This window comes from Lithobates pipiens, unplaced genomic scaffold (genome assembly GCF_037356315.1).
Source record: "Lithobates pipiens isolate NorthernLeopardFrog02 unplaced genomic scaffold, aLitPip1_a1.2 Scaffold_82, whole genome shotgun sequence".
NCBI lineage: Eukaryota > Metazoa > Chordata > Amphibia > Anura > Ranidae > Lithobates > Lithobates pipiens.
In genome coordinates, this window is record NW_027507906.1 from 206,152 (window position 1) to 494,509 (window position 288,358).

The 288,358-nt window shown below is 43.6% G+C and overlaps 4 protein-coding genes and 1 pseudogene across 6 annotated transcripts; 3 read left to right on the forward strand and 2 right to left on the reverse strand.

Moving 5' to 3' along the window:
• Window positions 1-1,652: 1,652 nt before the first annotated feature.
• LOC143973430 (uncharacterized) lies at window positions 1,653-105,996 on the reverse strand. Its single transcript, XM_077474411.1, has 15 exons — window positions 105,584-105,996; window positions 100,347-100,367; window positions 96,114-96,362; window positions 93,546-93,791; window positions 88,789-89,031; window positions 83,969-84,223; window positions 73,491-73,772; window positions 66,677-66,835; window positions 47,830-47,855; window positions 39,588-39,678; window positions 13,873-14,148; window positions 7,776-8,039; window positions 6,568-6,849; window positions 6,200-6,463; window positions 1,653-4,386 (listed from the first exon to the last, which is right to left on the reverse strand). The coding sequence occupies exons 1-15, from the start codon at window positions 105,624-105,626 to the stop codon at window positions 4,271-4,273; spliced, it is 2,817 nt and encodes a 938-aa protein (XP_077330537.1). The 5' UTR covers window positions 105,627-105,996; the 3' UTR covers window positions 1,653-4,270.
• A 13,289-nt stretch (window positions 105,997-119,285) lies between these two features.
• On the forward strand, window positions 119,286-135,052 carry LOC143973431 (low affinity immunoglobulin gamma Fc region receptor III-A-like). Its single transcript, XM_077474412.1, has 5 exons — window positions 119,286-119,443; window positions 124,132-124,152; window positions 129,013-129,261; window positions 131,722-131,967; window positions 134,961-135,052. Exons 1-5 carry the CDS (start codon window positions 119,401-119,403, stop codon window positions 135,050-135,052), a joined length of 651 nt encoding a protein of 216 aa, XP_077330538.1. The 5' UTR covers window positions 119,286-119,400.
• An 11,582-nt stretch (window positions 135,053-146,634) lies between these two features.
• LOC143973440 (Fc receptor-like protein 5) lies at window positions 146,635-160,821 on the forward strand. Its single transcript, XM_077474422.1, has 3 exons — window positions 146,635-146,869; window positions 150,791-151,045; window positions 159,610-160,821. The coding sequence occupies exons 1-3, from the start codon at window positions 146,698-146,700 to the stop codon at window positions 159,813-159,815; spliced, it is 633 nt and encodes a 210-aa protein (XP_077330548.1). The 5' UTR covers window positions 146,635-146,697; the 3' UTR covers window positions 159,816-160,821.
• A 6,111-nt stretch (window positions 160,822-166,932) lies between these two features.
• LOC143973438 (uncharacterized) lies at window positions 166,933-281,334 on the reverse strand. 3 transcript variants are annotated; one of them, XM_077474421.1, is made up of 13 exons: window positions 281,181-281,334; window positions 276,590-276,658; window positions 275,188-275,205; window positions 262,597-262,845; window positions 256,334-256,585; window positions 255,210-255,452; window positions 249,339-249,596; window positions 233,215-233,496; window positions 230,411-230,563; window positions 227,715-227,780; window positions 226,656-226,721; window positions 223,497-223,522; window positions 166,933-169,720 (listed from the first exon to the last, which is right to left on the reverse strand). In XM_077474421.1, exons 2-13 carry the CDS (start codon window positions 276,639-276,641, stop codon window positions 169,679-169,681), a joined length of 1,707 nt encoding a protein of 568 aa, XP_077330547.1. In that variant the 5' UTR covers window positions 276,642-276,658; window positions 281,181-281,334; the 3' UTR covers window positions 166,933-169,678. The 3 variants fall into 3 exon arrangements, with proteins under 3 accessions (XP_077330547.1, XP_077330546.1, XP_077330545.1); XM_077474420.1 differs by having other exon boundaries at window positions 166,933-169,717; window positions 276,590-276,663; XM_077474419.1 differs by having other exon boundaries at window positions 276,590-276,663.
• LOC143973452 (U2 spliceosomal RNA) lies at window positions 228,785-228,894 on the forward strand (annotated as a pseudogene).
• Window positions 281,335-288,358: the final 7,024 nt, after the last annotated feature.

The following is a 288,358-nucleotide window of genomic DNA, read 5'->3' on the forward strand; positions in this document are numbered from 1 at the left end:
ACAGAAGAGAGGGAGAGTTGCAGCCAGGGGGAAGGGAGGATGGAGTCAGGTGCACAGAGGAGCGAAGGAGTTGCAGCCAGGTGGAGGGGAGAACAAAACCAGGTGCACGGAGGAGAGGGGGAGTTGCAGCCAGGTGAAGGGGAGAACAGAGCCAGGTGCACAGAAGTAAGGGGGAGTTGCAGCCAGGTGAATGGGAGGACAGAGCCAGATGCCGAGGAGAGGGGGAGTTGCAGCCAGATGAAGGGGAGAACAAAACCAGGTGCGCGGAGGAGAGGGGGAGTGGCAGCCAGGTGAAGGGGAGAACAGAGCCAGGTGCACAGAAGTAAGGGGGAGTTGCAGCCAGGTGAATGGGAGGACAGAGCCAGATGCCGAGGAGAGGGGGAGTTGCAGCCAGATGAAGGGGAGAACAAAACCAGGTGCGCGGAGGAGAGGGGGAGTGGCAGCCAGGTGAAGGGGAGAACAGAGCCAGGTGCACAGAGGTAAGGGGGAGTTGCAGCCAAGTGAAGGGGAGGACAGAGCCAGGTCCACAGAGGAGAGGAGGAGTTGCAGCCAGATGGAGGGGATTACAGAGCAAGGTGCACAGAGGATAGGGGGAGTTTCAGCCAAGGGGAGGGGAGGATGGAATGAGGTGTACAGAGGAGATGAGAGGAGAGGAGAGGAGGAGTTGCAGCCAGGTGGAGGGGAGGATGAAGTGAGGTGCACAGAGGAGAGGAGGAGTTGCAGCCAGGTGGAGGGGAGGATGGAGTGAGGTGCACAGAGGAGAGGAGAGGAGAGGAGGAGTTGCAGCCAGGTGGAAGGGAGGATGGAGTAAAATTTCTCTCACAGGGGCCACTATACTTCCTACCACAATACAACATATACTGTATATGCAGCGGGTAAAATAAATAAAGATCAGAGTTCATAGAAGAGGCCGATGGAACCTCCAAGATCTGAAGAGCAATTCATGCCACTAGATTCTCTATACAGGAGACGTCTTAAAGCTGTCATTACCAACAAAGGATTTTGTACCAAGTATTAAATACATTTCAGTTAGCGTGTTCAATACTTTTTCCCTTTGACATTCCACTTTATTACACATAACTTCATTTCTGAGCTTCTTTGTTTTGGTTTCTTTGTATGTATGGATTGCAGGGGTCGATACCGACATGTGGTAAAAATTGCATATCAATAGCACCTTTAGAAATGTGTTTTCCTAGAAAAATGGTGACTAGTCAATATGTATTTTACACGCTGCATATACAGTATATGTTGTATTTATTAGCAGATTATTGAATCATACTTTCATGGAGGATGTCTTTATCATGTCTTACAGGAAACAGGACAATACAAGTACATAGAAAGAGGATAGACAAACATCCTGTCATATCATAGAAAACATTATAATACTATAGCGCCATCTGCTGCATAGATAGGTATAATACATACAGTGTATATTGCTCAGTTTATATAAGCAACTTTACATTACATGTTGTTGTTCTAAGGAACTATAGTGGCCCCTGTGAGATGCAGAAATTGTACTTTCTCAGACATTTGTGTTTGTTTCACACATTGCATAATATGGCCATGACCCATCAATTCCACTAGCTTTGCAGTTCATACACCATTAACAATAAAAATGTACACAAAAAACAAAACAAAGACAAAAAGAGGTGTAAACATGAAAACATTTTATTCATATAATACACAAGACAAAGGTAGAACTAATTGTAATTTTAAAAAATACTTTATTTTCATAGCGTATTACAAGTAAAAGTAATTTTATTGGGGGGCAGTAAAAACAAAAACATACAGTTGAGCCGTATTTTTACAGCCCCCCCCCCAACATTCCCTGTCACTAAAAGATATCCCACATGCACATCCACTACTTAATTGCCCTGTAGTCTGTTTTTTCATAAAATCCTTCTTGTTTAAACTTTTCCTTTTCCCCTCATTTTCTTTTAAATTGTACCCCTTTCCATTGAACAGCTATCCTTGAGCTCCAGTCAGTGGACTTTGCCTTGGCTGAGATGATGTAATCAGTCTGAAGCAGGAAGGTGTCTCCTTTTCCCAGCTTTTATGCTCTCCTGATGAAGCCATTATGGTGAAACAAGCCAGAGACTCTCAGGTTGCTTTCTCCGCGTGGCTAGTTTGTCCCAGTCCACAATGTTGGGTTTGGGTCTAACACTTTGTGAAATTTTTCTCTGCACCTCAATTTTTTTTTTTTTTTTAAATATGACCACTTTGAGCAGGGCCATCTTAAGAGCATCATAGACCCCTGGGCAAAGTAATGCACTGGGGCCCCTACAAGCCTGTCCCAATTTTTGCACCTACTCTCAAGAATTAAAGTATAATTCCTCACTGTGCCTAACATTGCAGCCTCGCTGTGCCCAACGACACAGCCTCACTGTGCCCAACGTCGCAGCCTCACTGTGCCAACATCGCATCCTCACTAAGCCAACATTGCATCCTCCCTAAGCCAACATTGCATCCTCACTGTGCCAACATTGCAGCCAAACCATGCCCAACATTACAGCCTCACTGACATTGCAGCTTCACCGTGCCCAACACTGCAGCCTCACTGTGCCCAACATTGCAGCCTCACCATGCAGCCTCACTGTCATTGCAACCTCACTGTGCCCAACATTGCAGCCTCACTGTGCCAACATTACAGCCTCACTGTGCTAACATTGAAGCCTCACTGTCACTGCAGCCTCACCATGCTCAACATTGCAGCCTCACTGTGCCCAAAATTGCAGCCTCACTGTGCCCAAAATTGCAGCCTCACCCTGCCCAACATTCCAGCCTCACCATGCCCAAAATTGTAGTTTCATCATGCCCAACATTGCAGCCTCACCGTGCCAACATTGCAGCCTCACTGCGCCATCATTGCAGCCTCACTGTGCCCCCATTGCAGCCTCACTTTGCCCCCATTACAGCCTCACCGTGCCCCCATTGCAGCCTCACCATGCCCCCATTGCAGACTCACCAGGGCGGGTCAATAGAGGGGGTGGCCGGATCATGAATGGAGGAAGAGGAGAGCCGGGGGATCACAGAGCGGATAGCTGCTGTTACAGCTTACATTGAAATTGCCTCCACTCTGCTTGCCGTCACACACAGCCCCACCTCTTCCTGACCCCGTGCCTGTGATAGACAGAATGCATCCCAGCATTGGACCCGCGTTACGTCTATCACAGGCGCGGGGTCAGGAGGAGGTGGGGCTGTGTGTGACGGAGAGCAGAATGGAGGCAATTCCAGTAGCTTCGCTCTAGATCCGACCGGACTGATGGGGCCCCATGTGCACCTGGGCCCCTGGGCTGTGCCCAGGTGTGCCCGCTCGGTAAGCTGTCCCTGACTCTGAGAAGACATTGCCTCCTTTTCTATCCCTGGGACATCTATACAAGAATTGGAAAGGCAGTTGTCCCCGACACATGAAAACACAGACAGAAATAAAAGCATTGTCAGATGTTCTAACCTTTCCCAACTCTACTAAAAGTTGGATTTTTTTTGTCAGTGTCCCATTGGAGAGATCAACCATTCTCACCAGGAGCACAAATGTATGTCACAACCTCAAAGAGTCTCAAGGCCCTTTCTTGCTCTATCCAAAATGAAATTAAAAAATTTGACTAAAGATGGGCTTTCATTTTTTGGGACTGAATTATTCCCTTTGCCAAAATATAATGTTTGCCTCTTGTGCTGGTCAATGATGCTTTTTAAAGAGGAAGTAAAAATGCAACCTTTAAGCCTTCAAGGCAAAGGCATAATGAGCTAGTATGCATAGCATACTAGCTCATTATGAATAACTTACCTGAGAACGAAGCCCCCGAAGTGGTCCTCCGTCTTCATGTTCGCCGCTGCCATGTATCCCGGAGTGACTTCCGGGTCTCGCTGGTCCGGCGCTGTGATTCACCAGAGCCGCGATGATGTCACTCCCGCGCATGCGCATGGGAGCTGACACGAGCGGCATATCGCCGCGATCTGCGGCCTGCCCAGTGCGCCTGCACGACGCTGTCTATGGCGCATGCGCCGTAGACAGCGGTGGCTGTCTTTTTGTAAATATCTCCTAAACCATATAGGTTTAGGAGATATTTCTTGGACCTACAGGTAAGCCTTAATCTAGCCTCCACCATGCCATTTTATGTGGGCAAGGTCTACACTCTTCACTTTAAACATAAGGTCAAAGCCATCAATTAAAAAACAATCTTGATAAAATACTTCATTCGAATGGTATTGTATAAGTTCCAATTACCCAACATTCTCACAATCTATCATGCCTCCTTTCTGTAAAATAGGTTTAGCTCGTTTTGACATAATCGAACAGGATTACGGCAAGTGCAATTATTATGAGCCCAGATAGTACCAGTCGAATAATATTTTGCAGGTTATAGCCATCTTGTTTTTCTATTCTTCCTAGAAAAATTAAAGAAAAACATCAAAGAGTTTTTAATAAATATTATCTTATTATCTTAAGCAAATGTAGTAATCATTACATCATATCGACAGATGACATCATACATTTATTTATATAGCATAGCAAAATAACTCACTGGGCAGAGATCATGTCATGACATCTGGTTTGTTTTCTCTGAAACTTTCCATATGTTTTCTTTTTTTTTTCTTTACAAGTATGGTCAGAAACAGTAAACCCATTACCAAAACGGTATCTAAAGGCCACACAATGGCTCTTCATGTCTTATACCACTAATTGTTCTGTTCAAATCTTGGTGTCACGGGTATATAAAAGATCTAAAAGTAGATATGGGCCTTCTGTAGTATGATATCTAAAAGCATCCGGTCCTTCCTAACCAGCAGACCATGAAAGATACCTCACATGTGTGGTTTGAACATCGTTTTCATATGCGCTAGTCACGCATGCGTTCACTTCTGCACGCAAGCTCATCGGGGCAGGGCGCATTTAAATTTTTTATTTTCTTATTTATTTTACCTTTTTTTTATGGAAAAATCCCTTGTAATACAAAAAAAAGCATGAAAGGACCTCTTAAATATGAGATCTGGGGTAAAAAAAAAAAACCTCAGATCTCATATTTAGACTAAAATGCAATAAAAATAAAATAAAATTGTCATTTAAAAAAATGAAGAAAAAAAAGCCTTTTAAGAGCTATGGGCGGAAGTGACGTTTTGACGTCGCTTCCGCCCTACAATGATATGGAGACGGGTGGCGGCCATCTTCCCCTCACTTGTCTCAATGTCAGGCCACAAGAAGGAAGGACCTGATCGGTGGAGGGCACCAGAGCGACCACTTTTATCTTAAACCAGACCGCTCACTGAAGAAGAGGATACCGGGGTTATGGCAGCTAGTTGCCGCCATGACTTCAAACAGCCGACGTATAACGACGGTGGGCGGTCCGGAAGTGGTTAAGGATGGATTTTACCTATGGAGGACCAATTAACGATTCATAAAAAAGCAAAAGGTGAGGAAAGATATCCTCAAAAGAGGTCCATACCCCAAAGAAAAGTCTGTTCCCACCTCTTTCCTTTAAGGTATGGACACCTTTTGGGGATATCTTTCCTCAACTTTTGCTTTATTATGAATCAATATTGAGTTGGCCCACCGTTTGCAGCTATAACAGCTTCAACTCTTCTGGGAAGGCCGTCCACAAGGTTTAGGAGTGTGTTTATGGGAAAGTCTGACCATTCTTACAGAAGCTCATTTGTGAGCTCAGGCAATGATTTTGGACTGTCTCCAATCTAATTCATCCTAAAGGTGTTCCATCAGGTTGAAGTGCAGTCCAGTCAAGTTCTTCCACCTCAAACTTGCTTATCCATGTCTTTATTGACCTTGCTTAGTGCACTGGTCCAAATAATTTGGTGGAGGGGGGGATTATGGTGTGGGGTTGTTTTTCAGGGGTTGGGCTTGGCCCCATCCTTCCAGTGAAGGGGACTCTTAAGGCGTCAGCATACTGACACACTTTGGACATTTTCATGCTCCCAACTTTGTGGGAACAGTTTGGGGATGACCCCCAGTGCACAAATCAAGGTCCATAAAGACATGGATGAGCAAGTTGAAGAGTTGAAGCTATTATAGCTGCAAAGGGTGGGCCAAGTCATTATTGAACCCTACGGACTAAGACCGGGATGCCATTAAAGTTCATGTATGTGTAAAGGCAGGTGTCCCAATACTTTTGACAATATAGTGTAGCTGTAGTGCTTGCTGAATAGCATTTAAAACTATCGTTTGGTATGGATCTTATCTTATACTTACTTTGTGTTGACACATCACTCCTCTTCTTTACATTGTTGTTTGGATCTTTCACTTCACAAAAATAATTCCCAGAATCCTCTAACTGGACTCCATAGTGAAAAGATTTGCTGAAGTTTTGAACAATTTGGTCATTTCTGTAGAATGCAAACTGAAGTTCTGTTGTCTCTCTTAGTGGACTAAGACTTGTATGACATGTCAGGATCATGTTGTCATCTTCTGTGATCGGATAGGAAGTGATGTTTATCTTTGGCTTGGAAAAAAGACCTAAAAAAGACAAATCATCATATAAAACAACACCAAAGCCATACGATATAATCCATATAAAGAATTATAAAGTGATTACTAGGCTGAGTGTTTTGGTAACTTACTCTGAATAAGGAGATCTATTTCTTTACTGGTCTTTGTTATACTATCATCAGAAGTTTTCACTTCACAGGAATAATTCCCAGAATCCTCCAGCTGAGCAGACTGGACTCCATATTGGTTGGATAAACTGAAATTCTGTATGTTCTGTCCATCTCTGTAGAAAGCAAACTTCAGTTCTACCATCTGTTTAAGAGGACTGGGGCTCGTCTCACATGTTAGGGTCACGTGATCACCTTCTACCATTGGATATGGTGGCATTTTTATTTCAGGAGAATAGAACACCTCTAAAAGACAACACACCCCAAAATAATTATTGAACAACACAACTGTAAAAAAAATATTCTGAGGTTGATTTACTAAAGGCAAATAGACTATTCACTTTTCAAAAGACGTGGCATTTTGTAAGGGAATTATCCTCAGAGCTTGGTGAATGAGGCAAAGCTCTGCTGAGTTCCATCATCCAATCCTGTATCTAGCTTGTGTTGCAGTCCGTGCTGGACTAACTGAATAGGTCACTGGTCCTGAGTGGGTATTCGTGTGGGCAGAAGGAATAAATGTCTTCCTGTGGATAGTGCCCAGTGATGGACGGTTGGGTTGGACCCTCTGGGGGATTGGGCTGCTGCCTTTTCTGTGTGACCTTAAGGTTGTTTCAGCATGTAGACTTAGATAAAAAGAAAGGAGCACCCGATGTCCAGAGAAATGAGAAGTATGGTTTATGGATTTTTAATAAAAATTTGCAACATGTACATCAAACCGACGCGTTTCAGGGGAAAGACTCCTCCTTCTTCAGAGCTGTTGCTGCATACTATTTGGGGGAAAGATTCCAGAAGTGGATGCATTGGATCAAAGTTTCTGAATGGCGGGATGCCAGCTTTCTTTGTTTGCTGCTTACTGTATACATGTACAGTTCATGTTGATAATTTATATTAAAGATTTGTGAAACATATTTTAGAAGTCACATTTCTCTGGACCCAGGCCTCTCCTTTCTTTTTATCAAAATCATCCAATCCTGTGGACGCAAAAATGCTGTTTTTGTATTTTCCTTGCACATGATTTGTTATTCTTACAAAGTTATATTTTGTAACATTCCCTTAGGAAAAATTTCCGTTGCAATTTCTCTTTCAAACAGGTTATTTGTCTTTCGAAAATCAACCCCTTTGTGTAATTTTTATCCCATCTATGGAAATTCCTGATTTCAGAAAAGCTTTACCTTTGACATAAATCAATGTTTCATCAAACTGTGTTTGATCAGAAGTAAAGCCCAATTTCTTTTCACAGCGATATTTGCCGGACATATCCACAGTCACTCTACTAACATAGAAATTAGAATTTTGGTCTGATGTCTGTATGATCTTTCCATTCTTGGAGAATGTTATATTTTGATTCTCATGCTTATATCCAGGAACACTGTGACATCGAAGATGTAATGATTCTTCTTCAAAAACAGAGTTAGGAGCTTGCAAGATGACCCCTTCTGTAAAAAATATACGGTACATTAGATAACTTACATTCAAAAGTAAATAGCTTTGGAACTTAAATAGGATATCAAGAAAACTTGGACCTCTCCATGACACGCCATCCATCCCAAAATCCTAATAATAGCAACAGCAATTATAACAATAACAACCCTTATCTTCTTTTTTTTTTGCCTGCATTGCTCAGAGAACGTATGTTGCTATGATTTAATTAATTTAATGATTTAATTACATTTTATGATTTATGATATAAGTTGCAGCAGTACCAGATTGCATCAACAGGTAGAGCTGCAGATGAAATCTAAAGTTATGCCTCGTACACACGATCAAACAATCCGGTGGAAAAGCCGGACAATCCCACCGTGTGTGTGCTCCGGCGGACTTTTTTTACCCAAAAGTCAGACGGACTAAGAAAGTATTTTTGCACTCCAATCTGTCCGCTGAAACTCGCATTTCGGCGGACAATCCTGCCGCGTGTGTGCCAGTCCGCCGCACTTTTGAAATGAACGGACTTTTCCCGCCCGGAGAAAAGTCCGCTCATTTTGAGTGCATCTCCAGGTAGCCGTGGCCAGCAACGCCTCCTTCACTGGCCCCGGCTACCTGGAGTCCGTTAATTTCAAAAGTCACCTAGTATGGACTTAATGGGGAACCCCATAGCTGAAAAAACGGCGTGGGGGTCCCCCCAGGTCCATATCAGACCCTTATCCATGTTGAGGGCACGCGGCCTGATACGGCTCAGGAGGGGGGGTGCTCGCTCATCCCCACCCCCTTTCCTGGCCGGCCGGAATTGCGTGCTCTCAACATGGAGGGGTGCCTTGGGGAAGGGGGGGCCGTGCCCCAAAGCACCTTGTTCCCATGTTGATGAGGACAAGGGCCTCTTCCCGACAACCCTGGCCGTTGGTTGTCGGGGTCTGCGGGCGGGGGGCTTATCGGAATCCGGGAGCCCCCTTTAATAAGGGAGCCCCCGGATCCCGGCCCCCCACCCTATGTGAATGAGTATGGGGTACAATGTACCCCTACCCATTCACCTGTGAAAAAAAGTAAAAAAAAAACACAACAAGGTTTAAAATAGTTTATTGCACAGCGGCCAAGGTTGTCGGGAAGAGGCCCTTGTTCTCATCAACATGGGGACAAGGTGCTTTGGGGTGGGGGGGGCCGCGCAGCCCCCCCTTCCCCAAGGCACCCCCATGTTGAGGGCACGCGGCCTGGTACGGCTCAGGAGGGGGGGCGCTCGCTTGTCCCCACCCCTATTCCTGGCTGGCCGGGTAGCGTGCTCGGATAAGGGTCTGATATGGACCTGGGGGGGACCCCACGCCGATTTTTCGGCGTAGGGGTTCCCCTTTAAGTCCATACCATGTGACGGGGCCAGCGACGCCTCCTTCGCTGGCCCCGGCTACCTGGAGACACGCTCAAAATTAGCAGACTTTCCTCCGCGTGTGTAGGGGAGTCCATTCATTTCAAAAGTACGGCGGATAGTCCAGCGGACTTAGTACACCGGATAGTCTGCTCCCTATGTACGTGGCATAAGAGCTCCTGGTATTGGTAATACACAGGAGTTGGGAACTGCTGGGACCACCTCTATTACACTATATTAAAGCGGACCTAAAATCTCAATACTTACTTCTGCTTCAATGGTCCAAGGTCCTTTGCCAGAACTGGAATCTTCTCCTTGACTTCTTCCGGGTCCTGGCCTTTGGCCATCTTGATTGGCCGTCACAGGATGAGATAACTGTCAGCGGACAGGTAGGTTTTATTGCAGAGGAAACATTACAATAAAGAACCTGCCTGCTCAGTTTTATGTTTACTATGGGCTGTGATTTCATGTGGCTTCACAGTCATCTACAGGGAAAAAGCTGCGCTGAAATAATGAGACCTATGTCTATTAAACCAGAATAGTGATCATATAAACATAGGTGGACAATCTAAATAAATTGATAAAAAAAATCTTAATAAATCAATATAAGTGTTTATAAATAAAACAAAAAGTGCATTGTGCCAAATAAAGTCCACAGTGGTAGTTGTTTCTATAGAAAATTTCCAAGCGCGAAAAAACACCAGTGAATTTTTTTTTTTCCAAAATAGATTTTTATTGTTATATTTTAATAATTACAGGTTGAAGATTATGTACAATCTGTTATCCAAAGTAAAGGGAAAAGCATTAACATAATATAGAGTCGCTACTTAATTGAATGGAGGGAAGAGGCACTTCCACCCGGACACCCCGGTAGGGTGCTAGACTGTGTCCGTGGGAAGGCATTCACCACCCTCCTGCAGATTAACCCTCAAAGCTACATCAGCATTGAGAATTATATAGCAAGGATTTACAAGGAGTGAACATTAACAGTTTTTGGGGTGTAGTAGAAATTGAGAGGGATTACATCAGAATCTCCCCCCTTGTACACACGGTCGGACATTCCGATGGAAAATGTCCGATCGGACCGTGTTGTCGGATAATCCAACCGTGTGTGGGCTCCATCGGACTGTTTCCGTCGGAATATCCAACGGATAAAGTTTTAGAGCTGGGCTATAAAACTTGCCGACAACATGATCTGATCGGACTTTGTCCGATTGTGTGTAGAGAATTCTGATCGGACAAAGTGCCATGCATGCTCAGATCAAATTCCTATACCGAAGCTATTGGCTACTAGCCTGAACGTAGTCCCTTCGCAACTAAATAATGTCATCACGTTACGTATGATAGGATTTTCCGACAACTTTGTCCGACCGTGTGTATGCAACACAAGTTTTGGACAAAATCCGACTGATTTTGTTGTCGGAATGTCCGACCGTGTGTACAAGGGCTTAGGGGTAGAACGTCTTAATCAGTTCATTAGAGTTAACCCAGTCAGTCCATTGTTGCCACTTTTGGTGTATACATGTTTTACTGTTATGTCAAAGTGCCAGGGTCGTTTTGTGTATAAAGTGTTCGTGTGTAGTGCTGATCACATTGTGAAGAGAGGGGGGATCTGGATTTTTCCACTTCCTAGCTATACTGAGGCGACCTGACAAGAGTATGTGAGTTATGACAGTTCTCGTCGGATTGGGGATTCAGTCTAGGTTCAGAGATAGCAATGCCAGTGATGGTTGTTCTTCCATTGTTATTTTTGTCACGTCAGATATTAATTGGAACACTGAGTTCCAAAAAAGAGAAAGTTTGGGGCAATTCCAGAATAATAGGCAGTAGATCGCCTGAATGTCCACATAACCTCCAACGGGAGTTGTCTAATGTTGTGTTAAATTTGGACAGTCTGTCAGGTACCAATGATATGTCAGTTTGTACACAAGTTCCCAGAGAGTGGAGCAACAGGTGGCTTTGTAGGTGGATTGGTCAGCTTTGTCCCATTGGGCTAAAGTGAAGTTTTATTTTAAGTCTTTTTCCCATCTGGTAATTGCAGTGGAGGTGGAGAATGTGGTTTTGGAGTGGAGCAAATTATAAAACATTGTTATGCCTTTCTGGTGGGTAGTAGGGGATTTGAAGTAAATCCAGGCTTTTTGAGGGAGTTTACATGTGCATGTTTTGAGTGATTTGAGGCAATGTTGGGTGCGTATGTACAGGAATATGTCAGAGTTTGGAGTTGATATTCTTTTTGTAGTGCAGGGAACGTTTTGGGTTTATCATTGTCAAAGAGATCGGATATGTAGGAAATACCTTTATCTCTCCAGCGGCCATAAGAAGTCGAGAACATCAGTAGTTGCAGAGCATCTATAGGAATTTGTACCGTTGCTTGTGTGGGGCGGGTCGAGGTGATTTGCAAAAATCGGGACCAAGCTTTAAACGTAGCTACAATTGTTGGTGATAGGCGGGGGGAGTTTCGCTCCTAGTGTGGTAGCAAAAAGCCAAGTAGACAGTTTATTGCCTTGAGTTAGGGATGATTAAATTTTTTCCCATATTGTGTAAGGGGGTGAAGGTAGAAACCACTCTCTTGATTGTGTGAGGATGGATGCCATGTAGTAGTCTTGGAAATTGACAAGTTCTAGTCCTCCTGCCGATCGATTTAATTAATTGATTATGGGCACATCTTGGTTTTTTACCTTTCCAAATAAACTTTGATAGGATTGATTGGAGTGAGTTGAGGTATCTAAGAGGTAGGGGGATAGGAATTGTGCGGAAAAAATATAATATTTCGGGGTGATGTAACATTTTGAACGCCGCCAAGCATCCTAACCATGAGAACTCAAAGGACGCCAGCCTGGAGAGATCTGTTTGTAACTTAGATCGGAAAGTAATTGGTGGAGAACAATGTTTTAGATAAGATATGCTGTGGTCCACCCATGTGTATGGGAATCATAGTTTAAGTCGATTACAAGTGGGAACATCTAGTCCCAAGTTATAGTATGTATGATTTAGTCTCACTGACTTTGTAATAAGAGATATCGCTGAACCAGGCGAGCGTCCTTTGGACCTCAGGAAGGGAACGGTCAGGGTTGGTGATCATGAGGATCACGTCGTCTGCAAACAAGCTGATTTTATGTTCTAAGTCTACAAGAGGTATACCGGCGGTATGGTTATTGGATCTTTTGCTTTCTGCTAAAGGTTCCATGACAAGGTTGAATATAATGGGTGATAGAGGACAGCCTTGCCTTGTGCCATTGGAGATCTGGAATCGTGAGGAAAGAGTATCTGCTGAGAATACTCGAGCAGAGGGGTTGGAGTACAAGGCCATTATTGCATCATCATGTATACTACCAGTGATTCCGAATTTGTTTAGTACTGCTTATATATAACCCCAGTAGACTCTCCAAAGCTTATCCAGGATTTTAAGCCTGCAAGGACTTCGCTTATCCAGGATTTTAAGCCTGCAAGGACTTCGCTTATCCAGGATTTTAAGCCTGCAAGGACTTCATTGTTGTTCCATCCTCTTGCATTTTAATACGTTTGTGGAGCCAAAGCTTATCCAGGATTTTAAGCCTGCAAGGACTTCATTGTTGTTCCATCCTTTTGCATTCCAAGGCCCAGGCTGGGTTAAAACTACCTGCTTGCTTGGCTTACATTCTAGTAAGCATGAATTTCTTAAGGTGGTGGTGCACTTCGTTGTGAAATTCACTGGTGTATTTTCTCGTTTAGAAGTTTTCTATAGAAACAACTACCATTGTGGACTTTATTTGGCACAACGCACTTTTTGTTTTATTTATAAACACCTGTATTGATTTGTTAAGGTTTTTTATCAATTTATTTAGATTGTCCACCTATGTTTATATGATCACTATTCTGGTTTAATACACATAGGTCTCATTATTTAAGCGCAGCTTTTTCCCTGTATACGTTTTTTGTGTATATCCCACAATAAGCTGCTGCTCAATATTTGATATATAATTTTTCCAAAGCGCATTATTTTCCCCCTTTTTCACGGTCATCTGCCCACTGCTTATGCTCTAGATGCTCTGTGCTTTGTGAATGGTCCAGCAGCCTTCTGGGACCCGTGATGTGTCCCAGAAGGTTGCGGACATTGAAGATGTGGGAGTCTATACCACCCTGTGGCACTAATGATCCTAATGAACTGTGAATATTGCTTATTACCTTTTCGTGATTGCTGTGATACTCACTTTTTGTTTAACAAAGTACCATGTTCAACTTTCTAACTGTTACGCTATGTACCCACATTGCCGATGTACCACGTGCAATGTTAATTGTACACCATTTTATGCTGAAACAATAAACATTTTGAAAGAAAACCAGGTCCCCCCCCCCAGTGAGTGACAATAATAGAAGAGGAAGAGGAGGGGAGGAGGGCATAAAGTGGAACTTCCCCTTTAGGGTGAAGTTGCTCTTTAAGCTCAAAGTATTATTGTAAACGTTTTGTCTGATGCAGTTATTCAGACTGCTGAACTCACCATTCTTGACAATTAGACTAACCGGGTCACTACGTTCACTGTCATCGATCTGGCATTGGTATCTTCCACTGTCTAGAAGGGAGGCAGAACCAATGTAAATGCTCTGATGTCTTGCAATTTGTTGAACACCGTTTTTGTACCACTTGTATTTTCCATTTCTTGTCTCTGCTGATCCCATGTTACACCTGATAGTGATTTGTTCATGCTGGAATATCTTATTCCAGTTTGGCGTACAGGTCACAAAAGGTTTGTTTATTGCTCCCGATGCACAGGTATCTGGTAAAATGTAATAACAGACGTGTTACTATGTCTTCAATAAATATGTGTACACCTGAACATTACACTTGTATGAGCTTGTTGGCCACCCCATTCCATAATGATGGACATTATTATGAAGAGGTCCACCTTTGTGGCTACAGCAGCCTCCACTCTTCTGGGAAAGCTTTTAGCTAAGAAAATTGTGTGTGTGTCTGTGGGAATTTTGCCCAGTCAGCCAAGAGAACATATGTAAGGTTGGGTTACTGACATTGGATGAGAAGGCCTGGCTCATAATTCATCCCAGAGGTGTTCAGTAGGGTTGAGTAGGTACCTGAAAACTGCCCTGGGGTTTCATTAATCATTTTCTGATTTTCCCCAGACATGGACTTGTTCACAGATTTAGAGATTTGTTGGCCAGACCGATGGAGAGGCCTTCTCTTTGTGTATTTTGGTGAATCTGTTCAGAGGTCCATCAAAATGAAAATCTGCAGTATTATACCAATGGATGTTTCATTCAATAAAAGAAGTTCATTGTGTTGGATAGATTAGGATAGCTATTGCACCAGGTGGACTTTGCAGCTGCATCCTTTTCATTTCAGTAAACTTAAATTGGCTCTTATGTTGAGCAGCTGGCTTTCTTTGTCCTTTTTGAGGATTTATGTGTTAAAAGAGCATAAATCCTGCATGCACATCGCGCGCGCACGCACTTATACCAATCACTGTTTCATTTACACACATCTGCTAGTCACTTGCCGACATAGGCGTTGCTCCCTACACACGGATATCATCACGACGCTTTACCTTCATACTTCAGGGTATAGTGGGCTACCCACCACTCCCTCACCACTTATAGTCCCCATCACCTTACCAACCCAAAATAGTTTTTAAGCACCCTTAATATTTTTTATGGAGATTTATCTTTTTTTTCTTTTTCAGGGGTTGATGTGTGCACGCTCGTTCTGTGTGTGGGATTAGCCACCTCAGTTCCCGTGTCAGGCTCATGTAGCAGTTCCCATTCCATCACACCGCATATCCCTTCCCAATTGCATGTCATGTAAGTGACTGGGATGGGTTACCCTTCTCTCCTGTCCCAACATTTTTTTACTATGTTGCTTCTATGCCATATACCTGACTTGCTATTACGTTCTTTTTAGACATACAATAGGCACCCCCTCCTGAGAAGTGCTTTAAAATCACGAAACGCGTCGAGCTATATGGGATGCCAACACACATATCATCATACGCCACCAATGTCAGACAGGACACAAACACACTGATTGGCATTTTAACTGCCCAACTAGGATGAGTCAATGGATTGGACTGTTTCAATGTTCATGCATGTATGCATATGCCAATTACTTATGACATGTGTGTATGTATGTATATATATATATATATATATATTTATTGGATACACAGCTGCATAGGGAGAGCTGCATGAGGGTATTTAACCACTTGCTTACTGGGCACTTAAACCCCCCTCAGTCCCAGACCAATTTTCAGCTTTCAGCGCTGATGCACTTTGAATGACAATTGCGCGGGCATACAACACTGTACCCAAATGAAATTTTTATCATTTTTTTCCCACAAATAGAGCTTTCTTTTGGTGGTATTTAGTTACAGCTCGGAGTTTTATTTTTTGCTAAACAAACAAAAAAAGATGCAAAAAAAAAAAAAAAAAAAATCATGTTTTAATAGTTTGTTATAAAATTTTGCAAACGGGTCATTTTTCTCCTTCATTGAAGTGCGCTGATTAGGCGGCACTGATGGCTGCATTGGTGGGCACTGATGGGCTGCATTGGTGGGCACTGATGGGCTGCATTGGTGGGCACTGATGGGCTGCACTGGTGGGCACTGATAGGCATAGTTAAGGCGGCACTAATAGGCACAGATAAGGCGGCACCAATGGGCACAGATAAGGCGGCACTGATGGGCAAAGATGGGCACAGATAAGATGGCATGGGTGGGTGGCACGGATAAGTGGCACGGATGGGTGGCACGGATGGGCACTGATAGGTACCACTGATAGATGGGACTGATGGGCACTGATAGGTGGCACTGATAGGTGGCTCTGATAGGTGGCACTGCTGGGCACTGATGGGCGGCACTGCTGGGCACTGATGGGCGGCACTGGGTCGCAGCACCTTTGAGGCAGATTGTGGGCACTGTGGGTGGCACTGTTGGTGGCACTGCTGGATGGCACTGTGGGTGGCATTGTGGGTGGCACTGTAGGTGACACTGTGGGCACTATGGGCACTGATGGGGGGCACTTACTTTTATTCAGGATGGCACGGCGGTGGGCAGGTGGGCACTGGCAGGGGGCAGGTGGTCAGCTGTATTGCTAGCCGTGATCGGGACTGATGTCCCGATCACGGCCGCCGGTGATCGGCTTTTTTTTTCTCTCCTCGCGCTGTCAGCGCGAGGAGGAATAATAGCCGATTACCGGCTCCGTTCTATCACATGATCAGCTGTCATTGGCTGACAGCTGATCACGTGATAAGGGGTCGGGATCGACCCCTTGCATGGATCGGTGATCAGGCGAGTCTCACGGACTCGCCGATCACAGAGCGCGCCGCGCGCGCCCCTCAGGGGGCGCGCAGGCCGCTCGTATCCGGGACGACGTCAATAGACGTAGTCCCGGAAATGTAGGTCCGCGCTAATGCCGTCATTTGGCAATAGCGCGGATCTGTAGTGGTTAAATTACTGATTGGTACAAGAGGCTACTGGCAGCTACTGTGATTTCTGATCTGGAATTCCCATTAGCTATTGATGAAGCAATAGTCAATTGTATAATTTACTTTGTTTTACGAAAAAATAAAAATAAAATAAATAAATATATATATATATATATATATATATATATATATATATATATATATATATATATATATATATATATTATACATTCTTTATTATATTTTTTATTATTTTTTTATATTTTATATTTTATATTTATATTTTCAAAAAAAAAATATATATATATATATATATATATATATATATATATATATAGATAGATAGATAGATAGATAGATAGATAGATAGATAGATAGATAGATAGATAGATAGATAGATAGATAGATAGATAGATAGATAGATAGATAAATATATATATATGAAATTATGAAATAATATATTTATACTTCATGTAATGTGAATGTTTACAATTTGATTAAATCTACTCTGTATTTGATTGATTAAATTTACTTTTGAATATTGATCACCTGCCTCATTTAAAGTCCCAAACCATTCGTTTTAATGTATGCGTTAAAAGAGGTTCATTATTAGAGTTTACATACTTTATAAATTTTTTTAAAGATGTGTTTATTCAGCATTTCAGTGCAAATTACACATAAACAGACATAAAAATGAAAAAGAGAACCAAAACATACAAGAGTGAAATAAACAAGATGCCACGCAAACAGGGGAGTAAAGCAGGTGATTCAACATAATCATAATGCAACAGCCTAGGTGACCAAAACAATAATGTTGCAGTATATCAAGAATTATATGAAATAGCATGTTAAGCTTTATCCAGTATTGAAAAGGAATAGTTCTATTTAAATATTTTTTTCAGAATTATATCTTTTCAGAACATTACCTATTTCGATCCATATGCCGGATCTTAAATTGCTTCAATGAAAAATATCAAACTTTATCTGGGTAAATAAAGACCCCAAAAGAATGCACACACTTTACATGCACCAAGATTACAAGGGGTTTAAGGCTACCAGATTTGGTAAAATACTTTCATGCGAAACAGTTGGCTCAACTAATCCGTTTTCATCTATAGACTGCACCGCCCTCGTGGATGAAAATTGAATCATCTCTTTACCCATCGAAACCAATTAGCCATTTAATGTGGTTACGAAATAAAAATAGGCCACCTATAATGTGTCCTACACTTTCCTTTGTTTTCAGTTTATGGGGCAGACGAAGTAAAGCTCATACGTTTATTTCTGTCAGGGCTGGCTTAGCCCTTCCTCCTCTGGGCTGGCCACTCAGCTGTCGGCTAATTGCCAGCTCTCTTCTCTTTCCACAGTTACCAGCTGTTCCCGATAATGCTCTGACCTGCCTATTTAAAGCCTTCCTGCTCACTTTTTCATTTGCCTTTGCGTTGGTCACATCACAAGGAACCATCTCCTGCTGTTTGTTTCAAGACTGACTTGCTGACATCCCACCTGGCTTCTTATCCTGCTTGTGGTTGCTCTCCTTGGATCCCTGACTTCTGGCCTGGCTGATTACCCGATCTGGTTAATTAACTTTGGACTGGCTGACTACCCGATCTGGCTACTGGCTATACTTGACTACACTTTTTCTATTTACCTTTTCATTTTTATTAATAAACAAGTGTGATTTGATTGTACTTCTGTCTCAGTCTGTTTCATGGTTTCTGACAATTTCTCCACATGTTCCTTTGGCTCCCTTAACCGGTATTCCTACATTTGCCCCCAGGACTCAAACCCCTGTTTTTTTTTCTTGGTGGACGAATAAAGGTTTATTACAAATTGCTGATTTTTATGACCATCGGAGTATTTAACAATACAAACACTTCGAGAGAAATTTCAGCTTCCTGATTCTGAGATGCAATATTATTCCCAGATCTTGCATTTTATACAGACTTTACAATATATATATATATATATATATAAAATAAAAATCAGAGGCACTTAAATGATCACAGAATCAGGAACACTGAGGGTAACCAGGATAACTATGCAGTGTAAAGTTCTTTTAACCATCTTGACCAAACCTATTTATATTTAGCAGGGCAACCCCTGTTGGCGGAAGTGTCTTTATATCGTTTGAGAATATTGGTGATCAATTGCTTCCAAAAGGGGATGGATGGGGGGCTTGACCTTCCTGGCATAAAATACCTGGAGACAGACTAGGGTTCCCGCTGCTACTCTTGGAATTCGATTTTCTACTAGCCCAAGTAGGCAGATTTCAATGGTTACAGGAAGAGGAGTCGGTATCAAGGAATTGATGGTATTGAGCACCTCCTCCCAGTACCCAACGATTATGGGACATTTCCTGAAAATGTGGAAAAAATCTCCCAGGGCTTGCCCACATCTCCAGCACTCCCGAGAGTGGAACTGGTTCATTTTATGGAGTCTAGAAGGATTGTAGTATGCTCTATGTACTATCTTGAGCCTTTCACAGAGAGAAATGAGGGCACGGAATGGAAAGTCCCATGCCCCTTGGGTCAGGCAGCATATACAGATGGGGAAGAGATGGGTTCAGCATTGAGTGACATGGACATGTCTGAGGTAGTTTTCACATGTTAAATGCTCCCTCCAAGCTTTAATGGAAGTGGACATGGAAGGAGTCAACTGGTAAGCGGCTCTGGGTCCTCTAAACAGGAGAAAAGGGTTCACATACTTTAAAGTAAAATTTGAGCTATGACTCTGATAAATGACCTGTGATGTTAGGGTTCTTACATTTTTGTAAAGATGAAGAATGGGCACTAACTAAATGAAGCTCTGGTTTTAAAATCTTCAGGAGTGGGTCTTGGGGGAAAAAAAGGTTAGGACAGACTGATGCAGATATGGAAGAGTTTTGGTTAGATAAGTGGCAGACTGAGACAAGTCAAAAGTAATTGCACAGGCTGGTAACCCGTCTGTACTTAAAATGAACCTTGGCTGTTCTTATTACGGACACTTGAGGCCACAATGTACACAGTGGTGTTTCTGCTAGTGGTTCGTCATTGGCACAAAGAAAAAAAAAAGATTGAAAATTAAATTTAGCCTTTAAACATTTTCACTAAAGTGTGAAATGCGGTCAATTTCTCATATTAAAAACCTAGATATTGTGAAACAATTAAGGCACAATGCCTTGTTTTGTACATAATTACAGTAACCACTATGTTAAAACCGCTTACTGTCCAGACCATTTTTCTGTTTTCAGCACTGTCATACTTTGACTAATAATTACTTGGTCGGGCAACACTGTACCCAAATAAATTTTACATCTTTTTTGGAGACCGATAGATCTTTCTTTTGGTGGCATTTAACCACCACTGAGTTTTTTTTATTTTTTACTATATAAAGGAAAAAAAGACCAATATGTTTTTTAAAAAAAAAGGTTTCCCTTAGTTTCTACACAACTTTGCAAATAAATAGTCTTTCGTCATAAATTTAGACCAAAATGTATTCTGCTACCACCAAGGTTGGGGTGTCGTTAACTTAACATACACGCCTGCATCGATTCGCATGAACGGGGTGATATTTGCAATATGGTGTGGAATTCACACAGAACTAGCTGTGGTTACGCAAAAATCATTTTGCTTTGAATATTGATGTCTTATAAATGTTGAAAATGGATGAAAGTTGCAATTAACAGATCGCTTCTGTTATGTGCTCAGCGGATTGAATTTTCGGTAATTTTTTGCCTTGGTAACCAAAGGTCAGCCAGTGTCCACAATTTCTTCTAAACATTACATGTGACTTTCTCTGCAAATCTTTAGCCATTGTGATATCTTTTATGGTAATAATTAAAAATTCTATCTGATATAAAAAATGATTTTTTTTATTTTTTTTAACGTACAATAATTATAGGATTTATTTTGTCAAATTGATGCATGAGTAAGGAAAATGTATGTATTAACTACACTATTATATAATGCAAATATATATAAAAAAAAATCCAAAATTCTGAACTGTCTGCAATAGTGGGGAGAGAGAAAATGAAATAATAAATTAAAAAATTAATTAAAAAAGGGGGGGGAATTAAGTTTTAAGATGCCTTCCCTCTGAGTCAAAAATGAATTAGGAATAATTGAATGTAGACTCTGTAAGGAAAATAATTATAATAATTATAGTATTTATTTTGTCAAATTGATACACGAGTAAGGAAAATGTATATGTTAACTACACTATTATATAATGCAAATATATATAAAAAAAAAAACTCCAATAGTGTTTTAAAATTGTGTAGTTTAGGTATGATTTTTTTCTAGTAGAATGTTTTTATTGATATATAAAAAAAGGGGAAACCAGATAACAAATTCCCACGCAGGGGATATGGACATGAAGCAAAAGATAGAAGTTCATGTGAATATACAAAATAAAACATGTTCTAAGGATATAAATTATACAGTGGTGTGAAAAAGTGTTTGCCCCCTTCCTCATTTCCTGTTCCTTTGCATGTTTGTCACACTTAAGTGTTTCGGAACATCAAACCAATTTAAACACTAGTCAAGGACAACATAAGTAAACACAAAATGCAATTTGTAAATGAAGGTGTTTATTATTAAAGGTGAAAAAAAATCCAAACCATCATGGCCCTGTGTGAAAAAGTGATTGCCCCCTAAACCTAATAACTGGTTGGGCCACCCTTAGCAGCAACAACTGCAACCAAGCGTTTGCGATAACGTGCAATGAGGCTTTTACAGCGTCCTGGAGGAAGTTTTGGCCCACTCATCTTTGCAGAATTGTCCTAATTCAGTTACATTAGAGGGTTTTCGAGCATGAACGGCCTTTTTAAGGTCATACCACAACATCTCAATAGGATTCAGGTCAGGACTTTGGCTAGGCCACTCCAAAGTCTTCATTTTGTTTTTCTTCAGCCATTCGGTGGTGGGCTTGCTGGTGTGTTTAGGATCATTGTCCTGCTGCAGAGCCCAAGTTCGTTTCAGCTTGAGTACACGAACAGATGGTCGGACATTCTCCTTCAGGATCTCTTGGTAGACAGCAGAATTCATAGTTCCTTTTATCACGGCAAGTCTTCCAGGTCCTGAAGCAGCAAAACAGCCCCAGACCATCACACTACCACCACCATATTTTACTATTGGTATAATGTTCTTTTTATGAAATGCAGTGTTCCTTCTACGCCAGATATACTTGGACACACACCTTCCAAAGAGTTCCACTTTTGTCTCATCGGTCCACAGAATGTTGTCCCAAAAGTCTTGGGGATCATCAAGATGTGTTGTGGAGAAATTGATACGAGCTTTGATGTTCTTTTTGCTCAGCAGTGGTTTTCTCCTTGGAACTCTGCCATGCAGGCCATTTTTGCCCAGTCTTTTCCTGATGGTGGAGGCATGAACGCTGACCTTAACTGAGGCAAGTGAGGCCTGCAGTTCCTTGGACGTTGTTGTGGGGTCTTTTGTGACCTCTTGGATGAGTCGTCGCTGCGCTCTTGGGGTAATTTTGGGCGGCCGGCCACTCCTGGGAAGGTTCACCACTGTTCCATGTCTTCGCCATTTGTGGATAATGGCTCTCACTGTGGTTCGCTGGATTCCCAAAGCTTTGGAAATGGCTTTATAACCCTTTCCAGACTGATAGATCTCAATTACTTTCTTTCTCAATTGTTCCTGAATTTCTTTGGGTCTCGGCATGATGTGTAGCTTTTAAGGATCTTCTGGTGGACCTTACTGTGTCAAGCAGCTCCTATTTAAGTGATGCCTTGATTGTGAACAGGTGTGGCAATAATCAGGCCTGGGTGTGGCTAGAGAAATTGAACTCAGGTGTGGACAACCACAGTTATAGTAAGTTTTAACAAGGGGGGCAATCACTTTTTCACACAGGGCCATGATGGTTTGGATTTTTTTTCACCTTTAATAATAAACACCTTCATTTACAAATTGCATTTTGTGTTTACTTGTGTTGTCCTTGACTATTGTTTAAATTGGTTTGATGTTCCGAAACACTTAAGTGTGACAAACATGCAAAGGAACAGGAAATGAGGAAGGGGGCAAACACTTTTTCACACCACTGTAGACTGACACTGACCCTTAAGTCGAGGCCGGGGGTTCAGTGCGTTATGCCCGAGTCTATAGACCCAGGGGCCAAGGTAGACAAGGGAGAGCCGAGCTGTCCGCAATAGTGGGGAGAGAGAAAATTAAATGAAAAATAAATTTAAAAAAAGGGGGAAAAAAATGTAGTTTTAAGAGGCCTTCCCTCTGAGTCAAAAATTAATTAGGAATAATTGAATGTAGACTTTGTAAGGCAAATAATTATAATAATTATAGGATTTATTTTGTCAAATTGATACACGAGTAAGGAAAAGGTATATGTTAACTACACTATTATATAACGCAAATATATAAAATAAATTCCAAATGTTTTTTTAAAATAGTGTAGTTTAGGTATTATTTTTTTCTAGTACAATGTTTTTATTGATATATAAAAAAAGGGGAAACCAGATAACAAATTCCCATGCAGGGGGATATGGACATGAGGCAAAAGATAGAAGTTCACACGAAAGTACATAATAAAACATGTTCTAAGAATATAAATTATAGACTGACATGACCCTTAATTCGAGGCCGGGGGGTCAGTGCGTTATGCCCGGGTCTATAGACCCCCTGAGTTAAAAATTAATTAGGAATAATTGAATGTAGACTTTGTAAGGCAAATAATTATAATATTTATAGGATTTATTTTGTCAAATTGAAACACGAGTAAGGAAAATGTGTTAACTACACTATTATTTAACGTAAATATATATAAAAAAATTCCAATAGTGTTTTAAAATAGTGTAGTTTAGGTATGATTTTTTTTCTAGTACAATGTTTTTATTGTTATATATAAAAAAAGGGGAAACCAGATAACAAATTCCCACGCAGGGGATATGGACATGAAGAAAAAGATAGACGTTCACACGAAAGTACAGAATAAAACATGTTCTAAGGATATAAATTCTAGACTGACACTGACCCTTAAGTCGAGGCCGGGGGGTCAGTGCGTTATGCCCGAGTATATAGACCCTGGGGCCAAGGTAGACAAGGGGGAGCCGAGCTGTCCGCAATAGTGGGAAGAAAGAAAAAAAAATACTAAAGACAAAAAAAAGAGAAAAAAGTGAAAAAAGAAAAGGGGGGGGGGGGGATTCTGTTTTAATCGAGTCAAATATGAATTAGGAATAATTGAATGTAGACTTTGTAAGGAAAATAATTACAATAATTATAGGATTTATGTTGTCAAATTGATACACGAGTAAGGAAAATGTATGTGTTAACTACACTATTATATAATGCAAATATATAACAAATTCCAATAGTGTTTTAAAATAGTGTAGTTTAGGTATGATTTTTTTTTCTAGTACAATGTTTTAAAAAAAAAAAGGAACAACCAAATAAAAAATTCCTACGCAGGGGATACGGACATGAAGCAAAAGATAGAAGTTCAATGGAAAATACAAAATAAATCATATTCTAAGGATATAAATTATAGACTGACACTGACCCTTAAGTCTAGGCCGGGGGTTAGTGCGTTATGCCCGAGTCTATAGACCCAGGGGCCAAGGTAGACAAGGGGGAGCCGAGCTGTCCTCAATAGTGGGGAGAGAGAAAATTTAATAATAAAAAAAAATAAGGGGTGAAAAAATTACGTTTTAAGAGGCCTTCCCTCTGAGTCAAAAATGAATTAGGAATAATTGAATGTAGACTTTGTAAGGCAAATAATTATAATAATTATAGGATTTATTTTGTCAAATTGGGGAGAGAGAAAAAAATAATAAAGAAAAAAAAATGGGGGATAAATTCAGTTTTAAAAGAGTCAAAAATGAATTAGGAATAATTGAATGTAGACTTTGTAAGGCAAAAAAAAAAAAAAATGCAAGTCAAAAACAATACAAATACAATAAGCACAATAAAAAAATAAAAAATGAATTGATTGAAAACATAAGTTATGAATGAATGAGATGTAAAGAATGATCTAATCTTTATGTGTTCCAACAGTAGAGACAGTAGAGAAAGTTGGTATCTACAATCAAGAGATATAAAAGATATAGAAAATGGCAATACTTACAGACTAAGAAGAGCACTACCAGAGTTGACATGGTTCCTTCAGCCAGCGAAACTGAATATCTGCTTTAGCTGGGGTCAAATTTTTTTTTCTGCTCTCTGCTTCTCATCCGCTCACCCAGACCACAACATGCAAACAGGACAGACTCAAGCCATTACGAAGAAATTCAACAACTCAGGCACGGTGCCAACATTTTACTTCCCCTACCACAATCATACAGATACATCTAGGGCCAGTTTTTATGAAAGCAGACGTTCATTCTACTAATATGTGTTTGGCTTACATAAAAGGAAATTGGAGAACCCACAGCAAAATAGCATTAACCCAACTAAATTTGTTTATGGTGGTAAAGCAACCCAAGACCTCAGCACTGCAGGGTCATTGTGTTATGGTTAGGGCCACCTGCAATGGGTTTATCAACGTGGTGACCGCTTTTTCAGGAGAAGGCGAAGTAACGAAGGGGCCTGCAGGAAGAACCACAGCATGCAGCGAGGACTGGAGATCCAACACTGGCAGAAATATCAACTCTACAAGATCTACAGGATCCTTGGTGGCATCAGTGGTCAAGTATGGTCATGACCATAAATGGTCAACATGACACCAGGTGAGAACTGCCATGTCAATGAATAGTGGTAGTGCTTTCACCACTAAATGACAGACTTCTAGCCACATTAGCCGGGGATTTGTATGGGCGAAGTGCACAAATATAGCTGATTTGTTTACCCATTCACCAAATTGCATAGAGGTTGGGTTTAGGCTGAATGTTCAACCCAAACTCATTCTTTCCATGTTAAATAATGTCCAGTAGTAGAAGCATGTGGAACAGTGGTGGCTGGTGCTCAATATTTTGGGGGGGCTGCAAAAAAAAAAAAAAACCTGCCTCCCTCGCTCTTACCACCACAAACAATAACCCCCCCCCCCGTGCGCTTGTGGGAGTCTGATGGGAAGGCAGGGGTTTAGAGGCATTACCGTGAGGAGGAAGATGACAAGGGGGGCTGCTGCTCCTCACTCAAGGAGGATTCGGGAAGAGATGGGGCTTCTCCACCCGGTAGAAAAGTAAATGGGCTCTGAGACCCGATTGGTCGGGAGTCGTAAGACCCCCTGGCCAATCGGGTCTCAGGACATGCTTCCTGATTGGCCGGGAGGAGAATCAGGAAGACAATAGCAAATAATAAATTTGCTATTGTCACACAACTGGATAGGGCAGTGCTCAATGTACATAGATCACCTAGATTGTTTTTTTTTCCCTCTCTTTGTTCTCTATTGTTCTCCTTTTTTCTCTCAACAAAAGTGAAGTTACTCTTTAAAGTGTTACTAAACCCACATCAGTAAAATCAGTGTGTATATGCAGTAAAGCATGCTGGTTATACCCACTGTGGAACCTAAGAGGTTAATCCTCTGCATTGTGTAAAAAGGCTGTTTGATCATGTCTCCTCTGATTCTCCCCTTCTTCCAATGTCTCCAAATCCATCCTCTGATAAAGCACAGCCTTTTAAGTCACTCTGCACATGCTCAGTTTGGTGTGCATTGCTAGAAAGCTTCTTTTTTTTTTTCTTAGGTGGGTGCATGGGATCAGCACAGGGCCAATTAGCACTGTCCAAACAGAAGGTCATGGTCCTGCAGCCTCATAGGACAGTCAGAGGAGAATGAAAACTCCTTCTACAAGCTTTAACCAGACACTGATAGAAATCAGAAGACTGCTATATACTGCTGACAAGAAAAAGTATTTAGCAGTTCATATTTACTAAAACAATTGCATTTCCATGTTCTGTGTACTGTGGGAGACATAGATATAGTGAATGCAGGGTCCTGGGTTTAGTAACACTTTAAGCAACCCATCATATTTCAGTACCGTTACAATTCTAAGATCTTCATTTCTGGTACCACTTGATACATGCACAATACTACACCATAGAGCCTCTCCTTTATTTCTCTCCTTCTTTTTTCCTTCCATATTTTGGAGTTTCTCCTTTTTTTGGTCTTTTAGAGCTTCAGGCTATTAGAAGTTTTTATGAAGTAGTGAGAGGGCAAAAACGTTTGAAGAGCCCACTGGCTCAGGTTAGGCTGGTCACAACAGACAAGGCTACTCAGTGGGTACTCTAGCAGGTTACTAAATAAAACATGCCTACATGGATGGAGCACCAGACCAAAAAGATAACAGTCCAATTTAACTTACTGGTATTATGCTAAAAGAGAGCCAATGCGTTTCGGGAGTCAAAGGGATTCCCTCTTCATCAGGGTTTCAGTTAAAAATGAGAACCTTGAATGGACTTGTAGTTAGGCTTTTCTCAAGATATGAACTTCTTATTGAGGGCTCATGCAGATGCTGGCTAGTAGCTCTTCTAATCCAGGCGGGGCCGGGAGAAGGCAGGGGTGGGAGGGGCCAGCTTTCTATATGAATGCACAAAAGAAGAGCGTATTGAGCTCACATCGGGCTCATTACTGCCACCGTTGGCCACTTTCTGTATGAGCACTCGCATCACATTTTAGCCTTTTGATATTCACATATCTATATGTTCTTATGATGTTTTTATTCATGTTTGTACAATAAAAAAAACTCACCTCAGTGACAACCTCACACCCGAAAAAGTCCTACCTGTTCTATGGGAGGGAGTCTCTCCTCCCATTCATTCCCATTTTCTACTAGTGTATATTGCAGAATGCGGATATGATATTTGTCTCTGGAACTGGTTAACGATCATGGTGATTACTAGGGAGCCACTTATGATATTCTGTGAACATTCGGTGTTGAAGACAGCAGAGACACAACAGGATATGGTCAAATGCTAAGGACATGACACAAGAGATGGTCAGAGAACATGCTATAGGAGTTTTTGGAGATTAGGGGGACATGCTTCAGGAGCCATAGACTGAAGAAAAAGAGTAATGGCTGCAGGGCCCCAAATGCCACACCAAAAGTGCCAAAGGGCCACATGCATTTGGCACCAGGACCTAGAGCAGTGATTCTCAACTAGGGTTCCTCCAGAAGTTGCTAGGGGTTCCTTCAGCATTGGGCAATTTCTGCCTCTCAGATAAGTTCCCACCGACACCATTGATCTTCCCAATGACTACAAGCGTAAGGACCATTCTTCCCACTGACCATCACACTAATGTATCATGATGCTGGGACTGTGACATCATAATAAGCGGGGACATCATCCGGTGATGTCCCTATATAAGTCGCCGCATGCCGCGTCCCTGTCATTGTGACCGGAGAGAGCGATGAGGTAACATCTCCAGAAGAGAAGAACAGAAGGCCAGAAGACAGCGGTGACAGAAGACCGGGCCACCGCTTGTAAAAGAGCTAGAAGAAGGAGCTGTGGCCCGGCAAGAAGAACCGAAGAGGGGGGACAAGACCCCCAAAGAGGGGGACAAGACCCCCGAAGTCGGAAGAGGAGGGCGGCGGCGGCGAAGAAGAAAGCCGGGCTCCTCCACTAGTGAAAGAGCTAGTATAAGAGCAGAAGATAGCGGAGGAGTCCGGTGAGAAGACCCCCGAAGACGGAAGAAGACCCCCGGAGCTGTGCAATAAACTATTTTAACCCTTGTGTGTTGTGTTTTTCTTTTTACTTTTTTTCACAGGTGAATGGGTACATTGTACCCCATACTCATTCACATAGGGTGGGGGGCCCCCTTATTAAATAAGCCCCCCGACGGTATTGTACAGACTACTTAGACAGCATTTCTGCAATTCATTGCATTTTAAAATTGACAAAACAAATGCAACTGTTTAGGTCTAATATACACAATAAAAATTTTTTTCCCTACACTATCTATCAAATGGAAGGAATAAATTGCATACTGCATACGTAATATTTCTACCATTTCTGTTATGCCGCGTACACACAACTGGACTTTTCGATGGACTTGGTCCGGCGGACTGGAATCCGTCGGACAATTCGATCATGTTTGGGCTCCAGTAGACTTTTTCTTCCCAAAAGTCCGGTGGACCTAGAAATAAAACTTGCTTCAAATCTTTCCGACGGACTTGAGTCCGGTTAAAAAATCCGGTCGTCTGTGTGCTAGTCCGACGGACTAAAACCGCCGCTAGGGCAGCTATTGGCTACTGGCTATGAACTTCCTTATTCTACGTCATCACGTTCGAATCCGCCGGACTTTTGGAGTGATCATGTGTGGCAAAGTCCGTTCGTTTGAAATTCCGGCGGACCTCAGCTGCAAAGTCAGTCGGATTGTCCGCCAGACCAAGTCCGTCGTTTGTACGAGGCATTAGACCCTCTTGGCTAAATCATATATATTGTTGAAGGATGAAAAAAAAAGTTAATATTTTGGCAATTGAAATAGAAGAATAGATAGCATTTCTACAATATTTTGGAGGTCTTATTACGTAAATCACATCCACATTTCCCTGCCCAATAATGTGGCCCGACCAAAACTTTGGCCTTCAGTTGCAGAAACTACTCACCTCCTACAGGCCATGCATGAAGAACCTCTTCATCTCTCTGTAGGCCTACCAGACCTTATGACCTTATTTTTTTTTAGTACCCATGGGAATGAGGGGATTTGAGATGTGGTTCTTTGGGGCACTTCACAATTTGGCGATTAGGTGCAGTAAATTGCCAGCAGAAAAGAAAAAAAACTCACTCCCAAAAAGCAGCTAAAGAACAGCGAAATTTGTCAATGGCACACACAAAGGTAGTCCTAAGAAGGATTGTTAGGTCTATTCACTAAAACTGGTGCAAAATCTAGTGCAGTTGCGTATTGTAGCCAATAACCTCTATTGGTTTCTATGCAGAGTTGTACCAGATTTTGCACTCTCCGGTGTCAGTAAATCAACCCCATAGGGTGGTAGACAATAATATGCAACCCACCACAATGCAATTAGCAGTAATGGAACTCCACGCAGCACAGTAAATCTACATGGGGCTACACGCCACTCTTTGCTGCCCACCACAATGCAATTCACCATGATATAGCAGTGCCCCAATACACCACTTTAAATAGCACTGTATAGCAGTGTATAGCACTATAGTTGCCCCAGGACAACGTCAATCTGTGACGAAACTAGTAGGGCGGATGACGTACTGACATCATCGCGGAGTCCTGGAATTGCGGGCATTTTAAGCCACCTGTACCGGCCGGTATTTTTCTGTGTATATATAACGAAGACGCTCTTCCAATTTTAAACAAATTTACCACAAATAAATGTTGTTGGATCTTACACTATGTGGAGCATATTTTTTCTAGTGGGACATCCGTGAGTATATGAAAACGAGAGAGAGTGTCTGCAGGATCCTGGTGTACTGAGCAGTCCAAAGGCCCTGGCGGGGTAAAACAGCCACAGGCGCTTTTTGACCTCTTGTAGGTCAGTTCTATCTGGTAAGCAGACATTGTTCTTTGGGTGATGGTCACATGCAGTGTTGGTGTTATATGGGACTTGGAATAACTGGAATACCATATGAACTGTGAATTAAGGATCTTATTATGTAAGGTTTCTATCTTTGCACCATCCTTAGCCCTGTACCTACCTCTCTTCAACTCACGAGACTCTGCTTAATTTTATGCTCATCCTCTGTTGTGAAAATTTACTGTTAAATGAGGACTTTTTTATTATTATTTTATTGATATGCGTATGAATAGTATGCTTCACTAAATGTTTAAGCGCGGCTCAGTTTTTATACCTAGTGTATAGTACTATACAGCAGTCACTATCTCTCCCTGAAATCTCTTTGTTAGCTGTCCCTATCTACTCCAACCCAAACCTACAGCAGTGGCATCCCTAGGGGGTGGTTTTTGGGGCTATAGCCCTGAATTTGGGGCCCATAGTCCTGAGTCTCTGCAGGGGTCCCCAAGGGGAGGCACTTTGGGACCCTGATTTGAAGGGGAGGCTCTGTGGGGACCCTGATTTTAAGGGGAAGGCTCTCTGGGGACCCTGATTTAAGGGGGAGGCTCTCTGGGGAACCTGATTTAAGGGGGAGGCTCTCTGGGGACCCTGATTTTAAGGGGCAGACTCTCTGGGCATCCTGATTTAAGAGGGAGGTTCTCTGGGGAACCCAATGTAAGGGAGGCTCTTTGGGGACCCTGATTTTAAGGGGCAGACTCTCTGGGCACCCTGATTTAAGAGGGAGGTTCTCTGGGGAACCCAATGTAAGGGGGGCTCTCTGGGAACCCTGACGCAAGGGGGAGGCTCTCTGGGAACCCTGACGCAAGGGGGAGGCTCTCTGGGGACCCTGATGTAAGGTGGAGGCTCTCTGGGGACCCTGAAGTAAGGTGGAGGCTCTCTGGGGATCCTGATGTAAGGGGGGACTCTCTGGGGATATATACACACACACTGTATATTACTGTATATACACATGTATGCCCACCCAAGCGTATGACTTTTACTATGCTGCTATGGGCTCTAGCCCCAAATCTTTTGTAGACCTAGCAATGCCCCTGACCTACAGTGACAAAAGGCTGATGGGAAAGCCGACTTCCTCCAAAACTTCTACTGATTGGCTGAATGAGATGTGTATATTCATAATTCAGTCACACTGCAGCTCATCACACGAATGCAAAAAAGGCAACAGTGCCACCTATTGGCAGAAGGGAAGAAACACATTTAAACCAGGCTCAGGAGAAAACCCAAATGATCGCAAACACTACAAATTAGCCGGGTTAGTTACTACCTAGCACACTAGTAGCCCCTGATAAAGGCAAGGGTGCTACATATGCAAACTCCCCATTATTGACTATACTATGCCCCCCGACCACAGTTAAAAGTAAATAAAACACATTGTTGGCAATTGGTTGTTGACTCAGTGAGGAACGACCTCATTTGCCGTTTTCTTGAACATGTAAAGTTCAAGTCGAATGCTATTTTGACCCAAACTTGAATCTCAACCCTAGTCTGCAGATCACATCCTTCTGCAAGCAAAACATTAAGGCAAATCAATAGGATTCGTTCACTACGGTACACCACTATTAATTTATATACATTAACAATCATGAAATTAGAAGTATATCATTAGTACAAATCCATGGTTTAAATGTTTCTGTTTTTTTTTTTATTACCTCTGTGGGAAACCAAATATATTCACATAATTGTAAAAAAAAAAAAAAAAACAGAACATGGACACATTTTACACGCTAGTGAAAATGTTCGAAGACGAAAGTTTTTTTGTAGTATTAACCACAAGCTCAAGTACCATTCTGTGCATTGCAGTGAACAGACCACAAGTGTCCCCATTTGAAGCAGTTGAGGTTCATTTTCCGAGAAGTGCAGATGAGTTACCAGGATTACCAGCCGAAAACTGCATTGCTTTATACAACTAGCGAAGACCTCATGCACAATGGGCATTTAGCTCGGGTGTATGAGGCGCCAGCCTTTAGCTGTGGGCAGAGGACACAAGTACGCTGTTAACCCCCACTGAAACTCTATTGGAGGCTGACAACTGCTATGACTGGACAGGGCTGGGTGGTGCACCTAGGGGAATTTACATTTAGGGCAGTAGGCACTCAGGGACAAATGCTTTTAAATGCATGTAGTCTACCTACCGAGCATTCGTGCTTGGGTGCCTACTGCTCTAAATGTAAGTACCACTTGGTGCACTATCCAGTCCTAGAAGCTAGAAAAAACAAACAAGAAAAACATGCATATATTGAAGGAGTGCCAGACAAAAAGATAAAAGAGTCAAATGTCATTTATTGGTATTATGCTAAAAGAAAGCCAACACATTTCGGGGGTCAAAGGAACACACTTCATCAGGGCTTCAGTTAAAAATGAGAACCTTGAATGGACTGGGACAAGGTCATTCTGCGCCCAAGGTGAAGATGCCAAACTGCGTCCCCCCCATACACACACAGGTCCCCCACACCTGTACACATACCGGACCCCCAACACCTGTACACATACCGGACCCCCCACACCTGTACACATACATGTCCCCCCCACACTGTACACATACAGGTCCACCCACACCTGTACACATACAGGACCCCCCACACCTGTACACATACAGGACCCCCCCACACCTGTACACATACATAACCCCCGCACCTGTACACATACAGGTCCCCCCGCACCTGTACACACACAGGTCCCCCCACACCTGTACACATACATAACCCCCGCACCTGTACACATACAGGTCCCCCCGCACCTGTACACATACAGGTCCCCCCCGCACCTGTACACATACAGGTCCTCCCCACACCTGTACACATACAGGCCCCCCACACCTGTACACATACAGCCCCCCCAAACCTGTACACATACAGGTCCTCCCCCACACCTCTACACATACAGCCCCCCCAAACCTGTACACATACAGGTCCCACCACACCTGTACACATACAGGACCCCCCACACCTGTACACATACAGGACCCCCCCCACACCTGTACACAATCTGCCCCTCCTACCCATTCAGCCCCCCTCACATCTGTATATGTGAGACCCCACACATCTGTACACACACACACACACACACACACACACCGCTCCTGCCCCCCTTGTACACATATAGGTACCCCCACACCTGTACACATACAGGTCCCCCCACACCTGTACAAATACAGGTCCCCCCACACCTGTACACATACAGGCCCCCCCACGCCTGTACACATACAGGCCCCCCCATACCTGTACACATACAGGTCCTCCCCACACCTGCACACATACAGGTCCCCCCACACCTGCACACATACAGGTCCCCCCACACTTGTACACATACAGGTCCCCCCCACACCTGTACACATACAGGTCCCCCCACGCTTGTACACATACAGGTCCCCCCCACACCTGTACACATACAGGTCCCCTCACACCTGTACACATACAGGTCCCCCCCACACCTGTACACATACAGGTCCCCCCCACACCTGTACACATACAGGTCCCCTCACACCTGTACACATACAGGTCCCCCCCACACTTGTACACATACAGGTCCTCCTCCACACCTGTACACAATCTGCCCCCCCTACACACTCAGCCCCCCTCACATCTGTATATGTGAGCCCCCACACATCTGTACACACACACCCAGCTCTTGACCCCATTGTACACATACAGGTCCCCCCACACCTGTACACACAATGTCACATAATGTACAATGTGTGTGTTTCTGTAATATAATTGTACCAAATACCTTCATTATAGAGCCGCTCTGCGCTTCTGTGACCCGCCGAAGCTCACTACCCCGCAATTAGATTACAGATACACACACATTGTACATTATATTATATATTTTTTTTAATTATAACGCACATACAGATCCAACTACTTTTAGCTGATCTCCTTGCATTGCAACTCTGCATTAGTCAGTGGTAAATGTGGTATACACTATATACAATCACCTGACACTAGTTAGTTTCCACAATCCATGACTTAACTTCACAGTTCACACAAATACGTTTTTAAATTCAAACTGTAGCACTGACGTAAGTCTTTTTTTTTTTCCACAGTAGCGTGACAACCCCTCCACCTCCGGGCTAACTAATCACTCTCACCTTATGGCATGGACCCCTGTGCAAACAGGTGGTCAGGTGAGTAAAAACGGGGGGGCATTGGGGGCTGGCATTGTCGGATGTTTTTCATCTTAATGCATAGAATGTATTAAGGTGAAAAAATGTTTACCTTTACAACCGCTTTAAACCCTACACTGCCACCTCCTGGTTAACCTCTTCACTGCCAGTGTAATTTACACAGGAATCAGTGCATTTGTATAGCACCGATTGCTGTATAAATGACAATGGTCCCAAAAATGTGTCAAAAATTTCCGATGCGCCCGCCATAATGTCGCACAATAAAAATCGCTGATCCCCGCCATTACTATTAAAAAATATATATATTAATAAAAATGCCATAAAACTATCCCCTATTTTGTAAACGCTATAACTTTTGCGCAAACCAATCAATAATCGCTTATTGCAATTTTTTTTACCAAAAGTATGTAGAAGAATACGTATCGGCCTAAACTGAGGAGAAAAAACTTTTTTTATACATTTTCGGGGGATATTTATTATAGTAAAAAATAATGCGTTTTTTTCAAAATTGTCGCTCTATTTTTTTATATAGCGCAAAAAATAAAAACCTCAAAGGTGATCAAATACCACCAAAAGAAAGCTCTATTTCTGAGAAAAAGAGGACGTCAATTTTGTTTGGGTGCCGCGCAATTGTCAGTTAAAGTGTCACAGTGCCGAACCGCTAAAGGCCAACTGCAATGACCCCCCCCCCAATAAGAGATCCTGACCTTGGAGGTGGTAAGGTCCTTTTTTCATACACATTTCATAGTGCAAAACATAAACATACAGTATAGTGTTTTTTTATATATTAAAGGATAAGGTCACCTTTAGGAGCATGATACATATTGAGGGTATAACATGTTCCTATGTACCCACCTCCTGCCGCCAACACTTCCCACTCTGTGACAGCTGACTATTCTCCCCACACTCGCTGTCACAATTTTTAAAACATCACGGCCATGTGGGGGTTCCACCCACACGGGGGCGGGGGGGTCATTCATTCAGTTTTCTGTGAATAAATAGACTACAAGTGATATCAGTCATTGCAGCTGATGGCTTGTAGTTCTGTGAGGGTGCTGATGAGCGCTCATGTAGTCCACTGATCTTTCTGCTCTCAGGTGATATGATATGGTGCCTGTCCACATCAGAAAGAAAGAGAAAAACACACAAGCATGGTGTGACAAGTTCATAAAACCTTTATAAGACCCCTTCCACACTGGGGCGCTTTGCAGGCGCTACAGCGCTAAAAATAGCGCCCTGAAAGAGCCGCTGCTGTCTCTCCAATGTGAAGGCCCCGAGGGCTTCCACACTGGAGCGGTACGCTGGCTGGACGCTCAAAAAAGTCCTGCTAGCAGCATCTTTGGAGTGGTGAAGGAGCGGTGTATACACCGCTCCTGCCCATTCAAATCAATGGGGCAGCGCGGCTACACCGCCGGTACAGTTCCTTGCAGTGTTTTTAACCCTTTCTCGGGCGCTAGCGGGCGGCGGTTTTGACCGAATAGCGCCGCTAAAACTACGATAAAGTGGCGCTAAACATAGCGCCGCTTTACCGCCGGCTCCCGCTCACCCCAGTGTGAAAGTAGCCTTAACCACTTGAGATCCACGCTATAACCAAATGACGGATACAGCACGGACCTGCTTTGCCGTCTATTGCGTAGTCCCGTGCCCGGGCAGTCTGCACGCCCCCTGCAGGGCGTGCGCAGTGTGCTCTGTGATCAGCGAGTCTATGAGACTCACTGGATCACAGATCGGAGTAAGGCGTCAATCCCAACCCCTTACCACGTGATCAGGTGTCAGCCAATAACAGCTGATTATGTGATGTCAACAGAGCCAGTAATCGGCTATTTTTCCTCCTCGCGCTGACAGCATGAGGAGAAAAAAAAAGCAGATCACTGGGGGCTGTGAAAGTGACATCAGTCCCGATCACGGCGAGCTGCAGCCAAAATGTATCAGTGCCCACCTGTGCCCCCTGCCAGTGCCACCTAGCAATAGGCAACAGTGCCACCTACCAGTGCCCACCAGCGCCACCCATCAGTGCTCACAGTGCCACCCATCAGTGTCCACAGTGCCACCTATCCGTGCCCACAATCAGTGCCTCAACAACAGTGCCAGACATCAGTGCCACCTATCAGTGCCCATCAGTGCCATCTATCCATGGTACCTATCAGTGCCACCCATCTGCGCCACCCATCTGTGCCACCCATCAGGGCGCCTTATCTGTGCCCATCAGTGCCACCTTATCTGTGCCTATCAGTGCCCACCAGTGCAGCCTATCAGTGCCCACCAGTGCAGCCTTTCAGTGCCCACAAGTGCCACCTGTCAGTGCCCACCAGTGCAGCCTATCAGTTCCCACCATTGCAACCTATCAGTGCCCACCAGTGCAACCTATCAGTGCCCACCAGTGCAGCCTATCAGTGCCCACCAGTGCAGCCTATCAGTTCCCACCAGTGCAGCCTATCAGTGCATATCAATGAAGTAGAAAAATTACCTGTTTGCAAAATTTTATAACAAATTATTAAACGTGATTATTTTTTTCAAAATGTATTGCCTGCTTAAGAAAGGAGGCAGGGCCACATACACTAACGATAAAACCACTTGATCTTACTGGATCTAACAAATAGCTTCCAAAATAGCTAACTGTTTGGTCAATTTTGTTGATAAGGGGGGCTGATGATGGGTTAGCCCCCCCAGCAAATAACTATTACTATTTCTTCTTCTGCGTGAGATCTAACGTAAACAACGGTTGATCTAACCTCATCTAACAAAGATCTAACAAACTGCACAAGATTTTTTTCAAAAAATTTGATATGGGGGGGGGGGGGGGGGGGGGTGGGTGGTATAACCCGGCAGAGGTAAAGGGGAGGACTATGCAAATTTGATGGTGAAATTGTACCTGGATGGTCTGTTTTGGTAGGGGCCACATTGAGGCGCTCTTAGGTCTTATGCCCTGTGCACACGGTTGGACTTTTTGATGGAAAATGTGCGATTGGATCTTGTTGTCGGAAAATCCGATTGTGTGTGGGCTCCATCTGACCTTTTCCATCGGAATTTCCGACACACAAAGTTTGAGAGCCGGATCTAAAGTTTTCCGACAACAAAATCCGTTCAACGTGTATGTTATAATCAAAAATAAAATAATATTCTGTCTTGTATAATTTATATAAGTTTTTATTGTTATCAAATGATCACCACGAACATGGAAACAATGTACACAAGTTTGTTCTGTCAGTTAGTGGCCAATTCGCTTTTGACTGACGAATAATTGTTCAGTCTGCAAAGGGCCAAAATTCTGTGCGTGTATGGCCAGCATAAGGCTGGCCATACATGTTTAATTTTCTTGTACAATTTTCCATTAGATTTAGTACCTTAAACTATGTAGTTCAAGAGACTGCCTAATTGGATACAATTGCATGTTGTTTAGTTTTGACCTCATACTATATGTTTTTTGGTAAAGCTAAAGGAAAATTGTACAAGAAAATTGAACCTGTATGACCAACCTAAGTGTACCAGTCATGTACAGTACTTTGTATTCTCAATCTTTTTGTTAGGGGTCTGCTGTACTTTACTATTCTAGTTTTGGTGCATTCCATATGAAATTAGGCTAAATAATGGGATGATGCTTAACCACTTGCTTACTGGGCACTTAAACCCCCCTCAGTCCCAGACCAATTTTCAGCTTTCAGCGCTGATGCACTTTGAATGACAATTGCGCGGTCATACAACACTGTACCCAAATGAAATTTTTATCATTTTTTTCCCACAAATAGAGCTTTCTTTTGGTGGTATTTAGTTGCAGCTCGGAGTTTTATTTTTTGCTAAACAAACAAAAAAAGATGCAAAAAAAAAAAAAAAAAAAATCATGTTTTAATAGTTTGTTATAAAATTTTGCAAACGGGTCATTTTTCTCCTTCATTGAAGTGCGCTGATTAGGCGGCACTGATAGGCTGCATTGGTGGGCACTGATGGGCTGCATTGGTGGGCACTGATGGGCTGCATTGGTGGGCACTGATAGGCTGCACTGGTGGGCACTGATAGGCATAGTTAAGGCGGCACTAATAGGCACAGATAAGGCGGCACCGATGGGCACAGATAAGGCGGCACTGATGGGCAAAGATGGGCACAGATAAGATGGCACGGATGGGTGGCACGGATAAGTGGCACGGATGGGTGGCACGGATGGGCACTGATAGGTACCACAGATAGATGGGACTGATGGGCACTGATAGGTGGCACTGATAGGTGGCTCTGATAGGTGGCACTGCTGGGCACTGATGGGCGGCACTGCTGGGCACTGATGGGCGGCACTGCTGGGCACTGATGGGCGGCACTGGGGTGCAGCACCTTTGAGGCAGATTTTGGGTGGCACTGTGGGTGGCACTGCTGGGTGGCACTGTGGGCACTGCTGGGTGGCACTGTGGACACTGCTGGGTGGCACTGTGGGCACTATGGGCACTGCTGGGTGGCACTGACAGGGGGGCACTTACTTTATTTCAGGATGGCACTGCGGGTGGCAGGTGGGCACTGGCAGGGGGCAGGTGTCCGTTTAAATTGCTGGCCGTGATCGGGACTGATGTCCCGAACACGGCCGCCGGCGATCGGCTTTTTTTTTTTCTCCTCGCGCTGTCAGCGCGAGGAGGAATACTAGCCGATTACCGGCTCCGTTTTATCACATGATCAGCTGTCATTGGCTGACAGCTGATCACGTGATAAGGGGTCGGGATCGACCCCTTACACGGATCGGTGATCAGGCGAGTCTCACGGACTCGCCGATCACAGAGCGCGCCGCGCGCGCCCCTCAGGGGGCGCGCAGGCCGCTCGTAACCGGGACTACGTCAATAGACGTAGTCCCGAAAATGTGGGTCCGCGCTATTGCCGTCATTTTGCAATAGCGCGGTACCCAAGTGGTTAACATAGAAATGGCAATTATATTAATTATACTATAATATTCACACTATAGATTTCACACAGATGGTGTGCAGAACACCCTCAGAAATGTAATTTCCTGCTTGTGTGATTTGTTTACTGATATTCCCAGAAGTCTGCACTAAGATACAAGTCAGATTTGAGGCATCCCCTGCAACAAAAATATAATTTTTGGTGAGATACTCCCAAATGGTTAATTACTTACAGGAGTCCTGTTACAGGGCTCATTAGGTCCAAGTAGATCTTCTACTATGCTGTAAGGTTTCACCATCTCCACCAGTCAGTCCATCATCTGAGGGCTAATGACTGACCCAACGCTAAAACTTACTTGGTAGTGCCTTTAAGTAGTGGTCTATGATGACCTGTTCCACAATCTGAGGTCCATTTAACTTTTCTGTATATCTGTGAGCTTCCACGCTCTATGCAAAATTGGGAAAGGTAAAACAAAAGCAGCAGCAATCACTATATGAGTGGACTCTCAATCTATGGACCAAATTAAAAAAGGGGGGGTGTGTGCGCTCGCTTTTAAACCAAAAAATCAGAAGAAATAACGAACAATCTTATAAATAGTGACCAGGTATAAATGAATGTGAAATATGTGGACCAACAAAGGTAATAAATAAGTGGACATAAAATATGTGGACCAGCACGGGCAATTAAAAATAAAAGGTGACGTTAGTGCAAACTATAGGTAGAAATTACTGCATACATGAGAAATACATAAAACATGTGCATAAAGTATTCAAAACAAATCAGTGAATCGCAGCAGTAAACAGTGGAATGCAATATGGTACAAAGCATATATGTGAAACACAGTGATATTAGTGCGTCAAACTAAAGTGTCCCAAATAAGATGCAGACATGCAACAAAAAAATCGCAGCAAAAAAAATAGATCAATAAATTTAAAGTGCAATGTGCCAAAAGTGGGACGATCCTCTGGTGGTGATCCGTGCCAGTAGTGCTATCGCTAGGTAATTACCTCCCCGCTGCGGGATTAAGCAGCGAAAAAAACACCAAGGCAATCAGGGAGCAGAGGATGATCCAGGAGATGGCTGTACAGCAGAGTCTTGGGGATGACACAAATGTCTCCAATTTCCTCGTGTATGGTCACCGGGCTCAGAAGGATAAACCAAAAGATACCGCCATAGTGTAGTATTTAAAACACAATTTTATTTCAAATAAAAATATCTACTCACAAGGGAATGTAAACAAAAGCACAGCAGACCGCCGAGCGTCTTGCCCGGATGTAGACGTCACTTCCGGGCAAGACGCTGCGTAAGCGGCAAGTTTATATTCGCGTCCGTGAACGGTAAGGCCTTTGATATCTAGAGAGAGGTTGATGGTTCTGATAAGTGGTTCCAGTGTTAAAATGAACAGGATAGTTGAGAGGGGACATCCCTGGCGTGTGCCGTTGTTTATCTGGATCGGATTAGATAGGATGTTATTAATTTTGATTTTAGCCTGTAGGGACTGGTAAAGGGCCTTGATCCAATTCAGCATGCCTCCACCTAAGCCTATATGAGCACAGGTAGAGAACATGTAGTCCCAAGAGACCCTATCGAAGGCCTTCTCGGCGTCCGTTGACACCAAGAGGCCTCCGACTTTAGAATCCCTTCCGTAATGGATCAGATGCAGGGATTTAACAATGTTGTCTCTTGCTTCTCTTCCAGGCATAAAACCTGCCTGTTCAGGACCAATAATTTTTGAAAGGAGGGGTTTTAGCCGATTCGCGATAATTTTTGCTAGTAATTTCACATCAATATTCAAGAGTGATATTGGTCTAAAGTTAGCACAATTGGAGGGATCTTTATTTGGCTTTGGTATGACCGCTATATGCGCCATAAGGAAGGAGTTGGAATTATTTTCAGCACTTGCTAGGTGATTAAATGCCTTTAAAAGGGGTTTAGAGAGTAACTGCGGAAATGCTTTGTAATATTGGGACGTGAACCCATCTGGTCCCGGGCTTTTACCAGATTTCAAGTCTTGTATTGCATTTTGTATTTCAGTTATGGTAATTGGGTCGTTTAATTGTTTTGCATCAGAGGGAGGTAGAGAAGGGATTTCACTATTTAAAAGGAACTTTTGGATCATCTCCTCACGTGTGTGTGGTATATGAGTAGGTCTATGCTGTGGGGGAAGTCTGTACAATTTAGAATAAAACTCTTGGAAGATGTCTGCAATTTTTTCAGGCATGTGTTCAGGGATGCCCTTATGGTTTCGTATCGCATGTATATGGTTAGCCATCTTTGCATCCCTTAGGGCTCTAGCGAGTTGTTTTCCGCTCTTATCGCTTTGTTCATAAAATATACTTTTACGAAAAAAAAGAGCTTTCTGAGTTTGAATTTGTAGCAATTGCAATAAGAAATGCCTGCAGTGGGCAAGCTCTTCTGCTGCTGAAGCCGTAAGGGATTGCTTATGCTGTGCCTCAAGTTTTGAGATTTTATTGGCTAGCTCCATTATACCAACCATACGCTCTTTTTTCCTCCTAGCTCCCCATTTTATAAATTCACCTCTAATTACGCTTTTATGGGCTTCCCAATTAGTAAGTGGGTTGGTGTCAGAATCAGCATTGTTGAGAAAATATGTTTTAATGGATTCGTGAATGTCATCACAGATAGTCTGGTCAGTTAGTAAAGCGGCATTCAATTTCCAATTAAAAAAATTTTGTTTGTGAGGAGTCATTTTAAGAGTGACAGCAGTGGGGGCATGGTCTGAAATAGTAATAATACCAATGTCTGCCCTTTCTAAGTTAATGAGGTCCCTCTGAGAAACAAAAAATATTTTTTGTGTGATGCTGAGTAAAAAGTGTAGTCTTTCCCTGTTGGGTGCACGGATCTCCATGAATCCACCAGGGAAATTGAGTTCAATAGAACCTTAATTCTTTTTAGAATTTTGTAGGAGGACCAGACAACTTTAGTCACCTCAAGGCAAGCTAAGATCTTCCCCTTTAGCTCGGTATAATTTTGGTATAATTTTGTAGCTTCAGTAGCTGGTAAATGATAATAAGCCTTCTGTGGTTTCCCTGATAGAAATGTAGCAATGAGACTGGCCCACTGGTCCCGAGGCCAACCCTCTTTCTCAGCCAAGCATTCAGAAGTGGTCAAGAATGCTTCCACGTCATTATGGAAAGTGATTTTTTTTTGGCCCTCACCATCACTGGGTCCCTACGGGTGACAATCTGCTAGAGTGGCCAACTGGGTCTGCATAGACTCCTTCTGAGCCTCCAGCTGTGATTGGTGAGCCTGTATTAACCGAGCCAATGTCTGTTCTTGGCATGCCTAAACTGAGATACTTCCAGCAATCCATCCTGTGTGCCTGGACAGCCCAGCAGTTTTAGTCACCTCAAGGCAAGCTAAGACCTTCCCCTTTAGCTTGGTATAATTTTGTGACGTCAGCAGCTGGTAAATCATAATAAGCCTTCTGTGGTTTCCCTGATAGAAATGAAGCAATGATGTTGGCCCACTGGTGCCGAGGCCAACCCTCTTTCTCAGCCAAGCTTTCAGAAGTGGTCAAGAATGCCTCCACATTATTATGGAAAGTGATTTTCTTTGGCCCTCACCATCACTGGGCCCCTACGGGTGACAATCTGCTGGAGTGGCCAACTGAGCCTCCAACTGCGATACCTAAGATTGCTGAGCCTGTATCAACAGAGCCACGGTCTGTTCTTGGCATGCCTAAACTTCCTTGTGGTGGTGGTGGGTATTTGGCTTCCACTGAGGCCTCCTGTTAGGCCACTGTAGCTTGAACCAGGGCTTTTACAACTTCCTCTGTGCATCCTTTAGTGGTTTGCAATGGTTGTGCCACTCTGACCCATTACGATTTTTTGTTATTAATTAATTGTTAATTGTTAGTTCACTTGCTTCCACAGCTTTTTGGCCAGAATGCCCAAATTCGAGCACCAACTGTGATATTCTAGAGGTCTGGATCACTAGCCAGCCATGTCTTTGTAAATCTGTTTTTATTTCTCCAAAATGGCAATCAAAACAGCTTATCTACAGCATAATAAAAACAAAACAGTCCAAAAATGACAACAAAATTTTCTAGTAACCAATGATGTGCTTGCCCCACAGGAGGACAAAGTTTGGAGACCCCTGCATTACACCAACAGATCTTAGTGGGTGCTATTCCCTAGCACATTCAAGGATTTGACTATTAGTGTTTATGCTTTTGTCTATCTCAGCCTTTCTCAAACTGGGTTCCATGGAACCCTAAGTTTCCTTCCGGATTCTAGAGGCTCTTTGAACAATGTGCGACATGGATACCCATTTTGGAGCGTCCTGCTCCTTTCTCAGGCCAATGGGCTACCCCACTGGCCTGAGAAAGGAGCATGAAGCTCTGAAATGCGTAGCCATGCCCACAGGACAAGCCACATGACATCACTTCTGCACCTGTGCCCCTGTGTACTCCAGGGTGGTTATCAGCACTGCTGGTCTCAGTCCTCAGTGTCCATGGCCTCCTGTATAGAGCCTGGCGGCTGCACCAAGTGTGACAAGGCATGAGTGGGGGATACAGCAGTGTTATATGCTTGTGATCGTTTAACACTGGGAGAAATAGTACCTTATCTTTGGTGTCATTAGTAGGAATACCCCCCAATGTTGTTGTCATAGGCTGAATAGTGTCCCAAGGCCAGTATAAAGGGAATCAAAGGGAGTCATCTGGCCTATTTGAAGTTTGGAGAGCATTACTTTAAACAATAACCCAATGCATGACAGATCTTTAACTTGTGCCTACAGCTTGTACATATGTCAGTTTTGAGTATTAGGGTAAAATCTCTTTGTGAAAATTCCCCAGAGACACTGGATTTGTCAAGCCGAATTCAGAACATCATTAGAAGCCTCCAAACATCATCACCAGATAATCTTCATATCTCTGTTCTGCCCTTTATTTCAGAGTAGATAACCTGCTGGAAAACAGAAGAAGATTGTGGATAGATACGTATAAATGGGGAGCTCTTCTATTCTGTCACTGACCTCCATTGTGTCTATAGCCTCAATATATTCTGTCACTGGACTTGACCGTTGACCTACCCTATGTGTATCAGGTATGTACATTTTTGTGATAAAGCTTTTTAATGAAAGTCTGTTGTGCTTTACTATTCTAGATTTGGTGAATTTCACGTGAAATGGGCTTAATAATGGGATGATGCTTAAAGCGGGAGTCCGCCGGGACTCCGCGTTTTTTTTTTTTTAAAAGCCAGCAGCTACAAATACTGCAGCTGCTGACCTTTAAAATAGTGACACTTACCTGTCCAGCGCGCCCGCGATGTCGGCACCCGAAGCCGATCTCTAGATCGTCTGTCGGATGCTGCCGCCGCCATCTTGGGTATGGGAATCAGGAAATGGAGCCTTTAGGCTTCATTTCCCGGTTCCCTACTGCGCAAGCCGCGCTGCGCAATAAGGATGCCTCTGGGATCTGTGTGTTTCCCAGCAGGCAGCGGGGCACTTGCGGAAAGGGGCGGGCACTTGTGGAAAGGGGCGTAATCTACGCCCCTTTCCGCAGAGAGCTATCCCGGAAGTGGGTGCAGAATACCTGTACTGTACAGGTATCTGCACCCCCCTCCCCCCTGAAAGGTGCCAATTGTGGCGCCGGAGGGGGGGAGGGTTCCGATGAGCCGAAGGTCCACTTTAGGGTGGACCTCCGCTTTAATATAAAATCATGGCTCCCAAATGCCCCTGATTTCAAAAGGACTGCCCCTGATTTGGAGCAATGTCCCTCTGTCCCTCATTCCTCCTCATTTGTCCCTCATTTTGGTCTGATCTATATAGTTGTATATAAAATGCACTTTTTATCTATCAAAAAGTGTTTTCCAGCTCTAAACCTTTCGTCTGATTTCTAAATTGCTGCATTTCCAAAAGCCAATATAATTATAGTTTCCATGCCTAGGCAAATTATCTCATACATCCCAGAAGTCTTTAGGAGGGGGTGAGGAGCTTTGGCAGCTAAGCACACCCTCTCCTGGCTGCATGCTTGAGCTAAGAGCAGATGGAATGCAGGAAGTAAATGCTATATGAATCATCTGCCCTTACTTAAGATGGCCTTGGCCAGAAACGCTAGGGGGTGATTTCTCAACAAAATAAAGCATAGAGACATGGATGGATGAGGGAATTGGTTTTGAATATAAAAAAGGAATAGCATTTTTGGTTTATGGTGCTCAGATGAAGTATAGTTCCAAATAAATATACTAATTAAATATATATATATATATATATTAATTATAATAATAAATATTCTTACGTTGAAGGATCCTTCAACAGCCTGTACTAACACAAGCAAGAGCATTTTTTTTAAATGTACTGCTAGTATTAGACCATAGATATGTTTTAACCACTTCACCCCCGGAAGATTTGGTTGCTCAATGACCAGGCTATCTTTTCTGATACGGCACTGTGTCACTTTAACTGACAATGGCGCGGTCGTGAGACGTTGTACCTAAACAAAATTGACGTCCTTTTTTTCCCATAAATAGAGATTTATTTTGGTGGTATTTGATCATCTCTGCGGTTTTTATTTTTTGCGCTATAAAAAAAAATAGTGACAATTTTGAAAAAAAACATAATATTTGTTACTTTTTGCTATAAAAAATATCCCCAATTTTTTTTTTAAAAAGCAAATTTTTTCCTCAGTTTAGGCCGATATGTATTCTTCTACATATTTTTGGTAATAAAAATTGCAATAAACGTATATTGATTGGTTAGGGCAAAAGTTATAGCATCTACAAAATAGCGGAAAGATTTATGGCATTTTTTTTTTTTTTACTAGCAATGGCGGTGATCAGCAAGTTTTATCATGGCAGACACATCGGATACTTTTAGCACATTTTTGGGACCATTGGCATTTATACAGCGATCACTTCTATAAAAATGCACCGATTACTGTGTAAATGTCACTGTCAGGGAAGGGGTTAACAGTAGGGAGCATTCAAGGGGTTAATTGTGTGTCCTATGGAGTGATTCTAACTGTGGGGGGATGGGACTGCCTGAGTGAGGAGACCGATCGTTGTTCATACTAAGTATGAACAACAGATCACTCTCTTCACTCCTGACAGCACGGAGATCTGTCTGTTTACATTGACAGATCTCCATTCTGTCTTTGTGTGGAGCAATCGCGGGTGCCCGGTGGTCATCGCCCAGGGGAGCCAACCTGCCGCACTACAACTGCGGTGGCTGGTCGGGAAAGGGGTTAAAGCGGAACTAAAGTTCTGCTGTAACAAACAGCAAACAGGCAGGCTTTTTTTTTGCAGAAGAGACATGCAATGTCTCTTCTTCAAACGCATGCACCTACCTTTCTTCTTGCTGTCTTCTCAGGTAAACTGAATTGTTCATGTGCAGCTCAGCTTATGTTGCTGACACTGTCCCTTTCTGCCAGAATGATGCCTTCCTGCACATGCGCAGGACTGACGTCATCCCACACCGGCCAATGAAGACTGCCAAAGACCGGCACTCAGGAGAAGATGGCAGTGCTAGTGACAGTTGGGGACCGTTGAAGGAAAGGTAAGTACAGGTCCCTCTAGTTCTGTTTTAAACTATCAAAATCTAAACTATCAACTATCAATTCCCAGGCAGCAAGAATCTTTTTGAAGTTTAATGCTGCTTAAACTTGGTTGGGGGTAGGGTGAGCTTTGGGATACTCCAAATTTAGTGCAAACTGAAACAGAGGACTCTCTCTGCCTAGACTCTTCAGGATGGACCTCTTGTGATAGGGAATAGTGGACATACAGCTCAGGGGACTTCCACTATGGAAGCAGCCCTAAGGCAGCAACTGTCTCTCAAGGGGTTAAGCAGAAAGAATATCTCCAGGATCTCTCTCTCTCAGGCATATTCTCCCATTACCTTGATGCCAGTCAGACCCTGTACCGTGAGCCTCCAGGCCAAGTCCTCAGTAGGCTTTCTCCAAACTGTTCTCAGCAGCTTTAGAAGTAGGCCTCCAGCTCTCCTTAAGATGGGACCTTGTTTAAACTCCTGAAGTCTTTAACTGATCTGCCCATAAGGGCAGGAGCCCTTTAGGCTGGGTCTCCTACTCCAGGGCAAAGACTATTTATACACACCTCAGCCCCCTGCTGGTCATCCCATTGACCAGAGATTGACTGAGGCTGTATGAATATTCAGCCTAGGGTCTGCCTCTTCCAACCCACTATATTCCATAATCTACTAGAAGACGGGGGGAGTAGTTGAGCCTGTAAACAGCATGACCCAGAACAGCCCTAGTAATAAAACTCTGCTCCACTGGCTACAGAGGAGCCAAAAACAACATCTATCCAATCTTACTAACAATCTAACTGGGAGGGTGCTACAATTTATAATTAAGTTCTGGTTCACTTTAACATGACACTACCTACATCCTCCTCCTCTAGCTTGCATGGGTTTTCTCCCACTCTCTTTGACATACTGGTAGGTTAATTGGCTTAATTGACCTTAGTATGTATTCTTTTGAAGTATGGACCTTAGACTGTAAGCTCCTTCAGGATAAGGACTGATATGAATGTACAATGTAGACTGTAATAAAAATGGGAAGGAGACCCTTTATGTTTGGACAGCAATTCTTTCAAATGGCTATTTAATATTTTACTTACGGTTTCAACAACTGTAGGTGAAGAAGCTGCAAAAGAGAAAAAATAATGTTATATCAGAGCTAAGTTATGGGGGCATATATACCATGTTTGCAGACTGTCCAGCTGCAAAAGAGACCTTTGGGCTTCAGGGGGGCCAATTATACCAGACATGAATATAGGGATCAGACAGTGGTGGCTGATGCTCAAATTTTTTGGGGGGCGCAAACAATGTGTCCATCAGTTGCAGCCTCACTGTGCCCATCAAATGCAACCATTGTGCCCACCAAATGCAGCCACTGTGCCCATCAAATGCAGCCATTGTTCCCATCATATGCAACCACTTGTGCCCCATCATATGCAGCCATTTTTGCCCGTCAAATGCAGCCATTTGTGCCCGTCAAATGCAGCCACTTGTTCCCAGTATATGCAGCCACTTTTGTCAATCAAATGCAGCCACTTGTGCCCATCAAATGCAGCCACTTGTGCCCATCAAATGCAGCCATTGTACCCATCATATGCAACCACTTGTGCCCTATCATATGCAGCCATTTTTGCCTGTTAAATGCAGCCATTTGTGCCCATCAAATGCAGCCATTTGTGCCCAGTATATGCAGCCACTTTTGTCAATCAAATGCAGCCACTTGTGCCCATCAAATTCAGCCATTTGTGCCCATCAAATGCAGCCACTTGTGCCCAGTATATGCAGCCACTTTTGTCAATCAAATGCAGCCACTTGTGCCCATCAAATGCAGCCACTTGTGCCCGGCAAATGCAGCCACTTACCCTGGCAATAAACACACACAACCCAACCCCCCCTCGGGGCTCACAGCTGCTGGCACTTGCACCCCCCCCCACTCGGGGCTCGCAGCTCTAGACCCCCCCACCCCCAGGTCCGGCACTTACCTGAAGACTCGTATCCTCTGTGTCTCTATCCACTCTCCTCCTCTCCTCCACACTCGGGCAGCAGCAGCGGCGGAGGTGCCCGCTCCTCTCATGCTTCCTCTGCTTGCCAAATCACCACTAGGCATCCAATAGGTTTGCCTGGCGCTTTGGCCAATCGGGAAACAGGTCTCATCGACCTGCCTCCTGATTGGCGGGGAGGCACTGTAGTGTGAAGATAGTGAAAATGCATTTGCTATGTTCATAGAATTGGGTGGGATTAGGGCGGACTCTCTGTGCCCGAGCCCATCGTTTTTTGAAGCAAATTAGAGCCTCTGGCTCTAATCACGTGCTTCAAAAAAAAAACACCCCCTCCCACCCCGCCATAAGAATCCATGTGCTCGGCGTCCTGAAAGGGTCGGGCACATGGATAGGGAGGCGGCGGCAGGGATAGGGGGGGCGGAACCCGTGCACCCTCAATTCACGGGCCACCATTGGGATCAGATATCTCCAGTAATGAGTTGGCACGTACAGTGACCTGGTGTTCCGGGAGCACTACACATTTAACCCTTACGCATAAATTCTATTTAGGATTTGGATTGCCCTTTGAGCCTTATTTGGTGATGGACTAAATATTTTTTCTTTTCTTTTTTTCTTTTTTTTTTCTTTTTTATATGCTTAAAAAAACGGGGAACCTTATGGATGACTTTTAGCATTTAACCCGAATAAAGGACAATGTATAAGTACATTTACAATTGGTTGTTTTATTGATGATGAACTAGTTTGTTGGCAAAGCATGCAAATGGTATTCCTTATTGACCTAGTGATGATTTCCAAGCTTAAAAAAGCAACAAGGGGAACCTTATGGATGACTTTTAGCTTTAAACTCGAAAGAAGGTCTCACTTTAACCACTTCAGCTCCGGACCAATAAACACCTTAAGGACCAGAGGTCTTTTTGCAATTTCGCACTGCGCTGCTTTAACTGGTAATTGCGCGGTCATGCAATATTGCACCCAAACAAAATTTGCGTCCTTTTCTTCCCACAAATAGAGCTTTCTTTTGATGGTATTTGATTGCCTCTGCGATTTTTTTTTTTTGCGATATAAATGGAAAAAGAGCGAAAATTTTGAAAAAAAAAGATATTTTCTTCTTTTTGTTATAAGAAAAATCGAATAAACTAAATTTTAGTCATACATTGAGGGCAAAATTTATTCAGCCACATGTCTTTGGTAAAAAAAATGTCAATAAGCGTATATTTTTTGGTTTGCGCAAAAGTTATAGCGTCTACAAACTAGAGTACATTTTCTGGAATTTACACAGCTTTTAATTTATGACTGCCGATCTCATTTCTTGAGGTGCTAAAATGGCAGGGCAGTACAAATCCCCCCCAAATGACCCCATTTTGGAAAGTAGACACCCCAAGGAAATTGCTGATGGGTATGTTGAGCCCATTGAATATTTATTTTTTTTGTCCTAAGGGATTGAATAATGACAAAAAAAAAAAAAATTTTTACAAAAAGTTGTCACTAAATGATATATTGCTCACACATGCCATGGTTATATGTGGAATTGCACCCCAAAATATATTCCGCTACTTCTCCCGAGTATGGGGATACCACATGTGTGGGACTTTTTGGGAGTCTAGTCGCGCACGGCACCCCCAAAAACCAATCACCACCTTCAGGATTTCTAAGGGTGCAAATTTTTGATTTAACTCCTCACTACCTATCACAGTTTCGAAGGCCATAAAATGCCAAAATAGCACAAAACCCCCCAAAATGACCCCATTTTGGAAAGTAGACACCCCAAGCTATTTACTGAGAGGCATGTTGAGTCCATGGAATATTTTATATTTTGCCACAAGTTGCGGGAATATTACAAACTTTTTTTTTTTTGCACCAAGTTGTCACTAAATGATATATTGCTCACACATGCTATGGGCATATGTGAAATGACACCCCAAAATACATTCTGCTGCTTCTCCTGAGTACGGGGATACCACATGTGTGGGACTTTTTGGGAGTCTAGTCGCGCACGGCACCCCGAAAACCAATCACCACCTTCAGGATTTCTAAGGGTGCAAATTTTTGATTTAACTCCTCACTACCTATCACAGTTTCGAAGGCCATAAAATGCCAAAATAGCACAAAACCCCCCCAAATGACCCCATTTTGGAAAGTAGACACCCCAAGCTATTTACTGAGAGGCATGTTGAGTCCATGGAATATTTTATATTTTGCCAAAAGTTGCGGGAATATTACAAACTTTTTTTTTTTTTTGCACAAAGTTGTCACTAAATGATATATTGCTCACACATGCTATGGGCAGAAGTCAAATTACACCCCAAAATAAATTCTGCTGCTTCTCCCGAGTACGGGGATACCACATGTGGGGGACTTTTTGGGAGCCTAGCCACGTACGGGACCCCGAAAACCAAGCACTGCCTTCCGGATTTGAATATAAAATGCTACCAAAAAACCTGTTAGCGATGGCAGGGATCAGGCCTGACTCTGCGATCGCTGCAGTTATGTGTTTAGTGTTTTGTAAGTGACAGTGATCGATCGATACTGCACTTGGGTGGGCTGGGCAGAGGGGCAAAACGCAGGTGCTAGCAGGTATTTGGGCTGATCCTGCTAACAATGCGTTTTTTTGGAACCCTAAACTGCTGGGGACGCTAGTATAGATCTGATCAGATCAGATATTGATCTGTTCAGATTCTATACCACTACGGGAGGTGTATGCTTTGCGTGTGGGTGTTAGCGGTACTGGCACTAACCTAGCGCTGCCTGGGGCGACGCAGACCCTGACCCTAAAACCTAATTGATATCACCCGCCGGGTGATCAGGGGGTTAAACCTTTATTGGGTAATAAATGGTGGGTGCCCTGATGCTATAAAAAACAAACTAACCAGAGTCACCGTAACACTTATACGGTGATCAGTGGTGAAAGGGTTAACTAGGGGCAATCAGGGGGTTCAAATTTTTATTAGGTAGTATATGGGGGTCCCTGGCGCTATATAAAAACCTGACGGGGAACCTAAATAACTAACTGGCTAACCAGCGTCACCAGTGACACTTATACTGTGATCGCTGGTGAAAGGGGGTGAAAGGGTTAACTAGCAGCAATCAGGGGGTTAAAACCATTATTGGGTAGTATATCGGGGTACCTAGCGCTATAAAAACCTGGCGGTGAACCTAAAAAAATAACTAGCTACCTAGCGACACTAGCGACACTGATGCAGCGTTCAGAAAAATTATCGCTTAGTGACACTGGCAAAAGGGGGTGAAAGGGTTAACTAGCGGAAATCAGGGGGTTAAAACCATTATTGGGTAGTATATCGGGGTACCTAGCGCTATAAAAACCTGGCGGTGAACCTAAAAAAATAACTAGCTACCTAGCGACTGTAGCGACACTAATGCAGCGATCAGAAAAACGATGGCTTAGTGACACTGGCAAAAGGGGGTGAAAGGGTTAACTAGCGGCAATCAGGGGGTTAAAACCATTATTGGGTAGTATATCGGGGTACCTAGCGATATAAAAACCTGGCGGTGAACCTAAAAAAATAACTAGCTACCTAGCGACACATGCAGCGATCAGAAAAATGATCGCTTAGTGACACTGGCAAAAGGGGGTGAAAGGGTTAACTAGCGGCAATCAGGGGGTTAAAACCATTATTGGGTAGTATATCGGGGTACCTAGCGCTATAAAAACCTGGCGGTGAACCTAAAAAAATAACTAGCTACCTAGCGACTGTAGCGACACTAATGCAGCGATCAGAAAAACGATGGCTTAGTGACACTGGCAAAAGGGGGTGAAAGGGTTAACTAGCGGCAATCAGGGGGTTAAAACCATTATTGGGTAGTATATCGGGGTACCTAGCGATATAAAAACCTGGCGGTGAACCTAAAAAAATAACTAGCTACCTAGCGACACATGCAGCGATCAGAAAAATGATCGCTTAGTGACACTGGCAAAAGGGGGTGAAAGGGTTAACTCTAGGGGCAATCAGGGGGTTAAATCTTTATTGGGGGGTGATAGGGGGCTACCCTGGACCTAACACTAACTGTCCTGACAGTTTTTACTGTCACAACTGACACTGAATGCATTGATCAGTAAAGAAATGATCAATGCAATCAGTGACACTGTGACTGGGGGGGGAGGGGGGGGCGATCGGGGGGAATCGGGGGGCGATCGGGGAGGGGGGATCGGGGGGGGTTTGTGTGCCTGTGTGTACCTACATGTCAGTGTAGTGTTGGTGCACACTTACTATTAGTCTTCTCCTCGTAGTCCGGTCAAAAAGACCGCCCCGAGGAGAATGACATCACTTCCTCCTTCCTGTGTAAACAATACACAGTGGGAGGAAGCTTCTCATTGGCCAGGAGCGATCCAGAGGGGGTGGCCGAAAACCAACGGCCATCCCCTCATCACGGAGCGCTCCTGGAGCGAACCGGACCGCCGTAACCAGCGGGAGGGGGTCCGATCGGACCCCCCACCCGCTGTAAGGCAGGCACGTACATCTACGTGATTGTGCCTGCCTGTGCCATTGTGTTGACGTACATTGGCAATACGGCGGTCCTGAAGTGGTTAAGCCCTTGTACACACGGTCGGACATTCCGACAACAAAATCCGTCGGATTCTGTAGGAAAATCCGATCGTTCCTAACGTGATGACGTTATTTCGTTATGACGGGACTACGCTCAGGCTAGTAGCCAATAGCTTTGGTGTAGGAATTTGATCTGAGCATGCATGGCACTTTGTCCGATCGGAATTCTCTACACACAATCGGACAAAGTCCGATCGGATCATGTTGTCGGAAAGTTTTATAGCCCTGTTGTCGGTCGGATATTCCGACGGAAACAGTCCGATGGAGCCCACACACGGTCGGATTATCTGACAACACGGTGTGTACAAGGGCTAAGGAATGAATCTATCCTAAATTAATAATCACCTATTTGGTTGCAAATAACAAAACAGATAAAAGTCAAATCTGCCACCCATAATGCACTAGTGCTGCTTACCTGTTCTGCTGGTTGCAAAATTGACATAACATAAGTCTTCATTAGAAGCAGTGTGTGTGGCAGGAGCTAAAAAGTTAGAAAAATAAAAAATGTTATTCCCTGCTACTAATGACAATAATAAGAACACCAATCTGTTGGTATATACTCCACGGAGCTAACAATTGAATGTACAATTTTAGATTGATATATGTTTCCTTTTATACCTAGAAAATGTATTCCCATAGGAAATACACTATATTAGTAAAAGTATTGGGACGCCTGCCTTTACACACACATGAACTTTAATGGCATCCCAGTCTTATGCCCCGTACACACGGTCGGACATTCCGACCACAAAATCCGTCTGATTTTTTTCAAATGGATTTTGTCCGAAACTGGTGTTGCATACACACGATCGGACAAAGTTGTCAGAAAATCCAATCGTTCAGAACGAGGAGACGTTCGTTGAGTACGACGGGACTACGTAGAGGCTAGTAGCCAATAGCTTTGGTCTCATAATTTGATCTGAGCATGCGTGGCACTTTGTCCGATCCGAATTCTCTACAAACGATCGGAAAAAGTCCAATCGAATTTTTTTTTTACGTCGGGATTTCCTCCTAATGACACCAACAATTGGGCAAAATGACATCAATGATGTGACACAATTCCTCCCACTAACAATGATGAGACACTGTTTATTCCCACCGACATTGGGACCCTCTCTACTCCCATTGGCCACAGTCTGCCCCCTCAACTGACACTAGCGATGGGGCACATCTCCTGTCACCGACACCAACGAAGGGACATAATCCCCCCCCCCCACGACACCAATGAAGGGACATAATCCCCCCCCCCCCCACTGAGACCAATGAAGAGGCACAATTCCTCCCAATGACACCAACAATTGGGCCCAATGAGACCAATGATGGTGCAAAATTCCTTGTTGAGCCCAATGACACCAATGATGGTGCACAATTCCTTGTTGGGCCCAAGGACACCAATGATAGTGCACAATCCCTCGTTGGGCCCAAGGACACCAATGATGGTGTACAATTCCTCGTTGGGCCCAAGGGCACCAATGATGGTGCACGATTCCTCGTTGGGCCCAATGACACCAATGATGGTGCACGATTCCTCGTTGGGCCCAAGGACACCAATGATGGTGCACAATTCCTCATTGGGCCCAAGGACACCAATGATGGTGCACAATTCCTCATTGGGCCCAAGGACACCAATGATGGGGCACACACCTACCCAATGACACTGACAATGGGGAAACAATTCCTACCACTGACAACAATGATGGGGCATCGTTTATTCCCACCAAAGTCGGGACCTGCTCTACTCCCTAAGGCCACAGCCCGGCCCTCCTAAAGTCTGGGGAACAGTAAACTGGCCCGCTGTTTAGAAAGTTTGGAGACCCCTGATTTATATAAATAGAATACAATGAAACACATTACGGTAAGTTAAATAAATTATTAATTAAAATAAATACATTCAATTAAAATACATCATATCTTCCGTATTAAAGAATCCAGACCCATAAGGCCATCAGAGCATTTCATTCATTTGTATTTGCTGTATTGTTGAGTAGCCTACCTTTGTGGTTGATCTTAATATCAGCGTAACACACATCTCCTTCCCCAGAGACGACTCTGGGCGACTCTGAAATAAAATATTTATTACAAGATTACAAGTAGAGTGGGTGATGATTACAAAAATAAAGCGTCACATTCAAATGACATCTAATCATGTCCTTACTACAGGACAGAACTAACAAAAGTCTTGAAGAAAAGGTTGACTGTCATGCTGATCCTCTGCCTTTAATTCTTTCTGATTCACCAACCCAGAATAATAAAGTTTTAACTAAAGTCAGAACCGGATGTTCAGTGAATCACCAAGGTAGTCAAGGAATCTGCATAAAATCAGCAATGACAACCCATCTTCAGTCTGCCACTTTCATTAACCACTTTCAGCCCCGGACCATTTTGCTGGCCAAAGACCAAAGCACTATTTGCGATTCGGCACTGCGTCGCTTTAACTGACAATTGCACGGTCGTGCAACGTGGCTCCCAAACAAAATTGACGTCCTTTTTTTCCCCCGCAAATAGAGCTTTCTTTTGGTGGTATTTGATCACCTCTGCAGTTTTTATTTTTTGTGCTATAAACAAAACAAAAGCGACAATTTTGAAAAAAAGGTAATATTTTTTTACTTTTTGCTATAATAAATATCCCCAAAAAATATATTATAATATGGGTTAAGTGTGGTCCTAGGGAGTGATTCTAACGGTGGGGGGAGGGGCTATGTGTGACACGACATTATGGCGGACAGATCGGACACTTTTGGCGTGATTTTGGGACCATTCACATTTATACAGCGATCAGTGCAATTAAAAATGCATTGATTACTGTGTAAATGTGTTTGACAGTGAAGGAGGTTAACCCGCTAGGTGGTGCTGTATGGGTTAAGTGTGGTCCTAGGGAGTGATTCTAACGGTGGGGGGGGAGGGGCTGTGTGTGACACGACATTATGGCAGACAGATCGGACACTTTTGGCGTGATTTGGGACCATTCACATTTATACAGCGATCAGTGCAATTAAAAATGCATTGATTACTGTGTAAATGTGTCTGACAGTGAAGGGGGTTAACCACTAGGTGGTGCTGCATGGGTTAAGTGTGGTCCTAGGGAGTGATTCTAACGGTGGGGGGGAGGGACTGTGTGTGACACGACACCGATCACCGCTCCCGATTACAGGCAGAACGGGGAAATGCTTGTTTACATCAGCATTTCCCCGCCCTTCCTCTCTGTGAGACAATCGTGGGTATCCCCACGGACATCGAGTCCGTGGGACCCACGATTGTGCTCACGAAGCACCCGCCTCTTAAAGGGCAACGTACAGGTACGTGATTCTGCCTGTACGTGCCCTTCTGCCGCAGTATATCTGCGTGAGGCAGTTGGGAAGTGGTTAAATGAATAACTGGTGATCCTACCATGAAGGACCCTTCTTTAGGCACTTCCTGTTACAGGGTGACAACCAGGGATTTTTTTTCAGCAGGAGCATGGGGAAACGCAGTCTCGGCACCCCCATCGCCGAATGTATGTAAGGGGTGGTAGGGTGTGCTGGAAGGTCTATTGATGCTGGCTGCTGGGGAATCGAGTCTAATGTTGCTGGGGGGTTCAATTGTTACTGCTAAGGTAGGGGTCTACTGATGCTGGCTACTAGCAGTTTTATTGTTATGGGGGGAGGGGTCCATTGTTGCTGAGGGGAGGATCTGTTGCTGCTGGGGGTATATTGTTGTGGGGATCTATTGTTGCTGGGGGGTCTATTGTTGCAGGCTTTCTATTTTAAATTCAAATTCCATACAAATGACTTAGCACCCCAAAATGATACCTGGTTCTCTAAAAGGGATGGTACTGGGAGCTGAGTAGGGGGCAGAGAAAAGGGGTGACTAGGAACAGGAGAGTACCTGCACCTATTCTCTGAGAAAAAAATCCCCGGTGACAACACTCTGGGGCCAGGGGCGGACTGACAACCCATGGGGCCCCCCGGCAATAGAAGATTATGGGGCCCCCAGGCTTAAAGGTGGCTGCCATGCCAGGAGTAAGTAACAAACAAAACAATATATAGACTACAGCAATCAGGATGAGTGCCACGCTCGCATCAGAGTCCTGCTTTGCACCAAAGTCCGAACATTCTTCCTATACATCACAGTCAGCAGAGCCCCCCAGTGTGCCACCCTATGACAGAGCCCCTCAGTGTGTCACCCTATGGCAGAGCCCCCTCGTGTGCCACCCTATGGCAGATCCCCACAGTGTGCCGCCCTATGGCAGAGCCCCCCCAGTGTGCCACCCTATGGCAGAGCCCCCCCAGTGTGACACCCTATGGCAGAGCCCCCCAGTGTGCCGCCCTATGCTAGAGCCCCCCAGTGTGCCAACCTATGGCAGAGCCCCCCAGTGTGCCACCCTATGGCAGAGTCCCCCCAGTGTGCCACCCTATGGCAGAGCTCCCCCAGTGTGCCGCCATATGGCAGAGCCCCCACAGTGTGCCACCCTATGGCAGAGCCCCCCAGTGTGCCACCCTATGGCAGAGCCCCCCAGTGTGTCACCTTCTATCAGTGTCCCCTTACACACACCTTAGTGCTTGGTGTGGCAGGCAGCTGGCAGGAAAAGGCTTTTAATTAGAAAAAATCCACTTATTGCAGGCTCTGAACTGTGCAAGTGAGTCTTATGCCGTGTACACACGATCGGACTATCCGGCGGACCAGAGTCTGCCGGACAATTCGACTGTGTATGGGCTCCAGCGGACTTTTTCTTCCCAACTTGGCTTTCTAGCGGACAATCCGCCCATCTGTGTGCTAGTCCGCCGGACTTTCCAAATGAACGGACTTGCCCACACACGGACTAAAGTCCGTTCATTTTGAATGTGACTTGAGGTACGACGTGACTAGAGAAGGAAGTCAATGTCGCCGCTTCCATCGGTGAGATTGACACCTCGCGAGCCCCGTCACCTGGTATGGGTTTTAAGGGTAACTTCTACACCGGAAAAACGGGGATGCTGGGACTGTGGCGTCATAAGGGGCGGAGTCACCATGTGACATCCCCCAGTGACCCCGCCCCTTATGCCTATATAAGTCGCCGTGCACCGTGTCCCCGATATTACAGCGGGAGAGAGCGTTGTGTCAACGTCGGAAGAACAGAAGAAGAAGAAGACGGCGATGACAAACGAGAAGACCGGGCCAACGCTAGTAAAAGAGCTGGAAGAAGATAGCGGAGGAGCAGAAGAACCAGAGATCGGAAGAAAAGGCCGGAAAGCGCAGAGAAGTTGGAAGAAGACCCGCGAAGTCGGAAGAAAAACCTCGGACGGTGACGACGACGAAGGCGAGAAGAACCGGAAAGAGCGGAGAAGACCCCCGGAGCTGCTTAATAAACTACTTTAAAAACCTGTGTTGTGTGTTTTTTTTATTGACACTTTTTCCCCCAGGTGAATGGGTAGGGGTACGATGTACCCCATACTCATTCACATAGGGTGGGGGGGTCTGGGATCTGGGGGCCCCCTTATTAAAGGGGACTCCCGGATTCTGATAAGCTCCCCCGCCCGCAGACCCCGACAACCAACGGCCAGGGTTGTCGGGAAGAGGCCCTTGTCCTCATCAACATGGGGACAAGGTGCTTTGCGGTGGTGGGGTCGCAGGGCACCCCCCTTCCCCAAAGCACCCACCCCCCATGTTGAGGGCATGAGGCTGGTATGGTTCAGGAGGGGGTGCTCGCTCTTCCCCACCCCCTTTCCTGACCGGCCGGTCTGCGTGCTCGGATAAGGGTCTGGTGTTGGAGGATCTTTACCAAGATCAGTGTAGCGGTGTGTCAGACTGACACACCACACCGCCAAGATGCACGCCCTCCACGGGCACGGGGCGGCTGTTATCCTGAAGGACGTCACATGACGCCGAGTCAGGATTCTGCTATAGGCAAAGCGAAAAGTGGTTAAACAAGCCTAAGCCCTAAATTATAAACAAAAGGCTTAATCATTGTAATGCTCATTGTTTCCTATATACAATGCCTTGAAAAAGTATTCATACTCCTTGACATTTTCCACATTTTGCCATGTTACAACAAAATCCAAATAAAATAAATTTATGTTTTTGATGTGATAGACCAACACAAAATGGCACATAATTTTGAAGTGGAAGGAAAATGATAAATGGATTTCACATTTTTTTACAAATAAATATGTGAAAAGTGTGGTGTACATTTGTATGATGCCCCCCTGATTCAATACTTTTCACTGCAATCACAGCTGCAAGTCGTTTTGGGGATGTCTCTACCAGCTTTGAACACCAGAGAGGGACATTATTTTTGCCCATTCCCCTTTGCAAAATAGCTCAAGCTCTGTCAGATTGGATGGAGAGCGTCTGTGAACAGCAATTTTCAAGTCTTGCCACAGATTCTCAATTGGATTTAGGTCTAAACCATTCAATTGTAGCTCTGGTTGTATGTTTAGGGTTGTTGTCCTGCTGGAAGGTGAACCTCCGCCCCAGTCTCAAGTATTTTGCAGACTTTAACAGGTTTTCTTCTTATGTTGGCGGAAAATCCGACAGTGTGTATGCTCCATCGGATATTTGTTGTTGGTCCGCCAACAAATGTTGCCTAGCATGCTCTCAAATTTTCCGCCAACAAATGTGTGTTCTCAGATTTTCTGATCGTGTGTACACAAAAGTCTGTCGGACAAAAGTCCAAAGTACAAACACGCATGCTCTGAATCAAGGACGAGCCGGAAGCGCTTGGTCTTGTAAAACTAGCGTTCGTAATGGAGATATCACATACGTCTTGTACTTCACTATGTTCGTAATTGTTGGCCAACATTTGTGTGACCGTGTGTATGCAAGGCAAGTTGGAGCCAACAACCTTCGAACAAAAATCCACGGTTTTGTTGTCAGAAAGTCCGATGGCGTGTGTACGAGGTGTAAGATTGCCCTGTATTTGTCTCCATCCATCTTACCATCAAAGGTGGACAGCCATGTCTTGGTAGGTTAGCAGTTGTGCCATACTCTTTCCATTTTTGAAAGGATGGATTGAACAGAGCTCCGTGAGATGTTCAAAGCTTAGGATATTTTTTTTATAACCTAACCCTGCTTTAAACTTCTCCACAACTTTATCCCTGACCTGTCTGGTGTGTTCCTTGGCCTTCATTATGATGTTTGTTCACTAAGGTTCTATAAAAAAAAACTCTAAGGGCTTCACAGAACAGCTGTATTTATACTGAGATAAAATTTCACACAGGGGGACTCTACTTATTAACTACAGTAGGTGACTTTTGAAGGCAACTTGCTCCACTAGATTTTAGTTGGGGTATCAGGATAAAGGGGGCTGAATACAAATGCACGCAACACTTTTCACATATTTATTTGTAAAAGTTTTTGAAAAACATTTATAATTTTCCTTCCACTTCACAATTATGTGTCACATTGTTTTGGTCTATCACATAAAATCCCAATTAAATACATTTACATTTTTGGTTGTAACATGACAAAATGTGGAGAATTTCAAGGGGTATGAATAATTTTTCAAGGTACTGTATACAGTTTATAGTTCCCTGTGGGAGCAGCAGCTTCTCCATTAGCATGGGAAATTGCTTAGGAAAGGCTCAACACTTACCCCCATGAAGCTTGTACCACATATCACATACTACTGGCAAGCTTGAACCTGACATCTTGGAGTAGAATTTGTGTTTCACATTCTCAGCAAAGACCTACTATCATAGTTCCTGAAAGGATGGCACAACTATCACACATTGCAGATAAAGAGTCGGTAAGCTTACACTTTACATATTAACCTGGAGGAAATAACCTGATAATATAAAAAAGTTGATTAAACCATTAATTCTTTTTCGGGTTATTCATAACACTCTGTCCCCTAATAACCACCAGGATTATGGAAAGACATCCCCAATAGAAGGATTTTCAATGTGCCTTTCAAGGGATATCACAATACCATAATGTTAAAAACAATCACTTTTATTACGAATGTAAAATCATAATAAAAAGTTATAAAGATACATCATGAATTGGAGAAGGGGGAGGAATAAAGAGCCACACGGCCCTAGTTCGGACTTTTCAGGCAAGACGGACAATACTACGGTACAAAAATCTACTTTATTAACAATGAATCATATCAAACCGGTCAAGTGGAGAAGAAAAACATACAAAAAATATGTGTTCCCTGGGGAGACATTGAACCTGATGCTAGAGTGGCCTGTTTAGGTATATCTATGGATTTCATATAGTTGTACTAACTGTGGGCAGATATAGGAGAGTTTGGTATATCCAGCCCTAAAGGAACGTATGTTGGTCCATGTGGACTGCTGTTGAAGCCCCTGTATGTGGGGACTGGCAACAGGGGGAAAGGTGTTGCTTGTTCTACCCTTTCCTTTTCTATCACTCTCTGTGTAATGACCTGGATACTCACGTGTGTCTCCTTCCTCCCCCGGTGAACCATACAAGTATATATTCATATCTATATATCTCTATGCCATCAGCCCCATACACGGTCACTGGCACTAGTAAAAAATGACTTCCTGCTATACATGGTGATTCTCTGGTGATCATCTCCATATGAAGAATTTTATGCTGATAAGTGAGACCTGTTGTTTTCAATTACCCCCGAGTGTGTCCTGATGAAGCAAAACTAGTGAAACGTTTTGATGCACAGGGGCTCACTGCCGTTCATTCGATTTCAACTCTCTTGTTTACACTAGATATTTACCAGTTATCAAAGTTCTATCGTATGTTTTTAATTCTTTTCCACTTGACCTGTTTGATATGATTCATTGTTAATAAAGTATATTTTTGTACCGTACTATTGTCCACCGTGCCTGAAAAGTCCGAACTAGGGCTCTGTGGCTCTTTATTCCTCCCCCTTCTCCAATTCAAGTATATACGGATGTGGCGTTAGAAGTGTTACTTTAATTTTCGGCAAAGATAAATCATGCCAATTTATATCCAAAGTAACCTAACAAAGTAGGTTACTGTGGATATAAATATCATAAGTAGGGATGAGCCGAACACCCCCCGGTTCGGTTCGCACCAGAACTTGCGAACGACCCCCGCGTTCGGTACGAACGTTAGAACCCCATTGAAGTCTATGGGACTCGAACGTTCGAATTGGAAAGTGCTCATTTTAACGGCTAATATGCAAGATAGTGTGCTAAAAAGGGTTTGGCGACCTGGCTCCTGCCTCAGGGGACATGGGTCACTGCAAAAAAAAGTTTTAAAAACTACCGTTTTGGCGGGAGCACTGATTTTAATGACGATTAAAGTGAAAAAAAAAAGTGAAATATTCCTTTAAATATGGTGCCTGGGGGGTGTCTATAGTATGCCTGTGAAGTGCCACGTGTTTCCCGTGTTTAGAACAGTCCCTGCACAAAATGACATTAAACGGAAATAACACCATTTAAAACTGCTTGCGGTTTTAATGTTATATCTGGTTCCTGCAATATGGTTGAAAATCATTCAGAAAAATGGCATGGGTAGCCCTCCCTGCCCATTACCAGCCTATTTGGGTCTTGTACACATATTAAGGGGAACCCCGTACCCATATTAAAAAAAGGAAATGCGTGTGGCCCCCAGGCCCTATATACTCAGAACAGCAGTATACAGGCGGTGCAAACAAGACAGGGACTGTGTAGGTTTGTTGTGTTAAGTTGAATCTGTTTGTCATTTTCAACCGGTACATTTTTAAAGTGTAGCTCCAGTCAAAAAAAATATCTTTAAGCTTTTTGGAAAACATAGGGAAGGGTTATCAGCCCTGTATAATTTGTTTTGTCGTCCATCTTTTTTCATCTCACTTGCTGCTGTCTCCTTGCGTTTGCAAGTAGGAGATGTTTGTAAGTTGGATGTTTGAAAGTAGGGGCCTGCCCTATATTATAGCGGTATGTACTGGGTACAGAGCACGCAGACAGCACGCACTATCTCCTAACACTACTGACTGCAAGCTCTATTATTAACCACTTGTTAGCCCAATGTTTGCATAAAGTGAAAGATGAAGTTATGCTGAGTAAATAGATATCAAACATGTCACTCTTCAAAATTGCACATGCCCGTGGAATGGCGCCAAACGTCGCTACTTAAAAAATCCCCATAGGCGACGCTTTAAATTTTTTTTTACTGGTTACATGTTTTGAGTTGCAGAGGAGGTCTAGGACTAGAATTATTGCTCTCGCTCTAACATTCTCGGCGATACCTCACATGTGTGGCACATGCGAGCACATGGGGACATGGGCGCTTTAATTTTTATTTTATTTTTTTATTGTTCATTTACTATTTATTTTAGTTTGACATTTTTTTTCCCAAAAATATATTTTTGATCACTTTTATTCCTATTACAAGAAATGTAAACATCCCTTGTAATAGGAATATGGGGTGACAGGTCCTCTTTACAGTGAAATCTGGGGGGTCAATATGACCCCACATCTCACCTCTAGGCTGGGAAGCCTGAAATAAAAAATTAAAAAAAAGATTCTGGCTTTGATCGTACTGGCGAGTTGGTAGAAGCACCGGAGGGCGGTGAGGGGTGGGAGGCGTCTATGGCTGGGTACTTCAGGGTATCACCGAGTATGGCTGGGTATCTCTGAGTATGGCTGGGTATGGCAATTTATGGCAGGGTATTACAGAGTATTGGCGGGGTATTGGCGGGGTACTACAGAGTAATAGCAGGGTACTGCAGAGTATTGGCGGGTACTGCAGAGTATTGGGGGGTACTGCAGAGTAATGGGGGTTACTGCAGAGTAATGGGGGGTACTGCAGAGTAATGGCGGGGTACTGCAGAGTAATGGCAGGGTACTGCAGAGTAATGGCAGGGTACTGCACTGCAGAGTAATGGCAGGGTACTGCACTGCAGAGTAATGGCAGGGTACTGCACTGCAGAGTAATGACGGGGTACTGCACTGCAGAGTAATGGCGGGGTACTGCAGAGTAATGGCGGGGTAGTGCAGAGTAATGGCAGGGTACTGCACTGCAGAGTAATGGCGGGGTACTGCACTGCAGAGTAATGGCGGGGTACACTGCAGAGTAATGGCGGGGTACTGCAGAGTAATGGCAGGGTACTGCAGAGTATGCACTGGTATTGCAGAGTATTGGCAGGGAATTGAGGGGTTAAATTCGTTGAGCAGCGATGTGGGCACTGCAGATGCAGCCCACATCGCTGCTGACACCGATCTCTTTCCCCTCCGCTGTACCGATCGGTACAGAAAGGGGAGGGAGGAACAGGCGTCATAACATGACTCCGGTTTGTTTCCAAGTGATCACTCCGTCATTTGACGGAGCAATCACGTGGTAAACGGCCGCTATGAGCGGCCGTTTACCGTAATGCGCCGGGTCCTATGGACCCGGCGGTCACGGATGCTCTCGAGTGCGCACACCTCGGGGCACGCGAGAACAGAATTCTGGGAGGCCGTTAATTAACGGCCTCTCTGAGTTAAACAACCGCCCTGAAGCCGTTAATCGGCAATGGGCAGTTGTTAAGTGGTTAAAGCTAGATCACTAGCTATATAGGTGAGGTGAATATAGTGGTGTATACTGCAGTCAGGGCACAGACAACAACCACTACACAGCAGCAAGATAGGAAATCAGCCAAAAACGATTGGTGTGTACTGTGTTGAAGGTACACAGAACACCCACTGCTTCAGATGCAAAGTAACACACTACAGGAGGCCGCCTTAAAGGCGGCCTTATATAGTGTGGGGCGTGCACTACACAGTCTGAGCTATGATTGGCCACAGGCATCCTGCCTGTGGCCAATCATGGCTCTCCTCGCTGCCGGCGCTGCGATTGGCCAAGCATGCGGGGTCACAGTGCATGCTTGGCCAATCATCGGACAGCAATGCACTGCACCAACGCAGTGCATTGTGGTCCGCGCGCGCGTCACTCGAATTTTGACGCGAACGGCCAAAACGTTCGGAATTCGCCGAACGCACGAACAGCCGATGTTCGAGTCGAACGTACGTTCGACTCGAACACGAAGCTCATCCCTAATCATAAGTATCATAATATCCAAAGTATCATAACAGGAAAATACTAGACTGGTGTCATGGATCAAACTACATGATCCTAGACTGGCATTATGGAGCGATGTGTTTCACCAAAAAACAACTTCATTGGGGTCCGCACCGTTCAATGACAATTGATGTTGATGTAACTATATACTAGCTAAACTAAAAAAAACTTCACGCCAACAGTGACTCGCAGCCCTGTATTCGAACCATGGAATTCCAAGCAATGGCATAAAAATGACCAATGACAACCTCTTGCAGGGTTATCAATGTCTGTCAACAGTCTAGTACACTTGACTCTTTTCAAAAGTAAAAGGATGATCTTCTACTCATTTCGGCACGCCTACACGATTACATGATTCAACTCATCATATCAACATTTCCAAGTTAATGACACGTGTGATGGCGGATTATTAGAGGAAGGCGTGGCATGTCTGCCGATTTGAGTAGAAGATCATCCTTTTTACTTTTGAAAATAGTCAAGTGTACCAGATTTTTTAAATACATTGATAGCCCTGAAAGAGGGTGGTATTGGTAATTTTATGCAGTTGCTTGGAATCCCAAAGTCCCTTGATTATCTCGATCAGCCTGCCGATTACTATTGGCTTGAGGATTTCTTTTGCTAGTATATAGTTACATCCCGAGGTCAAGTCCTGGGGAAAAAAGTGTGGGAACTCCCACCCAAGATCCACTCGCCCACAAAAAAAAAAGATACGCTCATATGCATATGATTGACAGGTAGATCGAAGCAGAAGCTGTCATGGGGCCCCCTACTGGCAATGCCCCTGAATGGTCAGGTGTGTGGCACTTACTATTGCTGCTGGTGTAGCACCTGCCACACAGTTCACATACTTCGAAGTCTTACAGGACATGGCTGCTAATGGGAACTGAGTTCCTGTTGTGGAAAAAGTACAGGAACTCCGTTCCCATGCGTTCCCGTAGGACTTGAGCCCTGGTTACATCAATTGCCATTGAACACCATGGATCTTGATGAAGTTGCTTTCTTGGTGAAATGCTTTGGTCCACGACACCAGTCTGGGATCATGTAGGTTGATCCATGACGCTAGTCTAGGATTATATATTTTCTTGTTATGATATTATATGTGTCAATACTTTGGATATAAGTTGGCATTGATGTATTTTTGATGTATCTTTATTCCTTTTTATAATGATTTTAAATTTGCAATAAAAGTGATTGTTTTTAACTAAACTTAATTATGGTATTGTGGGCAAATTTAAAATGCCTCAATTGTATGTCTTTCCCTATTTTGTGTTTTTTAAGGGACGGACAGTTGTGTATATTGTATGAATTGGGATATGAATTCCTTATAAATAAAATAAAAATAAATTATATTTATAATAAATGGTGTTAGAAGGCTTCACTATACAGATTTTAGTTTTTGGGTAAATTTTTATATGTTAAAGCTTGATGAAGTCTTCAGTTACCTGTTTCTTGAGGGTCTGCTGTTTGTTTTTTGCTAGTAGAAGTTATCAATGGTTTGCATTTGTTCTTGTTGACACTTATGAGGATGATGATGATGATGATGATGATGATGATGATGATAACCGAAATAGTGACTAAAGCTGCTGTGCTGTGCTCATACTCTACACATGTGGGGAAGAAAGATACATTTCAGTAAAAGGAAGGGAATAACATTTGCCATTAGGCAATAACTGGGCATACTTACTTACCCTCATGAAGGGTGAGCCATGAACCCCTTAAGTGTGTTGCTTTGGTCTTTAACTTTTCATCAAAATGAATAAACTTTTACTGGAGTTGACTAACCTGTGGTGCTCTCATACTCTTATGCCCCGTACACACGATCGGACTTTCCGCCAACAAAACCATAGATTTATGTTCGAAGGTTGTTGGCTCAAACTTGTTTTGCATACACAGGATCACACAAATGCTGGCCAACAATTCCGAACGTGGGTACATGGTGACGTACAAGATGTATGATGAGCCGAGAAAAAGGAAGTTCAAGGAAGTTCAACAGCCAGTGCGGCTCCTTCTGCTTGATTCCGAGCATGCGTGAACTTTTGTGCGACAGACTTGTGTGCAACGTTTTGTTGGCGGAAAATTAGAGAACCTGCTAGCCAACATTTGTTGGCAGAAAGTCCGACAGCAAATGTTCGATGAAGCCTACACATGGTCGGACTTTCCGGCAACAAGCTCACATCCAACATTTCCCATCAGAAAATCCGACCGTGTGTACGCAGCATTACACTTCGCTTAGAATTTAGAAAATAGTTGTTTGAACCATTTTAATATCTTACCTAATCATTTAGCAATATATATTATCTGTGATCCCAGTATCCCCACAATATCAACCTTTATCTTCAAGGATTGTGAGGGCTGGCTTAGCCCTTCCTTCTCTGGGTTGGCTGCTCAGCTGTCTACTAATTGCCAGCTCTCATCTCTCTCCACAGTTACCAGCTTTTCCTAATCCTGCTCGTCTATCCACCTACTTAAAGCTGTCCAGCTCACTTCATCTCTGCCTTCGCCTTGGTCACATCACAAGAAACCATCTCCTGTGTAAAGACTGGCTTGCTGACATCCCTTCTGGCTCCTTATCCTGTTTGCTGTTGCTCCACTTGGATCCCTGGCTTCTGGCCTGGCTGATTACCCGATCTGGCTACTGAAATCTGGACTGGCTGACTACTCGATCTGGTTACTGGACTCTGGCTATGGTTTGACTACGCTTACTCTATTTACCTTTTTATTATTTATTAATAAAAAAGTGTGATTTAATTGTACTTTTGTCTCGGTCTGTTTCATGGTTTCTGACAAGGATATCCTCTTGCTCAGCCTTACGCTGTTGATTGGAGTTATGACACCTTTGCCTGCCTCTCCATAAGCTATCCCCTCTTTAGTCTATCATGAATGCCGCTGCCAGACTTATCCACCTTACCAACTGCTCAGTGTCTGCCAACCCTCTCCTCCAATCCCTACACTGGCTCCCAATCAGCGGGGAATTAAATTCAAAATACTAACCACAACATACAAAGCCATTCACAACTCTGCCCTAAGCTACATCACCAATCTTGTCTCCAAATATCACCCAAATCGTCCTCTACGCTCTTCTCAAGACCTCCTACTCTCAAGCTCTCTTGTCTCCTCCTCCCATGCTCATCTCCAGGTTTCTCCAGAGCCTCTTCCATCCTCTGGAACTTGCTACCTCCACCGGCCCGGCTATCCCCTACTCTTGTTACCTTCAGGCAATCCCTGAAAACTCAAGTCTTCAGTAAAGCCTATCATGTCTCCAACTAATCTCTTTTACCACTTCTGTCAGCTCATTGCACACAGTTACAACCTTTTGTACCACCTGCCCCATCCTATTAGATTGTAAGCTCTTCTTAGCAGGGCCCTCTTACTCATATACTCATTTTATTGTATTACAATTGTATTGTCTCCCTTTTATATTGTAAAATGCTGCGTAAACTGTTGGCACTATATAAATCCTGTATACCGTATATACTCGAGTATAAGCCGAGATTTTCAGCCTCTTTTTTGAGGCTGAAAGTGCCCCCCTCGGCTTATACTCGAGTCATCGCTGTCTGCCCGCTCGATCAGCGTGTCGAGCAGACAGACAGCGGCCATTCTGATTCAAAAGCCGCGCCTCCGGCTCCCCCTTCGCCTGTGATAGGCGGAACACTGAATTTCCCAGCAGCCTGTGTTCCGCCTATCACGGACTTCGTATCATCCTCGTACTACGGACGAGGATGATACGACGTCTGTGATAGGCGGAACACAGGCTGCTGGGAAATTCAGTGTTCCGCCTATCACAGGCGAAGGCGGCGGCGCAGCTTTTGAATTTTACAATGGCCGCCGACGAACGAAGAGGGCACGGGACGGAGGCAAGGCACAGGACGGCACGGCACGGGACGGGACGGGACGGGACCGGAGGCAAGGCATGGCGGCGAGGCACGGCGGCGAGGCACGGAGGCAAGGAGGCTCGGCACGGGACGGAGGCTCGGGACAAAGGCTCAGGACACAGGTAGGCTGGACACACACACACACACACACACACACACACACACACACACACACACACACACACACACACACAGGGATGGATGGATGGATGGAGACACACACACACAGGGATGGATGGACGGACACACAGGGATGGACGGACACACAGGGATGGACGGACACACAGGGATGGACGGACACACACACAGGGATGGACAGGCATGTCTTACCCTCGGCTTATACACGAGTCAATAAGTTTGCCAGTTTTTTTGGGGGTAAATTGGGGGCCTCGGCTTATATTCGGGTCGGCCTATACTCGAGTATATACGGTAATAATAATTATAATAATGACACAGTAATCATTTACAAAATCTTTCGGCTGAATTTCCATACCCTGATGAAGGGTGAGATTTGACCTCCCCTAAATGTATTGGCTTTTCTTCTAACAATTATTTTCATGATCTATTAGTTGGCAGATTATTGTTTCGATTGATCGATTAATTGGATAAAAATCTCAAAGTGTGGCGTATAACTTAGTTATCATGTAAAGTAAAAAAAAAAAAGAAAATGTGTTCTTATTTATGCAGTGGTAAATAAATAACCAGCTATATGCTTCTGGAACAAAATAATCCACTCTGGGAATAACACACAGAAGAGATATATATTATTAAACGTTGAATCTGGTACATATCATCAGACTTAGAAAAAAAAGAAAAAGAAAAATCCTAAAACACTGTTTTGCAGATTATCAAAAAGGAATGTAATATAATATTATGCATGACAGGCTCCCCTGTCATAGGCAGGTAGCTTGATTCAAGCTCCCTGCGGCTGCTGTCATTTATGCTGGCCAGTGGCAGCTCATTTATAGGGGGGCGTATGGGCGCTGCCCCCCCACCCAGCAGTAAAAAAAAAAAAAGGCACTATGGGAAGTGCCACGTCAATGCAGTCACAAGATTGCAGACGAGGAGCTTCATTTGCAGGCTTTGTGGCGCAATCCAAAGCGCCGAACAGCTTCCGCCCGTAGTATTACTACGGGCGGGAGCTTTGTTCTTCTAGTTAACTGGTCACTTCCGGTTTCCATATGCTAGAGGTGAACCGGAAGTGACACAGGCAGCTCCGTGGAACACACAGCGCGACTGGAGCTGCCTGTAAGGTAAGTATGAGACTCAGTGAGGCTGCATATAATGGGGCACAGTGAGGCTGCATAAGATGGGCACAATGGCTGCATAAGATGGGCACAGTAGCTGTATTTGATGGGGCACAGTGGCAGCATTTGATGACACAGTGGCAGCATTTGAAAAAAAAATTGAGAACCATGCCGCCACTGATGCTGGCCATACACAAATTAAGCTTTCCCTAAAAATATTCATTTTAGGAATGTTCGTTTTGATTTTCTAATTGTAAGTGAGGTCAAATTGGCATTCATTTTTGATCATGGTAACAGGATAATTCAGAGGAGCAGAAAATAAAACTTTTCTTGACAGAACTAATTTTCGGACAGTGTATGTGATTTTTGTTTAGAAGTCACATTCATTTTAAAATTGAATGATATTTTTGAATGTACCAACAATTTTCGTACAAATATCGATACGTGTAATGCAAACATAAGACATGTAGTAGAAGCAGCAGCATGCTTTTTTCATCACCTGTCATGATGGGGTTAAAAAACAAAAATTAGCCCTTTTTTATAGTACACGAACCACAGATAATCACTATTATAGGGGGTTCATTTATACTGTGAAACCGTGAAAGTGATAATATATATATTAGTTATATCATATATACTGTATACTGTGAGTGTAGTGTGTGTATATATATATATATATATATATATATATATATATACAGTATCTCATAAAAGTGAGTACACCCCTCACATTTTTATAAATATTTTCTTCTATCTTTTCATGTGACAACACTGAAGAAATGACACTTGTCTACAATGTAAAGTAGTGAGTGTACAGCTTGTATAACAGTGTAAAATATGCTGTCCCCTCAAAATAACACAACACACAACCATTAATGTCCAAACCGCTGGCAACAAAAGTGAGTACACCCCCTAAGTGAAAATGTCCAAATTGGGACTATATTAGCCATTTTCCCTCCCCGGTGTCATGTGACTCGTCAGTGTTACAAGGTCTCAGGTGTGAATAGGGAGCAGGTGTGTTAAATTTGGTGTTATCGCTCTCACTCTCTCATACTGGTCACTGGAAGTTCAACATGGCACCTCATGACAAAGAACTCTCTGAGGAGCTGAAAAAAAGAATTGTTGCTCTACATAAAGATACATACATATAAGAAGATTGCCAAGACCCTGAAACTGAGCTGCAGCACGGTGGCCAAGACCATACAGCGTTTTAACAGGACAGGTTACACTCAGAACAGGCCTCACCATGGTCGACCAAAGAAGTTGAATGTATGTGCTCAGCGTCATATACAGAGGTTGTCTTTGGAAAATAGATGTATGAGTGCCACCAGCATTCCTTCAGAGGTTGAAGGGGTGGGGGGTCAGCCTGTCAGTGCTCAGACCATACACCACACACTGCATCGAATTGGTCTGCATGGCTGCCATTCCAGAAGGAAGCCTCTTCTAAAGATGATGCACAAGAAAGCCTGCAAACAGTTTCCTGAAGACAAGCAGACTAAGGAAATGGATTACTGGAACCATGTCCCGTGGTCTGATGAGACCATGATAAACATATTTGGTTCAGATGGTGTCAAGCGTGTGTGGCAGCAGCCAGGTGAGGAGTACAAAGACAAGTGTGTCTTGCCTACAGTCAAGCATGGTGGTGGGAGTGTCATGGTCTGGGGCTGCATGAGTGCTGCCGGCACTCGGGGGGCTACAGTTCATTGAGGGTACCATGAATGCCAACATGTACTGAGACATACTGAAGCAGAGCATGATCCCCTCCCTTCAGAGACTGGGCTGCAGGGCAGTATTCCAACATGATAACGACCCCCAACACACCTCCAAGACAACCACTGCCTTGCTAAAGAAGCAGAGGGTAAATGTGATGGACTGGCCAAGCATGTCTCCAGACAGAAACCCTATTCAACATCTGTGGGACATCCTCAAATGGAAGGTGGAGGAGCGCAAGGTCTCTAACATCCACCAGCTCTGTGATGTCATCATGGAGGAGGGGAAGAGGACTCCAGTGCCAACCTGTGAAGCTCTGCTGACCTCCATGCCCAAGAGGGTTAAGGCAGTGCTGGAAAATAATGGTGGCCACACAAAATATCGACACTTTGGGCCCAATTTGGACATTTTCACTTAGGGGTGTACTCACTTTTGTTGCCAGGAATTTTTGACATGAATGGCTGTGTGTTGAGTTATTTTGAGGGGACAGAAAATTTACACTGTTATACAAGCTGTACACTCACTACTTTACATTGGAGACAAGTGTCATTTCTTTAGTGTTGTCACATGAAAAGATAGAAGAAAATATTTACAAAAATGTGAGGGGTGTACTCACTTTTGTGAGATACTGTATCTAGAAGTAGAATATACAGCATATTTTAACTGGGAGTCAGGCATAAAGCTATATGAGGGGTGGAGGGGGATATAAATATTTTATAATAAAGTAGTGCTAAAGACTGAGATGTTTTTGCATGTATATAATCATTTTAAATATAATGCACAATACTACTAAACTAGTAAAAAGTCAGTAATGTTTGCTGTAGAAAGCTGTAGCTGTAGAGTGAGTTTTCCAGCATTTTTCAAAGTTTTTATCTTTTTTTTTTTCTTTAGCAAAACTATACTCCCAAAACTTAGCTTATGGCTAAAAAACGTTAATAAACTCCAAATAGTCGCATTTTTCTGTGTTTTTATGCTGTTCTCAGCTTTTTCCAGAGCTAGAGTGTTTTTTAAAGCTGAAAAACTCCTCTCAAAACCCACTAGTTCTGGGGTTTTTTTTTCCAGCTAGAAAACACCCCTGCCAAAAACTGCTGATAACAGCCTATGTATGCATGGACACATAGGATAACATGCTGGGGCGTTTATTGACTGCAGAAAAAAAACATCTGAAGCCAAAAAACAGCAGCTGTAAAAACATCAAAACGTCTCCTGACCAGGACTACATGTCCCACGAGGCATTGCTCCTTACACATTTACATGTTCTCAGGCACTTAAATTAATAAACTTTTACTGGATTTGACTAACCTGTGGCACTCTCATCCTATAACACTTTGCCTATAATTCAGCATAGAGTTGCTTTGACCATTTCAAAAGCTTACCTAATCATTGGTATAATAAATGATCTGATCCCAGTGTCCCTATAATCTCACCCTTTATCTGGATGGATACCTCCTCACTCCTCTTCTTTACATTGTTGGTTGGAATCCTCACTTCACAGGAATAGTTCCCAGAATCCTCCAGCTCGGTGGACAGGACTTCATATTGATTGGACAAATTGAATCTCTGAACATTCCGTCCATCTCTGTAGAAAGCAAACTGAAGTTCTGTGCTCCGTCTAAGTGGACTGAGACTTGTGTTGCATATCAGGGTCATGGTGTCACCTTTTGTCACTGGATTTTGTATTGTGGTAAGATTTGGTTTCGGAAACAGCTCTAGAAAACATTATAAAGATAAAAATTTTAAAGTAAAGCCGCTACGAAATGTATATATACAAACTATTTATTGGATTCACAGCTGCATAGGGGGAGCTGCATGAGGGTCTTTAAATTACTGATTGGTACAAGAGGCTTCTAACAGCTACTGTGATTTCTGATCAGGAATTCCCGTTAGCTATTGATGAAGCAATAGTCAATTGTATAATAGATTTTTTTTTTATGCCATCTGTGAAAATAAATAAATAAAAATTATATATATATATATATATATATATATATATCATTTTTTTATTATATTTTTATTATTTTTATTATTTTTATTATTTTTTATAATTTTTTTATTTAAAAAAATATATATTTTTAATTATTTAAAAAAAATTTATTTATTTATTTTATATATATATATATATATATATATATATATATATATATATATATATATATATATATATATATATATAGTATGATTTAAAAAAAAAAAGTATACTAGAAGGTTATGCATCCATGGATTTCAATGTTTTATGTTTTTCCCAATTTCTACAAGGACATGAGTTTTCCCTAGGACCATCTATTATTATGGGGTTTGTCCTTTAAATTGAACATGTAAGCAAGTTTATTGATGATCGGTCGCAGCCAAATGTGTGCCCAGAGTCTGTCCCAGGGGTAGGCAACCCCCGGCACGGGTGCTACAAGCGGCATACAAAATCCTCTTTTGCCGGCACTCGACTCTCACCACATCAGCAGAGCAGCGCAGGAAAGTGTCAGTGAGGCACTAATGCATTCCAATCTCAGAATTCCCCACGCTACCCCTGCACTGAGGGGGAGGCACTGCGCCCCCACACATTGTACAGGATGGGAAACATTGTTTGGTTCTCGAACTTTGCTGTAGCTGCGATCGTCAGCTCTTGTGATGGGGAAGAGATTGGATGCAATTCTGCTGGGAGGGGTCCCTGTTTCCCCCTTCTGGAGGAAGATGACTCGCTTTTGGTGACACTACCAATCTCAGAAAGAAGGCATTTCACTGTAATTGAGAGAACCACAATAAGGTGACAGTTTGTGCAATTATTGTTGAAATTCTGGAAATTTTGTTTATATGGGGCAGATATGAAAGGAGGTTCATATGTGGAACAGATGATGCTCAGGAGTTTACAGTGGTGGGGCAGAAGAGCAGAGGGAGACAGAGGTAGGGCATATGTGCAGGGGGGTACAGTGGCAGGGCAGAGGTGAAAAGAGGTACATTGGTGGGATAGATGAGCAGGGGGTTACAGTGGTGGGGCAGAAGAGCAAGGGGGTACAGAGGTGGGACAGATGTGCAGGGGGGTACAGTGGTGGGGCAGAGGAGAAAGGAGGTACATCGGTGGGCAGATGAGCAGGGGGTTACAGTGGTGGGGCAGAAGAGCAGGAGGAACAGAGGTAGAACAGAAGAGCAGGGGGTACATAGGTGAGACAGATGTGCAGGGGGTACAGTGGTGGAGCAGATAAGAAAGGGGGTTACAATGGTGGGGCGGATGAGCAGATGGGTTCAGTGTTAGGACAGATGAGAAGGTGATTCATTTGTAGGACAAAAGAGAATGGGGGTACAGCGTTGAAGCAGAAGTGCAGGGAGGTACACTGTTGGGGCAGATGAGAAAAGGGGTTCATTGGTGGGGCAGATGAGCAGGGGGGTACAGTGGTGGGACAGAAGGGCAGCATGGCACAGTGGTGGGGTAGATGTGCAGGGGGTTACATTGGTGGGACAAATGATCAGGGGGTTACAGAGGTGGAGCAGATGTGCAGCGGGTTACAGTGGTGAAGCAGGGGGGGCTACAGTGATCTGAGGTTTGAAGGTGGAGGAATTAGGGTTGATCTGAGAACTGGAGGTGCAGACATTTTGGCTAATCTGAGGCATGAGAGTGCAGGATGTTAATTTATCATTATTACCTTTTTGTGATAGAGAAGTGTGAAGTTGCCATTTGTTTGTTATAAAATCGGCACGTTCAGTTTCTTTGAAAGCATTTTTCGGCACACTGTGCTCAAAAGTTTGTCCACCCCTGGGCTATCCACTTATACAAGGGATACACTTTCAGAAAAAAAATCAAATGGCATGGCTCCACCTTCCAACACTACCTTTGTAGGTCAGCCTTTCTCAACCTTCTTACCCCAGAGGAACCCTTGAGATAATTTTAAGGTCTCAGGGGATTCTTGCTGAAAACAATTGGGAGTTATTTGGAGGAATTACTCTTATATTTAGTGGTCAGTGGAAAGAATGCCTCTCTAAGAGTAGTGGTTCAAATCCCACCCTAAAGAAAACCTAAAAGTTTTGCCAGGTGGCATAAGATCCGTAACTTTGCATGCACCATCAAATGTAAGGTCAATCAGCCACAGCTCAAGGATTCCCTAGTAACTTCTCGAGGAACTCTATGATTCCAAAAATTGTTGAGAATTGCTCCTCTAAATGCCGAGCTTCTATATTTTAAAGGGTTGGGATAGTAGCCATGGCTTTGTGAATTAATTGGGATTAAATTAGAGATTTATTATTGATTAAATTTTTTAAGTTTCTGTTGACCCACAGTGTCTGTGTTTATTTCCCATTACTCTTAGCCCTTGTACAATGTCCGATAATGTCCGATCGGACCGTGTTGTCGGATAATCTGACCGTGTGTGGGCTCCATCTGACTTTTTCCATCGGAATGTCCGACCAACAAAGTTTGAGAGCTGGATATAAAATTTTCCGACAACATGATCCGATAGGACTTTGTCCGATCATGTGTAGAGAATTCCGATCCGACAAAGTGCCAACGCATGTTCAGATCAAATTACGAGACCAAGGCTATTGGCTACTAGCCTGAACGTAGTCCCGTCGTAACGAAATAACGTCATCACGTTCTGAACGATCAGATTTTCTGACAACTTTGTCCGACCGTGTGTATGCAACATCAGTTTCGGACAAAATCCGTCGGAAAAAATCCGTCGGATTTTGTTGTCGGAATGTCCGACCGTGTGTACAAGGGCTTACAGGGTAAGGGTTTTCTGAATGGCACCATTTGTGTTGGAAAAGGTGTATCTGTACTTGGCCACATTTTGCCATGAGCTAGTATATCAATAGGATCTTTATTTTATGGACTGATAGTATAAATGACATGGAAATCTTGTTATGGCCTCAAATAAACTTTTTACCAAAAACAGAGATATAAGACTTAGTTTAATTGACCCTTTAAATTGATAGTGTACTGTGTGATAATGCTGCAAGAATGATATACGATTTGGTAAAATATAAATACCTTCTGATCATTGCAATAGATTTGTTTTTGTAAAGATTATTTTTCACATGACTTTATATGTGTTGATTTTTAGTTAATTTATTTTACAAATCCTAAAATACAATTTATAAGCTGAAGGGCTAAACATTTCGCTGCCATAGCTTATTTAAAAAAACATGATTAATATTTAATAATATTGCAATACATTACATATAATTAAAATTCATTACAATAAGTACAGATATAGTACTCTATATAGTATTCAGGAACAACAATAGGTTCACCTTGTATCCGAATATATAATTCTGCACTTCTTTTCCTTACAGTGTTGTTTGCAGTTCTCACTTCACAGGAATAATTCCCAGAATCCTCCAGTCGGACATTCAGGACTTTACTGGATGAATTCAAATTCAGTACCTTTTGTCTATCTCTGTAGAAAGTAAACTGCAGTAAAGGCCTCTTTTGGGGCAGACTGAGACTTGTGTTACATATTATGTTGTCCCCTTCTCTCACTGTATTTTGTACTATGGAAATCTTTGGTTTTGAGAAGAGCTCTAGAAGGGAGATGTAAAAATTATAGAAATTATACATATTTAACCCCCACCCTACCCAAGTAGAAATGTGTTTTCCCAAATGAGGTTCACCTTCAGGGAAATTAATAGGATCCTGAAAGACTCAGGGGACCAGGTGCACAAAGGGTGGCCAAAGAAGTATCTAGAATTGGAAAATGCTTAAGGTGGAACTAAACCCTCCTATCATTTACAGCCAAGGAAGCTGCCATCTTAGCCCCTGTTTGGTCGGCACTGCAGTTGCCATTGTGCTGCACATGTGATCAGTTATGACATCAGCCATTTGATGGCTTAACAGTTTGGTTGAGAGCACAAACAACTGTGACAGGCATGCTTTGAATGTAACTGATTTGGGGAACCGTTAAATTGAGTTCCATTTCATATAGTAGCAGTACTAAGAAATTCCATAACGTTTCATACATGTTTGATATCTTTTCCCCACTTTCCTTGTAAATCTCCTGTAGCCACTACTTACCCTCTGTAGCCCCACTAACCCCTCCTTCCATGCAGGCATCTCTTAGCTCCCACCCCCAACATTTCTCCTTTTACATCTAACCTTTCCTCACATATTTTGCCCCCTAGCCACGTCATCTTTCTACATGTGTGATTGCACCAGCGAGCAATCAGAGAAGGTTGAACAAGGCAGAATAAAGCCGCGTACACATGTAGCGGTCTGTCCGACGTACTTAGTCTGGCGGACTTCCGCCAGACTGTCCGTCGGAATTTCCGAACGGGCTACTTGCCCACACACGGCACTTTTTCAGCGGACTAATACGGCGTACTAAGTCCGCCGTGCTATCCGCCCTACTTTCGAAATGAACGGACTCGCCCACACACGCGGAGGAAAGTCCGCTCATTTCGAGCGCGTCTCCAGGTAGGCGGGGCCCGTGAAGGAGACGTCGCTGGCCCCGCCGCCTGGTATGGACTTAAAGGGGAACCCCAAGGCCGAAAAAAAACGGTGTGGGGGTCCCCCCCAAGTCCACAACAGACCCTTGTCCGAGCCCGCTACCCGGCCGGCCAGGAAAGGGGGGCGAGCGAGCGTGCTCGGACAAGGGTCTGTTGTGGACTTTGGGGGACCCCACGCCGATTTTTTTCGCCGTTGGGGTTCCCCTTTAAGTCCATACCAGGCGGCGGGGCCAGCAACGTCTCCTTCGCGGGCCCCGCCTACCTGGAGACCCGCTCGAAATGAGCGGACTTTTCTCCGGGCGGGAAAAGTCCGCTCATTTCAAAAGTACGGCGGACTGGCACACACACAGCCGGATTGTCCGCCAAAATGCGAGTACGGCGGGCAGATTGGTGTGCAACACGGCATTCTAAGTCCGCCGTACTTTCAGGTCAAAAAAGTATGCCGGAGGCTACACACGGGGGGATTGTTTGGCGGACTTGAGTTTGCCGGACTTTTCCACCGGATTGTTTGATCGTATGTACGCGGCATAAGAAAAAAGACACAATTAAATACACTCAGATGGTTTGGGGAGCAGCCATCACCCATCCTGGTCTTAGCAGTGTAATAGAATGTATAAACAACTGACTCCATCTTAGATTCTCTTCCATTCGTATAAAGTAGAAGTAAACTTTTTTGTGTGTGCATAGAACCACACCCTATGAGATATTATGGTTTAAGCCAAAATTGTGTCAGCAAAGTCATTAGCTATTTCTTGTTATGTAGTCAATGATAAGAAAGTACTCAACCGTTTTACTCCAGAGGAACCTTTGAAATAATTTTTAAAGTCATGGGGAACCCCAGCTAAAATGTAGGAAAAATAGTGTCAGAAGGTGGTATGCCTACCCTTACAGTGGTGATCAGAATGCCAACATACAGATAGCTAAAAGAATCACTGGTGCGACTGGCTCATCCAAGGGGCATTGGCCTCAGACACTATCAGATGGGTGATAACTCTACTACAGCTCAAGGAACCCAAAGCAATCTCTGAAGGACCCCTAGTTGAGAACAGCTGCTTTGAAGGGACATCCAGGGCCAACTGTTGGTGTCTCTGCAAAGCTCATCTCCACCACCTTACATGAATCTGTGCTCCCTTATAGGAATTCGTATAGGAAACACGATCGTGTGGACGGTGCAGAGAAGAAGCTGGAGCAAGATGCGGGATGAGAAGAACGGAGGAAGAAGAAGATGAAGAAGTTGGAGGAACAAGAAGAACACCGAAGGAAGACCAGAAGAAAGAAGATGAAAGAAGAAATTAATAAAGGACTTGTCAAAAACTGTCTTTTGTCTTTTTAACCTTTTTGCCACTTTTTTTGTGAAATGGTAGAAGTACATTTGTACCCCATTAGCATTTCACACGGGGGATGGGATCTGGGGGTCCCCTTGTTAAAGGGGGCTTCCGGATTCCAATAAGCCCCCCGCCTGCAAACCCACAACCACTGGACAAGGGTTGTGGGGATGAGGCCCTTCTCCTCATCAACATGGGGACAAGGTGCTTTGAGGGGCTACCTCAAAGCACCCTCCCAATGTTGAGGGCATGTGGCCTGCTACGGTTCAGGAGGGGGGGGCGCTCTCTCATCCCCCCTCTTTTCCTGCGGCCTACCAGGTTGCGTGCTTGGATAAGGGTCTGGTATGGATTTTGGGGGGGACCCCACACCATTTTTATTTTGCCGTGGGGTTCCCCTTAAAATCTGGTCTGGTATGGATTTTGAGGGGGACCCCATGCCATTTTTTTTATTTTGGCACGGGGTTCCCCTTAATATCCATACCAGACCTGAAGGGCCTGGTATGGAATTTAGGGGGACTCCCATGCATTTTATTATTTTTTTTTTTTGGTTCATGGTTCCCCTGTGGGGAAATCCCCATGCTGTTTTTATCGATGAACTTTTATGTGTATTGGGGACCGAAAATTCATTATAGCTGTGAGTAGGAATGAGCCGAACACCCCCCGGTTTGGTTCGCACCAGAACTTTTGAACGGACCGAAAATTCGTGCAAACTTTAGAACCCCATTGAAGTCTATGGGACTCGAACGATCTAAATAAAAAGTGCTAATTTTAGTGGCTAATATGCAAGATATTGTCCGAAAAAGGGTTTGGGGACCAGGCTCCTTCCCCAGGGGACATGGGTCAATGCCTAAATTTTTTTTTAAAACGGCTGTTTTTTCGGGAGCACTGATTTTAATGACGATTAAAGTGAAAAAATAATTAAATGAAATGAAATATTCATTTAAATATTGTGCCTGGGGGTGTCTATAGTATGCCTGTGAAGTGACACGTGTTTTCCGTGTTTAGAACAGTCCCTGCACAAAATTACATTTAACAGAAAAAAGTCATTTAAAACTGCTTGCGGTTTTAATGTAATATCTGGTTCCGGCAATATGGATGAAAATCATTGAAAAAAATGGCATGGGTAGCCTCCCTGCCCATTTCCAAGCCCCTTTGGGTCTTGTACTGATATTAAGGGGAATCCCTTACCCAAATTTAAAAAAGGAAATGCGTGGGGCCCCCAGGCCCTATATACTCAGAACAGCAGTATACAGGTGGTGCAAACAAGACAGGGACTGTGTAGGTTTGTTGTATTAAGTAGAATCTATTTGTAATTTTGAACTGGTACAATAAAGGGTAGATACAGGTGTATACTGTGCTGGAGGCACACAACACCCACATTAACTCCTGCAGATGCCTGTCTTAGAGGACACCAGCAAAAAAGGGTAGATACAGGTGTATACTGTGCTGTGCTGGAGGCACACAACACCCACATTAACTCCTGCAGATGCCTGTATTAGAGAACACCAGCAATAAAGAGTAGATACAGGTGTATACTGTGCTGGAGGCACACAACACCCACTTTAACTCCTGCAGATGCCTGAGAAAAGAACACACTGTCCCTGCCTATCTTGCTCTTTCCCTGCACGCCGGAACACACTACACAAGGCCGCCGCGCTGGCGGCCTTATATAGTGTGGGGCGTGTACTAAACCCCCTGAGCTATAATTGGCCACAAGCATCCTGCCTGTGGCCAATTATGGCTCTCTTTGCTGCTGGCACTGTGATTGGCCAAGCATGCAGGGTCACAGGGCATGCTTGGCCAATCATGAGCCAGCAATGCACTGCGATGGTGCAGTGCATCGTGGGCCGTGAGCGCCACACGAATTTGGCGCGAACAGCCCATAACGTTCGGTATTCACCGAACGCGCAAACAGCGTTTGACTCGAACACAAAGTTCATCCCTAGCTGTGAGTAGTTTTAAATTATTTTTTCCTTTAGAAATGTCATTTTGCTGTCATACTGTTCTAAACACGGGAAACATGCGCCCCTTTACAGGCATACTATAGACACCCCCCAGGTACGAAATTTAAAGGAATATTACACTTTTATTTTTTCACTTTAAAGCGGAGGTCCACCCTAAAGTGGACCTCCGCTCATCGGAACCCTCCCCCCCTCCGGCGCCACAATTGGCACCTTTCAGGGGGGAGGGGGGTGCAGATACCTGTACAGTACAGGTATTCTGCACCCACTTCTGGGATAGCTCTCTGCAGAAAGGGGCGTAGATTACGCCCCTTTCCGCAAGTGCCCTTCCCTTTCCGCAAGTGCCCCGCTGCCTGCTGGGAAACACACAGATCCCAGAGGCAGCGGGGACCGTCCTTATTGCGCAGCGCGATTCGCGCATGCGCAGTAGGGAACCGGGAAATGAAGCCGAAAGGCTCCATTTCCTGATTCCCATACCCAAGATGGCGGCGGCAACACCTTACAGACGATCTAGAGATCGGCTTCGGGTGCCGACATCGCGGGCGCGCTGGACAGGTAAGTGTCACTATTTTAAAAGTCAGCAGCTGCAGTATTTGTAGCTGCTGGCTTTAAAAAAAAAAAAAAAAAACGCGTCCCGGTGGACTCCCGCTTTAAGCATTATTAAAATCACTGCTAAACGGCCCTTTTTGAAACTTTTTTTTGCATTGATACATGTCCCCTGGGGCAGGAGCCAGATCCCCAAACTTTTTATGACAATACCATGCATATAAGCCTTTTAAATTATCACTTTTGATTATTCATGTTCATGTCCCATAGACTTTAACGATGTTCGCGTGTTCGAACAATTTTTTTTGCCTGTTTGCATGTTCTCGTGTGAATCGAGCAGGCGGGTGTTTGGCCCATCCCTACTGCCCTGTATGGGCAGGTGAAAGTCTTTCAGGGTTCTTTACTAACAATCTGTAATAATGGAGAAGAGTCTTTCACAGGAGCTGTTGAAGACTTAGTAGATTCGGAACAGGGCTAGAGGAGTCTCCAACTGCAAAAAAATATAAACACATCCTAATATACAGTATATAGGAAATAGCATTCCTATATACTAGCACCTATATACTGTATATAAGGTTTATTTTTCTTACTCTGGATCAAAGGCAGTTTTTTCCTTTTTTTTGGTTAAACCTAATAGACATGTCTTTTATCAGCCTAACAATAATATTACACAGCTATGACTAGTTATTCATCAAGAGAAATTTATAATATTGGCGTTAAAATTTATTTTGTTTAACACTTTTTAAATAATTAACATTTTATTTGAGAAAAGAAATTAAAATTCTACATTCGTTGATATAATGATCGTAATGGTGTATTAAGCCCCGTACACACGAGCGGACTTTTCAACATCCAAAGTCAGATGGAATGATTCCGTCAGACTATTTGATCGTGTGTGGGCTGCAACGGACTTTTGATTCGCAAAAGTCTGACGGACTTTAGAAAATGGAACATGCTTCAAATTTTTCCGACGGAACTCCGCCGGACCCAGTTCCTCCGAAAAATTTGCTCGTGTGTATGCTATTCCGACAGACTAAAACCGACGCTAGGGCAGCTATTGGCTACTGGCTATGAACTTCCTCATTCGAGTCCAGTCGTACGTCATCACGTTCGAATCCGCCGGAGTTTGGTGTGATTGTGTGTGGCCAAGTCCGCTCAGTCGAAAAGTCCGTCAGAACTCTGTCGGAACTCCGGCAGAACTCCTTCGGAAGTCTGTCGGACATAAGTCCTCTCGTGTGTACGGGGCTTTAGGCTTTTTGTCTATAAAGCTGACCTCAAGGCTTCCTTTCAGTTGTGCACAGTTGTACCGACTCCTCTCCTGGACTGAAATGACTTACTAAGGTTTCACTGCAAGCTGTGAGCTTCTCACAATGTGCATCAGAAGCTGCAGAAAGTCAGATAAAGCATGCCCCCACTTACTGGTTTTAGGTCGTCCAGCATCATCTAATTCTTTCCTACCCAGCCTGACTGTCCCGGGCCCAACTATTTCATTCATTGGATTTCTCATCTTTCAATGATTGAGCTCAAGATTATATGTGGGAGTCTGGTAGGTGGTAGATCCTATTTATTCTGCCAATATGTTGAAACAATTGGTTAGGTATGCACACACCAGACACTTCCATGGCACTCACTTTGATGAACACTTACCTCTGATGTGTAGGGACACTTCATCTGTGTAAGTTACATATTCTTCCCAGGATAATGTTCTCGTACATCTGTATCTTCCAACTTGTTGGTTTTGTGGAATAATAACTGTAGCACGATCATTGGTTGAAGGCTGTGCGGCATTGCCATCTTTGTAGAATGTTGTACTGATGACCCTATACCCAGGACGGCTGTGACATCTTAGCACCATATCACTCCCCCGATACACAAGTGGAGGAGCCTGCAGGATGACCGGACCTGCAATACAAAACTATCATCAGACTATCTTCAATACAGACAGGATGATTCTGTGAAGGTGAGCAAAGAGCATGTATGGGATGTGAAGTAACCTAAAGCAGCCAATCAGATTTCAGATTACTGCAGTTGGCTGTGTTAGGAGATGCTTTTTTATGGGTTGCCATGAGTGATTGCATTGCCTTAATGAATAAGTCCCCTAATCTGTGTTCTTTTACACAGCGTGCTGGTCAGTACTACAAATGTCCCCAGGTTTTTTCTTGCACTCTCTTAATAGCTTTAAAAGCTTGTAGGATTACTTCTCTTATTTGCATGTACACATTTCTTTGTGCATGGAACAAACTTCTGGCTATACATACTCTTTAAGACTAATGTAAGTCTAATCTATGTTGGAATGCATTGAAAGCGTCAGGACATGTATGTAAACATCATTGGCACCACACATGTATGGTATTGTCGGGAACGCCAAGATGGCACTTAAAATATTTAATTTCCCTTATTTCCATAAAAGGCCCACCAAAATCCTCAGCAACTGGCCCATCATGCTCTTAATCCGGCCCTGAAAGAAGGGAAGAGAGAGGAGGGTACCCAGAACATGGGACACAAAGTAAAATGTAGGGTGGCCATGGACAAGAAGAGAAGAGTAACCTAAGAAAAAGGGATAGGAACAGTGGCGGCCCGTCCATTAGGGGCACCTGAGCTCCACCTCCTCTATCCATGGCCGCCACACCCATGCTCTATCCATGGACACTATTTTGACAGAACACCGCCACCCCCTATTCATGTACCTGGCCCCTTTCAGGACGCCAGGTGCATGAATTACAGCGTGTTTTTTGAAGCACCTGATTAGAGCCAGAGGCTCTAATAGGCTTCAAAATAGGGTGAGCTTGTGGCGCAGAGTATTGCACCAGGAGCCCACCTAGGTGTTACAAAAGCGAATGAATATTCATTATTGAAACACTGATCCTCAATCAGGAGCAAGTCTGAGACCCGTTTTCCAATTGGCCGAAAGGAGGAGGGAGAAAACAGAAGCCGCCACAGTGCCCGTGGAGAGAAGGGGAAGGGAAAGTCATTGCCGTCACTAAGCAAGGGAAGCCGCCGGTGAAGCCCGGGAGAAGCGCTGCCCACCATAGATGGGGTAAGTGCACCAGACCCACTTGACCGACCAGGGGTTGGTACTGTTTGCCGCCCCCCCCAAAAAAAATTACCACCTTACCACCGGCCACCACTGGATAGGAACAACGGTTAATAGGAGGAACCAAGCATGTTCCTAACAGATTTACTGTAGAAGAATGCGTGTGGTGGTGAAAGGCCACCACCTATTTTATTTGCTACATTATTATTCTTCATTAGGCTTGTATAGGGCTTTCAAGGTATAAATCATGTCCAACTGAAAGAAAGGAATTTTCTTGATTGACACAGAGAAAATTTTCATCTGAGGGCAGCACAGTGGTGTAGTGGTTAGCACTCTCACCTAGCAGTAAGAAGGGTCGCCGGTTAAAATCCCAACCACGACACTACCTGCCTGGAGTTTGCATGTTCTCCCTGTGCTTGCGTGGGTTTCCTCCGGGTACTCCAGGTTTCCTCCCACAATCCACATGCAGGTAGGTTAATTGACTTCTGTCCAAAATTGGCCCTAGTATATGAATGGGGACCTTGGATTGTGGGATCCTTGAGGGTAGAGACCAATGTGAATGTGCAATGTACAGGGATAGGGACAATTGTAGACACTCACTCAGGTTGAACTGGATAGACTGGTGTCTTTATTCAACCTAACTAACTATGAACTATGAACAAAAACTAGAAGAAATCAACCTACGGACTATTGATGTTTTATAGAACAGAACTAGAGCCATATGATGCCTGCTATATAGATGTATCAATGGGAGAGATTGTAGCTAAATTCATTCTGGAAAACTGGAGAAAAGGTTAAGTTGACACCAACTACAGAGGTTCACTGCTTATGAAAACTGAACCTACAACCATTGCTGTCAATCATATGGTAATACCAAACTGATACCTAACAGATGTTTAAGACTGTAGGTGGTGGTGAAAACTCCCCTATTATTGTGTATTGCACATGAGAAGGTTACACCTATCCTGGGAAGAAAACCATGTGTAGAGCAATAAAACTGCTGTAGAGAACATATATGGTGAGCCCACGAGTACCAAAGGAAGGACATCTGGTTACAAAGGATGGGGAGAAGGCGAAGGTATTGAGTTTATTCTTCTCCTCAGTCTTCACAAGGGATTCAGGGGACTTCAGAATCCAAAACTGCAGTGTTTATCCTCATGACACATCACAGGAATCACCTCCATGGTTAACAGAGGACAGAATTAAAATTAGACTTGGGAAACGTAACATTAATAAATCACCGGGACCAGATGGCTTGCACCCGAGGGTACTTAGGGAACTCAGTCAAGTAATTGCCAGACCATTCCTAATTTTTACTGACAGTCTACTGACTGGAATGGTACCAGCTGATTGGAGAAAAGCCAATGTAGCACCAATATTTAAAAAGGGCCCAAAATACATCCCTGGGAATTACAGACCAGTAAGCCTAACATCAATAGTATGTAAACTCTTGGAGGGTATGATAAGGGTCTATATACAAGATTTTAGTAAAGAGAACAGTATCATTAGCAGTAATCAGCATGGATTCATGAAGAATGGTTCTTGCCAAACCAATCTATTAACCTTCTATGAGGAGGTAAGTTGCCATCTCGATAAAGGAAGGCCCGTAGATGTGGTGTATCTGTATTTTGCAAACGCATTCGACACAGTTCCCCATAAATGTTTACTATACAAAATGAGGTCCATTAGCATGGACTATAGGGTGAGTACATGGATTGAAAACTGGCGATTTGGGTGAGTTCAGAGTGTGGTGATAAATGGGGAGTACTCGTAATGGTCAGGGGTGGGTATTGTGATCCCCCATGGTTCTGTGTTGGGACCAATCCTGTTTAATTTGTTCAAAAAAGGACCTGGAGGATGGGGTAAACAGTTCAATCTCTGTAATTGCGGACAAAACTAAGCTAAGCAGGGCAATAACTTCTCCGCAGGATGTGGAAACCTTGCAAAAAGATCTGAACAAATTAATGGAGTGGGCAACTACATGGCAAATGAGGTTCAATGTAGAAAAATGTAAAATAATGCATTTGATTGGCAAAAATATGAATACAATCTATACACTGGGGGGAGAACCCCTGGGGGAATCTAGGATGGAAAAGGACCTGGGGGTCCTAGTAGATGATAGGCTCAGCAATGGCAAGCAATGCCAAGCTGCTGCTAACAAAGCAAACAGAATATTGGCATTAAAAAGGGGATCAACTCCAGAGATAAAACAATAATTCTCCCACTCTATAAAACTCTGGTCCGGCCGCACCTGGAGTTTGCTGTCCAGTTCTGGGCACCAGTCCTCAGGAAGGATGTACTGTAAATGGAGCGAGTACAAAGAAGGCCAACAAAGCTAATAAAGGGCCTGGAGGATATTAGTTATGAGGAAAGGTTGTGAGCACTGAACTTATTCTCTCTGGAGAAGAGACTCTTGAGAGGGGATATGATTTCAATATACAAATACTGTACTGGTGACCCCAAAATAGGGATAAAACTTTGTGGAAGGGAGTTTAACAAGACTCGTGGCCACTCATTAAAATTAGAAGAAAAGAGGTTTAACCTTAAACTACGTAGAGGGCTCTTTACTGTAAGAGCGGCAAGGATGTGGAATTCCCTTCCACAGTCAGTGGTCTCAGCGGGGGGCATTGATAGTTTCAAGAAACTATTAGATAAGCTTTTGAACGACCGCAACATACAGGGATATACAATGTAATACTGACATATAATCACACACATAGGTTGGACTTGATGGACTTGTGTCTTTTTTCAACCTCACCTAATATGTAACTACGTAACTATGCGATAGTAGCCATACACGGTACGATAAAATGGAACAATTGATCTCCGATTCTACAAAAAAATTAAACAGGACATGGATAGAGTGAGACAAAATGGCATTGCAAAGCAATGAGCAACAGGTTTCAATAGACCCAAGTTGGGTGGTTGCGGCAGAAGAAACAACTTGATTCTACTGCGTTGATTGAATTTTTCACACTTTCACATGTACATTGATCAGAAGAAATTCACAAGGGGGGATAAAAAGCCATTGATTGGCCCTGTATAAGCAATTTTTATTTCCCACCACAACCTGTTGACTTGGGTCGAACAACGCTGTCACTTCCTGACGCTCCTCATTCGGCCATGCCAACTTTGTCTTGCTCAATCGATGTCCAATTAATTGTTTTGCGGAATCAAACATTTGTTTTAGCGCACAGCATATGTCCACCACTAGTGTGCCTCCGTACGCATGTAGCATTGTAACTTTGTGCAGATATAGATAACAGTTGCCAGACTCAATGATAAATAAATAAAAGTTATTTAAGGTTTTAAGACGTTATACCAATAGTGTGTCTAAAAATGTTGCCCCCACCATAACACTACTGTCCTGGACAAGGTTTTATATTGATAGCTTTTCTTTAAATAAATAGAAATTAGTAAGTAACGAACTCACCATCACTGACATCCAGCCTGAATTGGGCACTGTTCTTGCCTTTTGTCCGGCAATCGTAGACACCGCTGTGTCCAACCTGGGCAGATGTGATCGTATAGCTCCGTCCTTCTGCCACTTTCTCGTAATCTTTATACCAGTAATTCGTTGTACCAAATCCTCCATTGAATGTCATCGTTATATTCTCTCCTGTAAGTAATTTGTTGTACTCTGGTGTGAAGATCACAGAATCACTCTCTACAAGATCTGCCACAGGAACATACAGAAGAAAATAATGAAATCACATGACATAATTCTGTCTAAAGGCATCATAGGAAGCAGATAAATCTATGTATAAATGTAATGATTCATAATCAGAAATATTTAAAGTCTCGTGTAAAGTACTAACAAACAGAAAATAGCAGCATTAAAATCACCATAATCTGCATCAAACAATGTATTTAAATTGTCAATATTTATTCTAAAACACAGTCAACAAACGTGCAATCATTACAAAATGCCAGTAATGATAATAAAAAAGTGAGAGGTTTTAGTGTGTAGTGCACATTATATTGGTGATCAGTGCCCCCCACCAGTGCTTAGCATAGTGCCCCCCTTTAACGTCATTGTCAGCGGTTTGGTTACCTCCTTCTAACTGGTGATCATCTTTGCGTCTCGCTTCTAGTTGACGTTCTAGAATAGGTTATATCTATAATAAAGAGGTATAATTAACTACCATATTTATGCATAAGGACCATAAGCAAGTATACTATATTACCAAAAGTATTGGGACACACACCTTTACACGCACATGAACTTTAAAGGCATCCCAGTCTTAGTCCATAGGGTTCCATATTGAGTTGGCCCACCCTTTGCAGCTATAACAGCATCAACTCTTCAGGGGAAGGCTGTCCACAAGGTTTAGGAGGGTGTCTATGGGAATGTTTGACCATTGTTCCAGAAGCGCATTTGTGAGGTCAGGCACTGATGTTGGAGGAGGAGGCCTGGCTCGCAGTCTTCGCTAGAATTCATCCCAAAGGTGTTCTATCAGGTTAATATCAGGAATTTGTGCAGGCCAGTCAAATTCCTCCAACCCAAAGATGCTCATCATTGTCTTTATGGACCTTGCTTTGTGTACTGGTGCGCAGTCATGTTGGAACAGGAAAGGGCCACCCCCAAACTGTTTCCACGAAGTTGGGAGCATGAAATTGTCCAAAACATCTTGGTATGCTGACGCCTTAAGAGTCCCCCTCACTGGAACTATATACAGTATATTTATGCATTACATATTGATCCTATATATTTGCATTGTGTTATATAATGATCCGCTGTTCATTATATAAGTTTGTATCTGAAAAAGATATAAGTATACGGATATATAAAATATATGTATATATTTAGATATTCAGATATATAATATATAGGGTCAGTATGTAATGTATAAATATATACTGTATATATATATATATATATATATATAGATATATATATATATATATATATATATATATATATATATATATATACACACACACACACACTTATGCATAAATATGGTACTTAGTTATTCCTCTTTAGATATAACGTATTCTGCAAATATTTACCCCTGAGAAAAAAGTGGAAAGAACATTGTTCGGAATGCGTTGGGTATTTCTGTCTTTCCATGTTTTGTCAGATAGAATAATTTTTTTTTTTTTCAATGCAGCCTGTACAATCTGTGTATATGTAGCTAAACATTTTTCTTTTATTCTGTATTTAAACAAATAAAGTTGTTATATGTTTATTAAAAATATTTTTATTCCATTCCCGTCACTGGTCCCATTGAGGCTCCGTTCACACAGGGGCGACTTGTCCAGGCGACTTAGCCGCCTGACAAGTCGCGCTCCGTTCTGTACTATGGAACCGTTCTAATAGGAGCGACTCAAGTCGCTCCGACTTAGAAAAAAGGTTCCTGTACTACTTTTGGGGCGACTTCAGGCGACTTGCATTGACTTCTATACAGAAGTCGTTTTGCAAGTTGCCGCTGAAGTCGTTTGCAGGTCGCGTCTGTGAGTCGCGCTGCAAGTCGTGCCGCCCCTGTGTGAACCGAGCCTTAGAGGGTTGGTCAGTGGTGCATGCTGGTTGGTCAGAATAGTGACCCCTTTTTACCAGATGATCATCTTAGGGCCTTGGTTTTAGTTGGTGGTCAGTATAGAGTCCCTTTGTAGTTGGCGGTCAAGATTGTAGTGTCCCGTTTTTAGTTGGTTAGTGTAGTGTCCATCTTTTAGTTGGTGGTCAGTGTTTTGGTGCCCCTTATACATTGGTGGTACATAGTTTTTATGCTCCCTTACATTGGTGGTCAGTGATTTTAAAGCCACTTTAGATTGGTGGCCAGTGTTTTGGTGCCCCCTTGCATTGTTGATTAGTGGTTTTGGTGCCGCTTACAGTAGCGACCCATCACTTTTGCTTTGGTGAGCAGTGTTTTTTTTTGCCCCCTCTACATTGGTGGTCAGTGGATCTTGTGCTTCCTTACATTAGTAGTCAGTGTGTTTTCTGCCCCTTTACACTGTTGGTCAGTGGGTGTGAATGAGTGACCTTGTTCTAAATTTAGTTAAAGCTATTGTAGAGTTAGTCTGAGCTTTAGTTATTTTTCTAATTTGTTGGGATTCCAGACTGTGTCGACTTTTGCCTAATGTTAGAAAGTGGCCCTGGCAGATAGAGCAAGATGAAGTAATATCCTTGAGTTATGAATACCTATTCCTATCTGGCAAATCATTAGGGGGTTTATTGCATGCTAGTACATGCTGGGGGAAGGATATAAACATTTAGGCGATCCTGGAGAAGGATCTATGTCTTTCCAGGCTTTGCCTGGGAGGAGGTTGTGCTGGAGGCTTTTTATCTCCAAGGTATCCGCAGTCTACAGAGGGGGTTTGATAGAAAATGGACATGAGCCTGGACCTAGGGATCTAAGCTGCCTTGCTGCCTTGCTGGAGGGTACATTTAGAAGAAGTGGAGGAAGAAGGCTTCCTGTGTGGAGTATCATGAAAAAGAGAATTCACTGCTGAAAAGTGTCCTGGAGAGTTTGGTATAAGCTTCTGCTGGTGTACATAGTAGGAGGAGGAGGGTGCCCATCCTAGGAGGTACATGTGCTACCTGGTTGGTGTTTAACAACCTACCAACACAACTTTCAGGTATTGGCTTAAAGGCCTACTGCTTGTGTTGACTGTTGCTGGAAGAGAAATCTGGAGACATTTTTGCCTATTTTTTTTAGGTATCCTGTGTCTTAACCCTCTCTCCTTGATAATAATTGTGCTTTAATTGAATCTATAAACCTACTAAAGTGACTTGTAGCCAATTCCTTTCACCCAGCAATGCTACACACTCATCTGAATCAGCTTCTGGTCCTGAGCGCCAATTCACAGCTCTGAAGAGTGGCTTCAGTACCAGAACTATACAGACTCGGTCAAACATGGGATTATATGCCCAGTGATGCCTGATGGTCTTGCAGAACTGCCCTCTGCACCTTACTCCTGTGGTCCATCCTAAATATTTACTATGTATATGGGCCATCTTAGTGCCTTGTAGGGGATCCAGCCCTGATCTGACATTGTAAACATGCTTACAGGAAGAGAGATCACAAAGATGATCTCATTGGTGTTATTCTACTTCTTCATTGTGCAAGCTTGTTCTTCATGAACCAGGAGCTCTCAGTCACCTTTAGAGAAATAGCACAAAGTCCCAAATTGTAAGCAGGAATATAATGTCTTCTCAGTAGAACCTCACACAGTTCTGACATTTGCAGATACTACCAGTTCCCCTGGCTGCTCGACTTCCAGCCCAACTGACTGTTTCTGAAGAACATTCCAAGACAAGGAAATGGGATATAGCACAACACACTCCCTGGAAAGTCTGGCAGTCTCTCCCCTTGTTTGCCCCTGGGTGTGCTTAGGTACTTACACTGTGTTTTTGCTCTCTCCTGCCCTGGGTAAAAATCCTGTTCAGGCCTCCAACTGATCAGATCTTCCCATGCAAGCACAGATGTCCTTTGCACAAGACCCAAAGGTAATGGAGACCCCTCTCTTGGGCTTCCTCTAGTTCCTTTCCTTAGCTCCTGCCTGGAGGCAGAGACCCTAGACCTGGGGTACCCTCTCAGGCCATAGGACAGCAACTTCAGCATTCCATCTTCCACCCGATTCACCTTGCTGCTCAGGCTCCACCATAATTAATGGCTGACCCAGGCACGCTGCCAGTGCCTTCTGCCAGGGGACTGGCCAGATTCCCTTAAGTATGCAGACCAGGACTTCCTACCCTCCGTCCACTAACTTCCAGAAGCTTTTCAAAGCTTCTAGAACCATTGGGAGGCACCAGAGATTGGCGCTGCAGAGCCCTGTAGCCTAACCTAGAGTAACCCAACCCAATTCCAGATTATACAGCTACCATAAGTCAACAAAGTAAATGTACTTTTTGCACACTAGAGGGTGCTATACATGTGCTACCTTATAATCATGGGCTGAGTAATTGAGTTCCATCTACATGGCACTTGGCACTAGGCATTTGGGGTTGTGTTGATGTTATTTGCTGACTTCATCCAGGCATGCTTACAGTGTACATGGGTGCAATGTGCTATAACCAAACACAACGTATTGTTGGCACTGATCACGGTAGAGAATTTGAACTAAAGCCTGTGTGTTGACTTTCATAAGCCGGTTCATAAAGATCATTTTTTCTTGTTTGTAGGTAGATTATTTTCATTTTTTTTAACACTTTAGGAAAGAGATATGAATAAATAGAACAATATTTACCTGTGTAGGTTATAATGGTATCATCAGAACTATAAGTCTTATTAAAAGTAGTCAGGACTTGTTTGGAACATCTGTAGGTAGATGTCAAGTCTGTAGATTTTATATGAAGTAGATCAGAGTTGTTGTTCTGGATAATCCGATTGTCCTTGTAAAATATTGTATGTTTTGCAGGATATGATGAGTAACATCGCAGAGACACATCATCACCTTCATATATATAGACTGGAGCCTGAAGGATGACCTGACCTGAAGCATAGCACGACATCTGTTATATCCATTATGCCACAGAAGTAACATCAGAGTAACACCAGGGGATTAATATGGTTTTGTAAAGAAGAGAATACAGGATTCAAGGTTCCATAATCATTTTAGCCCCTTTAGCATTTCCTAGTATTGCATGCCACAAGCACAACAGATTTACTTTTATAAGCATAAAGCTGAACTCTGGTCAGCCATTAAATGCAATTAGGTGTAAAAAGTTCATTATAGGAAACATTTCAACAAATAGAATTTTAGAATTTTCATTTCTAATTTGTTTATTTAAATTTTTTGTAAGAAAATAATAAACATTATTGATGTGCACAGTAAGGCCGCGTACACACGGGCGGATTGTCTGCCCAACTAAGTTCGTCAGACAATCCGACAGACAGTCCGTTCAACTTTTGAATGAACGGACTTGACCACACACGATGAACAGACAGTCCGCTGAAAACTTGCGCGATGACGTGTACGGCACGTACGACGGGACTAGAAAAACGACGTCCAATACACTGCAATGCAACCTTCGGCCGTGTAAATCCTTTCTGAGCATGTGCCATACTTAGTCCGTCCAACTTGCCTACACACGAGCGGACTGTCCGCTGAAACCAAGTTTGGACGGACAAAACCGAGTTTGGACGGACAAAATTACGGAAATTCCGAAAGACTAAGTCCGTCAGACTGTCCGCTGAAAAAGTCCGCTGAAGCCCACACATGAGCGGATTGTCCGCTGAAACACGGTTCAGCGGACTAAGTTGGGCAGACAATCCGCCCGTGTGTACGCGGCCTAAGAGATACATTGAAACTTTTGTGCATTAATCAGATATTTTTTACAAGAACCATAGAAACAAACAAAAGAGCGCCATACCAAAACCAAACAAAAAAGTCCAAGTTCATTGTAATTGTTGGTAAAAATCATATAAACTTTTTTACAATTATCTTGGGTGCTTTTATCCAGTTTTGAAAAGATTTCTGAGTGTTCTATAGTATACTAGAGAACTTTTTTAATTCACCATAATCTACAAGATTTTCCTATTCAATGCCTATTGTCATGGGTTACCACAATCTGACCATTGCCATTTTTTTTAGAAATGGGTATAACCTAAATGAATTTATTTAAAGTAAACAGAAAAGGCTCAGCACTAAACCAACTTAAAAAATTTGCCTCCCCATTGTTCCAAATTGCCCTGCATACTTTTTATCATATGCAATGTAACTTTTTTCATGTATTTCTATGGCCGCGTACACACGGGCGGATTGTCTGCCCAACAAATCCGCTCGTGTGTGGGCTTCAGCGGACAGTCTGACGGATTAAGTCTTTCGGAATTTCCGTAATTTTGTCCGTCCAAACTTGGTTTTGTCCGTCCAAACTTGGTTTCAGCGGACAGTCCGCTCGTGTGTAGGCAAGTTGGACGGTCTAAGTATGGCGCATGCTCAGAAAGGATTTACACGGCCGAAGGTTGCATTGCAGTGTATTGGACGTCGTTTTTCTAGTCCCGTCGTACGTGCCGTACACGTCATCACACAAGCTTTCAGCGGACTGTCTGTTCATCGTGTGTGGTCAAGTCCGTTCCTTCAAATGTTGGATTGACTGTCTGTCGGATTGTCTGACGAACTTAGTTGGGCAGACAATCCGCCCGTGTGTACGCGGCCTATGTGTTGACATGACAGCAAAGCTCAGACTTTTTCAGTATAAATGTTGTAGAACAACAGGACTGAATCGCATAGAACAGTGGTCTCCAATTTTTCCCTTTGCTTGCCTTAGTCTGTCCCTTTGAGGCACTATTTTTTTCATTGACACCGATGACGGGTTGTAATTCCTCCCAGTGACACCAACTGTGGGGCATAATTCCCTCCATTGACACCAAAGATAGGGCACTATTCCTCCTGCAGATACTAATGATGGAGCGCTATTCCTCCCACTGACACCAATGATGGGGCACTGTTCCATACACTAATACCAACAATGGGGTATTATTCCTCTAACTAGTATCAAGCCACCCCCCTATATGCAATGGAGAGATTCATGGATAACATAACTTTCAGTGCACAGGACGCATGAATTACAGAGGCCAGGGGTTTTTTTTTTTTAAGCACCTGATTTGAGCCAGAGGCCAGATTTGGGGGTGGCATACTGTTTGTCTCTCTCCCCACAAATGTTTGTCCACCGGCCGCCACTGACTGCCATTATATATGATACATCTCCCACCTAAAATCAACTCCTGAAACGCATAATGGAACATTGAGGGCTCTTTAGTGATAAGGATTTGAGGACAGGAAGTATAGAATTTTCAATTTGGACCAACTCACCTGTGGTAACATTCAGTGTGACAATCTCACTTCTCTCTCCAGCACTGTTCTGGCACTGATACTCTCCACTGTGTCTCATGTCAGCCATTGAAATGACATAATCCTTTCCTGTGTATATTAGGATATTCTCATGGAACCAGGAACATTCTGATGGATCAGACTCCACACCACAGGTCATCATTATCTTCTCTCCAGTGAGGATCTTATTATAGTTGGGAATGACCATCACCACAGGCCTCTTTGCATATCCTACAAGATAATTTACATTAGTGGACTAGAAAAAGTGTACCTGTTTGTACATAAAGGTAGTTAAAGTATGTGTGTACATTTTACATCTTGGATAGTACCAACAAGTTGAATCGGTTGAACGGGATTCAGTTCCAACTTAAACAGGTATAATCACTAAGGGTAAAAAATTTGAAAAGTTTAGCTACTTTCTGAAGGTTGATTACCATAGCATTTAGAATATGATGTGTTGAATTGATATGGCCTTAGCCAATAGTGAAGCCTTGGTTCTGATAGGGAACATAGATAGGGAACATAGAATATGGCCCAAGGGGGGGTCTCCGACCATTCTCCTCTAAAGCTTACAGTTACCACTGGGAATAGGACCCATTATAGAGCATGGAAAATTGACCCTTCTTGGCTAGAGGTGATTGGTAATTCTGATTAACTAATGACCAGATTAAAGGAATTTGTAAGTATTAACACAGGGACGGCATCGGTGGAGTTGTCTGGGACTCCTTGAAGGCCTATCTTAGAGGTCTTCTTATTCAACAGGTGCCAAGAATTAAAGACAAGACTAGGGAATGGGAAAGGGAAGCTAAAAAAGAAGCGTCCTTGGCTGAGAGGCAGTTTATCGGCAAAGCAAGCCCAGACAGACAGAAGGAGTGGTTAGAAAAACAGCAAGTTTATAAAATGACTATCATGAGAAAGATAGATAACAGGCGCAAGGGGAGAAAGTGGGTCGTATGCTATCCCTATTGGTTACATCAAATACTCTTCCCTCAATGGTAAAAAAAGAAAAAAAAGACAAGCGTTATGTTACTGAAGAGAAGAAGAATATGGAAAGCAGAACTGTTATGTTGATGCAGATGGTGGTGTTGGCAATGCCGTACTTCACCGCCATCCGATGCTACAACTCCAGATATTTGTTAAATGTCTGATTTGAAGTCAAAGAGACAGAGTCATATTTCAAAAAAAGTTGTCAGAAGACGGTCTATTTTGGAGTGGAGTGCAGCACTCGGTTTGCAAAATCAGCTCCTCCAGCATCTGTGCTACTTTTATTAACCTCCATTATGTGTTTCCTTCCAAGATGATTAGAAACTATTTAAACACTTTTGTGTATATACAAATGTTTACAAGTTTATACACAGTATCTAACAAAAGTGAGTACACCCCTCACATTTTTGTAAATGTTTTATTCTTTTCATGTGACAGCACCGAAGAATATACGCATTGCTACAATGTAAAGTAGTAAATAGTGAGTGTACAGCTTGTATAAAAGTGTAAATTTGCTGTCCCCTCAAAATAACTCAACACACAGCCATTAATGTCTAAACCTCAGGCAACAAAAGTGAGTACACCCCAAAGTGAAAACGTCCAAATTGTGCATATTTAGCCATTTTCCCTCCCCGGTGTCATGTAACTCGTTAGTGTTGCAAAGTCTCAGGTGTGAATGAGGAGCAGGTGTGTTAAATTTGGTGTCATCACTTGTCACTCTCTCATACTGGTTACTGGAAGTTCAGCATGGCAGCTCGTGGCAAAGAACCCTCTGAGGATCTGAAAAAAATACATTTTGTGTGGCCACCATTATTTTCTAGCACTGACTTAAACCTCTTGGGCATTGAGTTAACCAGAGCTTCACAGGTTGCCACTGGAGTTCTCTTCCACTCCTCCATGACGACATCACTGAGCTGGTGGATGTTAGAGACCTTGCGCTCCTCTACCTTCCATTTGAGGATGCCCCACAGATGCTCAATAGGGTTTAGGTCTGGAGATATACTTGGCCAGTCTATAATCTTTACCGTCATCTTCTTTAGCAAGGCAGTGGTCGTCTTGGAGGTGTGTTTGGGGTTGGTATCACGTTGGAATACTGCCCTGCGGCCCAGTCTCCGAAGGGAGGGCATCATGCTCTGCTTCAATATGTCACAGTACATGTTGGCATTCATGATTCTCTCAATGATCTGTAGCTCCCCAGTGCCGGCAGCACTCATGCAGCCCCAGACCATGACACTCCCACCACCATGTTGACTGTAGGCAAGACACACTTGTCTTTGTCCTCCTCACCTGGTTGCCGCCACACACGCTTGACACCATCTGAACCAAATAAATGTATCTTGCTCTCATCAGGCCACAGGACATGGTTCCAGTAATCCATGTCCTTAGTCTGCTTGGCTTCAGCAAACTGTTTGTGGGCTTTCTTGTGCATCATCTTTAGAAGAAGTTTCCTTCTAGAATGACAGCCATGCTGACCAATTTGATGCAGTGTGCGGTGTATGGTCTGAGCACAGACAGGCTGACCCCCCACCCCTTCAATCTCTGCAGCAATGCTGGCAGCAGTCATACGTCTATTTTCCAAAGACAACCTCTGGATATGATGCTCAGCACGTGCACTCAACTTCTTTGGTCGACCATGGCGAGGCCTGTTCTGCGTGCAACCTGTTCTGTTAAACCGCTGTAGGATCTTGACCACCATGCTGCAGCTCAGTTTCAGGGTCTTGGCAATCTTCTTATAGCCTATGCCATCTTTATGTAGAGCAATAATCCTTTCTTTTGGATCCTCAGAGAGTTCTTTGCATGAGGTGCCACGCTGAACTTCCAGTAACCAGAATCAGAGAGTGACAAGTGATAACACCAAATTTAACACTCCTGCTCCCCATTCACACCTGAGACCTTGTAACACTAATGAGTCACGACACCGCGGAGGGAAAATGGTTAATTGGGCCCAATATGGACATTTTCACTTAGGGGTGTACTCACTTTTGTTGCCAGCAGTTTAGACATTAATGGCTGTGTGTTAAGTTATCTTGAGGGGACAGCAAATTTACACTGTTATACAAGCTGTACACTCACTACTTTACATTGTAGCCAAGTGTAATTTCTTCAGTGTTGTCACTTGAAAACATAGAATAAAATATTTACAAAAATGTGAGGGGTGTACTCACTTTTGTGAGATACTGTATTTACATATTTCTCTGACTGTCTATATTTTTAATCTGTATCAGCACCTACCCAGTGTGTCCTGAGGAGACTATTTTGTGAAACGCGTTGACAAGCAGACATGGAGGAGCTGTAAGATCATATTTCAATACAGCTATATCTATATATTTATCTACATATGTAACAATCCAACCTTCATGTCTGGTATATTGGGTATCTGTTGACCTTAATATAAGGTGCTGTCTAAATGTGTATATGTTTTTTAACTTTTTGTAATAACGATATGTTTTTTTCATATTCACTGCTTCATGATGTGCTTATTTTTGGAGATTTCTTCTCAATCCTTATATAAATTTTTTGTATGTTGGTATAGTGGAGGTCCTTCCTTTCTACAACAAAAAGGAACTTTTTGGATGTTGGCCTAGTGGAGGTCCTTCCTTTCTACAAGAAAAGGAACTTTTTGGATGTTGGCATAGTGGAGGTCCTTCCTTTCTACAACAAAAAGGAACTTTTTGGATGTTGGCATAGTGGAGGTCCTTCCTTTCTACAACAAAAAGGAACTTTTTGGATGTTGGCATAGTGGAGGTCCTTCCTTTCTACAAGAAAAGGAACTTTTTGGACGTTGGCATAGTGGAGGTCCTTCCTTTCTACAAAAAAGAGTCAGACCACGCCAGTGAAAAAGACCCAAAAGATTCAAATGCGTGGCTTCGGCCCTGGCCATGCCCATGGGGTGCCAGTCATGAGTGATTTGGATGCTTGTAGAACACAATAAAAGGGCTACTTGAAGCTCCCTACAATTACAAGTGGGAGCTTCCGGTGAGAAAAGCTGTATGTGAAAGCAAACCTTAAGACTTTTATATATTTCACATCACCCACGTGTCACCAACATAGGTGCAAATAATAGACATAAATCATAAATAGAATTATTTTAAAGATGGGAAAGGTCATTGCTAAATAAGTTATAAATTAAAAAGAGATCTATGAGCATGCGGCAAGCATATAAGATTTTATTTATTTTTGGAGGTAGCCATTTTTATGAAGAAATAAAATCTGTGAAAAACGAGAACTTACCTGGGTGCTGTATCATTAAATCTGCAAGAGAAGAAATAATTTGTTATACAGATTATACTGCAGATCGGTATTTCCATGTTCAATCCTCAAGGACTATTAGTGGTTCGTGCTTTAAAGTTAGTGTCCCAGAAGAAAACCACTGACTTCGACCATAAACTGTTCCTAAGCCACAGGAGGCCTCATCTAGGGACAGAATCATTTAGATTGATAGTACATGGTTAGTTGCCTGTAAAAGAGAGCAGTGTCTCTGTCTGGCAGCTCATCTGCATGTAAAAGGTCCTTTAAAGGAGACCCAATTGAATATTTAGGAGATGAGCACCAAACTAAATGTACAGAGTCCAATAAGCATTTTGTTTCTTAATGAAAGCGAGGTGAGAACGAGTTAATACTAAAATTAACGTGGGTGCGGGTGAAGTTTCTCTTTAAAGTGGTTCTAAATGTAAAATGTGTTTTACCGTAATGCATTCCCTTAAAGCGGAAGTTCAGGCAATACCTAACTAGCGCTAATAAAGACCCATGTGGCTTGGCATGTATTTACCATCATCCCTTTATATATAAAAAATGAATACCTCTAGGTTAGGATTTTTAAGGCAATTTGAAGAGAGAAAAAAATCGTTTTTAAATATTAAAATAGTTAAATTTTTTACCAATTAAACATGATTTAAAAGTGAATATTCAATATGTAGACCAAATTATACAAATAGCTGGAAACAAAGAACACGATATTGCACAATTGAGATGATCCTGAAGTGGTATTCCCCAACTACTTGCAGTTCCACCATCCATGCACAATGCAGGTGGTGATCAGTAGAGGGCACACCAACGCATTACAAAATGTAGACATACAATTAATTCTATATATCACTTATTCTTTATATATCATTGGCAGAAGCACTCCTGCAGCTAAAAAGGGGATCATGTATTATCTGTATGAAATGCCCTTCATAATATACAGAGACCGCAGGATAATATCCAAAAAAGGCACCCAAGGAGAAAGAAAATAGGATGTATTCAAATGGAAAATCCCCTATGTGTCTCCCCAAAACATGCTGTTAAAATACAGGCAAGCGTCCAAAATACACGCAAAACCCTCACTGGCGTCCCAAATACAGGTAAAACCCTCATTGGCATCCAAAAAACCTGTAGAGGAATGAATGGCCATTTCTGATGGCATGTTTTGGGGAGACACATAGGAGATTTTCCATTTGAATACCTCCTGTTTTCTTTTTCCTTGGGTGCCTCTTTCGGATATTATCCTGTGGTCTCTGTATATTATGAAGGGCGTTTCATACAAATTATACATGATCCCCTTTTTAGCTGAGGAAGTGCTTCTGCCAATGATATATAAAGAATAAGTGATATATAGAATTAATTGTATGTCTGCATTTTGTATTGCATTGGTTGTCCCCTCTACTGATCACCACCTGCAATGTGCATGGTGGAGATGGTGGTATAAATCCCTGAAGAAGAATTTATTGTATGTCTTCATTTCGAAATACGTTGGATGTCCCCTCTACTGATCGTGGTGATCAGTAGAGGGGACATCCAACGTGTTTCGAAATGAAGACATGGACGGTGGAACTACAAGTAGTTGGGGAAGACCACTTCAGGATCATGTCAGTTGTGCAATATTATGTTATGTGTTTCCAACAATTTGTACTATTTTGTCTACATGTTGAATATCCACTTTTAAATCATGTTTAATTGGTACTAAAATAAACTATTTTAATATTTAAAAAAAAAAAAATTCTCTCTTCAAATTGCCTTAAAAATCCCAACCTAGAGGCATTCATTTTTTACCTAACTAACTCTAAACCTGCTCTCTGCCACATTCTAAACCTAATCTATCTAACCCTGTAAAGCAAAAATCGCTATACTTATCTATTCTGCAGCTGATTTACCCTCCTTCATGACCAGGCCATTTTTTGCAATACGGCACTGTGTTATTTTAATTGACTTTAATTTAATTGCTGTACCCAAATAAAATTGGTGTCTTTTTTTCCCCACAGAAAAAAAAAATAGAGCTTTCTTTTGGTGGTATTTGATCACCTCTGTGGTTTTATTTTTTCCATTATAAACAAAAAAAGGCTGACAATTTTGAAAAAAAAAATAGTTTTTTACTTTCTGCTAGAAAACACATCTAATAAAAAAAAATTAAAAATCGAATTTCTTCATCAATTTAGGCCAATATGTATTCTGTTACATAAAAAAAAATCCCCAATAGGTTGGTTTGCGCAAAAGTTATAGCGTCTACAAACTATGTGATATATTTATGGAATTTTTATAAATATTTATTTTTTACTAGTAATGGCAGTGATCGGGACTGCGATATTGTAGCGGACAAATCGGACACTAACTGACACTTTGCGGGAACCGGTGACACTAATACAGTGATCAGTGCTAAAAATATGTCACTGTACTAATCACACTGGCTGGGAAGGGTTAACATCAGGGGCAATCAAAGGGTTAACTGTATGCCTAACAATGTGTTTTCTCGCTATAGGGATGTGCTTTTACTATAGGAAGGCACTGATCCATGTTTCTGCGTTGCAGGAACACAGGATGAATGCCTTACCTACTGACAGTTTACCTAGGCAGACTGCCGTTCTGGCTCTCTGCCTAATGATCAGCGGGTATGTGATCCTGTGCAGGAGGAGCAGGAGAGCTGCCTTGCGACCGTATGTATACAGTATAAGGTCAGCAAGTGGTTAAAGAGCACAGGCTGGGATTTTCCTATAAGAATTAGGACAACGCAGAGCATATAGCAGGCTAGAAGTGGCAAGCAGCAGGACAGTTTTAATTAAAGAGAATATGACTAACTGGTGTATCCCTAACTTTTATTTTATCTTTAGGAGTAGAGGGTGCAGTGAATGTGCGTTATCTAATGTACATGCTGTTCTTGCACTTACGTTTTTTTTCCTTTCAAATGATACAGTGGCATGCTGCAAACAAAAGGCAGCTTTAAAAACTAAATGGACAATAACTAGACAATAAGTAAATGCTTTGCATTACGCATCAGAAACTTAAAAATAGGCCCTATCAACATAAAACAATGCTGCATACACACGATCAGAAATTCCACCAGAAAAAGACTGATGAGAGCTTTTGGTCAGAAAATGACCGCACGACCGTGTGTATGCTCCATTGGAATTTTGCTGGCCGAATTCCCGCCAGCAAAAGATTGAGGGCATGTTCTCTATTTTTCGGTCGGAAAAAGTTCCGATTGGAAATTCCAATTGTCTGTAGTATTTCCCACGCGCAAAATTCCTTTGCATGCTCGGAAACAATTCGACGCATGCTCGGAAGCATTGAACTTCGTTTTCTCAGCTCGTCGTAGTGTTATACGTCACCGTGTTCTTGACGGGCGAACTTTTGTGTGACCGTGTGTATGCAAGCCAAGCTTGCGCGAAATTCCGTCGGAAAAATCTTTGGATGAAATTTTGCTCGTGTGTACACAGCATTAGAATAAAAAAATAAAATAAATGAAAACTCCAAAATTAAAAATTAAAACCCGAGAAGAAAATTTAAACTTTTCCTTAACCGCTTGCCGACCGCCTCATGCAGATATACTGCGGCAGAAGGGCACGTACAGGCAAACTAATGTACCTGTACGTTGCCCTTTAAAAGGCCAGGACACACTTAACCCCTATACTGCCACCTAGTGGTTAACCTCTTCACTGCCAGTGTCATTTACACAGGAATCAGTGCATTTGTATAGCACTGATTGCTGTAAAAATGACAATGGTCCCAAAAAAAATTCAAAAATGTCGCAGCCATGATAAAAATCGCTGATCGCCGCCATTACTAGTAAAAAAAAAAAAGATTAATAAAAATGCTATAAAACTATCCCCTATTTTGTAAACGCTATAACTTTTGCGCAAACCAATCAATAATCGCTTATTGTGATTTTTTTTTACCAAAAATATGTAGAAGAATACGTATCGGCCTAAACTGAGAAAAAAATAGTTTTTTTATATATTTTTGGGGTATTTTTTATAGCAAAATGTAAAAAATTATTGTTTTTTTTTCAAAATTGTCGCTCTTTTTTGTTTATCGCGCAAAAAATAAAAAACCCAGGGGTGATCAAATACACCAAAAGAAAGCTCTATTTGTGGGGGAAAAAGGACGTCAATTTTGTTTGGGTGCAACATCGCGCGACCGTGGAACTGTCAGTTAAAGCGACGCAGTGCCGAATCGCAAGTGCTCTGGTCAGGAAGGGGGTACAAACTTCCGGGGCTGAAGTGGTTAAAGGGAAGCCTTGCAGCAGATAAATAAATGAATGAATTTACAAAGTTTGACCTAAAATAAAAACCCAATCAATCTAAAATAAAATACAATATGCCCCCAAAATAATTTAAAAACCCAGATTACTCCCCCTAAAAGCCAAACAAAAAAATAAAATCATTTGCTCTGGACGGAACAGAAGCTAAAACTGAATGTTAATCTCAAATTAACCATTAAACAAAATGGAAGACAAACAACATCCTCAATAAAAACAAAAACAGGCAGCACATGGGGTTTATTGTCCAAAGAGCTAGCAATCAGAATTAAAGCACAGTTTTCTAACTACCCCCTGATCTTTCCTTATGCAGTTTGACAGCTTTCCCTATCCTTTACCTACAACAACTTCCAATTTATGGACGTCATGGCTTCTCTGTGCCCCTCTTTTACAAAAAATAGTATTCCGTTATTGAAAAGACAGTAAAGGGAGCAATAAGGGGACTTATCCAAATGCCCCCCTTATTGGACCTCTATGGTTGCTCCCTTTACAGCATTGTCCATGTCTTTTCAATAACGGAATACTATTTTTTGGATGTCATCCTGAGTGCCGACCATCCCTTTCTTTCTTCTAAGCTTGCTGGCCATAGTTCAAAGGCCATACAGTGCTATCGCGCTATGAGCAAAAAATAATATTAATAAAAAAATATTCTTCCAAATAAATCTGTACAGAAATTTGCTGGGGCCACACATCTCTGAAACTCACGGAAATCATCTCGAACCCATGGTAACAGCAAACCCAAACCTCATCCCTAATGTACCTTTAAGAATTAAAACAAATATGCATACATAAATACTACAAAACAGTATTTTTTTTAACCATTTGTAACCATTGGGTCCCCAAGATAAATCAATTTACCATTAGATCCTGACAGATACATGCACCCAGATAGTGGAACAAAGACAAAGAGTATCCAGTAGTAATTGGTAATAAAATTAGTAATAGTTTCCATACTTACAAATGAGGAGGATTGTCTGGCACGGACCCCACAGCCTACACATTACTCCAACTTGTCTCTGCAATGCTGCATCTGTAGGAATCAGAAGTTCTTTCGGCACTATACGTTGTATACAGAGCAGGCTGTGAAATGATAGATGCGGTATACAACTATTTAGAGAAGCCAGGCTGGTAGAGGAAGGAAGAGAGGCAACCACAGATAGGACAGAAACTAAATGAGCATTGTGAGAACATTCAAACTACTGAAACCTATCATCACGGCAGCCAGGTCACAAGCATCTTCAGCAGAAGACCGGCAATGGCAGACTCCATATCTCAAGCTTGACTGGTTTCCTTTATAAGTGATCATCGTGAGGTCGAGAAGGAGAGTGAAGAAGAGACGAAGAGGGTGAAAAACCACAAGATGACCTATTAATAAAGAACATGAAATAGTAAAGAAACGAAAGTTCAGCTACTTAGGCAGAAGAAGAAGAAAGTAGAGAGATTTGTGAAAATGAAACTATTGGCTTTTGCTAAATTATCTGCAGATTCATTTAATTCCCTCCTGGTAAAAATTCAGTGTAAGCCCTTGTACACACGGTCGGAGATTCCGTCGGAATGTTTCCTATCGGACCGTTTTGTCGGATATTCCGACTGTGTGTGGTCTGCATCAGACTGTTTCCGTCGGAATATCCGACGGACTAACTTTTCCAACTTGCTGGTAAAATTTTCCGACAAAATGGTCATAATCCGATCATGTGTAGCCTACTCCGACGGACAAAGTGCCACGCATGATTAGATCAAATTCCTAGGCCAAAGCTATTGGCTACTAGCCTGAACATAGTCCTGTCGTAATGAAATAACGTCATCACGTTATGTACAATCGGATTTTCCGACAACTTAGTCCGACCGTGTGTATGCAACATCACTTCCGGACCTCTTCCGGAATTAATCCATCGGAATTACTCCGACGGATTCGGTTGTCGGAATTTCCGACCGTGTGTACAAGGGCTAATGCAGAAAACAGGTTTTCATGCACTTACTCACACACATACACACACAGATATTTTAACATTTCTCATTCATGTTGATAGACTGCTAGCTCATAAGTAACGTAAAGCTGTAATGGTCCTTTCACACGGGACAGATCCGTGATGAGCCCCCCCGTGAACATCCGCTTGCTCGATCCCCGCTGAGCAGGAAGATGACAGGTCTATCTCTGCACACTGCGCAGAGACGGACCTGTCAGAGCGCCACTCTCCCCTATGGGAGATCAGATGACGATGAACCGCAGAGTCCGTCGTCAATCGATCCCATTCGCAGACGGATGGAAAAGTGGGTTTTTCCTCCGGCACATTTTTTCGGATCGAGAGCGGGTCGGATGTCAGCGGACATGTCACCGATGACATAGAGGTCTATGGAGCCTCCGTTCAGGTCCGCCTGAAAAAAGTGACAGGCGGACCTGAACGGATTGTTCGTGTGAAAGAGACCTAAAGAAGTGTCTGTTCTGAATTCAATCACAAGAGTTTAGCAGCAAAAGCACTTCACTGATCGTAATTTTTTTCCCTCATATGCTATCTCTAAGCCATTATTTTTGGCCCTGTCGACCATATTCTCAGAGAGGTATGAAACTCAATACTTCAAGTCCCTCAAGACAGCAGGTACCCCAAAGCTGGGATACCATGGGTTATCTGAAGACTTGGGGCACTGGCACTAGGGTCATTTGACAGCATTGACACCAGGTGTCTTGTTATAACCAAGTAGCTTGGTTCAAATCCCAGTCAGAATACTATCTTCATAGAGTTTACATGTTCTTAATGTGCTTGCATGGGTTTTCTACTACATTCATAGACCTGGTAGATAATTTGGCCCTAGTATGTGTATGCATAGATAATTCAGCCCTAGTATGTGTACTGTATGCATGTGAGATAGGGACCTTACATTTTGGGCTTGTTGAAGGCAGAGACTGATGTGAATACAATTCATAAATGATCAGTGCTATATAAATATTATATATATATATATATATATATATATATATATATATATATATATATACAGTGGTGTGAAAAAGTGTTTGCCCCCTTCCTCATTTCCTGTTCCTTTGCATGTTTGTCACACTTAAGTGTTTCGGAACATCAAACCAATTTAAACAATAGTCAAGGACAACACAAGTAAACACAAAATGCAATTTGTAAATGAAGGTGTTTATTATTAAAGGTGAAAAAAAATCCAAACCATCATGGCCCTGTGTGAAAAAGTGATTGCCCCCCTTGTTAAAACATACTATAACTGTGGTTGTCCACACCTGAGTTCAATTTCTCTAGCCACACCCAGGCCTGATTATTGCCACACCTGTTCACAATCAAGGCATCACTTAAATAGGAGCTGCTTGACACAGTAAGGTCCACCAGAAGATCCTTAAAAGCTACACATCATGCCGAGACCCAAAGAAATTCAGGAACAATTGAGAAAGAAAGTAATTGAGATCTATCAGTCTGGAAAGGGTTATAAAGCCATTTCCAAAGCTTTGGGAATCCAGCGAACCACAGTGAGAGCCATTATCCACAAATGGCGAAGACATGGAACAGTGGTGAACCTTCCCAGGAGTGGCCGGCCGCCCAAAATTACCCCAAGAGCGCAGCGACGACTCATCCAAGAGGTCACAAAAGACCCCACAACAACGTCCAAGGAACTGCAGGCCTCACTTGCCTCAGTTAAGGTCAGCGTTCATGCCTCCACCATCAGGAAAAGACTGGGCAAAAATGGCCTGCATGGCAGAGTTCCAAGGAGAAAACCACTGCTGAGCAAAAAGAACATCAAAGCTCGTCTCAATTTCCCCACAACACATCTTGATGATCCCCAAGACTTTTGGGACAACATTCTGTGGACCGATGAGACAAAAGTGGAACTCTTTGGAAGGTGTGTGTCCAAGTATATCTGGCGTAGAAGGAACACTGCATTTCAGAAAAAGAACATTATACCAACAGTAAAATATGGTGGTGGTAGTGTGATGGTCTGGGGCTGTTTTGCTGCTTCAGGACCTGGAAGACTTGCCGTGATAAAAGGAACTATGAATTCTGCTGTCTACCAAGAGATCCTGAAGGAGAATGTCCGACCATCTGTTCGTGTACTCAAGCTGAAACGAACTTGGGTTCTGCAGAAGGACAATGATCCTAAACACACCAGCAAGTCCACCACCGAATGGCTGAAGAAAAACAAAATGAAGACTTTGGAGTGGCCTAGCCAAAGTCCTGACCTGAATCCTATTGAGATGTTGTGGTATGACCTTAAAAAGGCCGTTCATGCTCGAAAACCCTCTAATGTAACTGAATTAGGACAATTCTGCAAAGATGAGTGGGCCAAAATTCCTCCAGGACGCTGTAAAAGCCTCATTGCACGTTATCGCAAACGCTTGGTTGCAGTTGTTGCTGCTAAGGGTGGCCCAACCAGTTATTATGTTTAGGGGGCAATCACTTTTTCACACAGGGCCATGATGGTTTGGATTTTTTTTCACCTTTAATAATAAACACCTTCATTTACAAATTGCATTTTGTGTTTACTTGTGTTGTCCTTGACTATTGTTTAAATTGGTTTGATGTTCCGAAACACTTAAGTGTGACAAACATGCAAAGGAACAGGAAATTAGGAAGGGGGCAAACACTTTTTCACACCACTGTATATATATATATATATATATATATATATATATAGTTATATATATATATATATATATATATATATATATATAGTTATATAAATATATATAAAGCTGAAATAAAGATATCATATAAGGTACATGAATGTGAAGTTTACCCTCATGTATATGAGCCCTGCTTGCATGCCCCACCCCCCTATGGAGCACCTACAAGACCAACATCAATAATCAACATACATGCCTTATTTTCCCCAATTGTCTTCAGTGAGGTTTGTTAATGTCACGGGTCCTCTTGGACCTTTTCTTCCTCCCAGTGGTGGTCAGTCAATAATTGTGAGAAAGGTGTGACATAATGATGCTCTTCAGTGAGTCCATGGTGGGGGCAGAGCCTTGATGCTCTGGGCTAACATAAAATGGGTTAAATGGGTATCTACAGGATGTGCTTTCCCTAACATGAGCCAATATGAGGGCATAATAGCTAAACACTGCTTGCTGCCTAGCTGGAATCTGCTGATTCCCTGCCTGTTGCCCAGCCATGCTCTGGTACCAAGGTTAAGCTCTCGCCTGCTGATGGGTCTGATGTTTCAGAGTTTCCATTGTTGTCACGTGCCTTGCATGGGTTGCCTGTCTGGTCTGGGATTCTTGGAGTAGTTCCTTTTGCAACATATTGGTCCTGTTGTGCCAAAGCCTGGTGGTCCAGACATTTTCTCTGTGACCAGCAACCTTATTTGCAATAATAGCCCTGGTAATAGCAATCTTCCATGGCAGAGTGGCAAAATACCATATGTACTTTGCCATGACTTTTGACTGCTTCACTAGGGGGCCCTGGTGGTCCACAGCTTTCCTCTGTAACTGGTAGGTGTACTTTACCATAATACAGATGCAAATTCTGTGACTTTGGTTGCACTAGGGAACCCTGGTGGTCCACACATTTCCTCTGTAACTGGTGGTTGCATTTGCCATATCAGTCCTTGAAGTAGCAATCTTCTGGTGAGTGGCAGAGTACCATTTGTACCTTGCCATGACCCCATAGACATGCACAAGGGGTGTTCCGGGTTTGCCTGGGCACACTCTAATATGTGTTTGGAGATCTGCTGTAAGATGCTGCAAGAGACTGTATAGGGAGCTGCCTGTGTTTCCCACTGAGCAGTCAGGGAGGCATGTAAGAGCCACTTAGTGCTTTAAACTGTAATGTAATGTCACTGCTTGCAGATAGGAGCTGTCAGGGCGGGACCAAACAGATAGCCTATCAAACAAGTTGATGTTGAGGGCTAGGCGGCCACTCTGTCTATCAGCTATTAAACACCAGCCAATGATTGGACTGCGTAAGAAAGGGAGCAGAGCCATATACACGGAGCAGCCCACCCAGCCCCTATTCCTTTGGCTGGTGTTTGATAGCTGATAGAAAGGGGCGGGGCCACATACACAGAGCAGCACGCCCAGCCCCTATCCCATTGGCTTGTGTTTGATAGGCTAGCTGTTCGGTCCCACCCACCCCCGACATCAGCTCCGAGTTCTGACAGCTCTTCTCTGCAAGCAGTGATATTACAGTACAGTTTCACGCACTCTTACATGCCTAGATGACTCAATGGACACCTTTGCTTTAGGTAACCTCCGCCCGTTAACTAAGCAAACAAAAGCGCTTGCACTAAATAGTGTGCTTCCTAACTGGGAGCTGTGGAATTTAAGCAGCTGTATTAAAAGGCTTTAAATATAGAAATAAAACCACTACAAACGTCAAAAAAACATCTACGAGGTAAATGAATAGATCAATTCACCCATAGAAAAAACAGCGCATATTACTCTATAAAAGAAAAGTTGTTCTGGTGCAATCTCTTATTCTACGGAAAACATATGTGTATACTCCAAAAATAAATCATACAAGATTGTTATTGTCCATAATAACTATCCATATGTCCAGTTTATGCTATATACTCCAGGTAGTCTCAGTGGGAAAAGAACTGAAACAAAGTTATCTATTACAGTCCATAGGAAGCATAGGAAGCAAAACTGAAACAAAGTTTTCTGTCACAGATCATCAAGGGTATACAATGCAATCCTTCCTTAACGTGACTAGACTTCCAGCAATAAAATACAGTGTTCCCAAATTTGCTGGGGGGTAATCCCAAGCCTGAAGCAACCCCCTTTAGTTTTATTCTTACCAGATCTGTCTGGTTACATGAGCTTTCAGATATCACTCCTCATCGGCTGGATCTCATCCGCTTCATGAGCACCAGGTGATTCAAGATCTCGGAAAAAAGCAATTGTGGAAAACACACATAGCGTAATACTGTCTCGTAAAAACACAATTTATTTAAATAAAAAAATATTGCACTCACAAAAAACAATCCTTTAAAAACATTGGTTCACACTACATGCATAGTTCTTTACGATAGTCAGGTACAGGGAGATATATTAACATCAGCCGCTACAGGTTGTCGCCATATGATAGCTCACGGTTTTAACTGTGCGTCTTTCCTCCCTCCTGTCAGTCTCTCTATGCTGCTAACGTGTACTTCCACCCTGACGCGTTTCGTCGTATTGACATCATCTGAGGGTGGTTTATAGAATAAAGGTGGATAAAACACTAAACATTTATATACGCCTATGAAGGGTTAATAGCATACATATAAAAAAAAGGGGTCAGGACTGATTTCCTCCACCCTCAGATGATGTCAATACAACGAAACGCGTCAGCGTGGAAGTACACGTTAGCAGCATAGAGAGACTGACAGGAGGGAGGAAAGACGCACAGTTAAAACCGTGAGCTATCATATGGCGACAACCTGTAGCGGCTGATGTTAATATATCTCCCTGTACCTGACTATCGTAAAGAACTATGCATGTAGTGTAAACCAATGTTTTTAAAGGATTGTTTTTTGTGAGTGCAATATTTTTTTATTTAAATAAATTGTGTTTTTACGAGACAGTATTACGCTATGTGTGTTTTCCACAATTGCTTTTTTCCGAGATCTTGAATCACCTGGTGCTCATGAAGCGGATGAGATCCAGCCGATGAGGAGTGATATCTGAAAGCTCATGTAACCAGACAGATCTGGTAAGAATAAAACTAAAGGGGGTTGCTTCAGGCTTGGGATTACCCCCCAGCAAATTTGGGAACACTATATTTTATTGCTGGAAGTCTAGTCACGTTAAGGAAGGATTGCATTGTATACCCTTGATGATCTGTGACAGAAAACTTTGTTTCAGTTTTGCTTCCTATGCTTCCTATGGACTGTAATAGATAACTTTGTTTCAGTTCTTTTCCCACTGAGACTACCTGGAGTATATAGCATAAACTGGACATATGGATAGTTATTATGGACAATAACAATCTTGTATGATTTATTTTTGGAGTATACACATATGTTTTCCGTAGAATAAGAGATTGCACCAGAACAACTTTTCTTTTATAGAGTAATATGCGCTGTTTTTTCTATGGGTGAATTGATCTATTCATTTACCTCGTAGATGTTTTTTTGATGCCTAGATGACTGCTCAATGGGAAACTTCCCCTCTCCTAGATCAGTGCCAATCGGTGCCACCTATCAATGCTCATCAATGCCACCTATCATTGCCAGCCAATGCCCCCTGTCAGTGCCGCCAATCAGTGCCACCTGTCAGTGCCCATCAGTGCCACCTATCAGTGCCCACCAGTGCCACATGTCAATGCCAATCAGTGCCCACCGGTGCCACCTATCAGTGCCCATCAGTGCCACCTGTCAGTGCTAATAAGTGCCTGTCAGTGCCCACCAGTGCCAATCAGTGCTGACCAATGCCACCTGTCAGTGTCAATCAGTGCCCATCAGTGCCACCTGTCAGTGCCAATCAGTGCCCACCAGTGCCACATGTCAGTGCCCACCAGCGCCACCTGTCGTGCCAATCATTGCTAATCAATGCTACCCGTCAGTGCCAATCATTGCTCATTAGTGCCACCTGTCAGTGCCCACCAGTGCCAGCTGTCAGTGGCCATCAGTGCCACCTGTCAGTGCTAACCAATGCCACCTATCAGAGACAAACCGTGCCACCTGTCAGTGCCAATCAGTGCTACCAGTCAGTGCCAACCAATGCCACCTATCAGTGCCCAACAGTGCTTCCAATCAGTGCCACCTATCAGTACTGCCTATCAGTACCCATCAGTTTTGCCTATCAGTGCCCATCAGTGCTGATAATGAGTGGCCATCAGTGCTGCCTATCAATGCCACCTATCAGTGCCAACCAATGCCATAAATCAGTGCGGCCTATCATTTCCCACCTGTGCTGCCAATCAGTGAAACCTATTAGTGCTAACCAATGCCACCTATCCCTGCCAATCGGTGCCAATCAGTGCTTCCAATCAGTGCTGCCTATCAATGCTTCCAATCAGCGCCACCTATCAGTGCCCATCAGTGTTACCCATCAGTGCCCATCAGTGCTGCCAATCAGTGTTGTCTAGCAGTGCCATCTATCAGTGACAATCAGTGCCTATCAATGCTGCCTATCGGTGCAGCCGATCAGTGCCCATCAGTGCTGCCTATCAATGCCTATCAGTGCTGCCTATCAGTGCCAATCAGTGCTGCCAATTAGTGCCAATCAGTGCCGCCTATCAGTGCCACCATGCAGTGCCTATCAGTGCTGCCAACCAGTACTGCCTATCATTGCCCATCAATTCTGCCAATCAGTGCTGCCCATCAGTGTCCATGAGTGCTGCCAATCAATGTCACCTATCAGTGCCAATCAGTGCTGGCTATCAGTGCACTGAGTGCGGGGATGGGCAGTTGAAATCAGCAGCTAGGCACATTATCTATGGGGGGTGGCCTGGTGGGGCACAACTGAAATCAGTCTGTTTATTAATGCCACATGACGATCTTTAGTATAATAAATAATCACCACACTACTATTTACAGTAAACTACTGGAGGTAAATTACAAAAGTGTCAGTAAAAGGCCGGCCGCTAAGCACTGTTATGTGTTCCCACACCACAAAAAAAAATAAAAATGCAGCACTAACTTACTAATCAATAATGTAACAATAATTGTGGAATCTTCTAATGTATGAAAATCTGAATAAACGTCAATATTACCACAATACCGGTGATATGTAACGTCACAAACAAATAAACTTAGCAGGGATGGTGGAAACCCCTCCTATAGATATTTGCCATACAGATTAACTAATGGCTTCACAAATGCTCTTCTGGAAGAATGGTCAAACGTTCCCATAGACACACTCCTAAACCTTGTGGACGGCCTTCTCAGAAGAGTTGAAGCTGTTATAGCTGCAAAGGGTGGGCCAACTCAATATTGAACCCTACGGACTAAGACTGGGATGCCATTAAAGTTCATGTGCGTGAAAAGGCAGGTGTCCCAATACTTCTGGTAATACAGTGTATATGTGTGTGTGTATATACTGTATATATATATATATATATATGTGTGTGTGTGTGTGTTTGAGCCTAATGCAATAGGCTGCACACGGCTATGCATGACCCAAATGCTCTTGCTGCAACTTCAGACTTCAGGTGTACTAGGGCAGTTGTCACCAACCTTTCGGACCTCACGGACCACTAAAGTCACAGTTTTGAATCTCGCAGAACACCGATGCCCCGAACACACAAGCAAATTTTCAGTCGGAAAAATCTTGGATGGGTTTTCCAACGGAATTCCGCTCAAACTTGGCTTGCATACACACGGTCATACAAAAGTTCGCAGAACTTTCGACCGTCAAGAACACGGTGACATACAACACTACGACAAGCCGAGAAAATGAAGTTCAATGCTTCTGAGCATGCGTCAAATTGTTTCCAGGCATGTGGAGGAATTTTGCACGTCGGAATTGGTACGGACAACCAAAATTTCCGATCAAAACTTTTTCCAACCGAAAAATTGAGAACATCTCAATCTTTTGCTGGCGGGAATTTGGCCAGCAAAAGTCAGGTGGAGCATACAGTACACACGGTCGCATTTTTCCAACCAAAAGCTCTCATCAGTCTTTTGCTGCCCGAATTACCGATCGTGTGTACGCAGCATAACATGAATTTTACATGCCTTATACACACAATGCTCCAACTCTCTGCCCCCCTCCCCCTGGATCACACTGCTGCCTTATACACACAATGCTCTCACTCTCTGCCCCCCCCCCACACTCTGCATCATACTGCAGTCTCACAGACTCATCATTTGATCTCACCTCCTTATCCAGCCATGTGCTCGAGCTTTGTGCTCCCTCCCACAGTCTGTGATAAGAGCTGCCATTGGAAGCCCCCCTCCTTCTTCACATCTCGCTCTCCGCACTACTCCTAGTGCCTCCCTCTGAGTTCAGAGTAGCCGAAAATACAGTGGAGGCATCAGGTATTAATGCGGGCTGACAGTATTGACTGTCAGTGCGCATTGAGAAAAACACTGGAAACAACATTGGGCGGTATACATCTGCCACAATGCTGATTTGTGGCAAAACCCCTGGGTACCACCATTTTCCACTGGTTGGCGACCGATGCACTAGGGAACCCTTATTCGGGTTACCAGTGCTTTGGAAAGACCTAGGCGCCAGTTGATATGCAGAGCAAGTCCTGGGGATCAGGCAAGCTACTTGGTTATAACAAGACACCTGGTATCAATGCTGTCAAATGACCCTAGTACCAGTGCCCCAAGTCTTCAGGCAACCCATGGTATCCCAGCTTTGGGGTACCTGCTGTCTTGAGGGACCCGAAGTATTGAGTTTCATACCTCTCTGAGAATCCGGTCGAGAGGGCCAAAAAGAAATGGCTTATAGATAGCATGTGAGGGAAAAAATTACGATCAGTGAAGTGCTTTTGCTGTTAAACTCTTGTGATTCAATTCAAAAACATATAATGTAGAGAAAGGAGAGGTGCGCCATTATTGGAATATAATAAAAGCACACAGTCAAATGGCTACTCAAAAAAGTTGGTAGTAATTAGGCATATCAATAAACAAAGGGGGGAGTATCCAAGGCCACTGACGGGTCCACAAAGGAGCGAGGATGGTACACCGCTGGCAAGCCGGAGAGGAGGGATATAATAATACAGCCTCTGCAATGGTTTTCAAATTCGCCGCCTTGCGAATGCTATGATGACAATAGCGTGTGATGTCTTCAGCGTCCAGCGGGCCGCACACCGGAAGTGGCGTGGCGACCAATCAGAAGATGCGTTTCACAATATCTGTTGTTTCCTCAGTTCTATCAGTCTATGCAGGATGTGAAACATATGTAGACGGGCACGGAATTGTATTAAACAGCGGAACAAGAGACACATATAATTGCAATAAATTGGTACCAAATGAATTAATGTAAACCAAACTGAAAGTAAACTTGAGAAGGAGATTCAATATAAGAAACCGTATGAACATAAAAATAGTATAACATTAATGGTAAAAGAGGTATATTAAATATATATTATTTAAATATCATTTAAATGTATATATGTAAATTAATGGGGGATGGTGATGGATATAAATTAGAGACTAGAGATTAACAAATGACACGTCAATCAAGTATCATTATAAAAAGGAGGACAAACAATATAAGAAATTGTATGAACATAAAAATAGTATAGAATTAATGGTAAAAGATGTATATTAAATATATATTATTTAAATATCATTTAAAGGGCCCTCCTGTACCTTTTGTATTGTACTGTAATTGTGTTGTCCCCCCTATACATTGTAAAGAGCTGCGTAAACTGTTGGCGCTATATAAATCGTGCATAATAATAATAATAATAATATATGTAAATTAATGGGGGGTGGTGATGGATATAAATGAGAGACTAGGGATTAAGTATCACTATAAAAAGGAGGACAAACATGAGAATATATTAGAATATATGATATATGGGAATTATTAAATACATGGAGTATTTATGATAAGACGGGGGGGGGGGGGGGGGCCGTATCACCAAATATACTAAATAGATTAAATATTATTTAAATGTATATATGTAAATTATAGGGGATGATGATGAATATGAAATTAGAGACTAAAAATTAACAATTGACAGATCAATGAAGTGTTATTATATAAAGGAGGACAAACATGAGAGTATATTAGGATATATGATTTATGGGAATTACTAAATGGATGAAGAATTATTTTGAGACGGGGGGGGGGGGGGGGGCAATAGGCAATAGCACCAAATATAATAAATAGATTTAATGTTTCGATCAACAAATATATATATATATATATATATATATATATATATATATATATATATATATATATATATATATATATATATATATATATATGTATATATATATATATATATATATATATATATATATATATATATATGTATATATATATATATATATATATATATATATATATATATATATATATGTATATATATATATATATATATATATATATATATATATATATATATATATATATATATATATATATATATATATATATATATATATATATATATATATATATATATGTATATATATATATATATATACAATTCATAATTTATATGTAAAAAATATATATATATAAGGAGAGAAATCTATATGATATTTAAACCATATTTGTAGAGACATTATGAGAAAATGCATGAGCCATGTATATGCTTAATAATAAATATAAGGAAAGAACTCAGAATTATGTGAGGAGTGAAGGTATGCAACTGGGTGACAGCAAATTAAAAGAATTAAGAACTGTATGTATTAAAAGTTAGAATATGTATAAGGGTCTAGGAAAAATTAAGAAATCCCAAGGGGAATAAAAAATATAGGTCATGAAAAAAAACAGAATATACCTTGACAAAAAAGAGAGAGTACATGGCCCAAAGAAAAGTATGCATACATGTAAACACACCCAAACACGTGCATATCATGTATACACATATGTATATATGCACAGCCACGCACACCGTAAATCGGGGTTAAATAGCAATATGGATTGCTATTTCCTCATTTAAGCCATGAGGTGACATAGTATTCAGGGAATATATCCAGTAAGTCTCCTGATTACAGAGATGTTGAAATCTCTCAGCTGGGGTGAATTTAAACCGATATCGATTCAGTTATCCAAACATTGAGATTTGTGATCTTTTCCTGGTGATGTGTGGCAAAGTGTCGAGCAACACTATATTTGTGATTTCCGTCTTGGACAGCCCGGTGATGTTCTCCAAACCTTGCTCATAGAGCCCTGATGATTCTACCTACCGTATTTTTCGGACTATAAGGCGCACCGGATTATAAGGCGCACTAGCAACGACCGGCTGATAAAATGGATATTTCCATATATAAGGCGCATCGGACTATAAGGTGCACGGTCGATTTTGTGAGAAAATTTAGGCTTTTACGTGCGCCTTATAGTCCGAAGGTTTACGTCAGGAGACCGCCATCCCTATTGATCTGTGACTCCATGCGCGCCCATCTGACAGATACTATTAACAAAGAACTCCAGCGATGTCAACAGGTCATATATAAGGCGCACCGGATTATAAGGCGCACGGTCGTTTTTGGGAGAAAATTTAGGCTTTTACGTGCGCCTTATAGTCCGAAAAATACGGTACATATAAAAGGCCACAAGGGCAGGAAATACAGTAGACCACATATGAAGTGGAACAATTAAAAAAGACTGCTGGTGCCACTGGTGCATTTAATTTTACATTGACTATTAATATATTATAACTTTGGACAGTTTCTTTTAATCCTCTCCCTCCCCCCCCTTTTTTTATTGGAAAAAGAGTCTTTACTGTGATTGGTCTTTTGCGCTACCTCATCCTCTTTGAATTCAGAATAGACACTTCTTTACAGCTTTACTTTACGTATGAGCTAGCAGTCTACCAACATGAAGGAGAATTGTTAAAATGTCTGTTTTTGTATGTGTGTGAATAATAGAATAAAAACCTGCATTACACAGAATTTTTACCAAGGAGGGAATTTAATGAATCTGCGGATAATTTAGCAAAAGCCAATAGTTTAATTTCTACATATCTCTGTACTATCTTCTTCTTCTTCTGCCTAAGTAGCGGAAGCTTAGTTTTCACGTTCTTTATTAATAGGACTTCTTGTGGTTTTTCACACTCTTCGTCTCTTCTCATATAGTTATTAGTAGTTAAATTATCTCACAATGATCACTTATAAAGGGAACTCTGTATACAACATATAGTGCCAAAAGAACTTCTGATCCCTACAAATGCAGCATTGCAGAGACAAGTTGGAGTAATGTGTAGGCTGTGGGGTCCGTGCCAAATAATCCTCCTCATTTGTAAGTATGGAAACTATTACTAATTTTATTACTAATTACTGCTGGATACTTTCTGTCTTTGTTCCACTATCTGGGTGCATGTATCTGTCGGGATCTAATGGTAAATGGTTGATTTATCTTGGGGACCCAATGGTTCCAAAAAAAACAAAAAAATCTTTTTTGGAGTATTTATGTATGCATATTTGTTTTAATTCTTAGGGATGAGGTTTAGGTTTGCTGTTACCATGGGTTCGAGCTGATTTCCATGAGTTTGAGATGTGTGGCCTGAGCAAATTTTTGTACAGATTTGATTGGAATAATTTTTTTATTATTATTCTTTTTTTTGCCCATAGTGCGGTAGGATATATTGCATTTTTTTAATCCTACTGTATGGCCTTTGAACTATGGCCAGCGAGCTTAGAAGAAAGTGGTCGGCACTCAGGATGACATCCAAAAAATAGTATTCCGTTATTGAAAAGACATGGACAATGCTGTAAATGGAGCAACCATAGAGGTCCAATAAGGGGGCTTTTGGAGAAAAAGAGGGGCAAAGAGCAGCCCTGGCATTCATTAATTGGAAGATGTTGTAGGGAAAGGATAGGAAAGGCTGTCAAACTGCATTAGGAAAGATCAGGGGGTAGTTAGAAAACTGTAATTTAATTCTGATTGCTAGCTCTTTGGACAATCAACCCCTGTGTTGTCTGTTTTTGTTTTTATTGGAGATTTTTTTTGGTCTTCTATTTTGTTTAATGGTTAATTTGAGATTAAAATTCAGTTTTAGCTTCTGTTCCATCCACAGCAAATTGTTTTCTTTTTTTTGTTTGGCTTTTATTAGCTTTTATTTCCAGGGGGGAGTAATCTGGGTTTTTTTAATTATTTTGGGGGCATATTGTATTTTATTTTAGATTTATTGGGTTTTTATTTTAGGTCAAACTTTGTTAATTCAATTTATAAATTTATTATTTATTAATTTGCTGCAAGGCTTCCCTTTAAAGAAGTTAACATTTTCTTCTGGGGTTTCATTTTTAATTTTGGAGTTTTAATTTCTTTTTTTTTAATTCTTATTTTATGTTGATAGGTCCTATTTTTAAGTTTCTGATGCTTAATGCAAATCATTTACTTGTTGCTGTCCATCTAGTTTTTAAAGCTGCCTTTTGTTTTCAGCATGCCACTGTATCATTTGAAAGAAAAAAAAAGTGCAAGAACAGCATGGACATTAACGAGCTCACATTAGATAACGCACATTCACTGCACCCTCTACTCCAGGGGTCTCAAACTGGCGGCCCTCCAGCTGTTGCAAAACTACAAGCCCCATGAGGCATTGCAAGGCTGACAGTTACAAGCATGATTCCAACAGGCAGAGGCATGATGGGACTTGTAGTTGTAAAGATAAAATAAAAGTTAGGAATACACCAGTTAGGCATATTCTCTGTAATTAAAACCATCCTGCTGCTGGCCACTTCTAGCCTGCTATATGCTCTGTGGTGTCCTAATCCTTATAGGAAAATCCCAGCCTGTGCTCTTCAACCACTTGCTGAACTAATACTGTATACATACGGTCGAAAGGCGGCTCTCCCGCTCCTCCTGCACAGGATCATATACCCGCTGATCATTAGGCAGAGAGCCAGAACGGCAATCTGCCTATGTAAACTGTCAGTAGGTAAGGCATTCATCCTGTGTTCCTCTAATGCAGAAACATGGATCAGTGCCTTCCTATAGAAAAAGCACATCCCTATAGCGAGAAAACACATTGTTAAACATACAGTTAACTCTTTGATTGCCCCTGATGTTAACCCTTCCCAGCCAGTGTGATTAGTACAGTGACATATTTTTAGCATTGATCACTGTATTAGTGTCAAAAGTGTCAGTTAGTGTCCGATTTGTCCACCACAATATCGCAGTCCCGCTATAAGTCACTGATCACTGCCATTACTAGTAAAAAATAAAAAATAAATAAAAATTCCATAAATATATCACATAGTTTGTAGACGCTTTTGCGCAAACCAATCAATATACACCTATTGGGATTTGTTTTACCAAAAATATGTAACAGAATACATACAAAAATGTTGTTGTTGTTTTTTTCAAAATCGTCTGTCTTTTTTTATTTATACTGCAAAAAATAAAAACCGCCGAGGTGATCAAATACCACCAAAAAGAAGCTCTATTTTTGGGGGAAAAAAGGGGCATCAATTTTATTTATGGACTGTGGAACTACATGTAGTAGGGAAAGACCACTTCAGGATCATCTCAGTTGTGCAATATCATGGTATATGTTTCCAACAATTTGTACTATTTTGTCTTCATTTTGAATATTCACTTTTAAATCATGTTTAATTGGTATAAAAATTAACTATTTTAATATTTAAAAACTATTTTCTCTCTTTTCAAAATTGCCTTAGAAATCCCAACCTAGAGGTATTCATTTTTTTTATATACAAAGGGATGATGGTAATTACATGCCAAGCCACATGAGTCTTTATTAGCGCTAGTTGGGTATTGCCTGAACTTCCACTTTCAGGGAATGCATTAAGGTAAAACACATTTTACTTTTACAATCCCTTTAAAGAGAAACTTCACCCCCACCCAGGTAAATTTTTATTGTTTTATTTAAGTAAATTTTTTTATTTATTTTCCATACACAAAAAACAACAAAGAAAACAAACCTGTACATTGAGCGAACATCGCTCGAACCATTACAAAATCTGGTAAACTGGTATACATTTAAAGCGGGGTTCCACCCTAAAGTGGAACTTCCACTGATCGGAACCCTCCCCCTTTCCGGTGTCACAATTGGCACCTTTCAGGGGGGAAGGGGGTGCAGATACCTGTCAAAGAAAGGTATTTACACCCACTTCAGGGCATAGACTCCCACGGGAGTCTATGCCTCTTCCTGTCCCTGCGCGCTGTCTGCTGGGACACACACGGGTCCAAGGGATAACGCGGACAATTCCTATTGCGCTGCGCGACTCGCGCATGCGCAGTAGGGATCCGGGAAGTGAAGCCGCAGCGCTTCACTTCCTGATTCCCTCACCTAGAATAGTTGCGGCAGCAGCCGAGAGCCGAGCGATCGATCAGCCTCGGCTGCCGGCATCGCTGGACCCCGGGACAGGTGAGTGTCCATTTATTAAAATTCAGCAGCTGTAGTATTTGTAGCTGCTGGCTTATAATATTTTTTTCCACAGTGCAGTCCTGCTTTAAGGCAATACGTAAGAACCAAAAGGTCAAATGTCTATTTTCCTTAATTGGAAACAATCAATGATCAGGGGCTTCATTTAGTCTTTCAAGGAGCAGGTGGTATGGTACTTTCGGAGCTGACTCAAGAATCCCAAGTCTTTAGGAATTTTTGTTGGGCATCCTCTGGCTTCATACATCAACTTATATAATGGTATAGCATGATTAGTGGTAGTGAGCCAAAAGGCTATAGCGGGTGAGGATTGAGACTTCCAATGGATGGTTATCGATCTCTTAGCATAAAGCAATACTATGCGCAGAAAGTTTTTTACATTTTTATATATACCTTCATCATCAATATATCCCAGTAAACATTGTAGAGGATTGCAGATATTGGGTATCTGAGTTAAGGAGCTGATGAAGGCCATAACCTCCGACCAGAACTTCCTAAATTGGAGTGCACTCCCACATCAGGTGAAAGAATGTGCCACCTAGGTTAATTTTAGTTAACTCGTTCTTACCTCGCTTTCATTAAGAAACAAAATTCTTATTGGACTCTTTACCTTTAGTTTGGTGCTCATCTCCTAAATATTCTATTGGGTCTCCTTTAAAGGCCCTTTTAAGAGGAGCAGCCACACAGAAACACTGCGCTCTTTTACATGTACTATCAATCAAAATTTAGAATCTGATGATTCTCACCCGCTCCTTCTAAATGATTCTGTCCCAGGGCCATTTTTAAGGCAGGGCAAAAGGGGCAGCTGCACTGGGCCCTGTCATTGTTGTGGGGCCCAAAGCAGCTACCTCATACTTGCCAACTATCCTGGTTTAAATTCCCTCATCCCTTGAGGTTTTAGTCCTGTGCTGTGTCCCAATATCTCAGTGTGAAGTGCTGCTACTAATGCTGCCCAGCTCTGCCCTATTGTTGTGTACAGATGACTCACCTGCAGACCCTGTGTTTACATGTAAATAATCAGCATTAATATGTAAATAGCAGCAGAATTCATATGTAAATATCAGCGGCTGGCGGCATTGGTATGTATATCATGCCCCCCCTGAGGTCATATCCACAGTAATCTCTAGCAACCAATCAACAAGCAGAAATCATGTGCTGTAACCTCTAGCAACTAATTAGTGAGCCGTAATGTGTGCTGTAACCTCTAGCAACCAGTCAGTGAGCGGTAATGATACACTAACCTCTGGCAACCAATCACAATAGCTGCCTGATCTGATTCAGTAAACGGATTTTGAGTCTAACTGCTAATTAATGTATGTCTCAAAGCAGGTGGAGTGAAAACTGCATGGGGGGGGGGGCCCCAAGAAAAGATTTGCCCAGGGTCCAATCAATATTAAAGACCGCCCTGTTCTGTCCCTAGATGAGGCCTCCTGTGGCTTAGGAACAGTTTATGGTCGAAGTCAGTGGTTTTCTTCGGAGCTGCTAACTTTAAAGCATGAACCACTAATAGTCCTTGAGGACTGAACATGGAAATACCGATCTGCAGTATAATCTGTATAACAAATTATTTCCTCTCTTTCAGATTTAATGATACAACACCCAGGTAAGTTCTCGTTTTTCACAGATTTTATTTCTTACAAGTAAAAATTGCTACCTTCAAAAAGAATTAAAATCTTCTGTGCTTGCCACATACTCACAAATCTCTTTTTAAGCTATAACTTATTTTAAAATGACCTTTCCCATCTTTAAAATAATTCTATGTATGATTTATGTCTATTATTTGATGTTGGTGACACGTGGGTGGTATGAAATATATAAAAGTCTTCAGGTTTGCTTTCACATACGGCTTTTCTCAACTGTAGCGCCCACTTGTAACCGTAGGGAGCGTCAAGTAGCCATTTTATTGTGTTCTAAAAGTATAGAAATCACTCATTACTGACACCCCATGGGCATGGCCAGGGCCAAAGTCACGCATTTGAAAAATAAATAGTCTCTTGACAACCTTTTTTGGATCTTTTCTACTGGTGTGGTCTGAATTACACTTTGCTACAATGTAAAGTAGTGAGTGTAGAGCTTGTATAACAGTGTAAATTTACTTTCCCCTCAAAATGACTCAACACACAGCCATTAATGTCTAAACTGCTGGCCACAAAAGTGAGTACACCCCTAAGTGAAAATGTCCAAATTGGGCCCAATTAGCCATTTTCCCTCCCCGGTGTCATGTGACTCGTTAGTGTTACAAGGTCTCAGGTGTGAATGGGGAGCAGGTGTGTTAAATTTGGTGTTATCGCTCTCACTCTCTCATACTGGTCACTGGAAGTTCAACATGGCACCTCATGGCAAAGAACTCTCTGAGGATCTGAAAAAATAATTGTTGCTCTACATAAAGATGGTTTAGGCTACAAGAAGATTGCCAAGACCCTGAAACTGAGCTGAAGCATGGAGGCCAAGACCATACAGCAGTTTGACAGGACAGGTTTCACTCAGAACGGGCCTCGCCATGGTCGACCAAAGAAGTTGAGTGTACGTGCTCAGGATCATATCCAGAGGTTGTCTTTGGCAAATAGACGTATGAGTGCTGCCAGCATTGCTGCAGAGGTTGAAGGGGTGGAGGGTCAGCGTTGTTAATGCTTAGACTATACGCTGCACACTGCAAATTGGTCTGCATGGCTGTTGTCCCAGAAGGAAGCCTCTTCTGAAGATGATGCACAAGAAAACCTGCAAACAGTTTGCTGAAGACAAGCAGACTAAGGACATGGATTACTGGAACCATGTCCTGTGGTCTGATGAGACCAAGATAAACTTATTTGGTTCAGGTGGTGTCAAGCGTGTGTGGGGGCAACCAGGTGAGGAGGACAAAGACAAGTGTGTCTTGACTACAGTCAAAAAAAACATGGCACACGAGGGATCCACACTGTTCAGCAGACGCATTTCACACAAAGTGCTTAATCATTGCAAGCATTGCAATTAAATACTTTGTGTAAAATGCTTCTGCTGAACAGTGTGTCATGTTTTTTTAACCTTTGATTCTACAATAAACCAACAAATTTTTCTTCATCTCTGGATGTGCTGCCTTTTCTCTCTGTTGCATGGATTTCCCAGGTTCTGGACCTTGGTAGGCACCCAGTCTTGTTGCCACAGCAGTATCAAGAGACCTTTAACTTGCAGACAGCCTAGGAGAGGTGTACATTCTACTTCCCTTTTCCTATGGTGGTGGGAGTGTCATGGTCTCAGGCTGCATGAGTGCTGTCGGCACTGGGGAGCTACAGTTCATTGAGGGAACCATGAATGCCAACATGTACTGTGCCATACTGAAGCAGAGCATGATCCCCTCCCTTCAGAGACTGGGCCGCAGGGCAGTATTCCAGCATGATAACAACCCCCAACACACCTCCAAGGCAACCACTGCCTTGCTAAAGAAGCTGAGGGTAAAGGTGATGGACTGGCCAAGCATGTTTCCAGACCTAAACCCTATTGAGCATCTGTGGGACATCCTCAAACGGAAGGTGGAGGAGTGCAAGGTCTCTAACATCCACCACCTCCGTGATGCCATCATGGAGGAGTGGAAGAGGACTCCAGTGACAACCTGTGAAGCTCTGGTGACCTCCATGCCCAAGAGGGTTAAGGCAGTGCTGGAAAATAATGGGGGCCATCAGGGCCGGATTTACCATAGGGCTTGACTGGGCTCAAGCCCATGGGCTCCGCCCAATAGGGGGTCCCGCGGGCCCCACCTGTTTCCATTTTAAATACCACTAGGCATCCGCGCTATAGCCGAAAGACGGCTACAGCGTGGATGCCAATTGCCAGGAGGGCATCCCTGGATGTCCACCTGTTTACTTCCCCAATGTGCACCGCTGCGGGAGTGCAACGGAGAAGTTCTATGTTGTCCGTGTCCCTTGGACACAGTCAATCACAGATCGTGCTAAATGGTCAATCACAGTGGCCATTTAGCACTCGATTGCAGTGTCCAATGGAAGATGATCTCATATGTAAACATATGAGATCACCTCTCATTGCTGGCTCTCCCTCCTCACACAGAGATAGCGTGTGAGGAGGAAGAGCGAATGGCTGCAGCGTCAAGGTAAAAAAAAGGGGGGGGGGGAAATAAAGTGCTCACAGTGCCATCTGTCAGTGCCACCTGTCAGTGCCATCTGTCCCTAGTGCCACGTATAAGTGCCATCTGTCATCAGTGCCATCAGTGCCACGTATAAGTGCCATCTGTCATCAGTGTCACATGTCATCAGTGCCACCTATTAGTGTCATCTGCCAGTGCCACGTATTAGTGCCATCTGTCATCAGTGCCACATATTAGTGACATCTGTCATCAGTGCCACATCAGTGTCACGTGTCATCAGTGCCATGTGTCATCAGTGCCACATATTAGTGTCACATGTCATCAGTGTCACGTATTAGTGCCATCTATCATCAGTGCCACCTATTAGTGCCATCTGTCATCAGTGTCACCAGTGCCACGTAACAGTGCCATCTGTCATCAGTGTCACATGTCATTAGTGCCACGTATTAGTGCTATCTGTCATCAGTGGCACGTATTAGTGCCATGTGTCATCAGTGCAAAAATTCTGATTAATCTACAAAACAAGTGTATTTGATTGAGGAATTGAATCATTCATTCAAACTTAATTTTTTATTTTTTTATAATTCAGATTAATTTAACATTTTTAATAGACTTCAGCAATTAACATAAATTATGTAATTTTGTTTAGTTGTTTGTTCAGAATCGTGATCTCTATTTTTATTCTCAGTTTATCCTGAATTGTGTAGCTCTAAGCCCTTGTACACACGGTCGGAGATTCCGACAACCAAATCCGTCGGATTTTGTCCGAAACTGTTGCATACACACGGTTGGACAAAGTTGTTGGAAAATCCGATCTTTCAGAACGTGATGACGAAAATTCGTTATGACGGGACTACGTTCAGGCTAGTAGCCAATAGCTTTGGTGTAGGAATTTGATCTGAGCATGCGTGGCACTTTGTCCGATCGGAATTCTCTACACATGATCGGAGTATGTCCGATCGGAGCATTTTGTCGGAAAATATTTCCAGCAAGTTGGAAAATTTGGTCCGAAGGATATTCAGACGGAAACAGTCCGATGGAGACCACACACAGTCGGAATATCCGACAAAGCACTCCGATATGACACATTCCGACCGTGTGTACAAGGGCTAATACATAGCTTGTGTATGTATCATTTTGTTCTCTTTAAAGTAATGTATAGAAGGTAGGGCCCGAAAGTGACCTAAGCCCAGGGGCCCCCCCATACTGACACTTTGACATTTATTTATTGACAATAATTAAAAAAAAAAAAAATGTAAAAATGTATTGACAATTTGGACATTTTCACTTAGGGGTGTACTCACTTTTGTTGCCAACGGTTTAGACATTAATGGCTGTGTGTTGAGTAATTTTGAATGGACAGCAAATGTACACTGTTATACAAGCTGTACACTCACTACTTTACATTGTAGACAAGTGTCATTTCTTCAGTGTTGTCACATGAAAAGATAAAAGAAAATACAAAAATGTGAGGGGTGTACTCAGTTTTGGTGTACTCAGTTTTGTGAGATACTGTATATAAACTTGTAAACATTTGTATATACACGAAAGTGTTTAAATAGTTTCTATTCATCTTGGAAGGAAACACATAACGGGGTCTGTTAAAAGTAGAACAGATGCTGGAGGAGCTGATTCTGCAAACAGAGTGCTGTACTCCACTCCAAAATAGACCGTCTTCTGACAACTTTTTTTTGACTCTGCCTCTTTGGCTTCAAATCAGACATTTAACAAATATCTGCAGTTGTAGCATCGGATGGCGGTGAAGTACGGCATTGCCAACACCACCATCTACATCAACATAACAGTTCTGCTTTCCATACTCTTCTTCTCTTCAGTAACATAACTTGTCAAATTCCACATCACATTCTAAATGTTATGGTAATCAACCTCCAGGACAGTGATTCTCAACCAGGGTTCCGTGGAACCCTAGGGCTCCTCCAGAAGTTGCTAGGGGTTCCTTCAGCATTGGAAAATTTCTGCCTCTCAGATAAGTTCCCACTCACACCATGATCTTTTTAGCTATCTGTAAGGAGGTAATTCTTCCCAATGACCACAAGTGTAAGGACCATTCTTCTCACTGACCATCACACTAATGTATCATGAGTTGTAGAGTTCTAATTTTTAGCAGGGGGTTCCCCGAGACCGGAGAACTATTTCAAGGGTTCCTCTGTGTTGAAAAGGTTGAGAAAGGCTGCTCCAGAAAGTAGCTAAACTTTTAAATTTTTTTACCTTTAGTGATTATACCTGTTTAAGGTGGACCCGAATCCCGTTCAACTGATTCAACTTGTTAGTACTATCCAAGATGTAAAATGTACACACATACTTTAACTACCTTTATGTACAAACAGGTACACTTTTTCTAGTCCAGTAATGTAAATGATCTTGTAGGATATGCAAAGATGCCTGTGGTGATGGTCATTCCCAACTATAATAAGATCCTCACTGGAGAGAAGATAATGATGACCTGTGGTGTGGAGTCTGATCCATCAAGATGTTCCTGGTACCATCAGAATATCCTAATATACACAGGAAAGGATTACGTAATTTCAATGACAGAGATAAGACACAGTGGAGATTATCAGTGCCAGAACAGTGCTGGAGAGAGAAGTGAGATTGTCACTGTGAATGTCACCACAGGTGAGTTGGTCCAAAGTGAAAATTGTATACTTCCTATCCTCAAATCCTTATCACTACTAAGCCCTCAATGTTCCATTATGTGTTTTAGGAGTTGATTTTAGGTGGGAGACGTATCATATATAATGGCAGTCAGTGGAAAGAATTTGTGGGGCGGGGGGCCTGGCAAACAGTATGCCACCCCCAAATCTGGCCTCTGGCTCTAATCAGGTGTTTAAAAAGAAAAAACGGAAACGCTGTAATTCCTGCGTCCCGTGACCTGAAAGGGGCCAGACGCATGGATAGGAGGTGGCCACGGCGGCCATGGATAGATTCATGTTATGCAAGAATCTATCCATTGCATGTAGGGGGGTGGCCTGGAGAGAGGGGACGGCGCCCAGGTGGCCCTGATGGACGGGCCACCCCTGATGGCAGCGTTTGAAAGTACAAAAGGTATTGGATCAGAATGTTCACATTAACCCAAGCTAACATTCTTGATTGACCCAATTTGAATGCTCTATGTAAAGGGTCGCCAAACTTTCTAAACAGAAGGCAAGTTTACTGTCTACTGTCCTTCAGACTTTACGGGGCTGGATTGTGGCCAGTGGGAGTAGAAAATGTACCAGTGTCAGTGGGAGTAAACAATGTCTCAGGCTTGGTGGTAGTGGGTGTAAAAATGTACTTGTTGTTCAGCAGGAGGAGGAATAGTTCTCCATCATTGGTATCAGTGGGAGGGATACTGCCCTGTCATTGATACTAGTGGAAGGAATAGTGCCCCATCATAGGTGACAGAGGTAGAAATAGTGTCCCATCATTGGTGTCATTGGGAAGAACAGTGTCCAATCACTGGTATCAGTGGAAGGAATAGTGTCTCATCGTTGGTGTCAGCGAAGGCATTATGCCCCATCTTTGATGTCAATAGAAGGAATAGTGCCCCATCATTGATATCAGTGGGAGGAATATTGCCCCTTCGATGGTATTACTGGGAGGAATAGTACCTTATCAATGGTGTCAGTAGGAGGAATAGTGCCCCATTATTGATACTAGTTAGAGGAATAATACCCCATTGTTGGTATTAGTGGATGGAACAGTGCCCCATCATTGGTGTCAGATGGAGGAATAGTGCTCCATCATTGGTATCTGCAAGAGGAATAGTGGCCCATCTTTGGTATCAGTGGAGAGAATAGTGCTCCATCATTGGTGTCAATGGGGGGAATTATGCCCCACAGTTGGTGTTATTGGGAGGAATTACAGCCCATCATCGGTATCAATGAGAAAAATAGCGCCTCAAAGGGACAGACTAAGGCAAACAAAGGGAAAATTTGGAGAACACTGTTCTATGCGATTCAGCCCTGCTGTCCCACGACATTTATACTGAAAAGTCTGAGCTTTGCTGTCATGTCAACACATAGAAATACATGAAAAAAGTTACATTGTGATTTATAATAAAAGGTATGCAGGGCAATTTGGAACATTGGGGAGGCAAATTTTTAAAGCTGGTTTAGTGCTAAGCCTTTTTTGTTTACTTTAAATAAATTAATTTAGGTTATACCCATTTATAATAAAAATGGCAATGGTCAGATTGTGGTAACCCATGACAATTTCCATTGAAAAGGAAAATCTTGTAGAATATGGTGAATTAAAAAAAGTTCTCTAGTATACTATAGAACACTCAGAAATCTTTTCAAAACTGGATAAAAGCACCCAAGATAATTGTAATTGTAAAAAAGTTTATATGATTTTTACCAACAATTACAATTAACTTGGACTTTTTTGTTTGGTTTTGGTATGGCGCTCTTTTGTTTGTTTCTATGGTTCTTGTAAAAAATGTCTGATTAATGCACAAAAGTTTCAATGTATCTCTTACTGCGCACATCAATAATGTTTATTATTTTCTTACAACAAATTTAAATAAAAAAATTAGAAATTAAAATTCTAAAATTCTATTGGTTGAAATGTTTCCTATAATGAACTTTTTACACCTAATTGCATTTAATGGCTGACCAGAGTTCAGCTTTAGAGCCGGTTCACACTGCGGGCGATGCGAGGCGACACGACTTGCCTCGCCTCGATCTGACAAGTCGCCCCCATTCTGTACAATGGAACCGTTCTGAGAGGAGCGACTCGAGTCGCTCCGACTCAGAAAAAAGGTTCCTGTACTACTTTCGGGCGACCTCGGGGCGACTTGCATTGACTTCTATACAGAAGTCATCTGCAAGTTGCCGCTGAGGTCGCGGCAGGTCGCGGCGAGGCAAGTCGGTGTCGCCTCGCATCGCCTGCAGTGTGAACCGGCTCACAAGCTTATAAAAGTAAATCTGTTGTGCTTGTGGCATGCAATACTAGGAAATTCTAAAGGGGCTAAAATGATTATGGAACCTTGAATCCTGTATTCTCCCCTTTACAAAACCATATTAATCCCCTGGTGTTACTGTGATGTTACTTTTGTGGCATAATGGATATAACAGATGTCGTGCTATGCTTCAGGTCAGGTCATCCTTCAGGCTCCAGTCTATATGGATGAAGGTGATGATGTGTCTATTCGATGTTACTCATCATATCCTGCAAAACAGACAATATTTTACAAGAATAATCGGATGATCCAGAACAACGACTCTGATCTACTTCATATAAAATCTACAGACTTGACATCTACCTACAGATGTTCCAAACAAGTCCTGACTACTTCCAATAAGACTTATAGTTCTGATGATACCATTATAACCTACACAGGTAAATTTTGTGCTATTTATTCATATCTCTTTCCTAAAGTGTTAAAAATAAATTAAAATGATCTACCTACAAACAAGAAAAATTATATTTCTGAACCGGCTTATGAAAGTCAACACACAAACTTTAGTTCGAATTCTCTACCATGATCGGTGCCAACAATACGTTGTGTTTGGTTATAGCACATTGCACTCATGTACACTGTAAGCATGCCTGGATGAAGTCGGAAAATAACATCAACACAACCCCAAATGCCTAGTGCCAAGTGCCATGTAGATGGGACTCAATTACTCGGTCCATGATTATAGGTAGCACATGTGTAGCACCCTCTAGTGTGCAAAAAGTAGGGAAATTTAGGAAAAAGGAGGGCTCTACACGGCCAATCTCTGGTGCCTCCCCCTGGTTCTAGAAGCTTGGAAAGGCTTCTGGAAGTTAGTGGGCAAAGGGTAGGAGGTCCTGATCTGCATATTTGAGGGAATCTGGCCAATCCCCAGGCAGAAGGCACTGCCAGGGTGGCTGGGTCAGCCCTTAATTATGGTGGAGCCTGAGCAGCAAGGGGAATTAGCTGTTGTATGGTCTGAGAGCGGACCCCAGGTCTGGAGTCTCTGCCTCCATGCAGGAGCTAAGGAAAGGAACTAGAGGAAACCCAAGAGAGGGTTCTCCATTACCTTTGGGTCTTCTTGTGCAAAAGACATCCAAGCTGGCATGGGAAGATCTGATCATTTGGAGGTCTGAACAGGATTCTTACCCAGTGCAGGAAAGAGCAAAAGACAGTGTAATTAATTACCTAAGCACACCCAGGGGCAAACAAGGGGAGAGACTGCCAGACTTTCCAGGGACAGCGTTGTGCTATATCCCATCTCCTCGTCTTGGGATGTTTTTCAGAAACAGCCAGTTGGGCTGGTAGTCGAGCAGCCAGGGGAACTGGTAGTATCTGCAAATGTCAGAACTGTGTGAGGTTCTACTGAGAAGACATTATATTCCTGCTTACAGTTTGGGACTTTGTGCTATTTCTCAAAGGGTGACTGAGAGCTCCTGGTTCGTGAAGAACTTTGCCACTGATCCATAGAGACTGCGTTTATTCCGGAAGGAGCACAGTCCAAGGTCTTCATATTTGTGTACATAGAAAAGAAAGGTTGTCCTCGTCTGGTGTTCTTCAAGTCAAGTTGGGCATCCCATAATCCATTTACCCTATCCAAGTTGATTCTTCAATATAATATCAAAAACAAGCCCATAGACTGATTTCTTTTGTCTGCATACAAGATGGAAATGCATGTTGCCTGGCTTTATAGCAGGAATAGGGGGGGGGGGGGGATCATGATCCAGCATCTCCTGTGAGAGTAGCACTACACATGGTTCAACAGAATGGATTTAAAGTGGTTGTAAGTGGTCTCTTGTAGGTCCAAGAAATATCTCCTAAACCTATACGGTTTAGGAGATATTTGCCCGAAGACAGCCACCGGTGTCTACGGCGCATGCGTCATAGACAGTGGCGCGCAGGCGCACTGAGCACGGCATCTTCAACAACGGAGATGCCGCGCGTGTCGGCTCCCGTGCGCATGCGCGGGAGTGACGTCATCGCCAAATGACAGCGCCAGAGCTGCGAGACCCACCGAGAAGATGGATGCGCCGGACTACAGGGGACAGCGTTGACTTTGCTGGCTCCTGTGTCAGGTAAGTGACACATAATGGACTACTATGCGATGCATAGTAGTCCATTATGCTTTGCCTTTGCAGGGAATGAAAGAGGAAGCAAACTCATCAGGGTTTACTTCCTCTTTAAGAAATAAACAGTCCAAGCTAAAGATTAAAAAGAACAGGTTTTGTTTAATCAAATTTTAAAGTATTACTCGAAATGATACTTTTGGTATCTAAAGTATATACCCCACACACATGCCTTATTTTGCTCCATGTTCCACAACCACCACCTTAAAACTGGTAACTGTACTCACCAAATCTGATTGAAAAATTGTCTGCTAAAGCTGATTCCTTAATAAACCCTCCTTCCCAAGCTTGCACAAATAAGAAGTCAAATAACACCAATGTTAGTGTCAGCAAAAGGAATTATGCCCCATGGTTGTTGTCAGTGGATGGAATGGTGCCCCAAGGGCCAGATAAAGGCAAGCAAAGGCATCCGGCTCCAGGGTCACAGTTTAGAGACTGCTGGTCTAGCGCAAGGGAAGAGCGTTTGTGATCTCTCTTCCTGTAAGCATGTTTACAATGTCAGACCAGGGCTGGATCCCCTACAAGGTACCCTAAGATGGCCCACATACATAGTAAAGCTGACTGATATTATAATATTTAGGATGGACCACAGGAGTAAGGTGCAGAGGGCAGTTCTGCAAGACCAGTCAGGCATCACTGGGCATATAATCCCATGTTTGACCGAGTCTGTATAGTTCTGGTACTGAAGCTGTGAATTGGCGCTCAGGACCAGAAGCTGATTCAGATGAGTGTGTAGCATTCCCTTACCCCTAGTAGATGGGGGAACCCTCAGGTGGGCTAGTATTTTAAACCTCAGGGCAAAATCCTTGACCTTGTGCGAGGTGAAAGGAATTGGCTACAAGTCACTTTAGTAGGTTTATAGATTTAATTAAAGCACAATTATTATCAAGGAGAGAGACAAGGATGTTAAGACACAGGATACCTAAAAATAGGCAAAAATGTCTCCAGATTTTTCTTCTAGCAACAGTCAACACAAGCTGTAGGCTTTTAAGCCAATACCTGAAAGTTGTGTTGGTAGGTTGTTAAACACCAACCAGGTAGAACATGTACCTCCTAGGATGGGCACCCATAACCTCCTCCTACTATGTACTCCAGCAGAAGCTTATACCAAACTCTCCAGGACACTTTTCGGCAGTGAAGTCTCTTCTCATGATACTCCACACAGGAAGCCTTCTTCCCGCTCCACTTCTTCTAAATGTACCCTCCAGCAATCCAGCATAAATTCCCTAGGTCCAGGCTCATGCCCATTTTCTATCAAACCCCCTCTGTAGGCTGCGGATACCTTGGAGGTAAAAAGCCTCCAGCACAACCTCCTCCCACGCAAAGCCTGGAAAGACATAGACCCTTCACCAGGATCGCCTAAATGTTTATATCCTTCCTCCAGCATGTACTAGCATGGAATACACCCCCTAATGATTTGCCCGATAGGAATAGGTATTCATAACTCAAGGATATTACTTCCTCTTGCTCTATCTTGCCAGGGTCACTTTCTAGCAACAGGCAAAAATTAGAAAAATAACTAAAGCTCAGACTAAGCCCTTGTACACACGGTCGGAGATTCCAACGGAATGTGTCCTATCTGACCGTTTTGTCGGATAATCCGACTGTGTGGGGTCTCCATTGGACTGTTTCCATCGGAATATCCGACAGACCAAGTTTTCCAATTTGTCCGTAAAATTTTCCGACAAAATGCTCCTATCGGACATACTCCGATCATATGTAGCCTACTGAGACGGACAAAGTGCCAGGCATGCTCAGATCAAATTCCTAGACCAAAGCTATTGGCTACTAGCCTGAACGTAGTCCCGTCGTAACGAAATAACGTCATCACATTATGTACAATCGGATTTTCCGACAACTTTGTCCGACCGTGTGTATGCAACAGTTTCTGGGAAAATCTGTCGGGCAAAATCCAATGGATTTGATTGTCAGAATGTCCGACCGTGTGTACAAGGGCTAACTCTAGAATAGCTTTAACTAAATTTAGAACAAGGTCACTCTTTCACACCCACTGACCAACAGTGTAAAGGGGTAGAAAACACACTGACCACTAATGTAAGGAAGCACAAAATCCACTGACCACCAATGTAGAGGGAGCAAAAATAAAAAGCACTGCTCACCAAAGCATAAGCGATGGGCCACTACTGTAAGGGGCACCAAAACCACTGATCAACAATGTAAGGGGGCACCAAAAGACTGGCCACCAATCTAAAGGGGCATTAAAATCACTGACCAGTGTCCACCAATGTAAGGGGGCATAAAAAAGCTACTTACCACCAGTGTAAGAGGGGCACCAAAACACTGACCACCAACTAAAAGAGGGACACTACACTAACCAACTAAAAACGGGACACTACAATCTTGACCGCCAACTACAAAGAGGCTCTATACTGACCACCAACTAAAACCAAGGCCCTAAGATGATCATCTGGTAAAAGGGGGTCACTATTCTGACCAACCTGCATGCATCACTGGCAATATACCAGCTAGTGATTTGCCATCCAATAGACCAACCCTCTCAATGGGACCAGTGATGGGAATGGAATAAAAATATTTTGAACAAACATATAACAACTTTATTTGTTTAAATACAGAATAAAAGCAAAATGTGCGCCTACATATACACCGATTCTACAGGTTGCATCAAAAAATCTTCATTTATTCTATCTGACAAAACATGGAAAGACAGAAATACCCAACGCATTTCGAACAATGTTCTTTACACTTTTCATTGTCAAGGGTAAATATTGCAGAATAAATATGTTAAAGAGGTATAGCTAAGTACCATATCTATGCATAAGCATGTGTGTGTGTGTGTGTGTGTGTGTATATATATATATATATATGTTGGAATCAGACAGGAATTATTATTATACATCTACACAGCTGTTTGTACAGCCAAACTCAGCCATACTGATGCCAGGCAGTTTCACATGTTTAAAAGCAAGGAATGTGACATAATTTGAATAGCAGAATGAGTTCTATTCAGCCCACCTGGAATGCACTGACTTCAAAGATAATATGGCGCCGGCTTGTCTGCAAGAACAAAGGACAGCTGGTGGGGCGTCCGAGATCAAGCCACAAGATTTGCAATCCAGTCGGAGCAGTTGCAATTCATGGGCAAACACTGCCCCCCAGAGGCCAAGTATGGCAGGACTGTTAGCCTGGGGGAGGAGACGCCCCAGAGACGCTGATTGGTCTATGGGAAAGAGTAGGATGGGCTATGGGGTGTGGTATGGCTGAGGTATGTTTAACAAAAAGGTTTGCAACCATGAGGTCTCCCTCTGTCCCTCTTTATTCCATCAGGAGACCCAGTCATGAGGATCGATAAGTATAAGGCTTATATTGCACTGTGATTGTATGCTATGTATTATTGTAACTTCTACTGATACTTGATGCACATTTTCTTATTTCCTTGGGAAATAAATGAGATTTAATTGACCTTAGACCGTGTATTGATTTCATAGCCAAGGGTGGTAGCATTGTGGTATTAACAATAACATGTGCTTGGCGTAATAGATTGATAGATTAGCTAAACTATAGGGACTAGCAAAGGAATACATAACTGATAATAGTAGTACTAGATTGAGTTGATCGGTTACTTCATTTGGCACCCCAGAAGGCGTGTAAAACGTATTTTTACACAGAATCCACAAAAATCTAAGGTATTTTTGTTTGAGTCCCTGTAAGCACAGATGCTCAAAGCCACCCAGAACTGGAAGTCATCTTTAGTGTGGACAAGATTGGCGCTGGCTCGCGAATTCTGAAACCACGCTTGGATGAGCAGGAAAATTCTGTGAGATATTTCACTGGTATAAACGCACGCGTAAAAAACCTGGTGAGAACTGTGACTGATATATATATATATATATGTACGTATTGTTGTGTTTGCAAACTTGTAACCAGAGGGCAAATTGGCGCACTGGCGAGATAAGGGACTGATCATCCCTGGTTATGTGATATAACCGCTGATTGACAGGATAAATCATACAATTTTGAGGGAAAAGTGGAAATATCCACGTGATTGTGAAAAAGCTTTCTGTCCCAAAAAGAAATTCCCTATGACCTGCTATCGTATAGGAGGGCATTGAATAAGAGTGTGTTCTCCTAAAGAAATTCGTGGGTAAACGGATTTGTATTTGTTTTTTTTGTTTTTTGTTGTCTGTATTTGGAGTGGGACTACAGGTCAAAGCTAGCTTCTAAACAGCTTCATCTGTGTATTTGGGTGTTGGGTATCTGTTTGTTTAGTGTATTGCTAATGCACAGTGTTGGTTAGAGAGCGGCAGGAATTACCATACATCTTTGAGGAAAAAGGAAAAGTGGAGGAAGTATAGGTTTTTATTTCTACACACGTGAGAGTGAAATAGCTCTGGTCCAATAAAACCAAGGCATTGATTAAGAGTGTGCCTTGTGTCTTGTATGCTGTAGAACCACAAGTCACTGGAAATTTAAACGGTTCGTATCTATTTTTTTTTTTTGTTCGTTTGTTGGTAGGAATCTGTCTTTGTGGGGGTTATATAGTTGTTTGTCTATTGTATAAGCAACTGGTGGAGCAACCTGGTGTGGATAGGCTAAGTAGCATATCAATGGAAGCCATTGAAGGTTTCATTAGCAAGCATGGTGGGATTAGATTTCAATTTACTCACGAAAGTAAATTAACATATCAGTTTAATGAACTTTTAAAACAATGTAATACACATAACAGTCGCATATTTAATAAATCAAAAAAAGGCAGGAAACAGAGAATGGCCAATGCCTTATGCATGTTAATGAGAATGAAAGAAATTGCGGAACAAAAAGAATTAGAATGGTTTGCTGATAGAGAAAAAGTGATGGAACATGTAAGTGATATATCAATGAGGATTGAAAAGGCTGATGCGGATGCTTGTAGTCGGATTAAACAATTAGTGGCTGAGAAATGTGTATTGCAACAGAGATTAGATGAATTAGAACAAACGTGTAAATTAAGAGAAAGTTGCATTGCCTCTTTGAATCAAAGGGAGGCTGAGAATTTGCAGGTTATCACAAGGCTTAAGGCACAAGCAGCCATAATGGAATTATCCTCCAAGTGTGCAATAGTGGAGGTACCCTCCACACATGCTCAGTGTATAGAAAAGCTAGAAGTGAAATATGAAGAAAACCTGTATGCTATTATCACTGCAAATGATAGTAATGTGATGGGAATCGATGTGGAAGAAGCAAATAAAGGTGGGATAACTGCACTTGAAATTGACTCAGGAGTTGACACTTCGGATGACTCCTCAGACAACGAAAGTGTAAAGTCTGTGCATTCCAATCGCAGTAATATTATCCAGCAATGTGGGTTTCCAGCGCCATATGCTAAAAAAATGGCCTATGCAGGGAAACCAGAACTAAAATGTTTTTTGTGTAAAAGGGGGGGTCACATTTCAAAATATTGTCGGGCGGCGAATAATGATATCGAAAGGAAATTATACCCGAAAACGACCCCAAAGCTTCAGGTGTGTTATTCAGCCAGGTGGGGTAGCCATCCAAAGCACGGAACCCATAGTAATCAAACCCATTTCCTGTGTAAAACGCAAATGCGGGGTCTAGAAACTAAAAAGCAATATGTAGGACAGTTGCTTAGAGTCAAAATGGAGATAGACGCATGGTTACTCAAATATAGCACTGGGGGAAACAATGTCAGCAGAACTTAGTGAGCTGCAAGCATGGTAAGAATATTCTGGTCAATGTTTCCCGGCTATGAAAAAGGTTTGATGCAAGTTTCAAGTTCAGAATATGATAGAGGACCTGGATATAGATATACATTTTTTTTGTTTTTGTACTTTTAGGGATAAACCCCTGAATTGGTATTGTGGTTTTTCTTTTGTGTGGTTAAAAGATGTTTCTGTTATGAGTTTTTTTTTTCTTGTGTTTCTTTACTCTTCTCTTAGTGTCAGTCTTTGTAAACTTTTCCTGAGTAATATCCAATACTGCTGATTAACATAAGAATTGTGTGTAATCACTTGTGTGTTCCTTTTTCCAGAGACCAGGAAGAAGTTAAACTGGTTCGTATACGGACATTTGCATTTGTTTGCAGGTCTCTCAAAGTGAGAACAATGGGAAAAATATAACAGAACAGGGGTTAGGTTATTGTAAATGCATAATCGATTATCACATGGTACCATGAGCTCATTAGTTAGTAATTGTTTGCAAACAATGAAAAATAATAGTACTAAAAAGAGTTACAAATGAAGCTAAAATGTTGTGATGATACATATGCTTTGTTGTGTTTTTCGTTTTCCCCATTAACTAATTGTATTTCAGATTGGAATAAGCACTCTTTGCAGGAGAAAAGTCCATGGATGGTGTCAACTAAAAGTTGAGTGTTTGTCATTGTTGTATGATGGTTGTCTTGTCGTATGATGGTTGTCTTGTCATGTTATTTGTGTGATCATGGCCAGATTTTTAAGTTTTTTACATTTTTTTTTTTAGTTAATTTTGTTTTTTTTTTCTCAAATTTTTTGTTTTTGATATTGGTTTAGTCCTCTATTTTAGTTATATTTTTATTCAGGTGGAAAAGTAGTAGGTCTAATCCACCTGAAAGGGGGGGAATTGACAATGCCCTCAGTTAGAACCAGTCACCTGAAAAGGGGTAGTGCATACATCGTAAAGATACAGATAGATGCATTGTTTTTTTTAGTTTGTAAAATTTGAAGTTTTTGAGAAGCAACACTGACGTTCAGTTTTAAACATTTTTTGATCATACCATGGGGATCCATTTTACAGTGGGTGTAGCCTAAAGAGGTCATGGTTGTTTGGATAGTTTGGTCAGAGTTGCAGAAGCCAGGAATACTGAGGTCCTGGGCTCCAAGGAGGGAACTATAAGTAAACATGGTAAGCGATCAGATATTGTGGATAAGAATTTGATACTGCTCTTGTTTTTCATTTCCAGAATCCAAGTGGAGCGAGAATTGGAGAGGCTTCTGGAACATGGATGATAGATGATCATCTGGTTGGCAGTTTGTCTGTGCCACACCATACCACAAATTAGTTCCGATAAACATCAGGAGAGAAGGAAAACTGAAAGATTCAGATTAATACCTGTTTTTTTCGTATGGACAATTTGGTGCTAATGCTGAATCTGAAAGACTGTGCCTAGCAAGAGAACTTGTGAAATATTTTTGCTGAAGTCTCTCCTGATGAATGCAAACATGTTATTTATACATGTGCAATGGGTTGGAGGTTGGGGAAGAGTTATGACACATCCAATCCGTCAAAACATGAAAATGTAAAATATGTGTTTTTTTGTTGGAAGGAGGAATTGAAAGAAGAAAGGTTTTAATGTATTACATGTATTGGTGTAACGGAGACAATATGGTGCAGGTACCCAGGAGGTATACTGGCGCTTATGCATAATAAGGTGACTGTTGGTCAGACTAAAGGGTGCCAGGTGATACATCAATAGGGTGGAAACTTCCTCGTAGGGGTGGTGTCTCAATCCTAGTGGTCCTAGAGAGAAGCTTTCGGTTACAGGACATGCGGGACACCAGAACTAGACATGAGGAAGATACGCCCGGTTGGTGTCTCACCTGAGAGGTTGAAACCCTGCACAGATAATGCCAGTAAATACACACAGGAGCATGCTCCGTTAAAATAAAGGGAACAAACGCTGGCTACCAGGGTACAGTAGGACTTCACCACATGGTGCTGCAACATCTCATGGTGGTTGACAAAAACCTATCACCCTATATGTGCTGAGTATACACTGAATCAGGTGCGGTTATTGTACCAGTGACTTACTCCCAGAGATGAGAATGAGGTCCATGCAGGATGCTTATTTCTGAGGAGTAACCCGAAAGAGGAGGGATGTATTCAGCACTATATTGGGGGGGAACAATAGCTGGGATGGGTGTTGTTAATGGAGGGGACATCAGCCTCCTGAGGAACAAACTCACAGCCATAGCTTCAGAGAAGGAGCGTGACTTTGTTACCCCGGGAGATTGGTGGTATCCTTGATAACATTCAATGAAGTCACAGAAACACTCAGGTTAGAGTGGCTCCGGATTTTGTCAACCATGTTGAGAGGTTGGTAGGGAGGACAAAAACCTGTCATTGGCTCTGGCGCGCACTCTGTGGCAGGTGGAAATATCAGCCAACATCAAGCTGATTGTACTGTACTGTCTCTGTATGAGGGGCAGTGGCCTGATGAGTTAGCATCACCGCTCAGTAAGATTTTGCCAAAACACGTTGCTTACACTAATCCACAGTAGTGGTCGAATGCCTGTATGGGTGGTACTAAGTTGGATTGTGAAAGGTGTTATGCTGTATGTTCTCATATACAGAAGTGCAGACTTGGTCTGTATATTCGGTGGCATCAATGGGCTTACTGACTGGGGACTCTATCTTGTTGCATTTGAGGCTATATCACACATGTGATCAGAGAAGATGAACGCTGGAGGCAGGTTGATATTTCCCTTTGTCGGAAGCATGACCATGGTGTCCTTTGTAGGCCAGGTCAATACATGGGGATGAACGAGTAATGTTGGGAAGTTATTTCTCTCTGTATTCTGGATGGAGAGATCATTGCTGGGAAGAAGGCACCCGGGTATTATTTAGGACATAGGCGAGTTTGTTTCTTTGTCCTAAAGAATACCAGTGTAGAGTTAGTCATGGAACTAGAGGGTTCCTTGAACCTAACCGTAGGTAGAGGTGCATGGTACACATGGGCATGATCTCTAAAATCCAGGCACAGGGGTGGAATTGTGTGGGTTTGGTAATTGTTGTAAACTTATATGTGTAGTTAAGCGATATTTATCTAGAAGGGTCTCCCATTTGTCTATGTAAGTTGAGGGACGATTTGACGGTAAGCTCTCTGTGTACAAATTGGAGACGTTGCTGCCAAGTCAGAGCCCTGCAACGCTGCTGCGAGCAAGCCTGCCTAATCCCGACCCGTATTTACAGTAATAGGTTATAGGAGGTTGGGAGCGGGGTGCGTAATATATATATATGTATATATTATGGTAATAAGTTGATTTATGTTTGTGGTATAGTGTGACCTATGGGTATTGTAGGCTAGTAATATGGGCAAGAAAGGCCCTCCTCAAGACTCTGGGTCTGAAAGCTGGGTGATATGTTGCTCTGAATGGGTGCTGGTGAATGGTGAATGAATGGACACCCCTTGCCTGTACTGCCGTCCTGAAGATACCCAAGATACAGAATGGTGACATGGAAGCTGTCGCTGAAGAGTGGTGGAGATGTGTCACTCAGTGGCAAAGCGGCACGTGTTGGGAAACATCACATGGTAAACATTTATGGACTGCTCCATAGGACCTGCTTCTGCACACATTGAAAACACAGCGTGGTAAGACAATTGTGTACTGTTCCATGAGAGATGTCTCTGGAGCGCTCGTTGAAAACAACCATGCGTTACACAAGCTAAGGACTGTGCTACAGGTACTGGTTAGGAAGCACATGTTGGGGAACCACACACGTTAAGACAGTTATGGATTGTTCAAAAGGAGCAGTGTCTGAAGAAGGGTGGTATGCGCCTTTTAGGCGCAAAGCGGAATATATGTTGGAATCAGACAGGAATTATTATTATACATCTACACAGCTGTTTGTACAGCCGAACTCAGCCATACTGATGCCAGGCAGTTTCACATGTTTAAAAGCAAGGAATGTGACATAATTTGAATAGCAGAATGAGTTCTATTCAGCCCACCTGGAATGTACTGACTTCAAAGATAATATGGCGCCGGCTTGTCTGCAAGAACAAAGGACAGCTGGTGGGGCGTCCGAGATCAAGCCACAAGATTTGCAATCCAGTCGGAGCAGTTGCAATTCATGGGCAAACACTGCCCCCCAGAGGCCAAGTATGGCAGGACTGTTAGCCTGGCGGAGGAGACGCCCCAGAGACGCTGATTGGTCTACGGGAAAGAGTAGGATGGGCTATGGGGTGTGGTATGGCTGAGGTATGTTTAACAAAAAGGTTTGCAACCATGAGGTCTCCCTCTGTCCCTCTTTATTCCATCAGGAGACCCAGTCATGAGGATCGATAAGTATAAGGCTTATATTGCACTGTGATTGTATGCTATGTATTATTGTAACTTCTACTGATACTTGATGCACATTTTCTTATTTCCTTGGGAAATAAATGAGATTTAATTGACCTTAGACCGTGTATTGATTTCATAGCCAAGGGTGGTAGCATTGTGGTATTAACAATAACATGTGCTTGGCGTAATAGATTGATAGATTAGCTAAACTATAGGGACTAGCAAAGGAATACATAACTGATAATAGTAGTACTAGATTGAGTTGATCGGTTACTTCAATATATATATATATATATATATATATATATACAGTATATATTTATACATTCCATACTGACCCTATATATTATATATCTGAATATATCCATATATTTTATATAGTCATATACTTATCTTTTTCAGATACACCCCTTATATAATGAGAAGCTGCTCATTATATAACACAATTCAAATATATAGGATCAATATGTAATGTATAAATATACTGTATATATGTATATACACTATATTACCAAAAGTATTGGGACACCTGCCTTTCCATGCACATGAACTTTAATGGCATCCCAGTCTTAGTCCGTAGGGTTCAATATTGAGTTGGCCCACCCTTTTCAGCTATAACAGCTTTAACTCTTCTAGGAAGGTTGTCCACAAGGTTTAGGAGTGTGTCTATGGGAATGTTTGACCATTCTTCCAGAAGAGCATTTGTGAGGACAGGCACTGATGTTGGTCAAGAAGGCCTGGCTCACAGTCTCCGCTCTAATTCATCAAGGTGTTCTATCGGGTTGAGGTCAGGACTCTGTGCAGGCCAGTCAAGTTCCTCCACCCCAAACTCACTCATCCATGTCTTTTTGGGTCTTGCTTTGTGTGCTGGTCCAAATCATTTGGTTGAGGGGGGATTATGGTGTGAGGTTGTTTTTCAGTGGTTGGGCTTTCCCCCTTAGTTCCACTGAAGGGAACTCTTAAGGCATCAGCATTCCAAGACATTTTGGACAATTTCATGCTCGCAACTTTGTGCAAACAGTTTGGGGATGACCCTTCCTGTTTCAACATGACTGCAAACCAGTGCACAAAGTAAGGTCCATAAAGACATGGATGAGCGAGTTTTGGGTGGAGGAACTTGACTGGCCTGCACAGAGTCCTGACATCAACCCGATAGAACACCTTTGGGATGAATTATAGCGAAGACCGCCAGCCAAGCCTTCTCGTCCAACATTAGTGCCCAACCTCACAAATGCGCTTCTGGAAGAATGGTCAAACATTCCCATAGACACACTCCTACACCTTGTGGACGGCCTTCCCAGAAGAGTTGAAGCTGTTATAGCTGCAAAGGGTGGGCCCAGAGCCGGGACAAGGGGTGGGCAGGAGGGACGGTTGCCCCTGGCACAATGGTTTATTGCAGGGGTAGGGGGCACCCTGAACCTAACCCTAAGGGAAAGGGGGGCGCAGTTTGGCATCTTTGCCCTGGGCCCTGGATAACCTTTTCCCGGCACTGGGTGGGCCAACTACAATATTGAACCCTGCAGACTTATGCTGGCCATACACTATACCAAAAATCGGGGCAAACCCAATTTCGAAAAACGACTGTTCGTCTGCGAGCGCAATCGATGCTGCCATCATGTAATGACCGATAAATCTTTCAGTGGACATAAAATGTATTTATTTATGTTCGTTTTTTTGTTTTGTTTTTTACATATACCTAGTGCAGACACTTCAGATGGGAAACACATTAACCTTTCAATTTATCGTTTGTTCGGCAGAAAATGTCCAAACTTAGTTTTTTCGGCTCAAAAACGTCCAAAACGATTATCGATTTTTTTGTGCCCATTAACTGGCTGAAAAAAAAAACCTAACAAACTGTCCAATGGCCGATTTCTCGTATAGTGTATGGCCAGCATAAGACTGGAATGTCATTAAAGTTCATGTGCGTGTAAAGGCAGGCGTCCCAATATTTTTGGTAATATAGTGTAATTGCTTATGGCCCTTATGCATAAATATGGTACTTAAAGTGGTTGTAAACCCTTACAACACACTTTGACCTACAGGTACGCCTAGATTAAGGCTTACCTGTAGGTCCAAGAAATATCTCCTAAACCTACATGGTTTAGGAGATATTTGCCGAAAGACAGGTACCGCTGCCCACGGCGCATGCGCCGTAGACAGCGGCGCGCAGGCGCACTGAGCGCGGCATTTCCAACGACTGAGCTGTCGTGCGTGGCGGCTCCCGTGCGCATGCGCGGGAGTGGCGTCATCGCAGCTTTGCCGAATGACAGTGGCGGAGCTGCGAGACCCCACCGAGAAGATGGATGCACCGGACTACAGGGGACAGCAGCGACTTCGCCGGCTCCTGTGTCAGGTAAGTGACACATAATGGGGTAGTATGCGATGCATAGTAGTCCATTATGCTTTGCTTTTGCAGGGAATGAAAGAGGAAGTAAACTCATCAGGGTTTACTTCCTCTTTAATTATATCTCTATATTATAGATATAACGTATTCTAGAACGTCAACTAGAAGCGAGACGCAAAGATGATCACCAGTTAGAAGGAGGTAACCAAACCGCTGACAATGACGTTAAAGGGGGGCACTATGCTAAGCACTGGTGGGGGGCACTGATCACCAATATAATGTGCGCTACACACTAAAACCTCTCACTTTTATTATTACTGGCATTTTGTAATGATTGCAGGTTTGTTGCTTGTGTTTTAGAATAAATATTGACAATTTTAATAAATTCTTTGATGCAGATTATGGTGATTTTAAAGCTGCTATTTTCTGTTTGTTAGTACTTTACACGAGTCTTTAAATATTTCTGATTATGAATCATTACATTTATACATAGATTTATCTGCTTCCTATGATGCCTTTAGATAGAATTATGTCATGTGTTTTCATTATTTTCTTCTATATGTTCCTGTGTCATGTCTTGTAGAGAGTGATTCTGTGATCTTCACAGTAGAGTACAACAAATTACTTACAGGAGAGAATATAACGATGGCATTCAATGGAGGATTTGGTATAACGCATTACTGGTATAAAGATAATGAGAAAGTGGCAGAAGGATGGAGCTATACGATCACATCTGCACAGGTTGGACACAGCGGGGTCTATGAGTGCCGGACAAAAAGCAAGAACAGTGCCCAATTCAGGCTGGACGTCAGTGATGGTGAGTTGGTTACTTATTAAAGCAGAACTCCAGGAAAAATCTTTTTTTGCCATGTCCTTGTTGCTGATCTCCTACCTTCAGTGACTATGCCACCCATGTTCTTCTGAGCTCTGTAGTAGCCTGATTGATTTTGAAGAAAAACCATTACTGCCCTGTGATATTCCATTTGTAAGACCACTGGCTTTTTTTAAAGAAAAGCTATCAATATAAATAATATATATATATATATATATATATATATATATATATATATATATATATATATATATATATATATATATAAAATATAAAACCTTATCCAGGACAGTAGTGTTATGGTGGGGGCAACATTTTTAGACACACTATTGGTATAACTTCTTAAAACCTTAAATAACTTTTATTTATTTATCACTGAATCTGGCAACTGTTATCTATATCTGCACAAAGTTACAATGCTACATGCGTACGGAGGCACACTAGTGGTGGACATATGCTGTGCGCTAAAACAAACGTTTGATTCCGCAAAACAATAAATTGGACATCGATTGAGCAAGACAAAGTTGGCATGGCCGAATGACGAGTGACAGGAAGTGACAGCGTTGTTCGACCCAAGTCAACAGGTTGTGGTGGGAAATAATAATTGCTTATACAGGGCCAATCAATGGCTTTTTATCCTCCCTTGTGAATCACTTATGATCAACGTATTATTATTATTATTATTATTCACGATTTATATAGCGCCAACAGTTTATGCAGCGCTTTACAATGTATAGGGGGGGGGACACAATTACAGTACAATACAAAAGGTACAGGAGTGCCCTGCTCATAGAGCTTACATTTTAAAGGGAGGGGTGGTGGTACAAAAGTTAATATGTGAAAGCGTAAAAAATTCCATCAATCAACGCAGTAGTATAAATTTTTTTCTTCTGCCGCAAGCACTCAACTTGGGTCTATGGAAACCTGTTGCTCATTACTCTGCGATGCCATTTTTTCTCACTCTATCCGTGTCCTATTTAAATGGTTTTGTAGAATCGGAGATCAATTGTTCAGTTTTATCGTACCGTGTATGGCCACTATAACCTCAGTGCTTATCACATATTTGAGGTAGAAAATGTATTACTTTTGCAGATCTTTTTCATTCCTCATAGAGCCCCTGGTCTGATTCTCTTGCCAACTACAATGTTCCTGTCACCCACACTACTAACCCTTCTGGCTCCAAGTCAGCCCCTCCACTCACCTCCTTTTCTCCTGCCCGCTGCCTGGTAAAAGTGCCTCAGAATTGGGAATGTAAAGGGGTTAAAAGTATGGGATCCAGGAGATTATATGGAGTGAACCATTTTCTAATCAAATCTTCTTCATCAGTTTTTGGTACTCGTGGGCTCACCATATATGTTCTATACAGCAGTTGTATTGCTCTACACATGGTTTTCTTCCCAGGATAGGTGTAACCTTCTCATGTGTAATACACAATAATAGGGGAGTTTTCTGTACTTTCACCACCATCTACAGTATTAGCCCTTGTACACACGGTCAGACATTCCGACGGAAAATGTCCGATCGGACCGTGTTGGCGGATAATCCGACAGTGTGTGGACTCCATCGGACTGTTTCCGTCGGAGTATCCGACGGACCAAGTTTTCCAGCTGGGCTATAAAATTTTCCGACAACATGATCCGATCGGACTTTGTCCAATCATGTGTCCAGAATTCCGATCGGACGAATTTCCACGCATGCTCAGATCAAATTCCTACACCAAAGCTATTGGCTACTAGCCTGAACATAGTCCCGTCGTAACAAAATAACGTCATCACATTAAGTAGGATCGGATTTTCTGACAACTTTGTCCAACTGTGTGTATGCAACAGTTTCGGACAAAATCCGTCTGACAAAATCCGCCGGACAAAATCCAACGGATTTGGTTGTCGGAATGTCCGACCGTGTGTACAAGGGCTTAAACATCTGTTAGGTATCAGTTTGGTTTTACCATATGATTGACAGCAATGGTTGTAGATTCAGTTTTCATAAGCCGTGAACCTCTGTAGTTGGTGTCACCTTAACCTTTTCTCCAGAATGAATTTAGCTACAATCTCTCCCATTGATACATCTATATAGCAGGCATCATATGGCTCTAGTTCTGTTCTATAAAACATCAGTAGTCAGTGGGTTTATATCTTCTAGTTAGGTGAAAAGTTGCTCTATGTCAATCAAGAAAATTCCTTTGTTCCAGTTGGACATTATATTTTATACCTTGAAAGCCCTATACAAGCCTAATGAAGAATAATAATGTAGCAAATACAATAGGTGGTGACCTTTCACCACCACACCCATTCTTCTACAGTACATCTGTTAGGAACAGGCATGTACTGGCCATCGGGACTACCGGGAGTTTCCCGGTGGGCCGATGGCTCAATGGGCCACTCTGATGTAAGGGGCTGGTGATGGGACACTGTGATGTAAGGGGGCTGGTGATGGGACATTCTGATGTAAGGAGGTGCTGATGGGACACTCTGATGTAAGGGGGTGCTGATGGGACACTCTGATGTAAGGGGGCTGCTGATGGGACACTGATGTAAGGGGGCTGGTAATGGGACACTCCAATGTAAGGTGGTGCCAATGGGACACTCTGTTGTAAGTGGCTGGTGATGGGACACTCAAAATTTAAGTGTGCCGGTCTGGATGAAGTCCAGGGCCAAATTACTGTCCCAGTCCAGCCCTGGTAAGGAACATCCCCCTATTAACCGTTGTTCCTATCCAGTGGTGGCAGGTGGTAATTTTTTTTGGGTGGGTAAACAGTACCACCCCCCCAGGTCGGTCGGGTGGGTCTGGTGCACTTACACCATCTATGGCGGCTTCCCTTGCTCGGCAGCAGCAACGACTTTCCCTTCCCCTGCTCTCCACGGGCACTGCCCCGGCTTCCGTTTTCTCCCTCCTCCTCTGCGACCAATTGAGACTAATCTCTTTACGGCCAATCAGAAAACGGGTCTCAGATCTGCTTCTGATTGGCCGGATTGAGGATCAGTGTTTCAATAGCGAATATTCATTCGCTGTTGTAACACCTGGGTGGGCTCCTGGCGCAATACTCTGTGCCACAAGCTCACCCTATTTTGAAGCCTATTAGAGCCTCTGTCACTAATCAGATGCTTCAAAAAACACTCTGTAATTCATGTGCCGGCGTCCTGAAAGGGGCCAGAAGCATGAATAGGGGGTGGTAGTGTTCTGACTAAATAGCATCCATGGCTAGAGCATGGGGGTGGCAGCCATGGTTAGAGGGTGCGGAGCTCAGGTGCCCCTAATGGACGGGCCGCCACTGTTCCTATCCCTTTTTCTTAATTTACTCTTCTCTTCTTGTCCATGGACACCCTACATTTCAATTTGTGTCCCATGTTCTGGGTACCCTCCTCTCTCTTCCCTTCTTTCAGGGCCGGATTAAGAGCATGATGGGCCAGTTGCTGAGGATTTAGGTGGTCCTTTTTATGGAAATAAGGGAAATTAAATATTTTAATTACCATTAAAATACCATACTGGTGTTCCTGACAATACCATGCATGTGTGGCGCCAATGTTTACATACATGTGCTCCCCTTACATGACGCTTTCAATGCATTCAAACATAGATTAAATTTAAATTAGTCTTAAAGAGTATGTATAGCCAGAAGTTTGTTCCATGCACAAAGAAATGTGTACAAAAACCTATCTGGGGACATTTGTAGTACTGACCAGCACGCTGTGTAAAAGACTGCAGATTAGGGGGCTTATTCATTAAGGCAATGCAATCACTCATGGCAACCAATCAAAAAGCATCTCTTAACACAGCCAACTGCAGTAATCTGAAATCTGATTGGCTGCTTTACGTTACTTCACATCCCATACATGCTCTTTGCTCACCTTCACAGAATCATCCTGTCTGTATTGAAGATGGTCTGATGATAGTTTTGTATTGCAGGTCCGGTCATCCTGCAGGCTCCTCCACTTGTGTATCGGGGTAGTGATGTGGTGCTAAGATGTCACAGCCGTCCTGGGTATAGGGTCATCAGTACAACATTCTACAAAGATGGCAATGCCGCACAGCCTTCAACCAATGATCTTGCTACAGTTACTATTCCACAAAACCAACAAGTTGGACGATACAGATGTACGAGAACATTATCCTGGGAAGAATATGTAACTTACACAGATGAAGTGTCCCCACACATTAGAGGTAAGTGTTCATCAAAGTGAGTGCCATGAAAGTGTCTGGTGTGAGCATACCTAACAATTGTTTCAACATATTGGCAGAATAAGTAGGATCTACCACCTACCAGACTCCCACATATAAACTTGAGCTCAATGATGAGAAATCCAATGAATGAAATAGGTGGGCCCGGGACAGTCAGGCTGGGTAGGAAAGAATTAGATGATGCTGGACTTCCTAAAACCAGTAAGTGGGGGCATGCTTTATCTGACTTTCTGCAGCTTCTAATGCACATTGTGAGAAGCTCACAGCTTGCAGTGAAACCTAAGTAAGGCCTCTTTCACGCAGCTGATCCGTTCAGGTCCGCCTGTCCGATTTTTAGGTGGACCTGAACGGATGCCCCATAGGCCTCTATGGAGCGTTGGATGTCAGCGGTGACCTCCGCTGACCCGCTCCGATCCAAAAAAGTGTGACGGAGGAAAAACCTACTTTTCCATCCATCATCGGATCGGGTGACAACGGACTCTACGGTCCGTCGTCATCTGATCTCCCATGGGGAGAGCGGCGCTCTGACAGGTCCGCCCCTGCGCAGTGTGCACAGACAGACCTGTCGTTTTCCTGCTCAGCGGGGATCGACGGAGCGATCCCCGCTGAGCAAGCGGATGTTCACGGGGCGGATCAGCGTGGATATATCCCGTGTGAAAGAGGCATTTCAGTCCAGGAGAGGAGCTGGTACAACTGTGCACAACTGAAAGGAAGGCTGGAGGTCAGCTTTATAGACAAAAAGACTAATACACCATTACGATCATTATATCAACAAATGTAGAACTTAAATTTATTTTCTCAAGAGTGTTAAATAAAATAAATTTTAACTCCAATATTATAAATTTCTCTTGATGAATAAATAGTCATAGCTGTGTGATATTATTGTTAGGCTGATAAAAGACACATGTCTATTAGGTTTAACCAAAAAAAAAAGAAGGAAAAAACTGCCTTTGTTCCAGAGTAAGAAAAAGAAAACTTATATACAGTATATACAGTGCCTTGCAAAAGTATTCACCCCACTTGGCATTTTTTCGTGTTTTGTTGCCTCACAACCTGGAATTAACATGGATTGTTTGAGAATTTGCATCATTTAACCACTTCCCGACCGGCGCACGCCGATGTACGTCGGCAGAATGGCACGGGCAGGCATATTGGCGTACAGGTAGGTCCAATTTTAAATGCCGCCCTGCCATCGCGAGCGCGCCGCGGGCGGCATGCTTGCGTGCCGGTCGGGACCCCCGTGAGTCCGGTCACGGGTCCCGCGGACTCAATCGCCGCGGGCATACTCGCGATTATCTCACGGGGCGGCTGAACTGGGAGATGCCATTGTAAACAGCATCTCCCTGTTTTACCTAGCAACAAGTGACGCTGATCTCTGCTCCATGTGATTGGAGCAGAGATCAGTGTTCAATAAAAGAAAGCCCAGCCCCCCACAGTTAGTAACACGCCCCTTATAACACTTAACCCCTACACTGCCACCCCCTGGTTAACCCCTTCACTGCCAGTGTCATTTACACAGGAATCACTGCATTTGTATAGCACTGATCGCTGTATAAATGACAATGGTCCCAAAAATGTGTCAGAAATGTCCGATGTGTCCGCCATAATGTCGCAGTCACAATAAAAATCGCTGATCGTTGCCATTACTAGTAAAAAAAAAAATTATTAATAAAGATGTCATAAAACTATCCCCTATTTTGTACACTATAACTTTTGCGCAAACCAATCAATAATCGCTTATTGAGATTTTTTTTTACCAAAAATATGTAGAAGAATAAGTTTCGGCCTAAACTGAGGGAAATAAATTATTTTTTATATATTTTTGGGGGATATTTATTATAACAAAAAGCAAAAAAAATTTGTTTTTTTTTCAAAATTGTCACTCTATTTTTGTTTATAGAGCAAAAAATAGAAACCGCAGGGGTGATCAAATACCACCAAAAGAAAGCTCTATTTGTGGGGAAAAAAGCACGTCAATTTTGTTTGGGAGCCACATCGCACAACCGCGCAATTGTCAGTTAAAGCGACGCAGTGCCAAATCGCAAAAAGTGGTCTGGTCTTTGGCCAGAAAAATGGTCCGGGGCTGAAGTGGTTAAAGGAGTTGTAAAGGTACGTGTTTTTTCACCTTAATTCATCGTATGCATTAAGGTAAAAAAACACCTGACAGTCACCGCCCCCCCAGCCCCCCCCTCCCTGTTTTAGTTATCTGAGCCCTGAATTTACGTCAGCGCGTTCCCCGCCACCCCTCTCTCCACGTGTTCCCGTCTCTTGATTGGATAGATTGATAGCAGCGCAGCCATTGCCTCCCACTGCTGTCAATCAAATTCAATGATGCTAGCGCCAGGGGGCGGGCAGAGTCCTGCGTTCGGCCTCAATGGACGCAAATGCTGGACTCGGGAGCGTGCCCGCAAAGGTAATCCCTCAGGAGAGTGATTCTCCAAGGGGGTTATCTAATGCGGAGAGAAGCCGCAAGAAATGAATGTTCGGGGCCACGCTCTGCAAAACGAGTTACACAGTGGAGGTAAGTATAACATGCTTGTTAGTTAAAAAACAAAAAAAACGATCCTTTAGTATCACTTTAATTTACAGAACACGCCCACAACTTTGAGGATTTTTTTTTTTATTGTGAAGCAAACAACAAGTAGGACAAAATAAACAGAAAAAGTCAATGTACATAACTATTCACCCCTCTAAAGTCAATACTTTGTAGAGCCACCTTTTGCGACTATCACGGCTCCAAGTCGCTTTGGATAGGTCTCTATGAGTCTTGCCACATCTTACCACTGGGATTTTTGCCCATTCCTCCTTGCAAACCTGCTCCAGCTCCTTCAAGTTGGATAGTGTGCGCTTGTGAATAGCAATCTTTAAGTCTGACCACAGATTTTCTATTGGATTGAGGTCTGGGCTTTGACTAGGCCATTCTAACACATTTACATGTTTACCCTTAAACCACTCAAGTGTTGCTTTAGCAGTGTGTTTGGGGTCATTGTCCTGCTGGAAGGTGAACCTCCGTCCTAGCCTCAAATCACACACAGAGTGGTACAGGTTTTGCTCAAGAACATCTCTGTATTTATCACCATCCATCTTTCCCTCAACTCTGACCAGTTTCCCAGTCCCGACTGCTGAAAAACATCCCCACAGCATGATGCTGCCATCACCATGTTTCACGGTGGGGGTGGTGTTCTTTGGGTGATGTGATGTGTTGGGTTTGCGCCAGACATAGCGTTTTCTTTGATGGCCAAAAAGTTTAATTTTAGTCTCATCAGACCAGAGCACCTTCCTCCATATGTTTTGCAAGTCTCCCACATGCCTTTTCGCAAACTCAAAACATTTTTTGCTGAAAGTAATGTCTTTCTTCTGGCCACTCTGCCATAAAGCCCAACTCTATTGAGCGTACGGCTTATTGTCGTCCTATGTACAGATACTCCAGTCTCTGCTGTGGAACTCTGCAGCTCCTCCAGGGTTACCTTAGGTCTCTGTGCTGCCTCTCTGATTAATGCCCTCCTTGCCCAATCCGTGAGTTTTGGTGTGTGCCCGTCTCTTGGCAGGCTTCAAAGATTTGGATATTTGTTTATAACCTTACCCTGACTTGTACTTCTCAACAACATTGTCCCTTACTTGTTTGGAGAGTTCCTTGGTCTTCATGGCAGTGTTTGGTTAGTGGTGCCTCTTGTTCAGGTGTTGCAGCCTCAGTCTAGTGTGTATATATATATATATATATATATATATATATATATATATATATATATATATATATATATATGTAGCGCTGGTACTCCTAACAAGTACACGCTATGTACTTAAATTTAGTTTTGCTCAAAACTATAGTAAGTTTTGGGGCTAATTGTGCTAAATTGTACTTTGGCATCAGTTTGGCTGGTCTGTATAGAAGTTCTGCCTGGTCATAGGTGGGGTTGTACACCTGTGGGAGGCTTCAGAACGCAGTCTGGTTGGACGCATTGGGTACCAATCTCCATCTCGGACCCAATCAGTGGCCGCGTTTGTCTCACTGCGTAATCCAGGAGAGGGTACTTAAGGTGCCAAAGTCACATGGTTCTGGGTTCCAGTCCAGAAGTTGTTGCTGACTCCGTGGTCCTGGCCTCCTGACCAGTCCCCAGGGGCCCTCATGGCTTGGGGTGCGGATCCATCCATTTCCGAGCCTCAGAACTGGCTAGTTCGAGGCGCAGTAACTGTAAGGAGGATTCTAAGGTGTTCCGGTGCCGTTCCAACTTTGGAGAGGCCCAGCAACTCTACACGTGACCGGGGGAGGACTCTTCATTAAGAGAGCCACGCACAAGGCTGGCTGCTCAGTAAGAGCCTGGAAGCTGAGCTGCCATGGACATTGACTGAATCCACAATTCTTAAAGTATCGCCGGACCGGCTGAAAGAAAAGTTCCTACTTCTATCCTTCCAGTTATAACTAAGCTTCCAACCAAGTCAGCGTGAGAGACTTTGAAAAGCTAGAATTACCTGTTGGCTGCCAAACCCAAACTTAAGGATTTATCCAACAGTTAAAGAATCCAGTTGCGAGTGGCTATTCCCTGGATTGTGTACAGAGAGAGAGACTTTTATTGAAGTCAGCAGTTTCAAGCACCTGAGCTAAACTTTACCCTGATACCCTCTATTCCCGACTTAGAGACTGAGTTTGTTCAACTGGTTTATGCAAAATAAAAATCCTAACAAGGAATTCAAGTGTCGGTCTCTACAGTTACTGGGTCATCAACCCTGGGAAGCCCTAGACAAGGACAATGAGTACGAGCTGGTGGAGGTAATTAGTAAGGCCAGGAAAAATTCAGCAGCTCCTTTGGGGGTTAGTGCTACACACACACACATATATATATATATATATATATATATATATATATATATATTTCTGGTGGTGTACACAGTACACAATTAGGGATGAGCCAAACACCCCCTGGTTCGGTTTGCATCCAGAACATGCAAACAGGGAAAAAATTAGTTCGAACAAAGTGCTCATTTTAAAGGCTTATATGCATTTTATTGTCATAAAAAGTGTTTGGGGACCTGGGTCCTGCCCCAGGGGACATGTATCAATGCAAAAAAAAGTTTTAAAAACTGAAATTTTTTCAGGAGCAGTGATTTTAGTAATGCTTAAAGTGAAACAATAAAGGTGTAATATTCCTTTAAATTTCGTACCTGGGGGGTGTCTATAGTATGTATGTAAAGGGGAGCATGTTTCCCGTGTTTAGAACAGTCTGACAGCAAAATGACATTTTTAAAGGAAGAAAAAGTCATTTAAAACTACTCACGGCTATAATGAATTGTCGGTCCGACAATACACATTAAAAGTTCATTGATAAAAACGACATGGGATTTCCCCACAAGGGAACCCCCGAACCAAAATTTAAAAAAAAGGGGGTCCCCCTAAATTCCATACCAGGCCCTTCAGGTCTGGTATGAATATTAAGGGGAACCATACGCCAAAATAAAAAAAAAATGGCGTGGGGGCCCTCCTCAAAATCGGGTCTGGTATGGATTTTAAGGGGAACCCTGCGCCAAAAAAAATGGTTGGGGTCCTTCCAAAAATCCATCCAAGATCCGAGCATGCAACCTGGCAGGCCACATAAAAAGATGGGGGATGAGAGAGCGCTCCCTCCTGAACAGCAGGAGGAAGAGGAGGACTTCCTTACCTCTCAAGGCCCCCTTTATCCATATAGTATTCCTGCAGGCCTGCCAAATACACAGGAATACACAGGAAGAAGAGGAGGAGGAGAAGGAGGAGGGGGATTGTGTTAGCACGGACATGGAGGATAACACTCAGCAGCAGTCTTCAAGGGATGGTTTTCAGTCCCAAGAAACCCAAGGAGTTGTACATGGCTGGAAGGAGGTTGTTACAGATCATGTGATCCTTAGTGACCCAGAGGACTCAGAATCAAATGCTTCTGCAAACTTACACTGCATGGCCTCCCTGATTCTGCAAAGCCTGCAAAAGGACCCTAGGATTCGTGGTATCAAGGAGAGGGATAATTACTGGCTGGTAATCCTTCTTGATCCACGTTACAAGGGTAAGGTTGCAGAACTCATCCTGCCTTCGTAGAGGGAGCAGAGGATGAAACATTTTCAGGAGGCCTTGAAGAAAGGTTTGTGCAACGCATTTCCAGACCCTGGGAGGTTACAATTTCCTGGTGCTGGACAATGTGTTGCTGAAGCTTTGGTCAGTCAGAGGAAGAGTGGTGGAGAAGGTGGCATGCTGACAGATGCCTTTAGACAATTTTTCAGTCCTCAGCGCCAAGGTCTGATCTTATATATATTTATATGCCCATCTATATTGCTGGGACCCAACACTACATTACAGCCACGAGTAGTTTTAAATTACTTTTTTACCTTTAGAAATGTAATTTTGCTGTGATATTGTTCTAAACACAGGAAAACTGTGCCACTTTACAGGCATACTATAGACACCCCCCAGGCATGATATTTAAAGGAATATTTAGTTTTTAACGGACGTTTTTTAAAACTTTTTTTTGCATTAATAGATGTCCCCTGGGGCAGGACCTGGGTTCCCAAACAATTTTTAGGGCATTTAAGCCTTTAAAATTAGCACATTTGATTTTATACGCGTCCCATAGACAGTGTTTGTGTGTTTGAACAAATTTTTTGCATGTTCTGCTGCGAACCAAATCGGCTCATCCCTAATCACAATCAATGGTGAACTTTAAGAACATCCACCAATCACCATGCCCACACATCAATGTGGAATTGGGGTACACTGCCGTTAGACCTCAGGAAACTGTCCCTAACATGGAAGGACCAATTGGTTGTGTAGCATACTGGAGTTTAGGCCGGCCTGCTCCCCAAAATTTACTCACCGGAAATAGTCATCTTGGCTAATTTATAGAGATCAATTGATTTATCCCTAAGTTTGGCCTTGTTGCACTTTTCTCTTCTACTGCTAGGTGGCTGGGTACCTGGGGGTACTAGATACAAGAAGGACAATGCAAGGTCAGATTATGGGTATATAGGGGATTTTAGCCAATGGGCAGGGGTTGTCGTAAATCTCTTGGCCTATAACCTATATATTTGGGTGGAGTCAGCTGGTCTATGTTCTGTACCACCTGGACATCTGTTTGGGTGGACATGTGTTGTATTGCCCAGGCTGCTAGGCCGGAGATTGGGCCTATCCTGGGCACATCTGGCTGCCAGGCTGTCCAAGGGCCTATCCAGAAGCAAAAGAGCAGCATAGGGTTGGGATTGAGGCTTGCAGTCCAACCAGAAGTGATGGTTCTGTCGGCCGGAGAACCTGTCATATTCGGAGGTAGAGGGAAAGCTGTCGCCAGTAAGGGTCCAACCCCCTTATTACCAGGGACCACAGTGAGTAACAGAAGCAAGTACCGGAGCAGCATTCTCACCAACCGGGGAAGGTGAAGTATCTGGAAACTTCAGTGAGTATCAAGCCTGGGACCCAGCCAGCAGAGGTGACGCTTGCAGAGCAGCCTTGTGTATCAAGCCAGGGACCGAGCAGGCCAGTGGGGTGATGCTTGAGAGGTATCTGGAGTGCCAAGCTAGGGACCCAGCAAAGAGGCGGGGTGACGCTTGAGGAAGATACCATCATGAAGATTGAAGGAGCTCAAGGAATTCAGTGGCAGTGAATCATCTAGTCTAGTCTAGTGGGAGACCGGGAGCTCAGTGGGCTGACAAACTACAAGGAGTGATTGTAGTGGAAGTGAAGGAACTGTTACGCTTTGTGTTAGGAACTGTTAGACTGTTACCATAGGAGACAGCATTCCTGCACGTGCAGATGTGGCATCTGGCTGGATGCCTTTTCCTGCATGGCTGTCCTCCTATTGAAATCTCAGGGTCTGCCAATTGAACTTATAACTACTTAAGGGTGTCCTGGCCCTAATCCTCTCTCCCCCCAAAAGTTTGTTAAGAGAAATAAAGTCTCTTTTGCATTCAAGAAGTGTCTGGCGCCCGATAATTTTGACCACCTTGCACCCAATATGCCTCATAACCCACCATATACAGAATGATGTTAGCTATCTCTGGCCCTGGAGGTTCCCATTAGACTGAAGGAGGCTGGAGACCTTGCTACAGTTCTATTTGCCCCCCAGGCCCAAACTTCCCAGTCCTGGTCCTCTAGATCAACAACATATAGTTCTGCAATCCTTAACATTGAGATCCCATTAACAGAAGAAACCACCCCTAGAATGTTAGAAACCCAACATAGCAGCAGAAATATGATTGGTCAGTGTGGGGAGCCCTGACACCTTATGCTATAAATATGGTGGCTCACATGTTACCTCTCTGGCCTTGCCATGATAAATTCCTATATGGAGTCTGTATGGTTCAATGTCCCGTGATTCCATGTCTCCATGTCTCCATATTTGTCTGGGACTCCTTATGATCATCTTATCACCCAAGGACATACCTAGAGGTTGAACAGTTTTAACCGACACATGACTATAATGTGTGCTTATATAACTGTGGTGTGTAAATTAGATTGCAAGCTGTTTGGTCTTGATAAATACAAATGGGGATAATTAAAGAAATATTGCACATTCATTTTTTATTTTAATTTATAGGGAGACCATCAAAAGAAGACAGAAGAAATCCAGAAGGGAACATTCCCAAGAATCATACCACCCCAAACAAACCAGAAGAAGAAGATAGAAATCAAGAAGGGGGAATTCCCAAGGATTATACCATCCCAAACATCATCAGACTGGTGTGGTCTGGGTTTATTGTAATTGGGCTCATTATCATTCTTCATTGGCATATAAAAATGTAATGTAAAAAGGAGAGGATCGCTGCTACTATGACCTTATGAGTAAGACCCGTTGGGCAGAGTGAAATGTATCAGGGTGTGTGGTTTGGTGGAGACATGTAAGCTGAGGAAGTCCAACGTGTGCAAGAAATGCTTCTTCCTGTTATCATGCAGTGCTGTCATTCTAGGTTCTTTTCCACAATGGAAAACATTTTTTTATGGTGTTTGAATGTTGTCTTAAAACCTGTTTCTGCAATCTAAAACCATAATCAGCTTGACCCTAGTATGCCCCTGTACACACGGTCGGACATTCTGCCAACCAAATCCGTTGGATTTTGTCCAACGGATTGTGTCCAAAACTGTTGCATACACACGGTCGGACCAAGTTGTCGGAAAATTCGATTGTACATAACGTGATGACGTTATTTAGTTACGACGGGACTACGTTCAGGCTAGTAGCCAATAGCTTTGATGTAGGAATTTGATCTGAGCATGCGTGGCACTTTGTCCGATCAGAATTCTCTACACATGATCGGAGTATGTCCGGTCGGACCAGTTTGTCGGAAAATATTTCCAACAAGTTGGAAAATTGGGTCCGACGGATATTCCGACGGAAACAGTCCGATGCATACCACACACAGTCGGATTATCCGACAACACGGTCCGATAGGACACATTCCGACGGATTCTCCGACCGTGTGTACAAGGGCTAAGCGTGATGAGGATATCCATTAGATTAGATATTTCCAACAAGTTGGAAAATTGGGTCCGACGGATATTCCGATGGAAACAGTCCGATGCATACCACACACAGTCGGATTATCCGACAACACGGTCCGATAGGACACATTCCGACGGATTCTCCGACCGCGTGTACAAGGGCTAAGCGTGATGAGGATATCCATTAGATTACGAGCTCCTCGGGGGTAGGGACTAATGGAAATTATTTGTATTACATTGCAATGTGCTGCTTAATTTGTAAATGTTATATATGCTATAAATGGATTAAATAAAACGAAAGACCTTGAAATACACTGTATGTGTGACTGGCCGCCATCACATAAGGTTGTGCCAGGCTCAGTACTATAATTACTATTCTGTTTTATTCCCAAGAACAATACCAGGTTTATTACATGTCTCAGATTTAAACTGTTCAACTGTCTTGTGCCAACACTGTGAGTGAAGAAAAAAGGGGGAAAACACAGCGCTACCTAACAAACTTACAATATATAAAGTGAATGACACAAAACCAGCAGCTGACATACAAACAAACCAAGTCAAATAACTATATGTACCCAAAAATGCAGCGCTAGAAAAACATATAAATGTGAAGTGACTAATTTGAGTGATTCATTAGCCCAATAAGTTATTAGTGAGAAGAACTACTCAATGACAGCATGTACAATATATGTCATGCTGCTCAGCATCAAAAATAAGTGAAAAAAATTAATTCTATATAATAAATAACAAAAAAATTAAAAAATAACAGTCATTCTTTGAACCAAATGATTCTAGAGTGTCCAACAGTGTAAATAGTAGACAAAATGGATTCAGATGTTCAGTTGACCCAAACTGTAGAAAGCCTTCAACCATCAACCAGGATTTATCACCGGAAAAGGTAGGTACTCTTACCAGAAATGGTGGACAGAAAATACCATACAGCAAATGTGTCATACAAGCTTGTAAAGGCTCCACATGCCTCAGGGGGTTCGTATGCGCTGAATCGTGGATCACACCCAGAGCGGCCAATGTCCTCTCAGCTGTCCAACTTCCAGGTCAAATCTCCAAGGTATAAAACTCCAAGGACTTCAACGAACCTCCAGCTGTCTCTTAATGGTTTTAATCCAAGATGACTCCAAAGGGACTCACCATGTAAAGGAAAGCATGAACACAATGCCTTGCATAGTGAGGATCCACCATTGGTAACCCATGCAAGGCACGTGACAACAATGGAAACTCGGAAGCATCAGACCCATCAGCAGGGAGAGCTTAACTTTGGTACCAGAGCATGGCTGGGCAACAGGCAGGCAATCAGCAGATTCCAGCTATGCAGCAAGCATTGTTTAGCTATTATGCCCTCATATTGGCTCATGTTAGGCAAAGCACATCCTGTAGATGTCCATTCAACCCACTTCATGTTAGCCCAGAGCATCAAGGCTCTGTCCCCACCATGGACTCACTGGAGAGCATAGCCCCACATCATTATGTCACACCATTCTCACAATTATTTAGAATCTGACCACCACTGGGAGAAATAAAAGGTCCAAGAGGACCTGTGAAATGAACAAACCTGACATTCAACAACCTGTGCCAACTCAAATGGCTATAGAGTGCGTACTGCTGCACACACTGAGGGAAATATCTGAACCCCAAAAATTAGGGCAACAATTAGTCGTGCACTACACCTCCACCTCAGTTGTTGAAAGAAAGCCATAAGAAGTCCTGTTTGCAGTTTGTGAGAAGCCATGTGGGGGACACAGCAAACATGTGGAAGAAGATGCTCTGGTCAGATGAGACCAAAATGTAACTTTTTGACACAAAAGCAAAACGCTTTGTGTGGCGTAAAACGAACACTACACATCACCCTGAACGCACCATCCCCACCGTGAAACATGGTGGTGGCAGTATCATGATGTGGAGATGCTTTTCTTCAACAGGGATAGGGAAGCTGGTCAGAGTTGATAAGATGGATGGAGCCAAATACAGGGCAATCTTAGAAGAAAACCTGTTAGAGCCTGCAAAAGACTTGAGACCGGAGCAGAGGTTCATCTTCCAGCAGCATATTCATGTGTTAGAATGGTCCAGTCAATGTCAAGACTTAAATCCAATTGAGAATCTGTGGCAAGACTTCAAAATTGCTGTTCACAGACGCTCTCCATCCAATCTGACAGAACTTGAGCTACTTTGCACAGAAGAATGGGCAGAAATGTCCCACTCTAGATGTGCAAAGCTGGTAGAGACATCCCCAAAAAGACTTGCAGCTGTAATTGCAGCGAATGGTAGTTCTACAAAGTTTTGACTCAGGGGTGTTGAATACAAATGCCCCCCACACTTGTGAAAACCATTTATCATTTTCCTTCCACTCCACAATTATTTGCCACTTTGCGTTGGTCTATCACATAAAATCCCAATAAAATACATTTATGTTTTTGGTTGCAACATTAAAAAAAAGTGGAAAATGTCAAGGGATATGAATACTTTTTCAAGGCACTGTACTAGCATCACTTTTTTTTTTTTACACAGAACCTTCCCTGTTTAATGGTCCTAACTTAAAATATATATTATAGAATACTGTAATAGGTAAGCTTCTCAAGAGACCTTTCTCCTGGATGATAATTCTCTAAATAAATATTATATTTAAAGACATCCTCCTTGCTTGTTTCATGTCCAGATTCCCATTATACCCTAGACCAGACCTCCCTAAACCTTTTACCATGGAAGAACCCTCAAAACCCCCTTAATTTTTTAAGGGGGTAGACTAAATAATGAAAACAGCAGTATTATTGGGTCTACTTTTTGTTTGTCTAGACCAGCATTTATCAATCTTTTTTCGTGTCACCCAAAACTATGTAAAATCTTGTGGAAACCAAATCCAAAAAGTAAAAAATTGCAAATGTTACATATCAATGGGAAACTTGAGTCTGGGGCAATGCACATAACCGCCTTGATGAAATTAACTTCACATGAGAATTCCCCTTCACATCAGAAGTCCCTCTTTATATCAGAGGCTTCCCATCACATTTAAGTCCCTTCTTCACATCAAAGACCCCCCCCCCCACTATATCAGAGATCCTTCATCATGCCAAAGCCCCCCCCCCCTCACATCAGAGGTACCTCTTTACATCAGAGTCCCCCATCATCAGAGGCCTCCTATGCGTGAGAGTCCTCAAGAACCTGGGCAAACCTGGTTCCCCTGTTCATGGTACACCAAGGCTAACCAGGTGTCACCCTGGTGGTCAAGAAACACTGGTGAAGGCTGCACTAAAAATACAAAAAACCGATGTGGCTATCTTTGTTTATCTTTTCATTGGGCATGCTCTCTAGATTGCATGCCGGCTCATTATGAGTTGTGTTCAGCAGTGGTTGGTACAAGTGGTCAGTAAAATGGGTGTCTAAGAAGGCTTTACTGTGTTATGTACTGGTTGGAGATCTTTTGATTCATTTAGTCAGGGCTTTTTTTCCCAGAGAGTAGGTGCAGGAACTCCCCCTTTCTGAGACACCCCTTTTCTCCACCTCCGAGCACCGTTCCTTGGTCCCCTACCCACCTCCCAGTAGTGCCCTTTTAGACAATACAGAACCAAGGATCAACTTGTGGTGCTAAGTAATCTCTGAGGAATTTGATAGTTATAACAAGAAAAGCAGTAAAATAGAAACCCTGCAGCCAGTAACAATAGAGTTCCCTCCAGAAACAATAAACCACCCCACCACAAAAAATCCCCCCCAGTAACAATAGACTCCCAGCAGCAACAGCAGATCTCCCCACAGCCAGCATCAATAGATTCTCCAGCATCCAGCAACAATAGACCCCTCCCTCAACAGTAGATCTCTCCCAACAACAACTGACCCCCCCCCCCCAGCAATATAAGACCCACCCCCAGCAACTGTAGGTCTTCCACCAGCAACAATAGACTTCCTCAGAAACAAAAGACCCCCCATGCAAAAATAGATACCCTCCAGCTAGAATAGATCTCAGTGAATATCAATAGACCCTGCAGCACAACCCAGCACCATTGTCTGTCAGTGGTGAAGGTGCCGGAACTGCGTTCCCCCACGTTCCCGCTGAAAAAAAGCCCTGCATTTAGTTCCTTCTCACTATTACCTGTATGCTTATACTGTCTTGTTGAGTCCAAAGTCCTACTCCATAAAAAACATGGTTTACATACATTCCACTGGTGAAGGCTAAAAAGCCTGAAACAGCTTTAAGTAATTTGAAACAAATTGGTCTACAATATTATTCTATATCTGCACTATATACCGGCTGTTCTGGATGTGAATTCAACTTTTTGGGGCAGAAAGGAAGGCACCAAACACTGTCCTGAAATGAGGAATAATTCTCTTATTTAGGATATGTAATGGAATCAGACATGTGAATTCATACCGTCTTGTGCTATACACCAATTGGCGTTGAGGGATTCTTTATTCCTTTATTCCCTTCTCGCCATAACCTGAATGATCATACTGTAACCAGAACAAAATTGTTTGATATTTCCAGAGCAACAGTTATGCTTGCATACTCAAACCATAATAAGACATCTTGACTGCGAAGAATTGTGGCCAAAAAACAAATTTGACAGAAAGGGGCCTTCAAACACCAATGAGGCCTGTGGCTAAACACACGGATTAAAACTGAAAGCAGAACTCAGTACACACCTTGGAGAACCAGTTTCCACAAAAGCAGAACTTCACAAAATCAACATCCACGGAAGAGTGGAAACCAACATTAGGGGCTGGTTTATACCACAGTAAACTTTGACTCAACACATGCATTTTTTTGTGTGTTGAGGTTTCCTGTATTAGTGAATTACACTTATTTTGGCTTCATTAAAGCGCCTAATGCTTCAACATGCTTTTATGATGTGTTTTTGATGCTTTGGTGGTGCTTCTATTATTGGTGATGCTTCAGTGAAGCGTTGGTGATGCTCTTTTGAAGCTTGACAGATGCCCTTTGTGTGTGTGTGTATGTTTATATCTCATACTAAAGTTTTTTTCAGATTCATGCATAGAATGCATGAAGTCAAAACACCTTCAACCTTTAGAACCACTTTAAGAAGCTAATTTAAAGTGAATAGGCGGTAACACAACTCAAAACATGTAAATTTAGTGGGGTTTTTTTGGGGTTTTTTTTTTTATGCAGTTCACTGTAATGCACATTTTGTGATGTGTTGTAATGTGTTGCAGACCAGATGTATTATGGGGGTACATTGGGGTGCCATTGAAAATGAACAGCACCACAAAGCGCTAGCTCATTTATAGTGTGTTACTGCATGTTGTCCAACGTGTGCGTGTGAACCAACCCGAAAATTTAAGTTTTGGTTTTCGGACACTGTTCTTATTTGCTGATGAAATCTTGCAAGTCTCAAATTAATAAAATGTGCAAGCGCGAACAGTACTAGCTCATATTCTATTCGCAGACAGGATATCTATTACCAGTCACTGGAAGTCACCGTCACCGCCTAAAACAGAAGAAATTATCACTTGTGTGAATGTACAGTGGTAGTATGAGAAAATGCTTGCTTTTAAGCATCTCCAATCCTCCTTTCTTGAAATCTTGGAATTCATGGTTGCTCCATCCCAAGGCCTCCCCTGGTCTTCAATTGTAATTCTGTTAATGGTTAACTGGTTAATTACTTATGACCTAGTGCCTTGATGTGGTTGCCGTTATATTCTGTGATAAGGTATGTATCACATATCACAAGGTAAGGTAATGTACTGGTATTACTCTTTCCTTCGTTTTCGTTATCAGGTAGTACCGGTGTGTCTATTGCCTAAAGTTAGACGTTCACGCCTCCCCATCACAGTATGCCCCCAATAGGGGTGACGGGGTGTAATAGAGACAAGTTTCCAATGACTATCTGTTCACCTACACTGGCTACTCCTGGTTCTGTTTTTGATCTTTATTCCTTTCTGTATTGGTAATTGTTTTTTTTTTTTTTTTTGGAATGTAATCTATATTTCAGTACTCATTGGAAAATGCACCCTACTTAGATTTTTCTCTGTTTTGTACTTTTACTTGAATTTCTTCAATAAAAATATATAAAAAAAAAATTTGCAAGTCCACCCAGAAAAACAGATATTAAAAGAACCATTTTGAAAAGTCAATTTAAAAAAAAAAGAACCATTTTGAAAAGTCAATTTAAAAAAAAAAAAAGAACCATTTTGAAAAGTCAATTTAAAAAAAAAAAGAACCATTTTGAAAAGTCAATTTTAAAAACGATCATGGAGTAATCTTTTCTTTATTAACTAAACAACTTAGCTTATATGTATAATGAAACAAACGTTACAAAGAAACATTTCCCATTTTTTTCAGTTGTACTGCTTTCTTAATGAATCAATGAATAATTTAAAAAAAAAAATAGTTAAACATCAACATTCTCAATACAACACAAAAATATACAAAAAGTTAAACCATAGCAAAAATAAACACATTTTAAAGTGCTTTATTCTTAGATTTACAGTTTCAGGCAAGACCTCTATAAAAACTTTCAGTTATACAAAACTATTGCAAAAAGTACATTCATAAAAATGTTAAGAGTTTAGGAAGATATGACCCCAAAGGAACCCAAAGGATTTGTTCCATCTTTGAGATATGAGTGGCCATAGCTACAATTTAGTCTTCCAGCAATCATCCGACTCTGGCGGCAGTGTTGCTGTTACATGCAAGTGGCATCTACTTCAGAAAAGATGCATTTACTTCCAACCAGAGGAACTATTTCTAACAAGTGACATCTACTTTCATCAAGCAGCATCTACCGTATTTATCGGCGTATAACACGCACCCCAAGTTTAGGAGGGAATTTTAAGGAAAAAAACTTTTAGGAGGGAAGTTTAAGGAAAAAAAACTTACATTTAAATGCCCATCAATGCAGCCTTATCAGTGTCCATCTGAAGCCTTGTCAGTCTTATTTGCAGCCTTGTCCATCATTGCACTCTTGTCAGTGTCATATGCAGTTTTGTCATGCAGCCTTGTCCACTATTGCAGCCTTGTCAATCAATGCAGCCTTGTCCCCTTGTCTGTGTCATTTTTCAGCTTTGTCTGTTTTATTTTTCGCTTTTATTTTTTAAAATGGCGCAGCCGAGATATCCTGTGTGACTTGGTGGCGCTCGGTAGTTCTCGGCCACCTTCGGCCATTCTCGCTGGCTTTGGGCCACCTTCGGCCCTTCTCGGCGGCTTTTGGCTGCTCTCGGCTGTTCTCGGCCGGCAGGAAGGCCGAAAGTGGGCGAGAGCCATCGAGAAAAGCCGAAGGCGGCCGAAAGCCACTGGGAAGCTCCGAAGGAGGCTGAAAGCCGCCGAGTAGGGCCGAAGGCAGCTAAAAGCCACCCAGAGGGTCCAAAATGGCAGAGGATCGTCATATAACACGCACCCGCAATTTTTCCCTGATTTTAAGGGGGAAAAGGTGCGTGTTATACGTTGATAAATACGGTAATTCCAATAAGTAGCATCTACTTGCAACAAGTGACATCTACTTCCAACAAGTGGCATCTTGTTCTGAAAAGGGGCATCTACTTCTGATAAGGGGCATCTAATTCTGATAAGGGGCATCTACTTCTGATAAGGGGCATCTACTTCTGATAAGGGGCATCTACTTCTCACAAGGGGCATCTACTTCTGATAAGGGGCATCTACTTCTGATAAGCGGCATCTACTTCTGATAAGCGGCATCTACTTCTGACAAGGGGAATCTACTTCTGACAAGGGGCATCTACTTCTGACAAGGGGCATCTACTTCTGACAAGGGGCATCTACTTCTCACAAGGGGCATCTACTTCTCACAAGGGACATCTACAGTACTTCCAACAAATGACATCTATTTCTGACAAATGGCCTCTACTTTAATTAAGTGGCATTTACTTCTGACAAGTGACCCCAACTTCCATCAAGTAGTATCTACTTGATGCACGCGCACACCTAGTGGCCAAAAAATGAAGCAATGTAACGTAGCGGCGATTCGTGCAGCCGAGCCATGGTGCCGCAGTACAACTGCGGCGGCTGGTCGGCAAGCGGTTAATAAAGGTAATTTTACTTAATAACATTCAATTACAATATGGCTTTCATTGCAAGTGTATACACCAGCCATTCTCAACCAGGGATCTGTGGAACCCTGGAGTTCTTTCAGAGGTTGCTAGGGGTTCCTTGAGCTGTGGCTGATGAACCACCTATTTGATGGTGCCTACAGAGTTCATGGGTTCAGCATCACTTCGCAAAGCCAGCAGCATGACACCAAATATCTTTTTAGCTGTCTTTAAGGGTGGCATTCTGAACACCACTTTAAGGGGGACATTCTTCCTATTGACCACTAATATAAGGAGCATTGTTCCTATTGAGCCCTGATGATTTGGTTTTAGTAAGGGTTCTTCGAGACATGAAAATTATTTTTGGGGTTCCTCTAGGGTTAAAAGGTTGAGACACTGGTCTAGAACTTGCTGTTCTAGACACTGGCATCCTAACAACTAATGACATCATCAGCTAATAAAGAGGATGTCTGTTGCCTCCACAGCATCCTTTTTGAGCCTCCTCTGCGTCTGACCCTGAGCTCTGGGGGAACATTAGCTGACTGATGGAGAAAAATTGAGGGAGAAGAGAAACATTGGAATACTAGTCAGTACCAGTGTGCAAAAGTGTATTTGCTTTGGAAGAATAAATCACCTCTAACTTTGGATGTCTTATGTGTGGATATTACTGCATTATGTAAAACTATTAGAAATAGAATAGTTTTATACATTTTAGAATGGGGTGCCTCAAGATTCTCTATAATTTTAAAGGGTGCCTTGACTGAAAAAAGGTTGAGAAACACTGGTATGCACTATATTATTTTTTTATTTTTTTTCCCATGATAATGGAGTTACCCTTTAAATGGCAAGGACAAAGCTATGCGGGGGGGGGGGTGATTTATAATCGAATATTACAGACGTTGGGCCCTTTACGTAGCATTGGCCAGAATTCATCCACCTCCCCAGGCCCAAAGAAAGTGATTAAAGGTCAAGTAATGGTATTACCAATTTCAACATGTTGCCTTGGCTTATGCAGTTTGATGGACAAGTCAAGTTCGGATTTATCAAGCTTTGGTCTCAGTATTTGCAGCTCCCAAAACCCAAGCTGAATTAAAAATCAATTCAGACTTCCTGAATCCATCCAGCAGTAGAAATACAAAGCCTGGACTTGATCATCTTCATTTTTCTGTTCTGGTTTTAATCTCAGAGTAGACAACCTGCTGAAAAAAAAAAAAAAAAGAGACCATGGTACTTAGAAACATATTGGCTATATTAATTTTTAGTCAAGTCAATATAAAATACTGCATATGAATATTTCAAATTAAAATTTCCAGCCAGCAGGTGGCACTCTTGGCACCATTTCACATGTTTACCTGTCTATTCTCAACCACCCTCCTATAAAGCCTGGGCTTTTTTCCTGGACGCAAAGGCTTAACCTAAAATTTAGCTCAAAAGAATGAGTAATTTCCTTACATGTCCCTTCCAACTATACTGGGGCTGAAGAGAATTTCAACTAAGCCGGCCATAGTTAGAATTTTGCATGAAAATGTTCACTTTCAAAATGCTAACTAGATTTGCTATTGGTTAATGGAAACAAAATGGTGATCATGTTCAACTTTAGTGATGAGAAAAAACGAAGAACAAAAAAAAAGAGAAAAAAGACGAAGGATGGAAAATGTTACTTGTTTGTTATCTACATTTTAAGTGTTAATTTGGTTCTCAGGCCAGAAATAAAAAAAGAAAAATATCACACTTAAGGTAATGTGCTTGGAAAATTTTTATCTGAAATTAAAACTTTGTGGTCATGAAGACTTGTTATTTTCAATTATTATATATGTATAGCAATGCATGAAGTCACAATACAACAAAAAGTTTTCTACGAATGCTCTTCAAAAAGTTTCCACACTTTTTAATATTTAATAAAGTTAAAAAAAAAAGTGCGGAAACTTTTTGAAGAACCCTCGTATATAGTGTTTCAAAACTGGATTTGTCAGTATAGTAGATTCTAAAATATAATCATGTAGTATATCCACTACAACCCCATTGACTGATGAATGTATATACAGTATAAATACACTTCTAAATATGCAGCATACTTATAATTTTAAACAAATTTGGATTTGCAATATTCTATCATTGATTTCACATGCAAAATAAAAAAATCCTGCTAATATGTCTGAGAATATATTTAAATAGCATGTCTAGATGGATTTTTTAAAGGTTTTTTGAGCTGTCTAATGATGGCATCATTAACCACTTGACCTCCGGAAGATCTACGCCTCCTTCCTGACAAGGCCATTTTTTGCTATATGGCACTGCGTTACTTTAACCACTTAAGGACCGCCTCACGCCGATATACGTCAGCAGAATGGCACGGCTGGGCAGTGGTGTAACTAGAACCTTCAGGGCCCCGATGCAGGAAACCATGGCGCCCCCCCCCCCCCCGACCTCCGGACAGGGCTCTTTTCTCCGAGCCTGATGGTGGGACACCAGGACCCAGTCCCAAGTGGGTGGCCGCATATAAAGGAACCGATTTAAAAAACATCAATTACAGCCACTGTACCCATCAAACGCCACCACTGTACCAATCAAATGTCACTACTGTGCCCATCAAATGTCACTACTGTGCCCATAAAATGTCACTACTGTGCCCATCAAACTCTGCCGCTGTGCCATCAAACTCTGCCGCTGTGCCCATCAAGCTCTGCTGCTGTGCCCATCAAATGCCACCGCTGTGCCCATCAAATGCTGCCAGTGTACCCATCAAATGCTGCCACTATGCCCATCAAATGCCGCCACTATGCCCATCAAATGCTGTTGGTGTGCCCATCAAATGCTGCCACTGTGAATCCCCACCGCCGCTGTCGCTGTCTGCCCGCCACTTACCCTGTCTTGGTGGGGCAGCGGGTAACAGCCATGAGCGGGGTCCTCCATGCATCTCCTGCCATCCTCTTCTCCCGTCTTCTCCTCCTGATGGGCGTCCAATAGCTGTGTCTATCGTTTCAGCCAATCGGGTGATGGGTAACAGACCCGCACACCTGATTGGTGGAGAGGCGGTTCAGTGTTAGGAAAGTGAATATTAATTCACTTTTCTAACACACCTGGGTAGACTGTGAGCTTCAAGCATGGTGCTCGCAGTTCACCTATTTTGAAGCCTATTAGAGCCCATGGCTGCAAAAACACACCCCCCCGCCGCTGTAATTCAGGCACCCGGCACCCCAAAAGTGACCAGACACCTAAATATGGGGGTGGCAGCGGTGGCCAAGGATAGATCCATGCTATGCTATGCATGAATCTATCCATTGGTCATGGAGGGGGTGGAACCTGTGCACCCTTTTAGATGCACCGCCACTGATAAACACATGCACATTCACATACATACATATGCATACATGCACACTCACATACATGAGCACACACAAGCATACCTACACATACATATATTAACACACACACACACATGCATGCTCTCACACACACACATACAAGCATGCTCTCACACACACACACACACATACAAGCATGCTCTCACACACACACACACACACACATACAAGCATGCTCACACACACACACACATGCACATACAAGCATGCTCACACACACACACACACATACAAGCATGCTCACACACACACACATACAAGCATGCTCACACGCACATACAAGCATGTTCACACACACACACACGCACATACAAGCATGCTCACACGCACATACAAGCATGCTCACACACACACACATACAAGCATGTTCACATGCACATACAAGCGTGTTCACACACACACATGCACATACAAGCATGCTCACACACACACACACACACACACATCCATGCATGCTCACACAAATACAAGCATGCTCACACACATGCACATACAAGCATGCTCACATGCACATACAAGCATGCTCACACACACACACATACAAGCATGTTCACATGCACATACAAGCATGTTCACACACACACATGCACATACCAGCATGCTCACACACACACACACACATCCATGCATGCTCACACAAATACAAGCATGCTCACACACATGCACATACAAGCATGCTCACACACACATACAAGCATGCTCACTCACATACACAAGCATGCTCACACACACACACAAGCATGCTCACACACACACACACACACACACACACACACACACACACACATACAAACACAAATACAGTAGCTAGTCTTATTAAAAAAAAGGCAGACATTTACCTTGGCGCTTCCTGCCGGGTACTGCACTCTAGGGGGAGACAAAGAGCACACACTGTGCTTTCACTAAAGGCTAATGTGAGGAGCTCTCGCACAGTGCCGATTTCAATTCGGCTGATGATCGGGGAGCTCCTCTCAGCCTCCCCTCCTATGGAAGAGTACAGGGGGCCCTCAAGGGCCCCCTGCAGCAAGGGGCCCAGTCACCATGGCGATCTTGGCGACCTCTATAATTCCGCCACTGCGGCTGGGTACAATCACGTACCTGTACATGGCTCTTTAAGTGCCTAGCTGTGGGTCGGGAGCGTGCCGCCAGCGGCACGCTCCCAACCTGGTCCTGAGCTCATTGACCGTGGCCGCGGGACCAGCGGACCCGATCGCCGCTGGTGTCCCGTGATCAGGTCACAGAGCCGTGTAAACAAACCTCTCCCCGTTTACCAAAAATATGTAGAAGAATACGTATCGGCCTAAACTGAGGAAAAAAAAGTTTTTATATATATTTTTGGGGGATATTTATTATAACAAAAAGTCGCTTTATTTTTGTTTATAGCGCAAAAAATAAAAACCGCAGGGGTGATCAAATACCACCAAAAGAAAGCTCTATTTGTGGGAAAAAAAGGACAATTTTGTTTGGGAGCCACGTCGCACGACCGCACAATTGTCAGTTAAAGCGACGCAGTGCCGAATCGCAAAAAGTGGTCTGGTCTTTCACCAGCAAAATGGTCCGGGGTTGAAGTGGCTATAAAACATATCCAATAAAAAACAAAACAAAAAAAAACTAACTTATTCCTAAATTGAGGCCATTAAGTGTTCTTCTACATTTTCTTGTTAAAAAAAAATATCCCAATAAGAGTATATTGATTAGTTTGCACAAAATGTATAGCGTCTATAAACTATGGTATACAGTATATACTGGAATTTTTATTATTATTTTTTTTACTAGTGATGGCGGCGATCAGCAACTTATAGCGGGACTGTGATATTGCGGCATACTGACACTTTTTGGGAACCAGTGACATTAAAACAGTGATCAGTGCTAAAAATATGCACTGTCACTGTACTAATGGCACTGGTTGGGAAGGGGTTAAACATCTAGGGCAGGGATATGCAATTAGTGGACCTCCAGCTGTTGCAAAACTACAAGTCCCATCATGCCTCTGCCTCTGGGTGTCATGCTTGTGGCTGTCAGAGTTTTGCTATGCCTCATGGGACATGTAGTTCTGCAACAGATGGAGGTCCGCTAATTGCATATCCCTGATCTAGGGCGATCAAAGGGTAAAATTTGTGCCTAGCCAGTGTTTTGGTGTACTGTGTGTGTGCAACTTTTACTAAGGGAAGTGATGGATTTTCTTTCCCTGCCTTGCAGGGAAAGAAAATTCTTCAGCTCCCCACTAACAGGACAGAGCTCTGCTTTGTTTATAGCTCTGTCCTGTGTGTCTTACCGATGATTGGTGGGTGCCAGTGGTTATCCATTGGCCAGCACCCGCTGATCGGCATCTGCTGTGTCTAATCACAGCACAGCCTGGTCGACAGTGGCGCACTTTGCTGCCGTACATGTAAGTGATATGGTCGGCAAGTGGGTAAAGGGATTCTAAAGGTACAAAGTTTTCTACCTTAATGCATTCTCTGTATTAAGGTAAAAAAAACATCTTCTGCATGCAATTCCCCCCCTCAACTGCCCCTTAAATACTTACCTGAGCCCCATCTCAATCCAGTGGTGTACACAAGAGCAGCTGCTGTCTCAGCTCTCTCTCTCCTCATTGGACAGAGAGGTAGCAGCGGGGAGAGAGCAGAAGCCAAGGCTGAGCTAGTGGACACACATAGAAAGCTTGGGAGCAAGCATGCACACGTGCCCCTTAGAGCAAGCAGCTTATTACTGGGGCACTCGGCAAAGGGGACCCCAGAAGAAGAGGAGGCAGAGTAAGTGGACACACAGAGAAAACTTGGGAGCGAGCATGCACACGTGCCCCCTAAAGCAAGCAGCTTATTATGGGGTCAATCGGCAAAGGGGAGGAGCTGGGAACGCTGGCAGGGGACCCTAGAAGAAGTGGATAGAGGCTGCCCTGTGCTAGACCATTGCACAGAGCAGGTATAAGTATGTATAAGTGTATAAGTAAGCAAGTATAATATGTTGCAAATCATATTTTACCTTTTAAAACTAAAATCAGAAAAAGGGAAAAATAGTGGCGCTTAACTATAAATTATAACTAACTCTAAGAAACGTGACAACAATTAAATGGTATGAACAACATGTGTGAGCTCAACAATTGTATCACCCTGTGATAAGTGAACCAAATAAATGTGTCACAGAACAAACAAAATTAAGATAAAGTTCATGAAAATGTCCAAAAGTATCCTTTGAAGTAACTTCTTATTCCATCCACCACACCAAAGTGATCAGTGATTCCACTCCCTTAAAGAGGAAGTAAAGGCTAAAAAAAAAAAAAAAAAAAACACACCCTGCAAGGCAAAGGCATAATGAGCTAGTATGCATAGCATATTAGCTCATTATGAATAACTTACCTGAGAACGAAGCCCCCGAAGAGGTCCTCCGTCTTCATGTGGATCCCGGAGTGACTTCCAGGTCTCGCTGCTCTGGTGCAGCGATGACGTCACTCCTGCGCATGTGCACCGATGCCGACACTCGCGGCATATCGCCGCGATCTACGGCCTGCCCCGTGCGCCTGCGCCGTAGACAGCGGTGGCTGTCTTTGGGTAAATATCTCCTAAACCATATAGGTTTAGGAAATATTTCTTTGACCTACAGGTAAGCCTAGATTAAGGCTTACCTGTAGGTCCAAGTTGGTTGTAAGGGTTTACAACCACTTTAAGAAATGCACTCACCGACTCCCAGCACTTTTGTATCAGGCTTAAGCATTTATCAGGCAGACAGCGAGTAGTGGACCGTTGCTCCAATCATCCATTGTGCAGAATTCAAATATTCCAAATGTAAAATAATAAAGGTGCTTCAATAGTGTAAAACCGTATGAATCAATTTATTAAAACACAAAAACACTTCAACCTTTACACTCACATTTCACAGTTCAAAAGCCAGCAAATAGATATCAAAGTCACAGCAAGCCTCACTCCTGAACAGCACAAACTTTGGACTGTGGCCCCGGCGGACCGAGCTTGTAAGCGTTGTTCTCACCCTCTCAGACACAGATGCCAGTCTCACCACTTCCCCGTTCAGCTCCAAACACTGCAGATTACTGGTGATTATTGCCACACAGCCACGCCCCCAACGTTTCATCATACATTGACTTCCTCATGGGGTTGGCTGCACGGCAGGACAATCAAACTATTTATACCCTCCCATCCATCCCATTCACAAGATCCGCCACAGTGCTTGCGCACATCTCGTGTTCCCGCTGGTATAATCTACCGATGATCTATGTTCAGATTTCGCATTACACCCTAACTCATGGGACAGCAGGCCAGAATGTTATGCAATAATTTGAAATAAGACAAGCGGACAAGTATTTGGAATAATAAAGGCCATGGTTGTTTATTACTGGTTTCAAAATACGTACATAAACTCATCAAAAAACTCATCCAATAAACTTAAAGCTAGCCCAGCCACTACGGCTCAGGCAGCAACAACAAAATACCCAAAAGGGCAGGCGGACCTAAGGCCAACTGCCCACAGAACCCCAAACCCCTGTTCGGCCAACTCAACACAAGAGCTTAAATCCCCATTGAAAATATCCAAGCCAATATCAGACAAATGGATGTCATCCTGCCTGTAAAGGCCTGGAATACCCCCCTGTAGCTCAGTGTGCCTAAAGGATAACATTCCCAATCTAGACAATAGCTTGGATACTGCCCTATTCACTCTCTTCCTGATTTTTTTCAAAAGGGCGTACAGAAGGATAGGAAAGCCAACCCATTCTCTGCACAATTTCCAGAAAAAAACACTACCGGACTGGGAAAGGATAACTGGATTTTCTGTAGATCATCCCTAATCTGAAAAATAAGGTCCAAGGTTTTACGATAACCAATATCATTACCTCCTAGATCAGGGATATGCAATTAGCGGACCTCCAGCTGTTGCAAAACTACAAGTCCCATCATGCCTCTGCCTCTGGGTGTCATGCTTGTGGCTGTTAGAGTCTTGCTATGCCTCATGGGATTTGTAGTTCTGCAACAGCTGGAGGTCCGCTAATTGCATATCCCTGTCCTAGATGAATAATTAAGATATCCGGAGAGGGAAAATGAAGAAGAAGCTGTGAAATAAAAGAGCTTAGATCTGACCATAACATTCCCTTCTTTCCGCACCCAAAAATCTTAAATTTATTAACATCCAATCCTAAATTGCTAGTATAAACTCGTTGTTGAGCTCTCAAATTCGCCCAATAGATGAAGGAGTGTCCAATCATCCACACAATGCGAGTTTTACTTGAAATAGTTCATAGCATTACGTTAGGACGAATATAAAGAAAGTACCTATCTGATTTCCATCTACCAATCTGTTTAATGGATCTAACATCAAAACCCAATCTAGCGGCCTCTGTTGCTGTTCCAATTCGAAAAGAATGTGACGATAAATGCTCCTGATCTAAGTTTAAAGCCTTCAAACACTTCTTGAAAACACATACGAACTGGTACTTTGTAAGGGGTAAACCCGATTTATGAATAAAAAATTTTTGAAAACCCCAAAGGCCTAATTTATAAATATTGACGTATCAGAGCCACCGGCAAATACTAGCACTTACACACATATCTAATGTTAAACCAATTACCTTTACCTACCTGATCCATTTTGGATCTGCTAATCAAAATTTTTATTGAACTTTCGAAAATAACAACTTCAGATGTGTGTATTTGAACCAGCCCAGATACCCTAAGCGCCGCAAAAAACATAACTGAAAAAAAAAACTCCCGAAAAAGAATTGATTCAAAGTAAGAAAAACAAATTTCATCTGTTATGGAGCAAAGCACTAATGGAGTGATGGGCTTCCCTGAATCAGGTCTAAAATTATTCCTTTTATAACCTTTTAAAGCTTGTTTTATAGAAAAATATTTAATGCAAAACGGCATGTTATTTAATTTCAAGAAAAGAGAAATTCTACACAGAGTTTTATGTATGTAGGACCAAGAATAATTTTGCTCAAAAAGAGAACCAAGAAACTTCAATAGTAGTACCTCAGACACGGAACCCAATGGTTCATCTATCATAAATTCAAATTCATTGAAAAATTTTAAATACAGAAGCCAGGCAGACTGATATCCTGCCCAAGTAGAAGGTGCCAAAGAATTGATAATATAAGCAGAAATGGGCCTTAAACCAGGTCCCATAAATTGATTGGACAGGAATGACCCACTCGATCCGCTTCCGGAAATAGCTTGAAAAAAACGCTCCATCTGTAAACGAGACAACGCATCCGCCAAATCATTGTCCTTACCTGGTACATATACAGCCTTTAACCATATGTTCAAACTTAAGCATTTAAAAATCAGGTATTTTATAAGGACAATGACTGGCGGAGACTTGGATGTTAAACAATTAATAGCAGACATTACTCCTTTATTATCTGTACTTATCAAAATTCTTTTATTTTGGAAAAAAGAACCCCAAATCTCAAGTGCAACAATGATATAATTTCAGTAAGACTATGTGTATAATGTAACCTTTTACTAGCCAAGAGTTATGCCAACGTTCTGCTCACCAATGCTTCTGCCAAATTGCGGCAAAGCCATGTGACCCTGCTGCATCAGTGAAAAGGAGGAAATCTGAATCTAGAACGAAATCCTTCTGCCATAAGGCCCTACCATTGAAATGTGAAAGGAATTGCAACCAAACCAGCAAATCCTCTTTCATATCACTGGATAATCGCACATGTGAAAAGGGGGATTTTAAACCAGCGATAGCAAGGTAGAGCCTCCTAGAAAATATTCTGCCCACTGGCATGACTCTTGTAGCAAAAGCCAGAAGCCCCAACAGAGACTGCATCTCCTTCAAGCAGGCTTTCTTTTTCCTGATTAGCTTTAACAATAAAGAGCCAATCTTTTCAATTTTTTCTTCTGGTAACCTGAACTCCATTAACTCAGTATCAATAATGATACCTAAAAATTCCAGACAAGTGGAAGGCCAAATAGTCTTTTTATGAGCCAATGGGATACCAAAATGTTCACAAACCTCAAAAAATGTCTGTAATAAAGTATCACAATCAAAGGAATTGGGAGGGCCTAAAAACAAAAAATCATCTAAATAATGAATTAAAAATTGTGAACCAGAAATGGAAGAAACTACCCACTGTAAAAATGAAGAAAATGACTCAAAATAAAAACAGGAAAAGGAACAACCCATAGGTAAACATTTATCAAAATAAAAACTACCGTTAAAGAAAAACGGGAATTAAAAGATAAAGGATTAATGGGAAGCAAGCGAAAAGCTGACTTGACATCCGCTTTTGCTAAAATAGCTCCCTTCTCCAAAATTCTTAACTTTACTACAGCATCTTCGAAAGAAGCATATGAAACCGATGACATACTCTAATCAATTTGGTCATTAAGGGAATTGCCTTTGGGAAAAGACAAGTGATGAATTAATCTAAAATAATTATTTTCCTTTTTTGGAACTACTCCTAAAGGAGAAATCCTGAAATCAGAAAACGGAGGGAAAGAAAAGGGGCCCGCCACCCTTCCTTCTGAAATTTCAAAATTAACCTTATCTTAACCAGTTGCTGACCGCCGCACGACGATGTACGTCGACAGAATTTTCTCACTACTTAAAGTCGCGTCCGATACCCACCACCCAAATACCCACTAAGGCAGGGCTCGACAAAACCCGGTCGCCAGGTCGCATTGGCGACTAGAATCAGCGACCTTGCGCCTGGGGCAGCATAGCTGGGGGTATCCCGTCTCCGTGGACCCCCCCCCCGCGCGATCGCGTCGGGCCGCGCCGCAGGCGGCCGGTAATTGAGCCCCCGGCTTTGAGGCCTTCTGTGATCCTATGGTTCCTTCTGGAATCTGGCGCCCTCTTGTGGTGGCCGTTGGAATTACAACCAACAATGCTAATGGGCCAGTCTTTCTCCATCCCTTTACTTAGAACCCCTAAACAAAAAAACAAAAAAAAAAAAAAATATATATATATATATATATATATATATATATATATATATATATATATATATATATATATATATATATATATATATATATATATATATATATATATATATATATATTTTTTTTTTATTATTTATTCTAACACCCTAGAGAGTAAAATGGTGGTCGTTGCAATACTGTCTGTCACACCATATTTGCACAGCGGACTTACAAGCGCACTTTTTTTGGGGAAAATTTTTTTATTTAATAAAAAAAAAAAAAGACAACAGTAAAGTTAGCCCAATATTTTTTTTTTTATATTGTGAAAGATAATGTTACGCCGAGTAAATCAATACCCAACATGTCACGCTTCAAAATTGCGCCCGCTCATGGAATGGCGACAAACTTTTACCCGTTTAAAATCTCCATAGGCGACGTTTAAAAAAATTCTTCAGGTTGTACGTTTTGAGTTACAGAGGAGGTCTGGGGCTAGAATTATTGCTCTTACTCTACCGATCGCAGCGATACCTCACATGTGTGGTTTGAACACCGCTTTCATATATGCGTTCGCTTCTGCACGCAAGCTTGGCAAGACAGGGCGCATTTAAAACAATTTTTTTTTCTTATTTTAACTTTTATTTTTATTTTTTTCACTGTTCTTTTAAAAAAAAAAAAATGTGTCACTTTTGTTCCTATTACAAGGAATGTAAAAATCCCTTGTAATAGAAAAAAGCATGACAGGTCCTCTTTTATATATGAGATCTGGGGTCATAGAGACCTCACATCTCATATTTACACTAAAATGCAATTTAAAAATGTCCCTCTAAGAGCTATGGGCAATGACTTGGAGACAGGTGGGGGGCTGGGGGCGCTATCTTCCCCTCACTCATCTCCATGTCAGGCCAGGGACAGGTCCAGATCGCCGTCACGGACCTGGCTCCTAACTTTTTTAGCTGGTTCCTAGATTCCAAGCAAATTTGTCAACCCCTGCACTAAGGCATGGGCATTTTTTTCAAATTCGCATCATAATACCAAAGGTATATCATTATTTTATAACATCTTCCAGGATAAACGCATATTTCACAAACCACCAGCCCTCAGGAAGTGGGAAGGGGTTTTAGCAACCACCTTTACTGATGAACAATGGCTCTCTGCCTTTAAATCTATCCACAAATCCTCCCATTGCGTGAGTCACTGGGAAATGACCTTGAAAATCATTTATAGGTGGCATTATACCCCTTTTCGAATGTCTATCATGTTCCCATCCTCTTCACCACTTTGCTGGCGGAATTGTAGTCACACGGGAAACTTGATTCACATTCTATGGGAATGCCCATGCTTGAAAAGCTTATGGAACAAAGTTTTCCAAACAATTTCTGACCTCACAGGTATCCTAACCCCCCTAAATCCCAATCTAGCTATACTGCACATTGGTATTGAAACCTTTCCACGTGGGGATAGAGCCAGGGGAGGGCTGGCAGGCTTAGGCCAGGGGGGCAAGTCCAGTCAAGTGGCCCATTGAACCACCGAATCAGCTCACTGAAGGCTTCATTCAAAGCAGAAAAAACAAAATGCAATGCAGGCCCATTAGGGGCACCAGGGCGCCGCCCCCTCTCTCCTCTCCACCCCCTATATGTATCGTGCTGCAATTCACCTGCTGCCTGACCCACCACTAAGATGGGGTAAGTGGCAGGCATGCAGAGGGCGGGTGTCCTCCCAGATCAGTCCGCACCACTGACCGGGGGGTCTAGGAGGTGGCTGTGTGTGTCTGTGCTGCTGGCCGTGCGTGCCGGAGGGGGGGGGATTGGTTGGGCTAGTCCACTGGTGAGGGTGTTAGATAAGTCCGCTGGTGGGGGGGAGGGTGTTAGATAAGTCCGCTGGTGGGGGGGAGGGTGTTAGATAAGTCCGCTGGTGGGGGGGAGGGTGTTAGATAAGTCCGCTGGTGGGGGGGAGGGTGTTAGATAAGTCCGCTGGTGGGGGGGAGGGTGTTAGATAAGTCCGCTGGTGGGGGGGAGGGTGTTAGATAAGTCCGCTGGTGGGGGGGAGGGTGTTAGATAAGTCCGCTGGTGGGGGGGGAGGGTGTTAGATAAGTCCGCTGGTGGGGGGGAGGGTGTTAGATATGTCCGCTGGTGGGGGGGAGGGTGTTAGATAAGTCCGCTGGAGGGGGGGAGGGTGTTAGATAAGTCCGCTGGAGGGGGGGAGGGTGTTAGATAAGTCCGCTGGTGGGGAGAGGGTGCTAGAAAAAAACCAAAAGCAGCCACTGCCAAAATTTAAAATTGTCATGATGGCTATGCTATTAGAGGTGCGTATCTTCACTGGCCTCACGATTCGATTACGATTATCATGTCAACAATTTGATTCCGCAATGCATCATGGTTACTGTGCGCGGTTTTCTTAAAAAGAAATTCAAGCAGTCAGGAGAACTTAATTTTCTTATTTTATATGTTCTAAAAAAAAAAAAAAACAACACTCCGTGCATGCAGCAAAGTCTAATCACAGCAGACAACTTAGTTCCAGTTCCAACCCCACCCACCAAAAAAAATAATATATACTACAGGAGTTGATCAGAGACTGCAGACATACTACAGGAGATGATCAGAGACTGCAGACATAGTACAGGAGATGATCAGAGACTGCAGACATAGTACAGGAGATGATCAGAGACTGCAGACATAGTACAAGCGATCAGAGACTGCAGACATAGTACAGGAGATGATCAGAGACTGCAGACATACTACAGGAGATGATCAGAGACTGCAGACATACTACAGGAGATGGTCAGAGACTGCAGACATACTACAGGAGATGGTCAGAGACTGCAGACATAGTACAGGAGATGATCAGAGACTGCAGACATAGTACAAGCGATCAGAGACTGCAGACATAGTACAAGTGATGATCAGACTGCAGACATAGTACAGGAGATGATCAGACTGCAGACATAGTACAGGAGATGATCAGAGACTGCAGACATAGTACAGGAGATGATCAGAGACTGCAGACATAGTACAGGAGATGGTCAGAGACTGCAGACATAGTACAGGAGATGGTCAGAGACTGCAGACATAGTACAGGAGATGGTCAGAGACTGCAGACATAGTACAGGAGATGGTCAGAGACTGCAGACGTAGTACAAGCGATCAGAGACTGCAGACATAGTACAAGTGATGATCAGAGACTGCAGACATAGTACAGGAGATGATCAGACTGCAGACATAGTACAGGAGATGATCAGAGACTGCAGACATAGTACAGGAGATGGTCAGAGACTGCAGACATAGTACAGGAGATGGTCAGAGACTGCAGACATACTACAGGAGATGGTCAGAGACTGCAGACGTAGTACAGCAGATGATAAGAGACTGCCGACATACTACAGGAGATGGTCAGAGACTGCAGACATACTACAGGAGATGGTCAGAGACTGCAGACGTAGTACAGGAGATGATCAGAGACTGCAGACATAGTACAGGAGATGATCAGAAACTGCAGACATAATGCACCAAGTAGCCAGTGCTAGGTCCTAATGCGCTATTGCCATGGAGACAGAGACCAGTGCTATCAAATTTCGGTGCCATGAAAGCACTCCTGGTTGTTCGCCCCACTGGTCCACTGTCGGAGGATTCCCCCATCCACCTGGAATGTGTAGATGGGGGAATTGGATCATATTTTTTTCCCAGTGTAATGACAAAAAAAAGCGATCAATATATGGACTGCATAAGTAAGTGGTAGTGGTAAGTGGATGTTGGAAGAACAGAGCGGGGGAGGGAGACAGATAGGGGAGAGAAAGGGACAGATCAGTTATCAATGTGTAATGAAAAATGCAGAGCTCACTTATTCAGGGAGGAGGCTGGAAGTTCTCACAGCTTGGAATGTGTAGCTGCTGCTGTTCATATCTCCCGCGCACCCTCCTCTCCCCCCCCCTCTCTCCTCTCTCCCCCCCCTCTCTCCTCCCTCCCTCCTCCCTCCCCCCTCTCTCCTCTCTCCCCCCCTCTCTCCTCTCTCCCCCCTCCCCCCCTCTCTCCCTCTCTCCCCCCTCTCTCCTCCCTCCCCCCCTCTCTCCTCTGCACAGCTGTACATCGGGATAGGAGAGTGGGCGGGCCAGGCAGACACAGGGAGAGAGAGGAGGAGGGGCAGCTGTATGCAGTGCAACTCCATTGGTCCATTGCTGGGAGGGGGGGGGGGTGAACTTGGCTGGGCTGTGTGTGTGACACACCGCTCAGCTGCAGCCACCAGCCCCTAAATGTACAGACTGATCATTCTGTCCTATGGATGGAACAAATCAGTCTGTTTTTAACCTAACTGTCACAAGGATAATGGGAGGCTGGAAACACTGCATTGTCCCTCCCACAGTGCAGGATCAGACCGACAGCTACATGAGCCCAGCAGGTCACGTGCAACCCCTCCCCTGACGTGACACACACCTGGCCTGCCTCTGAGACTCCTGGGAGGTGGGAGTTGTAGTTTGCTGCGCTGACACTTCCAGGAGCTTTAGTGCAGCCGGACTACAACTCCCACAATGCAGCAGCATGTCACAGCCTGAAAAAAAAAAAAAAAATGAACAGCCAGCAAGTGCAGCGGCCGTTCTAAAGATACTGTAGGTGCCGGCCTGGGGGGAAATTTCCACCCTGCCCCCCGGCCCAGCCCGCCCCTGGATAGAGCTATGGTAACACATATTTTATTAGCCACACGAAACCTAATTCTTCACAATTGGAAGAAATCTATGGCCCTTAACTTCTCTGAAGTAGTTGCCATTGTCAATAGAAATTATTCGTTCGAACGATTGATTGCAATTAACTAATTTTTCTGTAAGCAATTCGATAAAGATTGGAAGTTATGGACCACCAGGTTTGGGCCTTGATACGTGGTCACATCTTATTTTAGAACCTTAATATCGCTAACTGATACAATCATTTTTGCTTTGACTTTTACTAACTGAACGAGAAGTACTTAAACTGTCTGTACTATATATTCTTGCATCTTTAATGGATGTATATCCTGTGTCCAGATACCCACCCTAATTTTCCTTTCTTTATTGTATTATGTTATGTTCTGTTTGTCTTTGAAGAACTCAATAAAAACTCATTGATATAAAAAAAAAATATTTGTTGTATCCAAATTAATACAATTCAAAACATATAGTGTATTACTGTTCAAAGAAAATTGGAGAGTGAGTAGCTCACCACTGTGGAAAAACCGTTTTGCAGAAAGACCTTAGAGCCAGGGCGGTCCCTGCCTACCAGGCTTTGACCATTCTTGGGGCGGACACGGGAGATAATGAGAGCCAGCTGAAAGATAGAAAAAAAGGGTAATTTGCCAAGTAAATAGATAAATAAATAGATGGATAGCCCATTTTGTCACTGGACATAAGTCCATTGTTGCTGATATATAGATACACAGCAGTGACATTAATGTCCCCAACATTTAATCGCAGCATCTACGTACCGGTATATTTAGCAATTTTCAGGCAATACAGTAAGGATGGCCATGCACAAAATCCATAGGGGTAGAGACGGAGTGTAAGTGGTTATATGCAGAGAGAAATCCTGTCATCCATCTAATTCAGGATAGATTTTGTTTTAAACACCAGAAAGTTGATCCTGGCAAAAACATAAGCCATGTCACACACTGCCAGGTAAAGGCAAAAAGTGAGGCAGATCAAATTATGTGCAGGTAGCCAGGAGGTATAGTTACCAGGGTATACGATTTCGCCTCATTCCCAGTCATCTGGTTCAATCAAAAGACCGTTCTAGCAGGGGATTTGCTAGCCATCCATTGAGCCGCTCTAAAAGGACGCCATAATGGCGCTCTTTTAACCTCCAACCCGGCGTCGTCCGAATATCGGCGCTGGCGCCGCGTTATGACGTCGCCGGGTCCGCCGCTCCATGTGCGCATGCGCCACGACGTGGCAACGCACCCAAGCTTCGGGTCACCGTGGAAACCACCACGTGACTCACTGCTAGCAGACTGGGCACCTCCCTTTCACGGGAGCTGTCCAGGTCCGCTGGAGAGGCGCGTGCCCGCCCCTAGGAGTTTTCTCCTATGCTCCACAGTCCGCATAGGGATTCCACAGCGTGTGGCCGCTACACTCACCATTACATAAAAAAGACATAGTGAAAAATAGGTAAAGAAGAAATAAACAATAGAACATTTAAACACATACAGAGTGGCATTTATTTATTATCTCACCATATTCTTAGGCATGTCTGAAAGGAGATATACAGACAATTTAGAACTGGATTAAATTATAGCAGCATAGTTATATCAATAAAGAACTATTTATTCAAATATTGGAAGAGTAAATAGTACCATTAGAAAGTCGCAGCAAGCTGCGAAGTCGGTTTCCACAGTCCATTTCTACCAGCAAAGTGAAAGAAAGGAGAAGGAAAGAAAAAAAAAAGGCAAAAAAGGAAGGGAAGAATTGAAAGAGATAGGGGAGGAAGGAAGGGGGGGAATAAATAAAATTTTTACGCATGATTTTTTACAGGCAATTGCACTTTAATACATAATCATAGGAATTGTATGTTTATTTATGGTTTGTTAGCACCTTATGGCACTTATACAGATGCATATAATTAACCACTAGAGGTCACTATAGGGCATGAAGAGCTATTTTCCATTTTATTATTTACCAGCAAGCTGGAAAATGTATATAAGTTATAACTAATAATTAATTTTTTCAAAACCAAAGGTATAGCGCCAAATCTATTTCCCTTCCTTATCTCATTATGCTGTTTCACCCATACTGAGTGGAAATTTAATAGAGGCCGCTCATACCATAACTATCCCAATTTGCTCCATAGCGCAACCTTACCCCTTTCTTTCGTCTTTCTTTTGCCTTATATAGTGTGGGGCGTGTACTAAACCCCCTGAGCTATAATTGGCCACAGGCATCCTGCCTGTGGCCAATTATGGCTCTCCTCGCTGCCGGCGCTGTGTTTGGCCAAGCATGCGGGGTCACAGTGCATGCTCGGCCAATCATGAGCCAGCAATGTACTGAGATGGTGTGGTGCATTGTGGGCCGTTTGTGCCACACAAATTTGGTGCAAACGGTCCACAAAGTTCTGAATTAGTCGAACAGATGAGCGGCTGATGTTCAAGTCGAACACCAAGCTCATCCCTACCTCCCAACACAAAATGATATGTTTCCCTCAATGATGGGTCATCAAATCCTCAGATATAACAAATCTCATGTTGTGTTTCAGGTCGGGTCATCCTTCAGGCTCCTCTCTATGTATATGAAGGTGACAACATATCTCTCCGATGTTCCAGTCCATTTGGATCACTGGCAACAGAGACAATATTCTACAGGAACAATCAGACAATCTCGGACTCCATCACCAATGATGCTTTACAATTAAAATATACAGACCTGAAAGCCACCTACAGTTGCTCAAGACAAGTCCTGACTACTATCACTTATACTTACATTGCTGCAACCACAATTTCCTATACAAGTAAATCCTGCTGCGTGAATTTAGATTTGTAATTTGCAAAATGCTAAACAGTAAATGAAAATGATCTGATTACAAATGAAATGTAAATCCAGCCATAGATGGAGCGATTGTCTTTCCTGCAACCACAATTTGCAGAAAATTGCTTGATTCCCTCCCGCATAGCTATGGATGGTGGCACATGGGAAGCATCCAGCTTAGAGAACTTAGAGAACACATGGTGATTATTGCTATTGATAATTGCAGGAAAAATCCAACATGCTGATTGTACCCAAGTTGATTGATCGATCATCTAGAGCACAATCAGCCTGCCGTTACATGGTTCAAATCTCGGCCAGCCCCTGCTGAACCAACTAAGATTCAAGTCTGTAGATTACAGTCTATGGCCGGCTTAAAGGCAAAGTTCACTCTTTTTTTTCTGAAACCCATCTCTCCTATGTACCAATATACCATTAATGTACCTCTGTTGCACCAAAATACATTGAAGAATTAGTCCGCATTGACGAAGGGTCCTGTGTGTCTTTTGCTCCGAATCAGGTGTGAATTAAAGCAGAAATTCTGACCTGATTTGCACCTGAATCGGTGTACAAGGACCCCCTGCTGTAAACCACGGCCGCAGCAAGTGTGAACCCAGCCTTAGAGGGGATGTTCTGAGAAGGGAGGAGATGAAAGTAGAACTATAGAATTGTACTTGTGAAGACGGAGGAAGTTAGGGAATCGGGCTCTGATTATCTCCAATATATAACTTTCCCAAAAATAACCTTACCCTACCACTGAATGACTTAGCTTGTTTTGGCAACTTATATTGTAAATGAAATTTAAATTACATTTCTTGTATTATCAGTTTAACATTAATCAATAATTCATAAATTGGTATTGTTTGTTTATATTTCTGTATAACGTCTTCTAGAAAATGCTGGGACTATTTCAGTGGCCTTCACACCAGACTGGAACAAGTTACTTACCGGAGACAATATAACAATGACCTGCCATGGACAAAATTACTGGACTTATCAGTGGTTTCAGAATAATATTTTAGTGGCAAAAGGACAGATCTACACAATCACATCTGCCCAGGTTGGACACAGCGGGATCTACCAGTGCCGGACAAGTCACGGTGATAGTTTACAATTCAGGCTGGAAGTCAGCGATGGTGAGCCGATCAGTTCATTTCCTTAGAGCGCTTTATTTCATTCAAAGAAATGTATTACACATTCATTCTATACTGTAGCCATAAAATAGTAAAAACAATCATTATTATTATACACATTTTATTTAAAGTTATAGTGTAAGTAGAGAACATCATAAGCATTTGCAAAAAGGCAAAAAGCTCACAATATACCAGTCTGTGGGGGAGGGTTGGTGTGATACGGTTGTCACCGCGTCCTCCATGTTTCCCTCCTTGTTGGGCACCAAGCAAGGGTCACACCTACCACTGGTTGTGTGGGTGTCTCCATTACTATTGATTGCAGACCCTCATCTAGGATAAGGGTCTGGAATAGATGAAAAGAATACCCGGCTGCTTTGTTTACAAACAGAACAAAGAGGATGGGGACTGGCATTTGCCAGTAATTTAACCAATTCATCTCCAGAAGATTTACCTCCTTTCCTGACTAGGCCATTTTTTGCTAAACGGCACTGTGTTACTTTAACTGACAACTGCGTGGTCATGCAAGGCTGTACCCAACTGAAATTTATGTCATTTTTTCCCACAAATAGAGCTTTCTTCTGGTGGTATTTGATCATCATTGAGTTTTTTATTTTTTGTTCTATAAACAAAAATAAGTCCAACAATTTTACAATTTTGAAAAAAATAAAATATATATATTTTTTACTTTCTGCTATAACACATATCCAATAAAAATGTAAAAAAATCAAATTTCCTCATGTATACTTCTACATGTTTTTGGTAAAAAGAATTCCAATAAGCGTATATTAATTGGTTTACGCAAAAGTTATAGCGTCTAGAAACTATGGGATATTTTTACATTTATTTATTTTAACAGTAATGGCAGCAATCAGCGACTTATTGCGATATTCCGGTGGACATTCTGACAATAACTGACAATTTGTGGGAACTAGTGACACTAATACAGTGATCAGTGCTAAAAATATGCACTGTCACTGTACTAATGACGCTGGCTGGGAAGAGGTTAACATCAGGGGCAATCAAAGGGTTAAATGTGTGCCTAACCAGTGTTTACCTATACTGTGTGAGGTGATTTTATAAGGGGAAGAGATGGAATTTATTCTTGCCAATATGTGTTCTGCTACATATTTTTGGTTAAAAAATACCAATAATTGTTTTTTTTTTACTAGTAATGGCGATGATCAGCGACTTATAGCAGAACTGCTATATTGAGGTGGACAGTCTGACACTAATTGACACTTTGTGGGAATCAGTAAAACGAATACAGTGATCAGTGGTAAAACTATGCACTGTCTCTGTACTAATGACACTTTCTGGGAAGGGGTTAAACAGCTTGGACAATCAAAGGGTTAAATGTGTGCCTAGCCAGTGTTTTGGTGTTTACTATGTGTGCGACGTTTACTAAGGGATGTGATGGATTTTTTTTCCCTTCTTTGCAGGGAAAGAAAATCCATTGCTTCCCCCGCTGACAGGCAGAGCTCTGTCCTGTGTGTTTTCTGGATAATCAGCGGGGGCTGGCGGTGACCCATTGGCTGGCACCCACTGATTTGCATTAGCTGTGTCTAATCACCAAGCTACTTTTCCAAGAAATCATCACCTGCAGAGTGCAATTACGAGATTGGTGACAGAGAGCTGTTGGCGATCATTTTAGCCCTGAAAGAATGGAGACATCTCCTTGAAGGTACCACTGTGCCAGTTCTCATTCTTACAGACCATAAGAACCTTACATTCCTGTCTGAGGCTAAACGCCTCTCTCCCAGAAGGGTGCGATGGGCTCTTTTCTTGTCAAGTTTCAATTACATTGTCTCATTCTTACCCGGTACTAAGAATGTAAGGGCTGACGCCTTGTCAAGACAATTTTCCTCCACTTCCAAGTTGGAGCCGGTTCCTATGATTCCTCCTGATTGTATCTTGGCTACGGTTCGCACCAGTCTCACTTCTCCTTTGGGTGACAAAATTCTTGCTGCTCAGGTCCATGCTCCTCCTCCTGATAAACCTTGTGACCGCTGATTTGTCCCAGAGAGTCCCCATACTGCTGTGCTCCAGACTTACCATTCTCCCAAGGCAGCTGGCCACCCTGGGAAGAATCAACTAGTTTGGGCCATTTCCCAACAATTCTGGTGGCCTAGTCTATGTGCTGATGTAACTGCCTTCGTAGCTGCCTGTTCCATGTGTGCTCAGAGTAAGACTCCACGACACCTTCCAGTGGGCCTCCTACAACCCGTACCAAATGCAGAGAGGCCCCGGACCCACTTGTCTATGGATTTCATTGTGGAGTTACCCAACTCCCAGGGCAACACAGTTATCCTTATGGTGAATGACTGGTTCTCAAAGATGTGTCATTGTATTCCACTTAAGAAGTGGCCTACTTCTAAGGAACTGGCTTCCATTTTTGCTCAGGAGATCTTTCGCTTACATGGGCTATCCAAGATGATTGTCTCAGACAGGGGTAGTCAGTTTGTGTCACGGGCCTTTTGTGCACAGTTGGGAATTCAGTTTTCTTTTTCCTCTGCGTATAACCCTCAGTCTAATGGAGCCGCAGAATGAGCCAATCAGTCCTTGGAGCAATTCTTACATTGCTATATTTCTGACCACCAAGAACATTGGGCGGCACAGTGGTGTAGTGGTTAGCACTCTCACCTAGCAGTAAGAAGGTCGCTGGTTCAAATCCCAACCACGACACTACCTGCCTGGAGTTTGCATGTTCTCCCTGTGCCTGCATGGGTTTCCTCCGGGTACTCCGGTTTCCTCCCACAATCCAAAGACATGCAGGTAGGTTAATTGACCTCTGGCTTCTGTCCAAAATTGGCCCTAGTATATGAATGGGGACCTTGGATTGTGGGCTCCTTGAGGATAGGGACCAATGTGGGTATAGAAATGTACAAGGAAAAGGGACAATTGTAGACTCTCACTCAGGTTGAACTGGATGGACTGGTGTCTTTATTCAACCTAACTAACTATGAAACTATGAAACTATGAAACAACTGGTCAGACCTATTACCATGGGCAGAGTTTGCTCACAATAGTGCCTTGAATTCTGCTTCCCGATTGTCCCCGTTTATGGTGAATTATGGTTTTCAACCTTCCATGTTGCCTGACTCGTTTGTTCCGCAGAGTATTCCTGCGTTAGAAGAGCATCTCTGTGGTCTTTGTTCCACTTGGGCACAAGTCCAGGAGGCTTTGCGTCATGCTAATGATAGGTGCAGACTTCATGCTGACCCCAGACACCTGCCTGAGCCTTCCTACCAGGTTCGGGACAGGGTCAGGCTGTCATCTCGCAAACTCTGACTTTGTGTTCCCTCACTGAAGTTCGCACCTCATTTTTTTGGGCCTTTGCGTATTCTTTGCAGGATTAACCCAGTGGCTTATGCATTAGACCTTCCTTCTAATATGTGTATTTCAAATGTATTTCATGTCTTCTTATTAAAACTTCAGGTTTTTATCCGCTTTACCACCTCAGTACCACATCCTCACCTGTGCAGGTTTAGAACCATGAGGAGCATGAAGTACAGTTCATTGTTGACTCCCGTAGGTTCTGTGGGCGCATACAGTACCTGGTGCATTGGAAAGGGTGCGGTCCGGAGGAACGCTCTTGGGTCTCATCCTCGTCCTCCTTGGGACGTACATGCCTGTGTCCTCCTCTATGATTTCCATAGACGTTTTTCCATTAAGCCTGGTGGTCCTTGAGGAGGGGTACTATCAGGGCTAGGCTCAGCTCTTCCTTCTCTGAGCTGGCCACTCAGCTGTTGGCTAATTGCCAGCTCCCATCTCTCTCCACAGTTACTCAGCTGTTGATAATATCCTGCTCGTCAGTCCTGCCTACTTAAGCTGTCCAGTCCAGTCCAGAGGATCTCTGCCTTCCCCTTGGTCAACATCACAGAGACTATCTCCTGCATTTCCTGTTTAAAGACTTGCTTTGCTGACATCCCTTCTGGCTCCAGATACTGCTTGCTGTTTCACTACGTTGATTCCTGACTTCTGGCTTGGCTGACTATCCGTTATTGTTACTGAACTGTGGCTATGTTTTGTCTAGGTTTGTTCTTTTTAGTTTTATTATTAAACAAGTGTGATTTAACTGTACTTCTGTTTCCGTCTGATTTCATGGTTTCTGACACCCCTACCTGGAAGTACTGGATCACGTCATATTAGACATGTGCAGAACGGAAAGACTTGTTTCATTTTGGATAGATTCAATATGTTACTAATTTAGTTATGGAATTGGTTTAGTTTGGTTTTGGAATCCGTTTAGTTTCATTTTGTTTTTGTTAAATTACATTTCGTTTTCGTTAAAATTTGTTACATTTATAAGTTTTCCAATGAATTCCAACTCTTCAGAAGAAATCTATCGACCAATTCAAATTCTGTGTGAAGAAATAGCTGGTTGTTAAGCAGAAGGCCGGAAAGCCAGCCGCCCTCATCCTTAACAACCATGAGTCATCATCTGTCAGTGGATAATGTTAAAAAAAAATGTAAAAAAAAAATGGCGTAGGGTCCTCCCCCAGCCAATACCAGGCCCTTTCATGAGGGCATGTAGCCTGGTAGGCTACATGCTCAGATAAGGGTCTGGTATAGCTTTTGGGGTAAATTTTTCTAAATTTTGGCATGGGATTCCCGTTAAAATCCGAAGTGCCTGGTATGGACTGGGTGGGGTGACATTTAATTGTCTGTCTATCCCTTGTTTTTTAGCCTAGAAAACAGCTAGAACAAATTTAATACTCAGCTCCCATTGAATTCAATGGGGTTCAGATTCAGTACCCAACCTTTACTCATGTTCATCCAACCCACATTAAACCAAACCCAGGTATGTTTCATTTATCACTAATCAGCAGCATTGTGATACAAACAGGGCTTCTGTTTGAAACCAGAGGCCCCATGCTGACAACCTGACACTTGGCCCCATATTCAAAACCTGAGACAGGGCTCCATACAGCCAATGTTTCAGTTATAAATGAACACAGTAAGTGATCAGTATCAGTCACTCGTGTTCATTCAGGAATGGTAGATGCTGCTAAATGAAATTTACTGGACCCTCTCTCCATCTTGAAGGATCCCATTGTGGGCAGGGGGGCACAGGGGGGCCTGCATAGCAAGAGGATGTGTATAGTGCACAGGGAGAGTGATCAGCATCATGGGGAGGCAATTACTGGAACTGATCCCCTGTATGGCTCTCTCTACAGCAGCTGAAAGCCAATGGGAGGGTGAGGAAAATAATCCAGCTTTCAGATGCTGTAGAGAGAGCCATACAGGTGATTGGCTCTGGTAATTGCCCTCCCCAACAGTGCTGATCACCCTCTAGGCCCACATCCAATTCACCCTGCTGCCTGGGCCCCCTGGTGGTCTGGGCCCCCATACAGGAGGACCGGTGGTACTCCCTTATCAACGTCCTTGGATACAAATAAAGAAAGAGAAAAGCTGAAAACAGTATCATCTTCGAGAAAAAATATGGGAACTACTTCATAGTGCTTTAGCAAAGTGAATGTCATCCATTAATTTAACCTCTGACTTTGTAATCTGAAATCTAAATGACAGATATAGTATGAGTTACTGCAATATGTATATTCCGTTTTTTCTTTATAAGTGTTTATCATAATCATTTAATAACCATTTTGTATTGTAGGTCCTCTTATCCTGCAGACTCAAATCTTTGTGTATCGGGGAAGAAATATAAATATAAAGTGTCACAGCCGTCCTGAATATTCTGTACACAGGACAACATTCTACACGAATAATGATCTCATGTATGGACCATTCAGTGATGACCCTATCCTCATTCTTTATGGGAACTATGACCAGTCTGGAACATACAGTTGTGTGAAAGAATTATCCCGAGATGAATATGTAACGCACACAGATGAAGTGTCCCTACATGTCAGAGGTAACTCATTGTGTGTCTATGGTGTTGTCTGTAACCAATAAAGAATAACCATGGCTCCGGTCATCTGTTCCCATACCGGTGTGAGTTGGACCTCCTTCTCCACAAACATCACAGCTTCTACAGGTCAGTTGTGTTGTAGATGACAACCAGGACCACGGAGAGATAAGAATTTGTCTATCCTGCAGCAAATCATCCCACAGTATGTAGCCATGAGCTGCTACATGAACTGTTATGTAATGAAGTGAGGAGAGGGGCTGTGGAGCTGGGCCAACACAGACAGTCATTAAACACTCCTAGAAGAGTAGACGGCTATGATGTGCAAGGAGGGAAGGGGCTGTGCTAGGGAATTTACCTTTCTGGAGAAAGTTCAAAGGCATATTGCAAAGATATAACAAATTGTTTATGGAAAGGAAAAACACTGAAAGTAAGCATTTTTTTTTTTACTTAATTTTTTTCAATTTTTTACAGTTTTTTATTCAATGAGGAATGTTCCTTATGCTGGTGCTGCCTGTGTTAGTTGAAATCTTCAGTCCTCTGCCCCCCCCCCCCCCCCCATACCCCTGCAGTGAATCTATTCCAATGCTGTGAGGGTTAATACAGCAGCTGAAGTGCCAAATATGCCCCCCCCCCACCTTTCTGCCCCTCCATCATTCATGGAAGCTGTACTATAGCTTCCATCCATGGAAAGCACTCTATGAATAGAGGAGGAGAACTTTTCATTCATCCGCCCATCCTCCCAAAGAGGTCAGAAGTAGTGATGGCCGAACGGTTCGCCCGGCGGTCGTTTCGCGGCGAATTTCCGACATTCGCGGTCCGCACGTTCGAACGCCTTTTTCCGTCGTTCGCCGCGGCGGACTTACGTGTTTAATGTATACAAGAACTTTAACCTTTGGTGACACGTTTATCATGTGATACAGGACAGCCAATTGAGACATGACAGCACATGGACACTTGTACATTCCCCCTAACCTATAAATACACCCGATCCGGTGGCCATTTTACATTCTTTCTTCTGTTAAGATAGGGACAGGTTCCTGTGTGGAGTAGGGAGAGATAAACCACTAGCTATTTGGTACACAAAAGTTCTTTTCAGGACTGGTATAGGTGTTAGGTGTTGATAGGTTTGCTGTGCTGCTGATTCTTGCAGCAGCCTGAGTGTCTTTTGTTAGTTTAGAGAAAGGGAAAGGACGGTGTATGCTACAGGGACAGCCAGATTAGTCTTTCATCATCATCATCATCATCATCATCATTAGCTGTTACTATCAAGGTCCACAAAAGAGCTGTTCCAGTAACCACTAATCGTTCTCTTTTTTTGCCAATTTGTATAGGGACAGGAAGGAAGCAGTGTTGTCAGGCAGTGAGGGTAATTTTAAAGACTTGCTGTTATTATTAGTTCCACAAAGGTTCTTTTCAGGACTGGTATCAGTGGTACAGTAATAGGCTTGTACATGTATAATATTCTTTCTTCCAAATATAGAAAGGATATTATACTTGACTGCTGCCCTTCTGCTGCAGTCTGCTAAACATTCACAACTCACTTGTTCCACAAAAGTTCTTATAAGGACTGGTAACTTGGTATAGGGTGCTACGGTACATAGGCTTGAGTGCGGTACAGTCTGCTGTTCTGTAAGGACCGCTATCGGTCCACAATAGATAGGGTTGACGTGCACCACTGCTGACCGCTGCCCTATACTGCAGCAGTCCTTCAGCGGTATAGGGACTGACGTACAGTCTGCTAATCACTAACACACAACCTGCTTGTTCCACAAAAGTTCTTATAAGGACTGGTAACTTGGTATAGGGTGCTACGGTACATAGGCTTGAGTGCGGTACAGTCTGCTGTTCTGTAAGGACCGCTATCGGTCCACAATAGATAGGGTTGACGTGCACCACTGCTGACCGCTGCCCTATACTGCAGCAGTCCTTCAGCGGTATAGGGACTGACGTACAGTCTGCTAAAAACTAATACACAACCTGCTTGGTCCACAAAAGTTCTTATAAGGACTGGTAACTTGGTATAGGGTGCTACGGTACATAGGCTTGAGTGCGGTACAGTCTGCTGTTCTGTAAGGACCGCTATCGGTCCACAATAGATAGGGTTGACGTGCACCACTGCTGACCGCTCACCTATACTGCAGCAGTCCTTCAGCGGTATAGGGACTGACGTACAGTCTGCTAAACACTAATACACAACCTGCTTGTTCCACAAAAGTTCTTATAAGGACTGGTAACTTGGTATAGGGTGCTACGGTACATAGGCTTGAGTGCGGTACAGTCTGCTGTTCTGTAAGGACCGCTATCGGTCCACAATAGATAGGGTTGACGTGCACCACTGCTGACCGCTCACCTATACTGCAGCAGTCCTTCAGCGGTATAGGGACTGACGTACAGTCTGCTAAAAACTAATACACAACCTGCTTGGTCCACAAAAGTTCTTATAAGGACTGGTAACTTGGTATAGGGTGCTACGGTACATAGGCTTGAGTGCGGTACAGTCTGCTGTTCTGTAAGGACCGCTATCGGTCCACAATAGATAGGGTTGACGTGCACCACTGCTGACCGCTCACCTATACTGCAGCAGTCCTTCAGCGGTATAGGGACTGACGTACAGTCTGCTAAACACTAATACACAACCTGCTTGTTCCACAAAAGTTCTTATAAGGACTGGTAACTTGGTATAGGGTGCTACGGTACATAGGCTTGAGTGCGGTACAGTCTGCTGTTCTGTAAGGACCGCTATCGGTCCACAATAGATAGGGTTGACGTGCACCACTGCTGACCGCTCACCTATACTGCAGCAGTCCTTCAGCGGTATAGGGACTGACGTACAGTCTGCTAATCACTAACACACAACCTGCTTGTTCCACAAAAGTTCTTATAAGGACTGGTAACTTGGTATAGGGTGCTACGGTACATAGGCTTGAGTGCGGTACAGTCTGCTGTTCTGTAAGGACCGCTATCGGTCCACAATAGATAGGGTTGACGTGCACCACTGCTGACCGCTCACCTATACTGCAGCAGTCCTTCAGCGGTATAGGGACTGACGTACAGTCTGCTAAACACTAATACACAACCTGCTTGTTCCACAAAAGTTCTTATAAGGACTGGTAACTTGGTATAGGGTGCTACGGTACATAGGCTTGAGTGCGGTACAGTCTGCTGTTCTGTAAGGACCGCTATCGGTCCACAATAGATAGGGTTGACGTGCACCACTGCTGACCGCTCACCTATACTGCAGCAGTCCTTCAGCGGTATAGGGACTGACGTACAGTCTGCTAATCACTAACACACAACCTGCTTGTTCCACAAAAGTTCTTATAAGGACTGGTAACTTGGTATAGGGTGCTACGGTACATAGGCTTGAGTGCGGTACAGTCTGCTGTTCTGTAAGGACCGCTATCGGTCCACAATAGATAGGGTTGACGTGCACCACTGCTGACCGCTCACCTATACTGCAGCAGTCCTTCAGCGGTATAGGGACTGACGTACAGTCTGCTAAACACTAATACACAACCTGCTTGTTCCACAAAAGTTCTTATAAGGACTGGTAACTTGGTATAGGGTGCTACGGTACATAGGCTTGAGTGCGGTACAGTCTGCTGTTCTGTAAGGACCGCTATCGGTCCACAATAGATAGGGTTGACGTGCACCACTGCTGACCGCTGCCCTATACTGCAGCAGTCCTTCAGCGGTATAGGGACTGACGTACAGTCTGCTAAACACTAATACACAACCTGCTTGGTCCACAAAAGTTCTTATAAGGACTGGTAACTTGGTATAGGGTGCTACGGTACATAGGCTTGAGTGCGGTACAGTCTGCTGTTCTGTAAGGACCGCTATAGGTCCACAATAGATAGGGTTGACGTGCACCACTGCTGACCGCTCACCTATACTGCAGCAGTCCTTCAGCGGTATAGGGACTAAGAGTTTTGTCACAGGGTCATTTAAAAAATGACATGCAGAGGAAGAGGCAGGCCCTTCCGCAGGGGTGGTAGGGGTAGGGCAGGAGCAACAGGCTTGAGCCAAAGTGGGAAGTTGCAGAAGGTGCGTTCAATTACTTTAAAGGATGCACCAGACTTGGTTGAGTGGCTCGCTCAGCCTTACTCTTCTGCACCCTCCTCATCCTCTCGATCTGCACCCTCTTCTTCACTCTCTGCTATGTGCACCCCCAAAGACACTACCACCAACAACACGACCACCACCACCACCACCACATACCTTCCGCTTGAGTCACTGGAATTATTTTCCGATCCATATCAAGAGGACATTTCTGATGCGCAGCCACTCTTGGTATTGGATCAGGAAGAGGAGGTAGCAACAAGCGCTACTCAGCAGTCTGACGCCAGTACCCAGATCAGCCCAAGGAGGAGGTTGGTCCCCGGTGTTGCTGCCTACTCCGAGATCTCTACTTATAGCGGTGGGGAAGGTGACGTTGATGATGACGTGTCTAGTGATGTCACGTGGGTGCCCACAAGAGAGGAAGAGGAGGGGAGTTCAGAGGGAGATATGGACCAGCAGATAGGGAGGAGAAGCAGCAATGACTTACATTGCACAGCAGGGACAAAGCAGACTGCAAATGTATCAGGAGCGAGTCATCGACCATGTACGGTCACATCTGGCGCTCCCAGGACACCGGCACATGGCTCCGCAGTGTGGGCTTTTTTTAACGTGTCCGCTGCTGACAATAGCGTTGCCATCTGCAATCTTTGCAGTCAACGCGTTAGTCGCGGTAAGCCCAATACTCACCTAGGGACGACCGCCTTAAGAAGGCACATGAGCAGCCATCACCGAGCCCAGTGGGAGCAACGGAACACACAAAGCCACACTGCAGGCTCTCACCGTCCAGCCTCGTCTTCTACTTCTCCTTCTCCTCTCTCCTCACAATTGTCCTCCACTCCACCTTCCATCACGCCAAGCTCACATTTTTCTGCAAAAAGGCAGGCTTCCGTGGGCCTAATGTTTGAGCGTAAAAAAATGATGATGCCGGATAACCCTCTTGCCCAACGGTTGGCGGCTGGCTTGTCAGAACTCATAGCCCGCCAACTACTGCCATATAAACTGGTGGACTCGGAGGCCTTTCGCAAATTTGTGGCCATTGGAACACCACAATGGAAGGTCCCAGGAAGGAAGTATTTCTCAGAGAAGGGCATCCCAGAGCTATATGGCCATGTTCAGCGGCAAGTGAATGTATCTCTGGCACACAGTGTCGGTGCCAAGATACATCTGACCACAGACACGTGGTCTAGCAAACACGGGCAGGGAAGGTATATCAGTTTTACTGCCCACTGGGTGAACCTTCTGACGGCCGTCAAGCATGTAACCCGTGGCACCCGTGTAGATTTGGTTTTACCGCCACGGATTGCATGCAGGCCTGACTCTTCTTCTCCTCCTCCTACTCCATCCTCCTCCCTCTCCTCCTCAGCTGCCTCCTCCTTTTCCGCTGCTAGCGTCTCTTCCACTGCACCGCCCAAGCTCCCCAGAACCTATTCCACATGCCAGGTGAGACGTTGCCATGCCGTGCTGCGTCTGTTGTGCCTGGAAGCAAAGAGCCACACTGGCCCGGCACTCCTTTCAGCTTTGCGTTCACAGGCAGATGAGTGGCTAACACCGCTCAATTTGACAGTTGGTAAAGTGGTGTGTGACAACGGTGCCAATCTGCTTAGCGCATTGAAACAGGGCAAAATCACGCACGTGCCGTGCATGGCACACGTCTTAAACTTGGTCGTGCAGCGATTCCTTGTCAAATACCCTGGGGTCCAGGACATCTTGCGGCAGGCAAGGAAAATCTCGGCCCATTTCAGAAGATCTTACACGGCCATGGCTCGCCTTGCTGACATTCAGCGGCGACACCATCTGCCGGTCAGACGTCTTATTTGCGATTGCCCGACGCGATGGAACTCAACCTTCTATATGCTTGATAGGCTGCTCCAGCAGAAACGTGCAGTTAACGTCTACCTGTATGAACTCTGCGAAAGAAACGGTTCTGGGGAGCTGGGTTTTTTTTCACCGCGCCAGTGGCTGCTCATGCGCGACACATGCAGACTTCTGCGGCCATTTGAGGAGATCACCAAACTGGTCAGTCGCAGCCATGGCGCCATCAGTGACATGGTACCTTATGCCTTCTTTCTGGAGCGTGCATTGCGTCGTGTCATTGATCAGGCTGTGGAGGAGCAGGAGCGGGAAGATGAGGAAGTCGCAATGCTGGATGAATTCCCAGGGGGGGCTACTCTATCTGAGACAAGTCAACAACAGGAGTCTGATGAGGAGTCAGAGGAGGATGGTGCCGGGGCGGATGAGCAGGAGCAAGAAGAGCATGCTTTAAACCTTTCTGGGATCCCTGTTGTGCGAGGATGGGGAGAGGAGAATGAAGAGGACGACATTATCCTGGATGATGAGCAGGAGCCAGGCCACCACACCGCTTCCACTTTAGTGCAAATGGGGGCCTTCATGCTCCAGTGTTTTAATAGGGACCCCCGTATAAAAAGCATGAGGGTCAAGGACCAGTACTGGGTGGCAACGTACTTAGACCCCCGGTACAAACACAAAATGGCGGAAATGTTACCGCCGTCGCAGAGGGCTGTCAGAATGCAGCACTTCCAGGCCTTGCTTCGAGAAATGCTGCATTCTGCTTTTGCGTGCGCTGGCAGAGGAGCAATTCCCACTCCCAGAGAAGGATTTGCGGGTACCAATCCAACAGCGCCTGCAAGAAGAGGCCGGTTTGAAGATGTGTTGGTGACTTCGGATATGAGGTCATTCTTTCAGCCGACCCATCGACAGGTGTCATCCGGATCCAGCATCAGGGAACGCCTAGACCGTCAGGTGTCCGACTACATTGGGTTAACGGCCGATGTGGACGCTCTGAGGAGTGATGAACCCCTAGACTACTGGGTGGGCAGGCTTGACCTCTGGCCAGAGCTTGCCCAATTTGCAATCGAACTGTTGGCTTGCCCCTCATCCAGTGTCCTGTCCGAAAGGACGTTCAGCGCAGCAGGGGGGATTGTGACCGATAAGCGTACTCGCCTAGCTCACCACAGTGTTAACTACCTCACATTTCTAAAAATGAATGAGGCATGGATCTCGGAGGAATTCAACACATGTGACCAGTAGACCATGTATATGTCTATAAACTATTTTTTTAATCAAGCACACAGACCTTCTTAATTCATTTGGCTCACTTCCTTGACCCAAAAAAGCACACCGTACTATATGCCCCTACCCTCCTCTTTGAAGAGGTTGAGCGGTGTCATATTTCTACTGGGGCTGCTTATGATATCCCTGTGCTGTGCTGACTTCCTCCTGGGGGTTCTTATTATGAAGGGATCACACTATCCCTGTGCTGTGCTGACTTCCTCCTGGGGGTTCTTATTATGAGGGGATCACACCATCCCTGTGCTGTGCTGACTTCCTCCTGGGGCTGCTTACGGTGCTGCTGTCAGTGCTGTATGTCACGGTGCTGCTGTCAGCGCTGTATGTCACGGTGCTGCTGTCAGCGCTGTATGTCACGGTGCTGCTGTCAGCGCTGTATGTCACGGTGCTGCTGTCAGCGCTGTATGTCACGGTGCTGCTGTCAGCGCTGTATGTCACGGTGCTGCTGTCAGCGCTGTATGTCACGGTGCTGCTGTCAGCGCTGTATGTCACGGTGCTGCTGTCAGCGCTGTATGTCACGGTGCTGCTGTCAGCGCTGTATGTCACGGTGCTGCTGTCAGCGCTGTATGTCACGGTGCTGCTGTCAGCGCTGTATGTCACGGTGCTGCTGTCAGTGCTCTGTATTACGGTGCTGCTGTCAGATGCCTCTATCACGGTGCATGTGTCATTCCGGTATGTCACGCTGCTGGTGATCATCTCCTGCACCCTCTTCTTTGCCTACCCTGGTCCCTGACCTTCCCTCTCCTCCATTGCCTTCATTAGCTCCATAGTCCTGAATTGTTAGAACAATTTCCCAAATAAAATAAAAATGCTTGTAGTTATCGATCCCAAATTCACCTCATACATGTATTATGTCATTGTCCAGATGGTGGGACTACGTTTTACCCCCTAATAATTACCACGTGGCCGCAAATTCGACATGAAGGTTTGCAAAGTTCGCCTCCCATTGAAGTCAATGGGGCCCGCGGCGAACGGTCGGTTTCGCGAACGTTTGGGTCCGTTCGCATTTCGCGTTCGCGAAACGTCCCGTCGGAAGTTCGTCCATCACTAGTCAGAAGATTTCAACAAAGACAGTCGGCACCAGCACAAGGGACACTTCTCATCAAATGTAAGTAAAATTCCTTGTTCTGATTTAAAAAAAAGTTGATGACAGGATCTCTTTAATATCAGGGAATAAAAAACATGTCAAATTCTAGAACAAAGTGAGCTGTATCATCAGGGCTTTATTTAGGTTTAAAGAACTCCCCCTTTCAGAGTCACCCCTTGTCTCGGTCTCCTACCCACCTTAAAGCACTGTACTTTGGTTCCAACTCCTACCTACCTCCCACTACCGCCCCTTTTAGAGAATACAAGTAGCATTAGTGCTAAGTAATTTGTATGGAATTTGTCAATGATAACAAGAAAAGCAGTAAAAAAAAAAAAAAAAAGTTCCCCTGCAGTCAGCAACAATACACCCCCATCAACAACAAATCCCCTAAGCAACAATGGACCTCTTCCAACAACATACCCCCCCCCCCCCCCAGCAATAATAGACCCCCGGCAGCAACAACAAATCTTCTACCAGCCAGCATCAATGGATCCTCCAGCAGCCAGCAACAATAGACCCCTCTCTCAACAGTAGATCCCTCCTAGCAACAACTGACCCCCCACAGCAACATAAGACCCACCATCAACAACAATAGACCCTTCTCTCAACAGTAGATCCCTCCTAGTAACAACTGACCCCCCCAGCCACATAAGACCCACCATCAACAACAATAGATCCCCCAGAGGCCAGTATCAATAAACCCTGAAGCACACCCCAGCACCCCTTGCCATTAGATACCTTTAGTGCTGGAGGTGCCGAAACTGTGTTCCCTCACATTTGAAAAAAAAGCCCTGGTGTATCATATGTACTGCTTTCAAAACATTCCTGCTTGATTGAGGGTGAGCCCAGAGACTCATCCAGACAGAAAGCTGTGCAATGCCTCAAACCCTAATAAAAGTCCAGTTTATATGGATTCAGATCAGAGTCAGAAGGTGAAGTGGACTCTCTTTCACTCCTTTTTTCTTTAAAATATATTGATCTGCCTTTTATGAAATCGCAGATACCAACATCTTTTTTTGGAGGGGAAAACTGAAAATTGTATCAAATACTTACAGTAATTTTCCTTTCCTGACGTCAAACCATGGCAAAATACTAGTGATAGCCTCCCTCAGGACCAGTGAATAGCATAAATGAAAGGCCCCATCCCTTTCTTTGTAATTAGCTACATACAAAAACGTACAAGGGTGGGTCCGTATGCTGCCATGGTTTGGAGTCAGGAAAGGAAAATTACCGTAAGTATTTGATACAATTTTCCATTTTCCTGATGCCACCATGGCAGCATACTAGTGATAAATAACTATCTCACTGGCTTGGTTCTACTTGTTGAATCAATTTTTAATTAGAATGGGACAGAAGACAGAACAGTCCTTCCTCCACAGTCCCCTAATGGCAAGACCCCCAAATCTAACCAGTAAGGCCGCGTACACACGGGCGGACTGTTCGCCCAACCTTGTCCGCTGAACAGTGTTTGGGCGGACAGTCCGCTCGTGTGTGGGCTTTCAGCGGACAGTTTCAGCGGACAGTTGGACGAACAAGGTTTTTCGGAAATTCCGAAAAACTGTCCGCTGAAACCTTGTTTCAGCAAACAGTCCGCCCGTGTGTAGGCTTGTTCGACAGACTAAGTTTGGCGCATGCTCAGAAAGGATTTACACGCCGAAAGTTATAATGCAGTGTATAGGACGTCGTATTTTTCGTCCCGTCGTACGTGCCGTTCACGTCATCGCGCACGGTTTCAGCGGACTGTTCGTTCGTCGTGTGTGGCCATGTCCGTCCATGCTAATTTTGAGCGGACTGTTTGCCGAAACTGTTGGACGGACAAAGTTGGGCGAACAGTCCGCTCGTGTGCACGCGGCCTAATGCTTGAAAGGGTATAATAGGGCAATCATGATACTTCCCTGCAGATGGATTGCATGGATGCCTTTGAATGGGCAGTCCATGAGACTGAAAACCACTCTGGGAGAGTATGTACCCACTGCTGAAGGAGGTTCACAACCCCTCGCCCTATATGCACGACCAAAGCTACTAAGTCCAGGAGGTAGCCTCTTTTCCCTGACGAATTCCAGTTGTAAAGATGAAAGGCTTATTATATGTTCTGAAAAGAGCAATTTTGGATCGGGACTTCAATTTCTGTACACGTCCAATTTGTGTGATCCTACTGGTGATCCTCTGGGAAGTTAGGCAATACCCAGATGACTGTTAGATAGAGGGCTGTCGCTACCCTTGATACAAGATGATCTACCGGTCACAAGTCTACTCCTTCTGGAAAGAAAACAATATCTTTTTCTGAAGCTCTCTGAGCTTAAATCTCAGACATCCTTCTGCTTGAAGATCTTGCGATAGATACTGCCTAGTAGGTAATGTCACAAACTGAACACTGTTCTGTTGGAGCAAATGCTCAAACTGATTTGAAATCCAGCAACACTGATAGATTCCACTGGGAAAGATCCTTTTTTGTGGTGGTTGAAACCTACTGACTGTCTTCCAAATTTGTGCAAACGAAAGTATTTCCGGCACATTTAAGCCTTGTTATTGCCAACCTAGTCGACACTTGCAATCTCAAGGAATATCTAATGTCTAATTTGGTCTACAAGAAGTCCAGAACAGCTGTCACCGGAGGTGCAGTAGTATCAATATCTCGCCCTGCTGAGAAATAACGCAAAATTGTACTAGATTTTGGCATAGATGTTGTTAGTAAAGTGCCTTCTCACACTCCACAATTAGAGATCATCCTGGAGCAGGTTAGGTTCTCATGCTTTCCCTATCATTCTCCTGTTTGCAGCCATGGCCTGCGTATGTGCAAAGGGGAATTGGCTTCTGTCTCATGAGATGAATGGCCACAAAAACTCAATGCCCTCATTGTCCAAATGGAGAAATGGATATGACTAACATGTTCACTCTCAACGGACTCAAGAGGAATCTCATTACGAGAAATGTTGTTGGAAAATATATAGGCTAGTTTGCAGGTCCATGGAGAAAATCAAGGCATTTGTCCCCTCTGCCTTGGGGTGCGGAACTGATTCAAACATCCTCCTAAGTTTGAAATTGCTGTGAGAAGCAACGTAGTGTGTCTGTGTTTGACCCCACCAGCTTATAGAAGACCTACAGTGTAGGGCCCACTTGTGCTCTGGAAAGTTTGCATGATGGTCAGTCTATCTGTGTGTTCCAGTTCCCTAGGAGATAAACTACTTTCCTGACCCCAACAGCATGGGGTTGACCTCTCTTAATAGCATATTGCCACAAGTTCCTCCTTGGTGATGAATATAGGCAACTGCTGCCATGTTGTTCAACTGCAGAGAAACTGATCTTCCCTTGATTATGTGTAGTAAGGCGAAAGGTGCTAAAGTAGCTGCTTGGATTTCTAAGGTATTTAAGACTACCCGGCTTGGCTGGGATTCTCCCATTGGACTGAACCAACGGTTTCTCGCAGTGTGCCTTCTAGGCTATCTTTGCCGAGATGAATAGCAATTGTGATCTAGTCTAATGAATGGTTCTAATGGGGCGACTTCATCAATTTCTCCCTCTTCAGCCACCACCGTATACTCCTACTCATACTGAGTGACAGTTGATAACTGTGCCAGACTCTGTTTCCTCTATTGTGCTAAGAATCCCAGCTTAAACTGCCGAAGTCAGAGCGCCCAAGGGATTATTGGTATGATGACATTGTGCTCCAAAGATTGAGGCACTGAGAAATGGTCAAACACATGGAGATTACTGTCTTCAGCATTCCTTCTTTGACTGCCACCATTTTTCTCTGGTGGAAGCCGAACAGAGGAGTTGGCAGAGTACCTCCCGGCATACTAACTGTTAAGTTAGAGAGAGTTAATAAACCAGCCATATCCCCACAGGGTGTTTATGAGAATCCCTGGGTGCATCAGCAATTGTTTCAGACCTCTGGATAGAAGAATAATGTTGTCCAAGTAGTGGTGCATCCGGAGAACTTGTTTTCTGAGTATAGCTAACACTGCACTGAGAACCTTTGTGAAGAGCCTCGGAGACCTGCATAGGCCAAAAGGCAGACTGTTAAACTGGAAATGCATCTAGCCAATTGCAAGCTTACCAATTATGAAAGAAATATTTTGGGATGTTTAGATCATCGTGAAGATCCAAAAATAGCATTTTGCCATCTGGCTGCGCTGGTTTAATGGACTCCATTTTGAAGATCTCTAACTGGATAAAAAATGTTAACCTCTTCAGGTCTACAACCGGACGCTAGCCACCATCTCTTGCAAACTACATACAGGGTTGAAATGAAGCCTGTATATTCTTTTTGTGAATGGAATCAGGACGAACCCCCCCCCCCCCAGGTCTAATATGTATGTATTATAGCAGCCCATCTGCCTAGAAGAATGGAATCTGCTGAGAGGAGGAACATTCCTTATCCCTTTGCTTCCCATCTTGCAGGAGCAGGATGGACTTCCTGTCACCCAAACTTGCCTGAGAAAACAAATTCAGCCCAAAGTTTCAAACATCATATCTACTGTAGGCAGGGATCAAAGCGATGCTATCCAATCTCTAATGAGCATAAAACCTGTATAGATAAATAAAGGAGATTTTCTCTCAGGACTTTGCCATTCTGAAGAAAGGGTGAATATGACTTTACCCATACAATTGGCCTGCTTGACTGTCTGGATACATAGTTCAATAGAGGGAAAACTGAAGCCAAGCAGTTCCGGGCCTTCCTCTGATGAAGAGGAGCTACTACTGTCCACAGGCTGTCACCTTGCCAGAGTAGCGGAACTAAGTGGGTTAACACCACTTGTCGGGTGCCAGGTTGCTCTTCTAGTGACAGGCAACTAGGAGGGGTCTACCAGGCCGAGATAATTGAAATAAGTAAAGCATAATATCTCACTCCACCCTCTTCAATAACAATGATATTTGAGCGTTACCTGTCAACTGCAAACTCCTCCGCAGTCTTTACTCATCAGCCTATTGGGCATAGGTAGTGCGCCACAGGCACTGCAGGACTTTTGCTGGGATGGTAGCGCTGCTCTAGGAAGAAGCTATAAGACGTCCTTGGAACTTTTCCCTTGAATGGGAGTGACCTCTAGGTCTCCTCCAAAGAACATCTGCCTTCCGTGGCTCTTGAACTTAGAGAGCATGAGTATACGGGGCTGAAAAAATTCAAAGCAATCCACAAAGGGAGGCACTCTTTTCCTGAAACTTACCATATGATGGTCTCCCATCTTTGAATTTGAGTGTCTTTTGTATAAATGGTGACTGACTCATGGTTTGGGGACAAATAGGATGGCTAGCTGAAAAAACAAGGATAGCTGAAAATGAGAATAGCATCAGAAAGTGAAAGGTTTAGAGATGACATTCGCCTGCCCATAGGCGTCAATGGATGGCTCGCTCGGATCCGCCTAAAAAAAACGGACAGGCGGATCCGAGTGGGTTTGTCGTATGAAAGGGGCCTTAGAGAGATCTGATATAGATCTATTTCCTGCATAGTCACCAGGTGAAACATAATTCACAACATGGTCTTGCTATGCTCAAACACGGAAGCGATGTCATGACGTCACTTCCCATTTACTCGGCTGCCAATGGCACCAGATTTCAAAAGAAATACACTATTCAGAGTCGCCGAAAACAGTGATCTGAATAATTTGAAGTGTAAAGGAGGGATCGGGGGTCTTTTAGACCCCCGGATCCCTCCATAAAGAGTACCTGTCACCACCTATTACTGTAACAAGGGATGTTTACATTCCTTGTGACAGCAATAAAAGTGATACAATTTTTATTTAAAAAAAAACTATTTATTCATTTTAAAATAAATAAAATAAATAAGATTTTTTTATTTAAAGCGCCCTCCCCCCGCCGCCGCAAGCTCGCGCAGCAAAAAAAACGCATACGGAAGTTGCACCCGCATATGTAAACTGTGTTCAAATCACACATGTAAGGTATCGCCGCGATCGTCACAGCAAGAGCAATAATTCTAGCACTAGACCTCCTCTATGTACATAAACTTGTCTGTAACTCTAACCTGGTTACCGGAAAAAAAATTGAAAGCGTCGCCTATTGAGATTTTTAGGTACCGTAGTTTTTCGTCATTCCACAAGTGCGTGCAATTATAAAGTGTGACATGTTTGGTATCTATTTACTCGGCGTAACATTATCTTCCACATTTTGCAAAAAAATTGGGCTAATTTTACTGTTTTGTTTTTTAAAAATTCATGAAAATGTCCCTTTTCCCAAAAAGTTGCGTTTAAAACACCGCTGCGCAAATACCGTGTGACATAAAATATTGCAACAATCACCGTTTTATTCTCTAGAGTGTCTGCTTAAAAAATATATATAATGTTTGGGGGTTCCAAGTAATTTTCTAGCAAAAAATATGTATTTTAACTTGTAAAGACCAAATTTTAAAAATAGGCTTAGTCATGAAAGGGTTAACAGAAGGTTCATTCATACCTGCAACTCCCTTGATGCAAAGCAGGCCCACTATTAGTGATGGACGAACTTCCGACGGGACGTTTCGCGAACGCGAAACGCGAACGGACACAAACGTTCGCGAAAACGACCGTTCGCCGCGGGCTCCATTGACTTCAATGGGAGGCGAATTTCGCAAACCTTTAGGTCGAATTTGCGGCCACGGGGTAATTATTAGGGGGTAGCACGTAGTCCCACCACCTGGACAATAGCATAATACATGTATGAGGTGAATTTGGGATCGATAACTACAAGCATTTTTTTTTTATTTGGGAAATTGTTCTGACAATTCAGGACTATGGAGCTAATGAAGGCAATGGAGGAGAGGGAAGGTCAGGGACCAGGGTAGGCAAACAAGAGGGTGCAGGAGATACAGAGCACTGACAGCAGCACCGTAATACAGAGCACTGACATCAGCACCGTGACATACAGCGCTGACAGCAGCTCCGTGACATACAGCGCTGACAGCAGCTCCGTGACATACAGCGCTGACAGCAGCTCCGTGACATACAGCGCTGACAGCAGCTCCGTGACATACAGCGCTGACAGCAGCTCCGTGACATACAGCGCTGACAGCAGCACCGTGACATACAGCGCTGACAGCAGCTCCGTGACATACAGCGCTGACAGCAGCTCCGTGACATACAGCGCTGACAGCAGCTCCGTGACATACAGCACTGACAGCAGCTCCGTGACATACAGCGCTGACAGCAGCTCCGTGACATACAGCGCTGACAGCAGCACCGTGACATACAGCGCTGACAGCAGCTCCGTGACATACAGCGCTGACAGCAGCTCCGTGACATACAGCGCTGACAGCAGCTCCGTGACATACAGCGCTGACAGCAGCTCCGTGACATACAGCGCTGACAGCAGCTCCGTGACATACAGCGCTGACAGCAGCACCGTGACATACAGCGCTGACAGCAGCTCCGTGACATACAGCGCTGACAGCAGCTCCGTGACATACAGCGCTGACAGCAGCTCCGTGACATACAGCACTGACAGCAGCTCCGTGACATACAGCGCTGACAGCAGCTCCGTGACATACAGCGCTGACAGCAGCACCGTGACATACAGCGCTGACAGCAGCTCCGTGACATACAGCGCTGACAGCAGCTCCGTGACATACAGCGCTGACAGCAGCTCCGTGACATACAGCGCTGACAGCAGCTCCGTGACATACAGCGCTGACAGCAGCTCCGTGACATACAGCGCTGACAGCAGCTCCGTGACATACAGCGCTGACAGCAGCTCCGTGACATACAGCGCTGACAGCAGCTCCGTGACATACAGCGCTGACAGCAGCTCCGTGACATACAGCGCTGACAGCAGCTCCGTGACATACAGCGCTGACAGCAGCTCCGTGACATACAGCGCTGACAGCAGCTCCGTGACATACAGCGCTGACAGCAGCACCGTAAGCAGCCCCAGGAGGAAGTCAGCACAGCACAGGGATGGTGTGATCCCCTCATAATAAGAACCCCCAGGAGGAAGTCAGCACAGCACAGGGATGGTGGGAGCCCCTCATAATAAGAACACCCAGGAGGAAGTCAGCACAGCACAGGGATGGTGGGAACCCCTCATAATAAGCAGCCCCAGTAGAAATATGACACCGCTCAACCTCTTCAAAGAGGAGGGTAGGGGCATATAGTACGGTGTGCTTTTTTGGGTCAGGGAAGTGAGCCAAATGAATTAAGAAGGTCTGTGTGCTTGATTCCAAAAATTGTTTATAGACATATACATGGTCTACTGATCACATGTGTTGAATTCCTCCGAGATCCATGCCTCATTCATTTTTAGAAATGTGAGGTAGTTAACACTGTGGTGAGCTAGGCGAGTACGCTTATCGGTCACAATCCCCCCTGCTGCGCTGAACGTCCTTTCGGACAGGACACTGGATGAGGGGCAAGCCAACAGTTCGATTGCAAATTGGGCAAGCTCTGGCCAGAGGTCAAGCCTGCCCACCCAGTAGTCTAGGGGTTCATCACTCCTCAGAGCGTCCACATCGGCCGTTAACCCAATGTAGTCGGACACCTGACGGTCTAGGCGTTCCCTGATGCTGGATCCGGATGACACCTGTCGATGGGTCGGCTGAAAGAATGACCTCATATCCGAAGTCACCAACACATCTTCAAACCGGCCTCTTCTTGCAGGCGCTGTTGGATTGGTACCCGCAAATCCTTCTCTGGGAGTGGGAATTGCTCCTCTGCCAGCGCACGCAAAAGCAGAATGCAGCATTTCTCGAAGCAAGGCCTGGAAGTGCTGCATTCTGACAGCCCTCTGCGACGGCGGTAACATTTCCGCCATTTTGTGTTTGTACCGGGGGTCTAAGTACGTTGCCACCCAGTACTGGTCCTTGACCCTCATGCTTTTTATACGGGGGTCCCTATTAAAACACTGGAGCATGAAGGCCCCCATTTGCACTAAAGTGGAAGCGGTGTGGTGGCCTGGCTCCTGCTCATCATCCAGGATAATGTCGTCCTCTTCATTCTCCTCTCCCCATCCTCGCACAACAGGGATCCCAGAAAGGTTTAAAGCATGCTCTTCTTGCTCCTGCTCATCCGCCCCGGCACCATCCTCCTCTGACTCCTCATCAGACTCCTGTTGTTGACTTGTCTCAGATAGAGTAGCCCCCCCTGGGAATTCATCCAGCATTGCGACTTCCTCATCTTCCCGCTCCTGCTCCTCCACAGCCTGATCAATGACACGACGCAATGCACGCTCCAGAAAGAAGGCATAAGGTACCATGTCACTGATGGCGCCATGGCTGCGACTGACCAGTTTGGTGATCTCCTCAAATGGCCGCAGAAGTCTGCATGTGTCGCGCATGAGCAGCCACTGGCGCGGTGAAAAAAAACCCAGCTCCCCAGAACCGTTTCTTTCGCAGAGTTCATACAGGTAGACGTTAACTGCACGTTTCTGCTGGAGCAGCCTATCAAGCATATAGAAGGTTGAGTTCCATCGCGTCGGGCAATCGCAAATAAGACGTCTGACCGGCAGATGGTGTCGCCGCTGAATGTCAGCAAGGCGAGCCATGGCCGTGTAAGATCTTCTGAAATGGGCCGAGATTTTCCTTGCCTGCCGCAAGATGTCCTGGACCCCAGGGTATTTGACAAGGAATCGCTGCACGACCAAGTTTAAGACGTGTGCCATGCACGGCACGTGCGTGATTTTGCCCTGTTTCAATGCGCTAAGCAGATTGGCACCGTTGTCACACACCACTTTACCAACTGTCAAATTGAGCGGTGTTAGCCACTCATCTGCCTGTGAACGCAAAGCTGAAAGGAGTGCCGGGCCAGTGTGGCTCTTTGCTTCCAGGCACAACAGACGCAGCACGGCATGGCAACGTCTCACCTGGCATGTGGAATAGGTTCTGGGGAGCTTGGGCGGTGCAGTGGAAGAGACGCTAGCAGCGGAAAAGGAGGAGGCAGCTGAGGAGGAGAGGGAGGAGGATGGAGTAGGAGGAGGAGAAGAAGAGTCAGGCCTGCATGCAATCCGTGGCGGTAAAACCAAATCTACACGGGTGCCACGGGTTACATGCTTGACGGCCGTCAGAAGGTTCACCCAGTGGGCAGTAAAACTGATATACCTTCCCTGCCCGTGTTTGCTAGACCACGTGTCTGTGGTCAGATGTATCTTGGCACCGACACTGTGTGCCAGAGATACATTCACTTGCCGCTGAACATGGCCATATAGCTCTGGGATGCCCTTCTCTGAGAAATACTTCCTTCCTGGGACCTTCCATTGTGGTGTTCCAATGGCCACAAATTTGCGAAAGGCCTCCGAGTCCACCAGTTTATATGGCAGTAGTTGGCGGGCTATGAGTTCTGACAAGCCAGCCGCCAACCGTTGGGCAAGAGGGTTATCCGGCGTCATCATTTTTTTACGCTCAAACATTAGGCCCACGGAAGCCTGCCTTTTTGCAGAAAAATGTGAGCTTGGCGTGATGGAAGGTGGAGTGGAGGACAATTGTGAGGAGAGAGGAGAAGGAGAAGTAGAAGACGAGGCTGGACGGTGAGAGCCTGCAGTGTGGCTTTGTGTGTTCCGTTGCTCCCACTGGGCTCGGTGATGGCTGCTCATGTGCCTTCTTAAGGCGGTCGTCCCTAGGTGAGTATTGGGCTTACCGCGACTAACGCGTTGACTGCAAAGATTGCAGATGGCAACGCTATTGTCAGCAGCGGACACGTTAAAAAAAGCCCACACTGCGGAGCCATGTGCCGGTGTCCTGGGAGCGCCAGATGTGACCGTACATGGTCGATGACTCGCTCCTGATACATTTGCAGTCTGCTTTGTCCCTGCTGTGCAATGTAAGTCATTGCTGCTTCTCCTCCCTATCTGCTGGTCCATATCTCCCTCTGAACTCCCCTCCTCTTCCTCTCTTGTGGGCACCCACGTGACATCACTAGACACGTCATCATCAACGTCACCTTCCCCACCGCTATAAGTAGAGTAGGCAGCAACACCGGGGACCAACCTCCTCCTTGGGCTGATCTGGGTACTGGCGTCAGACTGCTGAGTAGCGCTTGTTGCTACCTCCTCTTCCTGATCCAATACCAAGAGTGGCTGCGCATCAGAAATGTCCTCTTGATATGGATCGGAAAATAATTCCAGTGACTCAAGCGGAAGGTATGTGGTGGTGGTGGTGGTGGTCGTGTTGTTGGTGGTAGTGTCTTTGGGGGTGCACATAGCAGAGAGTGAAGAAGAGGGTGCAGATCGAGAGGATGAGGAGGGTGCAGAAGAGTAAGGCTGAGCGAGCCACTCAACCAAGTCTGGTGCATCCTTTAAAGTAATTGAACGCACCTTCTGCAACTTCCCACTTTGGCTCAAGCCTGTTGCTCCTGCCCTACCCCTACCACCCCTGCGGAAGGGCCTGCCTCTTCCTCTGCATGTCATTTTTTAAATGACCCTGTGACAAAACTCTTAGTCCCTATACCGCTGAAGGACTGCTGCAGTATAGGTGAGCGGTCAGCAGTGGTGCACGTCAACCCTATCTATTGTGGACCTATAGCGGTCCTTACAGAACAGCAGACTGTACCGCACTCAAGCCTATGTACCGTAGCACCCTATACCAAGTTACCAGTCCTTATAAGAACTTTTGTGGACCAAGCAGGTTGTGTATTAGTGTTTAGCAGACTGTACGTCAGTCCCTATACCGCTGAAGGACTGCTGCAGTATAGGGCAGCGGTCAGCAGTGGTGCACGTCAACCCTATCTATTGTGGACCGATAGCGGTCCTTACAGAACAGCAGACTGTACCGCACTCAAGCCTATGTACCGTAGCACCCTATACCAAGTTACCAGTCCTTATAAGAACTTTTGTGGACCAAGCAGGTTGTGTATTAGTGTTTAGCAGACTGTACGTCAGTCCCTATACCGCTGAAGGACTGCTGCAGTATAGGGCAGCGGTCAGCAGTGGTGCACGTCAACCCTATCTATTGTGGACCGATAGCGGTCCTTACAGAACAGCAGACTGTACCGCACTCAAGCCTATGTACCGTAGCACCCTATACCAAGTTACCAGTCCTTATAAGAACTTTTGTGGAACAAGCAGGTTGTGTGTTAGTGATTAGCAGACTGTACGTCAGTCCCTATACCAATGAAGGACTGCTGCAGTATAGGGCAGCGGTCAGCAGTAGTGCACGGCAACCCTATGTATTGTGGACCGATAGCGGTCCTTACAGAACAGCAGACTGTACCGCACTCAAGCCTATGTACCGTAGCACCCTATACCAAGTTACCAGTCCTTATAAGAACTTTTGTGGACCAAGCAGGTTGTGTATTAGTGTTTAGCAGACTGTACGTCAGTCCCTATACCGCTGAAGGACTGCTGCAGTATAGGGCAGCGGTCAGCAGTGGTGCACGTCAACCCTATCTATTGTGGACCGATAGCGGTCCTTACAGAACAGCAGACTGTACCGCACTCAAGCCTATGTACCGTAGCACCCTATACCAAGTTACCAGTCCTTATAAGAACTTTTGTGGACCAAGCAGGTTGTGTATTAGTGTTTAGCAGACTGTACGTCAGTCCCTATACCGCTGAAGGACTGCTGCAGTATAGGGCAGCGGTCAGCAGTGGTGCACGTCAACCCTATCTATTGTGGACCGATAGCGGTCCTTACAGAACAGCAGACTGTACCGCACTCAAGCCTATGTACCGTAGCACCCTATACCAAGTTACCAGTCCTTATAAGAACTTTTGTGGAACAAGCAGGTTGTGTGTTAGTGATTAGCAGACTGTACGTCAGTCCCTATACCAATGAAGGACTGCTGCAGTATAGGGCAGCGGTCAGCAGTAGTGCACGGCAACCCTATGTATTGTGGACCGATAGCGGTCCTTACAGAACAGCAGACTGTACCGCACTCAAGCCTATGTACCGTAGCACCCTATACCAAGTTACCAGTCCTTATAAGAACTTTTGTGGACCAAGCAGGTTGTGTATTAGTGTTTAGCAGACTGTACGTCAGTCCCTATACCGCTGAAGGACTGCTGCAGTATAGGGCAGCGGTCAGCAGTGGTGCACGTCAACCCTATGTATTGTGGACCGATAGCGGTCCTTACAGAACAGCAGACTGTAACGCACTCAGGCCTATGTACCGTAGCACCCTATACCAAGTTACCAGTCCTTATAAGAACTTTTGTGGACCAAGCAGGTTGTGTGTTAGTGATTAGCAGACTGTACGTCAGTCCCTATACCAATGAAGGACTGCTGCAGTATAGGGCAGCGGTCAGCAGTAGTGCACGGCAACCCTATGTATTGTGGACCGATAGCGGTCCTTACAGAACAGCAGACTGTAACGCACTCAGGCCTATGTACCGTAGCACCCTATACCAAGTTACCAGTCCTTATAAAAACTTTTGTGGACCAAGCAGGTTGTGTGTTAGTGTTTAGCAGACTGTGCGTCAGTCCCTATACCGCTGAAGGACTGCTGCAGTATAGGGCAGCGGTCAGCAGTGGTGCACGTCAACCCTATCTATTGTGGACCGATAGCGGTCCTTACAGAACAGCAGACTGTACCGCACTCAAGCCTATGTACCGTAGCACCCTATACCAAGTTACCAGTCCTTATAAGAACTTTTGTGGACCAAGCAGGTTGTGTATTAGTGTTTAGCAGACTGTACGTCAGTCCCTATACCGCTGAAGGACTGCTGCAGTATAGGGCAGCGGTCAGCAGTGGTGCACGTCAACCCTATGTATTGTGGACCGATAGCGGTCCTTACAGAACAGCAGACTGTAACGCACTCAGGCCTATGTACCGTAGCACCCTATACCAAGTTACCAGTCCTTATAAGAACTTTTGTGGACCAAGCAGGTTGTGTGTTAGTGATTAGCAGACTGTACGTCAGTCCCTATACCAATGAAGGACTGCTGCAGTATAGGGCAGCGGTCAGCAGTAGTGCACGGCAACCCTATGTATTGTGGACCGATAGCGGTCCTTACAGAACAGCAGACTGTACTGCACTCAGGCCTATGTACCGTAGCACCCTATACCAAGTTACCAGTCCTTATAAAAACTTTTGTGGACCAAGCAGGTTGTGTGTTAGTGTTTAGCAGACTGTGCGTCAGTCCCTATACCGCTGAAGGACTGCTGCAGTATAGGGCAGCGGTCAGCAGTAGTGCACGGCAACCCTATGTATTGTGGACCGATAGCGGTCCTTACAGAACAGCAGACTGTAACGCACTCAGGCCTATGTACCGTAGCACCCTATACCAAGTTACCAGTCCTTATAAGAACTTTTGTGGACCAAGCAGGTTGTGTGTTAGTGATTAGCAGACTGTACGTCAGTCCCTATACCAATGAAGGACTGCTGCAGTATAGGGCAGCGGTCAGCAGTAGTGCACGGCAACCCTATGTATTGTGGACCGATAGCGGTCCTTACAGAACAGCAGACTGTACCGCACCCAAGCCTATGTACCGTAGCACCCTAGACAGACCAAGTTACCAGTCCTGATAAAGAGCTTTGTGGAACAAGTGAGTTGTGAATGATTAGCAGACTGCAGCAGAAGGGCAGCAGTCAAGTATAATATTCTTTCTATATTTGGAAGAAAGAATATTATACGTGTACAAGCCTATTACCGTACCACTGATACCAGTCCTGAAAAGAACCTTTGTGGAACTAATAGTAACAGCAAGTCTTTAAAATTATCCTCACTGCCTGACACACTGCTTCCTGCCTGTCCCTATACAAATTGGCAAAAAAGAGTAGGCTGGAACGATTAGCTGGAACAGCTCTTTTGTGGACCTGATAGTAACAGCTAATGATGATGATGATGATGATGATGAAGAAAGACTAATCTGGCTGAGCTGTCCCTAAAATAGCAGCATACAGCGCTCTGTCCCTTTATCTAAACTGACAAAAGAAACTCAGGCTGCTGACCTAACACCTATACCAGTCCTGAAAAGAACTTTTGTGTACCAAATAGCTAGCGTTTTCTCTGTCCCTACTCCACACAGGATCCTTTCCCTACAGTGACAGAAGAAAGAATGTAAAATGGCCACCGGATCGGGTGTATTTATAGGTTAGGGGGAATGTCCAAGTGTCCATGAGCTGTCATGTCTCAATTGGTTGTCCTGTAACACATGATAAACGTGTCACGAAAGGTTAAAGTTCTTGTATACATTAAACACGTAAGTCCGCCGGGGCGAACGACGGAAAAAGGCGTTCGAACCCGCGGACGGCGAAAGTCGGAAATTCGCCGCGAAACGACCGCCGGGCGAACCGTTCGGCCATCACTACCCACTATCAAGCCCTGCTTCAGTGAAAGGCAGCATGGTCGGTTGCCTAGGTGATGCCTGACGCTGCGGAGAGGGAGACCACTCCCTCAGAGAGGTTGCTCCGCCTTCCATACCGCCTCCGGCCCTGCCCACCGCTTCAGACGTGGGAGCTCTTCCGCTCAGCTGGCCGCTCTGCCTGCCCGCTCCAAGCCTTTCTGCCGCCTGCCCTCTGGTACGGTCCTGAGAAGGACCAGGGGTTTTATGTACAGCAGGGCGCGGCGGGGTAGGTGAATAGCTCCGGCGGGGGGTTTCACTTCCTCTTCGCCGCCCCATTCGAACGACCGGGGCGGCGCTTCCTTGCTGACGCGCCGGCTCCTCCTCCACATTTTCGGCATCCGCTTCTTCCTGACGCAGCGACGGCTCCCGGGCATCCACCGTTGGCCGCTCTCCTCTTCTCTCCTCCGCACCAGGACGGCTGACAGGCAGTGTAGCTCCGGAGCCTCTTGACACGACGGGTGGGGTAAGTCTAGGCACTGGCGACTCCAGGCTTCCCCGCCATCCTCTCCAGCCCGCTCGATCAGTCGCCGAAGGAGGCTCATCTTCCGGCCTCAGAAGAGACTGCTTGTTCAGGGCAGAACCCAGAGAGAACACCACAGCTCTTCTTCTGAGGCAAATGAGCCCCCTAAACGGAACCCCCTTTAAATAGCCCTGCATACCCCAGAAAAACTGGTCTGAAGAGGGGTCACCTGTACTCCTCCTCAATACACATGACTAACAGCTGTTTCCCCGCGAGCCACAGGCTCTTCTGGGGAACTTGGGGGAACAGCTGATCCAGTCGCTCTCCCATGAGGAAAAGGGGGGGGCAAGAAACTGCCCTCTCCCTTTTCCTGTCAAGGTTAATGTAGTATATGCGTTTAACATAATACATGTACCCTGCTATATATCCTTCAAACATTATTCCACATGGTCAGTTTAAAGAGGAAGTAAACCCTGATGGGTTTACTTCCTCTTTGATTCCCTGCAAAGGTAAAGCATAATGGACTACTGTGCATCGCATAGTAGTCCATTATGTGCCACTTACCTGACACAGGAGCCAGCGAAGTCACCGCTGTCCCCTGTAGTTCCGAGCGTCCATCTTCTTGGTGGGTCTCCGTGGGTCACTCCCGCGCATGCGCCTGGGAGCCGACACTCGTGGCATATCGCCGTGATCTGCGGCTTACCCAGCGCGCCTGCGCCCTGCTGTCTACGGCACATGCGCCGTAGACAGCGGTGGCTGTCTTCAGGTATATATCTCCTAACATGTGTATTTTTATGGATATTTATTTAACCTTACTTACACAAGTTCGGATTTGGGGTTCTATTAACCCTTTCATGACTAAGCCTATTTTTGACATTTGGTGTTTACAAGTTAAAATCCATATTTTTTTCTAGAAAATTGCTTGGAACCCGCAAATATTATATATATATATATATATATATATATATATATATATATATATATATATATATATATATATTAGCAGAGACTCTAAAGAATAAAATGCCGATTGTTGCAATATTTTATGTCACACGGTATTTGCGCAGCGGTGTTTTAAATGCAACTTTTTGGCAAAAGGGACAGTTTCATGAATTTTAAAAAAACTAAACAGTAAAATTAGCCCAATTTTTTTGCATAATGTGAAAGATGATGTTACGCCGAGTAAATAGATACCAAACGTGTCACGCTTTATAATTGCACGCACTTGTGGAATGACGACAAACTACGCTACCTAAAAATCTCAATAGGTGACGCTTTACATTTTTTTTTCCAGTTACCAGGTTAGAGTTACAGAGGAGGTCTAGTGCTAGAATTATTGCTCTCACTCTGACGATCGCGGCGATACCTCACATGTGTGATTTGAACACTGTTTACATATGCGAGCTCTCGGGGACGAGGGGGCGCTTTAAATTTTTTTTTCTTATTTATTTTAAAATGAATAAATTGTTTTTTTTTTTTAATAATAATTTTGATCACTTTTATTGCTGTCACAACAAGGAATGTAAAAATCCCTTGTGACAGTAATATTTGGTGACAGGTACTCTTTATGGAGGGATCGGGGGTCTAAAAGACCACCGATCCCTCCTTTACACTTCAAAGTATTCAGATCGCCATTTTCGGCGACTCTGAATACTGTATATATTTTTAAATCCAGGACCATTGGCAGCCGAGTAAACGGGAAGTGGTGTCATGACGTTGCTTCCGTGTTTACAATTAGGAGACTGGAATGAAGCCGCTTACGGCTTCATTCCAGTCCCTCCCTAGCTGCCAGAGGCATTGGATGTTTGATCGGGGCTCCCGATTGAACGGGAGCCCCGGTAAGAGCGGTGGGAGGCAGCGGGGGAACGTCCCCTACCGCTCCTCCGGCATAACAGCCGAACGGCTTTTAGCCGCATCGTTTTTTATGGCTGGAAAGCCGATCGCCAGGTATAAAGATCAGTACCGGGATGATGCCTGCAGGTGTGGGCATGATCCCAGTATAACCCCCGGAAGCCGAGTACACACATCTGCGTAAGCTCGGTGGCAAGGGGTTAATTCTGGTTGACGGCTAATTATGGAGTCACGGGATGGGGTTTTGAGATGCATTTGTTCGGTGACCCCATGTTAGTACATCGGATGGGTATATTGAGTATAACTTCACAATGTGATCATTATCCATATGAGAAGATAGGATGGGAGCGCACTATGTTAAGAAAAATATGTACATGTTTGTAAAGCATCCTACTTTAAACTGACCATGTGGAATAATGTTTGAAGGATATATAGCAGGGTACATGTATTATGTTAAATGCATACCAGATACTACATTAACCTTGAGTTAGGGTGTAATGCTCAATATGAACATAGATCATCGGTAGATTATACCAGCGGGGACTAGACATGGGTGCCGTCAATAAATTTGTTTCGTTCTGTTCCGTTACGGTTCGTATTAAAATTAATTCGTACTTCGTATTTCGTGTCCGAAATTCAATTTCAATTCGTACGAAATACGAATTGTCGTTAGGTTCGTTAACTTGTATGAACGTTCTTTACGATGAATTTAAAGGCAAAAATATACCTCAATATGACAGTTGATGCTGATGGAAGTTTGGTTTTTATCCGAAATTCCGTTGAAGAATTTCCTATCCGAAAAACAAATTTTCGTTAGATGAGGGGCTCCCACCATCCCTGTGCTTTGCCGACTTCCTCCTGGGGCTGTACTCCTGCTGTGCTCAGTATGTCAGTACAGCACAGGAATTTGGGTACAGCCCCAGGAGGAAGTCAGCATAGCACAGGGATGGTGGGAACCCCTCATAATAATCATAATGACTTGTCGATGCGATGACGACTGATCCGAAAATTCGTAAAACAAAAGTTTGTATTTCGTAACAAAATTCGGACGCATGGCAATTCGTATTTCGGATCCTCCCGAACGTACGAATTTAGGGAAATTCGTACGAATTTGAGATTCGTACAAAACGAATCGCACATGTCTAGCGGGGACACGAGATGTGCGCAAGCGCTGTGGAGGATCTTGTGAATGGAATGGATGGAAGGGTATAAATGGTTTGATTGTCGTGCCATGGCAGCCAACCCCATGAGGAAGTCAATGTATGATGAAACGTTGGGGGGCGTGGCTGCGCAGCAATCATCACCAGTAATGTGCAGTGTTTGGAGCTGAACGGGGAAGTGGTGAGATTGGCATCTGGGTCTGGGCACAGAGGACAGGGTGAGAACAGCGCTTCCAAGCTCGCACACCTCGGGTACGAAGGTGCTGGGAGTCAGTGAGTGCGTTTCTTAAGGGAGTGGAATCACTGATCACTTTGGTGTGGTGGATGGAATAAGAAAAGACGTTACTTCAAAGGATACTTTTGGACATTTTCATGAACTTTATCTTAATTTTGTTTGTTCTGTGACACATTTATTTGGTTCACTTATCACAGGGTGAGACAATTGTTGTGCTCACACATGTTGTTCATACCATTTAATTGTTGTCACATTTCTTGGAGTTAGTTATAATTTATAGTTAAGCGCCACTATTTTTCCTTTTTTCTGATTTTAGTTTTAAAAGGTAAAGTACAATTTGTAACATATTATACTTACCTGCTCTGTGCAATGATCTAGCACAGGGCAGCCTCTATCCACTTCTTCTGGGTCCCCTGCCAGCACTCCCGGCTCCTCCCCTTTGCTGATTGATCCCATAATTTTCTGATTTTAGTTTTAACCGGTTCCTGACCAGCGCACGCCGATGTACATCAGCAGAATGGCACGGGCAGGCATCTTGGCGTACAGGTACGTCCAATCTTTAATACCGCCCTGCCATCGCGAGCGTGCCGCCCGAGACCCCCGCGAGTCCGGTCGCGGGTCCCGCGGACTCGATCACCGCGGGCATACCCGCGATTGTTTAACGGGGCGGCTGAATGGAGAAATGCCGTTTAAACAGCATTTCTCCATTCTGCCTAGCAACTAGTGATGCTGATCTCTGCTCCATGTGATTAGAGCAGAGATCAGTGTTCACTAAATGAAAGCCCAGCCCCCCCCACAGTTAGTAACACACCCCTAGGAACACTTAACCCCTACACTGCCACCCACTGGTTAACCCCTTCACTGCCAGTGTCATTTACACAGGAATCAGTGCATTTATATAGCAGCGATTGCTGTATAAATGACAATGATCCCAAAAATGTGTAAAAAATGTCCGATGTGTCCGCCATAATGTCGCAGTCCCAATAAAAAAAAATCGCAGATCGCCGCCATTACTAGTAAAAAAAATAATAATAATAAAAACACCATAAAACTATCCCCTATTTTTTTAGACGCTATAACTTTTGCGCAAACTAATCAATATACCCTTATTGCAATTTTTTTTTACCAAAAATATGTAGAAGACTACGTATCGGCCTAAACTGAGGAAAAACTTAGTTTTGTTATCTATTTTTGGGGGATATTTATTATAGCAAAAAGTAAAATAAAATATTGCTTTTTTTTTCAAAATTGATGCTTTTTTTGTTTATAGCGCAAAAAATAAAAACCGCAGAGGTGATCAAATACCACCAAAAGAAAGCTCTATTTGTCGGAAAAAACAGACGTCAATTTTGTTTGGGTGCAACTTCGCACGACCGCGCAATTGTCAGCTAAAATAATAAAATAATACAACGTCGCACGACCTTGCAATTGTCAGTTAAAGCGACGCAGTGCCGAATCGAAAAAAGTGCTCTGGTCAGGAGGGGGGTAACCGCTGAAGCGGTTAATGTTCTAAATTTGAGGCAACTCTAGGTTCTTTTTCACATGCTTAGCTCTCTATTCTAACTACTCTAATTTAAAAAAGAAAAGCCTAAGGCCGCGTACACACGGGCGGATTGTCTGTCCAACTTAGTCCGCTGAAACGTGTTTCAGCGGATAATCCGCTCGTGTGTGGGCTTCAGCGGACTTTTTCAGCGGACTGTCTGACGAACAAAGTCTTACGGAATTTCCGTAATTTTGTCCGTCCAAACTTGGTTTTGTCCGTCCAAACTTGGTTTCAGCGGACAGTCCGCTCGTGTGTAGGCAAGTTGGACGGACTAAGTATGGCGCATGCTCAGAAAGGATTTACACGGCCGAAGGTTGCATTGCAGTGTATTGGACAATATAAAATACTGTATTTTATGATGCTTTCTGTCCCTAGTATCAAGGGCAAACCCAGTTTTAATTATTAATTTGTTAAAGATTTTTTATAAATTAAAAAAATACAAAATAAATAAACATAAAAAAAAAATAAAAAATATTGACTCCAAACCAACCCATTCTAGGTTCTTTTAACGAAACGTTTAATAAAAAATAAATTCTTAAAATTAAGAACAATCCTAAATGACTCACATTTTCAGTGGCTCTAGATGAAGGAGCTAAAAACGGAAGGAGAGAGACTGATTAATATTAAGTTATACAGCAAATATTTGTATCTTTCATTAATAGATATTTGTTATTCTTTCTTTCGGTCAACTTGAGCCAACCCTCGCCACCATATTTTTTTAATGTGACAGGCAGACTCCTTGTCCAATAGGGAAGCTTAGAAGGTAGGAGGGGGTGGGCCTATACTTTTAAAGGAAATAATGAGATTTGTGTTCAATTCGCTATCTATGCCTGGATGTAATCTCTAATTTATTCTTCATATGCTCAGTTTATTATAAATAATGCCCATGTTCCTATCTATGTATTAAAAAAAAAAAAAAAGCTGCTGGCACTTTAATAAACCAAAATTCGGCTGTATGATAATATATCAGTGTGTGCCACACTCACCTCTATATGGTGCACTCTCAAAGTTACAGTAGATGAGAATCAACATACAATTTAAATTTAAATTTTAAATTAAAAAAATTATACTTTAAAAACATTTTTTTTTAAATTTAAATTTGAATACACAATTGAAAGTAAAAAGTGAAAGCACCTTCATTCAAGTTCAACACGGTCCAATATAATAATAATGTTTGTATTGCATGTGGTACCCGTTAATTATATATTTAAGATTTATTATCTTAAATATATAAGGTGGGTTAAATGAGAGTTCTTTTACCAGAAGTGAAAGCTTTAAAGGGGTTGTAAAGGTTTGTTTTTTATTTTCTAAATAGGTTCCTTTAAGCTAGTGCATTGTTGGTTCACTTATCTTTTCCTTCGATTTCCCTTCTAAATTTATTTTTTTCTTTGTTTTCTTTGTCTGAATTTCTCACTTCCTGTTCCTCCTCAGTAAGTTGTTCAGTAAGCTGTTCTGGCTGACTAAATACCGCTCAGATGATGGTGGGAAGTTTACTGAGGAGAAACAGGAAGTGAGAAATTCAGACAAAGAAAAAAAACATTTAGAAGGGAAATCGAAGGAAAAGGTAAGTGAACCAACAATGCACTAGCTTAAAGGAACCTATGTAGAAAATAAAAAATGAACCTTTACAACCCCTTTAACATAATAGCATTTATTAGAGTATTGTTAAAAGTCTAATACACCAAAAATATCTATCTATAGTCTTACACCAAGGAAGAAAATATTAGGTTGAAATAAAATATTTACATGAGTATATTCCTTAAAACAGTAATCTACAAACATATTTAGTTGGAGTTAAAAGGGCATGCCTTTCCCATAATTACCCATTCTTACCAAAGTTCCATTCTGATGGCTGGTCTCCCAGAAAAGAGAGAACATTACCTCCCCGCTAGTCTGTGTATATCAAACCAGGCTGATGTCTCATTGGTTGACATAGCGTGACTCCTGGTTGGTCAACTTCCCTATACTTTGCCTAAGCCGGCTCCCTTTAATTCAAATCCTAGTCATGATTCTGAGCAGGAGAATGTTGCTGGGAAGTTAAGAATTGATTCCGGGGTGGGACTCACTTCATTGCATATCCCAGCATGGGATCCTTTGAAGTGAGTATGTGTAAAACAATGGGCTTGAAACCCATTGTTTGTACACAAAAGCCTAGGCACCGACTTGTCTGCTTAGCCTAACCTTCTTGGTGGCTCTGTTACATAGATACAAAGCTACCCTGGTCCTCCCGAAAATAAGACCTAGCGTGATTGTTGGTGATGGCTGCAATATAAGCCCTACCCCCAAATAAGCCCTCGTAGGTCTTATTTTCAGGGTAGGGCTTATTTGGGGGGTAGGGCTTATATTTCAGCCATCACCGACAATCACGCTAGGTCTTATTTTCGGGGAAACAGAGTAGTTGAACTATATTCATAAATACAATATTTTACAGCTATTAATGGAGATTTCACATAAACTCATAAGGCAACAATGCAATACTTTCTTCTGTGATCTACTGAAAAGAATGCGTCAGGGAAAGGGTCTCACCTTGTTGGATGGACCTTATGTGATAAAGGTCACATATAGCTTTTTTTCCCTTTAGGGATATTTGACAATCTAGGTCAAATAACTGCATCCGTCAATTCTCTACATGTATGGGCAGGGGTTTTTTTTCAGCTGGAACTTGGTGGAACCTCTGGCTCGGGTCCTATACTTCCTGTTCACCTCTATGGCTTGTAACCGCGGTAGTGTTTGCATTGGTCCAGCAGTGCACCAACACCTTTGCTGCCATTGTGCTCTTTCTGGGTGTTCAGTGTGCTCCTGTACCTTTAAGGAGGGGTGGCTCCCCTTCAGTCCACCTGCCCTCATCTAACCATCAGAATACATGTGCCTCCACTGCGGGGACACTTATATGTTAGTGTTAGGACCACAGATACCAGGGTGCCTTGACGTGGCTCTGTGGCTCACGCATGCGTTTGCAAATGCGTGCGGACTAAACCCCTGTCTTTAACGCATACTGTTAGACAGGTTAATTTGGTTGTCTGCGAGCTGGTGGTAAGTAGGCTTTGGTTTTTCCCTGGGCATTCCCCAGACCTTGTTGTTACTTGTAATCACAGAAGTCTGGCTTCTGTGTTTGTAAGTGAAAGTCTGTCTCCCAATGGCTCCCACTGAGTGCAAGATGGGGGCAAGGGAGATGTAGGTGCCCAGGGTACAGTGCAGATGCCGACACACCCACTCGATGATCTCCCCGTATCATGCCCTTTTAAGACCCTCCCACTGTTAAATTTGACCACACCCACAATATGATGCGGTTTGGAGGATGTGTGTGTGTGGGGGGGTGAGAGGGTTTTTTGGGGGGTTGCTGTTGAGTTCCCGTACCTATTTTCTGTGAAAAAAAGCTCTGTGTATGGGTAACTCAAAATGATAAGACCTTCAGAAACCCCATAGTGTTATTTATTGATAAAGATATAATTGTATTATTTTATCACATAAGGTCCATCTAAAAAAGGTAAGATCTAGTTTTTCTATGCTGATGTTGAGGGAACACTTTAGAGATGCGAACATGGTACATATTGATTTATCAACATATGCTCAGTTTAAATTGCCAAAGTTTTGGAACAGTTTTTTTTTTTTCAAAGAATGACCACACTTAAAATGGACATTCATTTTTTTAATTGTAAATATTATATATAATTAAATTGACCTATTGTACATTCAGACACCCATGATGGGCTGTTTCTACTCACCTTTTTGGCCGATTTTAAGGTTGGCATAGCATAAGTCTTCATCAGCATTGGAGTTGGTGGAAGATACTGATAGAATAGAAAATAACAAATATTATTTAATACTTAGATCAGATGAAAATCACTCAGTTACATACACTATATTATCAAAAGTATTGGGACTGAGTGGTTGAACTAGATGGTCTTGAGTCTTTTTTCAACCAAACTAATTACACTATATTAAGTATTGAGACGCCTGCCTTTACAAACACATGAACTTTAATGGCATCCCAGTCTTAGTCCGTAGGGTTCAATATTGAGTTGGCCACCCATTGCTGCTATAACAGCTTCAACTCTTCTGGGAAGGCCGTCCACAAGGTTTAGGATTAGTGTGTTAGTAGGTTAGTTGGTTAGTAGGTTTAGTGTGTTTATGGGAATGTTTGACCATTCTCCCAGAAGCGCATTTGTTAGGTTAGGCACTGATTTTGGAGAGAAAGCCTGGCTCACAGTCTGCGCTCTAATTTATCCCAAAGGTGTTCTATCGGGTTGAGGTTAGTAATCTGTGCAGGCCAATCAAGTTCTTCCACCCCAAACGCGCTCATCCATGTCTTTATGGACCTTGCTTTGTGCTCTGGTACGCATTCATGTTGGAACAGGAAGGGGCCATCCCCAAACTGTTCGCACAAAGTTGGGAGCATGAAATTGTCCAAAATGTCTTGGTATGCTGACCCCTTAAGAGTTCCCTTTACTGGAACTAAGGGGCCAAGCCCAACCCCTGAAAAACAACCCCCCACACCATAATCCCCCCTCCACCAACTGATCTGGACCAGTGTACAAAGCAAGGTCCATAAAGACATGGATGAGCAATTTTGGTTTGGAAGAAGTCCTGATCTCACCTGATAGAGCACCTTTGGGATGAATTAGAGCACAGACTGTAAGCCAGAACTTCTCGTCCACATCAGTGCCTAATCTCACAAATGCTCTGCTGGATGAATGGTCAAAGATTCTCATAGACAATATCAGGTCATCTCAGCATCGGGTCATTTTATGCACAGAGGCAAACCAAGTTCTTTTGTAGCTTACCTTTCTTTTTGAAATTTACTTTAGCGTAATACGCATCCCCTTCCTGAGAGAGTCCTTTGGACGATTCTGTAAAAACAGCAAAAATTTAAAAAATGCATCAAACTCCAGGAATCAGCTAAGGAAACTGTCACATACAGCAGGCTGCTGGCCCAATCAGCTGTGGCCATGGAATTTCCCACAGCTGCATGTAACAAAAAGGTGGGGATGCTGGTGACATCATTGGGGTAGTATGGCCTCATGGGACCATATTGGTCTGGTGTATTCTTGGACTTCATAATGATGTTTGTTCACTAAGTTTCTCTAACAAACCCATGAGGGCTTCACAGAACAGCTGTATTTATACTGAGATTAAATTATACACAATTATACTAATTAGGTAACTTGGTTCCACTAGATTTTAGTTAGGGGTATCAGAATAAAGGGGGCTGAATACAAATGTACCCCACACTCTTCACATATTTATTTGTAAAACAATTTTGCAAACCATTTATCATTTTCCTTCCACTTCACAATTATGTGCCACTTTGTGTTGGTTTATCACATAAAATCGCAATAAAATACATTTATGTTTTTGGATGTAACATGACAAAATGTGGAACATTTCAAAGGGTATGAATAATAAGGCACTGTATATAGAAGGTGTGGAATAAGAAAATTTACAGCACAGCATACTTTATTGGAAAGTGTGGAAGAATATGCATCAAATGTAGATATGATGAGAGTATAGTGTAGGTAAATTTCTTTGAAAGGCAGTGACTCCACTTTTATTGAATACAAAGCATTGGAAAAAGGGCACACTTAGCCCTGGAGACAAATGTACCTACACTATACCCTCTGTCTGAAAAGTCCAAGGGGGTTATTATGTCTGTATTTGGTGCACATTCTTCCATGTTTAATTAGGATGTTGGCAACCCCATACACCCTCTCCCTAACATCATTCCTATACTTGGAAAGTGTGGACTAGGGGAAGTACAGCACAGAATATACACTCGTAAAGTGTGGACTAGGGGAAGTACAGCACAGAATATACACTCGTAAAGTGTGGACTAGGGGAAGTACAGCACAGCATACACGCTTCTCTGCCTTTTGGCTAAGATCAAGTGTAGTGTCTGTTCTTATCAGTTGCCAGAGGAGGCGCTATGCTACTCCCAAGTGTGGGGAGGGCAGATGCAAATCCAATGGTTTCATTGCACCTGGAAGGGCGGTTTCGGTAGTGACGGGTGTCTGGGTGCCCTTTGAGATGTCAGCGGGGTCGAGTCTGAGCTGTTCAGAAGGGTGCTCCTGGTGAGGATGGGTGCTGCATTGGGTCTGGCCTTAGGACGGGTCTTTTTCTGGCCTTCTGGCTGTCGGTGTGGGTGCCATTCCTGTCAGCGTCTGGTGGAGGAGCTGGCGTCGCCTTGCAAATGATGATGGGGGCCTGGAAGGGTTAGTACCGGTGGAAGCTGTTATTGCTGAGGGCAGCTCTCCCTGAGAAAACATTGAAGGACTCTCTATCTGGCAGTGACAGAGGGCTGCACTGATTCAGTCGGGGGGGTCGGATTGGGAACTGAAAGCCTATGGTGTATGTGCCCCTGGAGTGGCAGTCTAGGAGTGCCGTATAATCACTGTGAGTGAGGGTCCCTTTGATTTATGGCACCACGGTCACTGCACCATAACACGCTTTTTTAGCACCTGCCTCCTAGGCCAGGCCTTTTGGCTGGGACCAGAGGAATTTTTTATTCCTAGGCGGAGGGCCTGGCCATTGTATTACACAATGCCCACTTTTCACTCTCCTCTCCACTTCCTTCCTCCCCTACTTTATTTTATTTATTCCTTTGTGTGTCTCTTTTTGTATTTTTGTGTTTGTACACGGTTTGTTGCACTGTGTGACTGGTAGGGTGTAGGTCCTCGGGCCTGCCCTGAAAGTCTTGGGAGGGGGTGGACATGGCCTCTTGGCTTAGCTCACCCTCTCTCATGGGGTCTCCCTTCAGGGGAGCCCCACCTAGTACTTGTCTGGGTCTGTTTCGGCAGACCCTCCAGAGAAAGGGGTCCATCTGGTTTCAGCCAGGTGGACCAAAGTGTAAGTACCCTTGTCCCCATCAGGAGCCTAACGCCCTGTGGGATTCAGGGCAAGGACCTCTAATTTTAGAGGGCTTGTGTACACCCGTTGCACGTTTTTGTATCACCTCTTTATGTGTGTGCACATTTTTTGCCACCGGCAAACAGCATACAAATGTGCAAGAGATAGTGTAAAATAAGGAACGTATAGCACAATGTACAGACTGAGACCATGAAGAACAGTGAATGTGGTGGACTGGGGTAAGACAGAGATGTTACTTGTGTCTACAAGGTTTGACCATGAAAGATTAGAGGCAGTGAGTGAAGTGGAAACTGGTTACATGCCACAACACATCATTATCTGGAAACCATGGGGTCAGTGCTGGGACAAGGTCCTCTAGTAGACAAGGCAAAGAGGCCAAAGTGCTCCCCTTCCCATGTGATGTGATCTACTTCAGCAGCATTGGTTGCCATTTTTGTACCTCCCCTCCTACTGAAGTCCTAAAGGCGGACATCTCTTCTGCCTACCCCTTGGCCCAGGCTTTAATGGGGCACTCTACATAGAATAAGACGTTCAGGCAGTTGTTTCGTGTATTGTACGGGTTTGTTGGTCTTTGTTGCCAATACATTTTACAGTCAAGAATGGTCAGGTACTGTACCTGCATCTGGAGGGTCCATTGTTGCTTTTGTAGACGTTGGTGATGGTTTGCGTCTGGACATAATAACAACAATGATGATCACTATGATCACTATGATGGTGATGAGGACGATGGCGAGAATGATGATCAATGTAGCATTATCAGAACTTGTCCCTATATTTCAGAGAAAGCAAAACTCAATGATCACAGGCCACTGGACAATTCCTAGATGTATTTTAAAAGGAAATGGAAAGAGCACAAATCATGTGGAAAATACAAATCTCACAGCAACCAATCAGCAATAAACTCAGAAATCAGAAACACAATTAAAAACATAACGTGACATCCGGTTAACTTTTACAGGTCATTGCACTTTGCCCATTGTCATTGATTTTGAATATTCAAGCTAATAAACTATGGTTATAATTTACAAAGCAATGGTATGGCTGTACCCTCATCCTTCATAGAGATTTTGCATGGGACAACATCTAAGCCTTTGTACACGCGGTCGGAGATTCCAACAACCAAATCCGATGGATTTTGTCCGAAACTGTTACATACACACGGTCGGACAAAGTTGTTGGAAAGTCCGACACATTGACATTATTTCGTTACGACGGGACTATGTTCACGCTAGTAGCCAATAGCTTTGGTGTAGGAATTTGATCTGAGCATGCGTGGCACTTTGTCCGATCGGAATTCTCTACACATGATCGGAGTATGTCCGATTGGAGCATTTTGTCTGAAAATTTTACCAACAAGTTGGAAAACTTGGTCCGTCGGATACTCCGACGGAAACAGTCCGATGTGGACCACACACAGTCAGAATATCCGACAAAACGGTCTGATCAAACACATTCCGTTGTAATCTCCGACTGTGTGTACAAGGGCTTAGAGCCAGTAGGCTGAGAGTGGACATCATTGGGATGGGTCAATGCCACAGTTCAACCTTTACACACACAAATAGTAGCCACCACATGTTTTAATGTAGTGTAAGATTGGGGTGATCAGACTCAAGCAGTGGGTGCATTTTCAATGAGGGTGCCAGGCCAAAACTGTATTTTTAAGAGCATGGTTGCCTACTTTTATTTAAAAGAACAGAAAAGTTCACAAAAGCCATCAGTAGCCCACGCAGTGGGTTCCACCATTACTGTAACTTGCACAATCCAAATTCTTCAGCCTCCTGGTTTACTCTCTTGCTACATGGCTGCTTCAAGACTCAAGTGGAGGCCTTAGGCCTGCTCCTCAGACCAAAAGACTTCCTTAGAGTCAAGCTCTCTCATAGCTTACTCACGAGCAGCATCTTGCTGCTTTGTAACAGACTAAAGCATCGTACACACGTTTTGATTTTCGGACGACAGAACATCCAATTTTTGTGGCATGCTAGTCTCATGTTGAAAGTGAAGAGGTTATTAACAATATGAGAATTTTAATTTGACAGAATACAATGTCAGAAGTGACGTAACATGTTGAATAGTTTTGTATGTACTCTTTCTGAGCATGCGTAGTCTTGCTCTTACAATTTTTTTGTACAAAAACCGCACTACTGAAATGAAAATCAGATGTTGAGTTCACATCCGACAAAAAATTTATAGTCTGCACATCCAGCTTTTGTCTGACAAAAAAGTGAAATTGGCTGTCGAAAGCACGGTACTAACGGTAAGATTTGCGGACAATCGGTCATCTTAACACAATTGACATCCGAAAATCAAAGCGTGTGTATGGGCCTTAAGTCTGCCTCCTGCAGACATGGATGCTCTGACTGCCCCATGAAGCCTCTCTAACTCCTGCTCTAACTCCTGGAGAGTTTGGGAGTCCACCTGACTCCCCTGCGAAGACTGCCTGTCTGTTGTGTGGAGCACTAAGCCATAGTCAGGTCACAACTAATAGCCCAGCTCACAGCTGTGTAATCAGCGTGCCTGATTCTGCAAAAATCTGGCGCAAACCAGCAATCTTCTCAGTAGCATGGGGTCCCACTGCTACAGTAGATACACACTGCTCACAGCATCTGCTATAGCAATTATGAATGCTAAGGAAATGCTACATCAGAATGTTACATAGTTACATATAGTTACATAGTAGGTGAGGTTGAAAAAAGTCCATCAAGTCCAACCTATGTGGACTTGCTGCCACACACATCCAAGAATGTAACAGAGTTTGAAATATACCAGCTTTCTTCAAGGAGACAAGGATTCTTTAATTTCTGATTAAGAGCATTTAGAGATTTAGCTTGACAGTTTAAAATGTTGTTTTACTGAAAAGAAAATCAGTGCAAGAATTTATTTACAGAAAAGGTACTAAAAAACGCAATAGCAACTGCATAATTAATGGGATTACAAGTGATCATATTTTGCAAAGTTTGCTTGGTCTTTGGTTTGGTGCAGAGCAGTTTGTTTGCTAAGTAGTCCAAGCTGATAATAGAGTCACTGCCTCTCATGAATGACTTAAGTTCTTAAGGTGGTTGTAAAAGGCTATATTTTAAAAAAATAAAAAAGCAATTTATACTTACCTTCTCTGTGCAACAATATTGCACAGAGTGATACCTTACCTCTACTTTAGCAGTCCCTCGCAGGCACTGTTCTCTCCTTCTCTTCTCCGAGTGCCCCCATAGCAAGCCATATGGTCTGAAGGCACCTGTGTGAGCGTGCTCCCCAGCCGTGTTGTGTGTGTCATGCGACCTCAGCTCCCTCCTCATAGGATCTGACATTTATGCAGCACTTGCAGATGAGAACTCATTCAGGAGCAGCACTGTCCACTCCTTAACACATCTGAGGGCCTTCAATAAGGCATACAACTCTTCAATACAGTTTGATCTTGATGCTTACCTTCTATCTGGATATATAACTCTTCACTTCTTTTGATGACACTGTTGGTCGGAGTTCTCACTTCACAGGAATAATTCCCAGAATCCTTTGGCTGAGCAGACTGGACTTCATATTGATGAGATGAACTAAATTTCTGAACCTCTAGACCATCTCTGTAGAAAGCAAACTGCAGTTCTGTCCCCTGTCTCATTGGACTGAGACTTGTGTCACATATCAGGGTCATGTTGTCACCTTCTGTCTTTGGATATAGCATGGTGGTAATATTTGGCTTTGAGAACAGGTCTAGAATTGAGAAAATCATTATATTTAAGAACTTTAACTGAAATAGAAAGCATATAAACTACAAGACATACTGTATGTAGGGACCCTGGCCTATGCAGAGGTGTCCCTAGCTAAATTTAACGTTTTGTGGCTGGGCAATAACCAGCTTTTATTTACATTATCAGAGTCTTCCTAAGTCTGGTGGCTTGATTGCTTCCACCTATAGCTGGCAGTGTTGGAAGGTTTTCCCATGTGGTTATGAATTTTTATCTGACCCCACCAACCACTGAACAGCCGATTTAGAAGGTAAGGCTTGGGGAGATCATAACTGTTTGGGAGCATTTTTACAGAACTATCTCTCCCCTGGGGCTTCTCCCTGGGAGGAGGCCTATGTGAAGAACTGCTGCTTGGGCCTGGCCTCAGGATTAACCATGTGCTGAGGGCCTTGGAAACTAAAACAGAGCAGGGGTGGATACCTGATGGGAAGTGGGCTGAAGAGAGGACCTTCTTACCAGAGAGTGTTGCAGAGGAACAGGGTATAAGCTGCTGTCTGGACATTGTAAGAAGGTCTATTTGCCCAATGGCTGCTTACAGAGGGTCAGAGGCCAGTGAGCGAGGAAACACTGTGGGGTTTACTTAAGCTGGAGAGTGTAAAATCAGGTTCACTTCTGCACAGAATGGGTTCAGCATTAGATGGTAAAAAGAAAGACACTGGGGCTTAAAGTGGAGGTCCGGACTTTTTTTTTTTTAAAGTCAGCAACTACAAACACTGTAGCTGCTGACTTTTAATAAGAGCACTTACCTGTCCAGCGAGCCTGTGATGTCGGCCCCCCCAAGGCCGATCCGTCTATCCTCACTGCCCATTTCCTACTGCGCATGCGCGAGTCACACAGAGGTTTGTGAATGGCCCTGTTGTTTTCTGGGACACACACATGTCCCAGAAGACAATGGGGCAGCTCGCCGAATATATTTTTTGGAGAATGTTAATGTCATTTCTTATTTTAGGGTGGACCTCCATTTTAATTTGTGGCTACCAAGATGTCTGTTTGTTTCTGAGTGAGTTACAAATAGTGACCACAGGAGGAACAAGCTGCTCCCAATGGGGTAAGCCCTGCACAAACATACACAGATTACCTGATAGCATTGCCTAGACATTAGTTCACTTTGCATTTGAAAGAATAAAATTTGCAAATTTTTGCAAAACTGTTTTAAGTACTTATTTCACAGGAATAATTCCCAGAATCCTCCAGCTCAATGAAATGGACTCCATAATGATTGGATTGAAACTCTTAAGATTCCACCCAGTAAGCAAACTGCAGTTCTGTCCTCAGCCTGAGTGGACTGAGACTGGAAGGACATATCGGAGTCTTGTGAACAAATTCTTCTAATAAATATGGGTCATTTTTGTTTTTTTGGAGAAGCTAGAAACATTGTACAAGGTTATATAAGGTGTATGCCAGTAAAAAAAAAAATAACCTGGTGTAGTTACTGTAGTTGTTTAAGATACAGTGGAACCTTGGATTACGAGCATAATCCGTTCCAGGAGAATGCTTGTAATCCAAAGCACTCGCATATCAAAGCGAGTTTCTCCATAGAAGTCAATGGAAACAAAGATAATTTGTTCCACGTTGACTTCTATTGCATGCAATACCGCATGTGGCCAGAGGTGGGGGGCGTCGGAGAGACTCGGAAATTCTCGGAGACCACTCAGAAAGGCGCAGAAACACTCGAAACCATCTGAAAGGCTTGCAAACACTTGGGAACTGAGTATTTCCAAGTGTTTCGGAGTATTTCCGAATGGCTCTGAGTGTCACAGGCGCCCCTGCACCTCTGGCCAAATGCGGTACTGCAAACTGCAGAGCTTTGAATCCTGCTCATTTTACAAGACACTCCCAAACCGAGTCAGGATTTAAAAAAATAATTGCTCGTATTGAAAAAACACTTGTTAACCGCATTACTCGCAATCCGAGGTTCCACTGTACATGATAACAAGCTTATAGAGAGAAGAGAAGTGCTACTGTGAAGTGTCCATAGATACAGAATAAGAACAGATACTGACATTTACAGATAGTATGTAGATTACAGATTTGCAGATAGTGAAATTTACATTCAGTATACAGAAGTCAGGAAGTGAAGCTTTGTAATGTTTAGAAACAGAAAAAGAGAATTATGTGTATAACAAAAGACTTATGAGCATAGCAAGACCATGTTGTGAATTATGTTTCACCTGGTGACTATGCAGGAAATAGATCTATATCAGATCTCTCTAAGGCCCCTTTCATACGACAAACCCACTCGGATCCGCCTGTCCGTTTTTTTTAGGCGGATCCGAGCGAGCCATCCATTGACGCCTATGGGCAGGCGAATGTCATCTCTAAACCTTTCACTTTCTGATGCTATTCTCATTTTCAGCTATCCTTGTTTTTTCAGCTAGCCATCCTATTTGTCCCCAAACCATGAGTCAGTCACCATTTATACAAAAGACACTCAAATTCAAAGATGGGAGACCATCATATGGTAAGTTTCAGGAAAAGAGTGCCTCCCTTTGTGGATTGCTTTGAATTTTTTCAGCCCCGTATACTCATGCTCTCTAAGTTCAAGAGCCACGGAAGGCAGATGTTCTTTGGAGGAGACCTAGAGGTCACTCCCATTCAAGGGAAAAGTTCCAAGGACGTCTTATAGCTTCTTCCTAGAGCAGCGCTACCATCCCAGCAAAAGTCCTGCAGTGCCTGTGGCGCACTACCTATGCCCAATAGGCTGGTGAGTAAAGACTGCGGAGGAGTTTGCAGTTGACAGGTAACGCTCAAATATCATTGTTATTGAAGAGGGTGGAGTGAGATATTATGCTTTACTTATTTCAATTATCTCGGCCTGGTAGACCCCTCCTAGTTGCCTGTCACTAGAAGAGCAACCTGGCACCCGACAAGTGGTGTTAACCCACTTAGTTCCGCTACTCTGGCAAGGTGACAGCCTGTGGACAGTAGTAGCTCCTCTTCATCAGAGGAAGGCCCGGAACTGCTTGGCTTCAGTTTTCCCTCTATTGAACTATGTATCCAGACAGTCAAGCAGGCCAATTGTATGGGTAAAGTCATATTCACCCTTTCTTCAGAATGGCAAAGTCCTGAGAGAAAATCTCCTTTATTTATCTATACAGGTTTTATGCTCATTAGAGATTGGATAGCATCGCTTTGATCCCTGCCTACAGTAGATATGATGTTTGAAACTTTGGGCTGAATTTGTTTTCTCAGGCAAGTTTGGGTGACAGGAAGTCCATCCTGCTCCTGCAAGATGGGAAGCAAAGGGATAAGGAATGTTCCTCCTCTCAGCAGATTCCATTCTTCTAGGCAGATGGGCTGCTATAATACATACATATTAGACCTGGGGGGGGGGGGGGTTCGTCCTGATTCCATTCACAAAAAGAATATACAGGCTTCATTTCAACCCTGTATGTAGTTTGCAAGAGATGGTGGCTAGCGTCCGGTTGTAGACCTGAAGAGGTTAACATTTTTTATCCAGTTAGAGATCTTCAAAATGGAGTCCATTAAACCAGCGCAGCCAGATGGCAAAATGCTATTTTTGGATCTTCACGATGATCTAAACATCCCAAAATATTTCTTTCATAATTGGTAAGCTTGCAATTGGCTAGATGCATTTCCAGTTTAACAGTCTGCCTTTTGGCCTATGCAGGTCTCCGAGGCTCTTCACAAAGGTTCTCAGTGCAGTGTTAGCTATACTCAGAAAACAAGTTCTCCGGATGCACCACTACTTGGACAACATTATTCTTCTATCCAGAGGTCTGAAACAATTGCTGATGCACCCAGGGATTCTCATAAACACCCTGTGGGGATATGGCTGGTTTATTAACTCTCTCTAACTTAACAGTTAGTATGCCGGGAGGTACTCTGCCAACTCCTCTGTTCGGCTTCCACCAGAGAAAAATGGTGGCAGTCAAAGAAGGAATGCTGAAGACAGTAATCTCCATGTGTTTGACCATTTCTCAGTGCCTCAATCTTTGGAGCACAATGTCATCATACCAATAATCCCTTGGGCGCTCTGACTTCGGCAGTTTAAGCTGGGATTCTTAGCACAATAGAGGAAACAGAGTCTGGCACAGTTATCAACTGTCACTCAGTATGAGTAGGAGTATACGGTGGTGGCTGAAGAGGGAGAAATTGATGAAGTCGCCCCATTAGAACCATTCATTAGACTAGATCACAATTGCTATTCATCTCGGCAAAGATAGCCTAGAAGGCACACTGCGAGAAACCGTTGGTTCAGTCCAATGGGAGAATCCCAGCCAAGCCGGGTAGTCTTAAATACCTTAGAAATCCAAGCAGCTACTTTAGCACCTTTCGCCTTACTACACATAATCAAGGGAAGATCAGTTTCTCTGCAGTTGAACAACATGGCAGCAGTTGCCTATATTCATCACCAAGGAGGAACTTGTGGCAATATGCTATTAAGAGAGGTCAACCCCATGCTGTTGGGGTCAGGAAAGTAGTTTATCTCCTAGGGAACTGGAACACACAGATAGACTGACCATCATGCAAACTTTCCAGAGCACAAGTGGGCCCTACACTGTAGGTCTTCTATAAGCTGGTGGGGTCAAACACAGACACACTACGTTGCTTCTCACAGCAATTTCAAACTTAGGAGGATGTTTGAATCAGTTCCGCACCCCAAGGCAGAGGGGACAAATGCCTTGATTTTCTCCATGGACCTGCAAACTAGCCTATATATTTTCCAACAACATTTCTCGTAATGAGATTCCTCTTGAGTCCGTTGAGAGTGAACATGTTAGTCATATCCATTTCTCCATTTGGACAATGAGGGCATTGAGTTTTTGTGGCCATTCATCTCATGAGACAGAAGCCAATTCCCCTTTGCACATACGCAGGCCATGGCTGCAAACAGGAGAATGATAGGGAAAGCATGAGAACCTAACCTGCTCCAGGATGATCTCTAATTGTGGAGTGTGAGAAGGCACTTTACTAACAACATCTATGCCAAAATCTAGTACAATTTTGCGTTATTTCTCAGCAGGGCGAGATATTGATACTACTGCACCTCCGGTGACAGCTGTTCTGGACTTCTTGTAGACCAAATTAGACATTAGATATTCCTTGAGATTGCAAGTGTCGACTAGGTTGGCAATAACAAGGCTTAAATGTGCCGGAAATACTTTCGTTTGCACAAATTTGGAAGACAGTCAGTAGGTTTCAACCACCACAAAAAAGGATCTTTCCCAGTGGAATCTATCAGTGTTGCTGGATTTCAAATCAGTTTGAGCATTTGCTCCAACAGAACAGTGTTCAGTTTGTGACATTACCTACTAGGCAGTATCTATCGCAAGATCTTCAAGCAGAAGGATGTCTGAGATTTAAGCTCAGAGAGCTTCAGAAAAAGATATTGTTTTCTTTCCAGAAGGAGTAGACTTGTGACCGGTAGATCATCTTGTATCAAGGGTAGCGACAGCCCTCTATCTAACAGTCATCTGGGTATTGCCTAACTTCCCAGAGGATCACCAGTAGGATCACACAAATTGGACGTGTACAGAAATTGAAGTCCCGATCCAAAATTGCTCTTTTCAGAACATATAATAAGCCTTTCATCTTTACAACTGGAATTCGTCAGGGAAAAGAGGCTACCTCCTGGACTTAGTAGCTTTGGTCGTGCATATAGGGCGAGGGGTTGTGAACCTCCTTCAGCAGTGGGTACATACTCTCCCAGAGTGGTTTTCAGTCTCATGGACTGCCCATTCAAAGGCATCCATGCAATCCATCTGCAGGGAAGTATCATGATTGCCCTATTATACCCTTTCAAGCATTAGGCCGCGTGCACACGAGCGGACTGTTCGCCCAACTTTGTCCGTCCAACAGTTTCGGCAAACAGTCCGCTCAAAATTAGCATGGACGGACATGGCCACACACGACGAACGAACAGTCCGCTGAAACCGTGCGCGATGACGTGAACGGCACGTACGACGGGACGAAAAATACGACGTCCTATACACTGCATTATAACTTTCGGCGTGTAAATCCTTTCTGAGCATGCGCCAAACTTAGTCTGTCGAACAAGCCTACACACGGGCGGACTGTTTGCTGAAACAAGGTTTCAGCGGACAGTTTTTCGGAATTTCCGAAAAACCTTGTTCGTCCAACTGTCCGCTGAAACTGTCCGCTGAAAGCCCACACACGAGCGGACTGTCCGCCCAAACACTGTTCAGCGGACAAGGTTGGGCGAACAGTCCGCCCGTGTGTACGCGGCCTTACTGGTTAGATTTGGGGGTCTTGCCATTAGGGGACTGTGGAGGAAGGACTGTTCTGTCTTCTGTCCCATTCTAATTAAAAATTGATTCAACAAGTAGAACCAAGCCAGTGAGATAGTTATTTATCACTAGTATGCTGCCATGGTGGCATCAGGAAAATGGAAAATTGTATCAAATACTTACGGTAATTTTCCTTTCCTGACTCCAAACCATGGCAGCATACGGACCCACCCTTGTACGTTTTTGTATGTAGCTAATTACAAAGAAAGGGATGGGGCCTTTCATTTATGCTATTCACTGGTCCTGAGGGAGGCTATCACTAGTATTTTGCCATGGTTTGACGTCAGGAAAGGAAAATTACTGTAAGTATTTGATACAATTTTCAGTTTTCCCCTCCAAAAAAAGATGTTGGTATCTGCGATTTCATAAAAGGCAGATCAATATATTTTAAAGAAAAAAGGAGTGAAAGAGAGTCCACTTCACCTTCTGACTCTGATCTGAATCCATATAAACTGGACTTTTATTAGGGTTTGAGGCATTGCACAGCTTTCTGTCTGGATGAGTCTCTGGGCTCACCCTCAATCAAGCAGGAATGTTTTGAAAGCAGTACATATGATACACCAGGGCTTTTTTTTCAAATGTGAGGGAACACAGTTTCGGCACCTCCAGCACTAAAGGTATCTAATGGCAAGGGGTGCTGGGGTGTGCTTCAGGGTTTATTGATACTGGCCTCTGGGGGATCTATTGTTGTTGATGGTGGGTCTTATGTGGCTGGGGGGGTCAGTTGTTACTAGGAGGGATCTACTGTTGAGAGAAGGGTCTATTGTTGTTGATGGTGGGTCTTATGTTGCTGTGGGGGGTCAGTTGTTGCTAGGAGGGATCTACTGTTGAGAGAGGGGTCTATTGTTGCTGGCTGCTGGAGGATCCATTGATGCTGGCTGGTAGAAGATTTGTTGTTGCTGCCGGGGGTCTATTATTGCTGGGGGGGGGGGGGGGTATGTTGTTGGAAGAGGTCCATTGTTGCTTAGGGGATTTGTTGTTGATGGGGGTGTATTGTTGCTGACTGCAGGGGAACTTTTTTTTTTTTTTTTTACTGCTTTTCTTGTTATCATTGACAAATTCCATACAAATTACTTAGCACTAATGCTACTTGTATTCTCTAAAAGGGGCGGTAGTGGGAGGTAGGTAGGAGTTGGAACCAAAGTACAGTGCTTTAAGGTGGGTAGGAGACCGAGACAAGGGGTGACTCTGAAAGGGGGAGTTCTTTAAACCTAAATAAAGCCCTGATGATACAGCTCACTTTGTTCTAGAATTTGACATGTTTTTTATTCCCTGATATTAAAGAGATCCTGTCATCAACTTTTTTTTAAATCAGAACAAGGAATTTTACTTACATTTGATGAGAAGTGTCCCTTGTGCTGGTGCCGACTGTCTTTGTTGAAATCTTCTGACTAGTGATGGACGAACTTCCGACGGGACGTTTCGCGAACGCGAAATGCGAACGGACCCAAACGTTCGCGAAACCGACCGTTCGCCGCGGGCCCCATTGACTTCAATGGGAGGCGAACTTTGCAAACCTTCATGTCGAATTTGCGGCCACGTGGTAATTATTAGGGGGTAAAACGTAGTCCCACCATCTGGACAATGACATAATACATGTATGAGGTGAATTTGGGATCGATAACTACAAGCATTTTTATTTTATTTGGGAAATTGTTCTAACAATTCAGGACTATGGAGCTAATGAAGGCAATGGAGGAGAGGGAAGGTCAGGGACCAGGGTAGGCAAAGAAGAGGGTGCAGGAGATGATCACCAGCAGCGTGACATACCGGAATGACACATGCACCGTGATAGAGGCATCTGACAGCAGCACCGTAATACAGAGCACTGACAGCAGCACCGTGACATACAGCGCTGACAGCAGCACCGTGACATACAGCGCTGACAGCAGCACCGTGACATACAGCGCTGACAGCAGCACCGTGACATACAGCGCTGACAGCAGCACCGTGACATACAGCGCTGACAGCAGCACCGTGACATACAGCGCTGACAGCAGCACCGTGACATACAGCGCTGACAGCAGCACCGTGACATACAGCGCTGACAGCAGCACCGTGACATACAGCGCTGACAGCAGCACCGTGACATACAGCACTGACAGCAGCACCGTAAGCAGCCCCAGGAGGAAGTCAGCACAGCACAGGGATGGTGTGATCCCCTCATAATAAGAACCCCCAGGAGGAAGTCAGCACAGCACAGGGATAGTGTGATCCCTTCATAATAAGAACCCCCAGGAGGAAGTCAGCACAGCACAGGGATATCATAAGCAGCCCCAGTAGAAATATGACACCGCTCAACCTCTTCAAAGAGGAGGGTAGGGGCATATAGTACGGTGTGCTTTTTTGGGTCAAGGAAGTGAGCCAAATGAATTAAGAAGGTCTGTGTGCTTGATTAAAAAAATAGTTTATAGACATATACATGGTCTACTGGTCACATGTGTTGAATTCCTCCGAGATCCATGCCTCATTCATTTTTAGAAATGTGAGGTAGTTAACACTGTGGTGAGCTAGGCGAGTACGCTTATCGGTCACAATCCCCCCTGCTGCGCTGAACGTCCTTTCGGACAGGACACTGGATGAGGGGCAAGCCAACAGTTCGATTGCAAATTGGGCAAGCTCTGGCCAGAGGTCAAGCCTGCCCACCCAGTAGTCTAGGGGTTCATCACTCCTCAGAGCGTCCACATCGGCCGTTAACCCAATGTAGTCGGACACCTGACGGTCTAGGCGTTCCCTGATGCTGGATCCGGATGACACCTGTCGATGGGTCGGCTGAAAGAATGACCTCATATCCGAAGTCACCAACACATCTTCAAACCGGCCTCTTCTTGCAGGCGCTGTTGGATTGGTACCCGCAAATCCTTCTCTGGGAGTGGGAATTGCTCCTCTGCCAGCGCACGCAAAAGCAGAATGCAGCATTTCTCGAAGCAAGGCCTGGAAGTGCTGCATTCTGACAGCCCTCTGCGACGGCGGTAACATTTCCGCCATTTTGTGTTTGTACCGGGGGTCTAAGTACGTTGCCACCCAGTACTGGTCCTTGACCCTCATGCTTTTTATACGGGGGTCCCTATTAAAACACTGGAGCATGAAGGCCCCCATTTGCACTAAAGTGGAAGCGGTGTGGTGGCCTGGCTCCTGCTCATCATCCAGGATAATGTCGTCCTCTTCATTCTCCTCTCCCCATCCTCGCACAACAGGGATCCCAGAAAGGTTTAAAGCATGCTCTTCTTGCTCCTGCTCATCCGCCCCGGCACCATCCTCCTCTGACTCCTCATCAGACTCCTGTTGTTGACTTGTCTCAGATAGAGTAGCCCCCCCTGGGAATTCATCCAGCATTGCGACTTCCTCATCTTCCCGCTCCTGCTCCTCCACAGCCTGATCAATGACACGACGCAATGCACGCTCCAGAAAGAAGGCATAAGGTACCATGTCACTGATGGCGCCATGGCTGCGACTGACCAGTTTGGTGATCTCCTCAAATGGCCGCAGAAGTCTGCATGTGTCGCGCATGAGCAGCCACTGGCGCGGTGAAAAAAAACCCAGCTCCCCAGAACCGTTTCTTTCGCAGAGTTCATACAGGTAGACGTTAACTGCACGTTTCTGCTGGAGCAGCCTATCAAGCATATAGAAGGTTGAGTTCCATCGCGTCGGGCAATCGCAAATAAGACGTCTGACCGGCAGATGGTGTCGCCGCTGAATGTCAGCAAGGCGAGCCATGGCCGTGTAAGATCTTCTGAAATGGGCCGAGATTTTCCTTGCCTGCCGCAAGATGTCCTGGACCCCAGGGTATTTGACAAGGAATCGCTGCACGACCAAGTTTAAGACGTGTGCCATGCACGGCACGTGCGTGATTTTGCCCTGTTTCAATGCGCTAAGCAGATTGGCACCGTTGTCACACACCACTTTACCAACTGTCAAATTGAGCGGTGTTAGCCACTCATCTGCCTGTGAACGCAAAGCTGAAAGGAGTGCCGGGCCAGTGTGGCTCTTTGCTTCCAGGCACAACAGACGCAGCACGGCATGGCAACGTCTCACCTGGCATGTGGAATAGGTTCTGGGGAGCTTGGGCGGTGCAGTGGAAGAGACGCTAGCAGCGGAAAAGGAGGAGGCAGCTGAGGAGGAGAGGGAGGAGGATGGAGTAGGAGGAGGAGAAGAAGAGTCAGGCCTGCATGCAATCCGTGGCGGTAAAACCAAATCTACACGGGTGCCACGGGTTACATGCTTGACGGCCGTCAGAAGGTTCACCCAGTGGGCAGTAAAACTGATATACCTTCCCTGCCCGTGTTTGCTAGACCACGTGTCTGTGGTCAGATGTATCTTGGCACCGACACTGTGTGCCAGAGATACATTCACTTGCCGCTGAACATGGCCATATAGCTCTGGGATGCCCTTCTCTGAGAAATACTTCCTTCCTGGGACCTTCCATTGTGGTGTTCCAATGGCCACAAATTTGCGAAAGGCCTCCGAGTCCACCAGTTTATATGGCAGTAGTTGGCGGGCTATGAGTTCTGACAAGCCAGCCGCCAACCGTTGGGCAAGAGGGTTATCCGGCATCATCATTTTTTTACGCTCAAACATTAGGCCCACGGAAGCCTGCCTTTTTGCAGAAAAATGTGAGCTTGGCGTGATGGAAGGTGGAGTGGAGGACAATTGTGAGGAGAGAGGAGAAGGAGAAGTAGAAGACGAGGCTGGACGGTGAGAGCCTGCAGTGTGGCTTTGTGTGTTCCGTTGCTCCCACTGGGCTCGGTGATGGCTGCTCATGTGCCTTCTTAAGGCGGTCGTCCCTAGGTGAGTATTGGGCTTACCGCGACTAACGCGTTGACTGCAAAGATTGCAGATGGCAACGCTATTGTCAGCAGCGGACACGTTAAAAAAAGCCCACACTGCGGAGCCATGTGCCGGTGTCCTGGGAGCGCCAGATGTGACCGTACATGGTCGATGACTCGCTCCTGATACATTTGCAGTCTGCTTTGTCCCTGCTGTGCAATGTAAGTCATTGCTGCTTCTCCTCCCTATCTGCTGGTCCATATCTCCCTCTGAACTCCCCTCCTCTTCCTCTCTTGTGGGCACCCACGTGACATCACTAGACACGTCATCATCAACGTCACCTTCCCCACCGCTATAAGTAGAGATCTCGGAGTAGGCAGCAACACCGGGGACCAACCTCCTCCTTGGGCTGATCTGGGTACTGGCGTCAGACTGCTGAGTAGCGCTTGTTGCTACCTCCTCTTCCTGATCCAATACCAAGAGTGGCTGCGCATCAGAAATGTCCTCTTGATATGGATCGGAAAATAATTCCAGTGACTCAAGCGGAAGGTATGTGGTGGTGGTGGTGGTGGTCGTGTTGTTGGTGGTAGTGTCTTTGGGGGTGCACATAGCAGAGAGTGAAGAAGAGGGTGCAGATCGAGAGGATGAGGAGGGTGCAGAAGAGTAAGGCTGAGCGAGCCACTCAACCAAGTCTGGTGCATCCTTTAAAGTAATTGAACGCACCTTCTGCAACTTCCCACTTTGGCTCAAGCCTGTTGCTCCTGCCCTACCCCTACCACCCCTGCGGAAGGGCCTGCCTCTTCCTCTGCATGTCATTTTTTAAATGACCCTGTGACAAAACTCTTAGTCCCTATACCGCTGAAGGACTGCTGCAGTATAGGTGAGCGGTCAGCAGTGGTGCACGTCAACCCTATCTATTGTGGACCTATAGCGGTCCTTACAGAACAGCAGACTGTACCGCACTCAAGCCTATGTACCGTAGCACCCTATACCAAGTTACCAGTCCTTATAAGAACTTTTGTGGACCAAGCAGGTTGTGTATTAGTGTTTAGCAGACTGTACGTCAGTCCCTATACCGCTGAAGGACTGCTGCAGTATAGGGCAGCGGTCAGCAGTGGTGCACGTCAACCCTATCTATTGTGGACCGATAGCGGTCCTTACAGAACAGCAGACTGTACCGCACTCAAGCCTATGTACCGTAGCACCCTATACCAAGTTACCAGTCCTTATAAGAACTTTTGTGGAACAAGCAGGTTGTGTATTAGTGTTTAGCAGACTGTACGTCAGTCCCTATACCGCTGAAGGACTGCTGCAGTATAGGTGAGCGGTCAGCAGTGGTGCACGTCAACCCTATCTATTGTGGACCGATAGCGGTCCTTACAGAACAGCAGACTGTACCGCACTCAAGCCTATGTACCGTAGCACCCTATACCAAGTTACCAGTCCTTATAAGAACTTTTGTGGAACAAGCAGGTTGTGTGTTAGTGATTAGCAGACTGTACGTCAGTCCCTATACCGCTGAAGGACTGCTGCAGTATAGGTGAGCGGTCAGCAGTGGTGCACGTCAACCCTATCTATTGTGGACCGATAGCGGTCCTTACAGAACAGCAGACTGTACCGCACTCAAGCCTATGTACCGTAGCACCCTATACCAAGTTACCAGTCCTTATAAGAACTTTTGTGGAACAAGCAGGTTGTGTATTAGTGTTTAGCAGACTGTACGTCAGTCCCTATACCGCTGAAGGACTGCTGCAGTATAGGTGAGCGGTCAGCAGTGGTGCACGTCAACCCTATCTATTGTGGACCGATAGCGGTCCTTACAGAACAGCAGACTGTACCGCACTCAAGCCTATGTACCGTAGCACCCTATACCAAGTTACCAGTCCTTATAAGAACTTTTGTGGAACAAGCAGGTTGTGTGTTAGTGATTAGCAGACTGTACGTCAGTCCCTATACCGCTGAAGGACTGCTGCAGTATAGGTGAGCGGTCAGCAGTGGTGCACGTCAACCCTATCTATTGTGGACCGATAGCGGTCCTTACAGAACAGCAGACTGTACCGCACTCAAGCCTATGTACCGTAGCACCCTATACCAAGTTACCAGTCCTTATAAGAACTTTTGTGGAACAAGCAGGTTGTGTATTAGTGTTTAGCAGACTGTACGTCAGTCCCTATACCGCTGAAGGACTGCTGCAGTATAGGTGAGCGGTCAGCAGTGGTGCACGTCAACCCTATCTATTGTGGACCGATAGCGGTCCTTACAGAACAGCAGACTGTACCGCACTCAAGCCTATGTACCGTAGCACCCTATACCAAGTTACCAGTCCTTATAAGAACTTTTGTGGACCAAGCAGGTTGTGTATTAGTTTTTAGCAGACTGTACGTCAGTCCCTATACCGCTGAAGGACTGCTGCAGTATAGGTGAGCGGTCAGCAGTGGTGCACGTCAACCCTATCTATTGTGGACCGATAGCGGTCCTTACAGAACAGCAGACTGTACCGCACTCAAGCCTATGTACCGTAGCACCCTATACCAAGTTACCAGTCCTTATAAGAACTTTTGTGGAACAAGCAGGTTGTGTATTAGTGTTTAGCAGACTGTACGTCAGTCCCTATACCGCTGAAGGACTGCTGCAGTATAGGTGAGCGGTCAGCAGTGGTGCACGTCAACCCTATCTATTGTGGACCGATAGCGGTCCTTACAGAACAGCAGACTGTACCGCACTCAAGCCTATGTACCGTAGCACCCTATACCAAGTTACCAGTCCTTATAAGAACTTTTGTGGACCAAGCAGGTTGTGTATTAGTTTTTAGCAGACTGTACGTCAGTCCCTATACCGCTGAAGGACTGCTGCAGTATAGGGCAGCGGTCAGCAGTGGTGCACGTCAACCCTATCTATTGTGGACCGATAGCGGTCCTTACAGAACAGCAGACTGTACCGCACTCAAGCCTATGTACCGTAGCACCCTATACCAAGTTACCAGTCCTTATAAGAACTTTTGTGGAACAAGCAGGTTGTGTGTTAGTGATTAGCAGACTGTACGTCAGTCCCTATACCGCTGAAGGACTGCTGCAGTATAGGGCAGCGGTCAGCAGTGGTGCACGTCAACCCTATCTATTGTGGACCGATAGCGGTCCTTACAGAACAGCAGACTGTACCGCACTCAAGCCTATGTACCGTAGCACCCTATACCAAGTTACCAGTCCTTATAAGAACTTTTGTGGAACAAGTGAGTTGTGAATGTTTAGCAGACTGCAGCAGAAGGGCAGCAGTCAAGTATAATATCCTTTCTATATTTGGAAGAAAGAATATTATACATGTACAAGCCTATTACTGTACCACTGATACCAGTCCTGAAAAGAACCTTTGTGGAACTAATAATAACAGCAAGTCTTTAAAATTACCCTCACTGCCTGACAACACTGCTTCCTTCCTGTCCCTATACAAATTGGCAAAAAAAGAGAACGATTAGTGGTTACTGGAACAGCTCTTTTGTGGACCTTGATAGTAACAGCTAATGATGATGATGATGATGATGATGATGAAAGACTAATCTGGCTGTCCCTGTAGCATACACCGTCCTTTCCCTTTCTCTAAACTAACAAAAGACACTCAGGCTGCTGCAAGAATCAGCAGCACAGCAAACCTATCAACACCTAACACCTATACCAGTCCTGAAAAGAACTTTTGTGTACCAAATAGCTAGTGGTTTATCTCTCCCTACTCCACACAGGAACCTGTCCCTATCTTAACAGAAGAAAGAATGTAAAATGGCCACCGGATCGGGTGTATTTATAGGTTAGGGGGAATGTACAAGTGTCCATGTGCTGTCATGTCTCAATTGGCTGTCCTGTATCACATGATAAACGTGTCACCAAAGGTTAAAGTTCTTGTATACATTAAACACGTAAGTCCGCCGCGGCGAACGACGGAAAAAGGCGTTCGAACGTGCGGACCGCGAATGTCGGAAATTCGCCGCGAAACGACCGCCGGGCGAACCGTTCGGCCATCACTACTTCTGACCTCTTTGGGAGGATGGGCGGATGAATGAAAAGTTCTCCTCCTCTATTCATAGAGTGCTTTCCATGGATGGAAGCTATAGTACAGCTTCCATGAATGATGGAGGGGCAGAAAGGTGGGGGGGGGGCATATTTGGCACTTCAGCTGCTGTATTAACCCTCACAGCATTGGAATAGATTCACTGCAGGGGTATGGGGGGGGGGGGGGGGGGCAGAGGACTGAAGATTTCAACTAACACAGGCAGCACCAGCATAAGGAACATTCCTCATTGAATAAAAAACTGTAAAAAATTGAAAAAAATTAAGTAAAAAAAAAAATGCTTACTTTCAGTGTTTTTCCTTTCCATAAACAATTTGTTATATCTTTGCAATATGCCTTTGAACTTTCTCCAGAAAGGTAAATTCCCTAGCACAGCCCCTTCCCTCCTTGCACATCATAGCCGTCTACTCTTCTAGGAGTGTTTAATGACTGTCTGTGTTGGCCCAGCTCCACAGCCCCTCTCCTCACTTCATTACATAACAGTTCATGTAGCAGCTCATGGCTACATACTGTGGGATGATTTGCTGCAGGATAGACAAATTCTTATCTCTCCGTGGTCCTGGTTGTCATCTACAACACAACTGACCTGTAGAAGCTGTGATGTTTGTGGAGAAGGAGGTCCAACTCACACCGGTATGGGAACAGATGACCGGAGCCATGGTTATTCTTTATTGGTTACAGACAACACCATAGACACACAATGAGTTACCTCTGACATGTAGGGACACTTCATCTGTGTGCGTTACATATTCATCTCGGGATAATTCTTTCACACAACTGTATGTTCCAGACTGGTCATAGTTCCCATAAAGAATGAGGATAGGGTCATCACTGAATGGTCCATACATGAGATCATTATTCGTGTAGAATGTTGTCCTGTGTACAGAATATTCAGGACGGCTGTGACACTTTATATTTATATTTCTTCCCCGATACACAAAGATTTGAGTCTGCAGGATAAGAGGACCTACAATACAAAATGGTTATTAAATGATTATGATAAACACTTATAAAGAAAAAACGGAATATACATATTGCAGTAACTCATACTATATCTGTCATTTAGATTTCAGATTACAAAGTCAGAGGTTAAATTAATGGATGACATTCACTTTGCTAAAGCACTATGAAGTAGTTCCCATATTTTTTCTCGAAGATGATACTGTTTTCAGCTTTTCTCTTTCTTTATTTGTATCCAAGGACGTTGATAAGGGAGTACCACCGGTCCTCCTGTATGGGGGCCCAGACCACCAGGGGGCCCAGGCAGCAGGGTGAATTGGATGTGGGCCTAGAGGGTGATCAGCACTGTTGGGGAGGGCAATTACCAGAGCCAATCACCTGTATGGCTCTCTCTACAGCATCTGAAAGCTGGATTATTTTCCTCACCCTCCCATTGGCTTTCAGCTGCTGTAGAGAGAGCCATACAGGGGATCAGTTCCAGTAATTGCCTCCCCATGATGCTGATCACTCTCCCTGTGCACTATACACATCCTCTTGCTATGCAGGCCCCCCTGTGCCCCCCTGCCCACAATGGGATCCTTCAAGATGGAGAGAGGGTCCAGTAAATTTCATTTAGCAGCATCTACCATTCCTGAATGAACACGAGTGACTGATACTGATCACTTACTGTGTTCATTTATAACTGAAACATTGGCTGTATGGAGCCCTGTCTCAGGTTTTGAATATGGGGCCAAGTGTCAGGTTGTCAGCATGGGGCCTCTGGTTTCAAACAGAAGCCCTGTTTGTATCACAATGCTGCTGATTAGTGATAAATGAAACATACCTGGGTTTGGTTTAATGTGGGTTGGATGAACATGAGTAAAGGTTGGGTACTGAATCTGAACCCCATTGAATTCAATGGGAGCTGAGTATTAAATTTGTTCTAGCTGTTTTCTAGGCTAAAAAACAAGGGATAGACAGACAATTAAATGTCACCCCACCCAGTCCATACCAGGCACTTCGGATTTTAACGGGAATCCCATGCCAAAATTTAGAAAAATTTACCCCAAAAGCTATACCAGACCCTTATCTGAGCATGTAGCCTACCAGGCTACATGCCCTCATGAAAGGGCCTGGTATTGGCTGGGGGAGGACCCTACGCCATTTTTTTTTTACATTTTTTTTTAACATTATCCACTGACAGATGATGACTCATGGTTGTTAAGGATGAGGGCGGCTGGCTTTCCGGCCTTCTGCTTAACAACCAGCTATTTCTTCACACAGAATTTGAATTGGTCGATAGATTTCTTCTGAAGAGTTGGAATTCATTGGAAAACTTATAAATGTAACAAATTTTAACGAAAACGAAATGTAATTTAACAAAAACAAAATGAAACTAAACGGATTCCAAAACCAAACTAAACCAATTCCATAACTAAATTAGTAACATATTGAATCTATCCAAAATGAAACAAGTCTTTCCGTTCTGCACATGTCTAATATGACGTGATCCAGTACTTCCAGGTAGGGGTGTCAGAAACCATGAAATCAGACGGAAACAGAAGTACAGTTAAATCACACTTGTTTAATAATAAAACTAAAAAGAACAAACCTAGACAAAACATAGCCACAGTTCAGTAACAATAACGGATAGTCAGCCAAGCCAGAAGTCAGGAATCAACGTAGTGAAACAGCAAGCAGTATCTGGAGCCAGAAGGGATGTCAGCAAAGCAAGTCTTTAAACAGGAAATGCAGGAGATAGTCTCTGTGATGTTGACCAAGGGGAAGGCAGAGATCCTCTGGACTGGACTGGACAGCTTAAGTAGGCAGGACTGACGAGCAGGATATTATCAACAGCTGAGTAACTGTGGAGAGAGATGGGAGCTGGCAATTAGCCAACAGCTGAGTGGCCAGCTCAGAGAAGGAAGAGCTGAGCCTAGCCCTGATAGTACCCCTCCTCAAGGACCACCAGGCTTAATGGAAAAACGTCTATGGAAATCATAGAGGAGGACACAGGCATGTACGTCCCAAGGAGGACGAGGATGAGACCCAAGAGCGTTCCTCCGGACCGCACCCTTTCCAATGCACCAGGTACTGTATGCGCCCACAGAACCTACGGGAGTCAACAATGAACTGTACTTCATGCTCCTCATGGTTCTAAACCTGCACAGGTGAGGATGTGGTACTGAGGTGGTAAAGCGGATAAAAACCTGAAGTTTTAATAAGAAGACATGAAATACATTTGAAATACACATATTAGAAGGAAGGTCTAATGCATAAGCCACTGGGTTAATCCTGCAAAGAATACGCAAAGGCCCAAAAAAATGAGGTGCGAACTTCAGTGAGGGAACACAAAGTCAGAGTTTGCGAGATGACAGCCTGACCCTGTCCCGAACCTGGTAGGAAGGCTCAGGCAGGTGTCTGGGGTCAGCATGAAGTCTGCACCTATCATTAGCATGACGCAAAGCCTCCTGGACTTGTGCCCAAGTGGAACAAAGACCACAGAGATGCTCTTCTAACGCAGGAATACTCTGCGGAACAAACGAGTCAGGCAACATGGAAGGTTGAAAACCATAATTCACCATAAACGGGGACAATCGGGAAGCAGAATTCAAGGCACTATTGTGAGCAAACTCTGCCCATGGTAATAGGTCTGACCAGTTGTTTCATAGTTTCATAGTTTCATAGTTAGTTAGGTTGAATAAAGACACCAGTCCATCCAGTTCAACCTGAGTGAGAGTCTACAATTGTCCCTTTTCCTTGTACATTTCTATACCCACATTGGTCCCTATCCTCAAGGAGCCCACAATCCAAGGTCCCCATTCATATACTAGGGCCAATTTTGGACAGAAGCCAGAGGTCAATTAACCTACCTGCATGTCTTTGGATTGTGGGAGGAAACCGGAGTACCCGGAGGAAACCCATGCAGGCACAGGGAGAACATGCAAACTCCAGGCAGGTAGTGTCGTGGTTGGGATTTGAACCAGCGACCTTCTTACTGCTAGGTGAGAGTGCTAACCACTACACCACTGTGCCGCCCAATGTTCTTGGTGGTCAGAAATATAGCAATGTAAGAATTGCTCCAAGGACTGATTGGCTCATTCTGCGGCTCCATTAGACTGAGGGTTATACGCAGAGGAAAAAGAAAACTGAATTCCCAACTGTGCACAAAAGGCCCGTGACACAAACTGACTACCCCTGTCTGAGACAATCATCTTGGATAGCCCATGTAAGCGAAAGATCTCCTGAGCAAAAATGGAAGCCAGTTCCTTAGAAGTAGGCCACTTCTTAAGTGGAATACAATGACACATCTTTGAGAACCAGTCATTCACCATAAGGATAACTGTGTTGCCCTGGGAGTTGGGTAACTCCACAATGAAATCCATAGACAAGTGGGTCCGGGGCCTCTCTGCATTTGGTACGGGTTGTAGGAGGCCCACTGGAAGGTGTCGTGGAGTCTTACTCTGAGCACACATGGAACAGGCAGCTACGAAGGCAGTTACATCAGCACATAGACTAGGCCACCAGAATTGTTGGGAAATGGCCCAAACTAGTTGATTCTTCCCAGGGTGGCCAGCTGCCTTGGGAGAATGGTAAGTCTGGAGCACAGCAGTATGGGGACTCTCTGGGACAAATCAGCGGTCACAAGGTTTATCAGGAGGAGGAGCATGGACCTGAGCAGCAAGAATTTTGTCACCCAAAGGAGAAGTGAGACTGGTGCGAACCGTAGCCAAGATACAATCAGGAGGAATCATAGGAACCGGCTCCAACTTGGAAGTGGAGGAAAATTGTCTTGACAAGGCGTCAGCCCTTACATTCTTAGTACCGGGTAAGAATGAGACAATGTAATTGAAACTTGACAAGAAAAGAGCCCATCGCACCCTTCTGGGAGAGAGGCGTTTAGCCTCAGACAGGAATGTAAGGTTCTTATGGTCTGTAAGAATGAGAACTGGCACAGTGGTACCTTCAAGGAGATGTCTCCATTCTTTCAGGGCTAAAATGATCGCCAACAGCTCTCTGTCACCAATCTCGTAATTGCACTCTGCAGGTGATGATTTCTTGGAAAAGTAGCTTGGTGATTAGACACAGCTAATGCAAATCAGTGGGTGCCAGCCAATGGGTCACCGCCAGCCCCCGCTGATTATCCAGAAAACACACAGGACAGAGCTCTGCCTGTCAGCGGGGGAAGCAATGGATTTTCTTTCCCTGCAAAGAAGGGAAAAAAAATCCATCACATCCCTTAGTAAACGTCGCACACATAGTAAACACCAAAACACTGGCTAGGCACACATTTAACCCTTTGATTGTCCAAGCTGTTTAACCCCTTCCCAGAAAGTGTCATTAGTACAGAGACAGTGCATAGTTTTACCACTGATCACTGTATTCGTTTTACTGATTCCCACAAAGTGTCAATTAGTGTCAGACTGTCCACCTCAATATAGCAGTTCTGCTATAAGTCGCTGATCATCGCCATTACTAGTAAAAAAAAAACAATTATTGGTATTTTTTAACCAAAAATATGTAGCAGAACACATATTGGCAAGAATAAATTCCATCTCTTCCCCTTATAAAATCACCTCACACAGTATAGGTAAACACTGGTTAGGCACACATTTAACCCTTTGATTGCCCCTGATGTTAACCTCTTCCCAGCCAGCGTCATTAGTACAGTGACAGTGCATATTTTTAGCACTGATCACTGTATTAGTGTCACTAGTTCCCACAAATTGTCAGTTATTGTCAGAATGTCCACCGGAATATCGCAATAAGTCGCTGATTGCTGCCATTACTGTTAAAATAAATAAATGTAAAAATATCCCATAGTTTCTAGACGCTATAACTTTTGCGTAAACCAATTAATATACGCTTATTGGAATTCTTTTTACCAAAAACATGTAGAAGTATACATGAGGAAATTTGATTTTTTTACATTTTTATTGGATATGTGTTATAGCAGAAAGTAAAAAATATATATATTTTATTTTTTTCAAAATTGTAAAATTGTTGGACTTATTTTTGTTTATAGAACAAAAAATAAAAAACTCAATGATGATCAAATACCACCAGAAGAAAGCTCTATTTGTGGGAAAAAATGACATAAATTTCAGTTGGGTACAGCCTTGCATGACCACGCAGTTGTCAGTTAAAGTAACACAGTGCCGTTTAGCAAAAAATGGCCTAGTCAGGAAAGGAGGTAAATCTTCTGGAGATGAATTGGTTAAATTACTGGCAAATGCCAGTCCCCATCCTCTTTGTTCTGTTTGTAAACAAAGCAGCCGGGTATTCTTTTCATCTATTCCAGACCCTTATCCTAGATGAGGGTCTGCAATCAATAGTAATGGAGACACCCACACAACCAGTGGTAGGTGTGACCCTTGCTTGGTGCCAAACAAGGAGGGAAACATGGAGGACGTGGCGACAACCATATCACACCAACCCTCCCCACAGACTGGTATATTGTGAGCTTTTTGCCTTTTTGCAAATGCTTATGATGTTCTCTACTTACACTATAACTTTAAATAAAATGTGTATAATAATAATGATTGTTTTTACTATTTTATGGCTACAGTATAGAATGAATGTGTAATACATTTCTTTGAATGAAATAAAGCGCTCTAAGGAAATGAACTGATCGGCTCACCATTGCTGACATCCAGCCTGAATGGTAAACTATGAGCGTGACTTGTCCGGCACTGGTAGATCCCGCTGTGTCCAACCTGGGCAGATGTGATTGTGTAGGTCTGTCCTTCTGCCACTAGCACATCATTCTTAAACCACTGATAAGTCCAGTCATTTTGTCCATTGCAGGTCATTGTTATATTGTCTCCGGTAAGTAACTTGTTCCAGTCTGGTGTGAAGATCACTGGAATAGTCCTAGTATTTTCTAGAAGACGTTATACAGAAATATAAACAAACAATACCAATTTGTGAATTATTGATTAATGTTAAACTGATAATACAAGAAATTTCTACAATATAAGTTGCCGAAACAAGCTAAGTCATTCAGTGGTAGGGTTAGGTTATTTTTGGTAAAGTTATATAGTGGAGATAATTAGAGCCCGATTGCCTAACTTCCTACGTCTTCACAAGTACAATTCTATAGTTCTACTTTTATCTCCTCCCTTCTCAGAACATCCCCTCTAAGGCTGGGTTCACACTTGCTGCGGCCGCGGTTTACAGCAGGGGGTCCTTGTACACCGAATCAGGTGCAAATCAGGTCAGAGTTTCTGCCTTAATTCGCACCTGATTCGGAGCAAAAGACACACAGGACCTTTCGTCAATGCGGACTAATTCTTCAATGTATTTCTGTGCAACAGAGGTACATTAATGCTATATTGGTACATAGGAGAGCTGGGTTTCAGAAAAAAAAGAGTGAACTTCGCCTTTAAGCTGGCGAATAGACTGTAATCTACAGACTTGAATCTTGGTTGGTTCAGCAGGGGCTGGCTGAGATTTGAACCATGTATCGGCAGGCTGTGCTCTAGTTGATGGATCAATCAACTTGGGTACAATCAGCATGTTGGATTTTTCCTGCAATTATTAATAGCAATAATCACTATGTGTTTTCTAAGTTGGATGCTTCCCATGTGCCACCATCCATAGCTATGCGGGAGGGAATCAAGCGATTTTCTGCAAATTGTGGTTGCAGGAAAGACAATCGCTCCATCTATGGCTGGCTTTACATTTCATTTGTAATCAGATCATTTTCATTTACTGATTAGCATTTTGCAAATTACAAATCTAAATTCACGCAGCAGGATTTACCTGTATAGGAAATTGTGGTTGCAGCACTGTAAGTATAAGTGATAGTGGTCAGGACTTGTCTTGAGCAACTGTAGGTGGCTTTCAGGTCTGTATATTTTAATTGTAAAGTATCATTGGTGGTGGAGTTCGAGATTGTCTGATTGTTCCTGTAGAATATTGTCTCTGCTGCCAATGATCCAGATGGACGGGAACATCGGAGAGATATGTTGTCACCTTCATATACATAGAGAGGAGCCTGAAGGATGACCCGACCTGAAAAAACAACATGAGATTTGTTATATCTGAGGATTTGATGACCCATCATTGAGGGAAACATATCATTTTGTGTTGGGAGGTAGGGATGAGCTCTGTGTTCGACTCGAACATCAGCCGCTCATCTGTTCGACTAATTCAGAACTTTGTGGACCGTTTGCACCAAATTTGTGTGGCACAAACGGCCCACAATGCACCACACCATCTCAGTGCATTGCTGGCTCATGATTGGCCGAGCATGCACTGTGACCCCGCATGCTTGGCCAAACACAGTGCCGGCAGCGAGGAGAGCCATAATTGGCCACAGGCAGGATGCCTGTGGCCAATTATAGCTCAGGGGGTTTAGTACACGCCCCACACTATATAAGGTTAAAGAAAGACGAAAGAAAGGGGTAAGGTTGCGCTATGGAGCAAATTGGGATAGTTATGGTATGAGCAGCCTCTATTAAATTTCCACTCAGTATGGGTGGAACAGTATAATGAGATAAGGAAGGGAAATAGATTTGGCGCTATACCTTTGGTTTGGAAAAAATGAATAATTAGTTATAACTTATATAAATTTTTCAGCTTGCTGGTAAATAATAAAATGGAAAATAGCTGTTCATGCCCTATAGTGACCTCTAGTGGTTAATTATATGCATCTATATAAGTGCCATAAGGTGCTAACAAACCATAAATAAACATACAATTCCTATGATTATGTATTAAAGTGCAATTGCCTGTAAAAAATCATGCGTAAAATTTGGATATTGAAATACACCAATTCAGCAACATTTAAAAAAATATATATATATTCATATAATTGATTAACAGCTTTACGTGTCGTGTATCAAAACAAATCAGTTTATTAAGTGACACAATTACATAACATGTGACTAAAGGCCAATGGAAAAATAAAATTGGAAAAATGAGAAAGGTGTGCTAGGTAAAAAATGTAAAAATGAATAATAAATAGCACATATAAAAGTGAAAAAAATTAACAAAAAATAAAAATAAAATTAAACAGTGGAAAAGAAGGTGGGACATTTTTTTTTACATTGTTTAATTTTATTTTTATTTTTTGTTAATTTTTTTCACTTTTATATGTGCTATTTATTATTCATTTTTACATTTTTTACCTAGCAAACCTTTCTCATTTTTCCAATTTTATTTTTCCATGGGCCGTTAGTCACATGTTATGTAATTGTGTCACTTAATACACTGATTTGTTTTGATACACGACACGTAAAGCTGTTAATCAATTATATGAATATTTATATATTTTTTAAATGTTGCTGAATTGGTGTATTTCAATATCCAAATTTTACGCATGATTTTTTACAGGCACTTGCACTTTAATACATAATCATAGGAATTGTATGTTTATTTATGGTTTGTTAGCCCCTTATGGCACTTATATAGATGCATATAATTAACCACTAGAGGTCACTATAGGGCATGAACAGCTATTTTCCATTTTTTATTATTTACCAGCAAGCTGGAAAATTTATATAAGTTATAACTAATTATTCATTTTTTCCAAACCAAAGGTATAGCGCCAAATCTATTTCCCTTCCTTATCTCATACTCACCCACACTATATAAGGCCGCCAGCGTGGCAGCCTTGTGTAGTGTGTTCCGGCGTGCAGGGAAAGAGCAAGATAGGCAGGGACAGTGTTCTTTTCTCAGGCATCTGCAGGAGTTAGTGGGTGTTGTGTGCCTCCAGCACAGTATACACCTGTATCTACCCTTTTTTGCTGGTGTTTTCTAATACAGGCATCTGCAGGAGTTAGTGGGTGTTGTGTGCCTCCAAGCACAGCACAGTATACACCTGTATCTACCCTTTATTGCTGGTGTTCTCTAATACAGCCATCTGCAGGAGTTAAAGTGGGTGTTGTGTGCCTCCAGCACAGTATACACCTGAAGATACCCCTTATTGCTGGTGTTGTCTGTTGCATATCTTGCATATTAGCCTTTAAAATTAGCACTTTTGATTTTGAACGTTGGAGTTCCATAGACTTTAATGGGGTTCTAAAGTTCGTACAAATTTTTAGTCCGTTCGAAGGTTCTGGTGTGAACCGAACCGGGGGTGTTCGGCTCATCCCTAGTTGGGAGAAACTACAACTTCTATTGAGCTGGATGCGCCTGTCAAGACATTAATGACAATAGTGTATGATCTCCAATATAACAAATCTGAAAATATAAGTGTCAATATCAATGTACATTTGATTTTCAGGAGGATGTGCACAGCAATCTGACAATCCAGAGAAGTCATATTTATACCTATAGTCTGTATGTATCTGTACTCCTAGTCTTTGGTGCCTCGAAGTTGCAATTTGGCATTTTAGTTTTCCTTGATTTGTTTAAACACACATTGCTTTGGTGCAGCAATGTTGAAATAATTGATTATATTAATTTAGGCCTCGTGCCCACGGACGTTTTCACAGACGCTTTTATGAGCATTTTTTGCAGCTTAAAAATGCCTCTCCATGTTAGCATATGGCCTCATGCCCACCATGGCGTTTTTGAGCTGTAAATCGCATAGCCGTTTTTAAGCTGCAAAAAAACCCCAGGACCAGTGCATTCTGAGGCTCCAGCGCTAGAGCTGTAAACACGGCAGACGCCGGCAAAAGTTGTTAAATGAGATTTAACAAGGCTTAACATTGTGTTAAGCCTCGTCCGGCATTGTGTCTCTATTCAAAATCAATGGTTCCCTATGGGAGCCCTTTGATTTGAATAGAGGTTGCACCAGAAGTCGGATCAAGAGGATCCGACTTGCGGTGCAACTTGTGTGCTAAATCTTTAGGGGAGAACCCAGCGAAAAAATATTTTTTTTTAATTTGCGTGAGGTTCCCCCCCAAGACGATACCAGACCCTTTGGTCTGGTATGGATCTTAAGGGGAACCCCCATACCAAAATAAAATGGCGTGGGGGTCCCCCCCAAGATTCATACCAGACCCTTTTCTGAGCACGCAGTCCGACAGGTCAGGAAAGGGGGGCAAGCAAGCGCCCCCCTCTCCGGGACCATACCAAGCCACATGCCCTCAACATGGGGGGGTTGGTGCTTTGGGGCAGGGGGAGCCCATGTTGATGAGGACAAGGGCCTCTTCCCGACAACCCTAGCCATTGGTTGTTGAGGTCTGTGGGCAGGGGGCTTATCTGAATCTGGGAGCCCCCTTTAATATGTGGGCCCACACATCCCGGGCCTCCATCCTATGTGAATGAGTATGGGGTACACCATACCCCTACTCATTCACCTGGGGAAAAATGCACACACCACGCACGCAGCATTACAGCGAGAGAGAACGTTGAGTCAACATCAGAAGAAGAGAAGAGGGAAGAAGACAACAAAGAAGACCGGGCAACCGCTAGCAAAAGAGCAGGCAAAAGAGAAGAAGATAGCGGGGGAGCCCGACAGAAGACACCGGAGAGCAGTCGGAAGAGACCCCTGGAGCTGCCTAATAAATTACTTTAAAAACCTGTGTAGCCCCTTGCTCACATCTTCCGGAATCATGATTTTCCCCCCGGCCTGAATATTGGGGCCTTCAAATGGTGGCTGGACAAGGGACTATACCGGATAGGTCATTATTTCACTCCAAGGGGTCCAATTTCCCTAGCCTATTGTATCGAACACTTAGAGCTACCAGACTCAGAGAGGTTCCGCTTCCAGCAAATATCTCATTTCTTAAACTCGCTTTGGAAGAACAAGCCCCTTCCTCCCCCCTTTACTGATTACGAAGCCTGGTGTGGTAGGATCGGGGAGCAGAGGGGCGGTATTTCAGTAATCTATGCGGCTCTCACTGCCCCAACGGGCAAATCCCCCTATATGACAGCATGGGAGACTGACCTCCAGACCTCTGGTAGTCTTGAAACCTGGCAGTTGGCCCTAGCCAGATCCTTTCGTGGGATCCAAAACACCTCACTCATGAAAGCTAGCATCAAATTGATAACCAGGTGGTATCTCACTCCAGCCAAGCTGGCCAAAATTTATCCCACGGCAAACCCCCTTTGCTTTAGAGGGTACCAACTTCGTGGCTCCATGATCCACATCTGGTGGGAATGCCCTAGGCTTCGATCGTTCTGGACTAAAATCTTTAACTTGATTCACAGGGTCACAGGCTGCCGGGTTCCAAGAACTCCTGAGGTTGCGTTGCTCAATGCCCCTGCTCCTTTGTTGCCTGTTAACACTCAGAAACTAACCCACTTTATCCTCTTAGGAGCCAAAATTGCGATTGCCTCCGCTTGGAAGCAACCCAGGCCCTCCTTCCTCGCAGTAAAGAGGAAGATATCCTGGATAATGTCCCAAGAAAAACTGTCAGGCATTCTGTTGGATACCATGCCTAAATTTAGAAAGGTGTGGGATCCTTGGGCCCGATACATGGGAATATCCCTTCTGCCGGGAGTGCCCCCAGGCTTTTCCTTATCGTCCCGATCTAATTCTTAAAGCTCTCCCTCTCTTATTGAGTGTTAAGCATTTTGACTCTGTACCCCACCACCCTTTTCGGAAATAGCTTACCCCTATACCCCTCTGTTCTCCTCTTTTCTTCCTTTCTTCTCTCTTCTGTCCTTCTTGATTACCTGTTTTTGTGGTTTGCTCAACGGAGCTATAATTGACAGGTTTACCGTATAGACAAATTGCTTGCAGAGGTGCTCCCTGTGGACTGCTCATCGGGTACTATCTCCCTGTGGGAGGGGGGGACCTGGGAGAGTACGCCCCCATCCTGACACAGCAAGCTCCCTATTAGGGGTGTTGGGGGGGGGGCTCCTGGTTGCTCCCCCACACAGATGTTTTAGATGGGCTCCTCACGGGGCGCTACCCTTTGTTTTATTGTATGGCCCCTCGCTGTGGCGGGACAGGATGTCTGTACCTATTTGCCACTTTCTGGTTTACACAACTGTCTTCATGTACTATTACTTGCACTGTGACAGCAGGCCTACCCTGCTGGAGTTTGTTTGTTTTTATTAAGTATGTTCTTGCAAGTGCCTTTTTCATAAAATAAAAATCTTTTGAAAGTAAAAACCTGTGTAGTGTGTTTTTTTTATTGACACTTTTTTCCCCAGGTGAATGAGTAGGAGTACGATGTTCCCCATATTTATTCAGATAGGGTGGGGGGCCTGGATCTGGGGGTCCACATATTAAAGGGGGTTCCCAGATTCAGATAAGGCCCCTCCCGCAGACTCCGACAACCAACGGCCAGGGTTGTCAGGAAGAGGCCCTTGTAGCAGCATGCACCCCACCAAATTGCAGCAGCACATGTCACCACCAAATTGCAGCAGCATGTGTCACCATCAATTGCAGCAGCATGTGTCACCACCAATTGCAGCAGCATGTGTCGCCACCAAATTGCAGCAGCATGTGTCACCACCAAATTGCAGCAGCATGTGTCACCATAAATTGCAGCAGCATGTGTCACCACCAATTACAGCAGCATGTGTCACCGCCAAACTGCAGCAGCCTGCCTGTGTCACATCAAACCATCCTCCCCCATTACTTACCTTGCTGTGTGTTGTCCTCTCCAGCGGTGTCTCCTTCCTCTCTCCTGGGCGAGAGAGAAAACAGGAAGTGACATCAAACTCAGGTGTCAATCAAACCGCCCGGCCGTAGTAATATATACTACGAGTACTACAAGCTACTCGGCGCTTCAGAGCGTGCCGCAAGGCGGGCCAAAACACCCGCAAATGAAGTGCCACGTCTGCAATATCGTGATTGCATAGATGTGGTGCTCTCCATATGTTCCCTGTGTCCGGCATCTGAACGCAGTGCACTTAAGGACCTTTTTTGTATTTTTTTTTAAAGGGCCAGCTTTAAAAAAAAAACCTTTTTTGACATTTTTTTTTGTGACTGCTTAGAGGGGGGGGGGGGGACGGCGCCCAGGCGCCCCCTATGGACGGGCCGCCACTGGATAGTGACAAATGAAGAGAACATAATAAATGTCCATATTATCTTACCATAGATAACGCTCAGTGTGACAATCTCACTTGTACCGCCAGTGCTGGTCTGGCACGTATAATAAATGTCCATATTATCTTACCATAGATAACGCTCAGTGTGACGATCTCACTTGTACCGCCAGTGCTGGTCTGGCACGTATAATCCCCGCTCTGTCCTGCCCTAGCAAAATCAGTCACATAGTTCTTCCCTGTAGATATCCTATTGTTATTAAGGTACCAGTAATAAAGAGGTGCAGGAGGCTCCACATTACAGGTCATTGTTATAGATTGTCCTACGTGGATCTTTTTCCAGTTCGGAGTGAAGGTCACCACTGGTCTTGCTGCAGATCCTGTAAGATAATAATAGTAACTATAAAAAACTGAAACATCTACCTGCCGTTCAGGCAAAAGGAACTGTAGTTATCATACATGTACAAAAATTAAAGGGTCAGTCCAAAGTAGACACCTGGATTTGACCAATTTACTGTTTTAACCTCTTTAGGACCACTGTGCATATATGACCACAAATCGTCTCTCCTGTGCAGGATCACATACCTAGTACATGATCCTCCACTTCTGAGTCTGGGGCACACATGCACACTGCTGGCGACCCGCTCCCGCTGTGATTGGACACAGCGGGAGCCAATCAACGGTGTCTGGTGAACTCAAAGATCCCACCGATCATTCGGGACACAAGCAGAACAGCAAACTGCCTATGTAAACAAAGCAGATTGCCGTTCTGTCAGTAGGGAAGGTAGTGATCCTGTGTTCCTGAAAACCAAAATCAGAGATCTGTGCTTTCCCACAGTACAAGCACCTCCCACACAGTAACCATGCACATTTTAGGCACACCCTTTAATCGCCTTTGATGTTAACCCCTTCCCAGCCAGTGTCATTAGTACAGTGACGTGGATATATTTAACACTGATCACTGTATTGGTGTCACTGGTTCCCCAAAAAGTGTCAAAAGTGTCACTTAGTATCTGATTTGTGGCAATAACGCAGTCCCACTATAAGTTGGCAATCGCCGCCATTACTAATAAAAAAATAATAAATTGATAAAAATTCCATAAATATAGCCCATAGCTTGTAGACATTATAATCAATCAATATACGCTTTTTTTTGGCCAAAAACATGTAGCAGAAAACTTACAGTCTATGAGAGACTTACCTGTGGAACAGCAATCTAAGATTATTTTATGGAGACAATAATTTTTTTATTTTATTTAACCACGCCCCTTCCACTTTTAACACATATTGGCCACACACACTCTTCGCCGCAGCACACTGTGCGTCACATTACTACTCTCCTTGGGGCACCCAACGCTGTCCCAGATCTTTTACAATCCTATAGTGTATACTACAAAAAAATAAAAAATCCTGTGCGCCGCTTAAGTGTTTCAGGTTGGAGAAAAGGTTACAACCCTACTTCCGACATGGAAGCCAGCAATCAGGTCTCCATAGAAATGCATGCTTGATTCCTGCATCCCCAGAGATTTGAACTGATGTCTGACTCTCTCATCAATCTATAGGTTGCCAGGAATCAATTATGTAGCAATTATGTGTACCAAAGCAGGGCTACAGGTAAATTTAGTTGTGCTGGGTGGCCGCCAGCCTTGCTAATTTGTAGTGTTTAGCAGTCAAATGGCTTTTCTCCTACTCCTGTTTCAGCTGTTGCTTCTCCCTTTTTTTCAGTAGGTGGCACTGTCGCCTCTGGCATTAGTATGATGCGCTACAGTGAGGTCAGGTTATGAATAAACATACCTTTCTCAGCTAATCAGACTGGCCGCTATGAATGCTGGTAGAAGGTATTTATTTGGAGAAGGTCAGGTGATCTAGGTCTTCTGAAGTCTGGCTGGGTGTGTGTAGAAAAGCTCCTGGCTGCTAGGCCTGAAGCCTGAGGCCTATCAAGGAGTCCCACTGGCTGCTAGGTCTGTTTGAGGCCAGAATCTTCAAGATTCTGCAGAAGAGAGCCTGCTCAATACCGAGAAACAATGCTGAGAGGGATGGAGTTCTAGAGAAGTACCAGAGGTGACTCTTCATGGATCGGGGACCCATGAGGTGGCTGGGAGAGCTTCAAGAGAGAACTCATCCAAGGAATTCTGTATGACGCTGTGAGTAAAATTCAGTTGCCATCGGAGACAGCCTACTCTAAAAAGTACAGATGTGCTGGTTAAGGTTAAAGGCTCTTTTCCTGTACTGCTGTCCACCTTAACTTTTAAAATACTCTATTTTTTTGTCTAAGGAGTCTGCCTGTCTAAGGGTACCCTGTGCCCCATCCCCTCTCTCCAACATTTTCCTGTTTGTGAGAAATTAACTTCTCTTTGTTCAAGCATAAAAGTGATTGGCGCCCAATTTTCTATCTTGTTCATCATCCACCATGCCTAGTAACCTACATCCTGAGGAAGTATGTTGGCCCTCCCTTCCTCTGGAGGTCACCTCCAAGCCCCCGGAAAAGTGGGGTAGGCTACAATTACAACCTATGAGGCTGCAGGGAGCATGTTCCAACCCAAAGAGAAGGTCTACAGTGGTGGTCGGCAACCCGTCGAGCTTGGGGTACCTGTCGATCGCGGATAGGTGACAGGTAGACCGGGAACAGGTCTGAGATGCCAATCCCTTCCTCCTACTGCTAGCTGCCGCTTCACTCTCCACCCTCAGCGTTCTCCTTTGGTCATTCTCTCTCCCTCCCCTTCAGCCTCCTCTGCCACTGTCATCAGTGAACAGTGGAGACTGAGAGGCAGCACAGCCCAGGACAGAGGGCCGGGGAGGAGCTGGCCAAATTAACTTTTCTAGTCAACCCGCAGGTGGTTGGTTGCTAGGTCCTAAGCAACCAATCACTAGCTTGTTAATATGAAAAGTCACTCAGCCAGCTCCCGCCCCCTGTACAGAACTGTGCTGCCTCTCGGTCTCATGTGTGCACAGGTAGGATGCTTTGGAATACTGCCATGGGAGGGAAAGGGGAGAAGAGGACACTACTAAGCGTGTGTGTGTTGGGGGGGGTGATGTGAAGGGGCAGTGGAAACTGTTATGAGCAGGGCCACCCCCATAGCAGTGTCCTCTACCACCCTTCATATCACCCCCCAACCAATCCCTGCATGACTATTGTATAACAGATGTACCTTTCCTTTAATTAACCCCTATACTATATACCCTATAAATCAAGTATGCAAGACCTCTTTTTACCATCTTCGTAATATCTCTAAACTTCGTCCTATTCTTTCTTTTTCCGATACTGAAAGGTTGGTTCATGCCTTTATCTCCTCTAGGCTGGATTATTGCAACGCACTTCTCATTGGGATTCCGAGAAAGAGCTTGCAGAGGTTACAGTATATTCAAAACTCTGCAGCGAGGATCCTAATGAGAGTGCGGAAGCATGAACATATTACTCCAATTCTTAAATCTTTGCATTGGCTCCCGGTTTCTGCTAGGATTGAGTATAAGGTCTCTCTTCTTGCCCATCAATGCATATATGGCCATGCTCCACCTTATCTTAAGGAACTTTTAAGATTACAAAATTTACCTCGTTCCCTACGCTCAACTAATTTTAACTGTCTAGAGATTCCAAAAACTAGATTAAAAACAATGGGAGATAGGGCCTTTTGTGTTGCTGCCCCACGTCTGTGGAATGCTTTGCCTGATAGTTTGAGGGTTTTTCAGTCTACTGAAAATTTTAAAAAGGGATTGAAGACTTTTTTCTTTTTAGCAAATGTTTTTTGAATTAAGTTATTTGTCTGTTTTTGTAACTGTGTAGCACTTTGAGGTCTTTTTATGGAAAGTGCATTATAAATAAAATGTATTATTATTATTATTATTATACTCCAACCTCTACCAATAACCTAATTAATGAGACCACTCAGAATTTTTGAGTATACACAGGCCATAGCAACCTTATATTTAAACAAAATGCTTTCAAATAAACATAAATATTAATAAATTAAAGCCATCATTCCATCCTAGCGTTGGTCTCATAGGGGAGAAAAGATTCGCTCCGTCGGAGGACAACATGAACCCCCCACCTGCTCAAGAAGGGGAGCAGAGTAGTGTGGTTCCTCAAGATGTGGAGGAAAGAGAGGTGGAAAAAGTGCTTGAATTTGGCACCACAACAGGTCAGTGTTGGACACCACAGATTCAGGTAATAGATGTATGCCTGCATATTTTTAAGACATGGTGTGTATTTTTTTTTTTTAGGTGATGTTCAGGTTGTGGTACAAAAATACAGTAATTTCACCAGTGACCGTGCACAGTGGCTTATCCAGGAAATCATGTTGGAAATTGGACTTTATCAAAGAAAAAAACAAGGAGATTGAACAAAGACTGAAGAACATGATTGATGGGGATTGACTAGGGAGAATATAAATTCTACAAAGATTCCTTTGTTGTTTTTCAAAAAATTGTATCTAAAGTTTTAATACCGTTTAAAAGCCAAATTTGGAAGATGCACACAATGTGCCAACATGTGCTATCTGCCATCAGGGGATTTCAATGTACGCAGTTTGTGGGTGCAACCCCTTCCTCCCAACACAAAGTGGTGAGAGCACCAAAACACATCCATTGATCCCCCATTTTAGGAGATAGCACATGTTGACATTAGGTATGGGATCAGAAAGGAAATCCCGAATTGGCTGGGGTAGTTTTGCAATAAAATGGCTTAACTGGAGGTACCGCCATGCATCAATCCTCATAAGTTCAGTATCTACACTCAGTGCTTGAAATGTAGTTAATTTACCTCTAGTTAATATGTATTTTACTTGTGCATTGCCTTTTGTTATCCAATTACCCCCCACTTCCTGTTTCCCCGGTGTGAAATAATCATTTTCTTTAAAAAAAAATCAATTATGAATTATAACTCCAGTTATTTTGTGTATGAATTCGGTCCCAAACCAAAGAAGGATATAGGCCCCTTGAGCGGCTCTGTTTGAGAGAAAAATCAAAAAATAACATATCCCGAATATATAAAATTCTCTCAGAGGGGGACGAACTGGAGGGCCCGCCGTATATCAAAAAATGGGAAAACGATTTGGGGTCACAATGTAGGGCACAGATTAGTAAAAAAATATTTAAATTAATTCACTGCTCGGTGGCTGATAATAAGATGATAGAGACGAATTACAAGTGCCTCGCAAGGTGGTATGCCACCCCTGACAAATTGGGCAAATTTGTAGAAGAGCAATCTTCAGATTGCTGGCGCGGGTGCAAAAAAAACGGGACTATGGCCCACATTTGGTGGGATTGCCCCACTATTAAAAAATATTGGAGGAAAATTTTAGATTTAATAAAGGTTGTAACAAATAAAGAAATAAGAGAAGACCCATGGACCGTGTTTTTCCACGGGACAGACGAACCTGTAAAGCAATATAAATCCTCGTTAATTCCCATACTGCTTGACACCACCAAAAGCCTAATTCCAAAAAAATTGAGGGAGAAGGAGAGCCCTAAAATACGGGATTGGATTTTTCGAGAAAATGAAATACAAAATATAGAAAGTTCTAATGAAGGGGGAGAGGAGCCAATAGTAGGAGAGGGCTGTATGGACAAATGGGTATCTTGGAAAGAATTAAAAAAATCATGGAGATACGTAGAGGAAATTACACAATAATGTCAGGGAAAAACAACACCTAGTCAGAAAAAGATGATTTAACCACGAATCTCATGAGATATCTGCAAGGAAGGGAGGGGGGAAGGGGGGGGGGGGGGGGTAGGTAGAGGGGAATTTAATGTTAAGTTTTTGTATGTATAAATCATGAAGAAATTAAGAAACGCTGGTATCTGTGGAATAATGTTTTTATACTTTGTTGGATAAAGAGAAAAAAAATCTAGATAAATAAAGAATTAAAAAAAAAAAAAAAAAAGAGAGGAAATCCCCATTTTGACTCCCAATTTGTGTGCATCTTCTAAATTTGGCTTTTACAGGGGTGACTTCACCCCATCTGATGAAGGCAAGATCAAGACCTTTTTCACACTAGAAAATGTCTGATATTGCCTTCTTTTTTGCAACGTTGAACTTTGTAAGTTCCAGAGTTGTGTATGTTATATTTGGAAACATGCCTGTTTCAGTATTTGTTAAAAAATTTCAAGGTAAAACTTTGAAAAAAAAAAATTGTTTTTTTTACCGCTAAATGTTTTATAAAACGCACATGTGAATATGCATGGAGTAAAAGGCTTTCTACTCAACAATGTGTGGCTTCTTCTTTCAATGCTCAATAACGCTTTATGTATTAAGTTGGTGTTTACAGTATGGGTCTTCAAACTATGGCCCTCCTTTGTTGTCCGCTTAGTTCCTACTTCCTCCTGATGACTCCTCCATCTCTCCTCTCCTCTGAGTCTGCAGAGACACCCAGGCTACCACCAGCTACTCCATGCTGCTTTTCTCCATCCCCCAGACTAGAACTCCCCGGAAGCATGGGACCCCCAGCTTATATGAGAGCCCTCCCCTCTGCCAATACAAATGAATGATTGGTCAGAGCTCCACACATGAGCTGCCTGCCCCTTAGGTCTCAAGTCCTGCCCCTCTTCCAGAACAATTCCACTGAAAGCAGCGGAGGTATCCTTTGGCTACACCTCACACTACACTAACACTCCCACTCCTAAGATCAAAACATCCAGGCCTGTCTGAAGTCACAGGCCTGGCTAAATTTGGCCTGAAACTGAGCCCTGTCACTAAGAATACTTACAGATCACCTACCTTTAGGTAGTGACCGCTACATTCACCCCCCCCCCCCCCCACTTAAATCACAGCTCTCCTCAGATGTGGGGAATAAATTTGGAGTACCTCCTTGTTAACCACTACAATACCGGGAACTTTTGCCCCCCTTCCTTCCCAATTTTCAGCTTTCAGCGCTCTCACACTTTCGATGACAATTGCGCGGTCATGCTACGCTGTACCCAAATTAAATTTTTATCATTTTGTTCGCACAAATAGAGCTTTATTTTGGTGGTATTTATTCATGACTCCGTTTTTTATTTTTTGCCGATATAAGCGAAAAAATTGTGGAAATTTGGAAAAAAAACGATATTTTCTTCTTTCTATTTTAAAAGAAATCCAATAAATCTAATTTTGTCATAAATTTAAGCTAAAATATATTCTGCTACATGTTTTTGGTAAAAAAAAATCCATTAAGTGTATAATAATTGGTTTGTGTGAACACTGACATATGTACGCAAATGATCATGTACACGTGTGCAGGTGATCACGGACATACAGTGGTGTGAAAAAGTGTTTGCCCCCTTCCTCATTTCCTGTTCCTTTGCATGTTTGTCACACTTAATTGTTTCGGAACATCAAACCAATTTAAACAATAGTCAAGGACAACACAAGTAAACACAAAATGCAATTTGTAAATGAAGGTGTTTATTATTAAAGGTGAAAAAAAATCCAAACCATCATGGCCCTGTGTGAAAAAGTGATTGCCCCCCTTGTTAAAACATACTATAACTGTGGTTGTCCACACCCAGTTCAATTTCTCTAGCCACACCCAGGCCTGATTATTGCCACACCTGTGCACAATCAAGGCATCACTTAAATAGGAGCTGCTTGACACAGTAAGGTCCACCAGAAGATCCTTAAAAGCTACACATCATGCCGAGACCCAAAGAAATTCAGGAACAATTGAGAAAGAAAGTAATTGAGATCTATCAGTCTGGAAAGGGTTATAAAGCCATTTCCAAAGCTTTGGGAATCCAGCGAACCACAGTGAGAGCCATTATCCACAAATGGCGAAGACATGGAACAGTGGTGAACCTTCCCAGGAGTGGCCGGCCGCCCAAAATTACCCCAAGAGCGCAGCGACGACTCATCCAAGAGGTCACAAAAGACCCCACAACAACGTCCAAGGAACTGCAGGCCTCACTTGTCTCAGTTAAGGTCAGCGTTCATGCCTCCACCATCAGGAAAAGACTGGGCAAAAATGGCCTGCATGGCAGAGTTCCAAGGAGAAAACCACTGCTGAGCAAAAAGAACATCAAAGCTCGTCTCAATTTCTCCACAACACATCTTGATGATCCCCAAGACTTTTGGGACAACATTCTGTGGACCGATGAGACAAAAGTGGAACTTTTGGAGGGTGTGTCCAAGTATATCTGGCGTAGAAGGAACACTGCATTTCATAAAAAGAACATTATACCAACAGTAAAATATGGTGGTGGTAGTGTGATGGTCTGGGGCTGTTTTGCTGCTTCAGGACCTGGAAGACTTGCCGTGATAAAAGGAACTATGAATTCTGCTGTCTACCAAGAGATCCTGAAGGAGAATGTCCGACCATCTGTTCGTGTACTCAAGCTGAAACGAACTTGGATTCTGCAGCAGGACAATGATCCTAAACACACCAGCAAGTCCACCACCGAATGGCTGAAGAAAAACAAAATGAAGACTTTGGAGTGGCCTAGCCAAAGTCCTGACCTGAATCCTATTGAGATGTTGTGGTATGACCTTAAAAAGGCCGTTCATGCTTGAAAACCCTCTAATGTAACTGAATTAGGACAATTCTGCAAAGATGAGTGGGCCAAAATTCCTCCAGGACGCTGTAAAAGCCTCATTGCACGTTATCGCAAACGCTTGGTTGCAGTTGTTGCTGCTAAGGGTGGCCCAACCAGTTATTAGGTTTAGGGGGCAATCACTTTTTCACACAGGGCCATGATGGTTTGGATTTTTTTTCACCTTTAATAATAAACACCTTCATTTACAAATTGCATTTTGTGTTTACTTGTGTTGTCCTTGACTATTGTTTAAATTGGTTTGATGTTCCGAAACACTTAAGTGTGACAAACATGCAAAGGAACAGGAAATGAGGAAGGGGGCAAACACTTTTTCACACCACTGTATGTGTGCAGATCATCATTGTGACATGTGATTTTAGTGGGACATATGTGGGGGGCATGTGTTTTTATTATTTGGGGACATCTGTGTTTTGGGGACATCTGTGTTTTGGGGGCATGTGTGTTTTGGGGACATGTGTGTTTTACATGTATGTTTACACTAGACTGGTGATCAATGAGTAAAAAGCTGTAAAAACAGCTGATCACCAGCCGGCTGCAGCGATCTGCTCTCCTCTCCTCAGCGACAACTTCCGTGTGAGGAGAGGAGAGCTGATTGCCTAGCAATGACTTTGTTTACATCACATGATGGCTGTGATTTGACACGGCCGTCATGTGATCAGGAGGGCCAATCATAGAGCCCTCCTACCGATCGGAGATGCGCCGTGTCCGGGTCCTTTTAAAGGATGTTCCTGAACGTCCATTCAGAAGGAGAGAGCTCCTACCCGGCTGTATATGTACATCAGCCGGGTGGGAAGTAGTTAATGGAGGAGAGAGCATCTCAATTACATAGAATTGGGATGGGGAAAGGGAATTAAATGTAAAAGGGGTAACATCAAAAGTAAAGTACAAAATGTCACAATACAAATTCTGTACAATTTATACAACCTAGCTGCAGGTCCCTACAGATAACTTTTCGTACAAACAGAACCAGAGCATTGCTCCCTCAGGAGGAATATTCTGCTTACTGTAGGCCTTCATCTGTAGATTGACATCTGTCGCATCTCCAATCCATCTAAGAGAAGACAGAAATCATTTCTAACTATGAACTAAATAAACATTACACTGTACCAGACAGAAAGGGTTATCATCTTCTGTCAGGTATCCAAACAACTTACATTTTGTAATGGCATGTATGTCGCTGCCAATATTGTCACTCCCTCAAAAGGAGTCTAACAGACCTCCTGCAGAGCACAACTTGAGCAGGCATGCAAGGCAAATGAACACATATGCCAGTAGCCAAAAAACGTTCTGTTCAGCTCCTAAACAGGAGTCTCTTGTCAATGCCAGGCACCCTGAATGGCCGTCTCCTGCAGAGCAGTCACATTGGGGAAAACCCACCCTAACCCATCTGCCCTTCTGCAACTAAACATGGATACATTTGAGTACATCTATGACTACCTCACCAGTAGTCTTGCTCACAGTTAATACCTCAGGTCCGGCAATCTCTTACGACTGTCCCTTTGTTCTTTCACTGAGATGGAGTAGCGGCGGGTATTCTGTCCTGCTTTCGCCACCAGCACTTTTTCTTTGTAGATTGCCCTCCCGAGCTTCCATTCTCTGTAAATGTCCTGGAACCTTACCCTTACCTCACTATCAGGTGTCCGTTGAGGTTTAGGAACATGATAGTAATCCCAGACCAGATAATTCTCCCACTGTTCCCGGGAGGTTTCAACTGTTTCCATAACACGGTCTGGAACGTACGGATAATCCAGGCCCCACTCCTGAGCAACTCTCCTCTGCAAATCTCTTTGGAACCTAGAGAGCCTTGGTAAGTCCTTGGGCCTTCCCCGCCCACGCAGAACACGAGTCAGAGGCTCTGATAGCCCATTGCTGATAGGTGTATGCTCTGGTGATAAGAGCATTTGTGGACTTACAAGAGAAGAAAGTACAAAGGGGGGTACTGGGGGTTGTAGGAAGGTTGGTAGACTCTCCGGAGCTCTGGTGGAGCTCCGGCGGAGGTGAAACTTTTCGAGGAACCATTCTTCCTCTCCGCTGGAATTGGCCTCTTCCGGGGATGACCACTCAAACAAATTGTCTAAGGACCTGTACTTTTTCAGTACCTGAGGTGACCCCCAATCCACAGCCCTTCGGGTCACCTGTGCTTGCGGCAGACAAAGTCCGGTTGTGAGAATGGCTAAGTAGTATTTGACTTCCTGCGGCACCGGTCCCAGACAGGTTAACTGGGCACCACAATGCCCATACCGTGCCCAAGCACTGACTCTGACTGTTTGGCTTCTGACATCCGGGACACAGCATACAGAGTCTTTCCATCCCTTCAATGACTCCTAGTGTCAGTCCTCTGGTGAGCTCTAACCGAATACTGGTGTCAATTAGGACCTGATCCTGCATGTCAGGTAACCGCTGCATGGCGGGTGTGCTCTGAACACCCTCTGCCATCTTCCTCCGCCTTGGGTGTGGTGCGTGGCATGTGGAACACTAGGATCTTCTCCTCCTGGGCATGGCTCCGCCCATTTACTTGTTGATTCATCACATGAGGAACTGTAGCACTACATTTTCCCGGTGCACTTCAGTGACACCTGGTGGCAGGCACTGTATAATTGCAGGCTATGGCAGGCTTCCTTAGTTCCCTTGCCTTGGGCTAGCCAACCCCGAGGCATCAAAATCAGGTGGATCCGCACCCCAGGCCATAGCCTTCCTGGGGGCTGATCAGGAGGACCAAGACCATGTAATCAGCACAGCATACTGGACCGGAACCCCGAACAACGTGACATCCGCATCTTAAATACCCCATCCCAGAGGGCACAGTGAGTGGGCCACTCCCACTGACCTGACTCAGAGAGAGAGTAAATTAAGCGCCCAACCAGAGTTACCATAGTTCCACACCTGCCACCAAAGACAGTGCCCCCTTGTGGCCAAGCTGAACATCTCACAGCCCAGTCAGACTGACACAGAAGTCAAATTTAGGCAAATAGACCCAAACCAAACTGCAGTTTGGGTAAAGTTACATTTTGAAAAACAAATAGCTCGTACTCTTCAGGAGCCCACCGCTACATACTCTACTGTAGAAAGTAAGACCTTATAAAAAGTGCTGACAAAAAAATGTCCCATATTTGTATTGTGACAGGTTATCTTTAAAAATTGCTTGTATTTAATCCATGCATTCAAAGGATATTTATTGATACATGGCAATTGTCCCAAAATACATACTCAACTCAATCACCTCTCTCTTTTGTCTAGGCAGTGGTTTTCAACCTCAGTCCTCAAGTACCCCCAACAGGCCATGTTTTGCAGGTTTTCCTTTATCTTTATCTAGGTGCTTTAAATCAGAGTCAATGGCTTGGTATTTTGGACAGTTATTTTATCTGAGAGAAATTCCCAAAACCCCTGTCTGGGGTACTTGAGGACTGAGGTTGAGAACCACTGGTCTATGGGACATATCCAGCTCTCTGTATTGGCTGATAGTGTGAAAAAGTACTATTGAGATGGGGATGGATATGGTGGGGGTTCAGGACATCCATAGAGAGGTAGATGGGCAAGGCTAATGGAAATCATTAAAGGAGAAGTCCAGCCTGGGCTCGTTTGGCTGGGCTTCTCCTATGGGTAGTTTTGCACTCCTGTGACATGTTTTCAGCATGCTGCTAACGGTGATAGTGCGCCTGTGCATGCGCCATAGACAGCTGGGACTGTCTTTTAGTAAATATCTCCTAAACCGTGTAGGTTTAGGAGATATTTCTTGGACCTTCAGGTAAGCCTTAATCTAGGCTTACCTGTAGGTCAAAGTGGTTTGTAAGGGTTTACAACCACTTTAAGAAGTATGGATTTGCCAGCTGCCTTGACTAATGGCAGTCTCAGCCTCTCAGAGAGCCGCTGAGACACTAAAATGCCTTCCACAGCTCAGCTCAGGCAACATCTCTCTGCTCGGGGAGATGAGAGAACCGAGTCATCGGCAGTGTTCGGTGGCTCGGTTCTCAGTGAAAAGGTGGTAGGGGGACAGATGCAGCAACAGGCCGATGCTGCATCCACCTAGGTATTTATGAATATATAAAAATAAAAAAAAAAACCCATACTTCTCTTTTAAGAATTTTGTTTAAATTGTAAAACATTTGTATGTATACGATTGTATCATCTAAACACTGAAAAAACATAAGGTTGTTATACATAATTTTCTAACAATATATATATGAAAGATGTGAACTTACCCAGCTGTCCGATCAGAGCTGTTAAAAGGAACAAGGAAAAAAAGTGTTATAAATGAGGCCTGTGGTCTATTTAAAATAAATGTTTCACAAACCTAGCCAATTCAAAACTGAACATATGAAGAAAAAAACACACATATGAGGAGATGACCTTCACTGAAAACTGATTATGTTAAAATGATCTCTACTATAGATCCAGAAATATCAGGAGTTGAATTTACGTGGCTATTTGCTTTGAAATACAAATTCCCCAAACCTGCCTCCCTTGTCTTCATCTTAATCCTTATATGATAAATTATCTCTTTATCTAATGGGAAAGCTGACAAATTAACAAAAAATGGTTTTAAAAAATGCATTTCTCTTATTTTACACATAAAAATTATTCATCACATTTTTTTCTATCCTCACTGTATTGCACAGCTGGCTTCAGCCATCAGCGTGTCTCTTTGTGTACGGCCAACATCTTTCGGGTTCGTGGGCTCTGGCACTGTGACTGGCCAAAGCCGCAAAGGCATCACTCCCGCGTATGCGTAGGAGCCGTCGTTCACGGCACAGGCTAGGAAGGAACGGCAAACATGGGCTGCTCCTTTAGAGCGCAAGGGCCAGTGATGTCATTGGCTGCATTCACTGGAAATATCTCCTAAACTGTACATGTTTAGAAGATATTTTCAACATCTATAGGTAAGCCTTATTATAGGCTTACCTATAGGTAAAAGTTTGCAAAGGAAGTTTACTTCCTCTTTAAATTGTGAATAATTGTGCAGTGTGGCTTCATTTAATTAGTAGTATATATTGAGCAGAATGGATGGCCATAGCTGTGCCTCCTGATAACATCCTATGAAAAAAGGTTACCAACTCTATTTTTAATGTCATACCATCCCTCTGTGGTCAGCACTTAATTAGCGCACATTTCATAATACGGCAGGAGAATACCTTAAATATGCTTCTCAGCTATGACAAACCATGAGTGAAGGAAGACGGCGTATGGCCTTTGATGGACTGGCCGGCACGACTGACAGATCCCAACTCTATCTACCTCTTATGGGAAGAGCTTCACCATAAGGTCAAAGAAAATAGAAACCCTAGGAAGAACTACAGGACATGTGGTTTGGAATTTCGACATATCAATAGTAACATTAAAAAAAAAAATGTAATTGCTGGGAATTATTTATTTTATTTTATTCCTCTAAAATCCAATGACCTGAAGAGTTCAATGAAATAAAATCGAGTGTTATCACGTTAAACAAGTCAATGCTACTTTGGGGAATAAATGTATACTTTAATTTATAATGAAAAAAATATTCGAATGACTCTAAACAATTACACTTTAGTGTATACAATAAATATATATTAAAAGACCTATGTAGGAAAATACATAGATAGTATTGAGAATTTGTATACTTACAGATGAGGATGATCTGAAATGGAAGTTGAAGGCCATACATCTCTCCACCCATATTACACAATGCTGGTTCTGTGCTGAAGAAAAATCCAACCAGTGTTGTTGTATATAGACAAATGTATTATGCATTTGGGTGCTTTCAGTTTGCACTTAAAATCATTTTCAGATGCTGCAGAGGTCCTTCACATCTAACTACCTTCTGAACCTCACCCACATCTAACTACCTTCTGAACCTCACCCACATCTAACTACCTTCTGAACCTCACCCACATCTAACTACCTTCTGAACCTCACCTACTTTACATTAAGTCAAGCTGTATTGAGCTGTTTCGTATTTACAAGGACTGAGAAAGCAGTTTTGAGGTGAATAAACGGCAGCGCCCAACAGGTCCTAATAGATATGATGAATCGGGTTGCATGGAGAGCTCAGCTGCAGCCAGCATAAAAGAGGAAGGAAGCAAAAGTGGTTTCAGGAAAGGCAGCGGACACAAAGGCTGAGATCATTCTTATCAGTTTTCACAATCTTTAACTCATAAACAACATTAAAAAACCCAACTAACTGCAACTCACGACAGTACTTCCACAACTTCCACAACTGTCCTTGATTTTGAGGGACTGTCCCTCATTTTGTACAAAGTCCCTCTCCCTCTCCCTCTCATTTGTCCCTCATTTTGGAATGATGTATATAGTTGTATATAAATTCCACTATTTATCTATCAAAAGGTGTTTTACTGTGCTAAACCTTTCATCAATTTCTAAATTGCTCATTTTAAAAGACAGTATAAAGGAATAGTAGTGGTCAAAAAAAAAGCACTTGCGGGTTTAACCAATCATTTTTTGTATAATTCTTCTTTAACCACTTCAATACCAGGCACCTTCACCCCCTTCCTGCCCAAGCCATTTTTTCGCTTTCAGCGCTGTCACACTTTGAATAACAATTGCGCAGTCATGTGACACTGTACCCAAATTAAATTGTTATAATTCTTTTCCCCACAAATAGAGCTTTCTTTTGGTGGTATTTGATCAGCTCTGCATTTTTTATTTCTTGCACTATAAAAAAATGCGCTTCTGGAAGAATGGTCAAACATTCCCATAGACACACTTCTAAACCTTGTGGACGGCCTTCCCAATAGAGTTGAAGCTGTTATAGCTGCAAAGGGTGGGCCAACTCAATATTGAACCCTACGGACTAAAACTGGGATGCCATAAAAGTTTATGTGCGTGTAAAGGCAGGCATCCTAACACTTTTGGTGATATAGTGTAGTGTGTTTGTATACATGTATGTATGTATGTATGTATGTATGTATGTATGTATGTATATAGCCTATCCCACACCCACCTAAAAACTGTCCCAGAGCCACCCCCATCAAATCATTCTCTGCAGCTATTACCTTTTGTACCACCACCCCCTCCCTTTAGAATGTAAGCTCTACGAGCAGGGCCCTCCTGTACCTTTTGTATTGTACTGTAATTGTGTTGTCCCCCCCTATACATTGTAAAGCGCTGCGTAAACTGTTGGCGCTATATAAATCGTGTTTATTAATAATAATAATAATAATAATGTATGTATGTGTGTGTGTGCATATGTATACATACATACATACATACATACTATGAGCATTTAACTCTACTGTAACTAGTGTCATTGGTAAAATGCTTGCTTTTTTTTGGTGTATTAAGATAATGAAACCTTATTTAAAGTGGTTGTAAACCCTTACAAACCACTTTGACCTACAGGTAAGCCTAGATTAAGGCTTACCTGTAGGTCCAAGCAATATCTCCTAATTTCTCCTAAACCTATATGGTTTAGGAGATATTTGCCCGAAAACAGGCGCACTGAGCGCGGCATTCTCAGCAACGGAGCTGCCGCGCGTGTCGGCTCCCGTGCTCATGCGCGGGAGTGACGTCATCACGGCTTCGCCGAATGACAGCGCATAGTAGTCCATTATGCTTTGCCTTCGCAGGGAATGAAAGAGGAAGTAAACTCATCAGGGTTTACTTCCTCTTTAAAATAGTCCTTTAAAATAAAAAGAATAAAACAAAATGCTTTTAGCCTTAAAGAAACCTCAAAGTTAGGCACGTGTCAGGAGTTTTTTTCAGCAATGAAAGGTATTGCTTTGCAAAGGAGACACAGGTGCAAAAAAATTCTCAGCGATAACAGCAAACTTTTAGACTGATTAGGCCTCAGATTATGATCCACATGGCAGGAGCTTTACTGAGACACAGCTACCAAAAAAATTCCTCAGGGAGAGAATGAAAATAGTCTTTCAATTAAGAGACCACTCTATGGTTAGTGCCAGTAGCTGTGTTTGGCTGCTGTGGCTTTAAACATCTACGCAAAGCCATGTTTAGGTTCTTGCTCTTGCAGGTTCTTGAAGAGATGGAAGCAGAGGATGGACATTGGTCAGAAGAGAGACCCCAGCTGCCTTCAGGAAGTGCAGCCAGTGGCGTCACTAGGGTTGGTGTCACCTGGTGCAGCAAAACATGGCTTCACCCCCCTGTCTATCCTGGCGAAATCCCTGCAGGCAGTGCATGGTCTAAGGGCACACCCCCAAACAGCCCCTGTAAATCATAGTATAGGGTGGTGTAGGGCAGGTTGGGGTGGTATAGGGCAGGTTAAGGTGGCATAGGACAGGTTGGGGGGGCATAGGACAGGTTGGAGTGGCATAGGACAGGTTGGGGTGGTATAGGACAGGTTGGGGTGGCATAGGACAGGTTTGGTGGTATAGGGCAGGTTTGGGTGGCATATGGAAGGTTGGGGTGGTATTGGACAGTTTGGGGTGGTATGAGGCAGGTTGGGGTGGTATAAGACAGGTTAGGGTGGTATAGGACAGGTTGGGGTGGTATAGAACAGGTTGGGGTGGTATAGGACAGGTTGGGTGGAATAGGACAGGTTGGGGTGGCATAGGACAGGTTGGGGTGGTATAGGACAGGTTGGGGTGGTATAGGACAGGTTGGGGTGGCATAGGACAGGTTGGGGTGGTATAGGGCAGGTTTGGATGGCATAGGGAAGGTTGGGGTGGTATAGGACAGGTTGGGTGGTATAAGGCAGGTTGGGGTGGTATAAGACAGGTTGGGTGGCATAGGACAGGTCGGGGTGCTATAGGACAGGTTGGGGTAGTATTTGGCAGGTTAGGGTGGTATAGGACAGGTTGGGTGGTATAGGACAGGTTGGGGTGGCATAGGACAGGTTGGGGTGGTATTGGGCAGGTTGGGGTGGTATAGGACAGGTTGGGATGGTATTGGGCAGGTTGGGGTGGTATAGGACAGGTTGGGGTAGCATAGGACAGATTGGGGTGGCATAGGACAGGTTGGGTGGTATAGGGCAGGTTTGGGTGGCATAGGGAAAGTTGGGGTGGTATAGGACAGGTTGGGGTGGTATAAGGAAGATTGGAGTGTCATAGGACAGGTTAGGGTGGTATAGGACAGGTTTGGGTGGTATATGACAGGTTGGGTGGTATTGGGAAGGTTGGGGTGGTATAGGACAGGTTGGGGTGGTATAGGGTAAGTTTGGGTGGCATAGGGAAGGTTGGGGTGGTATAGGACAGGTTGGGGTGGTATAAGGCAGGTTGGGGTTGTATAAGGCAGGTTGGGGTGGCATAGGACAGGTTGGGGTGCTATAGGACAGGTTGGGGTGGTATTGGGCAGGTTGGGGTGGTATAGGACAGGTTGGGTGGTATAGGACAGGTTGGGGTGGTATAGGACAGGTTGGGGGGGCATAGGACAGGTTGGGGTGGCATAGGACAGGTTGTGTGGTATAGGGCAGGTTTGGGTGGCATAGGGAAGGTTGGGGTGGTATAGGACAGGTTGGGGTGGTATAAGGCAGGTTGGGGTGGCATAGGACAGGTTGGGGTGGTATAGGAGAGGTTGGGGTGGTATAGGACATGTTGGGGTGGTATTGGGCAGGTTGGGGTGGTATTGGGCAGGTTGGGGTGGTATAGGACAGGTTGGGGTGGCATAGGACAGATTGGGGTGGCATAGGACAGGTTGGGTGGTATAGGGCAGGTTTCGGTGGCATAGGGAAGGTTGGGGTGGTATAGGACAGGTTGGAGTGGTATAAAGCAGGTTGGAGTGGCATAGGACAGGTTAGGATGGTATAGGACAGGTTGGGGTGGTCATCCCATTATCTTCTTCTTTGCCAGAAGAGAATATGGATTGTTCATCACTCAAATCTTCTACCTGCTCCAAGTCTGCTAGGGTATTGTTGTATAATTCGGTGGACATATCAATTTGTGGGGCTTTGGCTGAATTAACAGATAAAAAGGTGTAGGAGGAAGGGTTGGACGGAAAAGAAAGTGCATTGGTAGCGCTGGCAGACAAGGTTTTGGCACTTGGTGTCAACTTTCTACTGGGTGCTCCGTGGCTTTATTGGTCAATTTCTTTGGGAAACATAGACGCATGTTCCAGTGGCTACCATAAACATTTTGAATTTCTCATGACTTTTTGTTCTGATAACAATGCTAAAGACAGAAATGGTCAATCTCTTGTACTACATTGTACTAATGCTATTCTATACTATACTATCCTATACCTTTCTCAAAATACTCAGAATCTAGGGTGAGCAGAGTAAGCAATGCACATACAAATATCATACCTGGTCATGTAATAAGATGTCTGCAAATCCTACAGATCTTCTTAATGTTGATCTCCTTTAAAGATGAATAAATATTGATAAAGACTGGAACCTGTTATCCCGAGTAATGACATCTCAGCAAAAGAGATCCTGACCGAGCAGAATGATAATGAGAGCCTATGTGCCAATGCCCCTATAGCCTTCCTGTTTTGTGATACATTATCATGTGTTTTTTTTTTTTGCACTTATGGGGAAGTGACGATTCTTAGTTAAAATAAACCACATTCTGGCGTCATTTACAGTACTGTATGTACGTCTGGAAACTGATCTTCTAGTGAGTTTACAGATCGTCCACATGGTGGCCATGCACATATTGACTTAAAGAAAAAAAAAAAAGAATAAATAACGATTTTGTGTAAATTTTATTTTAATTTTAAATCTACAAGTTTATTTACTGAATTTCTTAACCACTTCAATACTGGGCATTTTCACCCCCTTCCTTCCCAGGCCAATTTTCAGCGCTGTCGCACTTTGAATGTCATGCAACACTGTACCCAAACTACATTTTTAGCATTTTGTTCACACAAATAAAGCTTTGTTTTGGTGGTATTCAATCACCAGTGAGGTTTTTATTTTTTGCTAAATAAACGAAAAAAGACCGAAAATGTTTTTCTTTGTTTCCGTTATAAAATTTTGCAAATAAATAATCTTTCTTCATAAATTTAGGTCAAAATGTATTCTACATTTCTTTAGTGAAAATAACCAAAATCAGTGTTTATTATTTAGTCTGTAGGAAAGTTTTAGAGTCCACGAACTATGGGGCATATCTGAAAACTGACCAATCCTCATGTACTGATAGCCTATCTCATCTCTTGAGGCCCAAGAAATGTCAGGACAGTACAGATATCCCCCAAATGACCCCTTTTTGTAATGTAGACAGTCCAAGGTATTTAGTAAGAGCCTTGCTTATTTCTCCATGATCTATCCAGCTGGTGCACAACATGTAGCAGGAATTTAATTTGCTATGATTCAGGTGAGGGAGCCCCCCAGAATGCCTTTGAATGCGTGGACATGTGATTATTATGTACCCTAACGAATTTCTTCAAATACCATTTTAGTTTTCTCTTCTTTTCATATACAGTATATTCTTTGTAATTTTGTACTAACACATTGTTCTTTGCATTTTTAGTGATTATCTCTGCAGTATTTATCTAAAAAAACTCCTGAAGAAGCCATAGGTTGGTGAAACATGTAGAGATGAATACACTGCATCACTGTAGGGACTTTTCATGATGTTCTTATGAAAATCAATGCAATTTTAATGTTTTCAATCAAAAAAATGTGATGTTTTATAACATTAACTTGTGTTTGGCACCTTTAAAATCCAACCTCTAGCCTTTCTTAATATTTAGTAAGAGGCATGACAAGTTTTTTGAAGTTGTAATTTTTTTGTCTTAATCTTTTCCTTAATCTTTTGGAAAATGAAGAAATGAATTAATTTTTTTTTTTTTTTACATACTATCACCAGTGCAGTACAGTGTCATCATATGATTGACATGGCAGTGATCAGGGACACCGACTGGTGACGGTACAAAAAAAAGAATACACATTTTTATTGTTCTCCTTCAAGTGGCCCTGTGGGTTGATTGGTGATTGAAGACCCCTCTGTTGGGGGTTAATAAAATTCTGGCAGGTATATCTCTACTTATTGAATCTAATTAGTATATACCAGTGAGCTTGTATTCCCCCATAACTGTATAAACACCCAGTATTCAATGAAATTCATGTTAAAGAACTTATATTGGCGTCGCTACCATTAATTATACTCCCTTTCTGTTAAGGCACTACTACTGTGAGCCCACAGACGAGCAGGTGACACGGGATCCCCCAGGGCATGGAGTCTAAGGGCCAGCCAGTATTCTGCCAGGGACCCCCTCAGGAGGGTTTGGGCTTAGCTGCGTGCTGACCCCAGGTCACGACCCCCGGGTTCACCCTGCTCACTAGGGGAGTACCAGAAGACACTGTCAGATACGGATGGATGGATGGATGAAGCAAAGGAGAGCCAGATAGCGAGCCAAGGGCAACAGACAACGTAATCAGGAAAACTAGCCGAGTCGGTACACAAGAGATCTGTTCACGAGAGGTCAGGTTAAAGCTGGTTACACAAATGGAGCTCAGAAACAAGTGTTGCTCAGATTATCACCCCATATATGCCATCCACTATTGATCACATTTGCTAACATCCAAAACAACTTGATACAGTAATTTTAAAAGTGTATTTGTTTTGTTATGTACTTTTTTTAATAGAATAAAAGATTTATGAATTTTAATACCTGTCTATGAAATTGGGTTATTGGCACCTTAAAAATCCCAGCTCCTGATGTGAGCATGTTTTCTTGTGTCCTATTTCTAATTGATGGGATGCAGTGGCTGTGAGCTTTCCTCTGATAACTCTTTCTTGTATCTAAAAGTGAAATAATGTATCACAAGCCTATTAGAGGTAAAAAAGTCACATTACCATTGGTCAGACATTTTGTAGAACACTAGTGTGATGGGATTCACTTTGGGTGGAGGGCTTGTGGAACCCAGCTTACCTTAGAGATGTTGGGAAATTCCTTGTCCAGTTCCCCCGGGCCCTCCTATGTGTAAGTCACCATGTGTCTATTAGGGGCACAGGCTGACCGAGAACCCCATTCTGGTCTGCACTAACCAGACTCACCGCACAACCACACCATACTTTTACCCCTGTTATCTTGGGTTCTATATGTGTGGTTTGTGTTGAAAGAATGAAGGGTCTCTTTCACTTGGGACAGTAATATTTCTGAACAATGTCCCTCAAGAAATATATACCGTATATACTCGAGTATAGGCCGACCCGAATATAAGCCGAGGCCCCCAATTTACCCCCAAAAAAACTGGCAAACTTATTGACTCGTGTATAAGCCGAGGGTGAGACATGCCTGTCCATCCCTGTGTGTGTGTCCGTCCATCCCTGTGTGTCCGTCCATCCCTGTGTGTCCGTCCATCCCTGTGTGTCCGTCCATCCATCCCTGTGTGTGTGTGTGTCCATCCATCCATCCATCCCTGTATGTGTGTGTCTCCATCCATCCATCCATCCATCCCTGTGTGTGTGTGTCTCCATCCATCCATCCATCCATCCCTGTGTGTGTGTGTCTCCATCCATCCATCCCTGTGTGTGTGTGTCTCCATCCATCCATCCATCCCTGTGTGTGTGTGTATCCATCCATCCCTGTGTGTGTGTGTGTGTGTGTGTGTGTGTGTGTGTGTGTGTGTGTGTGTGTGTGTGTGTGTGTGTGTGTGTGTGTGTGTGTGTCCAGCCTACCTGTGTCCCGAGCCTTTGTCCCGAGCCTCCGTCCCGTGCCTTGCCTCCTTGCCTCCGTCCCGTGCCGTGCCTTGCCTCCGTCCCGTGTCGTGCCTTGCCTTGCCTCCGTCCCGTCCCGTCCCGTGCCGTGCCTTGCCTTGCCTCCGTCCCGTGCCCTCTTCGGCGGCCATTGTAAAATTCAAAAGCTGCGCCGCCGCCTTCGCCTGTGATAGGCGGAACACTGAATTTCCCAGCAGCCTGTGTTCCGCCTATCACGGACATCGTATCATCCTCGTCCGTAGTACGAGGATGATACGATGTCCGTGATAGGCGGAACACAGGCTGCTGGGAAATTCAGTGTTCCGCCTATCACAGGCGAAGGCGGAGCCGGAGGCGCGGCTTTTGAATTATAGAATGGCCGCTGTCTGTCTGCTCGACACGCTGATCGAGCGGGCAGACAGCGATGACTCGAGTATAAGCCGAGGGGGGCACTTTCAGCCTCAAAAAAGAGGCTGAAAATCTCGGCTTATACTCGAGTATATACGGTAAGATAAATTTCACCTTTCATCTCAGACGATTATGTGTTTGTTAAGTGCCTGTATCCCATTGTTCTATTGTTTCTGTCTGCGTTGAGAGCAAAGTATTATGGGATTGTCAGGGAATGATTAGACCAGACTGTGTGGACTGCACAGAGGAAACCCAAAACGTATGTGAGTGAAATAACAATGTGTTTATTATAAACAAAAGGGAAGTGAAAACAAACAGTGCACTACCAACCACAACAACAAGAAATATATATACAATAAATGGGAACTACCAGAGATGTCAACGAAAGCCAGGCTGAGGTCATACACCGGGGAATCAGTAGATGGGTAGGGACGGATGGATGGGCTGCAGAGCAGGGATCTAGATAGCAGGAGACAAGAGGGACAGGTCCAGGATGGGCTCAGAATCGGGAAGGAACAGGTCAGGTAGATACAAGTCCAGGGATCCAATAGTGCCACCAGGAGGTAGGTCCTCTTGTTATAGGCCCTGGGTGTTAGAAGACACCCGCTGGTGGACACTGGTACTGCAATCCAAGAGATCAACAGCGCCACCAACAGGTGGACCTTTTCATGACAAGGATGTATATGTGCATGTGAATTAGATGCTAGAGGGGAGACAGAGTTTCTCCAGCTGCCCCTCCTAAAGACGGTCTACTGTTGGAAAGTTGAATACACCTGTGTGTCATGTTACTGGAGGAGGTAAAGTTTACCCCACCCTGTGTCATTATGCAAAGAAGGGTGGATTGTCCCCTGAGTGTAAATCTCTTTGAACCTGTTTGAATAAAGAGGCTTATTTTTCTTACCACCATACACGGATGCCTCAACAAGGGACTGGGTGGGCTAAGGGATATTGGATTGTGCTGGTACTGAACAAGGGAAGCTTATACGGCAGACCTACTCCTCTTGAGTACGGGGATCCATCACATCTAACACTTAGTTGCATAGTTAAAATACATGGTTATTGTATGGCTATGTAACCCCCACCTTAATGTTAAATTAGAGAGAAGTCCAGTGGATCCAAAGATTGGATACAATACAAACAATACAAACAAGGATTAAACACAGATTTTGATTTGTATTTGTGTAAATAATGCATAAGCATGTAAGTAGCTCTGGGCTGGCTGGGCTTCTTTCCCACAGGCATAAAAACTGTAGCATTGCATGGAGGGGTTTTGGCTGGGATGTTGTGTATGGTCTTGGGTTCTTGGGAGGTCCTGCTGGTCCTGAAGCTGGCAAATACCTGGAGGATGAGGCCAATGATGAGGAGGGGATATATCCCACTTAATTGCCACCAGCTCCCATCAAACAACAAAGTGGCAGTTAGATATGTGTGGTTTCATTCCGATTAAATATTCAGAAGAAATTTTTCATTATTCAGAGATTCGGATATATTTGAATACCGAATTACAGTATAATCAAAACTTAGCGAATGCTCCGAATAAAGAAACAAAATTAGTTTGAATTTCCGAAATTCTAATTGAAATTCAAATAAAATTTTACATTGAACTCCAGTTGAATTCTAACTGTAAACATATTTCTGAAATCAGAAACTGTGTGTGTTATTAGAGTACCATTTCGAAATAATACTGTTTTTGTTAAGTCAAAGGTGATTTAAAGAGTCATTGTAATTATTCGATGAAGATTTTTCTTGCATTTGGTCACTTTGCCACATTCGAATAATAAATAAAAAAAATCTAAAGTTTTCGATTCAAACGATTTAAAATGTACCAATTTGAACGTTTCAAATCGAAAGAATTTGTAAATTCAAAGAAAATGTAAAAAAAAATAAGACGAATTCCAAATACGAATTCTGAATATGAATCCCGAATAACAATTGAATGAACCAACTAAATTTAACTAAACAAAATAACTAGATTAACAAATCTAAACTAAACCATTTTTTTTCGTCATGCACGTCTAGTGGCAACAAAAAGTGAAATGATATATCCCTTGCTGCATCTGTCTTATTTCCAGGTACCATAATGTCCACCTTTGCCGACCACAATATGTAAACAGTGCCTTGAAAAAGTATTGATACCCCTTAAAATGTTCCACATTTTTTCATGTTACAAACAAAAATGTAAATCTATTTTATTGGGATTTTATGTGATAGACCAACACAAAGTGGCACATAATTTTGAAGTGGAAGGAAAATGATTTTAATTTTTTTTTTACAAATAAATATCTGAAAAGTTTGTATTCAGCCCCCTTTACTCTGATACCACTAACTAAAATCTAATGGAACCTTTATAAGTCACTTAATTAGTAAATAGAGTCCACCTGTGTGTAATTTATTCTCAGTATAAATACAGCTGTTCTGTGAAGCCCTCGGAGGTTTGTTAGAGAACCTTAGTGACCAAACAGCATCATGAAGGTCAATGAACACACCAGACAGGTCAGGGATAAAGCTGTGTAGAAGTTTAAAGCATCTTATGGAGCACTGTTGAATCCGTCATCCAAAAATGGAAAGAGTATGTCACAACTGCAAACCTACCAAGACATGGCCGTCCACCTAATCTGACAGGAAGGCAAGGAGAGCATTAATCAGAGAAGCAGCCAAGAGGCCCATGGTAACTCTGGAGGAGCTGCAGAGATCCACAGCTCAGGTGGGAGAATCTGTCCACAGGACAACTATTAGTCATGCTCTCCACACATCTGGCCTTTAAGAAAGCCATTGTTGAAAGAAAGCCATAAGAAGTCCCATTTGCAGTTTGCAAGAAGCCATGTGGGGTACACAGCAAACATGTGGAAGAAGGTGCTCTGGTCAGATGAGACCAAAATTGAAATTTTTGGCCTAAAAGCAAAACGCTATGTGTGGAGGAAAACTAACACTCCCCATCATCCTGAACACACCATCCCCACCATGAAACATGGTGGTGGCAGCATCATTTTGTAGTAATGCTTTTCTTCAGCAGGGACAGGGAAGCTGGTCAGAGTTGATGGGTAGATGGATAGAGCCAAAAAAAGGGTAATCTTAAAAGAAAACCTATTAAAGTCTGTAAAAGACTTGAGACTGGGGCAGAGGTTCACCATCCAGCGGGACAACAACCCTAAACATACAGCCAGAGCTACAATGGAATGGTTTAGATCAAAGCATATACAGTACATGTGTTAGAATGGCGCAGTTAAAGTCCAGACCTAAATCCAATTGAAAATCTGTGGTAAGACTTTAAAATTGCTGTTCACAGACGCTCTCCATCCAATCTGACAGAGCTTGAGATATTTTGCAAAGAAGAATAGGCAAAAAATGTCCCTCTCTAGATGTGCAAAGCTGGTAGAGACATCCCCAAAAAGACTTTCAGCTGTAATTGCAGTGAAAGGCGGTTCTAAGA

What these genes read in the sequence shown, in the direction of transcription:
- LOC143973430 (XM_077474411.1), bottom strand. Translation starts at nt 105,626, where the DNA reads ATGTGTAGGCTGTGGGGTCCGTGCCAGACAATCCTCCTCATTT. An exon ending in CACACTGAATGTTACCACAG is followed by an intron (nt 93,792 to 96,113) that starts GTGAGTTGGTCC and finishes GCTATGCTTCAG; the next exon opens with GTCAGGTCATCCTTCAGGCT. An exon ending in AATAGATCTCCTTATTCAGA is followed by an intron (nt 6,464 to 6,567) that starts GTAAGTTACCAA and finishes TGTCTTTTTTAG; the next exon opens with GTCTTTTTTCCAAGCCAAAG.
- LOC143973431 (XM_077474412.1), top strand. Translation starts at nt 119,401, where the DNA reads ATGTGTAGGCTGTGGGGTCCGTGCCAAATAATCCTCCTCATTT. An exon ending in CCAAATAATCCTCCTCATTT is followed by an intron (nt 119,444 to 124,131) that starts GTAAGTATGGAA and finishes CCTCTCTTTCAG; the next exon opens with ATTTAATGATACAACACCCA. An exon ending in TTTAATGATACAACACCCAG is followed by an intron (nt 124,153 to 129,012) that starts GTAAGTTCTCGT and finishes ATGATCTTGTAG; the next exon opens with GATATGCAAAGATGCCTGTG.
- LOC143973440 (XM_077474422.1), top strand. Translation starts at nt 146,698, where the DNA reads ATGGCATTCAATGGAGGATTTGGTATAACGCATTACTGGTATAAAGAT. An exon ending in CAGGCTGGACGTCAGTGATG is followed by an intron (nt 146,870 to 150,790) that starts GTGAGTTGGTTA and finishes TTTGTATTGCAG; the next exon opens with GTCCGGTCATCCTGCAGGCT. An exon ending in AGTGTCCCCACACATTAGAG is followed by an intron (nt 151,046 to 159,609) that starts GTAAGTGTTCAT and finishes TTTAATTTATAG; the next exon opens with GGAGACCATCAAAAGAAGAC.
- LOC143973438 (XM_077474419.1), bottom strand. An exon ending in CAGGCTGGATGTCAGCAATG is followed by an intron (nt 249,597 to 255,209) that starts GTGAGCCGATCA and finishes TTTGTATTGTAG; the next exon opens with GTCCTCTTATCCTGCAGACT. An exon ending in AGTAAATTTCAAAAAGAAAG is followed by an intron (nt 226,722 to 227,714) that starts GTAAGCTACAAA and finishes CTATTCTATCAG; the next exon opens with TATCTTCCACCAACTCCAAT.